This window comes from Antechinus flavipes, chromosome 5, assembly GCF_016432865.1.
Source record: "Antechinus flavipes isolate AdamAnt ecotype Samford, QLD, Australia chromosome 5, AdamAnt_v2, whole genome shotgun sequence".
NCBI lineage: Eukaryota > Metazoa > Chordata > Mammalia > Dasyuromorphia > Dasyuridae > Antechinus > Antechinus flavipes.
The window spans coordinates 40,843,160-41,131,517 of NC_067402.1; the positions used below are offsets into that span (position 1 = coordinate 40,843,160).

Here is a 288,358-nt window from a genome sequence, read left to right on the forward strand (position 1 = left end):
AAAGTATTTTTGGGTTTGGTTTGTTTTTTTTAATGTTTTGCTTAAATCCAAATGCTTTATGTCTAAAGCATCTACCTAACTAAATACTTTTAGCAACTATGTCAAGAAAAGAAACTATAAAGATAAGATGATGGCCCAGCCCTGTAGCCCATAGCACTTACTGTCTGTACATTTTGACATATCAGTATATTCAATTTATTATCATATTGTATACCATATTGGTGTCATTCTTTAATTGCCTCAAGGTTTGCCTCAACAACATATTTTGAGTTTTGGGGGAGCAAGGATCAATCTTTAAACTTGTGTGTCCAACAAAACATCAAGAACATAATAATCAATGAAGATACACTGATTTGATTCATATTTCCCTAATTTGACTACCCAAATTAATTGCTGGATTTGTGCATCTTTACTGGATCAGCCAGAAGTTGTGGTGGATGGGAACTGATATTTCCTGATGGAAATGAGGAAAAGCTTTAGAGGAATGGGAGGTGATGGTTATAAAAAAGTGCTGGGAAGCCTGATGGACATAAGCATCTTATCTTCTGGGTGGGTTGGAAGAATATAGGATGGGAGAAAAGCACTAAATTAGGAGAAATTCTTTTTAAAAATGAGGTTTCATATTTTGAAAAGTAAACACAACTGAGGACCAGTAGTACAGCAGATAACTTTAAAATGAATAATTATAAGCATGATCCAGGAATCCAGCAGACTCTAAATTATAATTCCCAGGTGTACATGAGGCAATAAATGAAGACATGATCCTAGCACAGACAGACTGACACAATTGGTATATTTTCAGTGCACACTTTAAGAAACTGGATGGAGGTTTCAGAGTAAAATATTGTGATGAGCTCACCTGCTGACTCTTACACAGTCTTCTGGAAGATATAGTAGAAAGAAGCTCAGATATTTTTATACAAGCGAGGAAGTGATTAATTAAAAATCAGGTGATTTTAAAACTGAGAATCCATAGGAGCAAAATGGGCTACTTCAAAAGCTTGTGGGTTCTTTCACACTAGAGGTCTTTAGGAAGATATTGGGTGACTACTTCCAGAGTATATCTTAGAAGGGATTGTTTTTTGAGTGGGTCAGAACAGAAAGCCTTGAGATTCCAAGTCAGAGATTCTGTGATTCTAAAGTATGATTATCCATTAGGCAACAAGCACTAACTTCCAAAATGTTCAATTTGCCCCAAAAAAGTTGTGTCCACAAATATATTAAGGGTAGTATAGAGGGAAGGAAAAAAAAGGAAGGAAGGAAGGAAGGAAAACATAGGCAATTAATATTGAGGGATTCTTTTTTAGAGAATAAGATAAATTAGAGACATTTTTATTGTAATTAGATTGTAGGCTACTTGAAGGAAGAAATTGTTTTACTTTCTTTTGTATCCCCAGTGCCAGGTACAGAGTAGGTGTTTAAGAAATGTTTATTTATGTATTTATTGATATTGATATTGATATTGATTGATTGATTGATAATACACTTAAATGATGATACACTTAAAATACAGCTTATATAGTCCAGAGGAAATCTATGCCTGAGGTCTATCTATGTACTTCTGTTGGAACAGAAAGGACTGGAAGAAAGTGACATATTCTTGGGGACTTCTCACGTCCCATGCCATATGATAGGGATCACTTCTCCGGAACCCAGACTTCTATAAAAGACTCTCATAAGAGCTTGATCTGTCTTCCCATGAGGCTACCACACGAGAAAGGAGCCCTGGAACAATAAGTACCAGCCTTCTTCCAAGCCTCATTTAGTTTATCTATTTAAATGAATCCTTCAGTTTTTCTGACAGATTTTGGAATAATGTTAATACCAGAGTGAAGACTGCAAAAGAAGCCACTGAAAATTCATCCTGGAAAAGAAGATAATAAGTAGCAAAGTCAATATTTTCTCAATGTCTCTTCCTTATCTGTCAGGATTAATCTTTGGTGACAGAGCAATTAAATTGGATGAAACAAGTGAGGATGGTGCATATGAAACAGACTTCTCTAATTAAAATTGGAAAAAGGGAAAGGAGAGAGAGAAATCCTGATGACTGAAACTCTGGTTTCTAGGTTACAGAGGTGAGAGAAAATCCTATCTTTTTGAGCCCTAAGCTGCTCTTTCTTTCTAAATTAAGTATCCGCGTCAAATCTCTCAGACCAGTAAAACATTATTAACTTCTCATTCCTTTTTCAAATCTCTCATTTAAGAGGCTAAGCCATGATTTCTTTCTAAGTCTTATTAGTAGAAGTAAGGAACCTACTACTCATCCCATACACCCCATTAGTGGTCCAGCATCTTGAAATTCACATTATTCAAATTTATAATTAAGTAAAATGAAGTCATTGGTTCTTGCCTAATGAAAATATGCATTGTGAATTCAAATAATACAATCACTTTAGGCAATTCATTATTTGCACTAATTGTGACCTAGCTGTACCTAGAAATAACTCTCTTTAGGATTAGAGCCTAATAACATTATTATTCATGGATAACTGTGATATAATTCAAAGCCCCCTAGAAATATTCCTGCTCAAAAATATTTATTCCATATTCCTGCTATACTGCCTGAAATTCCATCATTAAATCTGAAGTACTTTAAAACAAAGAAATTAAGTGCTGAGCTTAAAAAATAAACAGTCCTAGGAGACTGTTATCAATCATTTGTAGTTTAGTGTGAATTAGTTTATAAGATATGATAGAGATCAAGCCATTCACATAATATAAAGTCCTTGGAGGCAGGGGCTATTTCATTATTGTTTTTGTATTCATATTGATGGGAAAGAATCTGGACAAGGCTTCCAGAGATAGAAGAAGATAGAAGGATCTGGTATGCTATGGTTCATGAGTCACAAAAAGTTGGACACAAATGAACAATACTCCCACTATATAGTACCATGTCCTGCACACAGTCGGTCCTTAATAAGTGCTTGTTGAATTTACTGAAGTATACATAGGGCAAAACAGAGGAATAATTTTGACATGGGATGCTGTGCAAGACAAGGAGTTATGGAGAATGAAGCTACTCTAGAAGTACGAATGAGAAGAGCTCCAGGAAACAGGAAAGTAGATGAATTCACTCAAGTGATTTACTCAATGTTAGCCTGGACTTTGCTCCCCCTGTTGCCATGACCACCATAACTTCTACAGATCAAATATAAAGGTTTGGAGGCTCCATGATAGTCCTGACTGAGGGAAGTCAGGTTACTGCTGAAACGTCATCACGTAGGTCCAGAAAATTTGACCCCCTCTTCCACCATGTCCTCATTCCCAAAAAACTCGTTGCCTTCCTTCACCTTCTTAACCACTAATCAAATTCTAGCGTTATTAGCTTGGATTCTCCCGGAGTCCAAATTATAAATAAGGCATCTTTGTTATCATAGCGTGGAAGAATCTGCCTTTCAATTCCAGTGGGCATGATAAGTGAGAAATGTGGGAGTATTCCTTAGAGGGATAATTAGTCATGAGATTGCAAAATGTTGTTTGTTTCTAAATGATAGTGTCTCTATTAGATGGACATCCTTTCCCAAACAGGGCTGGACAGGGGAGGAAGTGTCACATGTATCCTATAATCTCCCAAGGCTTCCAAACCACCATAAAGCACTCAGCGTTTTATGAAAAGCTTGATATTAATTTTTGGGGTTTCATCAGGGAGCTGGTGGGAGGGGGCTTGGCAGGAAATGAGCCAAGTATTGTTGTTTTTAAGTATGATTAAATTCTAATTTGGGAGTTACAGAGATGGTGACTGGAGTCATAGGGTAGGTGATGGAGAGGGAGGTCAAAGAAGCCAACAGATGTAGAGGAGGCAAAATGGGATAGGTTATTGACTCTTTCTCAGGCGTGTCTATTTAAAATCTAAAGGGACATTAGCATCCTTAGAGACTGATACAGATGAGGAGTCAGTCCCATCGGGTTGCAACAACCTGCCCAAAGTCAGACACATAGAAAGAGGCAGAGACAAAATTTGAACTCAGATCTTCTCACACCACGTCCAGAACTCCTTCCCCTAACCCCCATCTCAAACATCAGCAAAGGATTTCGGGAGAATTATTAAATTGATTTTGCTGCTGTATATTTAAAGACTTGGAAATTCATTCAAGGAATTTTTTTATCATTAGAGTGCTAATCATGGCTCTCTCATCAAGAAATGGTCAATGGCCAGCTCTTGGAAGGCTTTTCTCCTGAATAACTGAGGGATTGGAGCCAGTGGGCTGAGAATCTCTCCTGCTGGGAGCTTGTTAAAAAGCAGAGGAAACCAGCAATGGATTCTCTCATTAAAAGCCCAGCAGGTGGAAATAACATCCGGGTATTACTTTGCTTGTTTATTTTGCATTGTGCTGAAAACTGCTGAAGGTGACGGTCACAAACAGCTTCTTTCCAAACTTTTTTCTCCCATTAAACATGAGAATTTTTTTTTGCCACTGCTCATTTTTAGCATTTTCTCTCCTTGTTCTTGGCTATATTTTCTAACATGGAAAGGGATAGTTTAGAAAAAATAAATTAGCAACATAAAAGGGGGGGAAAAAACCCAGAGTCATGGGATTGTTAGAAATGGAAAGAGTTACTTATGACCTGTGTAAACTCAGGGAAATCATGCTATCTCTTTGGGTCTCAATTTTCTTATCTGTAAAATTACAAGAATACACAAATAATTGGTTTGGTTTCATCTTACAGGGCTATTTCAAGCTTCAAAAGAAATCATATGTATATCAAAGGATTTTGCAAATATTAAAGGACAAACTAATGTCAGTTATTGTTTAATGTCCCTTCCCACCCTCAACATATGTTCTGATAATTCCATGGAAACAAAGGAGTTTTTTTAAAAACCCTTTTAAAAATTAGTGTGCTTGTCTTATGGAATAAATGTGTTTCTAAATAGCTGGGTATTAATTGAAATTTTGTAAATCAAATAGCAATAGAAAGTTTGCTATTTAAAGGAATCCTATAGTGAAATCTTTTTTTTTTTTTAAAGCAAGCAATCCTTATATAAAGCTGGCAATTACCTTAATTACCTTTTTTTTTTTTAATTCTGATTTTCCTGTCATGTTGGCTTTAAGCCAAGAAACAGTCTTAAATTTTCTCAAGCTGCCACATGAAACTGATTCTATAGATATTAAAAAGAAAGTAAATCGTTGTTCTAGATGTTCTAATTCAATTCAATAAAGAATTATTAAGGACCTACTACATAAAAGGCACTATGTTCTGTGCTCAGGATACAATTCTGACCAGACCCAGAAAATCAAAAGTCTATTGCTGAGTTTCCAACCCAAATTATACTGCAGACTAAATACTTAAATTACCTACCCTAAAACTATTCTTCCTCATTCAACCTAAGTTCTACAGTTCTGAATGGTTCAAGGGAAAGGAACTGGTGTTATTGGGGAAAAAAAAAACAAGATTCAGGGTGGGAGAAAAGTTCATTTTCTGAGTTTATAGCTTTTAGGAAGGAAGAACTTTTGATGGTAAAAGCTTTGCAAATCAGTTAAAAACAAGTCAGTAGGACTATTAATCTGACAAATACAATCCTCAGAGTAAAATAAAATAGCGTGCACTTTTCTGACAAAGAAAGGGATTTGCTCACTTTCTGGAAATGTGATACTATCAGAACATTAATCATCTTTTTAAAATTAAATTTTAATTAATATCTTTTTATATAATTTTCATTTCTGGATATATCCCTTCATTCTCCTTTTTTTAAAAAATGAAGAAGAAGAAGGGGAAAAAAACAATTCAGTAAAGCTAAGCAATTCATCTACAAGTCTGACAGCTTGTTAAATGCTCCACACCCACAGTCCCCCTTCTCTGCAAAGAAGAGACAGGCTGAATTTTCTCACCTTTTCTTTGAGGACAAAGTTCAGCCATTATTGTTACTGGGTGTTCAGGTATATGGTTTGTTTGCTTGCTTGTTTGTTTTTTCCACTGTGTGTGTATATATCTATATAAAGACACGGATAACGTTTAACATATATTGGATTACTTGCCAACTAGGGGAGGGGGTGGGGAGAAGGAGGGGAAAAATTGGAACACAAGATTTTTCAAGGGTCAATGTTGAAAAATTATCCATGCATATGTTTTGAAAATTTCAATAAAAAACAAAAAAGAAAAAATAAATATATAGATGCATAGATAGAGATAAGTAGATAGATTGATAGATATAGATATAGATAGGTGGATGGATGAATAGACAGCATAGATAAGATAGATACACCCATAAACATAATTTTTCTTGATTCTGCTTACTTCAATCTGTATCATTTTATATGTCTTCCCAAGCTTCTATGAATTCTTCACATTCATTATTTCCAGTAACACAGGAATGTTATATTTGATTTGTGTAGCCAATCAGTAAACAGTTCCTTGTTTCTAGTTCTTTACTACCAAAAAAAATGCTTCTGTGAATATTTTGGGGAATATGGGATCTTTATTTTTGTTTTTAACCATCTTGTGATTAATGCCTAGTAATGATATCTCAAGGTCAAAGGGTATGGATATCATTTGTTAGTAGAATTCTAAATTACTTTTTAGGGAAAAAGGAGGGAAGGAAGAAGAGAGAGAGAAAGAAAGAGGGAAGGAAGGAAGGGAGGAAGGAAGGAAGAAAGGGAGGAAGGGAGAGAGGGAAGGAGGGAGGAAGGAAAAAAGGGAAGGAGGGAAGGAGGGAAGAAGAAAAGGAAGAAAGGAGAAAGGAGGAAGGAAAGAGGGAAGGAGGGAGGAAGGAAGGAAGGGAGGGAGGGAGGGAGGAAGGAAAGAGAAAAGAGAAGAAAAAAGAAGTATTATAATGGCTGTTGTACATATACTGGTTATTTGTGAAGAAGCTGGCAATTAGTATTCTTGAAGGAAGTCCCTCCCTGCCCAATCAAGTTGGGCCTTCAGTAAACTCTACAGGAGTGTAAGAATGTTGACCGTTACCCTTAGGGGAAGATTCACTTTGATGTCGATCTCATTCCCAATCTAGAGAACCTCTTGTTCCGGAGTGAGAATAAGAGACACATGACGAGAGGGTGGTAAGGAAGATGAAAAGAACAGAGCAGAGAGAAAACTGGGAATTTTAAAACTTGAGGGGAGAAATGAGGAAACATGGGGGAGGTTGAAGAAATCAATGAGAAACATTTTGAAGGGCTTGAAGCTGTGGGGGTTGTTGGTACACATAGAACAAAAGCAAAGGAGGGAGCAGATAATTCAAAGAAAAGAGGAATTGGGAGACACATCAGAAGAAGATCCTGATAAAATTTCTTTCTGGAAAACAATCAAACAAGATAAAAATGTGTAGTTTCTAATTGAATAAACTGGACTTCCCCCTCCCATTTTGTCCTTGGCTTTTATGACTCAAATTGTTCCTTGACCCAAAAAGCATTGAAGACATTGAGGAAAAGAAGCCAGGAGCCCAGAATTGAGAAAAGAAACAGACTGATTACTGGGAAAGTGGGAAACCATAGTTCGGACATATGGAAACAATATGACAAGAGAAAACAATGCCAGAGTTATGAAGAAGGAGGCAATTATCTTGAGGAAAAAGAACTGATTTTATTTGACACAATATTTATTGAAAGGTCAGTGTGGTGAGAGGCAGGGTGATAGAGGGGTAGGGAGACAGCCTCAGAGCTAGGAAGACCTGCATTAAAGACTTAGTTTTGTGTGCTTTATACACGTGCTTTAGCCAGCTCTCAAAGACTTTAATTTGCAGAAAAGATGTCAACCTGCATTGGGAGAGGGTATGTCCTTACCTGGGAGCTCCTTATAACAATCACTTCACAGATCCAGTTTCTATCCATAAGGGAAGAAAAACAAAATTCCCAGAGACAGAAACAATGAGCAACAGTAAATAAAGACTAAGGCTAATGTTCCCCACTTCATTCAAGGTGTTTGAACAAAGACTGGATCCCCACTTCTCAGGATTGTTGTGTGGGGATTTATTTGAGGAGTCTGGACTGAACAGATGGCCATTGAGGCACCTTCCATTTTCAAACCTGTGTACTTCTGGAAGTGCTTAGATCCCTTCCAGCTCTGAGACTGAGCCCCAGCAGGGAAGAGAACAGGTCAGCCTCCTCTTTTTGGTTCCTTTCAACCCAGACTCCATCCTCCTTGAGAAAAACAAAGGAGTAGGACTTTAATGATTTATGGTTCCATGATTCTTTTCTGTGGGAACTGATCTGGGGAAACGAGATAATAAACATTTATTGAAGCAAACACCTGGTAACTTGGTGATAGCTGCATTTCTTACCTAGGCCCTACAAGAACTTGGTAAAATTGAGGGATCATTTCTGAGTCTGGCAAGCACCAACTTGAACTGCGTATGGATCATATCCGAGAACTATATAGTCATCGCTGATGTACAGCTTCTCACTTGGCATTTGCCCTGTGACTGAAATAGAGACTATTGTGCAAGCTTGAAAAAGAAAAAAGAGGAAAATTCCCCTTATCTTCATTTTTTCTGTGTTTATGTTGCATTTTCCAAAGCAAAAAAAAAAAAAAAATGAACCTTGGAAATTAATCCTTACAGAGCTGGCATTATATGGCATAACTTAGAAAGGAAAGGGATCAAAGCTCTCTGGGATCCAGAGAGCAAACTGCAAATTTTGTGGGGTTTATTTCTCTCTTATAGATTACTTCTCTCTTTCTACCACTTCTCTGAATCACACTGGACCAAAGTGAACCCAGTCATCCTATCATTTATAGTAAGGTGACTTATTTGTGGGGAGAGGGATGTTACTCATCTCAAGATAAGCCTAGGGTGTTACTATTCAGGCAAAGTTTAGTGGAAATCAGTCCCTGAACTAAGTTATTCCTGAAGAGAAGATGAAGACCAGAGGAGAGCAGTTTTGACTGTTTACAAAAACTTCTTTTAAAAATCATAAGGGATTATGGACGACGTCATCTGCTTCAAACAAAACCTTATCAGATATTTCCACCATTCTTGTCTTCACCACTACTTTCCACAGACAATGATCTATATTTAAAATGACACGGGACAATTCATATCCTTGAGGAAACTTCAAGAGAGTGATTTGCTTAATAACCTGGAAAGCAATTCAGTTGAGGAGCTGTCTACCAATATATGAGGGCCTGAAGAGATTCAGGTGAATGATTTATCCCAAAATGAGAGAAAGGGTGGATGTACCAGACTAGCAACTGTCCCAAGAAGAGAGGATTTGGGAATCTTGATGGTGTCCCAAAGTGGACTGATTTTGCAAGTTCACTCTGTACCACCTTGGTGGAAGCTGGGTATGTGTAGATAGGCTAAAATGGAGTCATCAAATTGTTCACCTTTGAGTTCTTTCTCAGTCGTTTGCTTTCACTGCTCCTTCAGCCTTTTTGTCCCCTCACCTGTTCCCACTCTCAGAAACTTTGTCCCCTGAAGCATCCAAGGGTCCTTATGCTGCCCTCTGATTTCCACAGGACTCTCACCCACCCACTTCTGGGCTCCCCTATAGCACTTCATAATGGAAGCATCTTCCTTCCAGCCTGACACTTTCTTCTAGGTGTCGGGCTCTCCCTCATGCACCAAAATTACCTTATTTTATAAAAATATACCTTGCACATACTTATGTATGTACAAATTGTGATGATAAGCTCTTTGAGGGCAAAATTGGTTTTATTTCTGTCTTTTATGCCCAGTGGCTGCTTCAGGGCTTGGCACCTAATGTAATGCCGGAGAAACTGAGGCAGGAGAGAGATTAGAGAGTTTTTAATATTTTATTAATGGGAGAGTAAGATTGACTGGACAGGACTCTGTCTCAAATTATCCAGACAGAGATAAAGATATACTGGGACCAAGGAATCCATATATTGGTCCCAGGGCTGGAGGAGACTGTCATCCCAAAGAATCCAGCGTCCAGCATACAGCCAGCTGCCAGCTGCCATCCTCCAGCCCTGAATGGAGGAACCCCAACTTCTTAAATACTTTTTCTCTAAACAAAGGAAGGGGTAAGAAATGAGGGAAAACCTCTATCAGGATAGGGAGGCCATAAATCCTAGAAAACCCAGAGACAGGATGTCTGAATACAAAGAAGTAAAGATATCATGAGGTATCTTGGAATATTTTAAAGGGATATTGTAAATCCTTGAGGACACAAAAGAGTCAGGAGGTCTACTCTCTTGTTTATCTTGCTAATTTATAACCTGAGAGTGAATAATCCTTAGTTTTGCTGGGTCAAAGGGGGATTTACAACTAAAGGCATTGAGACAGAACAGTTAAGGAAACTGAGACAAAGGAAACTCGTACAGGAAAACTGAGTCAGGACAGTTAAAGAGAACTGTGGCATAACACTAATGGGTATTTAAATGCTTATTTAACATTTTCTTCCCACAAGCACCCAACTTCCACTCCCACTCGTCATCAAAACTTCCTTCAGAGCCCTGCTTCCTATTCATGCAATAATGGTGGAAATGTGTCATCCCATTCCCCCCATTTCTATGTATATTAATAACAGATGGTATCTATCTGATGTCTGATGGTGCTCCCAAGGCCATGTGGTTCAATGGAAATTACACTGGATTTGGAATAGTCACAAGACCAAGGTTCAAGATCTAGCTTTTCTACTTGTTGACTTTATGAACATGGGAAAGCTAGTCTTTTCTTCTGGGCCATGGTTTCCTCATCTTTAAAATAAGAAAGTTGAATTAAACAGTCTCTAAGGCCCTTTCTGGTTCTAAAATGTGGGGTTGTTTCTAGGTGAGTGGACTCTTGGGGTTCCTCAGATCACTACATTTAGGTTTTGGGTGGTGGAAGGCATGATAGAGGCAGCAAGATTTAATGGAAAGTTTACAGGATTTAGAAACAGTAACATGGATTTGTATAACAGTTCTTCCATTTATTTTCCATATGAGCTTTAGAAAATCACTCCACATATACTTTAACATATTTAACATGTATGGGACTACCTGCCATCTAGGGGAGGAGGTGGAGGGAAGGAGGGGAAAATTTGTAACAGAAGATTTTGCAAGGGTCATTGTTCAAAAATTACCCATGCATATGTTTTGTCGATAAAAAGCTTTCATTTAAAAAAAGAAAAGAAAAGAAAATCACTCCACTCTCTGGGCCTCTGTTCTCTATAAAATATTTTAGATAATTTTCTCCCTTAGACCCTCATGGAGACAGCCCAAGAGCCTACTCCAATTCAGACAATAGTATTCCCCAAATCCCCAGCCCAGCTTCCCTCTCTATCGTAGAGGAGAGATTTCACTCCAGGAGCCAGTCTTTCTCATCACCACCAATAATAATTATTGAACAACTATCACCAATGAGCAGATGAATTCAGGAACCCCAGGAGTGGTGCACCCCCCAACTACAGATCTTCCTTCTATTTCTTTTCGTAAAGCACTTAGCACATAGTAGGTGCTACATATGTATTAACTATTACTATTCTCTATAAAATAGGGGGGGGGTGAGACATTATGGATGAATTCGTCTGCTCCTGGGGAGATGATCCCAGGATTGTCAAGTGACTGTGATTCACAGGACTGGTGTTCCAGCAGAAGGGGACCCTGGAGGACTGACAGGAGACCATATGTATGACGATTATCTCCCCTCAGGGCCTGAGAGGGCCAGACCGGGACCCTGAACTCAAAGGCCTTGGGACTAACTAGTTTTCCATTCTAGTAGCTCAGACATCACATGAGGAGATGCAGCCTGGCGACTGCTCCTGCAGATTTGGAGGCCCCCCAAAAATGTTCTTATCACCAAGACAAAGTCCTTGGCTGTCCAATGGTTCAGTATCAGAAACAGCTGAGATTTTACCAGTGGAAGCGACACTAGTGAAAAGGCACTATGATCACTATGGACTTTGTCTCTCTACCCCAAGAACCATGGGACCTTTCCATCTGACTTACAGCTGAACACTGTAAATGTATATATGTTATTTCCCATTCAAATGTGAGCTCTTTGAGGGCAGCGACTGTCTGACTTTTCTATCCTGTGTTCCCAAGCGCTCTGAACATACCAAGTGCTTAATAAATACTTAATTAATTTATTCATAAAATTGGCCCCGGAGTCACTTCTACTTCTATCTTGTGTTTCACAAAGACTCCAAGGCTTATAGGAAGCTAGAAAGGGAGAGAAAATATTATTAAAAATTTAAAACATTATCACGAATGCAACTATGCTAAGGTAGTAGGCTGAGGAAGCATCCTATAAGAGAATAAAACATGAGATGACAGTAAGTAGGTTTCATGGCCTTTGGGAATAAATAGGACAGGTTTATTCAATCACCACATACTAACCCTGACCTTTTGTTCTGAACTTTAGTTTGGGAAAAAACGTGAGTGGACTTAATAGACTTTGATTGTCTGTTATTTATTCATGCAGCAAAAGTCTTATAGACCAAACCCCTTTTCCACTGGAAAGGTAATTGAGGCCCAGAGGACTGGGGTTAGTTGCCCGGGGTTACAGAGGTAAAAGTGGTAGAGTGGAGATTCAAACCCGAGTTCTCTAAGGGCAAACCTGGGATTTTTCCCATCGTTCTACTGATTGGGTTTTGGAGAAGTTAAGTGAAACTGGTCAAAAGGAAAAGATTGGACCCCAACCCTCACCCTCCAGCGTACCCCCATTCTGAAGTGCTAGAAATGAGATCTGGGCCTTTCACAGGCAGCCATGTTGCATGCTGATAGCCACTCCCTAGGCTGACTAAGATGGATGCTAAAGAGCACACAATTCTGCTCCTCCATCAGAGCTGGAAGCCCTCAGGAGGAGGACTTCTCATCCAGTCCCCCCTTTTTATATGAATGAATAAGCATTTATTAAGTGCTTACTATGTACTATTTGGAAGCAGCTATTTGGCTCAGTGGATAAGCACTGGGCTGGGGGCCAGTCACTTTACCTCGATTTGCCTTAGCACACTGGAGAAGGAAATAGCAAAGCACCCCCATCTCTTTGCCAAGAGCCTTGGTGTGCTATGGTTCACTATGGGTCACTTAGAATCAGACAGGACTCCAACAACAGCCATGGGCTGAGCTCTGAGGATAGAAATAGAAGCCAACAGGACAGGGACCTGACACCCTCATAAGGGAGAGGATGGTGGGGAGGGAGAGGAGAGCTAAGGCCAGAAGGCCAGAGGCATGGTTTAGAAATGGCTGGGCCTGATTCCAGGAAAGATGATGAAGAAAGAAAGCTCAGAGAGAAGTGACTCATTCAAGATCACATAGGCAGTCCACAGCAGTTCCTCTGGCTTCAAATCCATCTTCATCTCCATTGCAATATATTACCTTTAAAGTATACAATGTTCCCAAAGATCTTAATGCAGTTTTAGGCTACAGGAGCTTAAAACAATTATAAAATGGTAAATAAAAATAAACTTTCTCTATTTAATAAATATATATCATTTACCTTTATATCTATTTCTATTCTCTATAGGGATAATATAGATAGAGATAGATTTTAAATAGATAATACAGATAAACAATAAATAACATAATCCTAGATAGATAAAACAGATAGAAATATAGGATGTCCCCAAGGATTTTCTATAGACACACATATACATGTGTATATATACATCTGGATGTGTATATATGTATATATAAAAGCTTTGGGGACACTTCCCCAGGTTTCTTCTGAGGGTACAACAAGTTGGCAGAATATTCAGTTATGAACTAGTCTAATCATTCTGGAGAGCAATTTGGAATTATGCTCAAAAGGTTATAAAACTGTTGATACCTTTTAACCTAGCAATACCGCTATGATGACTCTATCCCAAGAGATTAAAGAAAGTTAGAAAGAATCATATGCACAAAGATATTTATAACAGCTCTTTTTTGGGGTGTCAAAAATTTGGAAACTGGAGGAATTCCCATCGATTGGGGAATAGCTGAACAAATTATAAATGAATACTATCATGCTATGAAAAATGATGAAGGAGTTAGCTTTAGGAAACCCCAGGAAGACTTAAATGAATTGATGCAAAGTAGAGTAGAACTGGTGGAACAACGAATACAGTTATAGCAATATTAGAGCCATTTCCAATCATCTCAATTTATATCTTGGCTCTGAATCCAGATAACTCTGGAGGAGAAAGCGAGACTAGTGAGCCCACCCTTACTAAAATCTAATTTACTTGCATGCGATAGCAACATCTCCCTGACGCCATTGTTCTTTTTGAGGATGAAAGACAAACAACAATAATAATATTGAAAAAATAAATTGTGAAAGAATTGGTAACTCTGATCCTCCACCAAAACTCCAAAAGCTTCATGATAAAAAATATTAACACCAGATTAAGAACTAGTCAATTCAAAATGCTAGTTGAAGATTTTTTTATTCAGAACATGGCTAATGTACATATAGGTTTTGTATTACTTCATCTATATATAATGACTACCATATTTCTTATCATCTCAATGGAGAGGCGAGGAATGAAAAGTGGGAAAGAGAGAATTTGTAATTGAAAATGAAAATAAAATTTTCAGAAAAAGAAAAAAACTTTTTGGAGCCAGTACAATGTAGAAATTACTTTATGTTTGAGCTTATTCTCCCCAGGAACCAAAGGAGACCATGATCCTAGGTAAGGAGGAATCTCCCCACTTTCAAGCTCCCTAGTCTTTCTCCACTAGAATATAAGATCCTTGACAATAAGGCATGTCATACTTGCTTATATTTGTATCACGGCTGTTTTACATGGTACTTGGGACATAGAAGTATTTAATAATGCTATTTATTTATATATAATTCTACTCATCATCTATCTCTATTATCTATCTACCTACCTGCCTATTTCAGTTCTTGCTAGATCTTCACAGCAAATATTCCTTTTTAAAAGCTAATTAGTATCAATTCGGTTAAGTGAGAATCTGATACTAATAACTGGTGGCTAACAATGTGGGAGATACACTAGAATGGGGGTTCAACTTAATAACATTAAAGAAAACTAATCCACTGCCCTTGGAGATGTCTCTAGAAGCGTGAGGGGGAGATGTAGCGAGCCTCATTTTGGAAGAGGAAGTCCAGAATCTTGCTACATCATTAACTCTATTAGGTCTCTGTATATCATTAAAAAACATGTCACATCACCAGCCACTCTATACTGAACTACCAGATAACTCTGGGAATCCAAAACCTGGGAGAGAGAAGAAGCAGAGGAGAGAAAGGTGCTCCGTTCTGACTGAACACAGTAAATTCAATTACCTGTCTTTTGACGGGAACCATCTGTTCAGGTGACAGTAGAAAGAACACTAGACCTCTTCTGCATCTACTCTGGGCTCAGCGCCAGCTGCATCAAGACCATGGAGCTAATTCTCCTGTGAAACTGAGCCAGCCACAAATGAAAAGACTCAGCACAATTCCTTAGTTTTATACTTGAGCCAATGACCTGTATCTACATGTGTGTATGTGTGTGTATTGTTTCAGGAGATCCATTCCCATACCCTCTTGACTACAAGAAAGTTTCTAACCCCAAAGTAAGCATTATACATAAGCTGATTAAATTTTCTTCTAGTTCAGAGCCAGTTTTTGAGCAGCTCAACTCCTCCTACTCCAGTAAAATTTATAAGTACAAAATAATGTTATGCCTCAGTGCTCTGTGTGCCGATTCTAAATTCCATAAGCCAAAATGCTATCTTTCAAAGGCTCATTACAGCAGGGCTGTCATTTTCCTTGCTTCACTCTATGACTTTAGATAGTACCCTGTTTCTTCTGTTAACAGAATTTTAAATGTAGTCTGACAGTTCTCAGTGCCTAAGTCCTTGACACCATCAAATATAGTTCAACATCCAAAATGGAGATGGCTCTTAGAGATGGAAATGACCCTAAGGAAGACAAGATGCCATCTGCTTTGTCCTGCACCAGGGGCCTTTCCATTTCACTTAAGAATGAACCCTCCTGTCCGTCTTAGCTATCCCATGGAATGTGAGCTTCTTGAAAACTGAGTGCTTAATAAATGTTTTCCCATTCATTCATTCAAGTCATAGTGTTCAGAGAGCACTGGGAAAAGCCTGAAGAAGATACTAAGTTTAAGAATAAGCTGACCCTTTGCCCAATGCAGTTTACAGTGGGGAGATAAGACTGGCAGTTAAAGATGATCAGTTTGTGCATCCCCTTTGACCCACCAGGATTTCTACTGGGCTTATATCTCAAAGAGATCATAAAGAAGGGAAAGGAAACCACATGTGCAAAAATTTTTGTGGCAGCCCTTTTTGTAGTGGCAAGAAACTGGAAACTGAGTGAATGCCCCTCAATTGGAGAATGGTTGGGTAAATTGTGGTATATGAATGCCATGGAATATTGTTGTTTTATAAATGATCAGTAAGATGATTTCAGAGAAGCTTGTAGAGACTTATGTGAATTGATGCTGAGTGAAATGAGCAGAATCAGGAGATCATTATACACAGCAACAAGAAGATTATACAATTATCAATTCTGAAGGTTGTGGCTCTTTTCAACAATAAGATGATTCAGGCCAATTTCAATAGACTTGTGATAGAGAGAGACATCTGAACCCAAAGAGAGGATTATGGGAACTGAATGTGAACCACAACATTGTATTTTTACTTTTTTTGTTGTTTGCTTTATTTTGTTTTCTTTTTCATTTTTTTTCTTTTTGATCTAATCTTTCTTGTGCAGCATATTTTGGAAATATGTATAGAGGAATTGCACATGTTTAACATATATATTGGATTACTTGCCGCCTAGAGGAGGAGGTGGGGGGGAGGGAGGGAAAAATTTAGAACACAAGATTTTGTAAGCATGAATGTTGCAAATTATCCACGTATATATTTGAAAAATAAAAAGCATTAATTAAATAAAAGAGTGGACTTCAGGATATAAAGAGGAAAGTTACTTATACACTCTTCATTTGGGAGCCTGAAAGGCCCTTAAAGGGCATCTAATCCAAACCCCTCTTTTTACAGAGGGGAACATTGTAGTTAAACGACCTACCCAGAGTCTCACTGGTTATAAATCCTTCAGAAGCAGGATCTGAACTAACATCTTCCTACTGAAGAACCAGTGTACTTTGGGAATTTTTTGTTTTGTTTTGCTGGGGTAATTGGGGTTAAGTGATTTGCCCAGGGTCACACAGCTAGTGTTAAGTGTCTGAGATCACATTTGAACTCAGGTCCTCCTGACTTCAGGGCTGGTGCCACCTAACTGATCTCAGTTTATTTTTCAATGTACAATATTCATTTTAGGGTCATGGATGACGGGAGAACTGAGATTCGAGCCAGCCTCTCACTCTAGAGCCCTTTCCAGCACACTCTGTGTGTGTGTGTGTGTGTGTGTGTGTGTGTGTGTACACAGGTGCATTAGGGAGGTGAGAACCAAGTGCCCTATTAGGCTTAAGGGAGGAAGAGGCTGTTTCAGACCTGGGGGATCATGGAAGCCTCCCTAGAGAGGTAGCAACTGGATTAGACTAAGAAAAAAGAATTCACTGGGAGGAAGGGCACCTGGACTGGCGGGGAGGGAGGGAAAGGAAAGGCAGGAATAAGGAAGGCGAGGCAGGAACAAGAGCTTTGCAGACTGGGCGGGCCGGCCCAGGGGGAGGAGGGAGGAGTACACAGCTGGGTACTGCAGGGCGGGGCGGCGAGCAGGGCGCGCTCCAGCCCGCAGGTGAGGTCTGGCTAAGCTCAGCGCAGCCGCGCAGTGGAGGCGCCGCCGCCGCCAGCCTCGGGCTCCTGGGGCAGCCTCTGGGGACCGCGGGAACAGTGGCCGGAGATCCCCGTGCCCCGCGGATGAGGAGGAGGGCGAGCAGGAATCATGGGCGGCCGTAGCCGCGGCTGGGCGGCGGGGCCGCTGCCGCTGCCGCTGCTGCTGCTGGCGGGGCTGCTGCAACTAGGCGCGGCGGCGCAGGTTGGGCGCTGGACAGGTAAGTCCGCTCGGGAGCGGCTCAGAGCTGGAATGGAGCTGGGACAACCTGGGGTTGGGGGAGGGGGAGGGATTGCGCCTCCAAGAACCCGGCCAGGGCTGGAGAGAAGTGGCGCCAGGGCTCCCTGCACACCTGAAGCCTTTTCCTCCTAGCGGAGCTCTTCCATTGGCGCCGGTCTCTCTGCTGGGGGTGGCCAGTTCCTGATACCTGGCCTTCTCTCCGTCACCGAGGCTAAGGAAGCACCCACGCCTGCCCAACTGGGCAAGTGTTCCACACCCGCCCCGTCCCACTGTGGGAGCGGCGAGGAGTAAGTTTCTCTCGTGACACTGGAAGAAGGAAAAAGAAAGTCGTGAACGCTGTAGAAAGGCTTAGAGAAGCCCGAAGGGCAGAAGAGAATTTAACTAGTGAGTGGGGGAGAGTAGTGGGGGATCTCCCGATTCCTAATTTGTCCCACAGCTCTTATCTTCTGCTCCTAGGACTAGAAAAATGTTGTAGGAAAAACCACCAAATAGGAGCAAAGATTTAGAGCTTGAAGACGCTGCTCTCTAGTCCAATCTCCCTCTTCCCAGAAGAGGAAACTGAAGTCCATAGTTCCAGAAATCAATGACAAAGCGGGGCCTGAACCCAAGTTCCTCGAATTCAGATCCCGGGCAACTTCCCTTAAATCTTGACAATTTTAAGGTTTGCCAGGAATTCCACCCCACTTCTTTTCACTCTCGTCACACCCCCACCTTCCTCCTCCTTACTTTCAGGGTTCTGGAAGTCTGCCTTTGGTAAATCGAATTAGAAAATGAAAGCAATTTCCCCTAGTTGGAGATTGTAATTTTACTGTCTTTACTGGTAATTAGTCTAAGGCTAAGGCTGAACACTTCCTGTACCCCACTACTCTCGGTGTTGGTTTTATTTTACTCTTCATAAAAAGACTGGGAAGTGGAGCCCTACAATTCGGATTTATATTAGGATTAAAAAAGATTCAGGGGGCCATTCCATCAAAATATCCTCACCCTAGTAGCTTTAGGAACATCTGTTAGCTAGTTAGTAATCACGAGAAATGATTTCTGAGGAACCACGATTCCTAAAATAGAGATAGAAGAGAAAAAAAAAAAAAAAGGAAGAAAGAGAATTTGGTTTCTTCATAAAGTAAGCAGCTTTAAATGGTGACTATTGCTTCCTGCCCCATCAGACATTTGCTATGATGTCATCCATTATCATGGAAGAGGCGTAATCTTTCAATAAACTGAAAAGAAACTAGGTCAGGTGTGCACAATCAAGGTAAATACTTCCAGCCAAATAAAGTCTTATTTAAATCATTAAACTGACCATTAAACATAACTGATCAACATGTAACTTTTCTCATTGTTCACATCCCCACACCTGGGCTTGTGATCTGACACCCCTACTTATCGCCTCTACGTCACAACCGCTGTGAGCCTTCCTTTTCTTCAACCTAAAAAATGAGATTGATGATAACCCTGACAAACTACCTCACCAGATCGTTGTGAGAACTGAATTAAATGATGGGTTTAAAACACTTTGTAATTTCTGAGGGCTATATAATCCAATCCAATGACATTTACAAAGTGTCCACTATTGGCAAAGCTTCATGTACCCTGTCAGTGATATCAAAACACAAACAGAAAAGAGTTACTAAACCATACGTGAAGATCCCTGCTTAGGGGAAACCTATTAGCATTGTTTTATTGCAATTTATTTGTTAGATATTTCCCAATTACATTTTAATCTGATTACTGCTGCACTAAGGAATGCCATGTGTTTGATACATTTGCTTTAAACCATTGCTAAACAGGAATTACTATCATTCATAGTGCTTTGCACATCACAGTTACTAAAATAAATAAATAAATAAATGAACTTGTAAGTTTGATTAGATAATCTTGGTAGCCCAGGAGGAAGAAGTGGAGTTGGGAGGAGAGGTGCATTTCTTAGTTATTTCCTCTGATTTTCTCGATTTTCCCCTAGGTCGCGCTCAGGTTTTGGGGGTATGATATCCTCTCTAAACCAACAAGAATTTATCAAGAGACTGCTATATACAGAGTAGAGTTATCTGGTCCTAATGAGAAAGAAAGTTGGCTTCAGAATCAGGAAGAAATTAATTCAAGTGCCATCTCTAACTATATGACCCTGGGCAACCTATTTATAACTTCCCAGTGTCCCAGTAGAGGAAGTGCCAGTTTACATTGGTGGATAGAATTCTTCATTGGAAGTTTGCGATACCCGATGAAATAAATTGCTATGCTGCTGCTGGTACTATTCCTATGGCCATGACCACCACTAATAATAATAATAATGTGTGAGGCACTGGAGGCACAAATGCAATATGTGTTTGTGGGGAGGGAAGGAAGGGAAGGATGGTTCCTACCCTCGATGAGCTTTCATTCTGTGGGGAGAGTGGAGATATATGTAAAATGATTGGAATATATTGGTCATTGGGGACAGCAATTTAGTTCAATTCAATAAATATTAAGCATGTGCATGTTAAAGGGTCTGTGCTAGATACTAAAGATAAAAAGACCAGAAAGAAAAGTCCTTAGCTAGCAAGGAGCTTATAGTCTACTGAAGGCCGTAGACCATATGTAATGTAAATGTATGTAATGAGTACTGTAAATGTAAATGTAAAAAGATGTAATGTAAACTTATGTAATGTAAAAAGAGAGGGAAATACCAGAAAGTTTGAGAAAGGCCAAAAAAGTGACAAGTTAGGAATAGAGAGATTACTTAAGAGATGGTAGTTTAAGCTGAGGATGTGAGAAGTGAGTGTATTTCAGGAGCTGACATTGCTCAGTACAAATATAAAGATAGGAAATAAAAACCAAATCGTCCAGTCTTTTGAAGGATGAGGAAAGTGAAGCTCAGAGTATGGAAGTGACTCAGAGTCACTCTGCTGACAAAGAAGCGCAGTGGGATCCATGTCTATTAGGGGCAGGGATATGCTGGAGAATTTCGAAGAGCTATGGAGGCGGGTATATTCAGAACACTTAACTTTAATCTGTATTATTAACGCTCTTTTAGGATTAGACAGCAAAAACAAAGTCTGATTTATGGTTCTTGAGGATTTTGAAGTGTAAATGCTCACAATGAAAATATAACCATTTTCCTGAGTGGTTCCAGCACATCCCTAATCTAGGGGAACGGACTGCAGAAGGACATGATGTCAAGTGTGTATGCGATTAGGTTACCTGTGTTTTCAGCCTGATTAGTGTATACCCCTCATCTCCAGTTATTTTTTTTCAATCACCAGTTTTAACGGGTCACTGGTCATTCTTCTGTGGTCATCTCCTATCACAGCCCAGATTACATTACTTTAGGAAGGAGATGCTACATTTATTTTCCTCTTCTGAGTTTCACCAAAAAGTGACTAACACCAGAGAATAGAGCGATTATCTGGTCGCCTGGTGACCAATCTGACTCAGCAGGATGTGTGGTTTAAAATTAAAAATTAAAAAAGAGAATCCCAGAGATCCTTCTGATATCCTCCCCTCACTTGACACACGCACTGGCTGTTTTTACATGCCAGTACTCGTGTTGGATAGGAAGGAACATGGGGCTTGTGAGGAGGAGTTTGTGCTGGATTTATCGCTCCTATCTGCTTAGGACTGGCTGTGCCAGAAAGAATTAAGTACTGATAGATGCAGAAGAACAGAACGGATGTGAGGGATAGCAGGGCGCTCCAAGTAGTGCTTGTGATTGAGGTCAGTGGTAATTACCCAGAAGCAGAAGCACAGGTGATGGGACTTGGGAGTTCCCAACCCTTAAGAGAAGCTAGGAGCAGCTGAGCCCTCCGCCTTAATGATAAAGAGCTGTTTCTACCCTTCAATTATAATTCTGGATTATAAAAATTATACTTGCAATCAAATTACTTAAAATCATTTTTACAGCTTTGTAATTAGCCCTTCACCCACTTTCCCAGGATGGAAAACAGCTTATTCTAGCAAATAGGAGAAAGGTAGTCAATTCCCTTTTGCTGTGCTTCCTAAATATGGCTCAATTTGCCATCTTCTTTGGATCATGGAAAAGATCTGGGAGAGGGCTTAAAGATCATCTGGCCCAACTTCTCCTTGCTACAAATAAGGACCTGAGGCTCAGAAAGTTTAAGCAGGGTCACATAGTACATGTTATTTGCCTCCCAGAACTTCTGATCCCAAATCCAGCCATTCAATTGTCATTCATCCTGCATGCAGAAGAGTGGTCTGATTAATAATGTAAATAATTTCAGGAGAGTAAAATATTCTGACTTTTCTTTCCAGAAGGATTCATTTGCTTAAATGTCTAGAAGCATTAAATACTGTCCAAAATGCAGGACTTGACAGGAATACTATTTATGGTTCAGGATTCAACTCTGATTATATAGAACGCACACCATCATAAACAAATTCATTCCATGATGAAGAATTGTCAAGGAGAGAACTGATTCTTTTGGATTATTGCAGAGATAGACTGGTATAGGAAAAAAAAAGTCTACCTTGAAGTCAGCCCTGGGTGTGAGGTTTGGCTCTGTCAATTATTGGTTGTGTGGCTATAATCAAATTCCTTCCATTCCTGAGGCTCAGTTTCTTTATTTGTAAAAGTGAAGATATCGGTTGCACTAGATGGTTTCTATCCCTAATCTGTAATTCTACTGTGTTGTGAGTTCAATTTTTAGTTAACATTCATTAAGCATCTACTGTGTGGAGGGTACTGTGTGCTAGACATGTCCCTCTCTTTCTCTTACAATCTCTCACAGGAATGCCTGACAGATTGTAGGTGTTTAAGAAATACTGATTGAATAACTGAAGAAAACTAAATTCCTAAATGTAGGAACTGTACCTGTTAGCAACTACATAGCTGCTTGGGGAATCGAAGATCAATGGAGGACAATGACTAATCTCAGCAATATGGTGATCCAAGACAACTCTAAAAGACTTATGATGAAAAATCTTATCTATCCCCAGAGAAAGAAATGGTGTCTGACTATAAATTGAAGCACACTTTTGAACTTCCTTTATTTTTCTTGTGGGTTTTGTTTAGTCTGTTTTCCTTTACAACATAACTGATAGGGAAATTTATTTTGCATGACTACACAGATATAACCTATATCAAATTGCTTGCCTTCTCAATGAGAGAGGTGGGGAGGCTGGGAGGGAGAGAATTTGGAACTCAATTTTAAAGACTAATGATAAAAATTGTTTTTTTCCCCCATGTAATTGGGGGAAACTAAATGCTAAATAAATGATTAAAAAAATAACTAGCATTTGGGGCAGCCAGCAGGACCTGAGTTCAAATCTGCTCTCATACACTTAATACTTTCTAGCTGTGTGACCCTGGGCAAGACACTTAACCCCAATTGCCTCAGCAAAAATAAATAAACTAGCATTTATGTCAAAGTTTAATGTGCAGAGCACTTTGCATATGCTCATTTGATCCTCACAATAATCCTTGAGAAATGTGAACTATTATTAATCCCATTTTGCAGATGGCAAAATTGAGGCAGGCGGTGGTTGTCACCTGCCCAGGGTCATACTTCTAATAAGTATCTGAGGCAGGATTCAGACTTAAGTCATCTAGACCTCCCATTATGCTACCCAATTGCCTCCATACATTCCTTGAGGGCCAGTCTCTTTCATGTTTTTTTTTCCGGTGCCCTCAGGACATTGCATATAGCAGGTGCTTAATAAATCCATGCTCAGTTGACTTATTAGTTTAGTTGGTAACTTTGGAGAATGAATAAGAACCAGACCAAGGATTTGGTTACCATCAGTGCCAGTTGATGTGGCCATGCTCTTTCCATGGCCACGGAGGGCACCCTCATTGTGGCCAGCTTTCTTAATGGCATGTGCCAGTTGTTAGAAGGGGTAGCTAGATGAGCACAGTTATTCTGGGACAATCCAAGCCTGTGCTTAATAATGAGGGTCAGCTGCATTATCTTCACTTATGTAGGATGGCAAGTGATTAGTAATCATGACAGCCACAACTGCCAACCCCTGCATGGCTCATCGGGGTTTATTAGATAATCAATTGGAAAATGGAAGGCACCTCATGGCTCCTTTAAATGAGGAAGCATTTTGCAGATGATGGCCAGACTGAGCAGCCCAGAGAGCTTATGCCATTTGTCCAAGGTCTCACAGGACTTTGAAGCCTGGTTTTCTGACTTAAAATCCAGGGTTCTTTCCACTAACCCATGGCTGTCCCTATGTGCTTTCATCTTCTCACTTCTGCTGTTTTTTTATGTGGTGTTAGATTTAAAGTATTTAGAAATTCAAACAAACTGGAACCCCTGCTTACAATCTCAGGTGGTGGGGGCTTGATGGTGACTGGCTGGGATGTCTGCCTAGGTGGAGACGGTTTCGGCTGCACCTGTTTCTGGACTGGGTTATAATAGGTTACTCCTCCATACACCTGAGACTGAGCCTGGGTGTTAGGGTATAGGTGAGGAGGTGGGGGAGGGACAGTGCCCCTGGGGCATAGGGATAGCTGGGACTGCTGAAGTTCATGACACCTGGAGCGGAGAAGTAGGTAGAGGCAAGCAGCTGCTGGGGTGGTGGCTGTCCTGGGGACATGGACACTGGTGGGGGGGGGGGGTACAGACCGGGGTTAGGCAGAGGTGCTGGCGTCTGATGGGGATGTCCCGACTTCATCCCTTTCTTTCCAAATATTTTCAACTCAGTCCCCTTATCAATTGTTTTCTCTGGAAATGTGACTGATTTTATAATGGAAATCAATGGCAAAATAGTTATTTGATTTTTCAGAAGTTTTGTGGTGACCAGTTTCAGGATGTTTATTACTTATTCATCTTTGATACTGTATTTAAAAAATATTTCTATACTCATTTTCTTTCTAAAGGAGAGTTCATTCTGGTAAAATGAGCCACCCCTTAAAAAATTATGTTGTATTGCATGGATAAGACATTGTAGAAATGTGTTATTTTGTTGGAAACTGCCGTGCTTTTTTATGGGGCAGCCAGGTGTCATGGTGCATAGAGTGCTGGACTTGGAGTCGGGAAGACTCATCTTTCTGAGTTCATCAGACATCTACTAGCTTTGTAATCCCGAGCAAGTCACTTAATGTTACCTCAGTTTCTTCATCTGTAAAGTAACCTGGAAAAGGAAATGGCAAGCCATTTTAGTATTTTTCTAGGAAAACCCCTACTGGAATCATGAAGAGTCAGATATGATGAAAAATTCTGCTCAATAAAAATCCATTTGAACTTGATTGGGAAAACATGGTTGATCTATGAAAAAATCTCAAGTTAGAGCACTCAGTCCCTCAAGTGAAACAAAATTGAACATCTCTCAGATAAATTATACAGCTTGTAGTTGGCACAGGTGTCGTGATTTTTAAGTTTGAAATGAAATTCAAAGCCAGGAGGTTCTGATATTCTACTTTCACCTCTCCTGAAGCACTAATGAAGAGACCCCTTAAAGGGATGTTAGAATTTGTAAATTCCATCAGCAGGCCTTTCCTGTTATCCTCTGGAGGTTTGCACAATAGACACCCCACATTTCTTCCCTCCAAACTAAGCACAGATGGTGAATATCCATGCCTGAGGGACACTAGGAACTTCTTACCTCATCCTTTTCTGGAGATGGAACAGCAGGCTGTAGTCTCAGCAAAGCCAAGATGCTCAAAAAGAGCAATAGATTTGTGGAAGGAGCCTAAATCCTTCAGAAAACTCTCCACACCTTAGCCATCTTGCTATGATGGTGATAATTAATACCAATGTTACTGAGAACACACAATTGGAAATGGTATCTTGTCTTAGGAAAATAGCCGTGGAGAAATGTTGCTGTCATACTCTCCTGAGTAACTCTCTAAAAAGTCTTAATGGAGTTGGTTTCTTGGGTGTTCTGGCTCATGCACTTGTCTTTTATCTTTGCACATTGCTAATTTTCTTGTTCTTTTCATGTTCTCTCAGATCCTTGAGGCTTGGATGTTCTCCAAAGCTCTGTCCTAGGTCCTCTTCTTCCCTATATGTTTTCTTTCTTGATGAGCTCATGACCTTCTACTTCCACGTCCATGACCTTCGTTTGTCATCTTGGTGCAGATGACCACAAGCCATGTATTTCCAATCCTAGTCCTTCTTTTGAGCTATACCTCCAAATCATCAATTGGACATCTCTATCTGGATGTTCTGTAGGTATCACCAATATGTCGCTAATGGTGCTCATGAAGTCTTACTGGCATTTCATTAATCCAAACTATCTCAGATTATACATAGCTAGTTAATATATGCTTAGAATAAGACAATTTTGAAAGTAACATTGACTTTATTGTACATATTTTAAAGCAAATTGTACATAATCAAGACTCATGTAATTGTCTTTTTCTTGTCTATTTTATATGGAAATATTCTCTTTTGGGGGATATTTATTACATAGAAAATTTTTTTTTTCTAAATGTTTGTTGGGTTGGATGGGATTATATTTCAGTATTTTCAGAAACTTGAGAATTAGCTAGAATGGTGAAATAACTAAAAAGTGGACTCCATGTTTTTCCTTTAGCTTTTCTGTACCCATTGTGAACCTCTCCTCCTAAGTTGCCAAAGTCTTTCATTCATTCCAGTATTTTCCAGGTAATTATTATGCTCAGGGTATTATGAGTAATTCCCATTTTGGTAATGGTTTCTGATATACAAAGCCAAGGGTCGTACATGAGAGATCAGGGAGAATGTAAGTATCAGGTAAATCGTGCCAATAAGTATTACAGAAATAAAGAGGAAGATGAGATCACTTTTGCTGGAGTGGTTAGGAGGAATTCATGATTGAACATAGTTTCTGGGCCAGATCTCGAAAGACGGCTAGAATTTCAGTTAGTAGGAAAAAAGGGATTTTCAGAAAGAGATTATAGACTCTGAAGTCTGACAGAGAGTTTCAACAAGGTCAAATAAAAATTGACCTATCAGAGCTAAGGAACTAAGGGGTAGAGACCATATTATTTGTGATGATGAGGTATATAATGATCTCCTGGTTCTGCTCATTTCACTCAGCATCAGTTCATGTAAGTCTCGCCAGTCCTCTCTGTATTCATCCTGCTGGTCATTCCTTACAGAACAATAATATTCCATAATGTTCATATACCACAATTTACTCAATCATTCTCCAATTGATGGGCATCCATTCACTTTCCAGCTTCTAGCCACTACAAACAGGGCTGCCACAAACATTTTTGCACATGTGGGTCCCTTTCCTTTCTTTAGTATCTCTTTGGGGTATAAGCCCAGTAGAAACACTGCTGGATCAAAAGGTATGCACAATTTGATAACTTTTTGAGCATAGTTCCAAATTACAGCTATATATTTAAACTCAGAAAGATGACTCACCTGTTGGGGATCTTAGAAATCACCTAATACCAACTAAATCATTTTGCAAATGAGAGAATTAAGGTCCAGAAAAGAGTAAGTACCTAGTCAAAAACACATGAGTAATTAGTGCTGCCTTCAAATCCAAGGCTCTTTCTCTTAGGCTACAGTCTTGACAAGACACAGTATACCACAGGAGATAAAGGATAAAGCTTGGAACCAGGAGGATTCGAGTTCAGGTCCTTCCTTTGACACATCCAGCTTCTAAATTCTGGACACACAGTTCAACCTCTTAGGCTTACAAACATGTCTCTCAAACTATAAATTAGAGATAAGTTCTGATCTGCAGTAGTGCCGGGAGTCTCTGCACAAGAGAATTTCCCACATGGATGCAATCACAGGTCAATGCCTTTACCACAGAATAAAGAGAAAGAAGAGTTTCTTTAAGAAATTAGCACTTGGGGAAAGGGTAGGGTGTAGAGTTGCATATGTATAATGTATATATATATATACACATATACCTATATGTTGTATATGTATATATATATAGTATATATATGTATGTATGTATGCATGTATAATTGTTATAAGAGGTGACTCTCTGGATGGGAAAGGAAACATACACTGAGAGACATAGATGATGTAAAAACAAAAGATATCAATAAAAATTTTATTTTAAAAAGAAATAGCTATGCTGCTCTTACTATTAACACTACTGTATAATTCAGTGGCATTATAGGTTAATAGAGGGGAAGGAAAACTAAACACCATAATTATGTCTCCTTGGGAAAATACATTCCTTTTGGGAAGTACCAGTTGATAGATTTGGTCCCAGTAGGTCAATTGTCTAAGAAAGGCTGCAGCCCCAATTACTGAGTGAATTCTTCTTTTGGAGTAATCTCTTATCTGTTAGTTGAGATTTCACGTTCTGGCCAATTCCCAAATAAGCCTTAGGCTCACAATATCTATTTACAATCAGAAGGAAGTGGTTCTCTCCTAAGGATGAAGGGATATCCTTTATTGCCTGTTCCTAAAACAACATGCAAATGAAGTTGGCTAAAACCAGCCTACCCTATAGATGGAGAAAATGAAGTATTTGTAAAAGACAAAATTTTTAATAGATAAAATGAGATAATGTTTGTAAAGTGCTTTGCAAACTTTAAAGAACTATCTAAACTAGCTCTTATTCTGTTACCAGGAAATGGAAGAGCTTAAATGACGCGTCAGATCTATCAACTGCTATCATATTCACACAGTTGGCAAATAATCTAAGATGAGATTTGAACCTGGTTCTTTCCGCCTCCCAGATCAGTTCCTTTCTGCTACCATCTTGCCTCTATTTCTTCTGTGCATGTGAGCTCAAGTTCCCATTCATGATCACATATCCGACTTGATCTTGGACTCATAAGATCAAAGACTTAGAGCTGAAAGGAATGTTAGATATTATGGAACAGTATTGAAAAAACCAAGTTCAAATCCCATCTCTATATGGCCTCGGAGGCAAATTACTTATCATTCTTGAGTCTTAGTTTCCTCTTAGTATACTCTTCTTAGTATAGATCGCCTTGAGGAGCCTTCCAGAGCTAGATTTATGGTCTTATGATCCAGTCCCATTTCTCGGAGATGGGAAGTTATTTGCCCTACATCACACAGGTAGTAATTACCAGAGCTGAGATTTGAGACCCAGCCTTCTGCTGCCAGATCTGGTACTCACATGGCTGTGCCCACCTCTCTTGTGCTCTGGATAATTTTTGCGTGCATGGAAAAGTGTATTGTGTCTGTCTATGGGGAGGGCGAGATGTGAGTGGAAAGGTTTGGGGAAGAAGGAATTGACAGCCAGAGAAATCTCTTTGCTCAGCCTGGGAAGAAGATGACTTTTAAGAACAATGTTTTCTGGCTATTTTTATCTTCTGTGGATTTTAAATGAAAATCTTCTGGCCTGCTTCAGTGTCAGAGTTTCTTGTTCTGATATAAAACATAAGTTCTGTGATTTTTGGTGTTGGCCAAGAAATCACGTTTCAGCCCCCATATGGGGGGCTCCTCCTCCCTGATTTAGTAATGATCATTTTTCTTGGGTTGGATTGATTTCATTGATTCATGGAGAATATCTGCTATCATCCTGCCTCTACTTCTCTGTGTATGATTTTACCTGCCCATTTCAGAATCACCTATTAAGCTTGGCCTTGGGCGTGTAAGATCAAACACCTGCACCTCATAGAGACAAGGAAAATCCTTTTGTCCATCTCCATCAGCATTTGCTAGCATTTTCTGATTTTAGAGAGTTAAGTTAACTAGGGCCTTCAGAGATTGAGTCTTGCCACCTGTGTGTGTCAGAAGCAGGCTATAAACCTAGGTCTTCCTCATTCTCTGACTGTCCCTAATAATTAACTCACACTTGTATAGCACTTTAAGGCTTATAAAATACTTTCCTCCCTATAGAACTTTGAGGTAGATAGTATAAGGATTATCAGCCACACTTTGTCGAAGAGAGAGAGTTCGTAGGATTAGAGCCCTGAGGTCCTTAACCTGAGATCTGTTCATGGGGGGAAAATTACACACACAAACACATTTTTAAAAAGTTGATGGAAAGGCTCAATTTCAGCTAAAAGCTAATGAATATAAAAATTGGCCATTTCCATCACTTTTAAAAAATACTATTCTGCACAAAGGCCCGAAGGCTTCTCCAGACTGCCAAAGGGGTCCATGACACAAATGAGAGCCTCTGCTCTAGAAGCATTCTAAGAAGTCATCTAGTTCTAGTCCATTTGCTTTCCTTTTCTGAGACAAGTCCAGGAAGGATTTGAATAGGCTAAGGTAACATGGATGTGTGGGGCAGGATTCCTTGGACTAAAGAGTCAGTACTGTTTCCACTGACTTTTCAGAAGCTGACCCAATCCCAACCCAACTTCAGGTAGACTTATTTCTCTCAAGTGACTGTGGAACAGTGTGTTTTTATTTTGTTTGTTTTTGTTGTTTGTTTTTTGCTGAAGCAAATGGGGTTAAGTGACTTGCCCAGGGTCACACAGCTAGGAAGTGTTAAAAGTCTGAGGCTGGATTGAATCCAGGTCCTCCTGATTTGGGAGCTGCTGCTCCAGCCATTGTACCACCCAGCTGCCCTGGAATAGTGTGTTTCTTGAACCCCAGAACTGCACACTCCTGCCTCTGCTTTTTCTCTTCCTTTCCCTCCTCCCTTTATATCAGGAAGATTGGCCCAGTGCCTGACAATAATAGAGTGACTCCAGAAGGTGCTTTTAAAAGGGGAAGCTCCAAAAATCTCCCTGTCCCTGATTTAGCCTTGACTCTCTCTGGCTCATTGCCCTGAGATCACTGCCGCAGTCCTGAGGAGCTTGTAGATAATAGCAGTAATGATGCCCTTGTTGATCTAACACCTTTCTTCTGAGTTGCTTGGTGAGTATACAAACATCTCATTAATTCTCACCACAGCCCTGTGGGGGAGTTGGGAGACAGGTGTCATTATCCCAAATTTGCAGGTCCTGGAAGCTGGTTCCTCTGGCTGCCAGAGGTGAGATCTTTACCTGTGACTTGGAGAATAGAGCCACTGTTGCACTCCTGTCTTTCGCTACCTTCAAAAGAGCAGGGTTGTCCAGGGTATTATTTATTGGATCTTGAATTTAGACTGGGAAAAGACCTTAGAGTTCATTTATTCCAACTCCCCTTTTTACAGATGAGAAAATTAGGCTAAGAGAAAGGATACTTAAGATTTGAACCTGCATCCTATGGTGGCAAATGAACGGTCCTTTTCACTGAATTGTGCAGTCTCTCTCTATTTATCAAATTTATCCAAATGAAAAGGAACAACCATTAGCAAAATGCAGGAAAGTCCAACTGTGTTCCAGGGAAGAGATAGCCTCTAATTCAGGAAGCCCACTTGGACACACACTAGCTACATGGCCCTGGACCAAGCCCCCACTTCTTGGTGCCCCACGCAACTCTATAAGATTAAAAGGTACCAAGAAGGTGCCGATTTGAGTCCCAGATTAAATCTTACCTTCTCAAAAGAAGCCTTTCCTTAATGCAGGTGCCCAATTGGGTAAGATAAAATTTGTTAGAGATTAACGCAAAGTCTCAACGCTTGGATTAAAAAAATCAATTTTATACCAGTTCATAATGGAGGTGCTATAGTAAGATAGCAATTTATCTGAAAAAAAAATCTGGGGGTTTTATCAGACTCCACTCAGCAGCGTATAGGAGTCAGCAGGGTGCTGCGTTCACCAAGAAAGCTAATACCACTTGTGGCCATTAGCAAAAGACAGATGAACTCCTGTTGGCTTTGGGAAGCAGCGGGGAATGTTCTTTCAGGTGGATCAGTTGAGTTCTTTCTTGTTCTGAGATTTGGTCTTAAGGTTGAATTATAATTTGATATTCATTGAAAATTATCCTTATCAAGTGTTGTCATCCTTGTTTCAGTTTTGATGGGAGAATTTGAAAATGGATATTTTCTTTGAAGTAGACTAAAATTGAATGAATCCTATCTAATTAATAGAATTATCAGTTATCAAATTTTGACACTTTTTCCAGAGCATATGGAAGTCTGAAAGGTACTTTACATAGGTTATCTTATTTAAGCCTCACAAACCTATGATGATATTGTCGATATTGTTATACTCATTTTACAAATGAATAAACAAAGGCTATACAGCTGGCCTGAGGTCACAGGACCAGTATCGGCGATAGGATTGGAATCTGTATCTTACCTAACTCCATGACCACCATCTACCTTTTCACTTAGAGCACAGTATTTCTCTGTGCAAAGGTGAAAAGAAGATTCAAATATCATTTAGAATAGTTTTTATTGACAGTGAATGTCTCCCTTCCCTTCCTACCTCTCTCCCTGATGGATTTTCCCAGCCAGGAACCAAACTGAATGAATCAAACTTGGATTTCTAGTAATATAATATCCTGCCAGTGGACTTGGAAGGACAATGGAGATGAACTTGAGATAAGCTATTTTCAAGCAGAGACTGAAATAATCAGGAAGAACAGCTCACTCCATTCTTCACTTATTTTTAGTTAGCCAGCTCATAGTTTGTATTCAGTCAGATAAATAGGCAACATCTTAATAACTCGTCTGTCTCAACTAATCCCTAAAGAATGTACATCCTGTAGTTGAATCTGTCTTATGGAAGCTCATATCTTGTCAAACTCCAGTCCTTAGGCCAGATTCTGTCCTTATATTTGTTTTGTTGTAAAGTGAAAAAACACAGGATACTTTGACAATGTCACTGACAGGTTGTCTAAAAATAATTTCAGCATTTCTTCTGTCATCAAAGTAAGGCTCTATTTTCTTCTCTGTGATTTTTCAGGGCCTGGAAACTTTTATGTTTTCCAGTCACTAACATGGTTTGTACCTCTTCAAATTGATTTGGTAGAATTACAATTACAAATTACACTGAATTTTGGATTCATGATTATTTTTAACACATCTAATACGAATCATAAAATTCACTTTGCAGCTCAGAGCCTGAGAGTCCCCATCTATAATGAGTGGGTATGAAACATCTTCTGCTGAATCTCTACTAGCTCTATATCCTATCCTATTCTACAATCAGTCAATCAGTAAGAATTTAATTAAGTTCTGTTTATGACTATGAGAGGGGAGTGGGGGGAGCTAGAGAGGAAGAAAAGGAGGGAGGGATGAAGGAAGAAAAGGGGAGAGGAGAAGTGAGAAAGAGAAAAAGGGAAGGGGAGAAGGCAGAGAGAGACAGACAAAGAGACAGAAGGAGGGAGGGGGATACATACTATAGCCTAAAGTAAAGAACAATGAATTGAGAATCAGGAGCAAGATTCTATTCCTGATTCTGCTTCTAATTCACTGTATGATCTTGCTTAATGATTATTTTACCTTTCTGGTTGGTGGTTTCCTCATCTGTAAAATGAGGGAATTAAACTAAATGATCTCTCTAAAGTACTTCCCAGCTCTGACATTCTCTGATTCTATAAGCCTGAATAATAATCTGAAGTACCTTATGAATCACCAAAGACATATTTAATTATAGTTTTGTGTTCAATGTATTTTATTGTATTCTGGTTCTCTGGAAAATGCTAATGTAGGTATAAGTCAATGGTTCCTAACGTTTTGAGTATGATGATCCCCTTTTAATACCCCCCAAATTCCATATACTTCCAATGATAGTAATTAGTATGTGTTAGTAGCTAACATTAGTGTGAAATACATGATAGCTATGATTTTAAAATATGAAGGATAAAACAAATCTTTCACCTCTTGGCTGAGAGATTATGGACTTGAGGTTTTTTTTTTTTTTTTTAATTCAATATAATTGATTGCTTTTGTTCATCCCATGTATTTTATTTTATGCATTTAGAAACATTCTTCGGAGAAGGGCTCTGTAGGCTTCACTAGACATTGCCAGAGGGGTCCATTTCACATACACAAAATGTTGTTTTTTTTTTTTAATTTTTTATTTAATAATTACATTATATTGACACTCGTTTCTGTTCCGATTTTTTTCCCCCTCCCTCCCTCCACCCCCTCCCCTAGATGGCAAGCAGTCCTTTATATGTTGGATATGTTGCAGTATATCCTAGATACAATATATGTTTGCAGAACCGAACAGTTCTCTTGTTGCGTAGGGAGGATTGGATTCAGAAGGTATAAATAATCCGGGAAGAAAAACAAAAATGCAGATAGTTTACATTCGTTTCCCAGTGTTCTTTCTTTGGGTGTAGCTGCTTTTGTCCGTCATTTATCAATTGAAACTCAGGTCTCTTTGTCAAAGAAATCCACTTCCATCAAAATATGTCCTCATACAATATCGTTGTCGAAGTGCACATACACAAAATGTTAACTAGGACTAGAGGTATAGCACCAAACATGGTTCCTCCCACATGGAAAGGTTTCAGAGACTTTCAAGTCTTTTTGGGCCATACTTTGAGAACACTGACACACACCATGAGAACAGTCACACACACACACACACACACACACACACACACACACACACACACACACATGTGTGTGTGTGTGTGTGTGTATATATATATATATATATATATATATATATATATATATATATATATATATATGAATATGGGCCATACTTTGAGAATCATTGACACTATCTATATAAAAGAACATATAAGAAAAGTATTAGGGACAGCCAGCCCTGAAGTCAGGAGGACCTGAGTTCAAATCTGATCTCAGACACTTAACACTTCCTAGCTGTGACCCTGGGCAAGTCACTTAACCCCAATTGCCTCAGCAAAAAAAGAAAAAGAAAAAAGTATTAAAAAACTGAACTAGTAAGAAAGGCCACATTATAAAGAACTTTAAAAACTAAATGGGGCATTTTACATTTGATCCTGAAAGTAAAAGGAAGCCACTTATTGAGTATAGATCAAATGATTTAGGGAGAACATGTTGGTAAGTGAGAGGAGGATGAATTGGAGTGGGCACAGACTTGAGCCAGGACTACCAGTCAGTTTGTTGTTGTTTAGTCATAGCTGACTCTTCATGGCCCCATTTGGGGTTTTCTTGGCAGAGCAATTTGCCATTTCCTATTCCAGCTCATTTTACAGATGAGGAAACTGAGGCACTCAGGATGAGGTGACTTGAGCAGGGTCACACAGTTGGACTAATTGGAACTCAGGAGCTGAGTCTCTGGACTCCAGACTTGGCACTTAGCTGCTCCTAGCCAACACTAGGCTGGTGCAGCATTTTGGGTACAATGTGATGGGAGGCTGTATAGCAGGGGTGCCCTGCGAATGCAGAGGAGACATAAATGGGAGATTTTGTGAAGGCCAGTGGATTCTGCAGGATCCATGTGGAGGGAGGAGACAAGGCTGAGGGGATGTCAGTCAACTCCGCAGTCACAGGAGAGTTGGGAAGACAGAACTAAGCACTAAAGGCTTTTCATCATCATGACCAGATGAATATTAATTTAATGGTTGGTTTTTGCAAAGGCTAATGCTGAATAATTGTCCACGCATATGTTTTGAAAAATAAAAAGCTTTAATAAAGGAAAAGAAAAAAATTAATGGTTAGTGCTCTAATACAGGATCCTTGATGAAGATGGACGGCAGTCTCTGGGGAAAAAAATAAGCTGTAGCCATGCTATAATCTGTAAATTCAACAAAGGCAGTCATGGCTACAAGGAAGGCCAGAGTTATCTTAGGGGAGGTAAAGGAAGGAGAGAGGTCATTTCATGGAACACCCAATCATCACACCTTGCCATACTCATAATGAGCATAAACCAAAAGGGAAAGGTGTGCTCGCCAAAAGTTACAACAGCAGCTTTCATAGAATGATCTGATTTGCAAATATCCTCTCAGTCTTCACAGTGACTTTGGGGAGGTAGGGACTGTTACTCCTCATTTTTTTTACGGGTGAGGAAAATGTCTGAGGCTAAATGACTGATTGCCAGGATCGCACCAGTACCAAGTGTCTGCATCTGAACTCAGGTTTTTCTAATTCCAGTGGAACTCTGGTCCATCAAAAGTGTTCGTTATTGTCATGGAACATGCTCAGTGCCCAAAGCAACCAAGTGCAAGAGGGATTCTCTAAAGGGGGAGGTCCTCCAGATGATAACAAACTTCAGGTTCCGACTCCCCCTAAAAGGAAACCACAATGATTAAAAAGAGTTTAATCTAATGATTTACACAGGAACAATTCATGCATGGAAGATTAATAATTGGAAAAATCAGGAAATTTATCTTAGGTTAACACACAGAGAGACTATTAACTGGACCCAGAATGCAACAGGAAGGAAAGTTTAGACTGGATTTCTCTGCTTCTCCAAACCCCAAACTCTCCCCTTTTTTTTTCTTTTTTCTTTTTTTCTTTTTTTTTTTTTTTTTTAGAAAATGACCATTTTATTGGTTGCTTATAATTTTCAAAGTAAAAATAAATCATTTTTAACAAAAGTTACTGTTCAATTTCCCAAGTTTATAATCTGACACACTCTTTCCTTTCTCTCCCAAGATTTGGGTCCCAGTTCACCATCAATAATCAATATCTGTCCAATGCATGTGTATTGTTGGACTAGTTCCATCTAACTGCATGTTAGAGTCTAGAAGTCTTCACCTACTTGGGTCTGTCAATGTAAAAAATTAGGTTTAACACTTTGTGAGGGATTATGCATTTCCTTCATTTAAGATGTTCTGCAGCATTCTGCAAACCCCAAACACTCCACAAAACATCTGTCTAGAGTTACAAAAGATGCTGTGGATGGAGTCAGATCAAGTTTAAATTCTGCTGTTTGATTCTGTTACTTAACCTCACTGTCTCAATTGACTCATCCACAAAATGGACATGATGAAAGTACCTATCTTTAGAGTCGTCATAAGGATCAAATGAGTTAATATATGTAAAGAAATGAATATACTTAAAATATGTATTAATATATGTAAATATGTATTAACACGTGTGTAAATGCTGTTAATATTATCACTATTATTAACACCTATGCTTTTCTAGAAATATTGGAAGATTATAGTTCATGGGTGAGCCAAAATCTTGAATAGACCATGGATAATCTATGGAAAAATGTGTGGCAATCCTAAGTAACTTATAGTAGATCACCAACAATAATTTACACTCCAGACATAGGGTAAGCAATGATACCATGAGATGTCTAACACAAAAGGGGTGGGTTGATCATGCAGCTAGAATGAAGTAGAAGAAGGGGTCTCTCCAAGTTCATGGGTACCAGTATGGCAATGTGGAAAGACCCAAAGAAAGACTTTCAGGCTGCTGGGTAGAGCTGGTATGGAAAAATTCAAGGGAGAAGATGGATAGGAGGCCATTGATTGAGGAGGCATTTTGGTCTTTGTTGGTGTGACTATCTGTATTAAGGAAATCTCAGATTTATTGAAGTGTTGTGGAATTAAACCATTCCCCAAACATTCTAAATAATTAATCATCTATCACAAAAAGGATTGGAGGAATATATTACATTTCTCCTGGGTTGGTTATTTTCCTTTAGTAATGAGCTATTTTGACTTAACTGTGACTTGCAAGATTAGTCCAGTCTTAGCTTAATAGCTTGGGACTAGTACAACTTGAAGATAATGGAAATCCACTCAATTGCCATTACCTACACTCTACCCATGGGAAAGAGAAGAGATATGGGAGTAGGGTTCTATTTGACATCCCTAGGAGTAGGCATAGGGTTTATTTTTTTCTTCTTCTAAAGTTTCTTCTTCATCCATCTTCATAACCCTCAGTGACTTTCAAGTTCATGTTGATTTCACGCGTCAAGGTTTCAGGAAATAAAATATGAATACGATATAAAATGGCCCTAAGGCACTTTATGGTGTAATCCTGAATTATTTATAGTGGTCATAAACTGAATTATGTTTGTTGTTTAATTCAAATCAAAGTTCCCAACTTAATTTCCCTCAGTGTTCAATGCCAGGATGTTTTATAGGCTTCTCCCATTTTCTGTATTTCTCCAGTCGCCTTCTGAACCAATGCAGTTCAGTTTAACCCTAAAATAAACTTAGCATTGGTCTGGAGGTCACCTAGTTAGCTATTAATAATAATAATAATAATAATAATAATGACTCACATTTATATAGCACTTGGCTGTTCACAAAGACCCTTCTTCTTAATTTCACCTTATAGAATAAAAGTTCCAAATTTTTATAATGGAGGAAATCAAGGTTTTTGGGTTGTGACTCATCCAGTATTGGCCCTCAAACCCAGCATCTCTCTTGTTGTGGTGTTTTTCCCAATACTCTACAACATTAAAGATAGATAATAAAAGTCCAGAGTCACCTGGCCCCTTTTTAGTCCGCTATGGCCCAGTGGGAAGGAATTTCCTTAAGGTGAGTTCCTTAAGGCCTATTTTTAAGGCCTGACAGAAGTGTCACCATGTTGGACCATTGATTGATTTGCTTCTGTTTGGGGAAGTTCCTATGGCTTAGTTTCCCCTATATTTAGGCAAGGAATGAGAGGCTGTAGGGAACACCATCAGCAGAGCAAACTCCACGTAATCTAGGTAACTGATAAGTGGAAAGGTGGGTCACAGTTCAGTCTATCTTGATTAACTGGCTCTCTAGGGCCCTCCCCATCAGTCCCTGTAAATCTGCCCAACAACAACAACCAAACCTGGGCTTCCTGTCAGGTTTCCCATCCTTTTGGACATCTGAGACTCCTCCTGTGCTCCCCTTTGTGATCGTAGGGCTGGGGATGCCTGCGCTCACATGGCTGTGAGTACTGAACTCCCTGGCCTGTGAGCCTCACACAAACTCTTTTACAATTTAATATTTTCCTTGGAATTTTACAGACTTGTTAAGACACGAACCCTGGGGGAAATGTTTCTGGATGAATATTGCAATAGCAAGTATTTCAACATTTAGTCTTTAGGGATTATTACAGGGCAAAACTCTGGACTTTTCTCAAGAACCTTGTTTGAAAGACATGATTAAAAAGTAGGGAGAAAACTATTTCTATGACTGGGCTATAATATATTATTGAAAATATTTTTAAAACCCCTAAATTTCCATTGTTTGGGGAAGGACTAAACTGATATGATGGATCATCTGGGAGAAGGAGGAGGGGAGCCTTCACCATCATGAAGATTAACAAATGAGAACAAAATGTTCTACAATGAGAACAAAAAGAAAAAAAGTCTACATAAAATAATGCAAATTAAGAGACAGATTGAGGAGTGAGAAACTGTGAATGTGATCATGCTGTAATGGAAAGAGCAATGAATTTGGATTCAGATGGTTTGGGTTCAAATCCTCTAACTGTTGTGCTTCAACTCCAAACCAAAACAATTTTAATGTGAAATTCAGATGAATTTAAATGTTTCAAGCCCTTCGATTTTAGTGATTCAAATACTCTTGCTACAAACCACAGAGACATTTATATTCATACAGCAAATACATTTGTTCATTTTTCTTTTTAAAGATCTGATAAAAGTTAGAGAGCAGAGTCCACTTCCCTGAACAATTGTGGTCAGGGGTGTGCTGGTAAATGTTTAACAACTGGTTCTTTAATTCTTTTCTCCTTTTTCTCCCTCAAAAAATACCTCATTTTTAAATAAACATCAAGTTTAATCTGAATTATTAGCATTTTCTCTATCACCTTCTTAATCTTGACAGTCAACAAAACAATAAATCATGTTCCGATTTGTTGCATTGGTTAATTTCTGAGATATAAATGCCCACACTGAAAATTTAACTATTGACTTCCATGAAACAATTCAAATCAACTCTAGCATACTCCTTGTTGTATTCTATTCTCAGGGATTTTTGTGATTAAAATTAATTGATTGCTTGTATTACTATTTAATTGCTTTTGCTGCATTGTTAAAAAGTATTGGACAGAATAATTAAGCAAAGGTATCTAGGTTTTGAAGGTCTTTGGGAGATATTTATCTTGTGAAGTGACTATTTTGAGCAATCATGTCTTGTCCTGGTCCTTTTTCCTATGAAGAAGCAGCAGCAGCATATGTTCTGGTCAGTTCTTCTATGAATAAGAAATGGTACCAGGAACTAAGTACTTCTTTTCCTCTTTTTCCTCCCCCTCCCTGTAGTTAAAATGGGGTTAACTATAAAACTTACGCCCCAAGGTGGTTGTGAGGATCCAAAAGAAAATGTTTGTAAAGTGATTTGCAGGCCTTAGCTTACTCATAAATGCTAATTTTTCATTTGTCTCCCCACTATCCTTTGGAACCCCTGAGGTTCCATTTCTCTATGCCCTGCCCAGTGAGGTGGGAAGGACATGGAGAAGGGATTCTAAAAGGCACAGGTAAGGAGGGGATGTCTTCTTGTTCTCGACGGATTGAGTGCCAAATTTGCACAGCAGCTAGAAGGCCATTTGGGCCAAATTCTGCTAAAGAGGATGAACATTAACCTGAAAAGATGAGGAGAACAAGAAAGTGAAGGGCTTTCATCTGGGGGAAGGGGTGGAGGGAAGGAGGAGAAAAGTTGGAACAAAAGGTTTTGCAATTGTCAATGCTGAAAAAAATGCCCATGCATATATCTTGTAAATAAAAAGCTATAATATAATTTTTTAAAAAAGAAAAAGAAAGTGAAGGGCTTTAAATGCCCGGCTTAGGAGGGACAGCAGAGAGAATTTCACAGGATTCTCCTGGTAGCACCAGGGGGAAAAGTAACTTTCCTAATTTTCACCTGATCAATTTAGCCTTTTCAAAGTGTCCTCAGTCTCCGTTCTGTACGATTTGGGATGGCAAGGAACACTGGCCAGGATCTTTGTATAATATCCGGTGTGTCATGCGGAGCAGTGAGTAAAAAGGATTGGAAATTCCCACCCCAGAAACCGCATACAAGGAGTCCTAAAAAGGAAAAATGAGAGTGAGGGCGTGTTGGGAGGGCGAGGTAAAACTATGATTCATTATAAACCATCCCGGCTTTGTCAGCCATTTAGAATGTGCTCTAGGACCCTCAAGCCTTGGAACCATCAGGAGGATGGATGGAAGTCGGGTTGTGAATGCCAGTAGACAGCAGAGTGATTGAATTGATTTTTTTTTTTTTTGAAACCCTAGGCATATTCTAAGATACCATGAAGGGTGATACTAGATCTCATGAAATCCTAATAACATTAAAATTATAGGCTGTTGGCAAAAGATAAAAATAATATAATCTGGAGTTACTGGGAGACATACTCATCCATCACCCTCAAATATTACAATATTTATATAACATTGTAAACATGCAAGAATGCCACTTGTAATTGAGCTGCTGGCAGAAGCATTTTCCTCTGTATTGGGCTTTCCAGTTTGAGGGATAAAGGGAAACAGTGATTAATGTGCATAAAAAAGGCTTATAAAAGGAAAGGATAGCTTCTAAACTATAAATGTAGGATAATGTTATTTTACAAGTCATTTTCTTAACATGGAAAAGTTATTTCTCTATTCTACTTAATTGCATTACTCTCTTTATCTTAAGAGTAGGGATATTGAAGTGGGGGTGGAGGGAGAGGCCCTTGGAGAATAAAAAGACACAGAGATAATTTTTGTAGGTAATTCCCGGATTGAGAGGGGGAGGTATTGTAGTCTCCTACTTCTCAAGGCTTGGCTGGAACTCTGGCTTGACTGTAGGAAGCCAATACCACCTGAATCAGCTCCCAGTCCAATCATTAGTCAGGAAATATAATGAGGAAAGAGTTATCAGGCAGACTGGTTTAGACCTCAGGATGCCAGGTAGGGCAAAGGTGAAAAGTCTTCCCCAACTCCGGGAGAAGTTAGACAAAGAAGACGGCTTTGAAAGCTATAGGTTAATATAAATATAGACATAGATAGATAATACTTAAAATTTACTTTACATAATGTGTGATATGAATAATATAATTATTATATGATTATAACAATATATGTTATATAATAATCTGTGATATAAATGTGATAATTATATTATAATCATAATGATATAATAATAGATAATATGATATAAATAATGTAATATAAAATTGTTACTTAAAAGCAAGCTGTAGCTGAGAGCTTCACACATAATCTACTTTTTGTATTCTGTTATGTATATTCAAATGTCCATTATATTTGGTGTTTAAATTCAAAATAAAAATTAATCTTTTAAAAAGAAGTCAATATACTAGAATCAGAAACTGGGATTAAAAGTTTATATAATTAAATTCTCTAGAATATGAACCTAGAAATCCATGAACTTGTTTTTTTTTAATATTTGAAATCAAAATATGGAGAGGATTCTAGAAAGAAAATTGTCAGCTCTCCAAATTTCTTCTTTAAAAACGTGGAACACTGCCTCAGAGAAGCAGAAATAAACAGCAGGTAAAGCTATCATCCTCCTAAGACAATATGAGATCCCAGGAGAGACCTAACCTCCGGGGGTGGAGCTGTAGACAACTCAGTGGACACAGCAAAATCAACTAACAAGCAGCACTGGGGGCAGCTGCATTGAGAGGCAGCCTAAGCCTTAGACACTAACTTTAAAGATAAGTATGGGGATCTGATGGCTTCTTTCTCAAAGGACCATGACATGATATCATGACCTTGAAGTGAGTTGGATTTAAGTGAAGATGGACTTGCAAGATCATCTACCTCACTTTCAGGACAGATCTCAGAAAATAAAAGTAAAAAGGACCTGACACTTGCCGCCTTATTCCCCATACTTCAAGATTACAACTTAGATAAACTAACAACTGCTGAAAACAAAATTAAACAAAAAATAAATAAAAATGAGTAAGCAAAGGAAAAAGAATCCTGAGTTCATGTTCAAAAGACAATGAAGTTAAAAAAAAAAAAAAAGCTACTCCTTTTTCAAGGAGAAATATCAATTGGTCCCAAGCACAGAAAGAATTATTGGAAGAATTAAAAAAAAAAAAAACTTAAAAGTCAAATAAAAGAGATCAAGCTATTTGTTTTTTCATTGCAATTTAAGAAAATTATGAAAAGAAAGCCAACCAACTGGAAATAAAGAATCAAAAACCTAAAGAAAAAAATAATTCCTTGAAAACTAGTAAGGGAAGAACTGATGGCATTCTAAGACACCAAGAAATCATAAAACAAAACCAAAAGAATGGAAAAAATAGAAAAAAAAGTGAAATGTCTCATTAGAAGAATAACAATCTGGAGAATGAACAGATTAAAGAGTAAAAGTAAACAGTACACAGCAGAGAACAAAAGAAAACCAATAAGGAAGCAAAGAAAAGCTAGTCACTTTTGAAAACAATAATATAGGTTTTCTTGAAATAGAAACTTATTGCTTTATATTAAATCCTCTCTTATGGCCTGCTGTGTACATGGCAAAAATTTTTTTTCTTTTCTTTGTATTTAAATTTAAAATAAAAAAAAACTAAAAAAAAAAAAACTAGAAGTATGCATAGAATTAATTTTGCATATGTGTATTTGGTACTAGTCTTGTTTTTAGAAGGTACAAGAAGTGGCGAAAATCATGAGTATCCAATAAATTTTTCCCATAAAGAATACAGCTCCAGCATAGCCTAAACATCCTTCCCCACCCAGTCCCCCAAAAGGGGGCTTCCAGATGTGGAGAAAAAAGCCAGGATCCATCTCACTTTCTGAGAGGAACTGCAGTCTTTCTACCTCCTCCCCTCCCCTCACACAGTCCAAGCTTCCTTGGGGAGGGCTGAGACTGGATGAGGAGGTGGAAGCCATGGTCCTTCACCCTCTGCCAGCCAGGGCTTGGGGCTGCCAGGAGTCCTGACCTCTGCCACAGCTGCTGTTCTAGTTCCTCCTGCTCAGCTCACCCGTTGCTCCATGGTCCTTCCAATTTGTTATTCTGGGAGCCAGGAGACTAGCTCCTACAGCCCATCATTCTGCAGGACCTACCTGCCACTGTGGCTCACAGCCTCAGCATCCTGCTCACTGAATATTCCCTGGGAAGGAGCTGCCCACAACCAAGAGCTGAGCAGAATACCAGGCTCACCAACCAAAACAGTAAACTAAAGGCAATGCCCACAATCCAAAGTGTATTTTTCTCATTGAAATACATTGAATACCAAATTTAACAAAATTGGATGCCAGTGTACCACTGTATCTACACTGTATCTACACTGTATCGCTGTTTACCATTGTATCTAATGATGGCCATCTAGGGTAGGGAGGAGAGGAAAGGAAAAAAAAAAAGAATTGTATATATAATTTTGTTATATGTTTGAAAGAAATAGCAAGTTGTATATGGTAGATTTGCATTTTCATATGCAATCATCTTTGTTGTTGTACTAGTATAGAAATACTTGTTTTACTCCATAAATTAAAAATAAAAATTTTAAAATTCAGATAATTGCATTCATTTGCAATCCTACACGTTTTACTTGATAAATTTAAAAGCATTATTCTGAGAAGGCATCCATAGGCTTCTCTAGATAGTCCCCAAGGGGACCTATGACAACATATAAAGGTTTTTAAAAGCTCATAATCTAGAACCTTAAGAAAAGTGATTTGTGGCATCAGGTGCCCCAAAAGCTGATGGTATGGGAGTGGCTTTTGTTGCTGAAGGCTATATTGACTGAAAACTTATGGAACAGTGTTAGAACATACAAGTAGAGACATTTACTCTACATGGGGATCATCTCTGCTTCTTTGTAGGGTGCTGTATTGTAGGTGTAGAATACTGCATGTAATATCAGACTGTCTCAATATGTTGATTGGGCTTGCTGCACTTTTTTGATCCATTATTATAAAGGATGATTTAGGGGATATAAAGTAAGAATATAACATAAAAACAAGAGATTAAATTTTTTAAAATTAATTTAATCTCCAAACAACCTAAAAGGAAACAGGCAGAGTTATATAAACAATTTTTCTATTTTTTTCCTTTAAAGTTATTTCATCAAACCTTCAGAATGCTTAGATTTTACTCATGGTATCGAAACTGCAAATTTTCCAAGGTGGTTGAATTTTGCAGAGTTTGTACTTAACTGACATGATTTTCAAGAACTGAGGGTTTCCTTCTTTTGGAATAAAGCCTTCCTTTGCTCAGGAATTTTAACCTTTCCCTGATTATGCTGCTTGGGTGTTCTCACCAAGTTCACCATCCATTTGGTGAGCCACTAGAAGTAAGGGATCATCAGATTGCCTGTGCCCTGAGTTAAGGGAAAGGATTGTTTTATTTTTGCTCTTCTCCTATTTTTCATGGTTCCTGAATGCCAGTGAGCAATGGTCATAGCAAGCAGGCTAGGAAAATGTAGGTGGATGAGTATCTTTGGCTGTATGAAAGGTGAGAATGTTGTAGGTTATGACCAAATTTTTCTACGTTTCCATCAGGCCAAATGAAAAAAGCAGAATGTTATTACTGTTCATTAAGTTTGAGTCGGCTATCAGCTGGCCGACTTTGGATGTCATAAAATTCTGGAATGGCTTTCTGAGAGAGACTAATGGGTTTTCCTGTCACCAAAGGTTCTCTTTCACAGCAGAACAGAGTTTTATGGGTCTACTACAGTTCAGACTTCACCCTGGGAGAGTGTGCCTGGTTTTAAAAAATCGAACAATGCTCAACTTGAAAGCAAGACCCAGAAGCCACCTATGGGTGGCTTTCTGGGAAAAACATTAATATTACCCACCCTTCCTAGGTAGGACAAGTTATCCCCAAGTAGGTTAATTGATAGACCAGAAAATTCTACAACATTTAAATTCCTTTGTAGAAACGAAGCCCTAAGCTCATCTTTCAATGGCTCAGGGGTTAATCACAGCTATAAAGATCATCTAAAATAGGAATTATTAATTTGGACTCATGGACCGCCAAGTATTTCATGGTTAGGTTTCAGGGGTTCTAGAAACTTGGAAAAGGGGGAAAAATCACACATTCATTTTCACTAATCTTGATTTTCCTTAATAATCTTGTTGTATAATTCTTAAGGATTTTTTTTTTTATTTTAAAAGCACTATTCTTAGAAGTCCATAGGTTTGTTTCATTAGACTACCAAAGGAGTATATGAATCAAGTCAACATGCATTAATAACTAGCATTTAAAATTAAAATAAATAAAAATTTTAAACCCCCCCCCAAAAAAAATTTTAAAATAATCAGCATTTATATAGCACTTTGGGACAGCTAGGTGGTACCACAGTGTGCATAGCACTAGGCCTGTGGTCAGGAAGATCTGAATTCAGATCCAGTTCAAACTTTACTAGCTGGATGACCTTGGGCATATCACATAGCCCTGTTTTCCTCAGTTTCCTCATGAGCTGTAAAAAGAAGTGGCAAATCGCTCTAGTGTCTTTGCTAAGAAAACCCTTAATGGGGACACAAAGAGTCAGATATGACTAAAATGACTGAACAATAATAACATCGAATAGGGAATAAATTTGACCTCGGCTCCAAAGAGCATTATTGAACACCAGCTTCTATTAGAATTCCTTCCCAGTGGATTATCTTCCTTCAGTTTCTTTTTGTCTATCTCCTTCTTCTGCCCTGGTCTACTCTAATATGCAGTTGTTTTTGCAATCATGAATTTAACAGTATTATAAGAGACTGACATGATTAGAGCAAACTATGTTTTGGGGGGTTCTTAGTGGGTACCTCACCTCCTTTGGTCAGACAGCCCCTTACTTCAATCCAGTTCACTTGTATATCATGGTATCACCTCCCTGATGTCATGAAGAAGGACAAATGTCAACAACAGATGGCAAAACGGATAGAGTGCTGGAACTGGAGTTAGGAAAACCCGAGTGCAAATTCTCTCTCAGGAATTTACTAACTGTGATCTTGGGCAAGTCATTTAACCTCTGTCTGCCTCAGTTTTCTCAACTGCAAAATAAAAATAGCATATACCTCGTAGGTTGTTACTAAGATAAAATGAGATAACATGTACAGTTTCCTCCCCGAGTCCTCTCTGGCCCTAAGAGCTTCTTGCTTATATGAGCTCTCTAAAGATGTGAACACAAGCATTGTTTCTCAGTTCCACTTAGTACCTTGTTTCTTCTGGCCCATAACATCTCCTTGTAAGATCAGATCAATGATACTGAACCATACTAAATTAGATAATTATTGTCTCTATCAACTCTAATGACTTAACAGTTTGTAAGGATTCCAACACTTTTCCTCCTCTGTTTACTATTCTTACTTATAATGGATACTTTCTGGATAGAGAAAGTTGGAAGGGAGTAGATTTGAAAATTTTGGTAAAGTCAAAAGAAAGGATACCAACTTCAAAAAAAATTAATTGAACAATCTATGCTTCCTTTTGTTAGGGGTCTTAGCATCCCTGTCTCCTGCTACCTATTACTTTGACTAATAATCGAGTAAGATGGGCAGCTTTTAGACACTAGAAAATGAACCTTTGGTTGTCCCTTGCCACTGTCGTAACTGGTTGAATTTTGTTTTATTTCTTGTTTGCGACTTAGCCCTAATCCGAAGCATTGGGGATTGCTTTCCTATAAATTTTTAGTGTGTTAATAATTGTTCATAATAATACTCTTAGCAGATGCCATACCAAAAGGATTGTATAGATTATTTTGATTGAGCCTTCTAATGACGCTGTGAATTAGTGAGGTAGATTGTAACCGTGGGAATCCATTTTACAGATTTTATACAGTCACTGTAGAGTGAGAAGCACTGTGCTGATAAAAAAGAAATTTGAATTTGGCATCAGGAAAAGCTTTCTGATGATTAGAACTGTCCAAAAGTTTGTGGGTTCTTTTCCAACTCTCCTTTTGTGTGAGTCTGGGTTTGAATGGGTCTGTTCAGTTCTTGACTATTGGGTTGAATGTCTCTGTAGCTTTTCAGAGACATCTGTTTATCAAGAGGCAGTCTGGTCTAGTGACCTTAAAATCAAGAAAATTATATGGATTATGTGGTTATGGTCAATGCCCCAGATAACTCTATGGGATAAAATGAGGCAGATAGGGCCTCAGACACTTATTAACTGTGTGATAATTAGTGAATCACTTCACTTCTGTCTATCTTATTTTCCTTCACTGTAAAATGGTGATAATAACAGTACCTACTCCCCCCCATAGGGTTATTGTAAGGATCAAAAAAGATAATATTTGTAGAGCACACAGTAACTTGCACAAAACAGGTGCTTAAATGTGTTATTTTCTTACTTCCATTCTTTCCTTATTTCCTTCCTTCTCTCTTTCCTTTTCTTCTTTCCTTCTTCCCCACTGCCTTCCTCCCTTCCTTCTTTTCTTTCTTCCTTCTTTCATTCTGTACCAAGAAAATCACATGTACAGACCAATATATATATATGTAATAACACACATATACACTGTCTACCATCTATCTCACAGGGTATTTACAAGGATATAACAAAATCATAGATATAAAAACATTGTAAGATGGTAAATAAATGTAAGAATTATCATTTGTGTATACTTATGTATGCAGGCAAAGGAGAGTCAGCAATTAAAATTAGTTTGGGGTTCTTGTTTGTTTTTTTCAGGGGTAGGATTGGTTTATGATTTTGTTGGTGAAGGGAACTCCTCTAGTACCTGCACAGAGCAGCATCTGCTTTTTCAGTTATAGCTTAGAAAATGGCCTTAGACACTGGGAGATTAAATTCCTCACCTAGGATAACTGGCAAAATGTGATCCCAGGTCTTTTTTGACTTTCCAACACCAGTTCTCTATCCTTAATGCTTCTCAGGGTTAATTTAATTATAATAAATAATAAAAATTAATTTTATACAGTGTTTTAAAGTTTATAGAGCATTTTGTTCATGGCAAGCCATGAACTGGTAGTATTATTGTTCCTGCTTCACAGATGATGAAACTAAGGCTCAGCAAGAAGCTATGACTTTACTAGGTTACACAACTAGTAATCATCTGGAGCAGGATATGAATCCAGGTATCTGGATTCCAAGGACAGTACTCTTTCCACTTTAATACATTGCCTTTAATTTAACCATATCAGTGAAATAGTGTATTTCAGGAATATGAATATCAATGATGCTACCAGCTTGATTCTGAAAAAAGTTGAGAGTTATATATTTAAAACTAGTAATGAGGGTATGTTGCAGTGTGGTTTTTTTAGGCAAAAATTGCCCCTGAAAATGAAAATTCCTTTTTATTTTCTGGAATTCTGATCTGATCTGTTCAAAATTGGGGGATTGATGGAGAAATACTACGCAAGACATCCAGTTTTCAGTGATTTTACTTGGGAGCACTCTTAGTCTTTGGAGTTTTGGTTTTTTAAGTTAAAAGAAGATAGTTCCTAAAAAGTCAAGTAATTTAATAACTAATTGAAAGTTCTTTCTCATTCGTATGGTCATCACTGGTTATTTAGTCCGTACCTTACCTCAGATCAGGAGAAAAGGAACTCATGATAAAAGGTTGGAGCCTTTTCATGTGATATAAGATGGGACATGATTGGTTTTCATCTACTAAATTACTTAATTCATTAAGATTTTTTTTTCCTTTTCTTATTTTTCAGAAGTTGAAATTTCTCTCCCACCTGGAGATAACATCACTGTTTTTGTAAAGCGTGGGACTTTAACTTGGCCAACAAACCTCTGCAACATTATTTTCCAGAAAAGACGCCTTCCCTCATTGATCATCAAACCTGGTGAAAAGGCTGTCTTTACCTTTGAGTGTTCTGATCCAGAGAAGCATTATGTCCTGGAAGTCCAGAAGAATATAGGTAAAAACAAAAATACAACTCTAATGTATTTTAAAGTTTCTACATGTCTCTGCTGACTTTCTCTTTCATACTGTGGTCCTAAATGAGAATTGTTAATAACTTAGTGTCCATAAACCAAAGTCTGTGGATAGATTTCAGGGGTCTAGAAAAAAATATATGTAGCTTCATCTTTACTAACTTTTGCTTTCTTTATAATCCTGTGAATTTTACTTTATACCTTTAATAATCAGAAAAGAGGTTCACACTCTTCACCAGACTTCTGCAAAGATTCACAACAGAAAAATAGGTTAAGAAACCTAGTCTAAACCTTAGGTCATAAAGAATTCCCATGGACCTTGCTGAGGATGGTCAATAGTGGTCTTGGGGGCATGTCATCTGAATCCTATGACGAGACCATGCTACTCATATGGTTTATGTGATGAATTCAAGGTAGGCAGGAGAAAAGAATCAGCAGAATTACAGAAAAATGTAAAACCTCTTCTCCCTCCTAACTTCCCTATTACTGTCAAGGATAACACCATGTTCCCTGTCTCCCAGGCTTACAGCCTACAAGTCCCCCTGGATTCTTCCCTCTCCCACCTGCAATATCCAAGTTGTCAAGGCCTGTTGATCTCACCTTTGAAGCATCTCTCCAATACACCAACTTCACTCCCTTGAAATTACCACCATTTAGATGCAGCCCCTCTTCACCTCATGCATGGATTATTGCCATAGCGGAGGAGAGCCTGCCAGCCCTAAGTCTCTCCCCACAATCTATCAGCCATTCTGCTACTAAAGTTAATTTCCTAAAGCACAGGTCTGACTATCATTCTTCTATTCAATAAACTCCACTCGCTCCCATAGCCTCTGGGATCAGATACAGAATTCTCTGCTTAGTGTTCAAAGCCCCCCCTAACCTAGCTCCCTCCTACATTTCCACTCTTCTTATACTTCTTATACTTTACTCCCCACCCCATAGTCTTCAAACCAATGACCCTGGCTTCCTTGAACAAAACCTCCAACTCTGATATCCAGGAATTTTCTCTGACTGTCCCCCATATCTGGAATGCTTTCTTCCTTTTCTCTGCTTTCCCTGATTTTATGTTCCATCTAAAATTCCATCTACTACAGGGAGCTTTTCCTCTTAATTCTAGTGCATTCTCTCTTGATTATTTTCTACTTATCTTATATATAGTGCCTGGATGATAAAGTCAGAAAATTTGTATCCCAACCACATGATATATTGACTTACCAAAAAATATCTATTAGTTTATTGAGCTAAATGTTAAAATCACCAGATGAGACTCAGAAGATAGCATCTTTGAATGATAACATGAATGTTATTTCAACCACATTAGCCATTTATAAGCCTGTTTCTTGGATAGCAGATACTTTGGTCCTTATTTTAAAAGGCTTAAGGTAGAAAGCACAATAAAGCATGTCATTTATTGTTAACTTTGAGAACATCTAATTACAATGGTACTAAAATAGCAGGACTATGTATGTAGAGCATCAAGACAGCTGGCTCTTTTTTCCATACATAATGGAGACCCCACAGGCAGCCAGATGACTTTTAGGAATTCTTTGTTCATCACAAATGGGGACTGTATTTTAAGTTACAAAATTCAACTCTCAGTATGGTGTGACTACCATAGGGAAGCAAGCATGGGGTAATGGATTTGAAGTCAGAGAACCAGATTAGAATCCCAGTTCTGTCGTCTATTACTTAGAAATAATTGACCCATATCGTTGACCCCTGTGTGGAAGGGATGAAAGCAATTTCAGGCAAATAAGTGAATCTCTCTGGGTCTCAGTTCCTCATCTGTGAAATGAAAAGATTGGGCTGGGTAATCACTAAGAACCCTTCCTAGCTCTAAATCAAGGATACTATGATATTCCAAGAATATGTCTGCCTCCTGGAAGATTAAGGCACAGTAACCAAACTCTGTTAGGGCAGGGAGGAGAGAAGCAGAAAGATCATCTATATGTTTACCTTGTTCTTCTGTAGACTGCATGTCCGGTCCATGTCCTTTTGGAGAAGTTCAGCTCCTGCCTTCCAGATTACCTGCCTTAAACAGGACATTCATCTGGAACGTGAAAGCTAGCCCCAAAGTTGGCCTCGAGCTGCAGTTCTCCAGCCCTCGGCTGCGACAGATTCGTCCAGGAGAGACTTGTCCAGACCTGGTTACCTATAGCATCAGTAGCTCTGTTGAGAAGACGGCGGTCAACATCGGAACCTTTTGTAGCAATGGTACAGTCTCACGAATCAAGATGCAAGGAGGGGTCAAGTTGGCCTTATACTTACCATGGAATGAAAACAGAAACTTTTCTGGCTTCAATATCACAAATCGATCTTCTATAAGACGTAAGTGGGTATTAAATTGCTGTTCTCCTATCATAGAGATTTTGGATTAGGATATTTTAATATTTCTTATTATAAGAAAATGCTATGTCGGTGCCATTTTTTCTTAACATCTTCATATGTTTGCTTTAATGTAACAAATGTCTGCAACCTCATACATTTTAAGGTTTTGTTTTTCAGTTGGGTCCAACTTTCTATGATGCTCTTTAGGGTTGTTTGGGCAGAGATACGCTGAGGAAAACAGGATGAAGTGACTCACTCAGAGCCACCCAAATACTTAGTGTCTGAGGCTGGATTTGAATTCGAGGAGAGGAGTTCTCCTGACACCAAGCTTGGTGTTTTATGTGCTCTGGTATCCCCTCGCTGCTCCTAAGATGATATTCAGTGAGATGAACTAGAGAGCTGAGAAGGTGAAAGGACCTTGTAGACCCCACTGATAGAGGAGTTGTAATTCTTGTCTTCCAAGCATTTCAAAGGTTGTCATGGAAAAAAGTTTGAGTTTTGTTCCACATGGCCCAAGAGGGCAGAGTCAAGAGCAGAGGAAGGGAAATTTCAAGAAAGCCCATAGATGGCTCAATGCATGGAGCTCTGGTCCTAAGATTAGGAAAACCTGAGTTCAAATCCTGCCTCAGACACTGTCGTGTGACTATAAGCGAATCATTTCAACCTGTCTGCCTCAGTTTCCTCATCTGTAAAATGACCTGGAGAAGAAATGGCAAACCACTTCGGTATAGTTGCCAAGAAAATCCCAAATGGAGTACTAAAGAATTGGACATGACTGAACAATAACGACAATAATAACAAATTAAAGTTTGGTACTGGGGAAAACTTTCTAACAATGCTGTCCAAAAGCAGAATAGGCTTCTTGGAGAGGCTCCTCTTCAATGGAGTGCTTTAAGGAAAGCCTAAATGAGCACTCGTTGGCTGTGCTTTTCACATAATCATTTGTCAGGTATGTTCTAGAGGGGATTTTTGTTTGAGCATTGGTCGGACTGGATCAGTGGTGTCAAACAAGTAGAAACAGGGGTCATTAATAGGAACATGATTATCCCTGGGGGCTGCATATTGACTTAATTTTCCAATCTATCTGTTTATCATAGTTTTATTGATTTTGTTAAATATTTTCCCAATTACATATGAATCTTGTTTGAATCATCCTCAGGAACATTGTGAGTAGCATGAAGCCTATAGATTGCCTGTCAGACACCACTGGCCTTGATAATCCTTCCCATCTCTGAATTCTAGGTCTTTATTTTTATCCTATCTAGTCCTTTATGTTTCCTTTCTCTGTATTCCCACTATCCTAATAGATAGAATGTATCTCCCTCCAATATGAATATGCCATAGTCAAATATGTTATTTATGAGCTGAAAGACAACCAGGATATTATACTCACATTGCCAGGCTTTCATCTCCGTGACTATCGTGATAACCGTTAGTACCCCGGATACCTTAGAATCAGCCAGAGTCGGGATAAGCAAAAGTCCTTGGTCTTTATTCTTAGTCTTTAGAGGTAGGATTGAATTGGATGGACACAGAATCTCTACGACCTCCTTCTTCCTCATCTACCGCCAAAGTGACCCAAGCTAGTCTTACTCCACCCCCTAGTCCCTCCTACAATTTTCTGTATATATCAATTATCAAGCCAGCACAGAATAGTGGGAAGGGCCATTTTCCATGTATATGCTTATAGAGTATTGTCCAATTGGTAATTAGCCTTAATTACTAGATTGTCTGGACCTCAGTGTGTAATGGGCTGAGGCTTGAGTTGATGCACTGAGTTCCCAAGTACATGAGGCTAAATAGTAATTGGACCATACTCTATTAATATATAAGCTTGGAGAAAGAATGGCCCCCACCCACTCTTTGTGCAAGTCCTGATGTGTTGTATAGGAAATGACGATTTTGGTGGGTGGAGGCAGGGGAGTGGAAAAGGAAGGGGAGGAGAGACTTTTGGGATTGCCATTGCCACGGTTGGCTCGGCTTGCGTCTCTCTCTCTTAGCTGGCTTCCTGTCGCAGCTGCCCATATTTGCTATCGCAATCTTTATTCACCTCTTCACTTCAATAAATATTGAAGATTTTTCCCTTAACCTGAATTCCTGACTCCAGCTGATTTTAAATATGCGGTCATTACATCAGTGCATAAACTCAAGAGTTTCAGCCCTCTACATCTTCCACCTTCTTTTGTTTTAGAACACAGGTGGTCACACCATCCCTGACTCCTCAGGGAGGTGAGAGCCCCCAAAAGGAGGTGATCATGTCCCCCCTGACTTCTCAGGAAGAGAGATAAAAAGCACCAAGGAGAAGTGGGGATTGCTAACTATTTCTGGCTAAAGATTCTTATTAGAAACAGGTATGCACAAACCCATCAGCCTGGGAGGTATTACACAAGCACATAGCAATAACGCACAGGCTATTAGTGATGACTCTCCCCACAACCAGTGCAGGCTCAATGTGGTGTAACAAACATGAATTGTACATGCAAGTAGTGATATAAGAACCATTCTGAATCAACATAGTGTTGTAAAAGATTTCCAGAAGTCCTAGAAGGAGGGTATATAAACAACAGTCACACATACGCCTTCTTTAGCAGCCAAAAAATAGTCCAAAACCAATCTATTGTCCATTGCTTCACGTGCCAGGGAATTCTATGATCCCCACAAGTTTTTGAAGTCCTGCAATAGTCTTTTTATGTGTTAGGGAATCCAAAGATTCCAGCAGATTTTGAAGTCCTGCAATAGTCTTATCATTTCTCAGAAAATCCAATGATTCCTGAGGGCTTTCAAGTCCTACAACAAGTCTTATCATGTCTCAGAGAATCCAATGATTCCTGAGGGTTTTCAAGTCCTACAACAGTCTTATCATGTCTCAGAGAATCCAGTGATTCCTGAGGGTTTTGAAATCCAACAAATTTTGATGTCCATGAGTCAAATGCCATAACTGCCATGCTCATTCAGTGGTGGGCACAGTCAGCAATGGAACCACCTGAAGGTCTTCTCCTTTATTTCAAGAGTCTGCTCCGTCTCCCTCCATAGACAAGGCAAATATGGCTCATTGGCACCCATCTGATTCCTTCTCCATCTGTAGAGATACAAGCAAACCCTCCCCAAGCAGTTAACCTATCTAGTCCCTTCCATTCACCACTTTCTGGGTCTCTCCACATCACCTAGCGATTATCTAAAGATAGTGGAGCTGCTCGCACTGGACACTGCCCTTCCAGTGGGTTATAAAACCTGTCTGCCGGAGCCAGTGCATCTTTGTCAAAAATCAAGAAGTTGATAGTATAAAGCAGGGGTCCTCAAACTTTTTAAATAGGGGGCCAGTTCATTGTCCCTCAGACTGTTGGAGGGCCAGACTATAGTAAAAACAAGAACTTGGTTTTGTGGGCCTTTAAATAAACAAACTTCATAGCCCTGGGTGAGGGGGATAAACGTCCTCAGCTGCCGCATCTGGCCGCGGGCCATAGTTTGAGGACCCTTGGTATAAAGAGTTCTCTAGATTTACCTGTGGATTTAGAAGTTCTCTAGAGTGACCTGTGACTCCCCCTTTCATTTGTTTTTGGAGGAGCGTCTTAATGTCTCTCTTTCTCCTATCTACTATTGCCTATCCTTAAGGATTAAAGGGTATGCCAGTGTTGTGTAAAATCTTATACTGTGCACAAAAGTGTACAAAATGTTGAGAAGTAGATGCAGGTCCTTTGTCTGTTTTTATGGCTTGTTGCACACTCATAATTGCAAATGCTTGTATAAGGAATTCAGTGGCCACTCAGGCTGTCTCTTTTGCTGCTGGTATTGCAAATGTGAATCCTGGAAAGGTGTCTACCACAACATGGATAAAAGACAGGCGACCAAAAAATTTATATTGGGTCACATCCATTTACCAAATTTCACTTGGTCTCAAACCACGATGGTTCTTCCCTGGAGGCATGTAGGAGCGTGGAAAGGGAGGCAAGCTGTACAGGCTTTTACTGTGCTCCTTGCTTCCTCTCATTTTAAACATCATCAGGCTGCTCGATGTTTAAAATGAGATTCTTGGGCTTCTTTAAATAATGGAGTATTGGCCAACATGGTTAGAAGGTTATCTGCCTTTGAATTACCATCAAAAATAGGACCTGGAAGTTCACTATGAGAGTGGACATGCAAGGTATAAATCTTACCTGGATGCTTTCTCACTTGCTCTTGAAGTTCCTTAAAGAGCTAATATATATTAGAGGCTTCAAATTTTACTTGGACTGTGGCAATTCTTTGTGCCACACCTACTGAATAGGCTGAATCAGATATTATATTTATATCTCCTGGATAATAAGTAAGAGATAGGATGATTGCATATAATTCATCCTGCTGAGTAGACTGAAAAGGAGTTCTGACTACTCTCTTTATAGTTAAGTCACGAGAGTATACAGCACAAATATTATGTTTGGATGCATCTGTAAAGATAATTGGTCCTTTAAGAGGAACTTTAGAAATCTTTTCTTACAATATTACCTAAATTAATCTATTTATTTAGCACTATACCAATCAGGACTCCCAAAAAACTACTTTGATGAACTAGAAAAAATAACAACAAAGTTCATATGGAAAAACAAAAGGTCAAGAATGTCAAGAGAATTAATGAAAAAAAAAATCAAATGAAGGTGGCCTAGCTGTACCAGATCTAAAAGCAGTTACTAAAACCATCTGGTATTGGCTAAGAAATAGACTAGTTGATCAATGGAATAGGTTAGGTTCAAAGGACAAAACAGCCAATAACTTTAATAATATAGTGTTTGACAAACCCAAAGACCCCAGTTTTGGGGATAAGAACGCATTATTTGACAAAAATTGCTGGGAAAATTGGAAATTAGTATGGTAGAAACTAGGCATTGACCCACACTTAACACCATACACCAAGATAAGGTCAAAATGGGTTCATGACCTAGGCATAAAGAATGAGATTATAAATAAATTGGAAGAGCATAGGATAGTTTACCTCTCAGACCTGTGGAAGAGGGAGGAATTTATGACAAAAGAAGAACTAGAGATCACTATTGACCACAAAATAGAAAATTTTGATTATATCAAAGTGAAAAGTTTTTGTACAAACAAAACAAATGCAGACAAGATTAGAAGGGAAACAATAAAGTGGGAAAACATTTTTACAATCAAAGGTTCTGATAAAAGCCTCATTTCCAAAATATATAGAGAATTGACTCTAATTTATAAGAAATCAAACCATTCTCCAATTGATAAATGGTCAAAGGATATGAACAGACAATTCTCAGCTGAAGAAATTGAAACTATTTATAGATATATGAAAATATGCTCCAAATCATTATTAATCAGAGAAATGCAAATTAAGACAACTCTGAGATACCACTACACACCTGTCAGATTGGCTAGAGTGACAGGGAAAGATAATGTGGAATGTTGGAGGGGATGTGGGAAAACAGGGACACTGATACATTGTTGGTGGAATTGTGAACACATCCAGCCATTCTGGAGAGCAATTTCGAACTGTACTCAAACAGTTATCAAACTGTGCATACCCTTTGATCCAGCAAGAAGGAAAAGGGACCCGTATGTGCCAAAATGTTTGTGGCAGCCCTGTTTGTAGTGGCTAGAATCTGGAAAATGAATGGATGCCCATCAATTGGAGAATGGTTGAGTAAATTGTGGCCTATGAACATTATGGAATATTATTGTTCTGTAAGGAATGACCAGCAGGATGAATACAGAGAGGACTGGCAAGACTTACATGAACTAATGCTAAGTGAAATGAGCAGAACCAGGAGATCATTATATACCTCAACACCAATACTATTTGAGGATGTATTCTGATGGAAGTGGATCTCTTCAGTAAAGAGAGCTAATTCAGTTTCAATTGATCAAGGATGGACAGAAGCAGCTACACTCAAAGAAAGAACACTGGGAAATGAATATAAACTGCTTGCATTTTTGTTTTTCTTCCCGAGTTATTTATACCTTCTGAATCCAATTCTCCCTGTGCAACAAGAAAACTGTTCGGTTCTGCACGCATATATTGTATCTAGCATATACTGTAACCTATTCAATATGTAAAGGACTGCTTGCCATCTGGGGGAGGGGGTGGAGGGAGGGAGGGGAAAAATCGGAACAGAAGTGAGTGCAAGGGATAATGTTGTAAAAAATTACCCTGGCATGGGTTCTATCAATAAAAAATTATAAAAAAAAATCTTTTCTTCAAGAATCCATCGCCAATTATGTAATAGTCTGGTTATCTTTAATCGAGACCCATGTGTAAAATTTGGAGCCATGGCTAATAAAATTTGCCACTCTGGGATGGTTTCACAGCACACATTAATTTGTGTATTAGTGTAAAAGGTGTATATCTTGTCAGGTCTTATCCCAGATAATTGTACTGCTTGCTTAATGGCCTTTAACAAAGTTCTAGACACAAGCACTGGATAAGGAGTAAGGCTTTGTTCTGGTTGTGCTAGGAGGTTCACCCACTCTATCACACTGTCTCCTTGATGAAGGACTGTTGTGGGTGCCACTTGTGTAGCAAAAACTGATATTTCTAAGGGTTTATGAGTGATTCTTTCAACCACATTGGATAAAGCCAGTTCAACTTCTCTCAAAGCCTCTTGAGTTTCTTTTGTAAGCTGACATGATGAGTTTAAAGCACTATCTCCCCTTAAAATGGGGGGAAGAGACATCCTCTAAAGGAGCATCCTTGTATAGTCCTAGTATAATTCTACAAACCTCATTAGCATTTTCTTTAGCAAGTTGCCTTATCATAATGTCTTTTACTGCATTTTTACCATTAGTTCGTATGACAGCTGTCTGCAGATGTTCCACAAAATCAGCAAAGGGTTCATTTGGCCCATGTGTTATTTTTGTGAAGGCTTCATCCTTGTCATTTTTATTGTGGAGAGAAGCCCATGCTTTGATAGCAGCAGCAGCAGCAATTTGCTCATATGCTGCTATGAGGTAATTAATCTGTACTGAAATGTTTGCATAAGAACCTAAACCTGTTAGTTGATCACAGGTGATTGGAGGATTAACTCCACTATGACTGTTTTGTTGGACTTGTTTCCTACAGAGCTCACTATATTCAGAAAGCCACAACAAGTTTTGTCCAGGTTCTAAGCATGTCTCTGCATAGATTTCCAGTCATTGGGGGTTAAGACTTCATAAGCCAAATTCTGCAATAACATCTTAACATAAGCTGATATAGCCCCATAAAGAGTGCAAGCCTTTTTCAGGGCTTTGAGAATTTCTATATCAAGAGTTAAACTGTCTCTCCCACTACTCCTCCTCCCCCCTCCATCTCCAAAGGTGAAGTTGATGAGGGCGTGTCAAGAAGCAGTTCTGGTTTAGGCATGATTGAGCTGCCTAAAGTTCAAGAATCACCACACCCTTCGTCTTCACTTAACTCCCCATATCCTCTGGTGATATTGGTGATACTGCTTTTAATCTGTTCTTTGTCCTCCTGGTTTTCCTCACACTTCCTCATCTGGCTGTTCTGAAATTCTTTTCTTTTTCTATAACTTGCAGGATTCTTTAAGGCCAGTTGTATTATATTGTATATATAGAATGTTGCCTTGGAAATTGAACCAAGACCTTTATCATTGTAATATTCACATAGTTGCTCTCCTACCAGCTTCCAATTATCTAACCCTATTTCTTCTTCCTTTAAGAACCAAGGGGACATGCATTCAAATATGTCCAACAGTCTAGTGATCTGCAACCAAGTTACAATTAAGCCTTGTCCCTTGATCAGCTTAAACATGCTTTCTATAGGGCCCCCTCAGGGTGGGGGTGGGGCTGGGGCTAAGGAAGAATCTTTTCCCAGTATCTGTCCCATTTCAGCTAGAAAAGATTACTAATTTAGCCCTTAACAAAGTAAGTTCCCTATTTGTCTATTAAAGTACTCACCCTGTTTCCTGGTCACTGGAGACTTCTTCAGTGAAATTAGGGTCCTTGGTCCCACATTGGGCACCAAATGTGATGACCACATTAGCACCCTGGATACCTTAGAATCAACTGGAGTCAGGATAAGCAAAAGTCCTTAGTCTTTATTCTTGTTCTTTAGAGGATTGAATTGAATGGACACAGAATCTCCACGACCTCCTTCTTCCTCGTCTACCACCAAAGTGACCCTGGCTAGTCTTATTCCACCCCTAGTCCTTCTTACAATTCTCTGTATACACCAATTATCGAGCCAGCACAGGATAGTGGGAAGGGCCATTTTCCAAGTATATGCTTATAGAGTATTGTCCATTTGGTAATTAGCCTTAAGTACTCAGTTGTCTGGATCTCAGTGCATAAACTCAAGAGTTTCAGCCCACTACAACCATGAATAATAGGTATGGGGTAGTATGCTCTCACAGCCTCCTGATTCACTTCTCTTTCTTCATATTCCCCATAGGACTCTGCATCATTGAATCTGTGTTTGAAGGAGAGGGGTCAGCCACCCTGATGTCTGCCAACTACCCTGATGGATTCCCGGAAGACGAGCTCATGTCATGGCAATTTGTCATCCCCCCTCACCTCCGAGCCAGCGTCTCTTTCCTCAACTATACCCTTTCCAACTGTGAGAGAAAGGAGGAAAGGGTCGAGTACTTCATCCCAGGATCACTCACTAATCCAGAGGTGTTTCAACTTGGAGATAAGCAGCCCGGGAACATGGCTGGAAATTTCAATCTGTCCTTGCAAGGCTGTGATCAGGATTTCCAAAACCCTGGGGCTCTCCGACTGCTCTTTCAAGTTTTGGTTCAGTACCCTCAGAGTGAAGGCAGTAAGTCAAACTCAGTTCCTCTATTTCTTTCTCCTCTTTCCCTAAATCTGTTGCTCAACTCAGGGTGATGAGTATGAAGAGCAGTTGAAAGCTTCCTTTTCCTGGCTTATCTTGTGTACAATAAGACAGAAATGGTGCAGAATCATGGATTTGTTTTCCTCTTTCTCAACTCTCTGGACCCTTCAAGGGTTTCAGGAAGTAGGTTGCTAGACAATGCACAGTCTCTTGCTGAAATACTATTTCTGCTGCTGTTTTGCTGCAACAACATAAGTAACCTAATTGGCACTGGAGGGAGAACCTCAGGATTGAGTAATGGAAACTGCTTTGAGTGATTCTGAATTCACCGTGATCTTCCTCCTTTCTGAAATAAGGGGATCAGAAAGATGATTTTTAGGGGCTCTTCCAATTCTAATCACCTCCAAGTTCAAAGTTCTGGGAAGATTAGCTTGGAGATTTAGTTTCTTTGGTGCTGGGAGGGGAATTGGGTCAGCCCTTTATGCCCAGGGTGCACACAGTGAGATGGAAGGTGCTAAATCAATTCAAGAAGCAAGTCACAGCACTGAGAAAGTGAGTGTCTGAGGGTTCAGTTATGTTGAGAGGCCTTGTAAATAACCATTTGCTCAGGGTATAGAATGATTTGTCCTGGATGCTGGATCAGTGAAGAATGATGAGACTATTTATTTTACTTATAGTATATTTCCTTAGAGGCAAGAGACAAAATTTTAAAATACACAGATGGGATAATGAGGGGACTTTTTTTTTTTTTTTGCAAGATGTCCAGGCACATATCCAATGGGAATGTAAAAAACACATGGCTATATGCATGGAGAGGGTCAACCAGGAAATATAATTTCTGTGGATCCTTGGATCCCAAGGGAGATGTATTTGTTCAACACTTTGGGCTTTAAGAATTTGATGAGTCTTCAAATTTTAAGAGATTGATGGGGGAAATTGTGTATTTTTTGACAGATGTCTTAAGAAATGGAACCTCAGCTTCTCTGGTCTCTTGATCTGAATTGATACCAGTAATAGTGTTCTAAGTATTCCTCTCAAGCTTGGATTTTTCAGATGGTCACATACAGATTTTCACACGATCTTTTTTCTATTTTGTGTTGACAGTTCTGTAAGCAAAATGCTAAATGGAAAACAGATGTGAAAAGGTTTGGGGGAGGACGTGAGTTTAGATTTTTGATTTATCATCATTAAGCTGAAATTCTCCTGAAAAGGTCTTCCAAGTTTCTTTACACCCTCCAAAATCTTTAAACCTATGCTTTATGTCCAAGATGGATCCAAAATGGATTGCTAAATAGGATATTTGTCTTTTTCTTGGTCTGGACCAAGAATTCTCAGGGTAAAGAACTCTCTCCACTAATGTTAAGTAGGCACTGCTTCTGCACTTAAGAATCTTAAGAGAGAAGCCTGGGAGTACTGAAAGGTTGGCTTGCTTTCCCAGGGTCCCACAGTATGTATGTGTCAAATTTGAACTCAGATCTTCCTGCCTCCAATGCTGCTTCTCAGTCTGCTGAGCTGTACAGCTTCTTTGCTGTAGCTAACATCAAATGTAGGTTTCGTTTTGACCCAAATAAAGGACAGTTAAATGAATAAAGAATTGCCTTCGTAGCAAGGTATGGAGTCCTGGACCTGGAATCAGGGAGATCTGAGTATAAATCCAGGCTTAGACTGGTTGGATGACCCTAGGCTTATCATTTAATCTGTTTGCCTCAGTTTTCGCAGTTGTAAAATGGGGACAGAAGCATCTACCTCACAGAATTGTTGTGAATGTCAAATGAGATATTTGTCCTTCACTTAGCAGCATGCCTGGCATACAGTAGGTGATGAATAAATGCTTGTTCACTTCTTTTCTTCCCCCAGCAAAGGGAATGAGATAGTTTTTATTCTATGACTCTGAGGGTGAAACTAGAGCATCTTAACTTTTTTGTATCATGGATCCTTTGGCAATGGCTGGTAAAGCTGATAGACAAATATTTAAAAATATATAATATACAAAGGATTACAAAAGAAAGCAATCATATTATATTTGTGTTTAGTTTTTTTCAGTCATGTCTGACTCTTTGTGACCCCATTTGGGGTTTTCTTGGCAGAGAAAGAAGAGTGTTTTGCCATTTCCTTCTCCAGCTCATTTTACAGAAGGGGAAACTGAGGCAAACAGAGTTAAGTGACTTGCTCATAATCACACAGTTGGTAAGTGGCTGAAGCAAGATTTGAATTGAAGCCTTCCTAAGGCCAAGCTTGACATTTGTTTACAGCCACCTAGCTGCCCGTACTAAAATGCAGCTACCATTTTTTTAAGTTCATAGAACTGAGGTTAAGAACCTTGAGACAGGGGCAGCTAGATAGTAAAGTGGATAGAACACTAGCCTTAGAGCAAGAGGACCTGAGTTCAAATCCAGTCTTAGACACTTACCACTTCCTAACTGTGTGATCCTAGTAAATCACTTAACCCTACTTGCCTCACTAATAATAATAATAATAATTATTATTATTATTATAAAAAACCTATCTCCAGTTTGGGGCAGGTGAAAGATGAAATGACTGAGGAAACAAAGGTCCAAGGTTTTAAACATATCGGTTTATTAAGCAATGCATGCCAATTGCCTAACAAATTGATACCAGTTGCCTTCCTCAGCTTTGGCACTGGACCCTGGATGCAGGAGGAGACAGATTTTAATAAATTAAAAACAACTAATCAAATAAGGCCAATTAATTAAAGCAAAACATTTTAAACATTAGGTAATCCTATTTGTAGTTGGAGGAAAGATTTGGGACTTTCCAAATTGGGAAAGCGAGAGTAATCACATACAATTCCCTGAAACCAGAAAAATAGGGATCCCCCTCCTCTAAGAAATATGGAAACACTAACTGATTGATCAGTATGGGACCAATTTTTAGATAAAACTTGTGGATTGCTTGAGATGTACAATTGTGAGAAAGTTCTTTGCATCAATCTTGGATCTGACTGCATTTCTGGTCAGTATAACCTGGGTCCTTAATTAACACAAACAATAGGTAGAAGTGTACCAGCTTTCCAGCCATGCAGGGCTAAGTTCAAACAATACAATAAAATTGTTGTCCGCCCCAATCCCTACAATTGAATAAACTCACAAAACAGAATTTGGATTTGACCCAGAACTGAATAGAAAGGGAGTTGAACTAGCTCCAGAATTGAGTCTCAAACTGGAGTCAGTATGATTCAGTCAGTTCTCACAATTAACCACTTGCTGCCCTAATCCCCACAATTCCCTCTAGGTTTCCTAGTTCTGACCCAAATTAGCCTGAGCACTATTGAGAAACTCCCGCTCTGGGTTTTAGAATGAGCAATGTGTGATCTGCCTGAGGTGCTTGGAAATTAGGGAGTAGGTCAGCTGTGAAACCTGTAGGTGAATGTAGTGTGCCTGAAGCTGTCCAAAATGTGCTTGGGTAATGTTAAGGGCTCCATTTCATGCTTGTCATCCCCACTTTTCAAAGTAAATCATGCTGTTGTTAAATGCCCCAGAGTGCACTCTGCTCTCCTGAAAGCAGCCTCGTAGCCTAGTTTCACATCTGGGTGACTCTGAGGCAGTCGCAAAACAATCACTGTTGTCAGGGCTGGGGTTTGTGCCTCTCATTGCCTCTTAGAAGCATCGAGCTCCACACAACCTAGTTCCCTGCAATTTCAGAACTATTTAGAGGGTTTCACCTTATTATGTAATGCAATTATCTGGGAGAGCTCAGAGGTGGCTTGGGTTTTTATATTCTATGTCTTAATATTTTATTATTTAGAAAAAGAGTATTCTAAGACACGCTCCACTGAGACACTATGCTTATACTGAGAGTAGAGAGAACTGGAGATGGAGACTGGAAGACTAGTTTCAAACCCTGCCTCTGATCCAAAGGATCTCTGTGACCCCGAGCAAATCATTTAATCTCTCAGTGTCCCAGGCAACCTAAGACTTTGAGTTATGGATGAGTTACTGATCTGTATTGGTAGAGGGAGTTTTCATATTACTGAAATAATAGGGCAGCCCTCCTTTGCCTCTTCCTTAGAGTAAACTGTGTCTGCTTGATATCTCATCATATGACTTTTTAATAATAATCATTTTGTGGGCTTTATTTATATTACAGAAGGTTGGCCCTTTACATATATTTTTCTCATTTGAGCTCTGCAACAAAAGTTGTTATTTTACAGATGTCACTAAAGCTGAGAGGATTTAAGTGCCTTACCAAGGATCACATAGTGAGGAAGTCTTCCTGACTCCAGGTGGAGACTATCAACTTCTACAGAAGCTATTTTAATTCTACTGTAGATCCTTCATGTTGCTGACACATTGAGCATCACTGTATCCCATCAGCTGACACAGTGAACATCCTCTCAGTGAACATCACTGCCCATCTGTGCCCTGCTAACCTTCTCTGCTTCTATCCTTGTTCTTCCATGACCTCATACCCAGAGGATCTAACCAAGGTGCTGAAAGGCTCGGGCACTCGCGCAGTACTCAAGCAATTTATCTTTTTTCTCATCCTCCACTCCTCATCTCCTTTTCTGATCACATATTTCCTCAAAAACCTCCCTTGTTCTACCTTTGGCATATGAGCCATCCTTAGATGTGTTTTATATACTCATCATATGTCTCTCCATTGCTCTTTGAGTCACCTGGAACTTTAGCCACACAGAAATTGAAAGCCAGGTAGCACGTGGATAGGTTACTGGACCTGAAGTCAAAAAGACCTTTTCAAAGACTTGTTCAAATCCCACCTCAGTCCACATACTAGATGACTACAGGCAAATCAAGTTAAACCTCTTTCTGCCTCAATTTCATCATTTGGAAAGTAGTTATGATAATTGTACCTCCCCCCTCCAAGTCATTGGGAGAATAAAATGAGATCATATTTGCAAAGTAATATTATACATTGTAAATTGTTATATGAATATTATATTTTCATTGTCTTCCTGGTTCTTCTCATGCTTTCCATCAGTTCATGTAAATCTTTCCACATTTTTCTGAAATCATCCTGCTTGTCATTAAAGCACAGTAATATTCCATCACAATCTTATGCCACAGCTTGTTCATCCATCCCCCAGTTGGTGTACATGCTCTCACTTTCCAAATCTTAAGCACCACAAAAAGACCTGCTATAAAATCTTTGTACAAATAGGTCCCTCTCCTTTAAAAAAAAAAAAAATCTTTGAGGGATACAGAGCTAGCAATGGTATTTAGTTATTCTCATTAATACAATGATCCAAGACAATCCCAGAGGACTTATGATGAAATGTGATATTTGCATCCAGAGGAAAAAACTGATATTGTCTGAATACAGATTGAAACATTATTTTTCACTTTCCTTTTTTGTTCAAGTCTTCTTGTACAATATGAATGTTTCACATGATTGTGCATGTGTAACCCATATCAGGTTGCTTATCTTTTCAGGGAGGGAATAGAATTTGAAACTCAAAACTTTTTTTAAAAGTTAAAAAATTGTTTTTAACATGTAATTAACATGTAACAAATTTAATGTGTAAAAACATATAATGTGTCATTTTAACATGAAAAATGTTTTAACATGGGAAATAAAATACTATTTTTAAAAAATTCTTAGGGGAGACCATTGATTATCTTATAGATGTAGGAACTGAAGCCCAGAGAGATTATTAAGTGACTCACCCAAGATCATTCAGGAAGAATCCAGACAGAACCAGGATTTAGACTTGGGTCCCATGACTATGTTCAGCTGGAAGGTTCAACACCATTTCTACAGTACCACATTGGGGAATTTGCAAGAAAGGGAGTATAAGAAAGTATATTGGAACATCAGAAGCAAATTTAGTTTAGTAAATATAGTCTAACACAGTTTCTCCTTTGTGTTCAACTGTTCTGTTCAAGGGCCAACCTCCATTGGTAGGCCCATTGGTACTCTCTTGTTCAGATATATTCAACAGACTGGCTTTCCAACTGTCTGTCATGTCTCGGCAAAAGACATTTTTCAACTGTTTTGTTTTTCCTTTGGAGTTTTTTGGACAGTCTTTTCAGTGACTATGTACCTCATGCCTAGGGCCTAATATGCCCAGAGCTTGATGCAATCAACATATCATCATCCAGAAAAGCAAGCATTTGGGGTGCCTTCCCTTCTGTAGAAATCCTTGGGTAGGACATGCTTTGTGAGGATAGCAGAACTCTTTAGTGAGCATTCATCTTTCTATTTCCTGCTCAACATTAACATTCAGGCTATGGAATAATCATCTTCTGTCACCTTAACATTTGCATGAGATACATTGTGGAGACAACATGTTATAGTAGATAGCATCCTGCGTTCTGAGTCAGGAAGACATGGGCAGTAACCCTGTCTCAGACAAACACCAGCTACGTGTCTTTGGGAGAGTTTTCTCTGTAAAATGAGGGGATTGGATTAGATGGTTGCTATGATTCCCTTCAATCCTAAATCTGTGATCTAAGGGAGAGGAGAGTATACATCACGACCTTGTATTTAATTATTCTTTATTGTTGTTCCATAATTTTAATATAAATTATGACTTTTTAGTCATATTGTATTAATTAGCATTATTCATGATAATAATTTATTATATTATTTAATTCTCACAATAACCTTGAAAAGTAGGTACTATCATCACTATCCCCATTTTACAGGTGAATGTAAGTTAAATGACTTGTCCAGGATCACCAGCTAGTAAGTTTTGAGACTGGTTTTGAACTCATGCCAACCTGGTACTAAGCCCAGTGCTCTGTGCACCATGGTACCACCTAAAATTGTGCTGTGCTCTACCTAGGCACAGGACTACCTATCCCAGGAGGATTCTCAGGGGTCCTCTAGTCCATCTCTTCACTTTACAAATAAGGAAGTGGAGTCAAATAGCCAATAATAACCAAACAATAAACATAGGGAGACTGTGCATTCTCTGAACTTTTGCCAATCATGTGACTTCAAAAATGCAATCTGTGGTGATAAATCACATGTGAAAGCCCACCTCTTGCTTTCTGATTATTTTCACTAAGGATACTCTCAATATATCTATAGATCATTTACACAAAGATCTACAGAGGATAAAAGTTAAGTGACTAGACCCGTGGGTAGATTATGTAGCATCATCATGTACAAAATACAATAGCTAGCAGTGAGTTTCCAATATAAGTTTGCCACAGAAGAGTCTGGTTTCATTATATTTCTGTATACCATAAGAGAAGAAATTCTAAGTCACAGAAAAGTTATTATCCAAACAAAGTAGGGCAGCTATGGGTTAGACAGAGAGAAAATGGCTTTCTTTCTTATACTCCCATGTCACACACTTAAAAGAATTCATACTTGGCTAGGAGTGTTTGAAAATTTCTACACTGTGGAGCTGGAACTCTGTCAGCCCCAATAAATTTGCTTTAGGGTAGCTAGTAGCTTTGAATATGTTCTGTATGACTCCTATGAAACCCCTAAGGTCATTTATGTAATAAAACCAAAAAATGGGGGGGGGGGGAAGGGAATACTACATTCTTTTAAGAGGGAATTTTCATATTGACCAGAATCTATACGAAATATTTAGGGGATTTCACAAATGTTTTATTTAATTTAGCAGAGTTCTTGGCACTTAATAAATGATTTATCTTTATTTTAAAAGTATAGAACTTTCAGATATTGCCAGTATGGGAATCTGTCCAAGGAAAGTACATTATTATTATTACTTTTAAAAGTCAACCTAAGATTAAATCTAGAGCTCTGAAATTGGAATCCATGAACTTAGTCACCAAAGTATAAGAAAAGAAAACCATTTTATTTTTAATATACCTTATTTCCTTTTCAATCCAATGCATTTTATTTTGTACATTTAAAAACATTATTCTGAGAAAGAATCTCTAGGTTTCACTAGACTACTAAAGAGGTCCATGATGCAAAAGGAATAATTCCTAGATTAATAAGCCTATCTTATATATGATATCATTGGCTTGACATGTTTGATTAAGACAAGTATAAAATGAATCCTATAACTGATGTGTACTTGTGCACCACCTTGAAACAAACCGGTGGCCAGTAGATTTTTCAATCGTTGTGCAGTCATAGAGTCTGCAAAAGCACAGATGCAATTCTATTGGAAAGCTGAATGAGGTGAGGGAGAAATACTCTCCCCTCCCATCATTAGATTTTAGTTCCAATCTGCTACATAGCTATTGCCAGGTTTCCATCTCTTAAGTCTTGATGTAATTGGAAGGTACTGATGATATAACCTGATATTTTAAAAGGGATATTTTTTACTCAGCTAATGGCTGACTGGAAATAAAAATCAGAAGGCATTTTCCCCTGATTAATACCTTTTGGAATGCTAATGCAAGTAAGTAACTAAACAGATGGACTGTATCTCGACATGTCTTAGACAGCCTTGTGTCACCTTCAATTTCTAGCCCTACTTTTGGCAGTTTTTCTCCTAGCACTTTTCTCTACCCTAGTTATCAGCTGAGAATTTCAGGCTAAACTTGTACAAAATAGTTATGTGATGGAGTATGGGAGGGTGACTTTTTTTTGGGGGGGAACCTTCTTATTTCTTTGCCCTCAAACTTTCTTTTCTATTGCAAACAGCAAAAGTACAACTTTTATATTAATTTAATTCAGTAAATATTTATTAAAGATTCTACTATGTGCCAGGCACTGTGCTAAGCATTAAGAATACAAAGACAAAAGTCAGTTCCTGCCCTTAAGGAGCTTACATGGGTGGATGTACATCTCTAATAGATGACAATCTAATACTACTTTTCAGTGTACTTTTAATAATGCTGAGTTTTGGAAGTTTTCTAGATTTTCTTCATACGCTGTAAATCACAACTTTTAGAATTAAATTTTCTCTGATTATAAGAATTGTTTATAATTGAAATCTGTGCAAAGAGAAAAGTATAGTCAAGGCCTGTTGTCCCCAGTCCTTAATGTCTCTATCTTAAATGTGCTTGATATCAATAGAAATACAAGATTTAAAGAGGAAGAGGACCATCTTCCCCTCTTTTTTACAGATAGGGAAACTGAGTCCCAGAGAGTTCAATTGATTTGCCCACACACAGATAGGTTTCAAAATCCAGGTCACTTCAAGGCCACACAGTCAGTCCTAAATTTTTAAAAGAACAGTGGCAAAGAATTAGAAATTGCAGGGATGCCCATCAATTGGGGAATGGCTGAACAAGTTGTGATATATAATTGTGATGGGAAACCGCTATGCTATAAGAAATGATGAGCTCAATGATTTTAGAAAAACATGGGAAAACTTGAATGAAGTAATGAAGAGTGAAATGAACAGAATCAAGAATATACAGTATATAGTATACAGTGACAGCAATGTTGTTTTAAGAATGACTTTATGTGAATAAGTAATTTTGCCTATTATAAATACCCAAGTTAGCTATAAAAGAAAATATGAAGAAAGATGTTATCAGCATTCAGAAAAAGACCTGACAAACAGAAGATGTATAGAATAATTTTACACACACACACACACACACTCCTTTGTGTCTATTGGTAGTCATCTCTAGAACGGCAGGGGAGAAGGGAAGGGGCAAAAAAAGGGAAAGTAAGAAATTTACATGATAAATTTGTTGTATATTTGAAAGGAATATGCATAGTAGATTTGCAATTTCATGCACAATCATCTTTTTATTGTATTATGTCATGAAAATGCTTGTTTTATTCCATAAATTTAAAAATATATTTTTTTAAATTTCAAAATCTTTTAACCCTCTGCAGTGTGCCATAAAGTGATTTTAGGCCTACAAGACTAGGTCCAAAATCCAGCCCTGCCACTTAAAGGATCATATTTTTAGAACCATAAAAGACTTTAGAGGAAATCTAGCTCAGTTTCCTCATTTTAATCAAATTTTCATTTTCAATTCAATAGATATTTATTAAGTACCTACTATGTGCCAGACACTGTGCTAAGCACTGAAAATACAAAAAAGGCATAAGACAGTTCCTGCCTTCAAGAAACTTACAATCTAATGAATCTTACAATCAAATATACAATCTAATTTTACACAAGAGCAAAGAAGTGGGTTGCGTGGGGTAGCACAAATAGCTGAGGTAGGATTTGAATTCAGTCTTCCTAGCTCCAACTCCACTGGAGGATGCCATCTCTAGGCTCACATAGGATAAAGGATCATTTGATGCCACAAAACCCTTGAGAATAAACTCCCATTTTATAGATGTGGAAGTAAGTCTTAGAGAAATGAAGTACCTGTTCAGATCACACAGTTGGTTGACATCTACAGCAGAATTCAAGCTCATTTCTTCCCACCTTCAGATCCAGCTCATTCTCCACTGTCCCCTGCAGTCAGCCTTATCATTTCCTTTAGGGGCTATGAATGATTTTTTTTCCATCTCTTTTTTTTTTTTTTTCAGACAAGGTCTACACAGTTAACCTGAGTGACGAAAGAGCCATGTCTCTGAGCATCGAGCCAAGACCTCTCAAGACAAGCCGGCGCTTTGTTCCCGCCTGTTTAATCTGCGAGGGGCCTACAAGATGCAGCTCCAACCTGACCCTGACATCTGGCAACAAATACAAGATTTCTTTCCTTTGTGATGATTTGACCCGCCTGTGGATCATTGCAGAAAAAACAATCAGTAGGACTTATTTTCTCATTCTTGGCATTCTCTGGTTCATTCCTTACCCCTGTAGACTCTAGGCTCTTGGGTTTTATTCCTCCACAATTTTTCCTACTCTGCCTCCCCCCACACTCCCTTTTTTATTTTCTGGCAAAGAGAAGAGAAAGAAAGGGGAGTATCTACCTAAAAATTATGACTTAGGTAATGATTTAATTCGGTAAACACTCATTAAGCACCTTCCTAATATGTGCCAGGAGGCCTGGGACCCAAAATTTAAGTTGACTGACATTTATTAAGCATTGGGAATGAGGCTAACAAAGATGAAAAGCAAATAATTCCTACCCTCAAGGAGCTTATGTTTGATCGTCCTTTCTATTGGGCAGTAGCATGGGCAAAGACAAATCAAGTCAAATGTATATCAAAAAATACGTGTAAAAGTACTAAAACCAGGAGAATAAGGAACAATCTCTTGCTAAACTTGGACATTGAATAAAGCCTTCAGGGGAACTGGCAATGCAGAGGGAGAGCCTTTCAGGCAGGGATGTGACACTATGTATTTGTTAAGAGTTTGCTATGTACGGCGCTTTGCAAAGCACTGGACATACAAAAAAGGCAAAAAGCATAGCCAGAATTATTGGGTATAATGCTGGAAGGAACGGCAGAGGTGATCTAGTCCGTTTTACCTCTGGTCCCATTTTACAGATAAGGAAAGGGAAACTCCAGGTGTAATACAGATAATAAATAGCAAAACTGGAATATGAATCCAGGCCCTCTTATTCCAAATCCATCAGTCTTTCTGTGGCATCCTATTGCAGATAAGTTCAACAAATCAACAGGCATTTATTAATCACCAGAGAACTCTTCTTTACTGAGGTTATGGAAAAGATGAAATGTTATGGATCAAAGCGCAGCTATAACCACTTGGAACTATTCCTGAGTCAGATCCAGTAAGGACTGGGATGGGGAGGGAGGGGAAGCACTGGCACTGAGAGGTAAAGGGTAGTTCCATCACGAGCAGCCCATTCCCTAGAGAACTTTGAGGGATCTGGGGAGGAATGGTAGCAGCTAGATGAGGTAGTAGATTTCAGTTCAAAAAACCTGAGTTCAGATCCTGCCTTAGAAACTTCCTAATTGTATAGCCCTAAGCAAGTTACCCACTGTAAGTCTCAATTTCCTCATCTGCAAAATAGAGTAATAGTAGCACCTACTATACAGGGTTATTAGGAGGATCAAATGAAATAGGTGCAAACCTTAAAGCACTATAAAAAATAACTATATATTTTATGCTAAGCCCTGAGAAAGAAAGTTACCCCGTCCTTCTACACACACATATTTTCCTTCTCTCTCTCTCTCTCTCTCTCTCTCTTCTCTCTCTCTCTCTCTCTCTCTCTCTCTCTATATATATATATATATATATATATATATATATATATATATATATATATATCCCTCTCTCTCCCTTTCCCTCTCCTCCCTCTCTCTTTTTCCCTCTCTCTTTCTCCCTCTCTCTCACTCTACTTATCGCTCTTTCTCTCTCTTTCTCCCTCCCTCTCTCTCCTTCTCTTTTTCTCCTCTCTTTCTCCATCTCTCTCTCTCCCTCTCCCTCTCTCTCTCTCTCTCTCCCCACCTTCTCCCTCCCTCTTTCTTTCTCTCTCTCTCTCTTTCTCCCTCTCTCTCTCTCTCACTCACTCTACTTATCTCTCCCTATCTCTCTCCCTCTCTCTCCTTCTCTTACACTTCACTACACCCCCTGGAAATAAGACCTCTTTCTTCCTATACCAGTGACAAATTTGAATGGGAGATTAAGCAGAGCATAAAAACCTAGTAAAAGGAAGAAAGAATGAAAAGAGATTGTGAACAGAGGGAAAAGTTACAATTCTTGCCTTGGTTACTTGCAGCTGACTTGGAAACTCTAGTCGAGTTCCCTCTTGTAATAATATTCTGTCACCAGTTCAAATGATTGCCCTATTACTGGAGAACGGCATCCTATGTAAGTGATACACACAGCAACCTGCACCTAGTTGTGTGCAGTGATTACGTACCTTAGTCATGGCCATAATCTTCAGCCATTGCTTGCTTAACCAGCATTTGTCATCAGGACCTGAGTTATGGTCATTCATCTTTGTGGGGTGTATTGATTTTTATCTTTAAAAGAGGGGAGCTCTTACACCTGCCATAAAGAGGAAAAACATTATCCGAAGCTCATGTTCTTTAGCACTGATTGGCTGTCAGATACGGCCCTGTTGTGCAGCTCTGGGGTGAGACCTACGGATTCTCCAATATGGCGGTGTTCAAAAAGTAGTCACCTATGCAGGGACCTGCATTCCTGTCCAGGCTCCGTTCCTGTGTTGCTAACAATGCTGTTCTCAGATAAGGGTCTTTAACTCCTCTCAGGGTCAGACGCCTCATGTATAGAGTGAGGGAATGGATGTTGGAAAGAAGAGCTCTAGGTTTACAAGATTCACTCTCATCGCTCATCTTTTGACCAGGTCCTATGCGATGAATGAGATGGTGAATTCTTAGGTCATAAGAATTAATCACTATGGATGAGCAGTGAATATATAATGTGCTCTGGGGCAAAAATAAAGCTTGTGTTTTAGATGGACTCTATAGTAATAGAATGGTCTCAAAGCCATGGACCTGACCTTGAGACATCTTAGGACTGGTCTGAAAGATTTCAACAGGTCCAAACTTGGATGGGAAAACATCTAACTGCAATGTAATGATTTTTCTTCAGTTATTTCAAAACAGTATTCTAAGAAGGGATTCAGTCTGCCTGAGAGGTCCGATAATATTTTTTTTTTAAAGTGAAGAACCTTTGCCTTAGAGAAATGAAACTGATGAATTTCCAAAAACAGTTTTTAGAAAATGGAGTCACAGAATTTTAGAGCTGGGATCTCCCATTTCCTACTGCCTCTTGGACATCTCTGCTTGGATATCCCACTAAAAGACAGCATGTCCCAAACTAAATTCATCATCCTCCTTCCTTAAAACCTGTATACTTCTTATAACAAACTTATCAATCAATTGGCATTTAAGTGCCTACTGTATGTCGTCTTGGATGATGGCTTCTCCCTCTGTTTTCAACCACTTTCCAAGACCTGTTTCTCGTTGAGTCTCCTGGATTATAGGTCTGACCTATCAGGCCCTTCATTTCCACTCACATGTCTTCTATCCTATTACCTCTTACCTGGATTCCTTGCCTCTGTTCCTTTCATTTCACTGCCATCATAATCTTCTTAAAGAACAGGGCTAATCTTGTCACTCCTCTGCTTCAGAACTTGAGTCTGATATTCAAGGTCTTCCACACCTTCTCATTTTGCCCTTTGTACTTTCACAAGGATTGAACTTGTTGGCCACACCTTCTCCATTACTGTAGTTCAGCCTTTTCAAGAACAACTTAGATACTACCCTCCGATTTACATTTTCCTTCCCTCACCTTTTCCCTCTGGATAAAAACAGTCTCTCCCTTATTGTATTTTGTCGAGATCTTTCCTATGCCCTAATCATCTCCTTCTAGGCTTCCTATTTATTTCTGGGCCTGTCACATTCCCCCAATGCAATTATAAATTACCTTGATTGAAGCATGTGTCATTTTTTATTTTTCTCTCCCTTGCATAGAAGAGGGGATTAATAAATGTGTTAAATCATTTGCTTTAATTTGACAAAACTTTAATTCACACCCCTCTTTGAGGGAATTTGAGGGAATTGGAACCCACTATAGTTAACTTACTGATCCAGGATCATACTCAGTTAAATGACTACATTATTACTCAAACCTAAATTTCTCACAAAGACTGAAAAAGACCCAAGGTTTTACTCTACTGAATTCTGATATTTAATTACTTTCTGATTCTTTCCCTATTCTATGATTTTAATATCTAAGAGGAAGAGCCACCCCTTAAAATATCTTTGAGTAATTTTAGTCTATTTAATATATTAACATATTAGCAATTTAATATTTAATATGAGTTCTATAAGAAAAGAGATTACTTGTTTTTTTTAAAAATCTGTATCTCTGTCTAGCACAGTGCCTGGTACACAGTTGGTGCTTAATTTATGCTTGTCTGATTGGATGATATTCTCTCCTGATTTGTACAGGTTGTACAGACATCGGATACTGTAGCAGGAAGAACTACCAACTTCTGGTCCCCAATGACATCATCCAGCTGCCCGTTGAGCTACATGACTACACGTGGAAGCTGCTTGTTCCCAAAGACAAAATAAGCCTCCAGATGACCCCTGCCCAAAAGCTTCAGCAGCACACTCACGACAAGAATTGTGAGACCACGTTTAGTTACATGCTATCCAGCGCTGTCCAAGGCCAGAACCTCCATTTTGGTTCCTTTTGCCCTGGGGGATCAATTGAAAAGATTCAAGTGAAAACCAACATCTCGGTGGTTCTGAGAACATTCTCACCAGGGTTCTCCAATGAGTCTTTCAGACAGGGGATGAATGTGACTTTTCTACCTTCTCTCAAAGGTGAGATGCTTTTCTGGGCTCCCCTTAGACACAATAGTCCTTGACCCTTTCCTTAAAAAGAAAATATCAGGGAAATGGGATGGTTCAGTGGGCTGGGAAAAAAGTAAACTGCTCCTTTCTTCCCTGCAGATGAAGGCGTCTTCACTGTGACCCCAGACTCCAAAGCCAAAGTTTACTTGCGGACTCCTAACTGGGACCGGGGGCTGCCCCCTTTAACCTCAGTGTCCTGGAACATCTCAGTCCCCCCCAATCAAGTGGCCCGCCTGACGTTCTCCAAGGAGCGGATGGGAGTGTCCTGTGAGACGGGCCGGGCCTTCATGATCATCCAGGAGCAGAAGGCAAAGGCCGAAGAGATCGTCAGTCGGGATGACGAGCCGCTGCCCAAGCCGAGAGACTTACATCACAACTTCTGGGTCAACATTTCCAACTGCAGCCCAATGCATGGCAAACAGCTAAATCTTCAGTTCTGTGTGTCTCTTACTCCAAGGAAGATGGGTGAGTCAGCCGTTGTTTTATTTACATTATGGGTACGGTGATGGGACAGTGGAACGGGGATGGAAAGCCACTCATTTATCCATGGATTATGTCCATGAAACACGCGCTCCAATGAGCTCCTTGACTGATTTCTTATTAAGAGAGACAAGACAGGCAGTTGCTTGGCTCAGTGGAGAGAGCACTGGACCTAGAGTCAGGAGCACCTGAATTCACATCCTGCCTCAGACACTTATTGGCAAGGTGGGCAATTACTCAACTTCTCAGTCTCAATTTCCTTGTCAGTAAATGTACCTATTGGGGCATCTAGGTGATGTAGTGGAGAGAGCACCAGCCTTGAAATCAGGAGGATTTGAGTTCAAATCTGGTCTCAGACACTTTACATTCCCAGCTGTGTGACCCTGGGCAAGTCACTTAACCCCAATTGCCTCAGCAATAAATAAATAAATGAATGAATAAAAGGACCTATCTCCCAGAATTGTTGTGAAGTTCAACGAAAATGATTTATATAAAGCATTTATGAACCTTAAAATGTTTCTTATGAGCATTTATCATTGATTAATCATAAGCTCCTAATTATGAAATGTTCCATTGCTGTTACCTAATAGGGATGATAACTTTTTAGCATTTCTTTGACATTTTGACATACACACACACACACACACATATATACATATATACATACACACACACACACACACATACATATAAAACTACTGGCATTCATAGAGTGTTTTAGAGTTTTCAAACCACTTTATATTTTAAGCTGCACAAAAACTGGCACTTATTATGCGTTTCTTTGGGGAAAATGAGAGAAGGCTAAGGAAGCAGTAATTTAAAAAAAAATCAATATGAAGCAGTAGTGTGATGTGTTAGACACAATATAGTTTTCCATGTTTGGGGGCTTTCTTGAGAAATATATGACTTCCGGAATGAGGTCTGCCCAAATCAGACCACTTCTGGAGAAGTATTGTGTTCAATTCTAAGACCTGTACTTTAAGAAAGACATTGATAAATTGTAGAGTGTCCAGAGGAGAACAACTAGGCTTTTGGGTAATGTCACATGCAGATTAATAGGTTAAGGCAGGGATCCTCAAACTTTTTAAATAGGGGGCCAGTTCACTGTCCCTCAGACTGTTGGAGGGCTGGACTATAGTAAAAACAAAAACTTTGCTTTGTGGCCCTTTAAATAAAGAAACTTCATAGCCCTGGGTGAGGGGGAGAATCGTCCTCAGCTGCTGCATCTGGCCCGCAGGCCATAGTTTGAGGACTCCTGGTTAAGGAATAGAGCATAATTAACCTGGAGAGACAAGTCTCATGGGAGTTACCTGTTATCAAGTGTTTGTAGAGATGTGACATAGAAGAGTGGTTTTTATTGATTCTGTTGGGCTACAGAGAGCAAAACCATGAGTAGGGGATAGTGTAAGTAGGTGATGTCATGTCAGGAAAAACTTCCTAACAAGCAGAATTATTCTCAGGCAAAATGCGCTGCCTCAGAAGGTGGAAAGTAGGGTTCTCCCCCACATTGTAGCTTCAAGTAATTGGAGCCTCTCAGATCTCTTCTAACTTTAAAATTATAATGTTATGCTCTTTTTATCAATGAAGAAATTGAATTTCAGAGAGGTTAAGTGACTCTCCAGTGGTCACTCATTTGAAGCCAGGTCTTCCTGATGTTAAATGAACCCTTTATGTCACAGAATCAGATGGTTCCTTTCCAAAGTGAAGATACTAAGAAAGGCTTTAGAATCATGACAGGTTGTCATAGAAATAATGAGAATCTACTATTTTTAACCCTTTTAATTCATACACTGCTAATTTAATATTCTTAGTACTTTTGTTCTACTCAAGAGTGAGATAGCAAGGAAGATAAAGAAATAAAAAGGATGAATGAGATTACAGGGACATTCCTTAGTCTGTTTAACAAACTATTTAGGCTTCCTAAATCTATTTACGAGAGACATCTGTTGTATAATACTATTTTTTGAGAGTCAAAAGTCTGGTGTTCATATTCTGCCTCTGATACTTGTTGTGTAAACATAAAGCAGTCACTAACATCTCTAATTCTCTTTCCTTGCCAATTTTATTGGGTTATTATGAGGAGCAAATGAAATTATAAATAAATAAATGTGTGTATATACACATTTGTAAATCTATATGTATACATATACGTGAAATTGTTTTACAAACTCTAAAACACTAAACAAATATAAGTTGCTTAGGGGATGGTTATCGTATAAAACTGAAACTCTTACATAATTTTTAAGTGTATAATAAATTTCAAAAGGTACAGAGTGACAAAACTGTCCTGGGGCTCTATGCTCCCTTCTAAACTTCCTTCTGCTTCTTTTGGCTTTGTTTGGGTTTTTTAAAATCAAACATAAATTACTATTAAATAGCAAGTATTAGAACTTAAGAAACATTCATTTATTTATGAGCAGCTAATTGATTGATAATACATACCTTTTTAGTTATGCATTAAAACAGGTCCTCAAAACAGCTTTCATTCCAATGTTTCTCCTACTTTGAGGTTTTTAAAGTAGGTAGAAATTCAGATTTTCCAGTCCTAGGCTGGAATTCCTCTCAACCAGTCAAAATCAGTGAAGTTTTACTGGTGTCTCTTTTCTTCTAAAACCCAAGAAATAAAAAATAAAAAAAATGAAGAGGTCACCAATCCCATATTCATGGTTGCTTATTGGTACAGCATAGGCTTTTTGGTGAATGAGTATAGTTTGAATACTTGCTCCATTCTAAATTGCAGATGTCTACCTTCCTAGACCTTATGTCTGGATAATGGTCACACTCTGAATGCATGTGCTCAATAAATCATGGCCTCATGGTGTGAGTTCTATGTGTTTATTTTTACCGATGTGCATCCCACAGAGATGCCTTCACATTGCCATTTAGAGCTCTAGATCTCCTGTGGCTTGTAGAAGGCAGGACTAGATCATTAAACTTTACAACAAGCATCTCCACATTCTTCCCCACCTTGCCCTCATGATCCCCTCCAGGGCTCTACCACTCCTGCTGATGGGCCCTGCTGCTTTAGGAGTGTGACTCCATATGCTATTAGGGATCAGGCCATTTCTCCTGGCAGTGTCTGGTCTTGCTGGGAGGAGAATGAGGAGGTGAAGAGAGGCTGTTACTTTACTTCTCCTGACCAAAGTTGGAAGGGGAAGCTTCCTGAATAAGGTCTTCTATTGTTTCTCTGCTTGGGTATTGTCACAAAGAGCTTCTCTCCATTGGCTTCCCAAGTGTTCTCTTTGGAGGTACAAAAAAATTTTGATTTTTCAGCAGATATTTTATAAAATAAAAATTCATGGTAACAGATTTGTTCAGTGACATGTCTGAATTTTTCTAACCTTTTTAATGTGTTTTTTAGACTAATGAGTTCTTAACAATTTTTTTTTTTTTTATAATGGACTCCTTTGGCAGTGTGGTAAGGATGGCCTTTGAATCCCTTCTCATAAGTGTCTCTAAATATACAAAATAAAATACAGAAGATTGCAAAGGAAATCAATTTATTGAAATACAATTATCAAAATATTTCAAAGTTCAGGGTTAAGAATGTCTGGGGTACAGGAATGTACTTTCAGAATAAACTATATAAATATTTGATCTCCTCCTCTCACATCATCAATTGTAGGTGCATATACAGGATATGCCAGAAGTACCCAGGCACATTCTCATGTTTCAAAAAAAAATTGGTATTTTGTTTCATTTTTAAGAATGTATTCTTTGAGTTAAAGCTTAGGAGTTTTTTTTTTTTTTAATATGCTTAATTTTTTTTAATTTAAATTAAAATAAGAAAATATGCTTAAATTTTTAAGTTAATTATTCAATTCTGCCTCAGTACCTTATTTGTAAAATGAGCTAGAGAAGTAAATAACAAACCACTCCAGTATCTTTGCCAAGAAAACCTCAAATGGAGTCACAAAGGGCTGGACGTGACTGAAACCAGTGAACAACAACAATAACAAAATTAAGTTTGAACAAAAACATCCTTTATGTTTGATTATTCAGTAAATATTTGCCTTAAAATAACAACCACCAATTTCCTGGAGGCACACTCTAATAAAGGGAATTGCAAACACCCATGATCAATAATCAACAGTTTTCTCTTCTAATATAAAAATTGACATTTAGCTTTCTGGCCCCTTCAAAAGTATACGTGCATGCACACACACACACACACACACACACACACACACACACACAATCTTAGAGTACTGAGATTCTCTAGCCATACAATTCAGAGATACCTCGCTTTGATTTTAGCACCATCTATTGATGTGAAAATGTTGAGAAATTGAGAAGTCTAGGGTTAAACTCATTCTACTTAACCTAGAGTTTTCCTCCACACAAGTTTTCCCCTAAGTCTGCCATCGTAGCCCTCCCTGAAAGGGAGACAAACCAAATCCAGACAATGCCTCGGGCTCTATTAGTCACTCTCTGTGATGGACATGAGTCAGAATCTCTTTTATGATATTCTTCTAGCTGTCTCACCATCATGAAAGGCAATTATGTAATGGCAGTAAAAGCCAGTCATTCCAGCTTGTTCTGTCCAAGGCAAATTCTCTGATAGAACAGGGAAAAGTCATAGGTCCAAGTTAATAGAGTTGCATAGGACAGACTCAGAGATCTGAAGGTAGAAGGGTCTTAGAGATCACCTAATCCAGCCCCTTCATTTTATAACTAAGGCTCTTGAGACCCCAAAAAGCTTTAAGCGACTTGTCCGAGAGTTACATAGCAAATAAAAAGAAAAGCTAAGATTTGAATGCAGGTCTTCTGAAGTCAGGGCTAGCATATGTTCTATGGTCTAGATCTTGTGCTATGAGATATGTTCAAACATAGAGGTATAGCAAAGAAAAAATGAAATAGCATATTTAATTTTTTTAACTTGTATCACAATCTTTTTCAAATTACAAACAGTAACCATCAATAGAAACATTTAGATATCCATAAATAAAACCTTAAATCCCAGACTGCTTACAATTTCATTTCTTTACATATGTTGGTTTTTAAAATTGTGTTTGCTCTTGTATTTCTTATCTTTTTCTTCTGTGTCTTTGAGGTTTATGTTATTGGAAGTTGGTGTATGTATTTGTTGTTTTTTTTTTTTTAAACCTTTTACCTCTATCAGAGATATTATTATGCACAGACTATTCCAATTTGTGGAATCATAGAATTGAGAATTAGAAAAGATCTCATCAGCCATTTGACCCCCAATAAACCAGCTGTCCAGAGGTCCTCTAAGACCTTCTACTTGCAGACCTCCAGGGAGAGGCGTCTACCACCTGTTGAGGCAGTCCATTCCGTGCTTCTCATTGTTAATGTGTCTCTCTTGATCTCAAGCCCAGTTTGATCTCTGCAATTTCCATGCATTGTTCCTGAATCCACCCTCTGGACCAAACTGAATGAGCCTGACTCCCTGCTTCAAACACTCGGAGACAGCCACCTTATCCCACATCTACCTTCTCCCCCACCAAGTCTTCTCTCCTCCTGGCTAAATAGGGACCAGTCTCTTCAAGCAGTTTTCATATAATATGGACTCAAAGCCTTTCAGGGTCTGGACACACTCCAGTTTATAAGTTTCAGTGCCAGAACCGAACACAATATTCCAGATGGATTCAGATCAGGGTAGAGCATAGTGAGGGATCACCTCCCAGTTCCCTTCTTATTGCAACTTAAGGTTACATTAGCTTTACTGGCTACCACATCATACTATGGAGACATGTTGAGCAATGACTATTTAATCATATCCCTATCCTGCGCAAGCCCATACTTAGGAAATTAATAGTGTAAAGCCAAGTGCAAGACTTTTCATTTATCTTTGTTGAATTTCATCTTATTAGATTCAGCCCACTAGTCTAATCTATCACGATGCTTCTGGATCCTGGCCCCATTATCTACTGTTAGATGCCCTTCCAAACTTTATGTCATCAACAGATATGATGCAAATACCATCTAGACCTTTATCCAAATCATGAATAAAAAGATGAAAAACACAGATCCCTTTGGTCCTTCACTGAAGACCTCTGTCTGCAGTGATATTACCATCACCAATTATTATCTGACTAATCCTGAATCCATTTCATTGTAATATCTAATCTATATCTCTCCATATTTTCCACAAGAATATGAGGTACTTTCTAGTTGGCCAGAGTATTCTCTTCACCTACCAATTTAGTAATTCTATCAAAAAAGAAGGGAGGTTAGTCCTTTCCTTGAGAAGCCATGCAGCTATGTAGTCAGTTACCATATCCCTTTCTAGATGTTGGTCAACCATTTCTTGAATCATTCTAAAATGTTTCCAGAAATTAAAGTAAAGCTCACCAGCCTATAGTTTGGAGCTTGTCCAGATTGTTCTTTTCAAAATCAGGACAATGTTTTCCCTTCTCCAATCTTGGTACCTCTTACTTATTCCATGATCAGTTAAATAATATTGACAGTAGCTAAGTGATCATTCTGCCAGTTCTTTCTGAACCCAAGGATTTAGCATGTGTAAGCCAGATGATATGAATTTTTCAAGGACCACTGGTACTCTCTTAATATCTCCTTACTTATCTGTTGATCAACTCCCTGTTAATACTTTTTGTACTATGATTTTTTACTATAATTTTAATTTGCACAGATAACAAATAATATAAGAATCAGCAGCTTTAATTTCTCTATTATCAACAGTCGTGCTATCCCCAAGCAAAGATCTCATTCCTTCTTTTATCTTCCTCCTTTTTCTCCCCAGAAAGATCTTTTTCCTTCATCAGCCCTGGCTCATTCTGAGCTTTTACATTCTAGATGTTATTTTCCCAGTAGCATTCCAAGCACTTGTAGTTATCTTTTATTTCCTGGCCTTGTTTCTATCCTCTGTTTTGCTTTTCATCTAAGTTGATTGATGATTAATCTGTACCTTCATAATAGTCTTTGTGTTAGAAACATAGTTTTTTAGACCCCCAACAAGCATTAACTAGAATTCTTCTAAATATAAACTCTTAATCCAAAGAAGGTATACTAGAATGTAAGCTTCTTGAGGGTAGGGACTAATATACTATTAGAAGATTCGTTCCCTCCACCTTTGAGAATGTTTAGTTTTCTTCAAATATTTCTTTCTACCCGATTCTTTTCTTTGTCCAGTTATTGAGAAGGAAGAATATGCCAGTCAGAGGGAACAGCTTTGCAAAGGCCCAATCATAGGAGGTAGAATGTCATGCATGGAGAATAAGCAAGTCAGTCATTTTGACTAAAAGATATGATACTTGAGGGAACTGATTAGCCTTAAAAATTAACTAAAGTCAGATTATGAAACTATTCCTTTATGTGCCAAATTTAAGACTTTGTAATGTATCTTAAAGAGAATGTGGAGTAGCTAAAGCTTCTTGAGCTAGATAGTGAAATGATCTGACTTGTATTTTGGAAAAACCAATTTAGCAGCCGTGAATAGGATGGATTCAAGAAGGGAGAAATTAAAGGCAGAGAAACCTTTTGGGAAGCTCTTGTAATGAGTCGTGTGAGTAGTGAGGTCTTGAACAGGGATGGTGGCTGTGTGTGTGGTTATGAAGGAACACTACATCTATATGAGATAATTATTCCTTTTGAGAATGAAATTTTATCCCCAAACACCTCTTTACTCAGAACAAAAATTTCCCAAATAAAATTTTCCCTTAGTACTTTGTCTTTCTACTTCCTGATGCATTCATCTAAAGCTCAATTAACACCTTGACACAAGCCTATTTCTATGTGAAGATGAATGTGTTTGCCAAGTGCTTATAAACCAGCAGAGACATATAATTGCAGTATGTTCTTACTAGAGCTAGGAGTTGTGACCATTTGATTTAAGAACCAGAATCCTAGGGGATTTTAGCAGTTTTCTTTGCCAAAAATCATCTTTCCCACAAAGCAGACCAGCCGCAATGAAATCAACATCTGAGAAATCAAAGATTTGAAAACCACATTAAGTCTGAAGTCAATTCTAGTCCAATGGCACTTGTAAAGAAAAAAAATCAACCCTTTCATCCTACAGTGCTAAAATAAGGGTGGTCGATGTGAAACATTTCCATACGCTGGAGACCTCAACAACACTATCTACAGCAAGATTTTGCCAATGCACTCAAATGATTTTCAATGACAGGAACCTCTAGGTGACGCAGTTATGATGTGAGCCTTCTTTTTTCCCCTGAATGAAAGAAGGAGAAAGTGTTTTAAGTATATATTCAAGGTCAAGCTGAAGCAGGGCACCATTTTTACTAACCCTTGAGATTGGCCACCTCCTCGTCTGGAGAAGGAATCTCATTACAATTCCATTTAAGGCAGTAAAGCATAATTAACAAGCATTTATGAATGGCCAAGCACTATTCTAGGCATTGGGGATACAGACATAGATGTAAAACAGTCTTTCCTTTCAATGTGAGTAGGAAAACATCTTGAATATATACAAAGGAAAGAGCTCACCATTTGGTATCAGAAGATCCGGGTTTGACTTCCTGACTTAATTAGCTATATGACCCTGAACAAGCTCTATTGCTAGAGTTTCCCAAAACTGTAGCATGAAGAAATTAGACAATATCAGTCTCCTTACATCTGTGATCTTATAAGTTCAATAAATATTAGTTGACTGTTTATGTGCTTAGGCCCTGCCAGCTATACAGGAGTGAATAAGGCACAGTCCTTGCCCTCATAAAACTTATGATCTAGTGAAGAGAATAAAACAAATGTACAATATATTTTTAACACATTTAACATGTATGGGTCTACCTGCCATCTAGGGGAGGGGATAGGGGGAAGGAGGGAAAAATTTGGAACAGAAGATTTTGCAAGGGTCAGTGTTGAAAAATTATCCACACATATGTTTTGTAAATAAAAAGCTATAATAAAAAAAATTTTTAAAAACAAATGTACCAAAAAAAAACTATAATAAAAGGCAGGATATGGTTAATGTTCAAGTGGCACATAGAAGGATTTGGAGAAAGTATTAATTTGGGAGTATCAAAAGATACTCCTTGATGAAGGGTATATTTAAGGTGAGATTTGAAAAGCAAACAATATTTCAGTTGTAAGACATTATGAGAGAAGGGAGCATATCACACAAAGAAAAAAAATAATATCAGTGGGAAAGCGAAAGAAGGTTGTATTTAGAGGTCCACTTTGGCTGGAGTACAGGATATATGTAGGAGAATAGAAAAAGATGTTATTGCAAAGTAACTTGAAGGTCACTGAAGAGAGTTATCACTATTATTATTAGTATTATTTAGCTTTCAGATAACTCTAACATTTCCAAAGTTTTTTGCATATGCTACTCATCTGATCATCACAAATAAAAATGCAGGCTAAGAAACTGAGTAATGAGGCAATTAGAAGGCAATGAGAAGCTGTTAAAGGTGCAGGTGTGACAAGATTGAAGCTGGTCATTAGGATGATTAATCTGGCAGGGCCACAGAGAATGAATTAAAAGGGGCGAGGCTAAATGTGGGAACACTAGTTAAGAGACTGTTGCACAAGAGTTAATAAGAGAGAAATGGAAAGGAAAGAAGGTCAGCACTTTGATATTTTGCAATTACAACAGAAAATAGGGTTCAACAAGTAGCACAAAGTTACAGAATCAATGAAAAACCCCATCAAATGCATAACAGAGTCTTGCTCAATCTTAGACTGACCTTATGAACCATCTTGAATTCTGTAGATCAAGCAATCAAGAACGTACCAAAGAAAATCATAAAATCTTAGCGATAGGATGTTGGGACTCCTCAAGGAAAGGACTGTCTTTTTTTCTTGAATTCGTACTCCTAGTGCTTAGTACAGTGCTGGCACATGTGAGAGTTAACAAATATTTTTTGTTTGCCTTATTTTTCATTTCAACCTTCTCATTTTATAGAAGAGAAAACTGAAGTTTAGAGTTTAAATGATTTAGGAGCAAAGGATTTTTAGAATTAGGAGAGATTTTAGATAGTGTTCATCTAGTTCATGGGTTCTGAACCTGAGGTCCATGAACTTGTTTTTTTAAATATTTAAATAATTGCATTTCAATGTAATTGGTTTCCTTTGTATTTCTATGTGTTTTATTTTATGTATTTGGAAACATTGTCCTGAGAAAGAATCTGTAGATTTCGCCAGACTTCCTAAGGGAGCCATAAAAAAAAAGGTTAAGAAAGAAACCCTGATTCAGTTTACTACCTTCATTTTATATATGGAAAACTGAGGCAAGGAAGGAAGGGGATTTTGCTATAGTTTCAAAGATAATATAACAAATCAAAATAAATAAGACCCCTTTATACCATCAGATTAACTCCTGGGTTTTCCATTCATTTGTCATGGTTTTTTCTTTTTCTTGTTTCTATTTTTTTTATCTAACATCCATCTTTTTTTTAAATATGTTTAATATATAGATATATAGAAAATGCTTGTTGGATTAGTAAAAAAAGAAAAAAACAACTCTTAAGTTTCAGTTTAGTGCATAACTTTCTGTAATTTCTTCTCATTTCTCTTTATTCAGTTACTCAAAGTGGATCTTAATCTCACAACTCCTTCTCCATTTCTGAGCCTCGTTTCTTGCCTTCCTAATGCTTCTCTGCTGCCTTCTTCTTCAAGACACTCCACTATGGGTAGGGATGCAGATTCTAGGATGTACCAGGTATCTATCTCTTTTTGGAGTGGATATGGCAGATATCCAAACTCCAGAGTTCAGTTCAACACTGGCCTAATACATTGAATATGTATCTCTGTCTCCCTCTTGTCTCTGGTGACAGATATGATGGTGATCATCCTTGCAGCTGTGGGTGGTGGATCAACGCTGCTCTTTGCTCTGGGACTCCTCATTTGTTATGCTAAAAAGAGGTAGGTTCAATTTCTTGACCAATCACTTTGCTCAGCAAGATCACCCAACCCAACAACCCTCCTATTCTTTTGTCATCCTTTCCTACCAAAAACCTAACTGAAAACTAGAGACCAGGAGTAGAGGCTTCCAGGTATACCCTGCAGGGGTAGGTGGGAAAAAGGATGATAGAAGAAAAAGTTTCACCATCACTTTTATTGAGCCCTCAGGTCTAAAATTGATTTGGGTCATTGGCTGTGGACAAAAGAGGGAAGGCGCAGTTGACTGAGTCAGTCTTAACCTCCCACTCCCTCAAAATGATGACTTTTCCTTTTATGAGAGAAAAAAATAGCTTCAGCCTGAAAAAATGTTTAATGGAGCCAGAGCATGTAAATTCAGGTTTCTGTGCGAGCCCAGAACAGGGAGCAAAATCTGTTTCTTTAGGATGATTTGTCCTTCCAGGAAGCCAGAAGACAATTTTTTGAAAACTTGGTGTTGTGACCCTGAATAAACAACTGAAATGACTAATCTGGGGTGAGAACTGTCCAAAAAAATTCTCAACTAATAATGTGAGAATGGACAACAAAAATCCCAGTGGAATTTTTCCCCTTAGTGAAATGTGGGTGGGTGTGAAACAACATATTTAAGGGAACTGGAGGTTTTTTAATTATTATTTTTATGATAATAACATTTTCCTCTACAGATTTCTGTCCCCTGCAGTATACAGAATGTTCAGGTCTGATCTAAAAAAATTGTATTAAATTAATATTCCAGCAGAATAATCTTAAGATTCACAAAATCAAAAATATAGAGCTATAACGGACCTTAATGTCCATCCAGTCCAATCCATCATTTATAGATAAGGAAACAGATAGCCAGAGAGACAACCTGAAATATTTGGAATCAGGAAGACCTGAGTTCAAATGCACCTTAGGCACTTACTAGCTTTGTGACCCTGGTCAAATAACTTAATTTCTGTGGGTCTCAGATTCCTCATCTGCATAACAAGAAAGTTGCTCATATCAGTCTCTTTCACTCCTCCTGGTTCTAAATCTATGATTCTGTGCTTAATGAAATGGTTTGCCAAAGGTTACACGTGTTGCAAGCATCGGTCAGGATTTGAACCTAGCTTCTCTGATCCCAAGGCCATTGCTTTTGCTACTGTCCTATGCTGTTTACCATGCCATAAATCTATGTCTGGCCTAGTAGTGTGTTTTGATCAAAATTTACAAATATTAATTAAGTACTTATTACATACAAGATATTAAAGAGGAAGCATGTAAAGATTAGTCTGGACTCGGTCCCTAACTACAAAGATGCTCTCATCTAGTGGGGAAAGGAGGGAGGGAGGGAGAGAAAATAAATGTTCATTAATTGAAAAAAACTAATAAGAGGGATAACATAGAGCCATAATTAAAATGAACAGCAGAAAAATGTAGAGCCCTAAAAGAAGTAAAAACCATGATGTGGGGAAGAGTATGATGAATTCTCCTTATATGACCCAAAATTTTGTAAAGTTAGCAACTAATTATTTAGGAATATAGCTCACTCAGTTTTGTTATCAGTGTCCTATCTGTGGCTAGTCTGCCCCTACCTGTGTCTGGAATGGACTTGCTCTACAATTGAAAAAAGGAGAAAACAGCTACCCATTATGACACAGACTGAGGCCTTTGGAGGAGTTCATTCTGGCCTAATGCTCAACAATAACAGCTAAGTGGAATGGATTTTTTCTGCCTCTGTAAGGGACAAGGAACCAGCCCAAGCTAAATGAAGAGATAACTCCTATAGTCTGTGATCCATTAAGTTCATTGAAGATCATTTCAGCCATTTCGGTTACTGATGGGCTGAAAAGTTAATTTTCTCCTCTGGATGGCTCTCATTATGTCAATGGTGCAGCTTTCTTCCAGAGTTGGAATTTTTTTAATACTCCCACATCCAATTAAAGCCACAGAGGAAAATTCAGCGATAAAAATTGAGTGTCAGTATTATTATTAAGAGATTCTGACAAAAGATCTAGAAATTCTCCTCTTTTTTTCCTCATGGGCATCAGAGGTTTCCTACAATCTTCTGAGGTCTCAACTCTAAAACAAAGGCAAAACTTTCCTTACTGAGCCTTGTCTTGTCCTTTGAAGTCCAGTGACCAAAGCCCTTGACTGATTCAAAGGAAGTTAGCATTAGACACATGAAAGTACCAGTCCTTCATGAAAAGATTTATAGAAGTCTTTTCTATCTAAATATAATGTTCTCTAGAAAAGTTACATCATCTCACTCCTCTGTTCAAATGGAGGCAAAAGTATCCTCAGAAATCTTACCCATAGGGTATTGGTCATGTCCCCGACCATCAAAGAGTGTCCCATATGGCATTTAAGCCCACATTTTGGGAGTTTCTGCCAGTGGTACCCATTCCTGCCCATCCTGTGTCCATGACCTCCCCTACGTTTGCCACAAGGATCCTCCCAACATATTGAGGTTCTTCTTTAGGGTTCTGATAGCAGGAGGGTATCCGTGGAGCGTTTTCCCTTTCACATGACCAGTTTTTCTCCCTTCATACAATTGCTCGCTATCCACTTTCAGTTACATGGTATAGCCTGCTCCCACCTCTCCATTCCTTTTCATTCTCCTCTGAGCAACATGCATTTTAAAACCTTCAGATGCTGTTCTATTCTGTGTCGTGGCCATGTAGAAACATCAGTAAAATAACAGTATTAAAAAGCCAGCTCTTGTTTCCATGGGAACCTTTAGGTCATTAAGAGACTTGAAATTGCCCAAAGGCAGTCAAGCCCACTTTCTTCCTTTTGCTTTGACCAACTTGTCCAACTCCAGCATCTATCCAAGATATATAGAAGAGTGAACAAACTCTGTAGGTTGTTCACTTAAATGCATATTGCAATCTGTGAGATAGGTATCTGCTTGGTCTTTCTTGTGTGGATGATCAGGTAAACCCTTTACAGCTCTCTGCCAGGAAGCTTTGTTGCAGGATTTGGTGAAATTAGTCCAATATTATCTGCAAATAGGAGCCCCCAGTAATAACACCCATGTACCAAACCCCTATCCCTCTGTTACTTAGACCTTCCCCTCTGTTTGTTTCCTCTTTAAGAGATGTCCTGATGCCAAAAAAAAAAAAAAAAAAAAAAAAACTATTGCATGTTTATTAATACTAGATATGGGCAGACCATCAACATGAATAATTGTAGGAAAGTGATTGTTTTTATCTCACTTTGTTTTGTTCCTTATCTTCTAGCAAGAACAGAGAGGATACCAAGGGGCCTGCAGTGGGCATATACAATGGCAATATTAACACTCAGATACCTGGGAAGGCAGGGAAGTTCCAGAAAGGACGCAAAGAAAACGATTCCCACGTCTACGCGGTCATTGATGACACCATGGTGTACGGACATTTGCTCAACGGCTCAAATGGGTCTTCCACCGGTCCCGAAGTAGATGTGTATCGACCCTTCCAGGGTCCCATGGGGGATAGACCTCCCTCCCCACCTCCCATCTGCTCCAGGATCTCTACCAAAAAACTCCATCCAGAGGAACCTCGCCCATTCCTCCTTTCCGAGTCTGATGGGGAACCCTATACTTTCTCTCATCCTAAAACAGTAGCACTCAAAGGGAATGAAGATAACGGCATACCCTTGTTGGAAAAGAAGGAGCCAGAAGATGTCATGGAATGACATGGAATCCCTTTCCCCACAAAAAAAAACTCCCTCAAAAAGCACGTGGTGATTCCAAGAGGCTTGAGAGTCATTTTTGTGGAAAAACAAAGAAATTGGAGGTTTTATGGTAGAAACAGGAGGATGAATTTCCAGAAAATATCTCCAGATGAATTTGTTCTAGTGGCGTCAAATCGATGACCACTTTTTTTCTTTTAAATTTGGATACAATAATCGGAGTTCTTGTTTTTATTAAAACCTTGCATGGGAAATAAAGACTAAACGATCTGGGATTCTCCAGCCTGTGCTTGTCAGACAGTGGAACTAGGAGATGTGAGACTCCGGGAATGCAGCAAAATCGTCCTGTTCTGGAGCCTCTAAAAAGGGAAGGGACTTTACCACGTCATGTAGAGGGCTGAGATCTAGGGGCTCACAGTGGTCCATTTTGTGAACTCTCCTCTGACAGGGACTTCTTAGTGCAGATGTGGCTTTTTAAAAACTTATTTGCTTTTGGATTTTAAAGTCAGGATGGGTAAAGAAACCTCCTCAGTGAAAGATATGCTGATTATCTGGAAGTGGCTGGGATTGGGATTCTATTAACCTGAGGCAAAAAAAAAGAAAATGCGATTGTCACATCTTTCAAAGTTAAAGTATTTTGGGTTCTGTTTGGCCAGTTGAGTTAGATATGTCATTTCACTGCAAACAGTATCTGTCACATTATGGAATTACAAATGGGAAAGGCTTTAGAAGTTGTCCAATAAAGTCTCTCAGCTTATAGATGAGGAAACCAAGATTCAAAGAGAAGTAACTATACACACACATATTATACATATATATGTGTAGGTCTAGATATACAAATACAGATATATGTGGGTTTCAATGCATTGATGACTTATTCCCTTTACTCCTTTTACTCTCCCATGGTTCTCTAGCCTCCACTGGCAATTACAAGGAATCTCATTCCTTATACTTATATTTATTAAAGGAAAAGGGAAAAAAAAGCAATAAAATCCAACTCATTTTTTAAGTTATCAGACCTCTTAGTGACTTCTTTTATAATCTTGAAATTGTTCAACAGATATTTATTAGGCACCTGTTTTGTTCAAAGCAAGAGATAGCATGGTTTAGTAAGAATCAGAACGCCTGGGTTCATAGCCTCACCTCTGGGACCCTGAGCCATCCATTTAACCACCCTGGACTCCAGGCTCCTACTTAAGGCTGTAAGTTGCAGGACAGAACTTGAGTGTTTCCTCACCAGATGCTTCCTACACAAGTGAAATCACAGATCTGCACATACACAAAGTGTAAGGTACAGTTCCAAGCACTCGACACTGAAGATACAGAGACAATAAAAAAGGACCTGCCTTGAGGAGCTTATTCTTACTGTAATATTCTGTATATAAATATCATGAGCTTTGATACATGCATGTGAAGTATATATGTATACATACACATAAAATTTAAAACCAAAGTCCATTCCTGATAATATCAAAGAATAATAATAATTTCAAGAGAAGAAATAAAAACTGTCAAAGCCATCACAGTTAGTACACCTCAGATACTTAACCATTATGAAGTGAATGGGCAGGAAAAAATATGGTGAAATACAAGCTTGGTGAAGTAGTAGCTTTATTTTATCCCTTTAAAATGATTGGGTTTTTGCATTATCATCTTAGCATTGCTATCAAAATGTACTCCATCTGAGCCAAGTTCTCTGTGTCTACATCACCAGAAGAACAACCTGTTCTGTGCCCTGAAGTTCAGGCTCTATTTAGTGTACCCCACTTTAATGGAGTGGGATCATAGGATCAGCACCTTAGCCCAATTAGTTACCACTTTTGCACAGCGCTCTCCCCATACCCCTCAATTCTGCCCGATAAATCCTTAGTTCACTTTAGTGCCAGTCTCTCATGTAAGTGCGCACACATATGTTCATTTTCTCTCTCTCTCTTCTCTCTCTCCCTCCTCCCTTTCTTTCCTTTTCTCTCTCTCCCTCCCCCTCTCTATTTTTCTGTCTCTCCTCTTTCTCTATCTTTTTCTCTCTCTATTTCTTTCTCTCTTCTCTCTTTTTTCCTCTTTCTCCTTCTCTCTCCTTTTCTCTCTCTCTCTCTTCTCTCTCTCTCTCTCTCTCCCCCTCTCTCCCCCTCCCTCCCTTCTTCCTACACACACACACACACACACACTCACACATACATATATATATACACACATCTACTGTATTGTCCAGTAGACAGTAAGTTTCTTAAGGACAGAGACTTCTATTTTTTCACCTTTGTAATCCACAATACCTGGAACATAACATTGACTTAAATGCAATCAAGTTAAGCTTCCCTCTCAGGAAGGTTTCATACTGATATTAGGATTTGTCAGCATTACACATTCCCAAGAACAATATGTATTTCTTAAAGAAATCCATTTAAATGCTTTTTTGTGGAATTCAGAGCTGGACTAACTCTAGAAAATCAGACCATTTCAGCTGATCAAATGTACTTTATTATTTATCCCTGCAGATAGGACTTTTGCAATCTCCCATTTTCTTCCCGTTGTGACTTTGTTCAAGGTGAGCATTGCCCATGGACACTTTCTGCCTTGAGGGGGGAAGGTTTCCCTATACCTTTAAGTCATCCTTAGCCACATTGGTATCTATTTGGATGAGATAATCTGCCTATGTCTATTGTTCACTTATTGAGCAGGTAAGGGACTTTGACCAAGATGTGTCCCTTGGAGAACACTTTTTCTAAGCTTTAATTGGATTTTTTCTAATTGTCTAATGACCAGGCCAAAGCAGCCAGGTCTATCCTCTGCACTCAGCAAACCTGAATGATTCAGCCAATCACAATCCCAGTGTAGTCTGAATGCTTTCTATGGGTTCGGTTCGCTGTCATTTGGACGCCATTCGGATCCACCATCATTTTCCACTTGGCCAAAATGATTCAAAAATTCTTTCAATTGCAAAAAACAAAAGCCAAGAGAAACTCTGCTGCCTTCTGGAGGGTAGCATCAAAGCCAAATTGGGTTGGTTCTGCTTGTTTCAGAGTTGCCTCAGGGTCCATAGTACCATAATCAGCCAGAATCCGGTTCTTGCCTATAAGGCCTGGATCCTCATCTGTGTAAAATAACAATAAAAGATATTTACATAGAATTCCAAGGTTAACAAACCAGCTTACACACATGTCTCTTTTGAGCCTCACAATAGCTCTATGAGGGCTTTAAAAATTATTTCCATTTTCTAGAGCTGGAAATTGGGGCTCAGAAGGGTAAGTGTGATAGCTCCCAGAGGACAAACATCTTTGTCTCTATTCCCAGTGTTAAGCACTGTGCCTGGCACATAGTAGGCACTTAATAAATACCTATTGATTAAGTAATTGCCCATCAGGCTCCCTAATCCCTGGCGGTCCATCCATCATCTATTAAGGGCATATTGGATACTCAGCACTGTAGTAAGTACTTAATAAATATTGTGATTGGTTGATCAGGCAGTGTTGCTAACTATCCAGATCGGGTGCCCTTTGTGTCTTTCCTGCCTTTTTGTTTCCCTATAAAATGAGCTTAGCTTCTGCTAAAAGTTCTCCTTTTATACTTTTTAGACCAGAACCAAGTGCAGGTTTTCATCTGACCCACCTCAGCCAAGGGTGCTTGTGCTTTAAGAAACTATTGGAATGGTTTCTGTAACAGTCAAATGGAGAATTAACTTATTTGTTGTGGATATGTGTTGTTTTTAGGCTGCATGTTGTTTATTTTTTTTAATAGTCTACAGAAAACATGTGTGTTCCATTGATTTGCTATTTCATTTGTTTCCTTGTTCAGCTTCCTGCTGTTTGTTTTGATGGGATCAAGACTGATAGGGATAAATGTTACTATCCCCATGTGTTTCACACACCTTCATTTGATCCCATAATATTAGAACTTTTTGTTTTTAATTAAAAAATATTAAATGACAAAATCTTGGTGTTACTGTGACTTTCACTTACATGTGAGTTAAAGGATGGGAGACAATCACATCTGGGTCACTGGGAAGCCAGAAACTAGACTCTTCAGTGTCTGTGCTGAACAAGATTCCCTCTTCTTTCTTCAGCCCTCGGGGCTTCCCCATACCTCCCCCAGGGATAATCTGCACCCTACAAACCTGACCATATTAATTTGCGACTTTCACATCCAGTTATTCAATCTCCTATGAGGCCATGAACCACAATTTAAGAAACTTTGCACTAAGAAATAACAGGTGTGGGGAATTCAGAGGAACATAGGAAGATTTACATAAACTGATGCAGAATAAAATAAGCAGGAACCCACAGAACAACACAAAGGTAATAACCAAGCACACAAAAGTTATCACCAAAAGTCAGGCTTTGAGTAACTGTAAAATCAATGAAGAACTCAGAAAACAGGTCATGAAACTCTACCTCAAGGTAGAGAGTCATGGAACTATTTTATGTCAGATGCAATCACTATCAAATACTTTTGTGTAATTGTTTTTCTTTGTCCTAAAGGAAGGTTTACAAAGCTTCCAGCTTCTGGGATAAGAACTCACTCACAAAAACTGCTGGGAAAATTTGAAAATAATAGGCAGAAACTAGGCATTGACCAACACCTAACACCCTATGCCAAGATAAGATTGAAATGAGTTCATAATTTAGAAAAAGGGTGATACTATAAGCAAATTAGAAAAACAAGGGATAGTCTACCTCTCAGATCTGTGGAGAGGGAAGAAATTTATGGCCAAAAAAGTTTGAGGACATTATAAAATGCAAAATGGATAATTTTGATTATATTAAATTTAAAAAGTTTTGTACAAACAAAACCAATGCAGGCAAAATTAGAAGGGAAACAGTAAACTGGGAGAAAAATTTGCATCCAAGGGTTCTGATAAAAGCATCATTTCCTTTTTTAATAATTGTACCTGTGACTAGACAGGTTTTTTTATTATTAAAGATTTTTATTTTCAAAACCTATGCATGAATAATTTTTCAACACTGATCCTTGTATAACCTTCTGCTCCAAAGTTTTCCTCTGCTTCCCTCTATCCCCTCCTCTAGATGGCAAGTAATCCAATGTTATACATGTTAAAATATATGTTAAATCCAATATGTGTAAACATATTTATACAATTCTCTTGCTGCAAGAGAAGGATCAGATCAAAAAGGAAAGAAAATGAATAAGAAAACAAAATGCAAATGAACAACAACAAAAACAGTGAGAATGTTATGGTATGATCCACACTCAGTTCCCACAATCCTCTCTCTGGGGTATAGATGGCTCTCTTCATCACAAGATCATTGAAACTGGTCCCAATCATCTCATTTTTAGAAAGAGTCACATCCATCAGAATTGATTGTCTTATAATCTTGTTGTTGTGTACAATGTTGTTGTGTACAATGATCTCCTGCTGATCATTTCTTACAGAATAATAATATAAAAGCATCATTTCTAAGATACATAAAGAATTGACTCAGATTTATAAGAATAAAAACCATTCTCCAGTTGATAAATGGCCAAAGGATATGAACAGATAATTTTCAGATAAAGAAATTAAAATCATTTCTAATCATATCAAAAATGCTCTAAGTCACTATTGGTCAGAGAAATGCAAATTAAAACATCTCTGAGATACCATTACACGCCTCTGAGGTTAGCTAAAATGACAGGAGAAGATAATGATGAATGTTGGAGATGACACTAATGCATTATTAGTGAAATTGTGATCCAATCATTCTGGAGAGCAATTTGGAACTATGCCCAAAGGGCTATCAAAATCTCAAATCAAAACCTTTTGATCCAGCAGTGTCTCTACTGGGCCTGTATCCTAAAGAGATCTTAAAGGAAAGGGAGTTGTATGTGCAAGAATGTTTGTGGCAGCCCTTTTTGTAGTGGCAAGAAACTGGAAGTTGAATGGATACCCATCAGTTGGAGAATGGCTGAATAAATTGTGGTATATGAATCTTATGGAATATTATTGTTCTGTAAGAAATGACCAGCAAGATGAATACAGAGAGGACTGGAGAGACTTACATGAACTGATGCTAAGTGAAATGAGCAGAACCAAGAGGACATTGTACACAGCAACAAGATCGTGTGATGATCAATTCCAATGGACTTGACTCTTTTCAACAATGAGATGATTCAGGCCAATTCCAACAGATTTGTGATGGAGAAGCCATCTGCACCCAGAGAGGGCTGTGAGGACTGAATGTAGATCGCAACATTGTATTTTCACTTTTTTGTTGTTTGTTGGCTTGCTTTTATTTTCTTTCTCATTTTTTCCCTTTTTGATCTGATTTTTCTTGTGCAGCATGATAAAAATAGGGAAATATGTACAGAAGAATTGCATATATTTAACATATATTGGATTATTTGCTGTCTAGGGGAGGGAGAAAATTTTGAAACAAAAGGTTTTGCAAGGGTGAATATTGAACCGTATCTGCATATATTTTGAAAATAAAAAGCTATTTAAAAAAACAAAGGAGAGTTTGTCTGGAAAGGGGATTAAAATGAATGTTATAAAAACAAAATTCATCCACAAAATACACACATGCATACATACAGAAAGACTCAGAGATAGGGAGACTGGTTGACTTGGTAAAAGCAGGGAAGAAAAGTAAGATTTAGGTAGCAGTTTGAAAGTCTTGTCTCTGCAATTATTCTGTATATCCACACCTATTCACATTGAGTATTTCCTACCCAAGAATAAAATCATTCTTGTATTCCAAATACCTGACTTAAATATGTGATTTGTATGACTAACTAGAAATGAAAGATTGAAAATGGAGCTGAGAATTGTCTATGGCTCATCAACTCTCCCTCTATGATGAGAAGCCATTTGGGGAGTGATGTCAATAAAAACGATCAGAAATGAACACAGGAAGCCTAGACGTTTTGAAATATCTTGTCAAAGCTGAAGAAAATGATTTGCTAAATTTGAAAAACAAGATATTCTTCATGTGATCCTAAAAATAATCGTAATGTTAAATGTTCTTCATATTATCCCAAATGTTATCCTAAAACACAAAAAGGGCTATTTGTTCATTTGCTTCTATCTTTGCCAGCCCACTCTACCAGGTACAATGTTCAATTAAATTAGATTGACTGAGTTTTGAACTTTGAAACTTTTTCAATTTTTTGTCATGTTTAACTTTGATTTATTTTTTAAAACAACCAAAATAAGGTCCTCTTTCTTTCTTTCTTTTTCTTTCTTTCTCTTCTTTCCTTCCTTCCTTTATTTTTCTTTCTTCCTTTCTCCCTCCCTCCCTTTTTCTTTCTTTCTTCCTTCCTTCCCTCCTTCTTCTTTCCCTCCTTCCTTCCCTCCTTCTTTCCTTCCTTCCTTCTTTCCCTCCTTCTTTCCTTCCTTCCTTCCCTCCTTTTTTCCTTCCCTTCTTCTTTCCTTCATTCCTTCTTTCCTTTCTTTCTTCCTTCCTTCTTTTCTTCCTTCCTTCCTTCCTTCCTTCCTTCCTTTCTTCCTTCCTTCCTTCCTTCCTTCCTTCCCTCCTTTTTTCCTTCCCTTCTTCTTTCCTTCCTTCCTTCTTTCCTTCCTTTCTTCCTTCCTTCCTTCCTTCCTTCCTCTCCTGAATGCTGCATTTTTAGATGACTGTGGCTTGTCTAAAACATGACAGATTTTATTTCTAATGCAAATTAGGTAACACATTTGATTCTCTGGCCATCCTGTCCCTAAACTAGAATTTTTGATAAAGGATAATTACTTCTTTCATCTTAATGTTTTATCAGTTCAAGAGTCTTTAAGGACTCATTTGAGATCTGAGTTCTTTTTCTTCTTCTATCTGATTTCTCAAACTAATTAAATTGTACTTTAAAAATCACTCCCACATTTAAAATAGTTTTGTCTGTTTTTGTGTTTGATGGGATAATGTCATTAGAAAGTATGATGTGCCATTTGGTATCTTCTTTTGCTAGTCTTTTGAAAGATAAAAATGTTCACATTTTTGACAAGCTTCAAATCAAGATAATCATGCAATAAAAACACAATATCTTTTTTATAATTTGATTTAGATCTTTGACTTCATTAGTGTAGAGAATTCCAAATATGAAAACTTCCTATACCAATACAGATCAGCAACTCACTTATAAGTTAATAAAAATAATGATAGCTAGCATACATGTGTTATTTCATCTGATCCTGATCACCCTCCCCAAATGAATAAAGCTGCCTAATAAAATACTTCCCCTTTCCCAGAGAAGGAAGGAACGTTTTCAGAAGACCATACATGAGTGTCGATAGGAGTGCCCTAGAATAGAATCTAATAACAAACAAAAACTTTTATCATTGCAGCTCAGCAATTTTTCTATAATTTAATAACAACAGCTAACATTTCTATATCACTTTAAGATTTTCAAAGCTCTTTACATAAGTTATTTCACTGGATCCTTATAACAACCCTGTGAGCCTCTTATTTTTCTCATTTTACAGATGTGGAGAAGTGGGTGACTTGCCCGAGATGACTTAGTAACTGAAGCTGGATTTCAATTTAATCCTTAGCACTCTACTCTGCCAAGTTTCTTGTAGTCTTAGAGTGGCCCCAGGTCTTCCTAATTCTAAGGGTAGCTCTCTCTCCACCATACCACACTGCCTCTCACAACATCATCAAATCCTATGCTCTGGAACTTAGCAACAAAAGCCAACCTTGCCATGTTTATCTGGGGTTTGGATATTCATTATGTAATTAAAAGGTACACTTTGTGACTTGGAGTTCCAGGAATAACAAATTAGCACTGATGAGAGAAATAAATATTAAATAGCAGTGGATAGTGGACCCTAATTGTAACATAATTTATGTGTTTTGCATCTTAATTTTGATTTTCTCTTGATTTTAGCCCGAATCTCAGGCCCATCTTTGCTGCTTATGCTCTCCCTTAAGAGGCTCTGGCCTCCTGGAGAGTAGGGATCATTTCATTCTTTGCATATATTTCCCCAGTGCCTAAAACACCATTGATTAGCTGATTGATCAATTCTCTAGACCCTCTGGTAAAAGAAAAGAGGTCAGACCCTGCTTGGTGGTTCCCAGTCAGTTCCCATCTGCAGTCTGCCCCACCTCGGGAGCTCCCAGACTGGTCTTGAGTGGACGAAGCAAGCCTCCTTTCCAGGCCCCGCTCCGAGTTTGTGCCTCCTCCGAGATTATCTGAGTTTGTCTCCTTCTGTGGCCTGTGAACTCCTCTGGGGCAGGAATTGTTTTGGCTTTTCTTGGTATCTCCAGCCCTAGGGAGTGCTTTCACACAGTAAGTGCCTAATAGATGTTTGTGTTCTCTACAGATCTGTGGTCCCACTAAGGTTCCTCCTCTGTGAGGAGGGTCCCCGGCTGCCACATGTATACACAATGCCCAGAAGGCCATTAGCTGGTTGCTTTTCCTTATGAGATGATTACACTCAGTCGACAAGCATGTAAAGAAATGGAGAAAATACCATTCGTCCCCCCAAGTGGTTGTGGGTGTTCTAACGGAGCGGACAACATGCAAAAATAACTCTAAAGGCATCAGAGAGAATCCAGTGTAAAAGGGGGAGAGCCCCAGAGAGAGGCTCTAGAAGGGTAAGGGCTCCTGCAAATGGTGAGATTTCAGCTGGGTCTTGGAGGATGGATGCCAGAACTCTAGCTAACTGTGGCAGCTGCTGACTGAGAACCTCGACCGAGCCTTCATCACTGTCCCCCCCCCCATCCATTTAGATGCTGCCATAGATAGGTAGACAAAGGTTCTAAAGCCTTTCAGGTGAGCCATGGACCCCACTGGTGAGGGTCTCGGACTTCTTCAAATAGCGTTTTTAAGCGCACAAAGCAAAATGCAGAAAACTACAAATGAAACCAAATAGACTGAAATAGAGTCTTCAAAAATAATTTTTACAGCAAATTCATGAACCCCTGAGTGAGAGCCCCTGAAGTTTTATGAAGATTTTGAGAGATTTCTTGGGGAAAGTCCTGCATCTGACCAGGGACTGCACAAGAGGAGGTTGACATTGAACTTGGAGCCCTAAGGATGCTCTATCACTTTGTAACCTTGAGACAAGGCCGGAGCTGTGTCTGTCAAGCAGTACCAAGGACTGGAACAATGAAAGACAAAACTTAATTTTCTGGCTATCACAATGCTCCCAAACATCCCCTGAGGGAGTGGAAGGAATTCTGGGGTTTGTATCAGAGGCCCTGGGTCTGGATCTCCTTGTTGCCGGTCAGGTCAGTAACTTCTCTGGTCTCAGTTTCCTCCTCTGTAAAAAGACAGTTTGTACGAGGTGACCTCTCATAGCTTCCAACTCTAACTCCACAAGCACATGAATCAATCCCCTGGCTCCACTCTGCTTCAGCTACTGCTCTAAGATGCCCAAACCCATCCGACAAGCCCAGGTGTTTTCAATCAATTTGGCTTAGATTCCCTGGCTTTTTGCCTCATTGACTAATGGCTGGAGCCATGGACTGATAGGGGGACACACCCCTCTGGGCACCTTTGTGATTCCCCTCAGCCCCAAATGCAATCTTAGTGGCAAACACTGAGAGTGTGAGCTCCCTACAACTTTCCCAGGCTTCAGAGGAGAGGAAACACTTAAAGAGTCCCTCAGGAAAAAACATCCATTTATCCCAGAATATATAGCCAGAGGCAGTGGGTTCAAATCCTGTTTCTGCTACTTTTTAAGCATATGAGCTTCACTTCCCTAAATCTCAGTCTTTTGGTCTGTAAAATGAGATAGGGTTAGAACAGCTGTATGGTACAGTGGCTAGAGCACCAACCCTGAAGTCAGGAGGGCCTGAGTCCAAATCTGGTCTCACACACTTAACACTTCCTGACTGTGTGACCCTGAGATAGAGAGAGAGAGAGAGAGAGAGAGAGAGAGAGAGAGAGAGAGAGAGAGAGAGAGAGAGAGAAAGACAGAGACAGAGAGACAGAGACAGAGAAAGAGAGAGAGAGAGAGAGAGAGAGAGAGAGAGAGACAGAGAGAGACAGGGACAGAAAGACAGAAACAGAGAGAGACAGAGGCAGAGACAGAGACAGAGAGAGACAGAAACAGAGACAGAGAGAGAAAGACACACACACACAGAGAGAGAGAGAGAGAGAGAGAGAGAGAGAGAGAGAGAGAGAGAGAGAGAGAGCAAAAAGAGTAAGGTTGGACTAGATGAGGTCCCTTCTTCCTGGAGATTCATGATTTTATAACATTCAGCTCTCATGCCTATAGTTTCCAGAATGTAGTCACCTCTCCAGCTTGCCTAGTCCCCAGATCCACACAAGAGCCGCCAATCCAGTTTTGGGTTTTTGGTTTTCCTTTCTTCTCAAACTAACTAATTTCTGTGGCCTCCTGCCACGATGCAGTGCCTGACAGAGTCCTGCCTGGACTTGTTTGCTGTCTACTGAATGACTCAACCTTTGGACCTTCCAGGCCCAGGTGCTTTGTTTACCTACAATTCAGGTGGCCAGGAGGTCAGAGCTGCAAAGCTGTCAGGGCTTTAAACCAGTCCAGCCACTCAGGGCTCAGCAACCCAAGCAGGCCCCCAGCAGGAATTCGAGCTGTAAAGCTTCCCATAGCCCACTAGTCCTTCCCTTTAGCATCTGGCTCTATCAGGCCCCATGCATAATGTAGGATTCATTGATTTGGAGCTGAAACAAACCTTCCCAGAGGAAGACTTATCAATAAGGAAACTGAAATCTGCAGAAGTTATAAAATATGTCTGAAGTCACACAGCTTGGGAGAGATAAGGGGATTGGGCACACACACACACACATACACACAGAGACAGACAGACAGACAGACAGACAAAGAGACAGAGACAGAGAGACAGACAGAGAGAGATAGAGAGACAGAGACAGAGACAGAGAGACAGAAAGAGACAGAGACAGAGGACAAAGACAGACAAAGAAAGAGACAGAGACAGACAGAGACAGAGACAGAGAAACAGAGAAAGAGACAGAGAGACAGAGACACAGAGACAGAGAAAGAGACAGAGAGACAGAGAGAAAGAGACAGAGAGACAGAGACAGACAGAGACAGAGAAAGAGATAGAGAGACAGAGACAGAGACAGAGAGAATTTGGGGCCTGGAATCAGGAATATTCCTATATTCAAATCCAGTCCCTGACACTTACTAGCTGTGTACTCTGGGAAAATCAAGTCTTTCCAAGCCTCAGACCTCTTATGAGATAAATATGGATAATAATAGCCCTTCTCTTATCATGAGGATCAAATAAGATGACCTATATACAGGGCTCTGCAAACCTGCAAAAGTTCTGTGTAAATGGGAGCTCTTATTGGGTCAATCCAGCTCTCTTCTCTCATTAATCTGGTGAATGCGAGTTTACTTAACAGCCTTTCTTCAAGATAGAGAAAAGATCCGCATTCCATTCCCTGGTAGGATTACCATGAAATTCAAATTGGTAAAGCCCAACATTTACTGTATATTCAAAAACATTTATTATATATTCAAAAGCACCAAGGCACTCGTTCATTCAAGGAAGTTTGCCGGACACTAACATGACTTTACTTCCTTGTCACTTTCAGTGGTCTCCCTGTACCAGATGTCTAGCTCCAAATGGACAATATGATGTATATTCACACCTTGCTGGCTGAAGCCCAGGTAAGCTCCTCTCATTGATCAGACTGGATCAATGACTACATAGACAACTTGTACGATACAGCCACCAATAGACTAATGGAGCCTAATCAAGGCAGAAACTCTTAAGGAAGTAAATGATCGGCATTGAGAACAGAGATCTGAACAGAAGCATGATGCAGAAATGAAGTGTTTGTGCCTATTATTCCAGCTGGGGAAATTCACAGAATTTATAAAGTATTTCACAAAGAAAGCATCTTAGAGCATCATGTAGTCCAACCCCCTAATTTTGTAGAAGAGGAAATTATACTCTTAACATAATAATGAGAGAAAAAAGTTAGGAAATACATCCTTCAATAAAGCTTGGCCCCTAAGGAAAAAAATATGAGGAAGACACCTCCTTCTGCTTCTTTGCAGAGGCTGGGTTCTACCATATATAACATTGCATATAACACCAATTTTTCTTAAATATTGAAGGGTTTCCCTGATTTTTTCCCCTCTTTTTCCTCTTTTTCTTTTACAAAATATCTTTTGTTATCCTTGGTTCCTCTCTGGGAAGGATATGGACAGAAATCTAAGCAAGGTAAAAACAAAAGGTATCAATAAAATCTATTTTTCATAAAATAAAATGAAAATATACTCATCAAAAATCATCCTTCCTATCCTAGGATCTGCTTGGAGATATGACATGGACTTTTCTCCCTCTTGGGAAAAGAAGCATGTTTCTTTTCTGCAAATGGTGAGTTTTCTCTGAGGCAAATTAGAGCAAAAGAAAATGGCTTTCTATAAACAAGATGAAAAATGCCTTTCAGATGAAAAACTTCCAAGTATTCAGTGGTTCTGGTACATTCCAACTAAGAGTATGTTTTTACTTTGGTTTTTATTAAAAATAAAGTAAAAGTGAGCGCTTAAGTTTCTTTTTCAGATAAGACAGTGGTATCCTTTTGTCTGAAGAAAAAAAATCAATCTAATTTCTCCTTTCTGGGCCAGTGGCATTGATCTTTAGATGAAAATTTACACTTGCTACAGCTGCTCCTGGCACTTGGGTACGTGTTCATAGATAAATCAAGATGTTTGTTTATCTCCAGGATCATTTCCAGGGCGCTGCTCAGTAATTGGACATGGCACCACATCTGCTCTGGCCTACTTGAAAAACCTTGGTTCTCTTACCAGTTGACTGCTTAATATTTATTCTTCTGGGGGAGTCACTTCCACCACAGGCTTCCTTGAAGATATTTGATTGGCGAAAAATACTATGAACAAAACCAAAATGGCATCTGGGGAATGTTTGGACGGGCTGGAAAAAGGAGAGCTCTAATACAGATTCATAGAGTAGGAGAAAATTAGAAAAGGATTTAGAAGATTACCTTGTCTCCAAGCTTCCTACGTGTAGCCTGTGAAGGAATGAACAAATGAATGAATGAAAAAACACTTATTAAATGCTAATAACATTTAAAGCACTAAGTGTTATGGATAAAAATGGAAAAGTATGTTATTCCCTGCTCTCAAGAAGTTCATATTCTAAAAGGGAGGGTGAGAAAATTGTGGGAAAGATATTTGTCCCCAAGCTTCCTACATGGAGCCTGTGAATGAATGGATGAATAAATGAACAAATGAAAAAACACTTATTAAATGCTAACGACATTTAAAGCACCAAGTGTTATGGATAAAAATGGAAATGTATGGCATTCCCTGCTCTCGAGAAGCTCATATTCTAAAAGATGTGTGAGAAAATTATGGAAGAGGCACGAAGAAGGAACACAAGTACTCAGCAAGCAGTTTTTCCCTCTCAGACATGACAGAATTGATTCTCCAAGCCTTTCTGCCCTATCAGCAAGGGCGAGAACGTGTCTGGGTATGATGAGATGTCTACTCAAGTTAAGAACGCACAATTCTGGATTTCTATCTTTCTATCTAGATGCTAATGCTGAGCAGATTCCCAAGGTCCAATGGAAAGAAAATCTTAGGGACAGTCAGTTAGTGACTAGCCAGACTGCAGCTTCCTCCCAATTGTGGGCCTGTGAGCACAAGGCCACTGAGATTAGGAAATTAGGAAATAGTTATGATCAGGAAAACCTTTTATCCTCTCTCTGCCTGGATTAAATAAAGTTTCCTAAATTGATTATAATTAGGAGAACCTTGGAAACAATGCCTAATAAAGCTGACAAAACCAATTATTGGGTACAAAAGAAACTTCCTGGGACATAGACTGGTCAAATTAGGGATCAAATATGGCATCATTTCTGTCAGCTAAGGTTTAGCGGATAATCAGTGCTCCCAGGGAGACAACACAGCTGCAAGTGAGATGGAAAGACCCCGTGATCTTTAGGGTACATCAGCAAAGCAGATGGTCAAGCCTCTTCTCTGATGTCATTTCTATTGATAGAATTAAAACCAGTTTCTGGGACTTTGGGGGTCATATTTTATAGATTTTCAGTAGTCATAGGCAATAGTCTCCACAGAACTCGTTTCCAAGATTGATGGCTTCAGAACTGGGCTGGATGCAGAACCAATGGTCTGGAGGGCACTGCCACTCCTAGGGCCCTTGGTTTACTTGCCAGTCTGTGGTAGTTGGCCATCAGACCTTAAATATTGGCCATGGGGCCAAGGCTGGCAGCAGAGCCTGGTTCTGGGGGATTAGTGCTATTCCCAAGGCTCCCAGATTAAGAGTTCTGGGATATTTCCACTGGGGTATGAAAGGAAGTGGTGGGAGTAGTTTCATGTGTCTGATGTCTCGCTGCTTAAGCTAAGCTGGCTTCCCTGTTCTGAAAGTGGCATTTGGTCAGCATTTACCCAGTGTAACTCAGAAAAAACTGGCTTCAGATCCCTGCTCAGCCACTTTGTGACTCTAGGGAAATCTCAGTCTCTCAGGCCTCAGTTCCCTCATCTGCAAATGAAGGGGTTGGTTCTCCAAGATTCCTTCCAGCTCTAAATCCTAGTATCTTAAACCTGGTGAAGACTGCTTGAGATTTTTAGCAAAACTATTTTTACCTAATTAGCTAGCAAAACACACTAAACAACAGGGTGTAACCTCCCCAAATTTCTGGCTAAAATCTCAGTAATGTTTGGCGGGGTTATAACCAGGGTGGAGCAACTGGATCTTTGTCCCAGGGTGTTAAAATTTAGAGGAAGCCAATAGCAAAGTCCCAGATGTACTTCCTCCCCTTGGCAGCCAGAGCTCTGGCCCCTGGCTCCTTCAGCTCCCCCCAAAACAATCAGTTCTTTAGCAGTGTTAAAACCCGACTGATGGCCTGCAGCTCACATAATTCTAAGAAATAGTTTTTTTTAAATAAAGCAATTATGAAATATATAATACCTACAGACAGATCTACGATCATTTCAAAGCCATGTCCTGTAATAATTGAATATAGATTCAGGTACTTATTTGATAAAATAATTAAAATCCAGGAATGGACCCTTGGTCTTGCTGAGTCCCTTTCTTTCCTTTATGTCTCAAAAGCTAGAGGTGCCAGCCTGTGAGAGATGCTCCTTCTTCTTGGCCAGGATCACCTCAGAAGGGCAATCCTTAAATGAAGCTAGATTTCCAAGAGGTGGTGACAGTGGGAAGCACATTCCAAGTATGGAAATTATTTACATTTAATTAGTCACACATTGTTTTTGTTTGTTTGTTTTTTAGACTGGAGCTCTGGTTTCACTCATGTAGAAAACTCCTATGGAAGAATTCCCTCTACTAACTGGTCTGTGCTATGCAATTCATAGTGTCAGAGAGTTATCTGGGCACCTAGAAGTTATGAAAACAATTGGTCCAGGCCACACCCTTTAAAATCCCTGAAGAAAAATCTCATCTTCGACCTTATACTTTCCTCCTCTTCCTTTCAATTTCTCTCCCCAAACTCTTTCTAAAGTGGGAAAAAGCAGAAAAAGAAGGGGAAAGAGGAAATTATCAGGTTTGGGTTCTGGAGAGAAATATTGTGTTTCCTTTTCTCTATCACCAGCTCCAGTCCTGCTGGTAATGGAACCACCAGATTCCTTTTTCATAAGGTACAACAGCTCACAAAGGGTTATTCACAGTATCTTGTTCCATCAGTAAAAAATGTGGTTTGAAAATTATGAGAGGGGCAGCAAGTAGCCCAGAAGATATATGGGTGTGCAAAATTGTTTGTAGCGGCCCTTTTTGTAGTGACAAGGAACTAGAACCTGGGTGGATATCCATTAGTTGGAGGATGGCTCAGTAAGTTATGATATATGAATAATGGAATATTATTGTTTTATACGAAATGATGAGCAAGATGATTTCAGAAAAGCCTGGGGAGACTTACATGAACTGATGTTAAGTAAAGTGAGTAGAACCAGGAAAATACCATACAAAGTAACAAGACTATGTGACAATCAACTGTGATGGACTTGGCTCTTTTTAACAATGAAGTGATTTAATTCCAATAGACTTGTGATAGAAAAAGCCAACCAAATGCAGAGAATTATGAAGATTAAATGTGGATCAAAGCATAGTATTTTCACCTTTTTTGTTGTTGTTTGCTTGTTTTTCTTTCTTTTTTGATCTGATTTTTCTTGTGCACCATGACAAATGGGAAATAGAGTTAGAAGAATTGCATGTGTTTAACCTATATTGAATTACTTGCTGTCTAAGAGAGGTGGATGAGAGGAAGGAGAAAAATTTGGAACATAAGGTTTTATAAGGGTGAATGTTGAAAATTATCTTTGCATGTATTTTGAAAAATAAAAACTTATTTTAAAAAAAGATAAGTGGGGCTCCCACATATCATAACTGTGTGACTCTGAGCTTGTTACTTAATCTCAAAAGTGTCCAGGGAACTTTCTAAATCTCCAAATTGCAAAGCAGGGAGGAGGAGTTTCATTGCTAAGAATTTCCTGTATCAATTAAATCACAGATTCAGCCCCACCCTCAAATAAAGAAAGAAAAAGAAGATAAAGTCATAATGTTTAGACTAGTGGCAAAGTGCCTAAGATCTGGGATGGTGCCCAGTTCCCAGTAATATACCCAAGTCAGTAAATTAGCTAAGGCAAGGAGATGTGTAATAAGTGATTGACATGAAAAAAGATCGGGGGTCCAATGTACTCGAAATTACTCATTCAGACAGATATTTTCATTAAGTTTCTTTGTGAAAATCAGCTGAGCATGTAAAAGAGGGAAACTAATCTTTAAACTTGTGTTGTCATTTTTCTGACCAAGGGTTGAGATGCCTTCCTACTTCTCCTCTTAAATCCTTAGTTTTTCAAGTATCAGCTCAGGTTTTTAATCTCTTTCCTTCCTACACATCTCCACCTTTCATTCCTAGTTGCTAACTATGCTTTCCCTTCTGAAGTTGTTTTACATTTTTTCCTCTGGGTACAGAGAGTCACAGATTTAGAGACAGTCTGGTTCACCTCAGGTGAAAAAAAAAAAAGAAAGAAAGAGTGAGAGTCAAGTAAAGGGCCCCTAGAATGAATAGATTTATAAACCCCTTGAAAGTAGGATGCCAAAAGAACAATAGACGATGGCCTGCGGGTCCACGACAAGATGACCGGGTTAATGAGTTCAAGTTGAATCAGCCTCTAGAAGATGGCATCTCCTCAGTGAAGTTCAGTCCCAACATATCCCAGTTCCTGCTGGTCTCTCCTAGGACATTTTGGTCTGGCTTTACAACATCCCTGCCAACACCACGCATCTCAAATACCAACACACGGCACCGTCCTCGACTGGGTTTTCTGGGAGCCAACACGTGCTCGGAGTCGGGGATTGCATCATCAGCTGAAAATGTATGACTTGACTGATCAAGAAAACCTTGTTGGACTCATGACACCCCTATTGGATGTGCTGAATATTGTCCAGAGGTGAATATGATGGCTACTGGAAGTTGGGATCAAACAGTTAAATTGTGGGGTCCCAGAACTCCTTGTAATGCTGGAACCGCTTCTCAGCCAGAGGTTTACACACTCTAATGTGGCTGGAGACAGATTAATTGTGGACAGCTGGTTGTAGGGTTGGTATGGGCTACGTGCATCAGAGAAGAGAGTCTAGTCTGAAATAGCAGACTCAGTGCATACGAGCATTTCCAAACAAGCAGGAGCACGTGGTAAGCTCTATTGAAGGCCAGGTGGCAGTTGAATATTTGGATCCAAGTCCTGAGGTACAAAAGAAGAAACATGCATTCAAGTGTCACAGAAAGAAGAAAACAATCTTGAGCAGATTTATCCTGTCAATGGCATTTCCTTTCACAACATCCACAACACATTTGCTGCAGATGGTCTGATGGGTTTGTTAATATTTGGGTACCATTCAATAAAAAACGATTGTGCCATTTCCATCGATATCCCACTAGTAATGATGGGACCACACTTGCAATAGCATCATCATATATGATGACACTGAACATCCTGAGGTGGTATCCCTCCTGTTTACTGAATTTGAAACTGTCTAACAACATGTGTCCGTTACGAACAATACTTATAGTGCTATAAAAACTGATATTTAGTGTTTGGCTTAAAAAAAAAAAAAAGAAAGTAGGATGCCTCATTTTTTAATCTTTGTATACCCAGCATCTGGCACAAAGCCTGGCACCTACATGAATGGATCTGTGATCTCCCTGATCTAGGAGTTCCATCCAAGAATGCATATCACAACACATCCATGCCTGCCCATTTCTGTAGGACTCTTTATCTATGTTTTCTCAAAAGTTCAACACAAGGAATGGGATCTACCAAAAGCACAGAAGCTCTTCCTCACTTTTTCTCAATTCTTTGAAAGTATCAGGGAATTTTTGTAGTGACAAGAAAATGGAAACTGAGTGGATGCCCATCAATTGGAGAATGGCTGAATAAGTTGTGGTATATGAATGTTATGGAATATTATTGTTCTGTAAGAAATGACCAGCAGGATGATTTCAGAGAGACCTGGAGAGACTTACATGAACTGATGCTAAATGAAGTGAATAGAACCAAAAGAACATAGTACACAACAACAACAAGATTATACAATAACCAATTCTGATGGATGTGGCTCTTTTCAACCGCAAGGTGATTCAAGCCAGTTTCAATGGTCTTATGTTGAAGAGAGCCATCTGTATCCAGAGAGAGTACTGTGGGGATTGAGTGTGGATGACAACATAGCATTTTCACTTTTTCACTGTTGTTTGCTTGCATTTTGTTTTCTTTCTCATTTTTTCCCTTTTTGAGCTTATATTTCTTGTGCAGCATGATAATTGTGGAAATATGTATAAAAGAATTACATATGTTTAATATATAATGGATTACTGCTGTCTAGGGGAGAAAAAAAATTTTGATACACAAGGTTTTGTAAGAATGAATGTTGAAAATTATCTATGCATATGTCTTGAAAATATAAGGTTTTAGAGGCAGCTAGGTATGGTGTTCTCTTCTTTTCTAAAATATGATCGTTCTCTGGGAGCAGGTTTCTTGGGGAGGTTTCTGGAGGCAGCCTTCGTTTCAGTTCCAAGTAATAATCACCTCAAACACAGCCAGGGATTTAAGTACAGTCTTTTATTGTCTCATCCAAAATAGCCCAGTTAGCTTTCTTTGGTTCCGAGAGCTCTTGTTGCTAGCTTCAGCCTCCAGCTCTCTCTGAATCTTGATTCTGCCCAACTGCAGATTGGCTTCTCAATCTCCTTGACTGACTGACTCCACTGACTCAGCTCCTTTTTATGCTCTTTTAGAAGTGTAAACTCAAAGGTTGACTCCCACTCCCAGAGTGGGATTATAGGAGGTGTAACTTTGTGAATCTCCCGACTTGTGACCTCTAATATGTGAGCTAATGTGTGTAAATTCTCTTAAAGGTGTGAGCTCTAATGTGTGAACCAATTACCTAAGCATCGTTTCTATCAACTCTAGTGTGTTAACACCTTGTTTCAAGTTCTGGCTCATAACAGCTAAGTGGATAGAACACCAGTCCTAAAGTAAAGAGGACCTGAGTTCAAATGTGATCTCAGATACTTAACCCTTCCTATCTGTGTGACTCTAGGCAAGTAACTTAACTCCAATTGCCTCAGAAAAAAAAAAGAAAAAGAAAAAGAAAGAAAGAAAGAAAGAAAGAAAACACAAGGCTTAAATTAAAAAAAAGACAGAAACAAAGTACCAGGGAAGCATTGTAGATGCCCACCTGACATCCCTTGCTCTTACCAGCCCATCTTCTCTTCCTGTCACATAATGGCATCCTTTATTCCTTTCCTTTAGAGTTCCTAGTTGATTATATATTGCAGCAAATCATTCTCACCATGGGCTTCTCTGGCCCTCTGGGACACACGTCTTTAGTTCTTCCAAGTCAACAGTGTTCCATGTTTTGCTGCCATATAACAATACCAGCAGAATGTTAGTAAAAAAGTGTTCCTATGTTCTCATCAAAAATTTGAGGTCAATAAAAAAGCTATGCAATTTCTTGAAAGTTCCTCCTCCTGTTCAGCTGTGGACCTGGCTCACTGTCTGTCTGTAGCATCTGAATTATTTTGCACAAGTGCTAGAAACAGGATGTCAACCTATCCAAATGAATGTTGAAATCTGGGCATTTTTTCATCCACTTGGTTTTTCTTGTATAGATGAACAAGCCAAATTCCTTTAAATGATTACAGATCTCTTCCAGGAAGCTCTGCAGAGTCCAGAAGCTTGATGCAGTAAGCTCTTTATCACCAAATATGAAAAATCTCATTGTTCTTCAATATTGACTTTTCCCTTGATGTCCTTCATGATTGTGGTATAGATTCATATCCATTTCACTCTTTTATTCCTTTCCTGAAGTTTATTAGCAGTGGGTCATCAAATATAACATTCTTAAGTTGTTCCAAGGAATCCTAATGCTCTTGATAAAACATAGTAAATATATTTAATAGTCATTGACAGATGACCCCAAATTACATGTTTTCTCTCTCTAAATTCATCTCACTCTTTTCAAACCACCACAATATCAAACAACTAACATTTAAGTGCCTACTATGTGCCTGGGATTGTGGTAGGTGCAGAGAATACATATACACACACACACAAAATAAAAGTCCCTGTCTTCAAGGAGCTTCAGTTTAATGTGGATGACAACTTGCGAACAACCACATACAAACAAGATAGAAACAGGATAGAAGGGAGCTCATTTACAGAAGAAGGCACCCAAACTAAGGACTAGGAAAGCCAAGGTGAAGCTGAGGAGGAGAGCACAGGGCCAGTCAGTGAAACCTGCCATCTTCCCATGTGATGTTTCTCCTAATTGAACATGAGTTCTTTAAGGTCTGGGCTTGTTTCCCCTTCATTTTTCTCTTTTCCACAGCATGGAGAGCTTGCATACAGCAGATACTTAATAAATGTTGACAGAATTGCCCTGCGAGGTTTCGAACTGCATCAGAGAATTTTCTTCCCAGAATGCTTCGCGGAAGGAAAGGCAAAAGCTAGAAAAGGCCTATTAAAGCAGAGACTTTTTACAGACGCACCCATCCATGTAACCTTGTGTGCCAGGGGCAGCAGTGAGAACCCCCGTGGTTAGTTGTGACTTCCCCTTCCCCGGACTAAGGAGGCAAGTCTGACCTTGTCATAGAGTGGAGAGTCACCTGGTGGCCCAGGAAGGCCTCCGGGCATCGAGGTAGCTGCCATGCCACGTGTCTCTAAGGACCTGCTCCTGATCACCGGGATGCCGTGCCCAAGTCACGTTCCTGCTCTGGGTCTCAATTTCCTCCTTTGTAAGATATGGAAAGTTGAACTGGAGATCGCCGAGAGTCTTTCCATCCACAAGACCTTCCAGGTCGGAAAAGGCAAGTGCTTGCAACCCCACGGCAGACCTCAGTGACAGTGGGAGCCACCACGCTCTGCATAGGGAGAGCATCGAGGCTGGCCAGAACTTTACATACAGTACTCAGCATTTATAGGGCTCTTTTAAAGCGTCTTCCATAGATGATGCCATTTAGTCTGGTCAGGATAATATTTAACATTTAGAGAGCACTTTTAAGGCTTTTAAGTTAGATTGTCACTTGATAAGAGGACCCAACACTTACAAAGATTATCTCATTTGTTGCAGTAATAATGGTACCCAGCATTTATAGATCACTTTTAAGGTCTTAAGTTAGATTGTCACTTGATCTTGTGGTAAGAATACCCAACACCTCACAAGGATTATCTCATTTGTTGTAATAATAAAGGTACCCAGCATTTATTCTTTTAAGGTCTTAAGATAGTTGAGTAGTAAATGGTGCAGTAGATAAAGTACAAGGCCTGAAGTAAGGAAGATGAGAAAAAGTCTGACCTGAGACATTATGACCCTGGACGAGTCATTTCACCCTATTTGCCTCAATATGTAACATGAACTAGAGAAAAGAAATGTCAAACCCCTATGCGAAGAGTTGGATGCAACTGAAATGATTAAACAACAACAAATATATGTAAAGTCATGCAAAATATATTTCTACATTAGCCATGTTGCAAAAGAAAAATAAAGTTTTTTTTAAAGTATATTTCACTCTGCATTCAGAATTGACAAATTCTTTCTCTAAAGAGGGTTAGCTTTTTCATTATGAATATTTTATAATTGTCTTGGATTATGGTCTTGAACAGAGTAGCTAAGACTTTCAGAGTTGATCATCTTTACAATATTGCTGTTATTGTGTACGATGTCCTCCTAGTTCTGCTTACTTCACTTTCATGACTTTGGGTAAGTCTTCCAAGATTTTTCTGGAACCATCCTGCTCATCATTTCTAATTAACACAATTATATTCCATCACAGTCACATAACACAGCTTATTCAGCTATTTCCTTAGTTAGTGGAAGTCCCTTCAATTTCCAGTTCTTTGCCACCACAAAAAGAATTGTTAAAATATTTTTGTATATATATGTCCTTTTTCTTTTTCTTTGATCTTTATATGTATTGGTATGGGTATCTCTAGTACTAGTATTGTTGGGTCAATGGATATGAACAGTTTTATAACCTTTTCGGCACAGGAGCAACTAAAATGTTGTACAGTGTAAAAGAAGACCAGGGCACAAATTATATTATTTTATTACATTATATCACAACTTCTCTTTCAGTTGTTTCAGTTGTGTTCAATCCCTTGTGATCCCATTTGAAGTTTTCTTGACAAAGATATTGGAGTGATTTCCCCACCTTGCTTCCTAAATCTTGAATCAAGAAAAAATCTTATAGTCATCTTATAAGTGACTCGGAGTGTGAAGAAGGCCAAGACTGTCCTCAAGTCTACTGCCTAAATGGAAGAATGGACCAGGAATAAGGAAGAGGGGCTTCTAAGCTTAGTATGGCAAAGCACTGGCACATCTAAGATTCGCCAGACAGATTCAAGTCTCTCAGCCTTGTTTTTCTTACTGGTATTTGTAAGGAATGAGTTCATTAATAAAGGAAGATCCACTAAGGCCCATTTTAAAGCTCTCAGGCCTAATTATCTGCCTCTTCATTGCTGTTCTTATAGCTGACTAAAATTTACTTTCCCCCTCCTTGTCATTTTTCTCTGCTTCTCTTTCCATTCATCTCTTTATTCTTTCAATCTTTTTTTTTTAAATCCACAAGCCATCAGCATTTATGTTTATTTCAGTCACTTCTGCCATAACACATTTTAAAAACACAAATTTGTTCCACTATGATTGATATATTAGAGAATATTTTGAACATACTGTAAATTTCTTTATTATTATTATTATTATAGCTTTTTATTTACAAGATATATGCATAGGTAATTTTTCACACCATCAGTTGACTGAACCATAAGGTAGGAAGCCTGTGGGTGGATGACTTTCCACAAGCATAGAATTCACTGACTGGACAGGGAGGGATGGCAGGAAGCAGTGTGTCCCATCCTGGGTCTTGTTTAGGATGCATGATGAAAATCCAGGAGGTACTTTACCAGCTGGCCTGGTCTGCACTGGCTTCATTAGCCAAAGGCAGCCCCTACTTACCATCTATATGGAAACAAGCATTTTTAGACAGTCATTAGACCTCAGTCTGACCCAAGACACTTCCAAGTTAGTACTCTGGCTTTTGGTAGTGACCCTCTATCATCCCGCATCCCTCAAAAAAAAAGATTTATTCCATTGAAATAGCCCCCTATTCTATGACGTAACTCTAAATTAAACCTTCTTTCCCAGGTCCCTCAGAGTTTTTCTGTTCCTCAAAGAAGCCAGACTTTGCAAAACAAACAAACAAAAAATCCCACCTTACTACAAATCTCTAGTAAACTGACTGGCTTGAATTCAGTCATCCTTGAGTGGGCCCCAAAAGCCTTGTCAGTACATGGCCTTTCCAGGCTGTATTCTGCTCTCCCCTTGTGGCAGGAACAAAATCTGTCAGCTATTATAGCATTCATTTTGCTGTTGTTCCTTCCAGTTCTGATGCCAGGGATGTGGATGGAGAGATTTCATCCTCCATCTCTAAGGAGGAACACAGCATCTCCTCCTCCTTCCAGCTCATTTCCTTCCTTCTTCCTTCCCCTCCCTCCTTGGCATCCCCTCCCAGCATTTTGTGGACCAGGTGGCAGCTTCAGCAGGAGGTAGGCCACACTGAATTTTTAAGTCTTATGACCTAGCCAGGGGAGAAATGGTATTGGAGGTTTTACCAGAGCACCTCACTGGAATGACCAGTTGCTGTGGCAACTATGAAATGAGAGGGAAGTACTCTTTTATCTGAGTTTGGTATCCTTGACTTCAGAAATTGCATTTTTAGAACATGGAACTGCAGATCTCACGTATGTATAAGTTACTTTGCTTTTAAATGTTAAATAATTTTAACATATCACTTTAAAAATTATATTTTAAAAAATATGTTATTAGCGAAGTAGTTTTTATTGCATTGAGCCTGAATCATGGGACTGTCCTAGCTTAGCTTTCCACCATTGCATCCTTATAACTCATGGAGAAATAGCCTTCTCCTCCATTAAATAAAGCATTTAAATTAAATTCTTTAAGATTCAATGTTTTGGTTTAATAGGTGCAAGTGCAGGGTTATTTGTAAACCAGGGTAGCTCCAGAATAATATAAACCAACAAGAACTTTAAACTAGGATACTACAGACTGATTTCAGTCTAATCCTAGTTTTGCCTTTAGGTTTATGACCTTGGATTAATCACTTTTCTTCCCTAGGCCTCAATTCTCTTTCTAAAATAGGAAAGCTAGAGATGATACCTCATTTCTTTTAGTTTTGATACACAATGCTGTATTGATATCCTTGGACAATATATGAAACATGGCCACCTCCTTTGGAAATGGTTTTTTAATCTCAGAACTAAACCTGTGCCCTGCCAAAAAAATAACCCGAAGGTGAGTTCTGTGCTACCTGGATTCACAGTGAATATGATGTCACCTTCTCTCAGTGGTTCCATCCCAATCCAAGAGTTGGATTGATTATTTTTCACAAAGTTGGATGGGGAAAGTCCATGACCACATAAGGGATAGAAAGAATCTTAGAAAATAAATCAGATAATATTAATCTCATGAAAGTAAATAGTTTTTGTACAAACAAAACCAGCAGAGTTATAAGCAGAAAAAAGGAATAGAAAAAAATCTCTTCAATTCTGATGGACATGGCTCTTTTCAATAGTGAAATGATTGAGGCCAGTTCCAATGATCTTTTGATGAAGAGATCCATCTATACCCAGAGAGAGAACTATGGGAACTCAGTGTGGATTACAACATAGCATTTTCACTCTTTCTGTTGTTTGCTTGCATTTTATTTTCTTTCTCATTTTTTTTCCTTTTTGATCTAATTTTTCTTGTGCAGCAAGATAATTGCATAAATATGTATAGATATATTGGATTTGACATATTTTAATATGTTAAACATATACTGCCATCTAGGAGAGGGGGTAGGAGTGACAGGAAGGGAGGGGAAAATTTGGAACACAAAGTTGCAAGCTTGGGTCAATATTGAAAAATTATCCATGCACATGTTTTGAAAATAAAAAGCTGTAATAAAAAAAGCAAAAGCAAAAACAAAAACAAAAAAGATCTTTGCACTGATATATAAGGAACAAAAAAAGAAGGGCCATTCCCTAATAGATAATTGGTCAAAAGAGATGAATTGGTAATTTTTTTTCTTTTTTCTTTTGATAATAGCTTTTTATTTTCAAAATACATGCAAAGATAGTTTTCAGTATTCACCCCTACAAAACCTTATGTTCCAAATTTACACACAATGGCAAGTTGTTTATGTGGTCCCACAAATGCAGTATATAGTTAGCGCATGCCCAGTGTTGCTTTGGTTATATAAGGGTATTAGAATATATAAGGGAAAAATTTTTTGGAATAAACAGAGTCCATGTTTTGACCATCCTTTTGGATCCTGCTTCATCACTCCTCCACTAAGACCAAGGACCAAGACGATATATTTTGGTACCCCAGCATGGGGGCTGTTGTGGTATGGGAGCCACCTGCCAGTGGCTGTTGGAGGTCTAACTCAGACCTTAGAGAGGATCTCTTCATGTGAGAGGATGATGATGATGATACAAGGAAACTGAGAGGCAACTGCGTTCTCTGACCTCTCTCCTCTTCCCTCTGCCTCCAATTTACTTCATTCCCAGTCCACAAGGAACATCTGCGAAGACTGCTTTGCAATTCCTTCAAGTTTATGACTCACAGCTGTGGCAGCTCTCAGAGAATTAACTTGCCCTTTCACCTAGGCATGGTCCTTAATAGGGGGCTCTAGAAAACATAGAATATTTTGGCACCCCAACTTGGGGGCTCTAGAAAGCACACAACAGGAGGTGAGGGGAAAGGCTGGTGGGTCAGAGAAAGGAAAGAATAAAGGATCATTGAAGTATTTTTTTAATGCCCAGAAGAGGAGGAAACCCAGGAAGAATTATGGGTAAGCAGGATAGCTTTGAATGTTATACATTGAAATTTTTATATTTTTTGAAAGCCAGCTCCACACAATAGATAAAACTACAGTTTGATGCACAACTTTTTTTCTGTTCTACATATATAGAAATACATATACTCACTTCTAAAGTTTAGAATAAAATTTAGTTGTGGTGTTTTGTTTTTTTTAAAGTAGTGGTGGATTGAGATTATTGAGTCACATGTTTAGAGCTAGCAGGAGTGTAAAAGGCCATCTAGTCCAACCTGGTGACTTGCTGAAGGTCTTGAACCCTCTGAAGTCTCATGGCCTTACAGAAGTAAGGACAGGTTAGTAGAAAGAGTCACATCCACAGGCCCAATTGAGAAGTTAGAAGTTTTGTGTTTAATGTCTGTAGTCTCCATTTCTATCATGAAATGTCTGTCATTCCTTAGCAAACAAATCTAACACTCACTTCTGCCTTAATGTGACCTTTAGGTTACACGTTTCCTTTTGAAGTCTTGCCCCTGACACTTTAATTTTGCAGTGTCCTTTCAGTTTTTCCTATTGATAACATTAGCAAGTTGAAGAAGGGCAGCTCGTGAGGTAAAAATGCCTACCCTGTGCCTCTGATAAGCACTAGGGAATTATGGGAGTAAAATATGCCCAAGAAAGAAAATGATGGATAGTAAAGGAACTGATCAAAATGTCCTCCTCTTACCTTCTCTTCATAATATTATGTGCTAGGAATGGACTTGCTTGGTTCTTTGTGGAATCACAGCCCATTCCATTTGAAAAGTGCTTGTTTTAAAAGGCAATTTCACATACTTTGTCCATTGATTCTCCCACGAATTCTGTAAAGTTGTCAGGATTGATATTCTCATTTTACCAACAAGGAAACATTCAGAGAAGTTAAGAGACTTTAATAGTCATGTGCTAAGAAGCAGTCAGACTAGGACAAGAATTCAGGGCTTGTTCCATCATGCCAGGCTTGCATACCTGTCCCACAAGTCCTTATTTAAAAAAAAAATTAAATTGCAAACTTAATCATCAACAGACTTTTCAAAGTAAAGAACAAAGGACTGTACAATGAACAACTTGTGTAGTTCTTTTATGGAAATATGTTAAGATTAATAAGACACATCAGTTGTTCTTTGTGTCACACCCTTCTGCATATTTTTTTGTTTTAAAAAGACTTTTTTTTCATGTGTCACTACCTGCTAATTCACTTTCCCTCCTCTCTAGGAGAAACCTTTCCTCGTAACAACAAATATAAATAGTAGGCAAAACAAAGAAACACATTGGCCATGTATGAGAATTCGAGTCTCATCCTGTGCTTTTAGTCTATCACCTCTGCCAAGGGATAGGAAGTGTGTTTTATCACTGGCGCTTTGGGGTAATATTACCTGGGTCAGAGTCATATTTTTATTGTGCTCATCATGTAAATTGTTCTCCTGATTCTGCTCATTTTATCTCACCCTAGTTCACATGAATCTTTCTCTATTACTCTGAATCCATCACAGTCATTCCTTTTAGTGCAATAAGATAGATTGCCTTCGTAGACCACAAACTGTTCAGCCATTCCCCAGTGGAGGGGCACTTAGCTTGTTTCTGTCCCTTTGCTACAATGCAAAGAACTGCTACCAAGGTTCTGATTCACATGACTCTTTTCCCTCTGCCTTTACTTTCCTTATAGGGCATAGTATATATTATAAATAGTAATAGTATTATAATTATATTTATACATATAATTTTATATATTATATATATAATTATAAATAGTAACATTAGGTAAAAGAGTATATAGAATTCAGTCATTGGAGGGATAAATTCCAAATTGTTTTCCAGAAGCGCTGAAGCAATTCACAGTACCAGCAGTGAATTCGTGGGCCTTTTCCTCCTTTGTTACCTTTGTTCCCCATCCCCACCCTCCAGGGGTTTAAAAACCCATGGGCCAACCCCTTTGATAAGTCCGTTCACCTGCCATGAATCGGATGAACGATTTTCCCGGTCCAACCATCACTAGACTACCCATTTCCCAATTTCTTTTGACCACATTGCCTGACTCGGATTTCGTCATCTCCAAGTTTGCACAAGCTCTGATTTCACTGACCTTTTGGGTCTCTCCCTCTAAGAAGGTACGGCGCATGATTAGACATATCGTTTCAGGTTAGTGGAGGAGGTCACAGCGTCAGCGTGCTTGAGCTAGAAGGCCTTCCGCAGGGGCTAAGGCAGCCGGATGCCTGAAAGAACCTTGAAAGTCACCAGGATAAAACAGATGAGGAAACTGAGGATCAGTAATTGTGTTCTTTCTGGCTCCAGATCCATGCTCTAGAGGTTTTTAGACTTCCTACTTTTCTCCTTAGCATACGCATGGTAAAAACAAACAAACAGAAACTACTACCTTGGAGAGGGCCTTTACAAATCCAGAATAATTTTTCATTTCATTGAGGATGGAGCATATAATAATTATACTAATCGAGAATGAACTAGTACCTTAAAGTTTACAGTGGCTTGCCTTACAACCCTATAGGACAAACAGTAGAAGTATCCTTATCTCTATTTCATACATCAGTGATACCTGGACCAGCTCTAAAAATCTTCTGATCCTCTTTCCCCCTGCTTCTTCACTGAAGCTGAATAGCTACTTGTTGAGGACAGAGAACATGGTAGAGGTGATTCTGGTCCAGCTACAGGTTGTAGGTACCAGACAGATAGTCCTTGAGGCTCCTTTCAACACTGACACTCTTTAATTCTGTAGGATTGATCATCTTAGAAAGAAAAAGAAAAATAAGGGCAGGGGAGAGGTAATGGGAGGTGGAAGAGATGAGGACTGAAACAGCTGTGTCTTAAAATCCAACTGGAAAATAGAAAATGGTTCTGCAATCAGGACAATGGTGTACATGGCAGCAGCAATACTGTACAATGAGCAACTGTGAATGACTTAGCTCTCTCAGTAATTCAGTGATCCAAGAGAGTCCCAAGGACTCATGATAAAAAATGCTATCTACTAGATAGCTAGTATCTGCTAGAAAGAACTAATGTAGTCAGAATGTAGATTGAACTTTACTAATTTGCACTTTATTTTTGTGGGTGGTTTTTTTTTAGGTCTGTGTCTTCTTTTACAATATGGAAATCCATTTTGTATCACTGCACATGCATGCATATTATCTCAGGGAAGAGAGGTAGATGAGGGAGGGAAAGAATTTAAAACTTTTTTTAAAAGATTTTTTTAAATGAGTGTAAAAATTGTTTTTACATGTAACTGAGAAAAAAATTAAATATTTTTTTAAATGGTTCCACCACTTTGGCCATGAGGAAAAAGAAACAAAACATTAGCTGCATTCTTGTCCCCAGTGAAGAATTTTTGAAAGCAAAGGGTTTGTGTGCCTGGGAGGGCTGGGTAGGTTAAGGCAGGTAGGACTGAGATGATGCTGGTTTTGTTTTTGTTTAAAAAAAAAAAAGTCAGAGTCATTATAATGATAGAAAAAGCTTAAAAGTTCCCAAGCTCAAGAACAACTAGAGTAGAGAGGGGAATAGGAAATAATTCAAACATCAACATTGCCATCTTCTGTTAATAAAACATTAATGCAAGCAACTTCATTTGGTTGCTAGATAGTGGGACAAATTTTATTATTTTTATGAAATGATTATGGAATAATAATGGATATGTATTATGAGTTTTAGGAATTCACTGGCCACTTTTTAATAGCTTCTGATTTGTATCCTGGACAAGACACTAAATGAGGTTCTAATTATAGTCTTCCTCCTCCCTCAGTCATTTGAAGTCATCTTTCCTCATCACTCTTGCATAAAGCCTGCAGAGCTGATATTTACACAGTGAGCCTCAAATCTGTCAGTAAATAGGGAACTAGTTATCCGGGGCTAAATCATCTACAATCCATTGGGCTGTGCAAGGCTCATAATTCAGTTAGGATGATAGGGATAGGACTGGGGACTGGACCTATGATTTTATTGGTATGGGGAATTCCGCAGAGCAAAGGGCCAAGGCAGAGATGTCAAGTGATTTTCCCAGAGTCATATAACCATTATGTGTCAGAGGGAGAACTTGAATCCAAGCATTCCTGGCTCTGAGGATGGCCTTTTATCCAGGAGTCCAGAAAAGTCATAAATGTAAAAGACAATTGTCGAGGAGGGAGAAGGAAAGGAGGAGGAGGAGAAGGAGGGGGGAGAGAGACAGAGACAGACAGAGATACAGAGAGATGGAGAATCAGAGAGTGGGGGGAAAGAGAAGGGAAAGGGGAAAGAGAAGGGAAAGGAAAGAGAGAGAGGAGGGAAGAGAAAAAGAGGGGGAGGGAAGGGGAAGAGAGAGGGAAGGGGAAAGGGGGAAGAGGGAGAGAGGGACGAGAGAAGAGATCGATGGGTAGGGAAGAGAAGGAAAAAAGATTTGATCAAAATTTTACAAAGGAGGATGGATTAGAGCTGGGCTTTTTCACAGGAAAAAAATAAGGGGAAGAAGGAAGAGGAAGAGGAGATGAAGCGGCATTTAAGTGTCCTTTAAGTCCTACCTTGTAGTAATCATCTACTCTAAGGAATTCCAGAAGCAGGAGGTAGAAAAGAGAGTTGATTAAAAGGTCAGAATTAATTAATCTTAGACTGGGTCTTGGAGCAGAAAAAAACTTCCCACACTAGATTCTGACCCTAGTTCATGAGTCTTGAGCTCACTTATGAGGAGAAAAAAATCCAGAAGAAAGTTAAAAATCTAACAAACAAACAAAAAGAATCCCCCCCCCGCAAAAAAAGCTTCTAATTGCAGTAGATTTAAGATAAAAAAATCTCTCTCTCTCTCTCTCTTTCTTTCTCTCTCTCTCTCTCTCTCTCTCTCTCTCTCTCTCCTCTCTCTCTCTCTCTCTCTCTCTCTCTCTCTCTCTCCCTCCCTCCCTCCCTTCCTCCCTCCCTCCCTCCCTCTTCTCTCCTCCTTCCCCATCTGACATTCAGGTAAGGTTTGCTGGCGGGTCCGCAGGACGAGGTTTAATCCCCATACTCTCTAATCCCTTCCCAGTATCTCCCCATTCCACCCCCTCCCTCCCACTTTCCTCCTCTGGCATGTTTTTGGTGTTCCAGCAGCCATCCACCTTAGATTTCTCAGGCCTGACTCCCCACATCAAGAAAAGAAAGTCAAATTAAAAGCATTTGTCACGTGCCGGGCCCTGTGCAAAGAGCTGGGGGTGCAGATACAAACCAAAAGCTCCTTCCTGCCCCTCCAGAAGCTTATTCTCTACCAGGAACTGACACTCCAAAAAAGGAAGTTTAAGGCAGAGAAAAGCATCAGGGCAGGGATGTAACAGAGAGTTTAGAGAGAACCTTTCCTCCGGTTCCAAAAAATGGAAGAGACTTTGAGCACACGCCCCAAATTCGGGTTCTTGGTCTTGTCCCTTGGGGAAGCAGACGGGCCTCCTCCCCTTTTCGAGTCCCCCCACCCCCACCCCTCCAGAGCCAGCCATGAACCAGACCTCGTGTTTACCGAGCTGCAGTGATTTTATTGGCGAATAGACCCTCTACAGAGGCTAGAGACCCTCCCTGGGGCTGGGCGCGCTGCCCGAGGCCTGAGTAGCAGCATTCGTGGGATCCCTTCTTCCCGAGGCTCAGGGAGCTACACGATCATGAACTGGCAAATGGAAGGCAGCCGCTCTTTGCAGCGCTTATCAAACCACTTGCCCGCCGCCGCCCCGGACATGGCGGCGCAGTTCTCCGCCTTGCCCCCGTCGGGCTGCGTGGTGATCTCCGTCTCCCAGTTCTTGTAGCCGGCCTTGCTGCCCGTCATGTCCACCCAGTTGCCTTCGGCCGCCATGTCATTGAGGCCGAGCCAGATCTCCGCCTCGGGGCCTATGCCCTTGCGTAGGTACTCGTAGAGCGAGTCGTTCTCGTCCCCGTTCTGCGGAGTGCTGAGAGTGCCCCCACGGGAGATGCAGTCCTCACTGGCCTCGTGGTAGGTCTTGGCCTGAGGGAAGGCCAGAAAGCACTTCAGGTGGATCTTGGTGCCCTTTAGGCACACTAGGAAAAAACAGGATTCTCAGGGACCGCAGAGCCGCGGGATCCACCCCGCCCGGCCGCGGGATCCACCCCGCCCGGCCGGCACCCCTCACTTAATGTTTGGCCAGAGCTTGCTGTGGATGTGCGAAGGGGCGCTCAGATAACCAGACTATTGCTAGGACTACCTGGAAAGCTAAAGGGAGAGAGCCTGGATTTGTTCCGTTTAATCCAAAGGTTTGAACTCGGGGCCGTGGGCAGAAGCTGCGAGGGGGCGGATTTAGGGTGGCTATAAGCTAAAATTTCTGGACAAGGAGGCCTGTCCAAAAATGGATGTTTCCTCTTCGCTGGAAGGCTAGTTCCCTGCTGGTTGGGGAATATTCTAGTGTGGATTCTTGGTCTAGTATGGAGTGGATGTGATCATCATTGAGATCTCTTCAAAGCTAAGATTCTCTAATTCTGTGATCTCTCTGAAGATCTAAACGGGTCCTATACATAGATAGTAGGTGAATAGGTAGGATAGATAGAGGCACAGACAGACTTGGAGATAGTGGATAGATAGATGAAAGATAGACGACAGATAAATGGTATCATATCCCCTTAACACATTGTCCCTCAATACACACTCAACCATCTAGCTCAATGTTCCTCAACCTAACTATACATGGGCTATGATATTTCAGTTTGTTACAGAATTTTTTGCCCTTTGCACATGTAGTATAAGTAATCATGGGGAGCAGAGGGAAGGGGAAGTCAAGGGAAGGGCCTCTACCGAGAAGGATAGAGGGAACCAGGAGTAGGAGGACTCAGATATAAGGAGGAGGAAAAGAAGGAGGGTTGTTGTTGTTGTTTTTTTTTCAATTTATAGGTTGGGTTTTTTTAACAGCTTTGGGCATTAAACATTTTGTAGAACAATAGAAATTAATATTGAATAATCAACACTACCACTCTTGTTAATTGCTCTGTGATTGCAATCACCAGCCCTCTGACTTGCCTGTCCAGAACAGTCTTTCCTAGCTCTCTCTCTCTGTGTCTCTGTGTCTCTGTCTCTTTCTCTCTCTCTCTCTCTATATATATATATTTATGTATGTGTATATATTCATATTTGTATATGTGTATGTATGTATGTATATTATCTTCCTCTAATAGAATGTACACGCCTTGAGAGCACTCTCTTGCTCACTTCAGTGCTCAGCAAAGTGCCCAGCACATGGTAAGAGCTTAATAAATTTTTGGAAATTCCTCTACGCATCCATCCACCCATGCATTCATGGACTGGAAATTGGGCAATAATTATTTCTAGTCTGATCCTTTCTTTTAAAGATGAGGGAAAAAAAGTTGTGAGAAATCCAGAAAACATGCTGGTTAGGGGGCTGTCTCTGCAGCGTTGCCCTTGATTTTCTGGACTCTTCAATGCTTGCTTTCCCCATCTGATTGCCCAGCTGTTCTTTATTACATCCTTGCTTCTGACTGTAGTGATGGGAAATCAGCCAGAGACACCTGATGGAGAAACCTCCCTTTTTTTGTAGAATCATATTCCTTCTTTCTGGGTCGTGGAGATGGCAGGTGCCTCCCCCACCCCCATACACCTCCCAGAAAGTGAGACAGAGAGACTGGGAAAGCCCACTTCCCCCTCCTCTCAAAGCCAAGTGGTCTCCCTTGGCCAAAGTCCCCTTCTTTGGTCTCTGTCTTGATGATCTCATTTAGATGCTCTGTGTCCTCATAGCCATCCTGGACCTTTCCCCAAAGCCCTTCTGAGACTCAGACAGTTCATGGAGAAGGAGGCTGGCCACTTAGTACCAGGGCCAGGCCGGATCTCCAGGACTTCCCTCCTTCTCCCTCAAAGGGCTTGCCTCCCCTTGGAGGCTCTGGGAGCCAGGCAAAGCCTCTGTGACCCCTTATGGGCATGATTTCCACCTCCACCCACCTGACTGTTGCCAACCACAAAACATTGTTTTAAACAGCCACGCCATGGCACGTTGATAAGAAGCAGCTGCCGGCCGGCTGGCAGCCCCAGCTCCTGGGGGGAATTTGGCTATCACATGTCGGGGTGAAAGCCAGGCCTAGAGTGGCTTCTGGGGGGCCCAGTTCATCTGGCCACAGGATCAGCCCAATATAGCCATGGGGGGCTGCTTTCTAGAGCATGGCCCTCTGTGGCTGATTCATCTTATTGCTGACTGAAAGGGGCTCCAAGCACCTCTCTGTTAATCTCGGCCCTGTTTCCATGGATAGAGCATGTCCTGACCGGGCGGTCCCTGTCTGGAAGGGGAGGGGAGCAAAGGTATAGTCGTCTTACCTGTCTGAAAGGTAGGGGAGGGGGAGCCAGAGGTGTATCCTCTTACCTGTCTGAAGGGCCTGCTGCTCCTTCAATAAAGCTACGTCCTGGGACAAGCTGTCCAACTGGCTCTTCATCTCTTCTATCATCTTGACATTTATACCTTCTGAGAAAGAAGACAAGAGATAACAATTGCAGAGATTAATAGGCATTAACAGAACAGGATCCTCTCCCCACTCTGTTCCAGCAATGAAGACCCTGGGAAAAAATAGTAAGCAGCAGCTACCACCTTTCTAACTCCTATCTCCCTTAATGGTCCCTCCAGCTTCCCCCTTCCTGTGATTTCACAAGTCAGTGTAAATGTGAATTTTTTACAACCTTTACTATTCCCGGGCTTCAGGAGAGCAAAACAACCTATTTGTCAGAGCTTGGTTTCTTTGTGTCAGATTGGGATTGGGAGTAGCAGGGGCAGGGGGGTCCTTCCTTATCCCTACCATATCAGATTGAGAGATCCGACGTAGCAAGTGTGGCCTCCCAAATGGCCTTGGGGACTTGAACAGTGTCCATAGTGACAAAGAATCTCTCATCAAGTTTTGTCCATGATTTAATTGCCTTCATAAATGACTAATCAGGCTAACCAGGAACTGATATATTTACCCATTCTTTGCACAGATAATTCCCCATATGAATTTTGGAACTTAGCTGTTGGCTTATTATGGTATAGCTGTTTTGTTCATTCCATCACAGTGGCTCCCACATCCACCATGGATTCCTGATCTATGGTCTCCAATCACCTTATAGAGGATTACAGGATTTGGAGGGAAGGACCAGAGAGACTGCCACTGGAAAAAGACCTGCTCCAATCTATATCTCTCTGAAAATTCCATCTATAGACTCCCATGGTGGTCATCTGGTCTTCAGTTGAAAACCTTTCCTTTCTACTTTGAGATAGCTCTCCTTGCAAGGTGGCCTTTGCCAGCAAGGTTAAACCCAGCCCTACCTCTCATTTTACAGCTGAGCTTCAGAGAAGGGAAATGATATGATCAGAGCCACACAGGAGCAAATAGTAGAACCAGAATTTAGATCTGTCTTGGCTCTGGACCTCAAAACCCAGTGCAGTTTTTTCTGCACATAGAATTCTCTTGAAAATGTCTCTCAAGCATTTCTTCTCTCTTGGCTCAGCCTGGAGATCACGGTGCATTTGGAGAGCCTCCTCTTCAGGTGACCATCTCTTGGCAAAGCTGTGGGAAATGGGGTGGGGTATTAAAGGCTCTGGTCCAGGGCTCTGAATGGTTGGGGGTGTTGACAGGATTTGGGATCTTTCAGGTGCTTAGAAACCTCTGAAATGGCACAGAGAAGCAGGCAGGGACCAACCTAGTGAGAATAATGAGTTAAAATGGATAGAGTGTTGGATTTGGGTTTAAATCCTGTCTCAGACATTGACTCTCTATGGGACCCTGGATACTCTCTCAGCCTGTTTTTCATCTGTAAAATGGGGATAATAATAATAATAAAAATAGGATTGTTTTGAGGATCAAATGAGCTATGTAGTCTCTGTCTCTTTCTTCACTCCTTTTTCCAAATTGAATGAAAGTGTTTCATTCTGCTTGAGCTGGGTTAAAGTACTAATTATGTCTCTTATGCACTGAATCTTCCATTCTCTTGAGGGTTTATGGCTCTCTCTTCACTTCAGTCGGACATTCTGCACAAGTCAACAGGTCCAGAATAGACGCCAAGCCTCAAAGATGGAGGGCTGTGGGGATGCATGACACAAGTGCAGGACTCTCTGGAGGGCAGCAGGTGGCTCCCAATGCCCACCTCATCCTCAGAGGCTTCTTATGACTAGTCCAGGCCCAGCAGTGAGGGAGGTGCCTTTGCCCCAGACTCAGTTCCCAGGTCAGGGCCAAAGCTCCAACTTCACACCGGCCTCGGCTCCCTTCTCAATCTGAAAGAGCCCCTGGGAGTTCGCAGCAGTTCAGTGGGTGTGCCTCTTTCTCAAATTGACACACTCAGAACTTCCTCCATCTTCCTCCTAGGAAGCAGCCACAGTGAGCAGATTACAGTGTTGGGGATCTAGAGGGATCTTAATCTGAATCCCCCCTGGAGCACTTCTTAGCTGGGTGACTGTGGACAAGATTCTCTCCTCCTCAACTCTTACACGGCGGATATCTGGAGCTTTTTGAGCCCTTCCTGTCTACCATCCTCTTACTTATGTGATCTCCCCATTAGAACATCAGTTCTATGGTACAGTGGATTCAGCAGCACCCTGATTTCAAGTCTGGCCTCAAACACTTAATCCTTACTAGCTGTGTGATTCTGGTCACTTAAACCCAACTGCCTCACCAAAAAAAAAAAAAAACAAAACCAAACCAAAAAACTATCAATTGGCAATCAGTCAACAAACATTTATTAAGTGCTTATTTTGTGCTTGGCACTGTAATATAGGATTTGGAAGCACTGGAGATGCAAAATTAAAAGACCAACCAACAAACAAAACATCAGTCCCTGCTATTAAGAAGGATATTTTTTTAAAAAGGGAGGCAATGCGTAAATACAAGGTACATCCAAGATATGTACAGATGGAAGCTCCATTGAAGGGAGAAACTGCTTTTGCTTTTGTAGTTCTATCTCCAGAGGTTAGCACAGTGCTTGGCACATAATAAACACTTAGTAAATGCTTTTTCATGTGTTTGTTCCTTCACTCAACCTCTCTGAGCTTCAGTTCCCCCATCTGTAAAATAGTTAAAAAGAATTCAATTTAGCAAGCATTTATTAAGTGCCTCTTTAGGCCTTGGGGATATAAAGACTACAAAATAAAAAGTTCCTACTTTTAAGTAGTTTACATTCCCATGAGGAGAGACTAATTTGAATGCAGAAAAAAATATATTAAGAGAAAATTCAAAGTGATTTAAGTGAGGGAAAAGCACTAGCAATTGAAGAAAATCAGGAAAAGCCTGTGGTAAGAATAAGTCTCTGACCTTTGGTGGTAATAATAATAGCTAGCATTTATATAAAGCTTTAAGGTTTGCAAAGCATTTTATAAATATCATTTTATCCTTAGAACAACCCTGTCTGCTGTCCCTATTTTATGAAGAAACTGAGATAGATAGAGGTTAAGTGATGTGCCCAGGATCTCATAGCTAGTTAAGTATCTTATATAGATTTGTATCAAATATAGCAAATAAAGTATCAAATATACTTAAGATTTCCAGACTCCAGTCCCAGCATGTATGAACTTTAAAGCACTCTATAAATGCTAGCTACTATTACTATTCCATACATTGTTGCCTTGCAAGCAGCTTAGTGGGGAGTGAGCTCTGTGGGGACAAGGAGTATTTTCTAACTTTCCTTATCCCCAGAACTTAGCACATAGTAAGTGCTTAATGAATGCTGGGTAGCTCTACATTAAACAGAATTTTTTGGGGGGAGGAGGGTGGATAGCCACCTCCTCTGCCTCAGAAACTGAAAAAATGCTGAAGCAGTCCCATTTGTAAACCATAAAGGGCTCTCTGTATATTAAAAAGAGGAAAGCAGACAGTGTTAAAAGTGTTCATCCAGGGCAAACCCCTTATTTTCTAGATGGAGACACTGACGTCCAGAGAAAGGCAGTGACTTTTCCAAACACCCCCTTCCCTTCTCTTTGCATGGAACTTTCCCCACCCGCCTGTTCCCATTGCTCCCTCATGTTTACTTGTCATGGCAGGCATTTTTCTCAGCAAGAGACCCCACCCTCCCTCTGCTCAGATTCCCCTGGCTCCTGCCCTCCTTGGTAACAGGAGTTCATTTCCATGGCATTAGCCTTATTATGTTGCCACAAACACAAGGCTGATGGCCCTTGGCCAGATGATGCTGGAGAGAGAGCCCTCATTCTGGGCCAAACCATCCCAAACAACAGCAGAGGGATTAAGAACTCCAGCCAGTTGAAGCCTCTCTCAGGCATCCTGAGAAGAACATTCCCCTCTAATTTCAAATATCGTCACTGCTGTCAGATGAACCTCATTAAACCTTAAACCAAGAACAAAAATAAAGAACAGGCCATGGAAAACCAATTCTTTTTGAGTTTTCAGAAGTATGCCCTTCTTGAGTTATTGTTAGTTATATTAAACATATAATAGGTGACGATGGGTTTGAGTGGTTTTGTTTTTTTAAGGGAAATCCTAACGGTATATTAAATATATAGGAGATCACTGTAGGTTTGGGGGTTTTGTTTTGTTTTGTTTTGTTTTTTAGGAGCAGTCCTAAAGTAGCAACTCATGATCTTAGACAGCATCTAGGGCCCTGAGAAGTAGAATGACTATGGTCACATAGCCAGTACGTGTCAGTGTCTGTCATGTCAACAAGCAGTTTTAAATGTCTCCTATGTGCCAGGCACTGAGTTAAGCACCGCGGCCACAAAGAAAGGCAAAAATATGGTCTCCGCCCTCAAGGAGCTTACTTTTTCACAGAGAAGAGAACAAAGAACTATGTATTTGCAAGATCCATCATGTAAGTGGGAGGTAATCTCAGAAGGAAGACACTGGGGGAGAGAGAGAGCTGGAGGGACCAGGGAGGACCTCCTGCAGAAGACAGGACTCTAACCCAGGACTGCCACTCAACTGCACTCTATACCGTGCATTTATTTCTCCATGCTCAGAGTGGAATCCACTTCTCCAGGAATTTCCCCATCCCAAAGCCCAGGAACTGGCCCCTCTCCTCCTTTTTAGCCCAGCCAAGAGGTCAAATACACAAAAACATCTATTAATTAAGAAAATCAAATCAGCCCCAGGGGACACAGGTTGAACCTCATCTTCCTGGAGGAGAGGGGCTGGATGGCCCACCCTTACCTTTCTTAGCATTGGCCGCCTTTTTAACTTTGGAGGCCGGTGGCTCCGTGCTGGTCCATGGGAATAGGATGAAGAAGCACAGAAGTAGATAGATTGCTTGGAGCCCCATGCTGCTGTTCCTCCTCCTAGTGTGTGAAGGAATGGAATGGCAGTGAGCTGGAGAGAGCTTGACTTCTTAAGGCAGCTGTAATCAAAACCTCTCCATCCAGGAAACCCTTCCAGACTCTGGCTGCTTGCATTCCATTTGAAAGAAAGCGGAAAAAAGAGCAGTGCAAAATCTGCAAAACAGACTAAAGTCTGGGAATCGGGGAACCCAGCCACGCCAAAGAAACTGCACCAGCAACCTCTCTTTCTAGCAAAACAAAAATTCCTGATTTCCAGGACTACAAATATAATCAATAAGGAGAAGAAGGTTTTAGTACCTCCAGTGAAGGGACTTATTAATAAAATGAGGAAAAGAGGGGACAATGAGGGCTACCATTGTGATGGCAGTTTCTTAGTGTCAGTGTGGTCCAATGGAAAGAATACCAGAAGTAGAGTCAGAAGACCTGGATTCAAATTCTGATCCTACTCCATATTATCTGTGTGACCTTGGGAAAGTTATTGAATATATAGAGGTGTTTGTTTCCTCATCCTCAAAACAATGAGGCTCAAAGACCTCTGATGTTCTTTCCAGCTCTAAAACAATGTCTAGAATTTAGTGCTTCATGAAGCCTCAGGGAGCAAAATTTCTGGATCATTCCAGATGCTTTCATTTATTTTTTTAAACCATTGCTATACGTACATTCAATTGATAGATGTCTCTTTTCTAAGCTACACTGATATCTTTAATTCCAGTGGCTCCCTACAAAGTATACAAAATGCTGCTTGGCATTCAGATTCCTTCAAGCTTCCTTTTACCTTTCTAATCTTCTATCTTGCTCCCTAACTTTTCAGTTCAATGACACTGACCTTGCAGCTTCTGGAACAGGACACTCCATTTCATGGCTCCTGCCATTTTTCCTGCCTGTTCCCCATGCCCGGAATGTTTTTTCTTCTCGCCTGCCTTTCCTGGTTTCTTTTAAGTTCCAACTAGAATCCCATCTTCTGCAAAGAAGTCTTTCCCAAACAGTAAGAAACAAAATATCTTCCCAAGAACTCCATTGACTCAGGAGGAATGCAGGAAAGAGTTCTTTTACATTCTTGCAAGAACAGGTGCCTAGGTGAGTAGAAACACCTTTCTTTGGAACTTGAAAGGCAGCATTTTATTTTCTATCCAGAAGCACAAGTCCCTCCTCTGATTCCCCATTAATTAGATGTTACAGAAGTGATAGGACATGAATACCCACTCCTCATTATGTAGACAGTCCCTGGCCCGAAGGAGCTTCCAGTCTAGAAGTGGGAAGCTTACCAGAAGAAGGCTAAAGGCTAAAGGATTCTTTTCAGATCTCAGGTCATCACCCCTGACTGCAAAAGTCAGTCCTTGCCCACTAGGAGCTTACATTCTTTTGGGAGAAGATGACTTCTACCCTGATTATTCCTTGGTGTCCTTGTGGATTTCAGTTTTTTAATTTAAGTTTCATTTCTCCAATTTAATTTTCATAAATGTGAAGACCAAATACATGCTCACTCATTTTTCACAATTCCCCCCTTTTTTATTTTTTAATAATTTGATTTCCACATCCTTTTCTAAACCCTCAAGTTTGGATAATTTTTTTTAACATCCCAATTCATAAAAGTCTGATAATCTCTAGTTAGATCTCCTTACACAGGATGGATAATTAATCCCTGAATTCTCTGCTAATTCTTCTGACAGAACTGTACTAAGAGTGAAACTACCTCCAATTGTAATGCATGCTCCTTTTTCTGCCAATAATCTATCCAGAGTCATTCTATTTTCCCTTGCAGTTCTGCCAGTGGCATCTAACTATTCTGTTACTCCCTTCAGTACTTCTCTAGTGTAACTAATTCAATAATATTTACTCACCAAGTAGGAAGGAGTGCTCACCAAATCCAGAACTAGATTTCTAGCCTTTAATTCATCAGTTACTGTCCTTGACTTAATTCTTGCTGATTCAGTCTTACTTTCTTCATCAAATGCCAGGGTAAAAGGAATAGCCAATTGGGTCGGTGCACAGGTGCCCAACCCTAGACAAAGCAGGTTGAGAGTGCTGTCTCCACAATACCATCCAAGGCTTGCTCGGAGTATACTACTCTCTGAGAAATTGCCAGGGCTCCCCTTAGTTATGTACCAGACTCGGGTACAAGCTACTACAGTCCCTAGATTTTGGAACCTTTCATCCTGCCAGGAGAGGAAAGCTCCAGAGGTAAGGAGCTATTAGAGCCTGGTTTATTCCCTCACAGAAGGAAATGGTAGAACAAAGCATTGCAATTCTTCCCAGGAATATTATTTTGGGAACAGGAGGAATTCCCTCCCATGTTCTTTCATACCCAAAGGGAATGGTACTATCTATCTGGCCATGGGGCAACCCATAGCACAGACACAGAAATGGCTTTTTGTTTAGATTCTTTATAAAGTACTTTACCAATTCTATGCAAGCCATAGGGTTTGCCTTAAGTCTGTCTAGAATAAACTGAGTGAAGACCTCTCATAAGGATGTGACTTGAGACTTTGCAATAACACATTGAGCTATAGCTAAAAAGCTGCAGGTGTTTGTCTTGGATGAACATTCCCTTTCTGTTTCTCCCACTTCTTAATTAGCATTTAAGTACTTCTTTTACAGGCGATGGTGGCTTTGGGAATTCAGGTTATAGAATTCTTTCATCGGATTGTATAGCAGTGAATTAAAGAGTTTGTTATTTACTGATATTCTTTTGTTTCTGGAGTAAGCATGTACTCCCCCAGACAATGGGAGAAAAGGTTGGGGGGTTGGGGGGAGGGAGGAGGAAAGAGGGGAGGTTTCTGCTTTAGGATCTATATAATCTTGTCTTTTGCAGTTTGCACTTTGCACTCCTCTACTGACACTTTGTCTGTTGGGAGTTGCCCTTTCTCTGGAGATCGTAATCAATCCCTTTTTGTTTTTCTTACTCTGAGAGGCTCTGATTTTAATTTGGGTGCACCATCCCACACGAATCCTTGACTTGATTCTAAATGTTCTTATATCTATTATATCTATTCCCAACTTGCTCTTTGATTTACATTTTCTAAATGTCCAGTCCTTGTAGCAAACAAAACATTATTTCTTTTTTTTCCCCCTGAAGCAATTGGGGTTAAGTGACTTGCCCAGTTAGAAAGTGTTAAGTGTCTGAGACCAGATTTGAACTCAAATCCTCCTGACTTCAGGGCTGGTGCTCTATCCTTTGCATCATCTAGCTGCCCCTAACCAAATACTATTTCAGATTGGACAGGCAGTTCCATAAAATTCTTTCTTAGGACACAAATATTTATTGTACATACTAGTCTACAGCTAGTCAAGCCTCTACAATTCTATAATTTGACAAGTATCAAACTGAATTGTTTGTGGGGTATCTTTCTCAATAAAATTAACCCAGATTTTAACCCGATATTCCCCATCCTGAGTCCCAAATACTATTGTAACAGGGGAGCACATTAATCCTATATAACCTCTCCTCTTCACAGAATCGATGAACTCCTTACCCCCCCAGACACTGGACAATTTGGGGTCCATTTACCAACGATTTCCAATTCCTTCCCAAACAAATGGGGAACAAAGTCCTTTGGGGTGTGGGGTGATGACCTCATCTTCTGAAACTACTTCCTGATGGGTCATCCTACAAGGTCTCATTTGGGGTTTGAGCTCATTGAAGATCCAGTGGGTTGAATCAGACCCTTGAAGCTGGTCAATACAGCTATCTAATGCTGGTCATTTGAAGATGAATTGCTCAAAGTCTAGAGGAAAATAAACAAGAGAAAGAGAGAGAGAGAGAGAGAGAGAGAGAGAGAGAGAGAGAGAGAGAGAGAGAGAGAGAGAGAGAGAACGAGAACTCTCTCATTCTTGGGAGGCATGCTTATACCTTCCCTGAAGACTGTAAATAGCTAGTTAGGAATCATCTCTTTTAATAGAGACTACATTATAACCCAAAAGCAGTTTTCAGAAAGGGGAGGCCCATCAGAATAACAGAGGTATTCACAAAATCCTTCTTTAACTGGTCTCATTTGCCTGTCCAAAGCAGGATATTGAGATAAAGAAATTAATCCAAATTCTACATGAGATATATGTGTAAAGTCTCTCTGCCAGTGATGTGTGTGTGTGTATTTTATATATATACATATACATGTATATATATAAAATACACACATATGTATATGTCTACATATACATATGTTTCCTCTAAACAAGTATCCTTCTAATGAGTTTCCACTGGGCTTGGCTCTGGGATTAGAAGTTGTCCTGAGGATGTTTAAAAACTACTCAGAGGGGCAGCTAAATAATTCAGTGAAGAGCGCACCAGCCCTTTAGTCAGGAGGACCTGAGTTCAAATCTGACCTCAGACACTTAACACTTCCTAGTTGTGTGACCCTGGGCAAGTCACTTAATTCCAGTTGCCTCAGGGGGAAAAAATATACTCAGAACAAGGGAAGAAAATATTCCCTCTCTTTTTCCAGGGTTTATTATGAACAATAACGGGGAGAGATCAATATAGATTGGACAGCCACTTTTCATATCAAATAAGTTAGAATTAACTTTTCCATTGATGTAACAAAATATTCCATAAATTACATCCCTCTAAGAAACCTTGAATATACTAAAATCCTCTTCTCCAAACCATACTAAAGATGTTTCAGCTTTAATTTCAATAATTTAGCAACAGATAGATGACTAGGCCAAATATTCATTTATCTAATTTATGATATGATGACTACATATTTTCAGATTGAAAACAGCAAAATATTGCATATTTAAATTGTACTTATGGTTTCTATTAATCACTTTCTCTGATTATAGAAATTTGCTATAAGAGGAAAAAGCAGGGGCATGATTATATCATCAAAGCTCATCTGTCAGGCTTCAGCCTGAGGGCACATAACAGTTGACAATCATGTAGTAACAATCCCACCTTATAGCCAACTTGGATCTCAAATAGTGGGTTATTAACTTAATAATTCATCAGATAATCATTCCCAAACTCAAAATTCAAAACAACAACAGTTATAATCCCAAGAGATTTCATCTCAATGGCAAGTTTCACTAATCAGAAGTTTTAGCTCCTAAATCATTCATCCCATGTGCCTGCAGAGCACAGCCAAAACTAAATGCAGAACTGTCAGGTTAAAATCCTGATCTAGGTACTTCAACAAAGCTAGAGATCATATTTGCTATCATATTCATTAAACAGTGAGACCATGATGCACTTAAATAATTGCTAAATAATTCTGCTGAAGACAGATGGAGGTTTCGGTAAAAGTAATCATTTTTGGAGAACTTGCAGTTCTACCAAACTTCTTTTAAAAGTTTCTTGCAACAGAGGCCTGGAGAGACTTACATGAACTAATGCTAGTGATGAAGAGAGCTGTCTACATATTTAACATATATTGGACTATCTGCCATCTAGGAGAGAGAGTGAAGGAAAGGAGGGGATGATTTGGAACTCAAGGTTTTGCAAGGGTCAATATTGAAAAATTACCTATGCATATCTTTTGTAAATAAAAAACTTTAATAAAAACATAATAAAAAAGTTCCTTGCTTTGATAATTGTATAAATATGTTTACATATATGGGGATTTAATATATACGTGTATAACGTAGATTGGATTACTTGCCATCTAGGGAAAGGAGTGGGAGGAAGGAGGAGAAATTTTGGAATATAAGATTTTGTAAGGGTCAATGTTGAAAAATTATCCATGCATATGTTTTGAAAATAAAAAGCTTTAATTTTAAAAAGTTCCTTGCATTACTAAGCAGTAGAACTTTTGATACAGCATCACAAATGACTGCCTTAAAATAACAACAGAGTTGAAAAATAAAAAATTGATATTAACACCGTATAAATACAAACTATTCCTTTAAACAATAGAAGCTATTAATGTTAAAGGAATGTTATCATTTGATCATTTAACCAGCTGGGGCAGAAACTCAGAGAAGGGTGCAGGGTGGGGAGAGGGGATAAGCATCAGTGAGGGAGCTTATTTTCTCACTTTTAAGGAGCAGCCACACCCAGTAGGGGAAGGGGGACTAAGCCCTCATTTTCTTGAGCCAACAGATCATACAAATAACCCCTACATTTTTCAATCCTAAACAGATTAACTACCAAAAATCCCAAAGGAGGCCCTCCAGAAACCTAAAGGTAAAGAGACTGAACTCTATATCCAGAATCAAGCATTTTCCAAACCCAGCAAGTTCACAAATCATGGGAATGGACCCCAAAGCAGTGGCTGAATCTGCCTGTCCAATCCCACTTTAGAGTTGCTGTAGTCTTTTTCCCCACACAAAGTAATTATCAATTTTAGGTTTCAATTTTATGATGATAACCCCAAATGACTTAATTAACAAGCCTTAGAATTTTCATCAGTAATAGCTAAATAATTAGCCATAATTTCCTCTAAACTTTCTAGCAAAAGTGAAAATGCCCCGTTCCCTCACTTACATTTACAAAACATTTACAAAACAGCCTTAGCAAAGCTGATGAAATAAACTTTCCACTTTCTTTTAGTTGCTCAGTCTGTCCCCAACCTGCTGTAGCTTTGGAAGTTCTCAGAGTAGGTTGTGGCTTCCATTCCCTGATCCCTTAAATAAATTTTCTTTTGTTTTAGGGAGTAAAAAAGACAATTCTTAAAATTGAGGTAGAGGAGAATTGAAAAATGAATAGGCGTCTCATATAATTTAGTCAAGTTTCCAATTTTATCAAACACAGCAATTGGAAAATATTACAGACCTGACTCCTGTTAATACCAATACAGGCTTCTAATTGCCCTTTTATTCTTTTTTTCCCCTGAGGCAATTGGGGTTAAGTGACTTGCCCAGGATCACACCCCTAGGAAGTGTTAAGTGTCTGAGGTCAAATTTAAACTCAGGTCTTCCTGACTTCAGGGCTGGTGCTCTATCCACTGTGCCACCTAGCTGCCCCTTTCTCCTTTTATTCTTATCAATTGCTTTTCCAACCATTCTTTCTTGCCCCTTATTTTTAAAGCCACCTTTTTTAAACTTTATATAAAATTTTAAAAATTCTACCCTTGAAGTATATTTCTTTGCTAAAGGGAGAATGCAAGACAAACCTTAATATTCATAATATAGGTAATAGCTAAATAACTTTAGACTAAATTTTACAAAACTTATACCATATGTCCAGCAGAGATGACAAAATTTTAAAGCATAGCTCATATAACTTTTACAAATTGCTCAATATACAATTTAGAAAGCAACAGAGTACCCTAAATATATTTTATCTAATTAGGAGATACAAACCTATGACCTCTTTAGGTAAATTACTAAAGAATTGTTTTAATGCCCTTTAAAAAAAAATCAAATACAAATTTAAATTTTAGTCACAATGCTTCAATATTAATGTACACATATTTCTCAAATCTTAATACCAAATGCATCATTTGAAAGTAATTCTATCATATATCATTTAAATTTAAACACACATAGAAATTTAGGTCATGTTTTTGGAAGAAAACTCCTCTTCCCCCATAAAAATTAGACTCCTTGAAATCTTTGAAATGATAATAATCTATCTGAGACCTGAGATGGAGACACAAGCCCTAGGAGCAAAATGGCAATGGCTCCTATCTCTCCCCCCACTTAAATTTTGTACTCTTTCCTAAACCCATGTGGACTGCTGAATAGGGAAGGGGGAAAGATTTTAATGTGTAAAGTGGATTTCTCTAGATTTCTCCAAGCCATGTGGAGATAGACCACACCCTTTTACAGAATCCAGAGTCCCTAAGGAAGAGTTTTGAGAATGGTGGGGAAGGGTTAGGGGATGTAGGAATCTATCTAGAGAGAAACTGAAGCTGATTCCAGAGCATGGGTTTTTGGGGAGCCCATTCTTTGGAGAGGTTGGACTGGACATAAGTCCACTCGTAGAAGCCCTGGTCATTCCCAGTCCCCTCTAGGAAGAGGAGCTTGAAGGCTTAAGCAAAATTCAGGTTAATTTGCATCAAAATGCCTGACAGACAGAGACTTATGGAGTTACCAAAAAGTGGTTTTAAATCTTAAAATGATCAGATCTTTTCCTTTGTAATTGAGGTGATGCAGAGAAACATAATAGGTACTGTAAAACACAAATTCGCACAAACACAAACTGCTTTTAAATTTCTTTTCTTTCTGCCTAGTAGTTCTTTCCCTACTTCCTAGAGAAGAACTTCTTCTCTTCCAGAATTCCACTTCTTTACTACTTCTTTACTAGAGTTTCTTGCAAACATCTCTAGTGCAGATCCTTCCTGCACAGCAGCTTGGAAATCTCAACACTCGAGTGATCCCAGATCACTAATATTTACTTGACTCTAGATAGATAGATCCCCTCTCTTCCAGGACTATAAGAGAGATATGTCCCAGGAGTTGCACTCCATGGCACCATTAAATTCCCCAATTTACCAACCTCTCTGACACCTCAGGCCCAGTAAGATGCCCTCAGCCACCAAAGGCAATACTAGATAATCTGAGTTCTATGCTCAGTTCTGGCTGCTATTCTATTTCCCTTCCTGATTTCTTGGATTCATCAGTGATCTTATTACCAACAAGGTGGTACTGGGATCTTGTACAGTCTATGAGTGGGACGTCCCACAAGACCACTGAAACCAATAGGACGCGTCTCCTTGTGCTTCAACAGGGGCCACCGCCAACTCATAATGTCTGGATCCCAAAAGAGCCTCCATTTGTAAGAAATAAAACATCTTACCAAGAACTTAACTGACTAATGAATGCAGGAAAGGTTTCTTTTACATTCTTGCAAGAATGGGTGCCTGGTTAATAGAGACACCTTTGAACTCCAAAGGCAGCACAAGAACCTCTCCTGATACCCCATTATTTGGACATTACATGAATTTCCACCCCTCATTATATAGCCAGTCCCTTCCCCAAAGAAGCTTCCATTTTAGAAGAGGAAAGCTAACAGAGGAGGGTTAAGGGCAAAGAGTAAAATTCTCTTTTCAAATCTCAACCCACCAGCCCTGATCACAAAAATCAATCCCTATCCCCATGCCCAGCTTACATTTTTGGGGGAAAGATAAAATACATCCTTGCTTATTCTGTGATATCTTTCTGAGTTTTTGTTTTCTAATTTAAGTTTCATTTCTCCAATTTAATTTTTATAATTGGGAAACCAAACAAATGCCCATCCATTTCTCACACAAACCCGGTTGATTCTAATGCCTTCCCTCTGGTAATTATTTCCTATTTATTCTGTATATGACTTATTTATAAACATGTATTCTTTTGCTTGTTAGCTCCTCCATTAGATTGTGAACTTCTTAAGAGCAGGGAATGTCTTCTGAAATTTTTATTTGTATCTTTAGTGCTTAGTCCAGCGGTTGGTTCATAACAGGTACTTTAAAAAATGTTGATTGATTGACTTCCAGTTCACCACAAACTAATTCCTCTCCTGGGAAAGTTCAAACCACAGGCTAGTGTTGTAGGCATTTTTTATTCATATTTATTCATAGATGAATATTGCTCTATTGGGGCTAGAGGGTGTAATAGAAAACAACACAGATCTTGTAGCATAGAAGGAAGAGAGAAATATAGTGATTCTTTATGGCTATTGTGAATATTTTGTGGGATTTGTTTGCTTGCTTTTGTCCTCTTTCTCCGATGTGAGATTAAAAACCATCCAAGAGCTTGAATTATACTTAACTGGGTGCCAAAGGTCCTTTTTGCCCATATTTCTAGAAAGTTTGATATGGTCCAAATTCTGAGGTTGCCAAGGGAGAAACTTGGGTGGAAATGAGCCAAAGAGATCAGATTTCAAAAGACCTCAAGATCAAATATGGTCCATGTAATGGCAGAGTTAGAATTGCTAGGCCAGAGGATATATTTATTTGATTGTTTTTTTTTTTTGACAGCTATTGAGATCATCATTAAAAAACATCAAATAAGTACTATAATTTGTTTTCAGTATAATCAGAAGCTATTTTTATTGATTTACCAATTGTTCTTTATCAAAATGACAAGTTACAAAAGCACTTTTTTTGCTCTGCAAAATTACCACAGAATTTGAGAGCTGGACAGGACCTCAATCCTTACATGAAAGGAATTCCATCTCTTAACATCTGACATATGATCATCCAACTTCTCCTTAAAGACCTCCAATGAGAGAAGAGCCCCTTACCCCTTGATGTAGTCCAGCTCATTTTTGGGCAGTTCTAGTTGTCAAGAAGTCCTGACATTGAACCCAAATTGCCCCTTTGAATGAAATGTTCAAAATGTAATGGAAGCAAATTATAGTGTCATTAAGGGAAATAAATGGTCCCAAAGTCCCGCCACATATCCTCTGTCTTAGAAATCTCTTAAAGAGAGTCTTGATTAAGGCTGTCTAGGGAGAAATTGGAGATCTAATTTTTGTTCAGTTGTGTGGAATTTTGCACGGGATTCCTTAGGTGGGGCCTTTGGGCTAAAGAAGAATTCATTATTGGATCAGATATTCCCCTTGTGTTTCTAGGACAGAAGGAGAACAAAACCAATCAATTCCAGGAGCTCCAAAGGACAAGGAAGCTTCCTTTGCTGTGGAGAGCTTTCCTGAGCTAGAGCTGTCCAGGTTTAAGAGCTCAGCAGAGCACATTGGGGTGACCAAGGATCCTGGCTTGCCCAAGTTCACTAAACTGCCTCATGCAAACGAACTTCATCCCATCTGCTGGGGTTGGGAAGATTGTGCCTTCCCGAGGGACCCTTAGCCAATCCGATACATCCCCCTGGCTGAGACCCCAAGGGAAGGAGGCTCTGCTTTTCTCCTAAAGTCCTCATGGAGGCAGTTACTCCCACTGTGATCTCCACAGCTTCCGTGGCTTGGTTCGTCATGGCAGCCTGGCAGAGTGGGAGTCCTGAATCAGGAATCCGGGACCTTGGGAATCTTGTTTCTGCTCCTGACAGGCTACACAAGCCTGAACGAGTCATTTCCCTTCTCTTGGCTCCTCTGTAAAATGGGAGAACTGAACTTGATGACGTTTAAGAGTCCCTTCCCACTCTTGAATTCTGAGATACGGAAGGGCAAATGTTCCCCAAACCAGGGAGGACTTCAGCTCCACCAGTCACCACCTCTAGCACACAGTTTACCTGTTTTTCAAAGTAACCATCTCTGGTCAGCCATTCTCCCTGCCATCATAAACACCAAGGGTTTGGATCTTTTATAGCTGCCAATTCTGGAATGATACGGTCTCGGAATAATAAGTGCTAGCATATATACACTCCTTTAACTGCTAACATGAGCTTAGAGAGGAAGAAACCCAGGCTGATAAAGGTCATCGGTCTTGCTCAGCACCATACAGCCAATTAGCATCTGAGGGTCTGCTCTTCCCCTCTCCAAACCCAGTGTTCTGTGGCCCTTGGGCCACCCTCAGAAGCAACTAGATAGCACTGGGAGGGCAAATAGGCTGCAGTATATTACCAAAGGTGATTTGAAAGGAATCATCCAAGACATGAATGATTACAAAAGACCAGAGGATAAGTCCTGTAGCATGAGCAAAGAAGGAAATGGATGAGCCTGAGTGTTTCATTGACATTTATGAGTATTAAATGGCTCCGAGGAAGGTCTTTAGCCCTTTGTGTATATCCTTTATCAAAGACTGACTGAAGACCATGATCAATCATTGCACAAAGCAAGAAGAAATGGATAGTTGTCGATCAATACTACCGAAAGGAGTAGCCATATCCTAGTTCCACTGGAGTCATTTATTAAAATAAAATAAAACAACTCTATCAAAACAGCAAAACATAGCATTTGTTCCTATTCAATCTATATTAAAAAGTGATATGCGGTTTAGAATAGTAAAATAAACACGAAGTACAACTTGATACATTTCTCACTAATCTATGGAGGAAGTATCCAGAAGATAGATAATGTATCAGATCCAAAACTATATTTAAATATGACTATCTAAAATAATTCTGTGCTGTGGATGGTTAACTTCAGGAAGTTTGCTATTAGATATAATTCACAGATTATTCCCACACATCTACAATGTATCATTAAAGTTTAAAGGTACACAAAAGAACCACATACACTTTAGCAGTTATTTTCTAGAGGTAGTGCTACCACTTTTGTTGATTCACCTAGGTTAGTCATATTCAAATAAGTCTCTACCAGGTAGACTCTTGGACCCCTGCTATAGCCTCAAGTCTCTTCTCTTTCCAGTCAGTGATCTCCCTAAAGCACAAGTCTGATCATGTCATTCTCCTACTCAATAAACTTCTATGACTCCCTATTACCACTAGGATCAGATCTGCTCTGTTTGTCATTTAAACCCCTTCCCAGCTTCCACACATGGTAGACCATCCAAGCTAGCCTTACTTCTACTGTTAACTATTTCTCCTTTAGGGTACTCTCCTGTGGCTGTCCCCTATTTTTGGAATGTGCAGCTTTCTCGGTTTTGCATCTCAGAGTCCTTTTCAAGGCTCAGCTCAAGCATCACCTTCTAAAGGAAGCACTTTTTAATAACCATTGGCTAAGATCTCCCTCCCAAAGCCATCTTGTACCCATTTTGTATATAACTCTGGGTGCTTCTCAAGGACTGGGATTCACTTCACTTTTTTCTTTGTATCATAAATGCTAATAGATTGCCTGATTGATAGAGACTTGCAGAAAGGAAGAATTCTAGGAATAGGAGGGGTCTTTCCAGGTCCTGCAATTCACACGGCGTCTGAAAATTTCTTACCTCTACTTTAACTACTCAGTTTATTTCTTGTCTCAAAATATTATCAAACTGGACAAAGTATTTTTCCCCTTCTCCCTCTTACTATCTGGGTGACCTAGGGCAAGTCACTTTAACCTGTGTCTGCCTCAACTGTAAAATGGCAATAATAATAATGTATATCTCTCAGGGTTGTTGTGAGGATCAAATAAGAGTATATTTGTAAAGCCATAGCATAGTGTCTGGTACGTAGTAAGTACCTAATAAATGCTTATTTCCATTCCCGTTCCCTTCCTACTTTTGTCAATTTCAACTCTCCACATTTGCAGGCTGTTTTCAATTAAAAAGGTTGCTATTTCTTCCCTAGATGAATTCTTTGAGTGGAGAGAATGTTCTTGAAGTTGCTACATTGCCAAGTATGGATGTCATCTAGCAGATTTTAGGTTAGAAGACATTCTGTACAGCTGGATTAGATCTCTAAGACTTACTGTTTAGTCTTCAGAAAACTAGGAGGAGCACCATTTAATTACTGAGAACTTTATCTCCCATCTTTAGCAGGTAGTGGTTTAGACTTCAATAAGATGAGATGGGTTCCTTTGACCACTATTATCCCATAATAGAGTCCATTTTTACATGTAATAGAATATTAAATAAACAAGTAAATAATGCTAAAGAGAAGGAAAAAGAACCTATATTCTTTAGAATGAAGAATGATACCAATGGTAATCTTTACCAAAGAAAGAAGGGTATGGAAGGTCTCTCTCAGGAACTTCAGAATCAGTGGGAGGCAGTGATGAGGTCCTGGGTGGGGGTGGTTGGCAAAGAGAACCTGAAGCTTTGAAAAAGATTATTCCCTGGGGCATCTCTCCTAAGCCTCCCCCCTCTCCTGGCCCACTCTTTCTCCTCTTCATGACTAACCTTTCAGGCTACCCCCTCTTCTTCCTGGGTCCTTGTGAGTCCCACCGCAGACCTCCCCCAACTCTCCTTCCTCTTGGCCCCTGCAGCATAGTCTGTCACCTCTTCCCTTGAATAAACCTCCGTTCTGCCAAAGAGAATGACCACTGAGCTCTTCATATAAAACTAGACCCTCAGGGTCCGACTCTAACTCTGCGGTTCTGGGACCCCCAGGCCCAGGACACTGGTCCATCCACATATTGACCTTAGGCCTTTGCCAAGGGCCGCGGGAAGGGGCTTCTACCATGTGCTGCAGAACCAAGGCCACAGAACATGGAGAAATGACAAGGATGTGCACGCAGCACTGGGCTCTATATTGGGCATATGGCCAGAGGACTGGGGAGAGTCTGTGAGGAAAGCAGCGCTGGACACTGGGGAGGGAGGAGCCATAAGCGGAAGGAGCCAGATGAGGGCCTATCCAGAATGCTTGCTTCCACCAGTTTTTGGGAAGAGGTGTCCCTAAATGCATAATCCTGTGGAGCTACCTGGAGAAGGGTCCCTTCTTCCAGAGCCTCCCTTGTTCCTCTGACTTGCAAACACATCTGTCATTTTGTTGGGGGTGTAGACCAGGAGAACTGGAGACCCTTAGGGATGGAGTGAGGCAAGGTGATCCCCCGATGATTTGGGGGCTGTGCTGAGTCAGGAAAGGAGGACGTCTGGGTTATATACATACTGTGCCATATGGTTATGTATATTACCGCCTAAGCTGTCCAACATTGGTAGAAAATTAGAACATTTCTCTTCTCTCCCTCCCCTCCCCCCATAAGCTTTTCTGTACCGGAGGCCAGTGTGAAAAAATGGAAAATGAATCTATTCCATCACATTTGTCTTGCTAAGTAGATCATAGGGCTAAATCAGGGAACAAGTATTTCTAAGTGTTTACTGTGTGTCAGACACTGAGCAAAGCACTGGACAAACGGAGAAAGGCAAGAAGCATGGCTTGAAGGAACAAGAGAAGCCATGTAGTCTGTTTTACCTCTGGTCCCATTTTACAGATGAGGAAGTGAAGCCCCAAAGATCACACAATAGTAAATAAAAGCTAGAATTTGGACCCAGATCCTTTTACTCCAAATCCACCCATCTTTTTGTGGCACTGAAGTGGTAAAAAATAAATAATAAAGTACTAGAAGTGGTCATATGGAATAGATTTGGGAGAGCATAATTGTAAAAAAGTTATAAAAATAGTATAATAGAGATTCGGTTCATGACATAAAGAAGTTGTGTCATAGGAATACATCACAACTTACAAAAGTTTGCTATTTTACTTTACATGTGGAGCACACTGCTTAAGCAAATAGTCAGACTGAATGAGCCACTTGCATTTCAGAAAACACAACTTTTAAAATTTCAGGGGAGCAGAGGCAGGATCTAGGGAGTAAGGGGAGGAGTCAGGGAGAGATTTGAGGAGATAAAGGTGGGATCAAGGAAGAGCCAGAACTCACAACATTCTATACAAACTGGATAGTCTGAGAGAACTAGCTTCCTTTTTTACCCTTTTGTGTACTTGATTATGGTCTATAATTGCAGGATGGGCTCCTTTTAACATTTCCTGAAAATTGAATAGAATAAGCTGATTTTAGCATTCCCATCAGCACCACACAGCAACCAAGTCAATAAATAAAAAGGCATTTATTAATCACTTGCTGTGTATCAAGCCCTGTCATGAACACCCAGGGTTACAAATACAAACAGATAGTCCCTGCCCTCAGTGAGCTTGCATTCTAATGAAGGAAGACCGCATAAAAAAGGGAAGCTGAAAAGCTGCTTCCCAGGGGAAGAGACAAGTTCCTGGTACAGGGTCTTGATGGCAAAGTCCAGAAAGTCAGAACCAGAATTGGAAGAGAAGCAAAAACTGGCTGGCCTGAACCCTTCCTCAAATAGATTCCTAAAGGAATGGAGAAGACAGTCACATAAGTGTGTGTGTGTGTGTGTGTGTGTGTGTGTGTGTGTGTGAGAGAGAGAGAGAGAGAGAGAGAGAGAGAGAGAGAGAGAGAGAGAGAGAGAAGGACATAGTTAGGTGTCAGATTCTTGGCCTTTGTGCCTTGGTTACATGGCACTTCGGTGCTTTGTGTATACTCTCAATGCCCAAAAAGTGTTTCTCTTGGAGTCATCATCTCCCAACCTGAATGTGCCTTTCCATTCTCTCCCAGAGACAGGGACTACTTGAAGAAGTGTGTGAATGCCCCTGATCTGTGCTCACACCAGTTTTGCATTTCAGGGCTTCACAAGACCTCTCCACCAATCCTTACACTCCTGGAAACAGTAAGTGAAAAACCCTCCATTGGTCTACAAGCCTGTTATGGCGTGGGTCCCTTGCTGACCACTTCCTAGTCACCAGTATCTGTCTCTGTAACACTTGGTTCTTCCATTTGGTCATACGTAGGAAGTCGATGTATACATGTGGGTATAGTGAATAGTGTTGAACGTGGGGTCAAGAAGACACGGATTCACATTCTAGCTGTGCCCCTCGATAAGGTGCTTCCCTTCCTTGTATCTCAGTTTCCTCATTTCTAAAAAGCGGGCAGACTACAGGGCCTCTGGAGTCTCTTCCAGCTTTAGCTCTTGGCTCCTGTGATTATTTATATCCATGGGTTGGGTCTCCAAATAGACAGAATGCTTCGTTGCTTGGCTCTGACTGCCTGGGGTCAGGCCTGGAGATTGCACAACAGTCTCTGTGTCTTATTTCCTGGAATTCTGGACACCCACATGGCAAGAGATATTCCTCCCCCCTTTGCCTTTTTTTTTTCTTTCCTGCCCAAATTCTAAGGTGCTTAGAGAGTGCCCATACTGGAAGCTCAAATCACGTTATGGGCGGGTTGAATAAATACCCCACAAAGGATGGTTTGCCTTTCTGGTTTTGCTTCAGATCAGGCAGCCTGCTCTCTGAGAACTGGGAAACTTGTGTTCCTGGGAAAAGGGGACATGCTGACAATCTATTTTCTTTTAGAAATTTCCACATTCCTATTCCTATCCCATTTCATTCCATTTGAGACTCATTCAGACATCATATGGAAAGAGGCATGGAAGAAAAAACCTCATGGTGTAGTGGAGTGCCAAGACCAGTGATGGCATTGGAGGATCTTGGCCCAAATTCCACCTTTGCTACTTACTAGCTGCGTGGCTGTGTCAAGTCACTTTTTCTCTTTAGAGTCTCACTTTCTTCATTTGCTAAGTCAGTCAACAGAATTTTTTTAAAATTATTTTTTAAATGTTTAAATTTAATTTAGTTTATTTTTGTTGTTTACTTTTAAATTTTATTTATTATTTTATTAGATGTATTATTGCATGATTATATATTACTAATTAAATTTATTAAATATTTATATTTAAATATTAAATCTAAGTTGCTTCCCTTCCTCTCTCCCAACTTCACACAAGAAAGCCAATATTTAATATAGATTAGATAGATAGATACACACTCATTCTCTCTCACACACATATACATGTGTGTGAAATTATATTATACATACTTCTATTTATCAGTTCTTTCTCTGAAGGTAGATAGCATCTTCCTTCATAGATCCTTTGTAGTTTATTTAAATATTTCTAATACTCATAATAACTTAGTTGATCACATTTGTTCTTCAAGAAATATTGCTGGGACAGCTAGGTGGTGCAGTGGATAGAGCACCAGCTCTGAAGTCAGGAGGATGGGAGTTTAAATCTGGTTTCAGACACTTAACACTTCCTAGCTGTGTGACCCCGGGCAAGTCACTTAACCCTAATTGCCTCAGCAAAAAAAGAAAAGAAATATTGCTGTTATAATATACCCCAGCTTCTTAAACTGTAGTTTGTGACCCCAATTTGTAGTAGTAAATAATTTGAAACAATCAGTATATATTAATTGTGGAGTAGTTAAATAAAGGTATGTCAACATAATATAAAGTTATGGGAAGTGGGTGGATGGGGTTTCGCATGCAGGACAGGGACCGAGTGATAACAAGAGCCATCTAATACCACCCAAGGCTAGGTAACAGCAGAAATGCCAAAAGGAACCCTTGGATTTAACAGTTCCACCTGTGCTTATAAAGCTGTTTTCTTGTTAAGTTTCTTTCCCGGTTCAGAAGTGGTCTAGTGGGTATGGTTATGCTCAGACATTAACCAATAATGAACAGTCTGTCTGTAATTTGCTCGATTTCACCCCAGCCTAACTGGAGGTCTCTTTTCCTTGGAGCTAACTTCCCTCTTAGATTAGGAATCATTGAAGATGGCCGTGTCCTTTGACAGCAATATCAATATCTTAGAAACTCAGGTAGACATTAAACTAAGGAAATCGGGCTGCAATATGACATCCAGCTGGGGACTGAGTTCTCCCTTTCCTTCCAACTTCTCCTCCTTCTCCATTTGTCAAAGAAGTGATCACATGGATAAGAGAAATTGGCAAATTCACTGGGTGGCAGGACTTCAGGGAGGAACAGGAAGCGGAGACTTCATTTGGGTTGTTTCACCAACCTCTCACCTGCTATTTTGGACTGACAATCTCCATTTCTTGTTCCTTGGTCACATTATCCATACAATATGTTGTAGAAAGCATGGAGAAGTAGTTTGACATTCAAGACTCTCTTGATCCGGTTTTCTCCTACTTTTCTAGCCTTTATTCTTCTTCACATTCCAGATAAATTGAACTATACTTTGCCCTCAAATGAGTCAAGCATTTTTCTGCCTCATTACCTTGGCTCAGGAGGTTCTTGGTGCAGTGAATTTTCCTTTCTTTCCTTATGTTGAATTCCTAACCATGCTTCACTTTGGACTAGATACAGGGAAGCCTGAAGAGAAATTTCTCTACCAGTGCAGATCAGCATTAGCTCAGCAGTGTATGGACTTAGACAACTGCTTCCGCTTCTGTTCTAACTCTTCTAGGTCACATCTATGTCAAGTCTCAGCTACAGTTTAAAACCTAACTCACATCCAGATTTCTTCATGAAGAAACGGACCACTTCCCCTTGGGTTTCCTCATACTTCATTTTGTTCCTTAATTACACATTGACCATATAATAGTGTGAAATATGATTATCATTGTTTATATCTCCTACACCAGGAGTCTGCAGACAATGGCCCACAGGTCTCTGGGCTGGGGGCAAGACCATGTTTGATCTGTGTCCCGTTCCTAGGAAAATGCCCTGCACACATTAGGGGGTTCCTGCTTAGTGAATGAAAGGATGCATTCACGTTTCCCTTGTGTTTTGCCGGATGACATCTGAGGTCAAATGGACCTTCTCCAGGCAGGACAAGGCCTGTTCAGTTCTGGGCGCCGTACTTTGAGGAAGGATGGGAGAGAAGTGGGAGAGAACTTAGGCCGCAGGTAAGAGAGTGCAAGGACTCGGTCTGTGAGAATCTCTGTCAGGAGCTGGGTGAGACCTGGGCAGGGCGCAGCACGACAGCTGTCTTCGAGTAGCAGAGGGCTCTAAGGTGTTAGGATCGGGGCTTGTTCTCCATGGCGCCCACGGGCACCGCGGGGTGCGGTGGGAGGGACAGGGCCGAAGGAAATGCTTATGTGAGGGCTCAGGGCCATCTCTGCAGCGGGCCGTGTCAGGGAGCAACCTGGAGGTCTCAGGGTTAAGGGACTGGCTAGGGTCACCCAGACAGTATTTGTCCGAGGCAGGACTTGGCTCCAGGTCTGCCTGGCTCTTTAGGGGGCGACACAATGCCCCCCCACTGCAGGGTATGGCAGCCGGCTGGCTACCCGGGGATGAGGGAACTTTGGGGCGGGCCTCGGTGGGCCAGCCGGCCTCCGTAAATGGGGACCCGCGCCGTCTGAACACAGGCCTTCCAAAAAGGCCCTCAAACCTTCTGGCGGGGTTGGGAGGAGGGCATGTGGGCTCCTCCTCTCTGCAGAGGCGCCCGCGGGCATCCTCCGACTTTTCTTGGAGGCGTTCTTGGCACCTTTGGGGCACGTGGAAAGCTTCTCCTTCACAGGCCTGCCACGTCTTTGTTGTCCGGAGGCCAAGGGAGCCGAGAGCGAACAGCTGCCCAAGAGGGCGGCTGACTCAGAGCCGGCAGCTTCCGGTTTCTTCCCGCCCTCAGGGATGAGGGCCAATGATGGCCTGGTAAAAATGAGGCTGTCGGCGCCTCCGCAGAAATCCTTCCGCCCCACAGCCCCGGCGAGCGCGCACGCACACACACGCACTCACACACACACACACATTCGGACACACATCACGCGCATAGCACAGACTCAGACACAACCACACACACACACACATAGCACACACACTCTTCCTGTTAAAGAGTTCTCTCGTTTTTCTACTTTGGAGGCAAAGACACATTTTAAGGTTGGCCTTTCGTAACTTTCCAAAAGTCTGCCCTGGAGCCTCAGTGCAGGGGAAATGACAGAAGCTTGGCGTGTGCACGCGGATGCAAACCTCACTACTTAATCTTCCTCTGCTGTCAGCCAAGCGGCACACACAGTCCAAGCTTTAAAATCACACATTGGCCCGTGGGGTCCTCAACGAGCACAGGTTCCTCTGTATGCAGAGCGCCGCTTGGCCGCACTAGGGTAACAAAGGCAAAAATGAGGTTCCTCTCTGCCCTCAGAGTGCTGCTGAGTGCATGTATATGGGTTGCACGTGTGTGTCGTGCATGCATGTATGTGCAGTGTGCTGTGCGCGCGCATGCATGGGTTGCACGTGTGTGCTGTGCATGCATGTGCAGTGTGTTGTGCACGCGCACGCATGGGTTGCACGTGTGTGCTGTGCATGTGCGCAGTGTGCACGCGCACCCATAATCCAGCTTCGCTGGACGCCGGACCTCTTAGCCGGACTTCCTTCCAGTAAGTGCGACATCCCCACGGTCGGGCCCTCCTGCAAGGGCCCAATGGGCTGGACGTCCTAGCGCTGTGGGATCCCAATCCTCGCCGCGACATTGCCACGTGACCGCCCCGCTGCCCCCGTTGGTGCTCTCTCCACTGCGCCACCTAGCGCCCTCCGTCACATCCTTCCGTGAGGTTCTTCCTGCCGCTTTTTCTTCCCCTCTTCTCTAACAGCGCTGCAATGGCTCGATCTCGAGGCCCTTTGCCCCCCCTCCCCCCTTATTCCTCCTCTGAGTGGTATCCAGTTTATCAAGCGGTGCCCAATCAGGAAGACCCAAATTTGGATCCAGCACCAGACTCTTAGTAGCAGTGTGACCCTGGGCAAGCCACTTTACTCTGCCTTAGTTTCCACATCTATAAAATGGGAATAGTAACACCGACGGAATTATTGTGAAGATCCAGTGAGATGACTTATAAATGAACCTCTTTATAAATCTCCCAGTGCAAGTTATGAACATTAGCTATCTTACAGGACACCAAATTAGATACAAGACCGGAAGGCGGGCAGCGGGACTCGCCTGCCCCATTCTGGACCCGACGCCTTGGAGTCTGAGCAAGTCGGTTGGGGCCCAAGCTGACTTGTTCGTGGCCACACAGAGAGCTGGGGTGGACCTGAATCCAGACCCTCTGACCTTTAAGCTGTACCATCCACGGCAAAATAAGATGTAACACAATCGTCAGCTTTTAGACACATTTCCTACCTTTACCTATGAAGGTAAATCTGACTTTTTTATTCTCCTCAAAAGTCACTCGACTTTCTGGTGCCTGGATTGATAAAGGGACAAATCTTCCTGATCAGCTGGGGTCTGCAGAGTACGCTGTGGAAGGAAGAAAGCCATAAAATCCTCGTGTAAATGCACAAACTCCACTATGCTGGGTATAGAATGGGAAAATGAAACTGGACGGAAAAATGAATTTTTGCTGGAATGATCACTTTACTGACTTCCCATAAATCCCTTTCACAAAGAGGGTTTGGACCAGAAATTCAAACAGAAGAAATTGTTACACTAGCTTTATTTTAGTTAAGAGCACAGTATTTCTCAATTCGCTTAGGACAACTTTTGTGAGTTCACAAACCTTTTACTTCTAAACTCTTTACTTTTTAAAAAAAAAATAAAAACAAAAACCCAATCCCTTCCTCCATCCGGCTCCTCTAAACTCTCCACTGCCTGTCGAAACTACTACTCATCATCATGTAAATCTGGACAGAAAATGCAAAAAAATGCAGCTTTAATATAAGGCAAAACAAAGGACAATGGAGTACTGTTGGAAGTTCTGAGAAGTGACATCAGAAGCCAGAAGTCAGTCTCAGCTCAGTCACTTCCTAGATGGGTTGTACGTTTGGAATTTGGGAAAGGAGGGACACTTGGAGCATGATTTATAAAGGTTCCTCCAGTGCTAAACTTCTGTGAATTCATTTCATTTTACTCAATGCCTTGTTTCCATGTGTTTTTAATCACTTAAAAAATTTTAATGGTATTTTCATAACTTGGCAAGTGTCAGACACAATAAAGCATCTACATAGGCTAGCGGTACTAAACTCAATTAGAAACAGGACAATCTGCATACAAGGTACCTTATGGTAAGCATGCTGCCCGGTTTAAATGTAACATCTCTGTTTTATTATTTTTTATGTATTTCCCAATTTTAATCTAGTCCTGATTCACTTGGGGGTGTTGAGGGCCACATGGGTGCTCTGTGAGTTTGACACCTCTGATTATCCCAGTCACTGCCTAGCAACAAGCTCACACGGCTGAGTTTACAAGGATGATTCCAATGTGAGGTTGCATTTTCAGGGACTGAGTTTAAATGAACTGATCACCAGTCAGGGGTAGTTGTAAGGATCTGGATTTGAAAACTAATGAAATTCATTTAGTTGTCTACCTGCACCTAATAATGAAGAATGTTTTCATCTGTACAAAAACAAACAAAAAAAAGCTGCTATTAATCCCCTGGATAAACTATTGTTTTGTTAAGTTTATGGAAGACTGTCATATTTTGTGAAATCAAAGATCTATGGAAATAATGAAGACAACTTATTGTTCAACATTACTTCCCTCCAGAGCTATTTACTATTGCATATGGCTGATATTTCATTGTTTTCTCAGTGAAATGCTTATTTACAAGGTTGTAAAAAACCATTCTTTTGGCTGAAAGTAAGGTTCCTGCCCCCTCCAGGGTCTTTTTTTTCCTGAAAGCTTTTATGTCTGTTTAAGAGCTGTAGTAACCATCTATTTATTTCCAATAAATGCTTCTCCTCCCATGAAAAGGCTGGGCAAGTTTGATTTTGTGATGTCATTTAATTCTCTTGGGAAAAAAATGGGGGGGGGGGCAGACAGGCAGCATACTGGTGATCTAACTAGAGTCAGACAACCTGGCTGTGCCCCTTAATACCTGCGGGCAAATCACCAAATCAACCTAGGCCTGTTTCATCATTTGTAAAATAGTGGGATTGGATGAGGATAACCTTAAAGATTCCTTCCATCTCTAAACCTATGCTCTTTCTACACAAAATCATGCCTTGGACTTCTCCCAGGTGCTAAAAAGCCCTCCCTCCTTAAACTGCTTTGCATTTTGTTTGGTAAACATTTTCTTTCTTTTAAATAATAGCTTTTTATTTTCAAAATAAATGCAAAGATAGTTTTCAACATTCATTTTTGCAAAATCTTGAGTTCCAAAATTTTCTCCCTCTCCTAGAGAGCAAGTAATCCAATATATGCTAAATATGTAAAATTCTTCTATACATTTTTTCTGCATTTATCATGCTGCACAAGAAAAATCAGATCCAAAAGGGAAAAAAAAAGCAAACAAAAAAAGGTGAAAATACTATGTTGTGACTCATACTCAGTTCCCAGAAGTCCGCTCTCTGAATGCAGATGACTTTCTCCATCACAAATCTATTGAAATTGGTCCGAATCACTTCATTGTTGAAAAGAGCCACGTCCATCAGAATTGATCATTGTATAATTTTCTTACTGCGGTGTACAATATTCTTTTGGTTCTAACTCACTTCACTCAGCATCAATTTTCCTAAGCTTTTCTGAAATCTTCCTGTTAATCATTTCTTACAGAATAAAATTCCATAATATTCATATATCACAAGTTATTCAGCCATTTTCCAACTGATGGGCATCCATTCAGTTTCCAGTTTCTTGCCACTGCAAAGAGAGTTGTCACAAAAACTTTTGCACATGTGGGTCCTTTTCCTAAAGATCTTTATTATCTCTTTGGAATATAAACCCAAGAGAAACACTGCTGGGTCAAAGGGAATGCACAGCTTGATAACTTGCTGAACATAGTTTCAAATTGCTCTCCAGAATGGTTGGATCTGTTCACAGTTCCACCAACAATGTATCAGTGTCCCAGTTTTCCCACATCCACTCCAACATTCATAACCTTTTCCTGTCATCTTAGCCAATCTGATAGGTATGTAGTGATACCACAGAGTTGTTTTAATTTGCATTTCTCTGGTCAATAGTGATTTAGAGCAGCTTTTCATGTAACTAGAAATGGTTTTAATATCTTGACCATTTATCAAATGGAGAATGGCTTGTATTCTTATAATTTGAGGTTTTGTTTATGCAAAAACTCTAATATAATCAAAATTATCCATTTTGCATTTCATAATGTACTCTAGTTCTTCTTTGGCCACAAAGTCCTTCTCCACAGATCTGAGCGACAGACTATTCTTTATTCTTCTGATTTGCTTATGGGATCACTCTCTAAATCAGGAACCCATTTCGACCTTATCTTGGCATAAAGTAGATATTTTTTCATATACTGGTGAAAGGTGGTATATGTTTTAAGTGAACACAGCACTCAGAAGACGTGGCTTGGGACACTTATCAGACCTAATTAGCTACGTGATTTTGGACACCTCATTTATTTATCTCTAGAATGCTCTTTTATCTGTGAAAGGAAGGAGGAGAAAGAAGATTGATTCAATGACCTCTAAGCTTCCTTGTCTCTCTAAAGCAATGATCCTGCACTCACATCTCCCTGTGGAGAGCCTCAGCTTCCTGCTGATGGAATGGTTTTGTTTTGATGACTGTTCCTCTGACTTAAATGACGTGCTGTTCTGAATAAGACCAGAACATCTGTGTTTTCTGTCCTTTGTGGCAGTGAGTTAGCTGGTTAGGGGCGATTGTGGCTCTCTGCTACAGTTTGTCTAGTTAGAGGATAATTGTAGAAGAATCCAAATTTACATCCTAAGACATCTGAGAATATTTTATGGCCTCAAAAAGATCTAGTGAAATTAGCTTTTAAAAGCTAGGCAACCAAACAATACAAAATGTCACTAATCCTGCATTAACACAACTGAGAGTGCAAGGTTAAGATCTCCCACTATTATAGTTTTACTGTCTATTTCTTCTTGCAGCTCTCTTAGTTTCTCTTTTAAGAATTTAGATGCTACCCCACTTGGTGCATATATGTTTAATATAGATAGTGCTTCATTATCCATGCTACCCTTTAGCAAGATATAGTGTCCTTCCTTATCTCTTTTAATTAGGTCAATTTTTGCTTTAGCTTGATCTGAGATCAGGATGGCTACCCCTGCTTTTTTGACTTCACCTGAAGCATAGTAGATTTTGCTCCAACCTTTTACCTTTAACCTGCATGTATCTCCCCGCTTCAGGTGTGTTTCCTGTAAACAACATATTGTAGGATTCTGGCTTTTAATCCATTCTGCTAACCGCTTCCTCTTTATGGGGGAGTTTACCCCGTTCACGTTTATGGTTAGAATGACCAATTCTGTATTACTTGCCATCTTGTTAACCCCGGTTTATGCTTTCCTCCCTTCTTTCCCCTTTCCCCCCCTTCCAAGTATTAAGCTTGTGAGCACCCCTTGCTTCTCACAGCCCTCCCTTTTTAGTGTCCCTCCCCCCGCCTTAGAGTTCCTCCCCCTATCTTACCCTTTCCCTCCCAGTTCCCGTATTCCCTTCCGCTTAGCTTATTCCTTCCCTTTCCACTTTTCCCTTCTCACTTTTCAATGAGATGGGAGAAGTTTCACCATAGATTGAATATGTCTTAAGATTTTTCACTTAAAGCCAATTCTGAAGGCAGTAAGATACCCACTATATTCATCCCCCTCCATTCTTTCTCTCAGATATAATAGGTTTCCTATGCTCTTCATGAGATGTACTACCCCCACTTTACCCTTTTTCTGGTACAATGTCCTTTCCACATCAATTTCTAGAACAAGGTATACATGTATTCTTTATACATCTATATAGTCAAAATATAGTTCCAAGATTAATCTTTACCTTTTTAGATTTCTCTTGAGTTCTATATTGTAGATCAAACTTTTTGTTAAGTTCTGGCTTTTTCATCAGAAATAGATGAAATTCGCTTACTTCGTTGAATGTCCATCTTCTTCCTGGAAAAAGATGCTCATTCTCGCTGGGTAAGTTATTTTTGGTTGCATACCAAGTTCCTTAGCCTTTCGGAATATCATATTCCAGGCCCTTCGATCTTTTAATGTGGATGCTGCCAGATCCTGGGTGATCCTTATTGTGGCTCCTTGATACTTGAATTGGGTTTTTCTAGCCGCTTGCAATATTTTTTCTTTCATCTGAGGGTTCTGGCATTTGGCCACTATATTCCTTGGTGTTTTGATTTTAGGATCCCTTTCAGTGGGTGATCGATGAATCCTTTCAATGTTTATTTTTTCCTCTGTTCCTATGACTTCTGGGCAGTTCTCTTTGATAATTTCCTGGAAGACAGTGTCCAGGCTCTTTTTTTCATCATGTTTTTTTGGGAGTCCAATGATTCTCAGATTGTCTCTCCTGGATCTGTTTTCCAGGTCTGTTGTCTTCCCCAGAAGGTATTTCACATTTTTCTCCATTGTTTGATTTTTTTGGGTTTGCTTGACTGATTCTTCTTGTCTCCTCGAGTCATTCAATTCCACTTGTTCAATTCTGATTTTCAGTGAAGTATTCTCTTCACTCACTTTTTAAAAATCTTTTTCTAATTGTCCAATTGAGTTCTTTTGTTCTGTGGAATTTTTTTCCATTTTGCCAATTTTGTTTTTTAGAGAGCTGTTTTCTGTTTCCAGTTCACTAATCCTATTTTTCAAGGATTTTACTTCTTTATCCACTCTCTCTTTAACTTTCTCCAGGCTCTTTTGCCAAGCCTCCCTCTCCTTTTCCCAAGCCTCACTCTGCTTTCCCCATTTTTCTTCTAGCTCCCTTGTGAGAGCCTTTTTAATCACTTCTATGAGGTTCATCTGTGCTGAGGAGCAGACAATCTCCTCCTTTGGGGATTCACCTGGGGACTGCCTGTTTTTAGTCTCCTCAGGATTTAGAGTCTGCTCTCTATCTGTGTAGAAGCTGTCAAGGGTTAAAGTCCTCTTCAGCTTCTTGCTCATTCTGTCTATTATTCAGAGACAAACTACCAAAGAAAAACAGAAAAAACTGGAGTCTTTCTTTGGGGGAGGGGTTGGGTATGTTATCGAGCTTCCTCTACAGACTGCAGGGGGCAGCAGTGAGGCACTAGCAGGACTGTGCTGCGCCTGCGCTCTGAGATCCCAAAGCGTGCTGAGTCACTGAGGGGGGGGAAGAGGGAGACGGCCAGGTCCCGAGAGACTCCAGCTGTTTGGGGTTGTATTCTTCAGCCCTGGTGTTTTTAGCTTCTCTGCTGGGCTGTTGACTTGCTGCCGGAGCAAAGTATCCAAACCTGTAGCGAAGCTCTCCCCGCAGAGACAGCTACGATCACTCCCCACCCCCTCTCCAGTCTGCTCCCGTGCTCTCACTGCCGCTGCCCTCAGCCTGCGCCCGATCTAAAACCGCCCCAGCCCTCCAGTAAAGACAGACCTTTCTTGGCAGATCTCAAGGATGGCTTCTCTTGGTAACTATTTGTGGGTTTTTTTCAGTCAAGCATTGATTCAGAGGCTTGTAATGAAATGGATAGTGAGAGAAAGCGTGGAGCTTATGCAGCTGTGAGCCTCCTCTCCGCCATCTTAACCGGAAGTCCGCATTAACACAACTGAAGACACTGAGAAAGAGGTCAACTTCTACCTTATCAAATGAACATCATTATGTAGTGTTTGTCAGAGCACAAAAAGAATACACTCCCCTACAGGTATAATAGTCTATTTTTAAGACAGAAAATAGATCCAGACCGCCCGAAACTTAACAGGCAGCTAGCCAGTGGGAGCTAGGACCAGAATCCAGGCAGGTTTCAGATCACAGCCAAACAAGTGCTGTGTTCTCAAAGCTCTGTTCATTAGGGGAGTAACAGATCTGAGCGCCAGGCTGCCACAGGGCCACCAGATTCCTTAGCCAGGGCCTCAACTCAAGGTGTCACCCATTTCATTGGGTGACAAATTGCTAACTTCTTATTTTGTATGTCTATATGGAGTGCGAATAGCATAGGTGAATCACATCTCTCTCCCATGATTAGTATTTTTTCCCCTCAAACATCAGGTTTTGAATATAAAAGTTTTGGTAACCTAGTTTTGAATAGAATCTTTTAAATAGAAGAGACTTCAAGAAATTAAACAGCTACTAGCTGCTCTTTCCTCCCCACCTTCATATCTCTGGGTAGAATCACACTTGAAAATAAAAGTCGACACAAAATCATAATTTAAAAAATAGTACTTGAAAAATTAATAAAATCATAAGATGCCACAAATTATAAAACGAAAAGAGAAAGTTTATAAAACACAATTATTATAATGTTTTCTAAGAGTCTGGTAGAAACCTAATGTCTTGGTTAAAAAAAAACTAAAAACTTTCAGGGTTAACATGGCTTTTTAATGACATTTATCATTTTAAGGGCTGATTCTTGATCTCTTAGGATCCATGGAAAGTAGAATCTGAAAGAACTAGGGTTTTGTCCATGAACTTGTTTTTAAAAATATTTCAAAAATTTCATCTCAACAGAAATGGCTTCTTTTATAATCCTAATTTTATTTTATGCATTTAAAAACATTAGTTTGAGAAGGGCTCCACAGATTTCACTAGACTGCCAAAGGGGTCATAACCTAAAATTGGATAAAAAGTCCTGTTCTAAAAGGACTTAGTCAAAAATTTTAAGGTTGTGGAGAAAGAGATTCCATAACACAAATAAATGTTCTTGAAATGTCAGTCTGTCAATAAACATTTATTAAGCACCAACTTTGTACTAGGCACCTTCATGTATGATGTGTTATTTCAGATTTACTTTTCAACAGCACAAACCTAGGGCCCCTGTAGAAAGGAGAGGCACAGGAATCACTCCTTCAGCAATCATCATTTGTAGGACATGAAGAAAGACAAATGTAAAAACAGACATAGCTCTCAAAATTGCATGTTTTATTAAACGTTAAGTCTTTTGCTTGCAACATTTAAAAAAAAGTCAATACCAAACAGCTCAAAAATATATACTTTTAATTTTATACATACAAATGCTACAAAGGTCAAGCCTATCTAATAAAAATATATATAAATTTTTGTAGATTTGCTTTTCTTTTTAAAGTCACGACTACCAAGTTAGTTGAAGTATAATTTATCCCAGAAATCCAACTTTTGGTCTCTTGGGTCCCAAATTTTCTTCTTTTTGTAAAATAGTCTGCAAGGAGGCATGTAATACCTTGCCGACTCGTTTTCCAGTCTGCAGAATCAAGATTAAAAAAGCACATAAAACTGTTAGACATAAAACCATTAAGAAAAAATTAATATAGAATGTTTGTCATGTCAATTTATTTTTATTCCCAACTGCTGCAGGCATTTTAAAAAACCTATTATCATACTAGAATATATATAATTTTATCTGAACAGGAAAACCTTGTTATCACACACACAGAAAGGAATCTCATAAAGCCAACCTGGGTAAAAGCACTGATAAACATTTTCTTACACTCAGAACAAAAGTGCTTTGCTGAGACTGCCTCCTCCTTGAACACTGTAAAAAGGACTCATGAGATAGCTCTGTCATTTGTGGAGAAGACTGAAAATACAGAGAGGAAGCCTACAGGATAGAGATCACAGGAACAAGTCCAGAGACGAAGGACCAGGATTTGTGGTAAAGCAAAGAATAAAACTAATAAGCAATGGGGCAGCTAACAATTTCATCACAGGTGGAATGGGCTGCTTTGGGGGCCATGGCCTTGGGCCTCACTGGAGGCCTTCCTGATAGAGATCTTTAGGGATTCTCTAATCAAGTCAAAAAAAAAAAAAAGGGTAGAATAATGTCCTGTGAGGTACCTTCTGCCTCAGAGACTTACACACACAACCACTAAAGGAATTGGAAAGATGAGGCAGCTAGGTGGCACAGTGGATAGAGCACCAGCCTTGAAATCAGGAGGACCTGAGTTCAAATGTGACCTCAGACACTCAACATTTCCTGGCTGTGTGACCCTGGGCAAGTCACTTAACCCCAATTGCCTCAAAAAAAAAAAAAAATGGAAAGATATAATTTTTATTTCCAAAAGGCATCAATGCCATATAACATGAGGTTAGTTTTGAGACTAAAGGAAGCCATTATAAGACTTTTAATGGAATTGTGGATAAAGAAGCATAAAAAGTACATGTCTAAGAAAAGAAGCTAGGAAGGGTGTGCATTCAGATGGGAAGGAATTTAGGAATTTGAGTATTTTGAATACTAGGAGATTTAGGCAAAAATATCTTTAGATGAATTTTCTTATAGACATTGGTGATTATTGCCTTTATGAAAAACAGTATGACACATTAAAAAGTGATACTAAATCATAGGACTCGGATAGCTAAAGAGAAGGTCTTTTTATATTTGAAGGACAAGATAAATACATAAACATATCAAGTGTACGCACGCACACACACATGTGCGCACACACACAAACAGAAACGTATTGCCAAATTAAATTTTCTTTTAAAATTTAAATGATCTCAGGAAAAAAGATAAAGAAGGTAATTGTAACATGTCTGAAAACCTCTCAAGGAAAACTATTATGGGTATTATGTGAATGAAGAGGCTATTATTATTATTCTCTGTTTTTATTAAATGTTGATCTCTGGACATGTACAGTATTATTCCCAAGACTATCAATTTTTTGGCATTCGTGTGTTTTTACTTCTGAAACATTTGCTTCTTTCACATCCTTGAAGAACTAAGGAGGAGTCAGAGAATGTAGCCATCCTCAAGCATTTTGCCTAGTTCACCCCCTACATCATTTACTCATATAGAAGGAAAAGTAGGAGGACAATTTCAAGACCACAAAATGACAGGATTTAAGGAAATCTTATAAGTCATCTAACTCCCTTATATTAAATCTAGGGAAATTAAGGTCCAAAGTAATCTGCCAAGGCCCTCCAGTTCATTTGCCACAGAGTTGATATTAGAATCTGGATCTCAATCCCCAGGACAATGTTTTGTCTTTGAGGGTGACAATTTATAAAATTCCTATCCAGATCAACAAACAACCACCAAACACGTACCAGATCTTTTTCAAAATCTTTATAAGGATACCAAAAGGACAAATCCTAACTATTCTCAAAGATGGAACACAAAGGTAAAAGAGGAAAAGTTTAGGACTGATCTCATCAATGCTTGTTGGTACAATGCCATGAAAAAGACATTGTGAAAAATCAGCTTTTTACCCCAACGCTTGCTTCTTACCTCCATCATCTCAAAAATGCTTTCTGGGTCCAAGCTGCCTTTTCCCACTTTCCTCATACATGTCAGCACGCCCTTGCTGGTCACAGAAACAAGAAGGCTGGCCAAAGAACAAGCCTCCTCCTGAAGAGTAGCATCCACCACGTGTCTATAGCCAATCTGAAATACCAACAACATTGGACAAACTGGTGAGGAAGGAAGGGTCAACTCTGGTATGTTCAAGCCAAACTTACATACAGGTCAGTATGCACAACACTGGGTGAAACAATAGGGAGATACAAATGCAAAAAAGATGGGGGTTCCCACCCTCAACAAATTTACAAACCCCAGAGTACCAAAGCAATGTTTTGTTAAAAGAACAGTAGCAGACTTGGTTCCTTTTTGTAAGGCTCCAATGATCTACCACAGAGAGGCAGCTACTTCTTGAAAACACCATGCTGCAATCTCCCTAAGGTGGGCTCCACTTCTAATCAATTACATGAGGTTTTATCCTAACAAAAAGAGGATCTTTTGGCTAATTACGTGTAAGAGAATAGCTGATAAGATATAAGGCACCCTCAGACAGGATTTTTGTTGACTCAGTTTTGAAACGTGTTGATTTGATAAGAAGTATGAACTTGCATGAGACATTTATATTCTACTATTACCAAAAGTTACATTAAAAACTTCTTTAAAAGCTTATCTTATTGTTGCCACTAGTATAGAATTCTATTTTGAGTCAATTATTATTATTATCAAAGGCATTTCTATATTCTTGGAGTAGCTTTCTTCTACGTAACTATTGGAAGCAGTTTCTGTTCCAGACACTCTTCTGTTTCAGGTATTTTTTGGTTCTTAAAAAAAAAATTTTACAGACAAACTCAACATCAATAGAAAAGACATAAAAATAAAACATAAAATATATTGAAAAGTTAAACTTACTTTGCTTAAAGTGATGATACAGGGCACGTTCTCTACATTTAATCTAATACAGTCATAAGGGTCATCAGAGAGTTCAATGTCCTTTGATCCCTCTTCATCCTCCAATACTCGGACCTTGGGGATGCTTGAAAGATGAGATGAACAACAAAGTAAAATGAGGCTTTAAGTGCTTTTTCATCTATTTATCACCTGGATTCAGAACTTCAAAAGAAAAATATTCCTTAAGAAGCAATAGTTGATGAGTATTTTTATCCCATGAATATTGCTGGGATGCTCTCTTTGAACAGGTCCCTGTCAAAGACAAAAGAACCACTGGCCAAATATCAAGGAGTCTGGCTCAGTGTCTCTGTAAAGAAACATGCTGAAGGGGAACAAAGGCTGCCTATGTGGAAAGGAGCAGAAGGAAGAATTGTAAGGAGATGGGAGAGCACCAGAAATAAATCTTGTAGGGGTGGGCAAGTGAAGAGTGACAAAAAATACATACCAAAAAACCAAAGGGCAACAACAACTTCTAGAAGAAAATATACTTTTTTTTTTGACTGACCTAGGCTGTTCATTTAAAAACAAACAACAACAAAAACTAATATTTTATATTAGGTAGGTATAAAACAAATTTCAAAATATGTATGAAAATTCCAGGTCTTTATCGTGTTCATCAACTCTGGAATGTCACTAAACTATGTAATGTCTAGTTTTAATTTTTTATTTGGAACAGGAATATCAGGTATTGATAACCCATTCATCTTTCAGATTAGTTTTATGATCTTAAAAGGAATACTTTAAAATGGGGATAGGGATTTTCAGAATCAACAATCATGAAACTCAAAGAAAATATACCAATAGAGAAGCATTAGATTTCTGGAAAAGAATTTAAATCATTTGGAATTTGTATTAATCTTATGTATATATCTTTAAAAAAACCCTCCCAAAACAAACCTAAAAAAGCCTTCATCCATAGTCTAAGAAACTCTAAAAAATGTCCATTCTTAACATAATTTTGTTATGTTATTATATTGTCAATTTTCAGTTGCCTCTAACTTTGTAAACTTGTTTGTTAACCAACTGATCAAAAAAGCTTTTTTTTGGCATATAAAATTTAGGAGAAAAAACTCTACATGGGTAATTTATAATCTTCTGAATATGATGGCAAAGATACTAAATGAAATTGAATGGCTTTTAAAATGTATTTTTGAAGACAACAATAACATATCACAAAGATTGTGACAGGAATCCAGGGTTGATTCAATATTGGGAAAAGTATAAAGATCATTAATCATGTAAGAAAGGAAAGGCAACCACAAGCATTTATTATAAAGTGCCTATTATCATATGCTTTGAGTCTCATGACTGGGAGAGAGGTGCTATCATTATCTCTATTTCATAAATGAGGGAAATGAGATAAACAGAAGTTAGACAAATTGCCCAAAATCACACAGTAACTGCGTTCGCAACTCAGGTCCTCCTATGGTCAATCCAGGACTCTATCTACTGTGCCCCAGAACCCCAAACGATTATATAAGCAGATATAGAAAACCTTCTGACAAGATCTAACATTCATTCCTGTTTAAAAACAAACCAGAAAACAGGAATAAGTAGGCTTTTTCTTAATATAAGATGAATAGTATCTTTCTAAAATAAGAGTCGGCACTAAGTGTAATTAGAGGAGTTTCTAATAAGATAATTAAGTAAAGAAGGATATTCACTATCACTATTATTGGATATAGTTGTTGAAATATATTAGTTATTTGCAGTAATACAAGAAAAATAAATTGAAAGATTACAGGGCAAAGAAGAAACAGAATTAGTACTTTTCACAGATAATACAGGCTTACTTAGAGAAATCTAGAGGGTCAATTGAAAATTAATTGAAACAGTAACTTCATCCAGGCTTTTAGTATAGAGAATCCACTTAAGTCATCAGCATTTCTGTATATTACCAATAAAACCCAACAAAAAAAGATACAGAAAAATTGCACTGAAAAAAATTAAAGCATGCATAAATTCTTAAGGTGTACTCATCTAGACACATATAGGAACTACATGACTACAACAATAAAATACAAATAAAGAAGAGACCTAAATAAATGGATAAATATCAATTGTTCATGAACAGGCTGAAAATTAAAATTATTAACTAATTGATTTACTTATTTAATACCAGGTTTGGGTTTTTTTGTTTGTTTTGGTTTTTTTGTTTAGTCATTCAGTCAGTTGGATCTGACTTTTCAGGACCTCACTTGGACTTTCCTGGCAGAGACACTGGAGTGGTTAGCCATTTTTTTCTCCAGTTCATTTTACAGATGAGGAAACTAAGGCAAACAGGGTTAAGTAACAGCTAATGTATTTATCCTGTTTGAATTTGAATTCATGAAGATGAGTCTTCCTGACTCCAGGCCTGGCATACTCCATCCACAGTGCCACCTAGTTGCCCCCCTAATACTATACAAGTAATCCCTGAAGGATTGCTTAATATAGTAGGGAAACACAAGAAAAATATCAAAGGATTAATGAAAAATAGGAGAAAGGGGCCCAAAATCTCAAACTACGATACAATGCAGTAATGATCAAAACAATGTGACATTATTTTAAGAAACACAGATAAATCCATGAAACAAATTCAGTATACAATATACAGAAAAAACAGACAAGATAAATTGGAAATCATCTCATTGTGAAGGCACTTAATACTGAAGAGGTCCAGGAATGATTTTTTGCAGAAGGTAGAATATTAGCTGAGATGTGAAGGAAGTCTAAGGAGAGAAAGTATCCTAGACACAGGAGAAATGGAACAGATTTGTTTTGTTCAAGGAACAGAAAGGAAGCTAAGTCTTTGGACCACTGAGTAAGCAAAAAGAAGTAAGGTACAAGTAGACCGGAAAGGTTAGGAAAGATTTTAAAGACACAAGATTTTATATTTGATTCTGGAGGAAAACAGGTGCCGGGAGCAGTGTCTCGAATAGTGAAGTGGCTGCTCAGACCTGCACTTTGAGGCATGGAGGATAGACTGGAGTGGGGAAGAACCTCGAGGCAGGCAGCCCATCGAGCAGCTTCTGTAGTATCTGGATGCAAGGGGATGAGGGCTTGCCCCAGGAAGCAAGCAGAGGATTTGTCACCGGACTGCACAGGGGAAACTGCGAGCAGAGAGAGGATTTCTCTATCTGTGGGAGTGGAGGAGATCCCCAACCCAAACAATATGCGAGAAGAGAAGGCCCAGAGCAGAGCTCTGGGGGACAGCCACGCAGGACATGGCTGAATGTCCAAGAAGGGAGCCTGAGAAGGAATGGCCTTTCAGGTAGGAGTCACAAAGGAGAGCATTTCAAAGACAAGACAAAAGAGTATTTTCAAGGAACAATAGCTGCAGCAAGGTGAAGGATGAGCCCTGGGAAAAGGCCATTAGACCTAGCAGTTCTGAAATCAGAGGTAACAACAGTTTCTATGGAAGAAGGAGATCAGAAACTAAACAGCAGTTTTAATAAGAGAGCGACAAGAAAGGAAATGGTGACACCTACTGTAGATGGTCTTCTGAAGGAGTTTATCCACAAAAGGGGAGGAAGGAAGGGAGGGAGAAAGAAAGGGGAGGGAGGAAGGAAGGGAGGGAGAAAGGGGAGGGAGGAAGGAAGGAAGGGAGAGGAGGAAAGAGGGAAGGACAGAGAGAGAGGGAGGGACAGAAGGAGAAAGAAGGGGGGTGGGTAGAGAACAGTTTCCAGGGATGCAGGGATCAGATAATTAACAAGAAGTAGAGGGAGGATAGTAGAAGGGCAATCTGGGCAATGGTCCACCATGATGTCACTGGCTGGGAAATGAATGTCACCTTTCCTGACAGAAACCATGGCTTAGTATACAGGATGAGACATAATTTTTGACATGTCATCATGGGAATTTGTTCTGCTCGACTACCTTGTTCCGAGTATCTTTTTATTCATTTCTTTTGTGGATGAAGGGGTGGTGAGAAAGGAGAAAAACAAATATTTGATAATCAAAAAAAAAAATCAAAATAAACGGTGAATGAAATGATTTTCAGATGCAGAAATTTATTTGCTTGACTATACATACTGGTTTTACAAGGGTTTTCTTTTTCTTTCTTTTGTTTTTTCCCTCAGGGTCATTAGAGGGCAAGAAAGTAGATTTTTGTTAATTGAAAAAATTAAGTTAAGCTGCTTAAAAAAAATTCCAGTAATCTTGAGAATATTGAAAGATGTTCTACATCAATGATTCTATGAAATTATGAAGTGGTGTTTTTGCAAATCATCTTCGAAAGGTTATCTAGCAAGGAACTATCTGGGATAAGATAGTCTGTGGAGATACACAAATACAGAGAGTGATCACTGAACCCCGGGGCTCAGAAAGGAGTACAGAGAAAAGGGGAATCATGGGGCAAAGCCATGATGGGTAGCTCCCACTTGGGTGGTGTGACAAAGACCACTGAACATTTGTGTTAATGGCACAGATAGAATGCTCATGAAATCTGTAGATGACATAAAGCTGGGAAAGATAGAAACATACCAAAAATTGAATTTAAAAGAATCCTAACATTGTAGAAAACAGACAATCTAATATAATAATGTTCAATCAATTAAATGAAATTAAAATGAAAAAGGCTTGGCTTAAAAAAATCACTTCCTAAGAACAAAATAGGGAAGGTACGTTACGTTTAGATGTCTTTTTAAGTGAAAAAGATTTGGGGATTTTAGAAGGCATAAGTTTAATATATAAGTATATTCCATTGCTGATTTCTGCTCTCAAGGAATTCAGTCTAATGGGAAGGCTGACTTGCACACAACCATGTACAAACAAGCTCAGGATAAATGCATAGCTCAGAGTACTGTTCTGAACACTGATAAAGTGGTCAGCACCAATGAGCAGAGGCAGCTCTGAGCTCATAAAATGGATTGAAAGGAACTGACTGCAATTATTTAACCTGAAGAAGAGAAGACTCAGAGGAATGTGACAAATACTGAAAGGGCTGTTGTAATTCATATAATAATGACAACATTGTAAACAACTATGCAAGACTTAAGAACTCTGATCATTGTAATGACCAACCATGATTCCAAAGGACCAAATAGGCATATGGTCTCCATCTCATGACAGAATGATGGGGCTAAAGAACAAAAGGAGGCACACACTTTTTGACAGAGCCAGTGTAGAAATTTTTTGTCCCCTTTTCTCTTTCCCTCCTCAATTATGAATGGGCTGTAGAAAGGAGAAAGCAATTAGTGTTGTCCCCTACCCTCCTAAAGAAAAAGAAAAGAGAGGCATTGAAACATGTTTAAATGATGCACAGAAATGGAAGGCAGTCAGAACGAAAAATAAACGGCACATGAGAGATTTGCAGGGTTGTGTACTATTATCTTTTTTCTATTCCACTTTACATATGGAAATATTATTGGTCTTTGCTAAAATTAGGGGGTGGGGGGGGAAGATCTTTTATGTAGAAGAGATTAGCCTTCTTCTGGCTGGCTGGAGAGTAGAGGGCACCATTCAGAATGATGCATGGGAGTGAATACACATCCTCAGGAGAACTGGAGGCAAGCATGGTTTAATGGGAATCTGGATTTCTGGGGGATGCTCCTTGGACCCCCCTTGGCTACTGTGATCCATCCCAACTCTGAAATTCTAGAATCCTGAGACTTAGGAAAGGTCCCATACTCTTGAGGGAGAATGAGAAAAGAAAAGAAAATATCTGGTAGGAAAAGCCCACCAGTCAGTGAGCACTTATTAAGTACCTTCTATGGGGGCTGCTGCCCACACAGCCTTTCCCAGAAGCTCACAGTCTAATGGGACAGAAAAACAAAGGGGAAGGCACCAGCATTCAGAGGAGCCAGGACAGGCCAGAGAAGCAAACTGGAGCCAGAGGCCAAGGTCTTGTTTGAGGAAAAGCCAAGAGAGAAGAAGAGAGGGAAGAATGGGGACAGCCAAGTTCAAATCCAGCTCAGACACTTACTGACTGACCCTGGACAAGTCACTTACCCTGTGTGCCTCAGTTTCCTCATTTGCTAAATGTGCTGGAGAAGCAAACAGTAAACCACTCCAGGAGCTTTGCCAAAAAAACCCTCAAAAGGCGTCACAAAGAGTTGGACTTTTTGTCTGTCAGTGGATCCAAGACGATGTGGTGGGGTGTAAGGTGGAGAGGGAGGGGAACTCCTGCTTGACAAATGCTACAGACGGGTCATTGAGAAAGGCCACAGAGACCTCAGTGCTGACTTGGGAGAAAGAAATATCAATTTGTTTCCCTCCCAAAGTGAGAGGATTTGGAAGAGTGAGCAGTGAAGTAGAGGGTTGTTTTTAAAGAAGCAGAAGCCAGACACTATCTGGAGGTGATATAGAAAGAACTATTCAACAAGGAAACCACGAAGATGAGACCCGACCCCACCCCTAAAAAAAGTCAAGGAGACTTTCCACAGAGTCCAAAGTACGAAAAAAACCTTCTACTTTTTAATAGAGCCCTGCAGAACTGGCTCCTTTTTAGGACCCAGAATCTTTCTGGCTGATTCACTCCTTCATCTGAGCAGTTACATTTTGCCATCCTGATTTTATTTTATCCATCCTCTACTTCCAGAGCCAAACAATCTGTTCTGTCTCTTAGCTTCCTTTCTTGTTCCCAAAGCCAAGATAAATCAGTCACAGGGAAGGGGTTGTCTGCAAGGAGAGGGGATGTGAGAAAGCCATTTTTTGAGACTAATTCAACAACTGTGGCCATTTCCTCTCCTCTCCCTAAGAGCTGGTGGAGGCTGCTGCTGAATTTGGTCTGTCACCTCAATCCCTATGTGTCAACAAAAACCCAATAGGAGCTCACAGCTCTGAACTAACATTCCTATTGGTGTTATGTTCACACTGCCAGCTTCATCTCTCAGCAGGAGGGCAGCAGCCCTGGGTCACTGCAGAAATGAGCTTGGAGATTAAGGAAAGGGAAAGCTCAAGGAGCTATGCTGCAGTGCTTCCTTTCTGAAAAATTTTCTCATTCAGTACTGATACTAATTGGGTGACTAAGTGTTCAAAATGTTAAATTATATAAGGGAAGAGAGGAGTGATTCACAAAGTATATTCTGATTTGCTTTTTTTTTTTTAAAGGAAAAAAGAGTTTGCCATAAAGCATTGAGTGGCACAGAGTGGAGACTAGGAAAACTAGAGGAAAAAGAACTACATAATCAAGTAACTGTTGTACTTTTCAACTTTTAAAAGATAAGGAATCCCTGCCATATTCACCACATTATTTAAACAGGAACACACTTGTGTTTTAGTAGACTGATACACTACTTACATTTTTATTTACAGTAATTACAATAAGAAGTATTGTATTCTATCATAGATGTTATACTATGACCTCAGAGCAGAGTACTTAAAATTGCAGGCTGACATATCCATAGGAATGATGAGGAAAACTTGACTTGCCCAATATCTAACTGATCATAAAGGTAACAAAGAAACCACTGACAAAACTTTTCTTGTTTCTTTACTTTTGAAATAGTTAAGTGATTTTGAGGGGCAAGCAGATTATCAAAAAGTTTGTTTTTTATTATTGAAAAAGATAATACAAAGGTAGCAGATTAAAAACCATGCTGAATAATTCCAATGAATTCTAGTCCCTTTTCATTAAAATAATAACAAATGAACCAGGTGTCAGAAAACTTAATCAATGTTTGTAAGTAATATATAATATAGTATTTGATAAACCCCCCCCCCAAACTCCCAGCTTCTGAGATAAGAACTCACTATTCACAAAAAATGGCTGAGAAAACTGGAAAAGAATGTCAGAAACTCAGCATCAACCTGTCATCTCACATATCACCTATCAAAATAAGGTGAAAATAGGTACATGATTTGGGCGTAAAAAACGATACGATAAACAAATTAGGAAAGCCAGGGATAATTTACCCATCAGACCTTTGGAGAAGGGAGGAATTTATAACCAAAGAAGAACTAGAGAACAATAGTGAAATGCAAAATGGACAACTTTGTCCATTGACTTTGATACAGTAAATTAAAAAGTTTTTGCACAAACAAAAGCAACAGAAACAAGGGAAGTACAAAGCTGGGGAAAAAAATTTACAGCGTGTTTCTAATAAAGGTCTCATTTCTAAAATATATAAAGAACTGTGTCAAATTTATAATACAATTCATTCTCCAACTGATAAATGGTCAAAAGATATGAACAATTTTCAGATGAAGAAATTAGAGCCATCTATAGTTATATAAAACTACTTTCATTCTTGATCAGAGAAATGCAAATTAAAGCAATTGAGGTACCATCTCACATTTTTCAGATTGGCTAAGATGACAAGACAAGATAATGATAAATGTTAGAGGGAATGTGGGAAAACTGGGACACTAATGCAATGTTGATGGAGTTATGAAATGACCCAACCATTCTGGAAAGCAATCTGGAACTATATCCAAAAGGCTATCAAACTGTACCTACCTGTTGACCCAGCGGTGTCATTACTGGGTCTGTATCTCAAGGAAATCACAAAGGAAGAAAAAGGATCTACATGTGCACAAATGTTTGTAAGCAGCTCTTATTGTGGTAGCAATGGATTGGAAAATGAGTAGATGCCCATCAGTTGGGGAATGGCTGAACAAGTTCTGGTATATGAAAGTAGTGGAGTACTACTGTTCTATAAAGATTTGGTTCTTCTCAGTGGTTCAGTGATTTAAAGCAATCCCAACAGACTTTGGACAGAAAAATGCCGAAAAAGAACTAAGGAGACTGAATGTTAAACAATACATGCTATTTTCACTTCTTTTTTCTGTTTTTTTAATCTTCCATGTTTTTTTCCCTTTTTGCTCTGATTTTACTGTCCAAACAGGATTCATAAAGCAATGTGTATTAAAAAATAAATAAACTTAATACAATAAAAATAATAAATAAAAGAGTGACTAGGGCCCAAGGGAAGGCAGTAAGAGTGTGAATATAATGTTATGAACTCTAGACTAGATTCTGTGGAAGTCAAATCATAATAAAATCTGAAATGGCTACAAGGAGATAGAGAAGGATCAGAACAGGATGATTCTGAGGTTGTGATCTTGGGTGAATGGAACAGAATGGAATGAATTCACCCTCAATAGAAATAGGGAAAACATTTTCTTCAACCGCCCAAATGCTTTACATTTTCAGATCACATTCAGTGAGCACTTCAGGTCTGCTTTCATGGGAAACACAAGGCTCATAAATCTTACCTTGTATTGAAGAGAGCAGCCTTTACAGCAATGGAGATGGCATCAAATAAATTTCCACCACACTCCAATAACTGAGGGAGAAAAGAGGAAAAAGAGGTACTTGTTATAGCTAAGCATCAATCATACCATGCAAAGGGCAGAACCAATGGAATAAACAAAAGAATAAACATTAGACTTTGTTTTTATCCTTGTCTTTCATTTAATTAAAGTTAGTATATATTATGCCTCCCAATTGTGGGAGGTCAGCAAGCTCTACTGGTTCCACTGGATGGAGAAAAAAGAAGCAAACAATTTTACAGGCATTTATTATGAATCCTTACTATATTCCATGCACTGTGGCAGGCAATAGGGATGAAAAATGAACTTGTGTCTGCCCTTGAAGAGTTCTACTGGGGAAGGCAATCTGTATGATAAGTCCACGTCAATGAAACAGTTGTATCTGAAGGCAGCTAGCTGAGCCCTGAAGGGAACAGCCCGTGCCAAGGGGCAGAGATGGAAGGGGCTGGAAGCTCACCGGACCATGTGCTATGCTGAAGAGGTCAGGAAGGTGCCCAAAGGCCAACATGGGAGAGGTAGGCTGACATCAGGTGGAGGAGGGATCTACCTGCCAAATGAAGGAACTGGTACTGAATATTACAGGACAAATGGAGTCATGGGAGCTCCCAAGCAGGGCAGGGGCGGGGTTAGACCTGAGCTTTATACACTTTACCAAAGACTGCATGGAGAACGGAGTGGGCAGGCAGGGCAGGGAGGCAAGCGAGGCATCCAGACTGGGAAGAGCCGACTCTGAGGCTGCTATTTAGAGATGCAGGAGGGTGGGAGGGCACCCCTCCAAAGAAAAAGGGATGTTTGGACCAAGAGGGGCTTGGGGAAAGGGCAGAAAACGAGTCCTGTTAGGATAGGCTGTGCTTCGGGTGCTTATCGGATAATCAATTCAAAATGTCCAATAAAAGTGGGCTATATAAGGCTGGAACTCATAAGAGAGAATGGGAAAGCCAGAGAACTTGATTCATAAATCTAACAAGCTACTGGTAGGGAAAAAATGGAGCCAAAAATTCAGGAAAAGATGAAATGCATTGACCCGTAGGGCTCTTGTGTTCTGCTTTGTCTCAGCCAATCTGCCCAGCCTGCCTCTCTCCTGGCCCTCCATGCTTTGGCTCATTCTTCTTCGTGAGCTCTCAGGCCTTTTCCAAACCACTCCTTTCTCTCACATTACCCAGGCTTGCCTCCTCCAATTGTCATAGGCTTGTTAAACGACTGTTGTGATTTTGTTCATAACATATGGCTGTAGGTTTCCATGGCTTTCCTTATTAGATATACAAGGATATATTACATGGACCATTCTTCTTCTGAGGAAGGTAAATGAAGATCGCTTACTATATAAGATATATACATACACACATTTATAAGCAGCTATATCGATGATTTTTGCCCCCATGTTAGGACTTTGGGTTTATTAGGTTTTATTTCCCTTCCCTTCTCAGAATTTGTGTTTGTATCCATATGTATAATCCCAAGAGAAAAGGCTAGAAACAGGCCAATAAAAGTGAGTGAATCTACATCTCACTTGAGAAAACAAACCAGTCATTTTTTCTGGGGCTGACTGAGCAATTTAGAGGTTGAACTCAAATGCCTATGTTAATTAACTACTGTCCCTCCATACCCATGTAGTTTTAGTTGCTCTTTCCTTTCATCCCTGAAACTAGCTGAAAAGGCTCTTGTTTCAATGATAATGTCCACTTGGGTCTAAACAGCCCAAGATCATATGTGATCATAGTTAAAATCTTCCACATCCCCCTTTTGTTAACTAATCTTGAGTGGATTGGGAAATAGTTCAATTTCAAGTCTTCATACTTCTCAAATAATGATTGAACTCAATGAACTCAATGAATAGGGAGGTAGGAGAAACAAATAACAAGGATCCCCACTCATCCACCATTCTAGAATCTTCGAAAAGGAAGGAGTCCACATCAGAGATGGGACTTTTTCAGGACCCCAAGAGTTGGCTAAGAAGCCATCTTTGAGGGAATTGTCTCACCAGTACCACAATATGCAATTTTGCAGGAATGCCCTCCTACCCCAGTTATAACTAGTTTTAAGGATGTCCTAATACATTTTTTTGGAGCACAACCATCTTGACGCATGGCTTTTCCTAGGGTAATGCTGAACACAGGAGCACTCAGAGAGAGTTCTGCTGTCAAGTATAGGAATTAAAATGGATCAATAATACCACTAATCTCTACTACAGCACTTCTGTACACATAGTATAATTATAACTCACATTTGCATCATGCTTCACAATCTACAAAGCACTTTACATACATTATCTTTTTGATTTTCATTTACAACCCTGTATAAAGTAGGGAGGGCAGAGGATCCATTTTAAACAGAGCAAAATTCAGTCCCCGAGAGGTTGATTTGCCTCTGGCCAGGGTCCTGGGCAGATCCTGAAGCTGATCCTAGTTTCCCGTCCCCAGAAGCCATGCTCTTCCCCCCTCACCCCTCTTTTCTTTTGACTGTCTCCAGCACTCACTCTGTACACAGATTACCAAAGTAATCACTGCTGACTTTTAAAGTAGTTTCTGATCCCTGATGAATGTCCTGAAAATAGAAGTGGATGTAAGAGTCAGAATACCCGTGTCTAAGTTAGGGTGCTGCCATGGACTAAGGGACCTTGAGGACGAAACAGCTGACTCCTAGGTCACTTCAGGTTTCCAGGACCTACTGAGACACAGAGGAAAAAAAAAGCACCATAAAATCACGCTCAGAGCCCATGTGTTGGCTAGGCAGTGGTGAGAGTGTTGGAAGTCAGGGAGACCCAAGGTGGAGTCTTCCATTAGTTTCCCCATCTGTAAAATGGGGGCAATCAAGAGACCTACATCCCAGGGTTGCTGCAGTCACATAGCTACTAAGTGTCTGCAACTGCATCTGAACTCTAACCTTCCTCATTCTGGCATAGCCCTCTACTGTTGTGCCACCTGGCTGACCCTATGACACAGCTGGTTAACAGCAGGAATGGGACTTGAACACAAGCTTTCTGGCTCCGGTCCTTTACATACTGCTGCCTCCTCCTTTGAGGTTAGATGAAAATTTTCATTTCCAATATTACTGTTAATTCACAAAAACATGCTATTTCTTCTCCGTGACATCAATTATGACCTTCCATCGACGAGAGCGCACGAAGGCCTCCTGGTTTTTAAGAGGGCACGAAGGCCTCCTGGTTCTTACTCTAGGTGACGGCCCACTTCCTCGTCCATTTGTCAGCAGGCTGCTTTCTCCAGCCGTGTCTGATGCAATCCCTCGCAGGCAGGAGAGGGCAGAGGTCGGCCTGGGATTTCATCGGTATAAAGAGCTCCTGGCCAACGACACTCCTTCTACCCACTCAGGGCACCACTTTCTCTGCAACCTCAGAGAGCATCGTTGTCGAGGGATCCCTGCAGACCCCAGAAATTAACTTTAGCTTTGTAAAACTGTACTTTTCTTTATTTTGTTAAAATAACCCAATTACATTTTAATCAAGCTGGCTGCAATGATCCCTCTGACCTAGACATAAGAAAGATAAAGTGATCTGCTCACCCAGGATTGTCATATAGTATGTATCAGTGATGAAGGAACTTGAACTCAGGTCTTCCTGGCTGGCAGGCCGGCTCTCAAACCACTATCCCACACTGCATCTAACACAGGACACTAAAGAAAATGAGCCTGACTCTCAGATCTCTACCTACCCATAGAAGCATTTCTACTGAGAGATCCAACTGCCAAAAAAATGGCTCAATAAAAATGAAATCCAACACATTATTATCCTGTCTCCTAAAGAGAGCAAACAATGGCCTAACATGGCAATAGACGCTGAATGTATAGAAAATAAACAGGGGCAAGCAAATATAATAAAGATGACAATACTACCTAAACTAATCTATTTATTTAGCGCTATACCAATCAGACTCCCAAAAAATTATTTTGATGACCTAGAAAAAATAACAACAAATTTCATATGGAAAAACAAAAGGTCAAGAATTTCAAGGGAATTAATAATAAAAAAAAATCAAATGAAGATGGCCTAGCTGTACCAGAGCTAAAATTATATTATAAAGCATCAGTTACTAAAACCATCTGGTATTGGCTAAGAAATAGACTAGTTGATCAATGGAATAGGTTAGGTTCAAAGGACAAAACAGCCAATAACTTTAATACTATAGTGTTTGACAAACCCAAAGACCCCAGGTTTTTGGGATAAGAATGCATTATTTGACAAAAATTGCTGGGAAAACTGGAACTTAGTATGGCAGAAACTAGGCATTGACCCACACTTAACACCGTATACCAAGATAAGGTCAAAATGGGTTCATGACCTAGGCATAAAGAATGAGATTATAAATAAATTGGAAGAGCATAGGATAGTTTATCTCTCAGACCTGTGGAAGAAGAAGGAATTTATGACCAAAGAAGAACTAGAGATCACTATTGACCACAAAATAGAAAATTTTGATTATATCAAATTAAAAAGTTTTTTACAAACAAAACAAATGCAGACAAGATTAGAAGGGAAACAATAAACTGGGAAAACATTTTTACAATCAAAGGTTCTGATAAAGGCCTCATTTCTAAAATATATAGAGAATTGACTCTAATTTATAAGAAATCAAGCCATTCTCCAATTGATAAATGGTCAAAGGATATGAACAGATAATTCTCAAACGAAGAAATTGAAACTATTTATAGACACATGAAAATATGCTCCAAATCATTATTAATCAGAGAAATGCAAATTAAGACAACTCTGAGATACCACTACACACCTGTCAGATTGGCTAGAGTGACAGGGAAAGATAATGAGGAATGTTGGAGGGGATGTGGGAAAACAGGGACACTGATACACTGTTTGTGGAATTGTGAACATATCCAGCCATTCTGGAGAGCAATTTGGAACTATGCTCAAAAAGTTATCAAACTGTGCATACCCTTTGATCCAGCAGCATTACTACTGGGCTTATATCCCAAAGAGATATTAAAGAAGGGAAAGGGACCTGTATGTGCCAAAATGTTTGTGGCAGCCCTGTTTGTAATGGCTAGAAGCTGGAAAATGAAAGGATGTCCATCAATTGGAGAATGGTTGAGTAAATTGTAGTATATGAATGTTATGGAATATTATTGTTCTGTAAGGAATGACCAGCAGGATGAATACAGAGAGGACTGGCGAGACTTACATGAACTGATGCTAAGTGAAATGAGCAGATGTATTCTGATGGAAGTGGATCTCTTTGATAAAGAGAAGATCTAACTCAGTTTCAATTGATAAATGATGGACAGAAGCAGCTACACCCAAAGAAAGAACACTGGGAGATGAATATAAACTGCTTGCATTTTGTTTTTCTTCCCGGGTTATTTATACCTTCTGAATCCAATTCTCCCTGTGCAACAAGAAAACTGTTCGGTTCTGCACAAATATATTGTATCTAGGATATACTGTAATCTATTTAACATGTAAAGGACTGCTTGCCATCTGGGGGAGGGGGTGGAGGGAGGGAGGGGAAAAATCAGAACAGAAATGAGTGCAAGGGATAATGTAAAAAATTACCCTGGCATGGGTTCTGTCAATAAAAAGTTATTTAATAAAAAAAAAAAAAGAAAGAAAATAAACAGAAATGTGCAGTACAGCCTTGTGAAGGAGCACAAAGCAAATCAGAAATTGAGCTATAAGATGTTTTGTGTTACATTGTTGGCCAAACAGTAAGACAGTCTGTGGTCAACACAGATTTCAAGAAACTTTCTCAACAAGCATATTTCAAATGATGTGAATGATGTGGAAAAAAATGCCCCTTGTTACTGAGTTAAGAAAGCAGGGGATTTGAAGAGGCTTGAAATTCAAGGAGTTGGTATTGGAAATAGCAACGCTTCCAGCCGAGTGCCCTCGGCCACCATCTTGGGCACCCCTGGAGGATGCGGCCTGGAGTGCTACAAGCAAAGCTCTCATGGCCAAGGTCCTCTGTCCTGCCAAATGGTTCAACAACACAAAGTGATTTCACTTTATAGATTAAAATGACTTCAAAGAAGAGGCTTTGCTATTGGCTCTGCTGTCACCCTGACAATTATGAGATCTTTCTATCTGACATATCCCTGGAACCTTTGTTGTGAGATCCTTGAGACTTGGCAGAGACTGTCTTAATGTAGTACTTGTATTCCCAGTACTCAAGACAGTACCTTGTACATATTAAGTGCTTAATAAATACTTTTGCTCATTTACTCACAGATACAGAAAAGCACAGCTACAAACCTAAATATTTATAGAGATTTGACAAATGTAATATGACTACATAATGCTACAATAGCTTTATTTTGTTATGCCACCTAGATATGGGACTTACATATAATGAATTTTTACCCTCTTTGCAAAACAATAGGAAACATTCTTCTTAAACTATATACAGAGACAGAATTTATGGAAAATGGTAATTATGATTTTGTTTTTCAAAGTTGTAAAAGGAAAATACTTTTTTTAAAAGTATCTTTTAAATATATTTAAAATTTTCCATGATTTTTAAGTCCTTTTAAAGAAAAAAATTATATTAGAAATTACATAGCTTTTAGTACTAACTTTCTCTCATACATATATTAAGGTTCTTTGAATACCAAAATGTCATTGCTTCCAGGTGCAACTTTTATGATAGACTGCCCACACTCAAAAACTTTTCTGATGAATTATTTTAGTGGAAGTGATTTCTATTATATCATTCACAGTCTCATTTATTTCTTTGATTAAAGCTGCATGACACGGCTAATTTTTTTCTGATCATGCACCTCTCATGACAAAAGCATCATAAATAAATAAAATCCTACTGTCTCCAAATAATTAAAAATAAGTCACCCAATTGCAATGGAGATTAACACAAGGAGTGTAGCAGGCTGCTACCAGTGAAGAATTGTGGAGAAAAAAGCAACAGAAAGCTTATCCAAAGAGAGATGTATGACCATTAAGGAAGTTCAGCTTGAAAGATTCAAGTGATAACTAATGAAAGGCTACATTATTCACCAGGATCATTTGTATAGTGTTCAGACTGACAGAAGGGAGCTCCCAGAACACTGGCTGGACCTTCTAAGTGATGCAATAACAAGTGAGAAGGCAGTGGCACAATACAGAAGAAAAAATGCTGATCGTGTCAGAGGCCTGGAATTTGAATTCCAGTTCTACTATTCTCTGTGCAAAGCAGCTCAAGAAGAAACTTGGCCATTTTGACCCTCAATTTTCCCATCTCTAAAATTAGATAGGCTGAACTAGATGATCACTGAAGTTCTATCCAGAAGACAGATTGTGATTAGCTCTGTTGGGTAAAGGCACACACTGGTGAGATCAAAGAGGAATTAAAATATTTATTACCTTTAAAAACTTGCTGACAATAATAAAAGAGTAAAAATGAACTGCAAATTTTTGCATTGAGAGGAAGAAAGTTTCCTAAAGTTTCTTTTTAATAATCATTTTGTTTGATGATGGCTATTCACAATCTATAAAATATAACTCTCCATTTAGGTTTCCAAGCAGATTATGGTTTTGAAAATATCACAAATATAGAAACTACTGAATTAATCTTTTCCAAAGATGATGATGAAAATCACTCACTTGTTTATCCCCTGAAATGGCTTTAATTCACACTGGACTCAGTAAGTGCCTACTATGGGTACTGTGCTAAGAGCTAGGGATACACAAAGAGTCAAAAAAGTCCCCATCCTCTTGAAGCTTACAATCTAAAGGAGGAGACAACAAATAGGCAAATATGTACAAACAAGCTCTATAGCAGAATAAACCAGAAATCACAAACCAGGAATTAATGGGAGTTAGGAAAGACTCCTTTTAGAAGATAGGACTGTACCTGGGATGCAAAGGAAGCCACTACACAGAGATAAGGAACAGCATTCCAACCATGGGAGACAGCCCAGTGAAAATGCCTAAAGTCCAGAGATGGACTGTCTTGTCCGAAGAGCAGCCTGAGGCTAGAGCCACTAGAATGAAGACCATGTGGCAGGAAGCAGAGAGAGGCTGCGGAGGGCTTTCAAGGTCAAAAAAAGCATTTTGTGTTTTATCCTGGAGATAACAGGGAGCTGCTGAAGTGGTCACGGCAGGAGGTTGGTGGGGAGACGACAAGGGCCTACACTACGGGTGGTCACTGTGGGAGGCTGGTGGGGATGTGATGAGGGCCTGCAGCCACTGCAGATTCCAGAGACACTACCAATGTGAGATTAGAAATGGGAAGTGAGGGACAGTGTGGAGTCCAGGATGACTCCGCGGCTGTGAGCCATCCAGTGACAGGAAAGGTCTAGAGGAAAAGGCAATGAGTTCAGCTTGGACAAGGCGAGTGTCTGATAAAGACTGGAGGTCAACATCGAACCTGAAGCAGGTGCTCATTAAAGTCCACAAGAGGCGAGATCGCCAAGAGAAGCAGTGTAGCAGAAGAGCACCCAGGAGGTGAGAGGTCCTGGTCAGAGGCATGTCCTGAAATCCTCACACCAAGGAGGAGAGTCCCACAGGATGCAGAAGGGCCGAGGAAGACAAAGACCACTGGGTTTGGCCACCAAGAGATCACCGGCAGCATTGGAGAGAGGAGTTTCAGTGGAATGAGCAGGTCTGAAGCCCTTGAGAGGAGGAGAGAAGACCAAGTGGAGGCCCTGATTGGGGACCTTTCTGGGAAGTTCAATCATAAGACAGTAGCGTGTGAGAGACAGTGACAGAAGCAGCAAGGGAGAGTTTTTCAGAATGGGCGAGAAATGGGTGCATTTGTGTCCCATAGAAAAGGAGTCCAAACAGAGGCTGGAAATAACTGAAGGAGCAGGGACATGGCAGACGCAACAGCCTGCTTAAGGCAAAGGGAGGGAATGGAATGGTTTGAATGGGTAGAAGGGTTTGTTAAGAAGTGAGACCATTTTATCATCAGAAGGCATTTGGGAGGTGGGAAATGAGTACAAGGGGCAAAGAGGGAGTGCATGGTAAATGGCTTCAATTTTCCCTATAAAATATAAGGCCAGGATCTCAGCTAGAGGACAGGTCCACTGAGAAGTTTGAGAAGGGATAAGAAGGCTTGGGAGAGCCTCTGAGGAAAGTGGTAGAATGAAGCAATAAGTACTACTGCCTAGCAGCAGTGAGGGAATATAGGCTACATAGTTCTACACTTGGATTTCTCTGAACTTCATTTTGAAAAAAAAAAAAAAAAAGTACACTTCCTAGGACTACATATCATAAGACTGTTGGGGAAAAATGTACTCTACAAAAAACTTGGTGGGTATACAGAGGCATGCTCTGGCAAATGTTTAACAACCAGCTTTCCACCAAAAAAATCATACACAACACATTTTGGGGTTTAACTTAAATTGCTGACATTTTATCTTATCGCTTTCTTAAATGTAGGCAATAAAATAAATAAATCAAGTCCTGATTGATAGGGTTTGAAGATTTTTGAGCTGTAAATGTGCATACTGAACATTTAACAATGGTTCTCACTAGCTAGCTTGAGCTGCTCCAGCACATGCTGATTAGAACTATTAGCAGTTATAATGGATAGAATACCAATGTAAATTGTGATAATATTTTAAGGTACCTAGGCTGTCAATCCTATCTTGAGTAGTATTAGTTTTGCACACAAATATTAAAATTTTCCTTGCAAAATGTTAAAAGCATAGGAAAATCTAACAAAAAACTAGCTAAAAACAAAACAAGCAAGGAAAAGAACAAGAAAACCTTTCAACATTGTATGAGCTGACTGTTTTACAAGCTTCTCTACTCTAATAAAAGTAAAATTAAAGCAACTTGCATCTAAAATAAACACCCTTTATTGATTCTCCTTAGACCATTATAATGGAAAATTCAAAGCTAAATCTAATTATGGCTTAAAATACAAAATTCCATCAATGTTAAAGGAAAACATTTATTTTCATGAAGAGGAAAATACCACTACAAACCCATCATTGTTGTGAAAATAGTAATTACATTTATGACAAGACAAATTTTACTTTACCATAAATGTATCAATAACACATGAAAGCAGTGTGGTATAGAAGGCAGACAACAAGTTTTGGATTCCATTCTTTGAAGATCTAAATAGCAGAGAAGGTACTGCTCTACAATGGAAAAGAAGGCCTAAAAGCTCCTGACAATTATGAAATTATAGGCCCAGTCCAAAAAGGAAATACAAGTCAACATTATAATTGCTCACTCGTGAAAAGTTAAAATAAAATTCTAGGGAGACTACCATTTCAAACTTTTTTAGAATTGGAAGGACCTCAAGTCACTTCATGTAGTTGAACCTGCCTCTCCTCCCATTTACAGATGAGAAACTGAAAACCAGAAAGCTGAAGTGATGCAGAACTGTGACTAAGATCTACCCCTCTTGATTCAAATGCAATGTACTTTCCACTGCCTTTTCCCTTTAAAAAAAGAAAGTCAGAAAAAAAGTTCAGATATCCAAAAGAAAATCTAAGTAAACTTTTAACATGACTATATTCCTGCTAGTCCATGATACTAATACAGTTATAACACGGTTACCAAATAAAGCTCTATTCCTGTAGTAGATGGTTTTTTATAAAATAGGAATAAAATAATGTTATTACAAAGTACTCTAAGACAATGACACAATACTTATCAGTGTAAAAGTCAGTCTAGAAGAATACGCCCATATCAATCTAAATTAAATTAAATCAAGAGAATTAAGTTCTATTGTTAGGATTTTTCTTCTCAAGACAAAAACAGTACTAAAATACAGTAAGGGAAAAATTTGGGCAAAACTACCAAAAAAAAATGAACAATGTAGTATATAGCTAAATTCCTACTGTCTATATTTTAATTTCATTGGATAGTCTTATGCTAATAGCTCAGGTATTGTTTTATTTTAAATCAGATTTCTTCTTCTTTTGGTGAAGACTCCCTAGAGCATGAATTTAATTTGCAATAATTGCTGGCTACAAGTATAATTTTTGAACCAGGTCTCACTAAATTACCTGGTAAAACAACATATAAACAGACTAACATGTTTCTCTTTGTACCAGTGATAAATATATGCATGCACTATATTTACCTAACATTAGGGAAAAAAATCAAATGGAGATTTTAAATTGTATTTTTAACCATTAGATTAAATTGTCTTAATAAAATGCTATGTTAGCCAACTGTAAGCAGTTATTAAAAATCAATTATTTTCTCATTAATTTTAATTTACAAAAATTCATTTGTTTCACTAGAACAAAAAAATAAAAAGTCCATTGTTACATTAGTGATATTTCTTTCTCATAAATTTATATTCATTGATACAAGATTACCTTTATCTCACTAAAACTTTGGGAATCTGTTTACTTAGGTCTTCAGATTTTTTTTTTAAGCTAAAGTAAGGTCTTTGGTCTTTTGAAGTCAGTTTCATAGGAAACAAGAAATCAATTTAATTCAATAAACATTTAATAAGAGGTTTTTGAGTTTAGAACAGTGTTGTAATAAAAGCACTATGTGATATAAAATTTAGATAAGATATGCTTTCATGAACCTTATTATACTCTGACAGAGAAATAATCCATACAGCACTTTAAAGTTACAAAGTGCTTAACCCACATTGTCTCATTTGATTCTCATTAAAAAAATATGTTATTAGCATGACTGCATGTTCTTTAATCCTGGTCATAATAATTTTAAAGCCCAGAAGCACAAGAGAACAGGAAAAGGGGCCTAAGGAAGGGTGCCAGCCAGGCAGCTTCCTACAGACCAGGACTCACCAACACATCCACATAGAGGATCCAGCAATGTTCCCTTGGACTGATGCAGAGGGATGTCAGGTCTATGCTGCCCTTGTTGTTAAATATCCGGTAGAGTGTGTTGGCAATCTCGGTGCCCAGGTCATCCCCTCCTCGGCCTTCAAATTCAGGAGTGGCGTTGGCTGAGCTACATCAAGAGACAAAACATGAGACCGGGGCTTAATTCTAGTTAGTGGAAGCAATGCCTGAAAGCCAAGAAACCTCACTGGAAGATGCTGCAATGAGGCAAACAACTCTCCTAACCTAATTTCAAAATATACACAAAGACTTCAATTAAGGGCTCTTAATGACTTCCTACAGAGATAGAAGAAAATCTATGGAGAATACAACCTGGGCTGGCAATTGTTAAGCACATGCACAATATAGACAGGGAAATAGTATTCAACTGTTCTTACAGAGTTATCTTTTATGTCCCTTCCTTTATGGCTATTTCTCCGAGATGCACATCTATTTTACAACAACTAAATGAAATGTCAAACATCTTGTTTAAAATGTAAATTAAAAAATAAAATTCCTTTGTCTGTCTGCACTGTAATACTGATAAATACAAGAAGAATCTTTAAAAATAGGTTGAAATATAACTTAGCTATATTATAATTATACATCCCAAATCATTATCCACCACCAGAACCAGAACTTAAAACCTGCAAGAGAAACATAGAGCAACCTTGCTATTTCACTCACCTGCCTTCTGCCTTAACTCAATAATCAAGATTTGCAGAGAAATTAATTAATAACTAAATAATCGAGTCAGTAGGGAATAAGTTTATTTTGCTATGTCAACAAAAAAAATTTTTAATTTAAACACAAAGCGATCAATAGTATTGCTATATTCTTAAGAATTATATATGTTGGGGCAGCTAGGTGGTGCAGTGGATAGAGCACCAGCCTGTAAGTCAAGAGGACCTGAGTTCAAATCCACTCTCAGACACTTAAGGTTTCCTAGCTGTGTGATCCTGGTTAAGTTTGGTATTTTACTATTCTTTGGTATGTATTTTTTTTGGTTTATTTTTGTAAATAATAGTAGCTTTTTAGTCTCAAAATATATGCACATAGTCTCTTAATATCCCATAAAACTTAACGCTCCAAACCCTTCTCCCTCCCGCTTCCTTAACCCTCCTCTCTCAGACAGAAGGCAATCCAATACATGTTAAATATGTGCAATTCTTCTATACATATTTTCACAATTATCATTCTGCACAAGAAATATCAGATCAAAATGAGAAAGAAAATAAAATGCAAGCTAACAACAACAAAAAAAATACTACATTTTGCTCCACACTCAGTCCCCACAGCCCTCTCTCTGGATGCAGATGGTTCTTTCCATCATAAAATCATTGGAACTGGCTTGAATTATCTCAATGTTGAAAAGAGACACGTCCATCAGAATTGATCAATGTATAATCTTGTTGCCATGTACAATGATTTCCTGGTTCTGCTCACTTCATTTAGCATCAGACCATATGAGCCTCTCCAAGCTTTTCTGAACCAGCCTGTTCATCATTTCTTATAGAATAATAATATTCCATTACATTCACATACATAACTTATTCAGCCATTCCCCAACTGATGGGCATCCACTAAGTTTCTAGTTCTTTGCCACCACAAACAGGGCTGCTACAAACATTTTTTGCACATGTAGGTCCTTTTACCTTTTTTATTATCTCTTTTATGATTTAGTAGACTTATTGCTGGCCAAAAGGTATGGACAGTTTGATAGCCTTTTGGACATAGTAGAACACAAATTTCATTAAAAATGCAAATAATCATCCCACTGCTAGGCATATACCTAAAAGAGGTAAAGGCAGAAAGATCTTTACCATCTACACCAATTTATTAACATTTATTGGAAAAAGGTAGATGCCCATTAATTTGGGTATAACTAAAACCATGGTGCATGAATGCAATGGAATATTACTGAGTAGTAAAAAACAACGAATATGAAGAATATACTGAATAATTATTTGAACTAACATGCATTTATATAAAAAGTCAAGCAAGCGGAATCAGGAAAATAGACTCGATGACTACAACAATATAAATGGAAAGAACAAAATCACCATAAAACTAAACATTGCATAATTATAATGACCAAGCATGGCTTCACAGAGATGTGACAATGCATTTCTCTTCCTTCTTTACAGAAATAAGGAATTATAACTGTGGAACATTGCACAATAAGTGAGACATGGGTAATGTGTTGGTTGGTTGTTTTGTACTGGTTCTCCCACTCCTTTTTCTCTTTATTTGTTAAAAAAGATAATTCTCTGAAAGAAGAATGTGTAGTGAAATAAAAATAATGTAAAAAAAAAAAAGCAGTAAGAATTTAAATTTAAAAAATTAAATAAAATACAATTATGGCCCAAATTACTGAAATAAATACAAGCAATATTCAACAATTCCAAGAATTATATCTTAGCTTTCTGTACTCAAACAAGTTTCCCCTTAAAACTTTACAACTCAGTGGTCAGAGAAATATAAATTTTACACACTGAATCCTAACTCAGAGTGGCACAATAATATGATTATAAGTTGACAGCTAGAAGGGATCCAAGAGAAGACCTGGTTCAATCCCTTCTCTAAACAGAAGAGGAAATGGAAGCCCAACAGGTTAAGTGATTTGTCCAAGTCACACAGTTATTAGGTTCAATGGGATTTGAATTCAGATTTCCTGATTCCAAATCCAGAGCATTTATCTACTATATATCATGTTGCCTTCTCAATTTCAAAAAAATAAACAATTTGTCTAATGCACAGGCAAAGTCTGTGAAAATTAGAACATTATGTTTTCAAATTCCACGAAGCACACTATCATATAAAACATTATCTTCAAAATTGTGTTTTTTATGCTTATATAATTAGTAATATAGTAGTATTATTTCCTCAACAACAGAAACATTGAAAGGAATGGATATAAGGCCAGTCTGTTGAAAATAGTAATAGTGTAGAAAAGTGTAGCTTTACTTCTCCCTCATCTGTACTTTCCTTTTCCGATTTTACTATCCCTTTTCGTTATCCAACTTTTCCTGTTCATTTTCTTCCCACTTAACAAAAGCTCATCATTTGAAAATCTATGATTATGTTCCCTTTCTTCTTTTGGAAAACTGCTACATAAATCTAATAAATAAAAATAAAAGCTTGTTTTATGGGATCTATTATCTGCCTATTGGCAGAAAAATATTTTTAATAGAAAACTAAATTATAAACCATTGCTTACCAATTACTTTCTATACTAATAAATACAATTCTGATGTCTTCATCCTATTAGCAAAATTATATGGCCATATTTAGGCTCCTATACATAATAATGATGATCAAATAAATGTACAATTATATACCAATAAATGTGCTCGATTTACTCCTTTGTATATCCATAAAAATTTTGTACTAAATAAATACTAGTAACAGGGGAATAGTAAGGCCAGCTATAAAATGGAAGTACAGTTCCAATTAAGAGAATCTAAATTGATGTCTATATCAGGTTGAAAAGAAAAAAGTCTAATAAATGTATAAAACCAACTCATGGAACTAAGTAATATTTCAGGCCAGAAAGTTACCATATGAAGTGACATTGCTCTGGCATCAGACTGCATGAGTATGAGAATTAATTTTTCTAAAGTAGATTCCTGTGGCTATATATATAATATATAAATGTAACTTATATATTATATAAATATAATAGGGGGCAACTGAAGAAGTTATTCCTGTAAGCTTTTCATTCTTCCTGACTTTTTGAAGATGTAATATATATTAGCCCATTAGGCCTCAAATGTTCCTTTAAGGTTCAAAAACAACAGAACTGTGATTCACTGGAACGCTGATTAAGGGAACAACTCATCATTCAAGAAGTTCTTCAGTATCTTACAGAGAATTAATGAAAGTTAACTTTCAAAAGTTCAAGAAGTAGCCCTTACAATGGTCTATATTCATGCTAGATCCAGAATCCTGACCCAAAAGTTTAGAGAATGTAGATGTGGTTAATTTACTGATCCAGTCATAAAGCCCTCCTCTGTCCTTTTATTTCCCAGTGTGTAAAACAAGGCTGGATCTGTCAGTCTTCTGCATAAAAAGGAGGGTTTTAGGATAAAAGACATATCAAGTCACCTTTTTATTCCTAAATCAAGAGGAAAATTAAGGAAGTGAGCAGATATATAGAGATATAGATATAGATATAGATATAGCAGTTCTTTGCCTCAAGCTCAATGTGTTTAACATTTAAAGTTGGCAAGAGCAAGAGTAAAGTCAGGCTGTCAGTAAAGCAATTAATTTTCCATCTTTTGCAGATTCTATACCACTGGGAATTTAACCATTTAACTTTCAAATTTGCTGACAAGCAGTTAAATTTAAGAGAAAAAAAAAATCTTCTAATCATTCTCACTATACCCTTATATTATCTAATAGCTGCAATTTAGGTTTAAGAACATTCTTCCTGAGTCAGGGGTGCAACAGAGATGGATCCCATCCATAAGTCATATGTTAACCAATAAAATCTTAGAAGAACTATCTATCCATAAAACTTAAGTAAAAAAATGTATTTGTTCAGTACAATTAACTACCCCTTGTCTCTGAAAAATCTGCCACAAGAACCAGATAATTCTCTTGTCAATTTCTTTCAGAAAGATTGTATGTAAAATAATAATTATTTTACTTTTTAATTATTTTAAATTATTCAATATCATTTTCTTCTCTCAGGATGAAATGTATCGTAGTGTCTTTTATGTCTATAGAAATAATTATTTTGCAAACTTTTGCACACTTAATGAATGCATTGTTCAAATTAGTCTAGCCATTCTGGAAAGGAATTTGGAACTGTGTCCCAAAATTGCAAAAATTGTGCCTACTCTCTGACTCAGTTATACCACTATTGAGCCTTTACCCCAAAAAGGTCAAAGAAAGAGGAAAAGAATTCATATGTTCAAAAATATTTACAGCAGTTCTTTTCATAAGAAACAATAACTGGAAACTGCAAAGGGTCTCCACCTATTAGGAAACAGCTAAACAAACTATAGTATGTGGATGTGATGGAACAGTAAAATAATAATGAAGGGGAATATAAGTATAATGGAACAATAAAAACTGTGTCATGAGAAATTATAATATGCAGTTTTGGAGGAAAGTGGGAAAACCTCTATAATCTGATTGTAGAATGAAGTGAGCAGAATTAGAAATACAAGTTACAAATAACATTGTAGGGAGAAAAATTTTTTGAAAAATTTTAGAACTCTAATGCAATGATAAATCATGATTTCACCAACTATTCTATTAGAAAGTTGAAGAACTCAAAATCAATAAATAATAATAATTATAAAATTCTTAGTATATGGCTGATGCCAACAAATACAATGTCAATTATCCAATGACACATGGCCAAGGTAAGAATCTAGTTTGCTGGACTGTATATATATTTCTTTTAAGAATTCTAAAAGTTTTGGTTTCCTCCCCCCCCACCTTCTACTAAAGTGGAGGTAAGGAGGAAACAGCAGGAAGGAGAAATAATAAAAAATTGTCAAAACTTGTCCATATCTAATTCTTGTACTGAGAATCACAGATTTAGAGTTGGAAAGGATATTAGAAGTCCAACCCCTTTGTTCCAAAGAGGCTAAATGAATTTTTCAGAGTCACAAAATTAGTAAATGCCTGGGGGCAAGATTTCAACCTAACTCCAGCACCCAATTCACTATCATCTGCTGTCTACGACATTTTAAACTTTACAAAATACAACTTTACAATACTTTTCACAGACATCATTTCATCTAAGGCTCACAATAATCCTGAGGTAGAAATCTCATTTTACAGATGAGAAAACGGAGATCCAGAAATGTTAAGTGGTATGCCCAACCAAAGTCAAATAGCTAGTTTCATAGAGAAGCTAGGCTGGAATCCAAGCCACATTATCAGAGCACAGAATCATAGTTCATTTTACACATTTACAAAATGATCATTTTCAGTATTTTTTAAAATGCTATCTTTTTAAAAATTTCCCAACTGTACTAACCAGTCCACAAAGAATTCCAGGTAGCCTTCATCTGGCCTTTCCAACTTTGGTGTTCCCATTTCTGCTTTGACCCCCACCAGGATATCAGTATGACCCTGTAAAAATATATTTGAAATGTACATTACCTGAATGTGAAAGCGCCCACAAGGCAAACAGCATATTTATTCATGCACTCAACAAGCATTAATGATCTCTAAAGGATGATGCTCATGATGGAGAACCTGCGAAATTCAGCTAAGACCCAGTTCCTGCCCTTCATGGCAGGCAAATAACAGTAGTTTCCAATTATTACATGACAAGCACCTTAGAACAAAGGATTATGTGAGGCTAAAGGGAAACAATCTTATTCATGAGTCTGATCAGGAAAGGATTCATTAAGGAGGTAGCATGACTTAAAACTTTAAAGAATAGGGTAGAAATCAACAGGTCAAGAGAGAGGGAATCTATTTTGGGTAAGATTAAAAGGCAGCAAAGTACAGTATATTGAAGGGCTGGAGCATAAGAGTAGGAGCAAAATACTACTAGAGTTAACTATCTGCGCAGTGCTTTAGAGTTTGCAAAGGATCCTACACACATTTCACCTGAACCCTATCTTACAGATGATGATATTGAGGCTGAGAAAGGCTGACCCATCCTAGAAGTCACTTGAGCTCTAAAATACAGATAAGAGCAGCACCTGTCTCAGGCTTGTGGTACTAAATGTGAGGTCTATAAAATGTTTTGCAAAGTATAAGATATTAAATAAAAGGGAGCTCACATTTTTAAGTGGAACATCTGAAGAAGTGCTTACTAAACCTGGAAAGATATCTTGAGAAGATCTATGACCATGAAGTCATAACTCCAGAGACCTAGCAGACCTTGATGATGATGCCTGGGAAAGGCAATGACTCCAAAGTTCCATCTGCCTTCAATCAACAGATGTCATTTTACTCACCAGCTTGACTCTTGCAGACCCACTGGTGTTGGATACCACATCTGTTTCCACTTCAGCACAACGATAATCTTCACAGCCTCGACCATCCACCCGGAGATCTTCCTAAGTGTCATGACCACAACAGGAAATGATACAATCAGCTTTGCCACAACATTGGACCAAGCAAAATAAACTGACATGAGTATGTAAATATCTATAGAAGGCTAAACAGAAATCTAGAGGATCATTTTAAGGAAGATCCTGGTCCATCTGGCACTTTATGGTTTGCAAAATATTTTTACATGTTATTTCAGGTAGTTTCTGAAACTAAGTAAGCTAGAGTTTTTCCTTTACATAAGGGAAAAAAAGCCAATTAACAGAAGAATTTTGTTAGACCAAGCTAATGAAAATAACTTGTTAAAGATGTCAACAAAAAAGTCAACTAAATCAATTCTTTCATTAGTTTCAACCCTCTCCTCTTTTATCAATGAATCAATGAAATGAGAAAGTTTAGATATTACTCCAAGAAAGGAAAATCACTAAATTGTACTAATTTACAGACAGTGTAGGTCGTCAGACTATGGAACTTAGGAGGCAATGACTCTCATAAGCAAATTTGGCTTTACTATATCCTTGGTCATAGAATGAACCCCTAACTTTCTCTCTTAGGAGGCAATGACTCTCATAAGCAAATTTGGCTTTACTATATCCTTGGTCATAGAATGAACCCACAACAGGAAATGATACAATCAGCTTTGCCACAACATTGGACCAAGCAAAATAAACTGACATGAGTATGTAAATATCTATAGAAGGCTAAACAGAAATCTAGAGGATCATTTTAAGGAAGATCCTGGTCCATATGGCACTTTATGGTTTGCAAAATATTTTTACATATTATTTCAGGTAGTTTCTGAAACTAAGTAAGCTAGAGTTTTTCCTTTACATAAGGAAATCATACTATGCTGCTCACATCACAGGAAAGTGGATTAAAAACTGTGCATAATGCAAGTCAAAATCATCCCTAATACTTTAATGGATCTCTTATTCCACTGGTGTACTTATTCCTTGTACTGATACAGATGATGATTCCGCCATACCTTCTTTTAAAAAATGTTTTCATTGGCACATTGTTTTTAACATCACCTTCATTTTCTAAAAACGCCCTTTCCTAAAAAGCACTCTCTGTTATAAAGAATAAAAAAAGTGCGGGGGGGAGGGGGGGGAAGCAGTTCAGCAAAATTAACCAACATATCAACCAAATCAGACAGAACATTTATGGCTCCCAATCTGCAGAGATACTCATCCATGCCTATGAACACTTCATTTTTCCCAACTTTCTCCTGGCTTCTTTTAATATATCCTGGATATCTGTGTAACATAACTTCTACTAAAAGGAAAAATAGCTATTCAAAATAATTCATCTAGTAAGCTGTTCAAAAATGGCCAGTCACAATCTATTATGATCCCCATTATCACTTAAAGGACTTTTCAGAGAGACTCAAAAAAAGGTTAACCCTCTAGATCAGGATATCTTAAAACTTTTTCCACTTATGACTCCTTTTTGCCCAAGAAATTTTTACATGATCCCAGATATATAAGAATATAAAGTAGATATACAAATCAAACATTCAATGAAAATAAATCATAAAGAAATTGATTTTAAGATAATTCTTTGGTATACATATATTACCATTTGTTAAAGACAAAAACAAATTTACACACTAGAGACAGATGTGCTCGTTTATTTTTATATAAAGAATTAGATCTTAGAGAAATATTGATAACTTTTACTGTTAAATTTTTCATGACCCTACATTCAGTTACATGACCCCTTATGGGATTATTCTAAATGACACCTCCCCTAAGGCCTCTTTCAGCTCTTAATAACTTCAGAAAACTTGCAGGAGATAAAATAAATTCATTTCAAGAGAGAAGATCAATTCCATTTAAAAATAAATACAGAATGTATAAAAGATTTGAGAGTCTATCTATCAACATATCCATATGAACTAAATGAATACAAAGTACTTTGTGGAAAAAAAGATCTAAATAATTGTAGAAATATTATTTCACAGTAGATTGGCATAATATAATTTAAAAATACACTAAATTTTATTTTTAGATAAAAGTATAAATAATTTTATTATTATTAGATGAAATTATAATTGTATTATCTATATAATAGTTGGCATTTATATAGTGCTATGAGTTTGTAAAACACTTTATAAATACCTCATTTTATTATCACAACACCTCTGACAGATAGATACTTGGTAGGTAAGGGTTGTTATTTCCCATTTTACAGATGAGAAAGCTGGGGTTAAGTCATTTGCCCAGACTATCACAGCTAAGTGGCTACAGTTAGATCTGAACTAAAAGCTCAACACTCCATCCACTGTGCCACTTCTTCAGAGGCAAATCAATACAAGTACCAAAAGATTTTGTTTTTTAGTCAGGGCTGATTTTTTGTGACTCTATTTAGGATTTTCTTGGCAAATATACTGCCATTTTCTTTTCCAGCTCATTCTACAGATAAGGAAACTGAAGCAAATAGGATTAAGTGACTTGTCCAGGGACACACATGTAATTTGAGATTGGATTTGAAAGGAAATGAGTCTTCCTGATTCCAGGCCCTGCACCAATATCCACTGAGCCAGGTCCGGCACTATTATTCACTGAACCACCTAGTTGTCCCCTGAAGATTTAAAAAAAAAGAAAAGAAAAGAAAGAAAAAAAAGAAAAATTAAACCCAAAGGATAACTTTGCAGAATGAAACAAAATGTCCAGAATTTCAAGGAAAAGATGAAAAAAGTTGGAAGGAAGAGGGCCTCTCTTGGTACCAAATTTTAAATTACGCTACAAAGCAATAATCATAAAACAATTTTGGTACTGTTTAAGAAATAAGAAAGGCCAATCACTAGAAATAGATTAGGTAAACAACCCACAAACCAATGAACACAGTAGTAGCTCAGTGTTCAATAAACCTCAAGGACTCCAACTACTAGGGATGAGAACACACTATCTGAAAAAAATTGCTGGGAAAACTTCAAGGCAGTCTGGCACAAAATAGATATAAATACCAGCCGTCACACCATATCACATACCAAAATAAGCTCCAAATGTTGAGAGACCTAGATAAAAGGTCACATTAGAAACAAATTAGAGGAACAAGGTAAAAACTATCCTTCAGCCCTATGAATAGCTTCTAACCAGACAAGGTGCTACAGAGGAACACAGACAATTTGGATGACCTAAAATTTTTACAAAAACAAATCCAACAAAGTTAAGATTAAAAAGTTAAACGTTAACTTGGAAAATAACAAATAATATCAAACAACATACAACTAGCAAACCAAACAAAATACATAAAGTGATAAATCCTGGGTTCTGGTTAAGTCAAATGTTGCATGTATGCCTCAGAATGTTTTGAACACAATTTGCTTTATTAAAGTAGTTTCATAAAACACATCTTGATATTCCTTCTTGACATCCATAAGGCACATTACCTGATTTACAATATTAACTAGAAGTGCAGATTAAGATCTGACTTTAAAAGTAGTACCCTAATTTTAGAATCATACTGTTTCAGTAACATACCCAAATAAGTAGAGGCTGTGCTTTGTAAATTCATTATTGGTTTTAAAGAATGACTTTGTAAAGCTAAGCATTCACTATATATGCCCCTAATTCTGAATATAAACCTTGTTTTCTAAATAATAACAAGCAATTCTAAAAATGAATTTTCTTTCACTAAATTAAAAAAATGTAAATCCATACAATTAGAAAGTTCTATAACACTAAAACTAGTAAAACCAGTTTTTATCTGAGCTCTGGCCCTGTTATACAAAGAAGCATAAGACAGTCTCTTTCCTCAACAAGAGGCTTATCTGTACCTAACAGAACAAGGTAGTGTAGTCCATTCAATTGCATCATAGTCTGAACAACAATCATTTTTCATACACTTCAACCTTTTCCCTGATTCCCTTTAACCTTTTCAACTTAGTTAGCAAACTCGTTTGAGTGATTATGTATCTCACTTGGGAGACTCTACTGTGTTCCAGGAATTGATGGAATCAGCATAATGTTACTTCTAAACAGGAACATCTGGAAAAACTCCATCACCTTTAGAGGCTCAATCTCTATTGGAGCTGGATTTTCTTGCTAAATATGTTTATGATGCTAAATATCTTTGGCAAAAATAAACCTTCCTGTCTTACGACTCACATGATATTTGTTAAATGAGGGTTGAACAAAGTTACTTCTGACTTTGTATGTTTTGAGTTATCTTTACTGATTCTGAAATGCCTGGAAGATACCTTTACTGGAAGTAAACTTGTAAAAGGTAAGGGTTCTTAATGGGTTCTTAATTTCTTCTGTGTCATTGATCTCTTTAGAAGTTTGATGAAATGTATGGGCCTCTCCTCAAGAACATTTTTTAAATACATAAAATAAGATACATATGATTAAAAAGGAAACCAAACCAATTATTTCAAAACAGTTACCTAAATATTTATGTATCTATTTTCTAATTTTATGGACCCTAGCTTAAGAACCTTTGGTTTAAGGCAACATTTTGCACAACTGAGTCAAATGCTTTTTTTTTTTTTTTTTTTTTAAAGAAAAACTAGCTGACAAACAGTAAACATGTTGGGATAATTTATTCTCTAAATGTTTGAGCCAAGCCAGTGACTCTTAAAATTCAATTTGTTACAGAATATTGTTTGCAAAAGGTTGCGTGTTCTCTTTATATACCTCTTTCTTGGATGTCCTCAATGACTGTGTATAGGCTATTCTTATAATTTTATAGCGTTATGACAAAATAAGACATATGTATCAGTAGTTATTGCTATTTTGTTAATGCTAATTAAATCATCCCTCCAAAGGTGCTTTTTTTTTTTTTTGCAAAAAATAATTTAGAAAACAAAAATTCTATTATCACCTTTTTCTGAGAACTTGAGAGCTGATCCCTCAATACTCCCTACATTATGTCACCTCCAGTATCTCCTCCTCATATATACTTGGTTTAGCTTGGCTGATTTCCCCATCTTTGTTTTCTCTGGCACCACAGTGAGAAGTGTAAAGTTAAGAGTGCAAACTGGTTGGTTTCACTCTTGCTGATGAAGAAAAGAGATTACAGAAATCTTTATACATGTTTTCTATTTTTCACCTATTTATTGTAGTTTCAGTTTCATCCTTAAATTCCCTTTCTAAGGATACTATATTTTGAAGTATATTGCATGCATGACAGAAAATGAAACTTTCCCTGAGAGAAGAAAAAGGAAATGATGAAACTAGAAAGCAGCAAAACTATTCTGATTTGGATCAACTGGAGAGATTGCTCTAATAAGCAGTCTAAATCACAGAATAAAAATATTTGTGTGTGTGTGCGCGTAATTTTTGTTCAGTCATTTTTCAATCTTGTCTGACTTTGTGATGCCATTTAGAGTTTGCTTGGGAAAGATACTAGAGTGGTTTTTGCCATTTCCTTCCCCAGCTCATTTTACAGATGAAGAAACTGAGGCAAATGAGGGGTGCTCAGGGCCACACAGCTAGGAAGTGTCTGATCTGAATTCAGGAAGAGGAGTCTTACCAACTCCAGGACCAGCTGCATCCTGTGCACTGTGGCAACCCCCCAGCTGCCCTGTATTAATTTTAACTGGACTAGTTATTTCCATATAGAGGTCCAATTAAAAAAAACTGCTTTAGCTCTTTTTGTAGTGGCAAGAAACTTGAGTGAATGCCCATTACTTGGGGAATGGCAGAATAAGTTCTGGTATGTAAATGTAATAGAAGATTATTGTTCTATAATGAATGATGAGCAGGCTAATATCAAAAAGCCTGGAAAGATTTACATGACCTGATGCTAAATGAAATGAGCTGAACCAGGAGAACATTGTTCATAGCAACAAGATTATACAATGATCAATTCTGATGGATGTGGCTCTTTTCAACAATGAGGTGACTGAGAGCTTCAGGGCTCAGGCTAGAAAAAGGGGGCCAGAGTCTGGGGACTGCTTCCCTTTTAGGAGCTTTCTGAGCCTGGGCTATCTTCGTGGAGGCCTGAGAGAAGGTTACCACCTCCTGCTGCGGTGGCAGCAATTTGATCCACCTGCCTATGTCACCCTCCCAGGATGACTTGCTGTAGTGTAGGTAGGCTTGAACTCTGGGTTTAACTATAATGGGACCTGTGAATGCTGGAGCTCGTTAACATTTACAGGATATCACTGGGTTTTGGAAATGAAGCTTGAGGGACCTGAGAAGCCACCTAATCCAATCTCTGTTTTTTTGCTGAAGCAATTGGGGTTAAGTGACTTGTCCAGGGTCTCACAGCTAGGAAGCATTAAGTGTCTGAGGCCAGATTTGAACTCAGGTCCTTCTGACTTCAGGGTGGTGCTCTATCCACTGTGCCACCTAACTGCCTCCACTTAATCCAATCTCTTCATTTTAGAAGTGTAAATTCCTGGGCCCATAGAGTCTTGCCTAAACAGTTTTCAGATGAAGAAATTAAAGCTATTTGTAATCATATAAAAATGACCTAAATCATTATTAAGAAAAGTGCAAATTAAAAAACAACTCTGAGGACTCTCTGACACCTTTCAGAAAAGGAAAATGATAAATGTTGGAGAAAACGCAGGAAAACTGGGACACTAATTCATTGCTGGTGGAGTTGTGAACTGACCCAAACATTCTGGAAGCAATTTGGAACTACATCTAATGGGCTATAAAACTGTGCATATTCTCTGACCCAGCAATACTTCTATTAGGTCTGTAATCCCAAAGAGGTCATAAAAAAATGGAAAAAGAACCCACATGTGCAAAAATGTTCTACAGCAGCTCTCTTTCTAGTGGCCAACAATTGGAAATTGAGGGGATGGCCAAAAATTGGCAAATGGCCGAAAAAATTGTGGTATATGAATGTTTCTATTGTTCTATAAGATGAGCAGACTTATTTCAGAAAAGCCTGCAAGACATACACGAATCAATGCAAAAGTAGAGTGTGCAGAACCAGAACATTATATGCAATAACAGCAACATCGTGTGGATGATCAGCTTTCTGCTCTTCTTAGCAATGTAATGATCTTAAAACAATTCTCAAAGGACTCGTGATGGAAAATGCTATCCATATCCAAAGAACTATGGGGTGGGAAGACTGGTTGAAACATATTTTATTTTTGGTGGTGTTTTCTCTTCTGATTTTTCCCTTTTCTTCCAATTGTTCTTTCATAACATGACTAATGTGGAAATATATTTAATATGAATGTTGTCTTTGGGAAGGGATGAGAGGAGAGAGGGAGAAAAAATGGAAATCAAAATCTTATGTCAAAAACTAAATTTTTTAAAAGTCTTGGCTAAGGTCATAAAAGTAGTAAATATCAAAAGCAGAATTTGAACCCAGGTCCTGACTCTATAGAGTTAATGCATCATCTGCCCTTTCTTCCTATATCACCAACATACATGCATGGTCATGGAGGGGCCCTGATCCAACATTTCAAAATAATGTGAAGTCATATAAAAAAAGTTCCTATACTGGTCACACCTAATCATATCACTTACTGGGGTATACCCCAATAGATAAAAAATAAAAAGGTTACCTACACAATCAAAATAGTGATGATAACATTCTGTATAGTAGCCAAAAAAAAAAAAAAAGGAAATCTCTAAGTGTCCATCAACTGGGAAACAGTTGAAAAAAGTCTATAAATGTCATGAAAGTCTGACATAAGAAATTACCAAAAAAGAGAAATTCAAAGAAATATAGGAAGACATACAAACGACTGGACACTTCCTATGTCCTCACTTGTTCTGGCCTGGCCCTTTCTTTCTGGGCTCTCATTAAGCTCTTACTGACTCTGAACCCCCCTTATAGCCTCATCTTCCTCACTCTCCTTAGTTATCAAATCTGGCCCATTATAGCTCTCCGGCCTCTGAATGGCCAATTCAAATAGCCCCTCAGCTTCGTCATCTCTGCTTTGGACTCTTGCAAAAGCCTCTTCATTGTTTCCCTGCCTCCAGCTTCTCCTCTCTCCAACCCATGCTCTATACAACTGCCATAAGTGACACTGCTAAATAAAATACAGATGTTGTCATTCCCCCGCTCAAGAGGTTCCAAGATTAAAACAAGCTCCCTTTTGGGGACCTTTCCGGCTTGGCATTTACAGACCTTCACAATTTGGCCCCAGCCTTGCCACTCCAGACTGATTTCTTATTCGTCCCTTTTGGCCATTCTGCATCCTAGCCAGAGTGGCCTCCTTGCGGTGTCCTGTACATGACGCTCTGCCTCTGACCTCCATGCTGCCTGAGCTGAACACCATGCTGGGGATGCTTGGCCTTTTGGGAGCCTTTAGTGCAATGAGTGATGGAACGGTCCTTAGCTCTCCGTGCCCTCTGCCCACACACTAAAAACATTTTTTCCTTTCCTTATCCATGTATATGTGGTTTCCCTCTAGTAGAATTAAAGCTACTTGGACTCTCATATTTGACTCGGTATCTTCAGCACTTAGGCGCACAGTAGGCAATTAACAAATATTTGCTGAAGTGACTTAATGAGGGGTAAACAAACCAAAATCCAAATGAATGAACTCCTGTGGTGGCAGCAAAAGGAAAATAAAATAAATAAGGGGCAACATAAATAGGTACCATCTCAGACATACCCAATTAAATCCGCTGTAGTGAAAAGCCCTTTTTTGAAAGAAGGCAAATGACTGAATGTGGCACCTGCCAAGAGAAGAGCCAGGTGATTGGTTTAGCGAAGTCTAATTAATACTTTCCTTTTCACTACCCCAGCTTCCCAGGAAGACTGCCTGGGGTTCAGTTGGATAAACTAGAGATTAAAAAAATGGAATGAAGAGCCTCTATTACCCGCAGGCATAAAATTCAACCAGTGGGTAAATTGCTACTGTGCACTTGGTTTCCCCGGCTATAAAATGGAGATAATGGAGAAGGCAGAGGAGAACAACAGAAAACCAAATTTGCATTCATCTACAACAGAGAGGACTAAGGATCCCAGCCAATAAAACGTAATGAGTCGGGCAGGCAACGGCTAACGTTTTGGACAGCTCTAAGTGTGATTATATTGAGGAGAGGGGAGAGAAAAGGAAATAGGGACTCCACAGAGTGACTGTAGCCGCACCTCCCAGATTGCCTGGAAGAGCGCAGGCGAAGAGCCAGGGTAGCGGAGAAAGGTGGACATTTTGTGGTTATTTTCTGGGTTTAAGGAGGTGGGGGTCAGAGGTCCGTGCGGACATCCCGGGGGTAACTGACAGCCAGCTGTCTCAGCTTCCAAGGCAGTTGTACCAACTGACCTCTTTTCCCTAACAGCGCCTCACCCGCCTATGGAACTCTGTCCAAGAGTACCTCGGGCTTCTATCCCGAAGGTAAAAGACGGGGATGGCGAGGAAGACGGGCCTTTCCTCCCCACTAGTGGCAGGAGCAGGTGGGACGGAGCGCTAAGACGCTAACGAAGGCAGCCTCGGGGGCCACGGAACGAAGTCCCGGAGGGCGGAGCCAGAGAAGCGCCCGCTACAAATGTAGCACAGGATTGCCGGTCAAGGATGGGTCCGCCTGGGGAAGAGCCGAGCACCCAGAGACCCAAGTCCTGGGTTCCAATTCTCTGCTGCTTAAAGGATTCTGGGTAACACTAAGGAGTGCTGACATTTATAAGGAGCTTTACAAACAGGCATCTCATTGGAGACTCACCATGGTACTAGCAGCTTAATTAACTCTGTTGGGCAGGGACCAGTCGCTTTCCCTCCTCTAGGGTCTCAGTTTCTCTCCGTAAGAGAAAAAAGACCGAGGGTCCCCTCCACACCGGCTCACTCTTACCCGCCCTCCCCAAATCCTCGGCCCCCTAAAGCGCGCGGCAGGATGCGCGCGCAGAACCGGCGCGGAGTGGGGCAGGGGCGCACGCGCGTTGGGGGCGTTTGGGAAGGCTGAGGGGGAGCGCGCCGGGGCCGCGGCCGGGAGGGGGTCTCGGCCTCGCCTCGCCTCCTCGCTTGTTACCTGGACGCCGTGCACAATGTAAACCTTTTCCGCCTCGCTCAGCGCCACGGACGCCATGATGCCCCGTCCGGCCGCGCTTCGACCGCCACCACCGCCTCCGAACCCTCCGCCTCGGCGCCGCTCCGGACGTCGCGCTCCCTGCACGACTGTGGCGTCATCCGTCCGCGCCGGGCCCCCGGGGGCCGCTCCCCGCCGCGTCATCAGCGAGCGGCGGCCGCTCCTGCCGCCGCTGCCGCTGCCGCCGCCGCCCGCCTGAGAGCCCGATGGGCTGCTCCTGCGCCCCGCCCCGGAGTCTGGGTGAGTCTCGGGAGCCGCGGCCCCCGAGCCCGGGAGCGGCCGCGACTCCTCGCGTAGGGGCGGGAGGGCGAGGGGTCGGCGGCAGCGGAGCTGGGGGGCAATTGGGGACGGACCGAGGGCAGACGGAGGGCAGGAGTGCGGCCCCGGCACCTGCCGGCCGGCCGGGACGGCTCTTCCTTGGCGCCCTCTCTCCGCTCTGAGCTGGGTTAAGTCAGCCGGGCCAGGCCGGCACCAGGGCTCCGGTAGTCCCACTCATCCCTGGAGCTGCTCTTCTCCCCGTTCTCTGGATGTTTCTGTCCCGCTCTGGTTGCTTTCCCACCGGACACACTTCTTTTCAGTACCCCCGGTCACCTACTGCCCCTCCCCTTGCCCCTCCCCATGATAGCCCCCACCCTGCTCCCCTATTACCCCCTGCCCCTCCCTTTGCCCTCCTTTCTCCCTGCCCCTCCCCTTGCTCCCCGTTCCCGCTCCCCTATTTACCCTGATTTTCCCTTTGTTCCCCTTTCCCCCTCCCCCACTCCATCCGCGTCCCTTGCCCCTCTTTTTGCTCTTCCTCCCATCACCCTTTGCTTGTTTTTCCCTCGATCCCCTCTTCCCTGCCCCTCCCTTTGCTCCCCTTTTCTGCTTCTTTCCCATCCTCTCACCTGTCACCTCCCTGCTCTTTTCTGCCCTTCATCTTACCCCCCCCCCCGTTTCTGTCCTGCTTTTCTGCTCCCCTTGCCCCACTTCCTCCTTCCCCTCCAGATAAGGCTTCCCCCCTTCACCTCGGATTCGGGATTCACAAATCTCTGAACCAGTCTGACATTTGTTGGCTTTGTGATCATGAGCCGATCACCTAACCGTTCTCAAAATTGGCTCCCTCGTCTATAACGTGACAGTAGCAATACCGATGTATCTCTCAAGAGCATTGAGTGGAAAGCTTTTATGTCGGTGATTGTTTTTCATTGTCTAAGAATTCTTTGCATGTTGTAGTAAAAGTTTGTCGGGTAGATAGACGTCTCTGGTGGAGTTCCCAGAGATCATAGGCTCATAGATCTTGGAGCGAGTCGCAACCTCACAAGTCATTTACTTCTGCCCCCTCGCTTTACAGACGAGGAAATGCTGCCCGGAGAGAAGAGGCTTGTTCCCAGTCACACAGGTAGCAGAGGCCAGAGCTGAGCCAGTCTCTCTCCACCGCCACCCTGCCTTCCTGGCCCTCTGCTACTTGCACTTTTTAAAAATCGGTGACTTGGAGAAAGACAAACTTGTCAAATTTGTAAATGACACACATAACTCATTACAACAAAAGAGTCCATGGTGTTCTTACACATTGGCCAAATAGCTGATGCCATTACTAGGGGAGTAGTCACAGTGTCCAGAACTAGGGAGGCTTTTTCTCTCAGATCTCCTCGGGATCTTACGTTCTGCTTGGGATGCCACCTTTTAGGAAGGACACTGACCAGAGAGTCTGGGGCAAGCGGGAGGGGCAGAGAAGGGACAGTGCCATCTTCCACTGAAGGGCACTCTTGTGGAAGAGCTGGTAGCTAGGAGCATGAGGTGGGAGCTGCAGAGAAGCTCGCTTAGGTTCCGGGTAAGGGAAATTGCCCAACAATGCAGTCTTTGAGTGGAATGGGAGGGTCTTAAAGCCAAGGCCCCGGGACCAGCCGGTTAGAGAGGGGAATTCTGGTAAAATGATAAGGCTCTATCTAAGTCTCTTCTCCCCATGCTTTGACCCTCACCACCTAACTCTGATGAGCTGGATGGGGATTTTCTATGGCTTCACTCTGAGATTTTAGGTGAGAATGGTTTGTGGAAGGAAATGGGGATTACCTCCTTGATTGCAGCTCACTTCCTGCTCTTTTTGTGAGCCTACTGGCAGTGGGAGGGAACAACTAGGAGGGGCAGAGCCCTTCCTGATAGCCATGCTGCACGGTAGGAAGCTGGCCTGGGCCAAACTGGCCTGCCTGAGCTCTGAGTGGAAGCTGGGGAGGCTTGTGGGGGGAGTTTGCTTGGGGCAAATGGACTCTGACCATGCTGTGTGACCAGTGGGAGTCTGAAGTCTTCCCAGCTGGTGCGGAGCACCAGCAGCACTTCTGAAAGCCTAGTGTTTGCTTGCTTGAGGACGGAAGGCTGCAGAAGGAATTGGGGAGTGGGGTGGGGGGAGAGAAGAGGTTTTCACCTAGCACCGGGCCAGGAGGAACTGAAGAGGCCCAGGTGCTGCAACCCTGGCCATTGCCACTAGCCAACAAGCCAGGACTCTTGGGGCCAGTGTTTCTCGGGGTAGGTAGTGAGCTTTATAGGCAGTGGCCAAGGCAGGCAGTGTCTTTTAGGGGCATGATACCTACAAGGTCCTGGGAATCCATTTTTCTAAGCAATCAAGACTGGGCAGAATTAGTTTTAAAAGACATTTGTTGAAGGAAAACAGATCTTAAAGAACTATTATGGAAAAAGAAGAGAGTTTTAATAACTCACTCTCAAGGAATCCTCTTTTTTCTCCAAAGTAAAATGACCGTTTCCCCTAACCTTTTCCAGTATGGAATGTTCCCCAGTTAAATACCTCATGCGCCTATGTACTTGCATCTTGACATTTTTAATCACCTGGGAAAGCACTGTAATGTAGACTACTAAGAACTCATCTACCCTTCCCTTACCACTGGGTAGATTTTTGACTTGTTAATATTCACAAGGCACTGAGACATCGTTTTTGTTTTTTAGTTTTGTTGTTTTATACTAAGACTTTCCCTTATTGGAAAAGGAAAGAGATGACCATCCTTCTCCCAACTCCTCCCATACAAAAGTGGCCATACAGGTGCTCCCAAGAGTCAAATGACCTGAAATTCAATCCAGGCATCAATCCTCAAAGTAGGAATGATGTGACCTTTGCTGCAAGTTACTTAATTTCACTGTAGTTTAGTTTCCTCTTCTATAAAATGAGTGCGTAGAAGTAGATCAGCCAGTCAGTGGATAAGCATTTATTATCATGTGCCAGACACTGTACTAAACAGTGGGGATACAAAGAATGGCAAAAGTTGAGGATGTTAAAGTCTGACAGAGGAGACACTATGCAAAGGAAAATGTGCAAATGAGGTGAATACAGCATAAATAAAAGTAGTAAACAAAAGGAAGGTGACCTAAGGACACCATGCTGCAGGTGTTGTAGGGCCATGTTGCATTGAAAGACTAAAGAATATTTGAATGATTTGGGTGACATGAGGCTGGATTTTAGGAAAAGAAGATAGATATTTGGTAGAGAGGAAATAGAGATCTGAAAATAAGATTGTAATAGCTAGCATGTCTGCTGGATGGGAAAAGGGAAGAAAAGACTAACCCAAGAAGTGGTCCATAGAGAGAAAAGAATGAAGTTAGAGACTAGTCTTTAAGCAGATACATTTTTAACTTGGATGCAAACATTTTTTTAAGTATATATTTTGATAACTGCATCATAGCATGATTTCTTTCTAATGCTATGTATTTTACATATTTAAAAACATTCAGACTAAGGAACTGTACAGTTACCAAACTGACAGAATGGACATCTAATACACAAAAAGAGGTGAAGGGCTCCTGTGTTAGAGCAAAGGTGTCAAATATGTAGCCTGGGACAGCCTACAACACTTGCCAAATATAGCATGAACCCGATTAAAATGTAACTGGGAAATATTAAACACAATAAATAAAAGTACAGTAAAACAATATGGGACCTCCAGAGATCCTTGTGGATAGTTTATTGGCTCCTGTTTCTATTTGATGCCACTGCTTTAGAGGAAATCTTTTAGGATGTTATAATTATGCTTTTCAAATACATAGGCTGCTGCAAGAATGTAATAAAGTATTTGCTGTGCAGCTTAATCAGATGATCTCAAATGTTGACGTTTTACAACAATTTGTTGGGTTTGCTTCAATTGATCCATGACCTTATCCTTGGTTTTTTCTTTCCATTATGCAGATTGTTGCCTTCCTTGTCTGCCTTTGTGTGCAGTTTTTGTCTGTGGTCTCACTTTACATTATGGGGGCCTTTTTTGATTTCTCATAGCCATGAGTATAGATTTAGAAGAGACCTTGGAGTCATCTCCTCCAGTTTTACTGTTCTTACAGATAAAGAGACTGAAGATCTGTCCTGGTAAATGTTTCCCCTGAGGCCAGTTAGTATGTTCTGCAAGGGTGTTTTAGACCTGGGACTTGTCACGTAGGCCCCCATGTGACATTCTTTATACTGCTTCTTCCTAATGCTTTTGTTTGTTTTATAAGTTTTTGTTGATGTCTTCTGGGATTTTTTGGTTTTGTTTTTAACATCATCTCATTTATGCCCTCCCTTCCCAGAAAGCCATCTTTGTATAACAAATGGCATTTTTTTAAGAGGAAAAAAAATTCACAGAACTGATTGGTACTTTGTCAAAGTTTTTTAACATGGGCAATGAATCTCCCACTTTCACAAAGAGCTGGATTGAGGGTGTCCTTTCATCTCTCTTCATTCAAATCATGCTTGAGTTTTATGGTTTTATTATGTTCACTTTTGATTTTTTTGGCATACTCTTATTCTTTATATTTACATTTTTGTAATTAATTTGTATGTTATTTCCTTGATTTTTGCTGACTTTTTGTCAGTTTATGTAGATCTTTCCATGCTTTACTATTTCCCACACATAGTCATATGTTCTGACTGCATAGACATCCACTACATGAATGTACCATAGTTTTTTTAGCCATTCTCTAATTGATGGGCATTTCCTTTATTTCCATTTCATTGCTTTCACAAAAAGTACTATTATAGTTTGGTGTATATGGAGTCTTTTTTCTTGTTAATGGCTTCCTTGGGGTATAGCCAGTAACAAACTCTTCTAGTTAAGAGTATACCCTTTATTTGCATAATTGCAAATTATTTTATAAAATGGTTGTACTATTTCACAGCTTCACCAATAATGTATTGATAAAGTGCCTATCATTTTACAATCCCTCCCACATTAACTGGCCACATTTTGTCATCTTTGCCAATTTGCCAAACCTGAAATCTCAGAGGTTGTTTTGATTTACATTTCTCTTAGTAGTGATTTTAAATTCTTTCAAATGGTTTGAATTCTTTGTAATTCTTTTGAGAACTGTTTTTTCATTCATATTCTTTGACCACTTATCTGTTGGAAAATGGTTGTTTGATGTTTTTTAATATGTATATAATCCTATTGAATGTATAACCCTTTCTGTGAAAGCCCTGTGAATGATCCTCAATTTCAAGAAAGGAGTTCTTTTTACATTTCTGAGTGATATTCTGAATGGATTTTCCTATGGGGGTGAGCTTTTCTGCAAATATGAGAGCTGGAAACACTAGTATCATATGTTAGCTTTTTTTGAGATCTTTAAAGCAGTAGTATGTTCATTTTCAGCTTACTGCCAAAACTATACTTCTTGTGAGTTCTTTAGTACTTATTGCAATTGATCAGTCAATACGTTTTTAGACTGTCAACTGTGATTGATAGGAGAATTAAAGCATTATTAACAGGAAATAAATTCATAACCTTTTAGTGAAGTTGAAATAACCTATGCTACTTACTGAATAAAGCCATAATTGGAAAACGATCAAATATTAAACTTATCCATTTTTGTACCAGTGTGGGATGATTTTTTTGGACATACTGTTTAGTCAGCTGCACTTTTAAATAATGAATCGATGAGCATTTATTGAGCACCAACTATGTGTCAGGTACTGTTCTAGATAATTGGTACAATGAAACAGTCTCTTCCCTCATAGAACTTACATTCTAACAAGAAGTTACAGTTATCCCTTCTACATCATTACTTTCTCCATCGTTGTTTTGATATATCATGAGTCGGTATAGGAGATTAAATGGGAATTTTGAAGGAGTTTGCTGATGCACAGACAACATGCAAACACCAGCAGATGATACAGAAAAAAAATTAGAAATGCAAATGGATAAAATGTGTATAGTATTGAATAATGTAATATTTTGTCTTCTAATGACATAATAATTTAGACTTCTCTAGTATGAAGGGAGGGCAAAAAATTGAATTTTCCAGATTGTGGAGGAGTTGCATCCCTTCAAATCCTGAGATATGGATAGGATAACAGAATTTACCAACTTGTGATATTGGTTTGTCCTTATTACATTTATCTCCTCAAGTATAGGAACTTAGTTTTGTTATTTTCTAGCACTAGCCAGATGCATTGTCCATCCCCAAAACTTAGATGACATTTGTGGAATGACTAATAAACTCCTGTCACTGCCTTGAAAAATTGAAATTGCTTTATTTCTCATTTTCAGCAGAACTTTCCCTTTTCTTCTTCCTGTTACCTCCCAAGTTCTTAGCAAAGCTTCTTGAATTCAGAGGTCTGAGTTCCTCAATTAAGTTGTGGGCTTCCATTACACTTTGTACATTGTTTTATGCAGCACATGTTAGGTAACTGCTTATTGAAATAAGTGAATACATCTCCTGGCTACAAGTCTCATTTCTTGCTTTCTTCTTTCCTTTGATTATGGCAAAGTAGAGAGTGCTGGCTGGAAGTCAGGAAGACCTAAGTTCAAATCTAGCCTCAAGTTTCTTAGCTGTGTGAGCTTAGATAAGTTATTTAGCCCTGTTTGCCACCAGAGAAGGAAACGGCAAACCATTCTAGTATCTTTACCAAGAAAACCTCATGGACAGAGAGGTCCATGGAGTCATAAGGAGTTGATCAGGACAAAATGGATAGCTGTGACAATTCCTCCCCAAGTGATGGGGATGGCCTCTTCGTTTGTGTCCTGCTGAATGGGTATATTCATCAGCACAGCCAGCACAGAGGTGTCAGGGCAGCAAGGGACGATTTCCTGTCAGAAAACCTAGATTGTCCCTGCTTTCCTCCTGGTTTACTGGCTGTGTGATCCAGGACTAAAAGGGTCATGTCCACAACACATTTTGTTATGCGAGTTACTGACTACCAACTACTAGCTACTGGCTGCCATGGCTCTAGCCCTCAGCTAGGCTGAGATGCAAGCTTTGTATATAGTTGAGACCGGGTCCTGCCTACAAGGTTACTTACTATCCAATTAGGGATACTTAAAACAATTAGTGAACAAGAGAATATTAACAAAATGCTAAATACTGCAGTACAGATAATTAGTGGATAGGATAATATATAATAAGGGGATAATTGTGCCTCACAGGCAGACAGCATGTGGGAAAGGTGACAACAGAGACTGTCATATTCTCAGGCTGAGATCTGGCAAATCTTTGTCCTACCTAAGAGTTAGTTAATTAAAGCAATAAAAGACTATTACAGAATTGCTTCAGGGCAATGCAGCAGTGGTGTTATAGTTGCCGAGAACTCTTTAAAAGCACAGCTTGTGAACATTTTATTTCATATTTTAATGACCTAGGGCCAGATAACATCCCTAGCTCTGTGTCTGATTTTATCCCTTTCTCACAAGAGGTATCTCCCCCGCCCCCCCAAAAAAAATACAGTTGAAACTGTTTTCTTTACAAAATTCTGTTTCAAGGTAAATATTTTGTAAAACTCTTTTGCATCCTGAAGAACATATTAAGCTAGCTGTAATCAAAACTGTTTCTGAAGATGTTTCATATAAAAATTTGTACAATTAATTGCAAATGTGTGAACTATTAAATAGCTTCATTTTCAGATTTGCCTTTTTTTTTATGTTCTGAAAAACAAGTCAGAGAGTAAAAAAAGAATGGTTGTGTACATTAATAGAATGGTGAAAGATGTCTTTTAGTGCCCATTGTTTCTAACCTCCTTTGCATTTTTAAAATTAACCTTCCTTATCTGAAATACCAATGTAGTATTCAAGGAGATAAGCAATAGTATTATTCTCATAGCTCTCCAAATAAAAAGTGACATGTAAGTGCAGATCACATCTATTCATTCCAATCAATGAAAATTAATAGGAGAAAATTTATTCTATAATTTGTTCAAAACCAGAATCTTCTTCGAATGTGGAGCCTATGTATTTTTCATGCTGTATGAGGCAATGTCTGTCTCATATTCAAGGTCAGTAGAGATATAACGTAAATTGGGTAGTATTAATTTCCTAACCTTAGGAGGATGGACATGGTGGTACAATTAGAGAATGGTATTAAGGAAACAGACTGTGGCTGTGTTGATGCTCCAAATTTGTGAAGCTAATGACCTAAAAATATGCTTTTCTAAGCCAAGCATTGGCAGTTCTAAATTACCTGGAGAAATAGATTTCTTAGGACAAGCTTCTTTCTCTCTTTCCCTCTTTCCTTCTCAACCTCTCTCCCTCCTTCCCTTTCTCTCTCTCTCTCTCTCTCTCTCTCTCTCTCTGTCTCTGTCTCTCTCTCTCTCTCTCTGTCTCTTTCTCCCTCCCTCATATGTGTGTGTTTGTATCTCCCTCTTTTCCCTCTTTCTCCTCCCCACCTTCCATTTGATGTATGTGTTGTATTATCTTCTCATATAGACTGTAAGCTCCTTAAGGACAGAGATTGTAGAGACTCTTTGCTTGCTTTTACTTAATCCCCTCCTTTTTGGCACAATGCCTGGAATACAGTTAACACTTAACTGCTTTTCTCTTTCATTCCTTGTTGATAGTTTTCTTTGTCTCAACGACATCAATAAAAATCAAATAGCATATTTTAAGCCTTTAAAAAACTTTTCAGTTTTTTTCAGACTCAGGAAAACTGACTATCGGAGCAATTATAGATGATGAATTTATTTTAAGATTTATTTGCTGAGCGTAAATCCTATTTCCATGTGAACTTGAGACAATCACTTAATCTTCATAGTGCACAAATGACAAGGTCATTTTGGATATTAGATGTATAGATTTCTGTTGTGATTTTGTTTGGTTTTTAATTAGAAAAATAGGAATCATTAGATTCATGATGTAAGTTGACCAGTAACAAAGTAAGTTTTGAGAGAACCTCTGAAGGAAGGCAGTATAGAACACATCAGCTCTGTTTCTGGCCATTTAGAGAACGAATTGCTAGACAATAACTAATACAAGTTCATAAAAATGACTTGAAAAATCAACATTATTTTCCTGGAAAGAAACTGATTATTTAGCAAAGCAAGTTGCATTACCTTAAATTGGTTACCTTGGTGTTCTGTGGCTTCTCGAAAATTGGAAAACAATGCTTTTGTTGAGTCACTTAAAATATATTTTGCAAGTATTGTCAAATAGATATGTGACTTGTTCAGGGAAAGATCATACAGAGTAGTATCAATCCAGAGGAGGCATTTAAAGAGAGGAACTTCTTGATATCTATTGTGAGATTCATCTTAATTTGACCAAGTTCATTTCTCTGTACTAATCAGTGAAGTGTAGACTCTTTGCAAGCAAGGATTGCGTTGTCTTTGTGTATCTCCTAAGTCCAGGGCAACACCTTAAACATAGTAGGCATGGGGATCAAAGGAACATAGATTTAGAAAACTTTTGAGCCCCACTTTCTCATCTTGAGAAATATGTCTTAATAAGACTGAGCTACAGAGAAATTAAAATGATTATTAAAAGATATTTAAGTTCCATGGTATTTATCTAGCATTTAGAGCACCAAGAGGCAAAGAAGACTAGCACATAGTACCTGCCTTCAAAGTGCTTAAAGTCTGCTGCAGGGGGAGACAAAACCTACTTACGGAAGACTTTAGAGGTACCTCATGGTTATGTGTAAAGCATCCTACAGCTAGATACTAATAGCTATATGAAAAGCATAAATTAACATTATCTTTGCTTTTTCCAGCCCATATTTGACTCGTCTGACCTAAGCAATAGTTTGAGGAGAATAGAAGCATGAATAATACAGCATGGTACATTATCCTCCTATCATTTATATTTATTATTGGAATTTGCTTTTCTGTTTTATATTTGAATGAAATTATGCCTTATGTTTGAGACATGATGAAGTCTACTTTAAAGGAGATGAAGAAAGAAGGAGAAGAAGTTTTCTAATCCTGGCTTGTAGGAAACTTTACTCCATAATCCATTCTATACTGAAAAAATAGCACTCCCAGTTGGTTTGAATACTAGCTGTGCTGCTTAATTCTTATGTAACTTTGGGCATGTTTCCACTACTATCCCCTCTCTCTCCCTTTCCCTCCCATTTCAAATGAGAGGGCTGGAGACCAGAGGGCCCTTTCAGAAGAGAAATTGTCTGGTTTTCTGTGATTCCCAAACATCAGCTTGAAAAGTTTCATGCAAAACTTCCTGAACAAAGGAAGAGTTTTAATTTAGTAAATGTTTGTGTACTGTAAGGATGTAGCATTTTTTAAATGAGCTGCTTAACTAGATTTCTCTACTGATTTTATAGTCAGTTGATCTGTACAATAGATCTTAGCAAAGTCAGTAGTTAAGCAGATTGCTCTAGGTTCTAACCATCACATTTAAAAGCAAGACTTGAAATGTAGTAGATCTCCTAAACTCCAAGGGATTTGATCTCTGATTGCTATGGTAGCAAGGCTCTGTGATCAAGTGATTTTTCCCAAGTTATATAAATAGCAAGTGACTGTACCTGGGCTCAAACCTAGATTTTCTTGACTTATTCTAAAGAACTGGAAGCACAGTGGATGCCATCAGAACTGGTTGAACAGTTAGCAGCATTTGACTGTAAATGAGTTATTGTAGTGTGTAATGACCGCGTATTTAAAGTCAGCCGGAGTCAGGAATTCAGGTTAAGGGGAAAATCTTCAATATTTATTGAAGCGAAGAGGTGAATAAAGATTGCTATAGCAAATATAGGCAAGAAAGATTGCGATAGCAAATATAGGCAGTTGCGACAGGAAGCCAGCTAAGAGAGAGCGACGCGAGCCGAGGCAACCATGGAGGCAACTGTGTCGGCAACTGTGGCAATGGCCGTCCCAAAGGTCTCTCCTCCCCTTCCTTCTCCACTCCCCTGCCTCCACCCACCAAAATCGTCATTTCCTATACAACACATCAGGACTTGCACAAAGAGTGGGTGGGGGCCATTCTCTCTCCAAGCTTATCTATTAATAGAGTATGGTCCAATTACTATTTAGCCTCATGTGCTTGGGACCTCAGTGCATCAACTCAAGCCTCAGCCCATTACATCTCCCGCTTTCTTTTGTTTTAGAACACAGGTGATCATGCCATCCCTGACTCCTCAGGGAGGTCAGAGCCCCCAAGGGGAGGTGATCACACCCTCCCTGATTTCTCAGGAAAGGAGGTGAAAGCACCGAAAAGGAAGTGATCACGACCCCCCTGACTTCTCAGGAAGGGAGGTGAAAGCACTAAAAAGGAGATAATCACGCCCTCCCTGACATCTCAGGAAGGGAGATGAAAAGCACCAAAGGGAAGTGGGGGTTGCTAGCAGGTTTCTGGCTCAAGGGTCTTATTATGCACAAACCCATCAGCATGGGAACACATAGCACATAGCACATAGCAACAACGCAGAGGCTATTAATGATGACTCTCCCCACAGTCAGTGCAGGCTTGATGTGGTGTAACAAACATGAATTATACACCCAAGTAACGGTATAACAAACAATATAAATCAACAGTATGATGTAAAAGATTGCCAGAAGTCCTAGAAGGAGAGTATGTAAACAGCAGTCACACATACACCTCTTCAGCAGCCAAGAGATAGTCCAAAACCAGTCTATTGTCCATTGCTTCACATATCAGGGAATCCAATGATCCCCCCAAGTTTTTGAAGTCCAGCAAAAGTCTTTTTATGTCTTAGGGAATCCAATGATTCCAGCAGATTTTGAAGTCCTGTAACAGTCTTATCATTTCTCAGAAAATCCAATGATTCCTGAGGGCTTTAAAGTCCTACAACAATCTTATGTCTCAGAGAATCCAATGATTTCTGAGGGTTTTGAAGTCCAATGATTTTCTATGTCCATGAGTCAAACGCCATAACTGCCACACTCTTTCAGTGGTGGGCACAATCAGCAACAGAACCACCCGATGTTTCTTGGGTCTTCTCCTTCGTTTCAAGGGTCTGCTCCGTCTCTCTGCGATGGACAAGGCGAATACGGCTCGTTGGCACCCATCTGATTCCTTCTCCACCTGTAGAGATACAAGCAAACCCTCTCCCCCAAGCAGTTAGCCTATCTGGTCCCTTCCATTCACCACTTTCTGGGTCTCTCCACATCACCTGGCGATTATCTAAAGATAGTGGAGCTGCTCGCACTGGACATTGCCCTTCCGGTGGGTTATAAAACCTGTCTGCCGGAGCCAGTGCATCTTTGTCAAAAATCAAGAAGTTAATAGTATAAAGTGCTAGATTTAGAAGCTCTCTAGGGTTACCTGTGGCTCCCCCTTTCTTTTGTTTTTGGAGCAGCGTCTTAATATCTCTGTTTCTCCTCTCTACTATTGCCTGTCCTTGAGGATTAAAGGGTATGCCAGTGGTGTGTAAAATCTTATACTGTGCACAAAAGTGTGCAAAATGTTTGGAGGTGTATGCAGGACCATTGTCTGTTTTTATTGCTTGTGGCACACCCATAATGGCAAATGCTTGCATGAGGAATTCAGTGACCACTCGGGCTGTCTCTTTTGCTGCTGGTATGGCAAAAGTGAATCCTGAAAAGGTGTCTACCACAACATGGATAAAAGACAGACGACCAAAAGATTTATAATGGGTCACATCCATTTGCCAGATTTCATTGGGTCTCAAACCACGAGGGTTCTTCCCTGGAGGCAGTGTAGGAGCATGGAAAGGAAGGCAAGCCGTACAGCTTTTTACTATGCTCCTAGCTTCCTCTTTTGTAATCCCAAATTGTAAACGCAAAGCTCGAGCAGCCTGATGGTACTTAGAATGGGATTCCTGGGCCTCCTGAAATAAAGGTGTACTGGCTAACATAGTTAAAAGGCTATCTGCCTTTGAATTCCCATCAAAAATAGGGCCTGGGAGTCCACTATGTGAGTGGACATGCAAGATATAAATCTTACCTGGATGTTTTCTCACTTGCTCCTGAAGTTCCTTAAAGAGCTGATATATATTAGAAGCTGCAAATTTTATTTGGGCTGTGGCAATTCTTTGTACCACACCTACTGAATAGGCTGAATCAGATATTATATTTATGTCTCCTGGGTAATAAGTGAGAGCTAACATGATTGCATACAATTCGTTCTGCTGAGTGGACTGAAAAGGAGTTCTGACTACTCTCTTTATGGTTAAATCATGAGAGTATACAGCACAAATATTGTGTTTGGATGCATCTGTAAAGATAGTTGGTCCTTTAAGGGGAACTTTAGAAACTTTTTCTTCAAGAATCCATCGCCAATTATGTAAAAGTCTGGTTATCTTTAATGGAGACCTATGTATAAAATTAGGAGCCATGGCTAATAAAATTTGCCACTCTGGGATGGTCTCACAACACACATTAATTTGTGTATTGGTGTAAAAGGTGTATATCTTATCAGGTCTTGCCCCAGATAATTGTACTGCTCGCTTAATGGCCTTTAACAAAATTCTAGCCACAAGCACTGGGTAAGGAGTAAGGCTTTGTTCTGGTTGTGCCGGGAGGTTCACCCACTCTATCACACTGTCTCCTTGATGAAGGACTGCTGTGGGTGCCTCTTGTGTGGCAAAAACTGTTATTTCCAAGGGTTTTTGAGTGACTCTCTCAACCACATTGGATAAAGCCAGTTCAACTTCTCTCAAAGCCTCTTGAGCTTCTTTTGTAAGCTGGCGTGGTGAATTTAAAGCACTGTCTCCCCTTAAAATATCATATAATGGTTGTAACTGATAGGTAGTCAAGCCTAACACTGGTCGCATCCATTGGATGTCTCCTATCAATTTCTGAAAATCATTTAAGGTGTTTAGCTTCTCTGTTCTTAAGGACAGTTTTTGTACTGTAAGCACCTTAGGGTATACTTCATATCCTAAATATTGAAAAGGAGCATGTCTTTGAATTTTCTCTTCAGCTATGTATAATTTGTAGTATCTTAGTGTTTCTATGGTCTTTTGTAGACATGCTTCTAACATTTGTTCCTCAGGTGCACATCCCAATATATCATCCATATAATGTAATAGTATAACTTTTGGAAATTCTTTTCTTATTGGAGCAAGAGCAGCAGCAACATACATTTGACACATAGTGGGGCTGTTTTTCATTCCCTGTGGCAAAACTGTCCATTCATATCTTTTATAAGGCTCAGCTAAGTTAACGCTGGGCACTGAAAAGGCAAATCTTTTCATATCCTCCTTATCCAGAGGGATAGAATAGAAACAATCCTTAATATCGATGACCCAAAGAGGCCACTCTCTAGGCAATTGAGTAGGAGATGGAAGTCCAGGCTGAAGAGTTCCCATAGTTTCCATCTGTTCATTTACTTTTCTTAAATCAGTGAGCATCCTCCATTTTCCTGATTTCTTTTTTACAACGAACACTGGGGAATTCCAAGGACTTAGAGAAGGTTGTAAATGTCCTTGTTCAAGCTGTTCCTGTACTATATCTAATAAGGCCTGAATTTTATCGCTACCCAAGGGCCACTGTTCTATCCACACTGGTGTATCAGTTTTCCATTGGATAGGAACAGGTGAAAGTGTTGGCAGGCCTTCAACAGCAGCCCTGCTTAAAAAACCGAAGTACTCATTTTTAACCCTAATTGTTGTAAAACATCTCTTCCCCACAGATTGATGGGGAGTTTTTCAACTATAAAAGGAGTAAAAACTCCTGTTTTGCCTTCAAAAGTCCATCTCATAGGGGCAGCACTAACTTCAGCTGCTATTGATCCTCCTACTCCAGACATATAGGTGTCTGCTTTAATCTTTGGCCAGTGACTGGGCCAATTGGCATCTCTAATAACTGTACGATCCGCACCTGTGTCTACCAATCCTTCCAATGGTAGGCCATTTATATAGATCGTGAGCATAGGTCGGTCAGCTGTTACAGCTGCTGTCCAGTAAATTCCTGGATTTTGTGGTCTGGAGTCAGAACCTGGGTGACTTTCACCAGGTTGCTTATTAGGATTCTGTATGAGTAAACCTGATGCTACTACTTCTCCTGGGTGATAAGTCACACATTGTCTACCTGTATTAGTGACTGGGATATTATCTACACATTCCCCAGTTTCCCACATCAGTGTGTGGATGGACACTGTTTTGTACGTACAAAAAGGAGGTGAAATGGTCAAGCCTACTGTGCCTGGAGGTAGGGGATCCATAGGCTGGAGAGGAACAGATTTCACCTCTCCAGGGGGTATCTCAGTTGTCCCAGCTGCATACAGCTCTATTCTCCCCAATTGTAATTCCCTTCTGCCATCAGGTTGCTTCCTGGCTGGTTGACTGTGTAATCCCCTTCTCCCATCATATGGCTTTCTGGCTGATTGGTCATGTCTGGGTACTGGACTTCTAGGCACTCTCTGGGTGCACCATTGGCTGCCATCATGCCCCAAGTGTTTTTTGCCTTGGGCCCTGGGGCTGGGCCCCTCATCCCGTTTCCCTGAATCTGTCTGCATTCTGAGGCCCAATGGAAGCCTCTGTTGCATTTTGGACATGGGGTTTGGGGTCTTGTTCTCCCACCTTGTTTTCCCATTCTATCTCTATACCAACATTGAGCTTTCAGATGCCCTACTTTTCCACACTGAAAGCATCTACGAGTCTCTCTCGAAGTCCCTTGCCAGGAGGGACTCTGTCTTCCCATGTTTGGATTTTGGGAAGTCTGCACCATAGCCTGGCTATAAAAGGCACCTGTGTCCACTGTGGCACAGCGTCTTATGATCTCCTCTAAAGGAGCATCCCTGCGCAGTCCTAGTATAATTCTTCTGCAAACCTCATTAGCATTTTCCTTAGCAAGTTGCCTTATCAAAACGTCTGTTATTGGATTTTCTCCATTTGTTCTTGTGATAGCTGTCTGCAAGCGTCCCACAAAGTCAGCAAAGGGTTCATTTGGCCCTTGTGTTATTTTTGTGAAGGCCCCCCTCTTGTCGTCTTTATTGTGGAGGGAAGCCCACGCTTTGATAGCATTAACAGCAATTTGCTCATATGCTGCTACAGAATAACTAATTTGTGCTGCGACATTTGCATAAGGACCTGTACCTGTAAGTAGGTCATAGGTGATTGCAGCATGAACTCCACTTTGACTATTTTGTTGGGCTTGTATCCTACAGAGCTCACTATATTCAGAAAGCCACAAGTAGTTTTGTCCAGGTTCTAGGCATATCTTTGCTATAGATTTCCAGTCATCAGGGGTCAAGATTTCAAAAGACAAATTTTGTAATAGCATCTTAACATAAGCTGATGTAGCCCCATAAAGAGTGCAAGCTTTTTTCAGGTCTTTGAGGATATCTATATCAAAAGGAGAGTATCTTCTACTTTCTTGACCTGAAGAATCAAACTGTTGAATAACTGGAAAAATGTGGTGTTGGATTTCCAATACATTTCTCCCTTCTTCTTTGGCCTTAATTAGTGCCTTTTGCAATCTACTCAAAGGAGCAGCTGGACGCTGTGGGGGAGAGGCTGGATGCTGGGGGGGAGGTGCTGGTGCTGTCACTGCCCCCCCCACTACCCCTCCTCCCTCCATCCCGGAGGGTGGAGTTGATGGAGGAGAGTCAATTACCTGCTCCTCAGGTGGGGCTAAAGCTGCCTCAGATTCACCCGCCCTTGAGCCTCACTTAAGTCTTCATGCCCTGTGGGGATATGGCCATTAATCTGTTCTTTGTCTTCCTCCTTTACCTCAGGCTTCCGCATTTGGCCATTCTTAGAGTTTTTTCCTTTTCTCCTAAAACTAGTACGGTATTTTAAGGCCATCTGTATCGTATTGTATAAATAGAATGCCTCGAAGGGAACTGACTGAGGGTTGTCAATGTTATAATCAGAGATCTGTTGACCAACCAATGCCCAGTTACCCAGAGAGATTTGCTCTTCCTCTAAGAACCCAGGGGAGGTAAGTTTTAATGTACTCAAAAGTTTAGCTGCGTGTTCCCAAGATACAACTAGCCCTTCCTCTTCTATCAGGTCACGCAGGCTTTTTATAACACCACTCCTGGGTGGGGCAGGGGTTGGGGGGTTTGGGGTGGGGGATGGAGAATCTTTACCTAGGATCTGTCCCATTTCAGCCAAAAAGTTACTGCTTTCGTCTTTAAGAAAATAAGTTCCCTGTTTGTCTTATACTCACCTAAGTTCCTGGTCACTGGAGACTTCTTCAGTGAAAGTAGGGTCCTTGGTTCCCACGCTTGGGCGCCAAATGTAATGACCGCGTATTTAAAGTCAGCCGGAGTCAGGAATTCAGGTTAAGGGGAAAATCTTCAATATTTATTGAAGCGAAGAGGTGAATAAAGATTGCTATAGCAAATATAGGCAAGAAAGATTGCGATAGCAAATATAGGCAGTTGCGACAGGAAGCCAGCTAAGAGAGAGCGACGCGAGCCGAGGCAACCATGGAGGCAACTGTGTCGGCAACTGTGGCAATGGCCGTCCCAAAGGTCTCTCCTCCCCTTCCTTCTCCACTCCCCTGCCTCCACCCACCAAAATCGTCATTTCCTATACAACACATCAGGACTTGCACAAAGAGTGGGTGGGGGCCATTCTCTCTCCAAGCTTATCTATTAATAGAGTATGGTCCAATTACTATTTAGCCTCATGTGCTTGGGACCTCAGTGCATCAACTCAAGCCTCAGCCCATTACAGTAGTGCTGTAAAAAACATATATGAAGTCTGGGAAACTTAGAACACTTGTATGAATGGATGCAATTGCAGGCGCAGAGCTAGTATAATTTACACAGTCACTACAATACATTGTTTTTCACACTGTTATGATCATCTTGTATCCATTCCTCAATCGATCGTGTGAGAGAGGAGACATTTTTAGAGTATCAAACTAAAGGCTGCCATTATGCTGACCTCATTGTTATATGTCTGAGAAACCTGGAAAGTATACTAGTGCCATGCCAGGAAACTGAATCACTTCAGTTTATTGTCTCAGGAAGATTCTGAAGATCACCTGGCAAAATAAGGTACAAACACAGAGGTCCTTTCTCTAACTAAACTGCCCAGCATTCCAACTTTCTGCAGAGGGCACAACTCTGTTGGGCTGGCCACATTGTTCAAATGGCAAATGTACACTTGCAAAAAAGATTGCTTGCCATGCATGAATTCTCCATAAAACAATCACAAAGTGGTCAGAAAAAGTGATACAAGAACACTCCCAAGATCTCTCTTAAGAACTTTAGAAATGATTGTGTGACATGGGAGACACTGGCACAGGACCATCCAACATGGCGTGCCCTCCTCAGAGAAGGTACTGTGCTCTGTGAGCAAAACAGAAATGAATTAGCCCAAATGAAATATAAGAGGCTCAAAGTTGGAGAATCCATCCTAAATGTTCACAGGGACTATTTGTGTCTGAACTGTGGCAGAGCATTCCAAGCTTGTATTGGTTTGATCAGCCACAGTTGGACACACTGTAACTCAACTCTAACATAGTGATGTCATTCTGGTCATCTTCAAGAACAAAGGACAAAAAACAACCAATTGATGGGCCTCATTTCTTTGCTAAAGCAAAAAGATGCTGCTTTAACTGTTTTGGCATATGTTAAAACTTTCCTTCTGTCTTTTACTTCTTTTGGATATATAACTAGTAGTGTCAATCCTGAGTCCCAGAGTATATACAATTTAGTGCTATTTCTAGTGTAATTCCACATTTTTTTCCAATTCAAGATTCTACAAGCAAGACATTAATTAGTGTTCCTATCTTCCAATTGCCCCTGCAATAGTGACCATTTTTGGCTTTTTGTCATCTTTGCCTATTTAATAGGAAAGTGAAACCTCACAATTGTTTTAATTTGCATTTCTCTTATTGTTAATAGATTTAGAAGATCCTTTCAAATGGTTTCATAGCCAAAAGAACATTCAACTCAGAATCTGGGTTCAGATCCTATCTTTGTCAACTCCTTCCTCTGTGACCTTGGTAGCAAGCCACTAAATTTTTCTGGGCCTTAGTTCCTATATCAGTAAAATGAGGGGATTGGACCAGATGACCTCCAGGGTCTCATCTAGCTCTAAATCAATAGTCTTCTAATCTTTGTTGATTGTTTCCATTTCTTATTTTGAAAACATACCATTCACTTAATTCTTTATGTAGTAGGGGCAACGTCTAGAATTTTATGATTCTTTCATTATATCTGTTCTGCAAAGAATGTTTGTCTGAGTGCTGAAGAGCTTGAAATGGTCAAGTGAATAGGCCATTCTTACAAAAGGCCTATTCAGGCAGAATAGGCTACTGTTTTCACAAAGTGGTTCATGGAAGTGGGAATAATGTAACTTTGAAAAAGGTGGAAAGCCATTTGTGTTATAGTGGATTGTACAACCAGTCAATGTTACCCAAAAGCAGGAGGATATTCTTAAGTTTTAAACTCTTCTTTTCACCTCTAAAGATCTATATTTGAAAACTTAAAAATTTTAAACTAACAAGTGATCATTTTTAGTGATCAAATTTTTCTCGGATGTTAGACTTTTAAAATTTTTATTTCAGGCTTTATTTCTTTTGTTATTTCAAAATGAAAATGTGTAGAAACAGTCCCAATTAATGTGAAATTCATCATCAAAGGAAGTATCTTGACTGAGAATAATTTTTTATAGTCTTTGAAAATGCCTTTTTCTAATGAAAGGAATTTCCTGTCTGTTTAAACACCTTTCCTTGATGCACTGTGATAAAAATGATAATGTCCCTTTTGTCTCTTTGGCAGCAAAACATGTTAGCACTCTTGGTACTAGATCTGTGTTTCTTTTGAATCACTTGATGGTTTCCTAACTACTTGTCTCAATACTACATAAAATTAAAATCCTATTGATTTTAATGATTATGTGATAATTGGTGATATTGATAATGATTACTAATAATGATAGTTGAAAATAAATTATGTAATTGTAATTAGCTAAGTTTATTATGTATTTGATCACCATCATGTCCCAATAAACTAGTATGAGGATCATTCATCTTTTTTCACAGTCTAGCTACTTGTGAGAACTCTATTATTTTAATTTTCCTAGATCTAGAATTCAAAGGATCCTAAAAATTCGTAGACCACTTATGCACTTGTAAATTTATTAAAATTTAAATCGCTAATGGTCTCTGTGACCAAAGATGAGAATTTTTATTTTCTAAAGCAAGAGTTTAAATGTGCTACCAGTTTGTAATTTCATCCATATGGATTTTCTTTCCTTTGGTGCATTGTGTATATTTTTGATAAGGTAAAAATTTTTAGTGTTATTCGTTCAAAAACAATTATAAGTGATATTTTAGGTATTCGAAGTCATTTTATTCAAAGACTGATTGTGTGGCCTGGGTAAAAAATACAAGAGTGAAATTTTTCCCAGCCATCTACATTATCCACTTTCTTTTAAGATTCTTCATATCATCAACATAAAGCCTTTTTTAAAATGAATTTTGCATTTAAAATAACTGTCACAGTTAATAGACAAGGAACTGGGATACATTCAGGTTTTGATTAGGTAGTTTATGATTTTTGCTAAGGACATAAGGTCTGTTAAAACCACGTTTTGTTTGGTAGTGATCCCTTTGCCCCCGATTTTAGAGGTCCTCTAGTTTAGATTTCATGGGAAGATTTAAATGATTGATTGAAAGTCTCTGCAAGTTGTTTAATGCTTTCCCAAAGTCTTAAAATCACAGCATAATTTTAAGAATGGTTTGTTTAGGAAAAATCATCTCATCCATTCTCAAACTCTTTAAAGGTATTTTGGTTGCACATTTACTTGATTCCTTTGTCATATATGAGTGCTTTTGAAGTGTGAAAGAGACAGAGAGATCATATTCTGTAGAAAAAAAGCAGAACAAGGGATTCTAAAAAGATGTTTTGAAACCATTAAATGTCTCAGAAATACTATTTGGGAAATTTCTGAATTGTGTCTTTACCATGTCCTGCATTAATGCTGGGCAAATCACTCCATTTCCCTGGCTTTCTCTCTCCTCCCTCCCTACTCCCCCTTCCCTTTAAAGTTGAAGAGATTGGATGAGAAATAGTGTATCTCTTGAAGCTCTAAATCCTATTCTTTTCTGTATCTTCTTGAGTGGAAATGAATCTTCCAATACTAATTAGTCTGCTCAGCTCCAGTGTCAGTAGTAGAATTAATGCATTTGGAGAAGAGGAAAAGAATTTTGAGGTTATAATTCCATTTACAATAACTTTATTTTACTATAAGAATGACTTTTTTGTTGGAAAAGGAGTGGATGCCCATCAATTGGGGAATGGCTGAATAAGCTTTGGTACATGAAGGTAATGGAACATTATTGTTCTTTTAAAAATGATGAAAAGCTGATTATAGAAAGGCTTGGAAAGATTTACATGAACTGATGCTGAATGAAACAAGCAGAACCAGGAATACATTGTACACAATAATAGCAAGAATATGTGATGATTACTGTGAAAGGATTGGTTCTTCTCAAAGTTCAATGATCTGAAGCAATCCTAATAGACTTTGGCTAGAAAATGCCATCTGCAACCAGAAAAAGATCTGAGGAGACTGAATGTAAATCAACACATGCTATGTTCATTTCTTTTTCTGTTTATTTTTTAATCTCTTCCATTTTTTCCCCTTTTGCTTTGATTTTTCTCTCCCAACATGATTCATAAAACACTGTGTATCAAAAATAAATAAACTTACAAATAAAAAAAGTTATCTTTTTGACTCCATTAGTAATTAGAAATGGACTATACTTTTTAGTCTATTATATGGCCCCAGCTAAATTCTACCTATTCCCAGTAGATTGCATTTGACAAGAGTCATGGACCATTGAAACTCATTGGTCTATGTAAGGATTGAACCCAGGGGTTTGATACTACTTTTCAGCCAAATAAATGAACCCCAAATTGTAAGACAACACAAAATTAAAGGAATACTGTGGCGTGGTAATAAATTATGTGGACAACAGCCAAACTGTCAGTCAGCCAGCAAACATTTATTAAGTAGGTTCTAGGCATTGTGCTAAATGCTAAGGATACAAAGAAAAGTAAAAGATAGTCCCTCCTCTGGAAGAGCTCATAATCTGTTGGGGGACACAACATGCAAATCACAATGTACATATAAACTGTATGCAGGCTTAGTTGACAATAATCATTGCAGGGAAGGTGCTAGAATTAAGAGGGCTCAGGAAAGGTTTCCTAGAATAGGTGGGATCTTAGCTGGGATTTGAAGAAGGCCAAGAAAGCTAGAAGATGGAAGGGAGGAGGGAGAGCATTCTCTTAGTGGAGAACAGCCCATGGAACTGTCTGGTGTAAAGAGCTGGGAGTACTTTGATAGTTCAAGGAATAACAAGGAGATCAATGTTATTGGACTGAAAGGTAGGTATTGGGTTAAAAAAAACTTAAGAAAAGGGCAGGGCAAGCTAAACAGAGGATCCTGTATTTGCTCTTGGAGGAGATAAGGAGTTACTAGAGTTTATGGATTAAGGAGGTAACATGATCAGACTTGTGCTTAGTAGAGGATGGGCTGGAACGACAAGAGACTTCTGGTAGGGATACCAGTTATTCCAGGCTGCCACCATGGTGGTTGCAGTGTCAGAGAAGGGAGATGCTGTGTGACATGTTATGAAGGTGGAAATCAGTAGGCTTTTAGAAGAGACTGTTCATGGGACTTCCAAAGGAGGAGTGGAATATGACAACTAGGATTGAGAGGAAGGTAATAGTGAATTCTAGAAGGGAAGAGGGTTGGAAGGATGGGGTAGTGGTGATAGAGAGATAATGATTTCAGTGTTTGGTTGTGAAATAATATTGATGAGACAACTCTATATTGATAAATATTATCTGTGTGTGTATGTTTAAATGAAACTGTGTGCTTTGGTCAGCCCATAAATTATATGTAGATTTAGAGAAGTTATTTTTGGCCCAGTGCACAGCAGGTTAAAAAATAAATAAAATGAGCTTTTTAGCTTCACTTTTTCATTTTCTCTTCTAAATTTCAAGAAATAAAAACCAAGTTACATTTACAACACTTCCACAGAGGTCAGAGAATCCTAGTAAAATATTTTCTTTTTTTGTAAGCAGCAGCCTTGGGTAACTTGTGGCCTAATAGCTTGGATTTTTCTGTACTCTTCTGTCAAGGACTCCTGCATGATCTAGGGGCAAGCAGATAATTCACTTTTCTGTGCCTCACTATTTTTGTTGAGTGGGTACAAAAGGTACCTGGTAAGGGAGGTTATTCTTGGGAGGAGTAGCAAGTTTTTAAAATGGACATAAACATCGTTACATGATAATTAAGTAACTATATAATATTTCATTATAATATTTGCTCTCATCTCAGCCCTCTTGGGAATCTGATAGTAAGAAATAACAGTGGAAAGCTCAGAGGGGATGACAAAAAGAAGCAGGAATCTCAGGGTGATGAGAGTAGACTTGGTGAAGGAAGTGAAAACTAAGGAAGAAAGGGTGTTCTTCCTGCTTAGACCTTGAAGTGACTGTTTATGATGAGCACGTGGGCAACAGTCTCTTTACTCTTCTGCTGTTCATTGACACAGAGTGAACCTGCTTCATTGGACTTTGCTGCTTTCCAACTGTCCTTTTTCTAATTGTTGACTATTTATTGAATTCCTATTAGGTGTCTGTAGCAATACAATGCTGAATTTCTCAAAATTGTAGAGGAAAGAGATTATTCCTAAATTTAACAGTTAAGATTATTGTGTCTCCAGTGAATAAATGGTCAAAAAATATGAACAGACAATTTTCATATGAAGAAATTTAAGCCATTTCTAATCATATGAAAAAATGCTCTAAATCACTGTTGATTAGAGAAATGTAAATTAAGACATTCTGAGGTACCACTACATACCTCTCAGATTGGCTAAAATGACAGGAAAAGATAATGATAAATGTTGGAGGGGATGTGGGAAAACTGGGGCACTAATGCATTGTTGGTGGAGTTGTGAACTGATCTAACCATTTTGGAGAGCACTTTGGAACTATGCCCAAAGGGCCATCAAACCATATATACCCTTTGATCCAAAAGTGTCTCTACTGGACCTGTGTCCCAAAGAGATCATGAAAAAGGGAAAGGGACCCACATGTGCAAAAACATTTGTGGCAGCTCTTTTTGTAGTGGCAAGAAACTGGAAACTGAGTGGATGCCCATCAGTTGGAGAATGGCTGAGTGAGTTATAGTATATGAATGCTATGGAATATTATTGTTCTATAAGAAATGATCAAGAGGATGGTTTCAGAGAGGCCTAGAAGAGACTTACATGAACTGATGCTGAGTGAAGTGAGTAGAATCAAGAGAACATTGTACACAGCAACAACAAGATTGTGTAGTGATCAATTCTGATGGACACGACTCTTTAACAGTGAGGTGATTGAGCTGATGGAGCTGTGATGGTCTTGTGATGGAAAGAGCCATCCACATCCAGAAAGAGAACTATGGAGACTGAATGTGGATAAAAGCATAGTATTTTCACATTTGTTGTTATTTGCTTGCTTGTTTTTTTCCCGTTTGATCTGATTTTTCTTGTATAGCATGATAAATGTGAAATTATGTATAGAAGAACTGCATGTGTTTAACCTGTATTGGCTTACTTGCTGTCTAGGAGAGGGGGGAGGTAGGGAAGGAGGGCAAAAAACTTTGAATACAAGGTTTTGCAGGGATGGATGTTGAAAACTTTTTTTGCATGTATTCTGAAAAGCTATTTTATAATTTTTTTTAAAAAGGAAGGGGAAGATTATTGTGGAGGAGGGTCTATGTGTGTGTTTGTTAGAAATAAGCTTTTTGTTACCAAACTCACTTGCTCATATATTCAACTGAGTAACCTTTAAGTATTTTTAAATTATCTCATTTGTCTTTAGTTTGAATTATTTTTAAACTAAAACATGGTTATACCTACTTTGTACTTCAGCATGTAATATCAACCTTTAAACTATTGTAGAGTGGGTTTTACTTCTCATTGCATGCTTGCACATGAAAGCACAAATCCTCAATCCAGCAGTATTCATGCAGGTTCTGATTCATTTGTATGATTCTGAAAAATCTTTGACAATTTTTTCAGCCTAATCATAGGAGGAAACACTTGGGTTTAATCAAATGTGATAAAATGATATTTTGCCAAGAAAAAATAAAGTCTTCTGAGAAATAGGAACTGCTGCCATAAAGTTCATATATTTTACTCTATGAAAGGATCTCAGATTCTCATTTTGAGAATACTTACTGACTTAAGTTGATTCCCTTTAAAATAATTTTAATTCAATTTACTTATCTGTTTTTTTTTTTTTTTTTTTTTTTTTTTTTTTTTTTTTTTTTTTTTTTTTTTTAGGGCATAGCATTTTAGAAGCAGCAAATTGGGGCAAGGATGAAAGGCTTAATATAGGGGTCTCCTGAGAGACAGGCTGATTTAATAGTGAGAGCTTATGGCAAAGATGAGCTTGAGTAAAAGCAAATGTGAGTTGGTTACTTAATATAGGGACAAATTAAAGCTTACTTTCTTTAGTTAGAGACAATGCACACATCAATATATACATAATAAAAGAAAATTTAAATGCCCTATGTACATCATTGACTCCACAAAGGCATTACTGTTTTATAACTTATATATAACACTGAGTTAGATGTTCAGGAAATAGTGGTAATGTTGAACTTTCTTCTTTGATCCATTTCCCATTTTTACATGGCAGCAACTTATTCAGACAGGTCAATTTTTAGTTACTTTAGTTACCTAGCATATTTTTCCATCTTGGTTCTTCTAATTTGATATTGATTTTGATCTAGTGCTCTAGGAATCATTGGTCTGATCACCACTGTGTCCTAGCAGATTAGAAGCGGCAAAATGGAGCAAGGATAGAAGGCTCTGGTCTTCTGTAACCAATTTTGGTTACAGTGAAATTAACTCTGCCCTGGGTTCTCAAACAGTTAACATTTTGTTCACTCATTTCAGTTGTATCTGACTCTCCATAAAACCATTTGAAAATGGTAAAGATACTTGGCAAAGATCCTGGAGTGGTTTGCCATTTCCTTCTCCAGAGGTTACTTGAGAAACTGACTTGGTGAAAGTTTATGATTGGTGAACAGTCATCTAGCAAAATAGATTCAGCTTCACTCTTGGTGATTTTTTTCTTGTTTGCCATGTTGCACTCCTTAAATGTCTTCTTGAAGAAAGTTTATAATAATATACAAGTCAACTTACAGTCTTGGAAAGTTTTATAAGAAAGACTTACAAGGCTTTGTTCTTTTCTTTTATGTCTGGGTTGGATTTTTCAGTGTCACTTTTTTTTCCCTCTTTTTCATAGTCTCCTCCTTGGAAGTACTGCCATTTGGACCCATTTTTAGGCTTGAATTAAAAAGTTCATTCAAAAACTTTGTCTAGTTCTGAATAGCCACTTTTCCTCTTTGGGTTCACAATTTTGGTTACAGTGAAATTTACTGTGCCCTGGGTTCTCAAACGGTTAACATTTTGTTCTCTTATTTCAGTTGCATCTGACTCTCCATAAAACCATTTTTGAAAATGGTAAAGATGGCAAACATCCTGGAGTGGTTTGCCACTTCCTTCTCCAGTTTATTTTACAGAGGAAGGAACCGAGGCAAACAAGGAAATATTGGGAAATGCTTTATTTGAGTCATCTAGTGTTTGAACTTGACAGTTTTTAAATTTACACCCATAAAACTTCCTTAGACAAATATATATATATATTAAAAATAAAATATATATATATTTTAAATTGAGGGGAAGTCTGTATTTCTTCTTCTGGCAAACCGTTGGTCTAAGACCGAATAATCTGAGAACAGAAGAGGTGCTGTGTGTGGGGAAAAGAGTACTTGACCTCGCAGTCCTTTAAAGACCTGAGTTGAATTTGCAGCTATGCCACTACTCAGCTGGGAGATCTTGACTAGTCATCTTATCATCTCCAAGCTTGTTTCCACACCATCAAGTAGGAACAAAGATGCTTGCACTAACCACCTCACAGGATTGCCCAATTAAGTTCAACAGACATTAAATGCTCTTATGCTCAGGGCACTTTGTTTGACTCAAATAAGGTAATGCAACCATAAAGAGTTCCACAAACATAAGCTTTATTATTAGACTCATAGAAGGACTCTCATCGTGGGAAGTGCTGCCATTTGGGCCCATTTATAGGCTTGAATTATAAGGCTTATTCAAGAACTTTGCCTTAGTCCTAAGTAGTTCCTTTTCCTCTGTGGTGTCTTCAATTTAGGTCATGACTGAAATTGATTGTGCTACTAGTTAATCAAATAGTCAATAAGCATTTATTAAGCAAATGCTAATACGGGAGACACTGTGTTATATGCTAGTGATATGAAAATAAGAATGATAGTCTGTACCTGCTATATACATTGTATATATATTATACATATTTTACTATGTACAGAGTGTATTATATGCATAACAAAATAAATACAGGATCATTTAGGAAGCCTCTTAATATCAAGAAGGAAAAAACAATACACAGCAAAATATGTAATCTTTTTGTTCAATATTTGTTACGCATTCATCTTAGCAAAGATGTGTTTGTGTAAAATAAAACTAGTCTCCATAGGAATTAGAACTTTCCTTTTTATCCAGTGGTAAATGGTAGTCATTTTTTGGTATAGTGGTAAATATAATAATAAAAATCAAATAATGAAAGTGATAAGTTCCAGTGTCTTGTAAAGAGTAGGAAAAAAGTTATTATAACCACATTCATAGGAAACGCATTTGGACTGAGTTTTTCTTTCAGTGTGGTAAGAAAAGGTGATCTCTCCTTGTTTCCTTTATAAGATGACATGACTTATCGATAAGTGATTATTAGGTGCCTACTGTGTGTGACATTCTATGATAAAGAGAATTAAAAAACATAAATAAAATAATTCTTGCCAAAAGGAGTTTAAGTCTGGTTTGGAAATAGCATGTACCAAATAGATGCACAGTACTTTCAGGCAGGGGCATCAGTAGTGATGAGAAATGAGGAACATCCTCATGAAGGAGATGGCTCTTGGATGGAGCTTTAAAGGAAACTCAAGGTTCTAAGAAGCAGAAATGAAGAAGAAGCAAATATGGGACCCAAGGTACAGACCAGCCTATGCAGAAACTGAAGTGTGAAGTGACATGTCCTGGCCTGGAACTACAAGAATGCCAGGTCAGCTGATCTCAGGAGGATTGAAGCCTTATATAGTTGGTTAGGTTGGAGGCAGGTTATGAAGAGCTTTAAATGTTAACAGTGCTAAGCTCAGGAGTTTGTGCTTGATTCTAGAGGTAATAGGGAGCTACTGAAGCTTTTTGATAGGAGAGTGATATGATCATCACACTTTTGCTTTAGGAAAATCCCTTTACCAGCTGTATGGAGTTAGATCAGAGAAGGGGAAAAGAGTTGAGAGAGCCCAATGAGGAAGTAGTAAGTGATGAAAACCATGTACTTGGAAAGAAAAGGATGTATGTGGGACATATTGTGAGGTACATGCAATTGCTTATATATGGTGGCGTGAGGACATATATATAGTGAGAAGTTTGAAATGATGTCAATATTACCCACCTTGACTGAAAGGATGGAAGAGCCCTGGACAAAAATAGGAATGATCAGAAGGTTGGGTTTGGGAGGAAAGATTAGTTACTTTATAGGGTAGAGTTCTATTTTGGAAGAGTTGAATTTGAGAATCTTCTAGGACATCCAGTTTGAAATGTCCACTAGGTAGTTGGTGAACCAAGACTAGAGCTTAGGTTTACGTTCTCTTTATTCTCTTTCAGATGCAAGTATGGACATAAAAGCCTATAATGTTTTCTCCGGTCCACCGCTTCAGAGATATTGAGAGGAAACCTGAATACCTCCACCCAGAGAAGTGTATCCCTCCTCCTCGCCCGGGTTCTCTGGGAACCATGTGGTTTATCCGAGATGGCTGTGGTATTGCATGTGCTGTCATCACCTGGCTCCTGGTCGTGTACGCTGATTTTGTGGTCCTCTTTGTCATGCTGATTCCATCAAGAAACTATATTTATAGTACAATCAATGGAGTAATATTCAACAGTCTTGCTTTCCTGGCTCTGGCTTCTCACTTCCGGGCTATGCTTACAGATCCAGTAAGTACTAACTTGGTCTTGTTTTTAAGAGGGAAGCCTTTATGTCTCCAGCCTTCAAAGCTTACAGGCCCTTTCATAGTGTACATAGTATTGAACCTCTGCAGCATAGGTAATAAACATAGTTTGGTCCATTTAATGTAAGTGACTCTTAAGCCTTATATCCTTATAAAAATACAAGTGTCTCCAAGGTCTGTTCTAGCTCCAACTCTGTGATTATATGATCCCACTTAGTTATTTTGAATTTAAATCTTGGTAATTCCAAGGACAGAAAGTAAAATTTGTCAGCAAAGCTTTCATTGAGCTAAAAAAAAAAAAAAAAAAAAAGGACAAGATTTGTAACATGACTTGAGTAATTTGTCAGTGTGATAGTGTGTCTTGTGTATTTTGATGATTCAGTAATGTTTCTATCAGCTAAAAATGTTATAAGACACATGCTATATGTACAAAGCACTATCCTAGGCAGAAGGAAAAAATTAAAAAGGATTTTTCCCTCTTTAATAGGTAGTTAACTGTGGTAATGAATAAAGATCTTCTGTGATTCAGGGGCAAGTCACTTGGTCTCTATGTGTACAGCTTCTTGTTCTATAAGATGGGGATAATGATAACTCCCCAATATATGGGTGGTTGTGAGGATCACATGAAATAGCACATCTAAAATGCTTTGTAAATCTAAAAGTGCTCTGTAAATGCTGGCTATTAATGCTATATTATGCTGGAGCAAAAGAAAACATTTTTATTGAGGATTTTTATGAGAAGGGAGGTCTGGATCAGGAAAGACTTCATTTTTAAAAAGTACATGGGTAAGTCTTTGAAAGAAGAGAATTTCAGCCATCAAAGATGAGGTGTGAATGCATTTTGATTATAGAGAATGACTTTTGAATGTATAGAGACTGAAGAAAGAATAAGTTTGGGGGGAACTACAAGTCCAATTGGATAAAGTATGTGAAAGGGAATAGTGGAAAATAAGGAAGAAAAGGTAGATTAAAACTGGATGACAGAAGAGCTTGACATTAGGCTGAGGAGTTTGTGTTTAGACTGGTGAGTCCTAATGGAATGGCTTTGAACAAAGGAATGACATGGGTATACACAGGCACCTCAGCAACATTGTCTTCTTGGCAGCTACATGAAGTGTGGGAGAGAGGCTCATTAGGAAGCTGATCTTTCAGTAATCTGAACAAGAAATCAGGAGGGCTTCATAACAGTGGCAGTTATATAACTAGGGACACGTGGACTCATGGGAAGAGCAAGAAGGCGTACTGAGTTGGAGATGCTGAGAGTACTTCTGGCTAAAGACATCCCATAGGAAGAGATGTGGGATTGATGTCATGGGGCATAGAGACTTGGGAATCCTCGCCTAGGGAGGATTTGACTTATCAGAGTGATGGAGTCACCTCGGAAAAAATATAAAGAGAGAAGAGGAGGCCATGGACAGAGCCTTAGAGATGCCTGTTTGGTGAGCACTTGTTATGGGCAGCAACATGATGACCTAGATAAAGAACTGGCCTTGGAACTAGGAAGGCTGGATGGATGTAAGGCCTTTCTCTGATACATACCTGCTGCGTGACTCAGGACAGGTCACAGCACCACTTGAAGGGCCCTAGACCAAGGGTCACAAATCCTAACTCTAAACAGCACCTTAAACTGGCTTTGTCCTGATTGCAAGCTGAGGATGGTTTTTACAGTTGTTGTACATAGATTTTGGTTTGCTTGATAGGAGATTCTCTGAGGCTATAAGCTGCAGAGAGGGTCCCAGCTTGTATTGAGAGAGACAGTTAGCCCATCTTAGAATTTCCTCTATCAATGAAATCACAGGTCTGTCCCTAATTACCTGCTATAATTAGTTACTTTACGGGGTAGAAGGATCAGATCATCAGGAGAGATTTATAAAAAAATAGTTCTTGTTCTAAAGCAGCTTATAGTCCAGTTGGAGGAATGGAGTATGTACATAAAATGAGAACTAATTACATGTAATACAGTTCATTAAAGTCCATTACATACAAAACACCATTCTGAGAAGGAACAGAAAATGTCTGATCAGTGCTGGGTAGGGTGACCACTGCTAAGCTAGGGTCCTATCTTGATCAGAATGCAATACAGCTACTACTTTTGGTACCCCTAGGACTAGAAAACTCCAACTACCTAGCACAGTCTAGATACTTAATAAGTACTTGTCAATTCGTTGCTAAATAAATGATAAAAGGAAATAAACTCCTTAGAAATAAGAGAATCTCAGAGGTCAGCTAGTACCTAAAAACCAAATCTCCCTTATCACCGTACCCAGCCTTTGATAGAAGATCTCTAGCCAAGGAGAACCCACTAGCTCCTGAGGCAATCCATTCTATTTTGGGGCTACTCTGATTATAAGAAGTTTTACCTCATGTAGGTTTAAATTTGAGATCTCTCTTATGCATGTAGATATTCTTTCCATCAGTCTAAATTCCAGTTCCCACTTCTTCCTTTAGAGTTTTTATCAGTGTCCCTTTATAGTCTACAAAGGAGGCTTCTCCTAGGTCTTTTCTAGATACATATGTGAACTGGTGCAGCATTCCAACCATATTTCATTCCATCTGTGACTGACATTATACATATTTCAGTGGTGATATCTCTTCCAATACTTTTTTTGCATATAAGTCCCATTAGAAAAAGGCACAGTTGTTGCTCCCTACTTGCATCTTTCCATTGAAAAACTTCAGATGTTGTGGTTTCTCAGGATTTGAAATCACATTTTAATCATCTGAAGAACATTGGGATTTTAAAATAGTGAGGCTTTGTTTTCTTATTTGTTTTGTCTTAAGAAGCAGGGGGACCAGCAAAGACTAAACAGTTTCTTAAGTGCCAGGCAGTCCACTTTCTTTTTCCATTCTGGAACCAGCTACTTTTCAAATGCTTGATCCAGATGTGTATTTTACTGATACATTAATTCAATGGACTGGATTGACAGCTCCATGTTTTAGAACGTCTGTATATCAAGCATTGGGAATAATCTCATTGAGGAAGCTTTGTTGTATTCTAGAGCTAGCATCAGCAAATAGCCGGCCACCTTATCACCTGTTGTATTGCTTTACCATCTTTAAACAAAACTGTTTACAGAAGTCAAAATCATTCTTGCCTTGGGGCTAAAAAACAAACAAACAAAAACAAGTCCCAGCAACAGTCCACAGACTGGAATTTGCTGACTGATGTTCTAGGTCTTCCCACATTCAATGTGGTATCATGTGCTAGTTGGAACTTCTGGAGAATCTTACCATTCTTAGGAAATTCCTTTGCCATTTGGATCTTGTGCAGAACATTCTTAATGGTAAACATCTTTTGACAAAGAGACATTTCCCTTGAGCCAAGTCTTTAAGAAAATCTTCCCAGTCTTTATAAGGATAGGTAAGATCCAGTTTGGCCCACTAGTTTGAAAACTGAAAAATGGCAGATTCCATGGCTCTCTGGAGAAAAAGATTGCCACACTGAAGAGCCTTTTTCTTTTCTGAAAAGCTAGAAGAGCTTGTTCTAGCCTTTGTGCCTCTTAGCTACTATCTCTACATCTTAGCCATGGGGAAAACAAAAACTCTTAGAATGATGATTTAGCAAAATTTACCAAGCTGTGGGAATAGCTATTTTATTTCTTCCCACCCTAGTATTAAATTCTTGAATAGTAGTTGTCTCCATTCATTATCTTGTATAGAAACAGAATGCCAGTTCTTTGACAAAGACCTGCCATGGCTTTACTGTGACCTCTGGGAGATATGTTTTTAATTTTTAAAAGGGAAGAGAAACTAAAGCTATTAATGACTATATGGAAACATTTTCTATATATATATAGACCCTGTGGAAATACATGTTATATACCAAGCTTGCTCTGTTTTGCAAATATACTACTTCCTAAGTAGCTCAGATGGCAAATGTTGTTTATGTTCATAGAAAAAGTTATTTTCACTGTGGCTTAATTATAATATTAACTTTTCTAGCATTAAGAGTAATCTCTTACAATCTGTAAGACGTTTCTTAATAGCATGCTACTGTTCTCTCTAATCTACCACATTGCATTATGTGTTTAGAGGAATTTTGGGTGATCCTTTTATAAGGAAAGAAAATATGCAGTGATTTTTCCAAATTGCAGAAAACATGAACTAGGTTTTTTCATTTTCACTTTTATTCAAACCAAAAATGCACTTTGGTTTTGTTGTATTATTCATTCCTCTGTTACTCTCTCAAACCAGTACCATTTATTGTAGGCAGATCTATTCTGCTTAGGTTGAGCCAAGAAATAAAGTAGTGACTGTTTTAGCATTAAGAAATTATTTTAAAAGGGCTTGCTATACCCAGTGCTAATAAGAACTCTATAGGATATGAAAGAAACATAAGATTGGGTCCTAATGTCACTTATATTCCATTTGAGGAAATAAATTAATAAAACATTGACGAGGTCCCTGCTAAACTGCTTGATACTTTTAATATCAATTCCTAGGACATCTGAGATGAACTTTCCAAAACATTACCCAGAGTTTCACCAGATTGTTATAAGGATCACATGATGATAGAAGACATAGTCACTTTTATTATTTATAGATTCATGTATTATGAACATACATATTTTTCCCCAATTGCATGTTTAAAATTTTTTAAAACTTTTTTTTAAAGTTTTGAATCCTAAATTCTTTCTCTTCCCTTACCTCCCTATTTCCTGAGATGATAAACAAGCAATATAGTTTATACATGTGTAGTCATATAAATATTAATTCATTTTGTACAGGAAGACTTGAATTAAGGAAAGAGAAAGTGAAAAACAGCGTGCTTCATTATAAATCGTTTGAGATTGTCTTGGATCATTGTATTACTGAGAATGACTAAGTCATTCACAGTTCTTTGTTGTATAATATTGATGTTACTGTGTATAGCATTCTCCTGCTCACTTCACTGTCACCTTTTATTATGACAAGAATCTTCTCAACCTTTTGCTGAGTCTTCCCAGATTAAGTGAAACATCCCTTTCTGGTGTTATTCCTAATTCCAGGGTCCTAAATAAATTTTTGACCTAAGAATAGATCTTCCATTAAAAAGTAAATCCACTTTCTAATACACATTGCATTAGCTCAATCTGAGGAATAGAGTGATGTAAATAAGGTTAATGTAAGAAATATTTCTTTATATGCTTAACTACAAGGAGAAGGAAACAAGCATTTGTATATAGCCTATTAGATCCCAGGTATTATGCTAAATCTTTTACCAATATTATCCCCTTTGAGCAGCAACTCTTTTGAGGCAGATGCTGTTATTATCCCAATTTTACATTTGAAGAAACTGAGGCAAATAGAGGCAAACAACTCGTAAGTGATTGAGGCCAAATTTGAATTCTTCTTCATTACTCCAGGCCCAGTGTTCTATCCACTATACTAAATTCATTATAAGCCTTCCCCTCCAAAAACAAACAACAAAGAACAGGAATAGGACCAGATTGGTATTTACAGAAGAACACAGATTATTTCGTTAACAAAGTCTGAAATCAGAAAGGGTGAAATAATGAGCAAACAAAAAACACATCCTATCATAAGAAGCTATTACAGTAATGGAACACTAAAAACACAAAATCAGAAGAGAATGACTCCAAAACATACAAGCAAATCCTTAAACAAAAATGCGCTTTGGACACAAAGTCAACCAGAATTCCTGGAAGATAACCAAGTATTAAAAAAAAAAGTTTAAAACATTTTTATAAAAAGAAATGAAAACAATGTACCAGAAAGGGAAGTAAAGAAATATTCAAACAAAAACTTGAAAATGTAGGGAAAAAATATACTGGTATCTCAGTACTCATCATTAATTAGTTCCAGAAAGCTTACTGGATGGCGAAAAGACAAGTATCAAATGAATTCTTCCCATAAAGAGTACTTACCTCCAGGCCATAGCCTAACCATCCTTCTCACCTAGACCCTCAAAAGGTCAGTTGGGATTTCTAGCTACAGAGAAACAAGTTAACCCAGCCCAGCCAAGCTCTTCCCTTCTTGATCCAATTCACTTTTTGAGAAGAACCAAGCATTTTACTCTTCTTTCAAACCACATCATCCAAGTTTTGGGGAGGATTGTGGGGAGTGCATTGGATATGGAGATGGAAGCTGTGGTCTTGTACTCTTAGCCACCATTGGACCCTGGCTGCCACCTGGATCTCAGGGCTATCAGGAATCCTGGGTCCTTCACTGGTGCTGCAGCCTCTGCCTGGCCTCCCACCATTGCTCCTGCTGCTTCTCCTGCAGATTATACCAGCCACTCTGTGTCCTTTCCAGGACTACTGTTTTGGGATGCAAGAAACTATACACAGCAACCACATTGTCCTGCAGGTACTGCCCTATGACCTGCCTGCCAGTGTGCACAAACTCAGCATCATGAGCTCCAGCCTGACAGTCCTGGGCACCACCACCTTTGCTAGAGAAGAGCTACCCTTTGCTGAGGGCTATAATATTGGTGGCAGAGACTGAAAAGTACATCTGGCCCAACCTCCCTATTACTCGGTTAATACAATAACCAAGTGTGATGAGTGACAAGCAAGTGTGCTGAAACATTTTTTTTCCTCCTCAAAATCCATCAAATACTGAATTCAAAGCAGAGAAGTGACAAGATACCACTGTATAAGGTATTGATAGCAAAAGCAGCTGACCTGAAAAACAGATCAAGAAGAGATTTAAGGATCATTGGAATATCTGGAAGCCATGACCCTATACAAGAGCCTCTAGACACCATTTTTCTTTTTCTTTTTTTTTTTTTTTTTTTTGGATAAGGATTTGGGGTTAAGTGACTTGCCTAGGGTCACACAGCTAGGAAATGTTAAGTGTCTGAGGCCAGATTTCAACTCGGGTCCTCTTGACTTCAGGGCTGGTGCTTTACTTATTGTATCACCTAGCTGCCTTTAGAAATCATTTTTCAAAAAGTTATGAAAGACTAAAGGATGAAGAGGAAAAATAAAGAATCTGCCAACTACATCCTGAAAGAGACTACAGTATGAAGCTTGCTTCATTTATAGAAAATTATAGCCAGAATCCAGAATTTCCATGTCAAATAAAAAAGTATTGCAAGCAGCCAGAAAGAAAGAATTCAAGTACCATGAAGTCACAGTACTTTAGCAGCCACTGCTTTAACAAGAGTAGTACTTGGATTGTGATATTTCAGAAGTAAAGGATATAGATTTAGAACAAAGAATAACTTACCCAGCAAAACTAAGTTTAATCCTTCAAGAGGAAAAAAAATCAACTTTCAATGAAATTAAAGAATTTTTATAATTTTAAATTATAAATTTTATAATTTTAAAAGAAGGATGAAAAGGTAGAAAAAGAGAAATATACTAGTAACGGAAAGGAGATTACAGGAAATTATCTCACATAATCAGGTATTTAAGTAGAAGTTTTTGCAAGCAAGAACTGTGGAATAACCCTTGAATCGCATGCATCTGAGCTGATTAAAAGAGAGAACACACACACACATATATGCACCATGATAGAAATGTTGTTCATTAAAAAAGAAAAGGAGAGAATAAGAATGGAGGGCGTGTTAAAAGATATGAATCCTAAACAAAAGATACACAAAAATATTTATACCATTTTTCATTGGCACAGAATTGAAAACTGAAAGAAGTGCCCATCATTTAAGAAATATATGAACAAATAAATATTGTTATAGTATGTGAACTATATATGAACAAAGAAAATATTATTGTACTTTAGGAAACGGTGAAAGGGTGGTTTCAGAGAAACCTGTGAAGTTATAGATAAACTAATGCATAGTGTAGTGAGGGAACAAGGAGACCAGTTTACACAATGACATTGTAAAGGTAAACAATTTTGAAAGACTTAGGAACTCTAATCAGCATAATAGCTGACACGGTTTCACAGGACCTGTAATGAATCATGCCATGCTGGTCCATTACAGTTGGGGAAATAGTTACACATTAAAAATAAATAAAGTTTAATTTTAATTTTTAAAATGTTATTATTATTGTGTGTATGTGTATGTGTGTGTGAGAAAAAGAGACAGAGAGAGAGAGAGAGAGTCTCTCTTTTCTCCTTACCAGGGCATGGCCAATACTGATCATTAGACAAGTTTTAACCTGTTTGTTTTATTTTTCCAACCTACACTGGTTTACCCAGACCTAGAGCAGATACCTCATCAACTTGAGCTTTACTGCAGCTCAGGACTTCTGTCCTCAAGCGATTCACCAGGTTCAGCCTCTTCTCGAAGCAAGGAGTAGACATGCACTGCCATGTCTAGCCATGTCATCAGTGTGGAGTTTTCAGCATAGACACTCCCATCACTGATGCATCCTGCAAACACTTAGTGGTTTAAAGCATTGTCTGATTTTGTCTGCAGTTGCCTAGCCAGGAAGTGTTAGAGTGAAGATTTGAATCCAGCCCAACTCCAAGACCATCTTCTCTCCACTCTGCCATGCCATCTCACAGTTGTGGACCAAAAAACATACTGCTACATTAAAACAGTCTAGACCAAAGACTCCTTGACCAGCTTTTTCTTTGTCTCCCATGCCTTGCATGTAGTAATTACATATTTATTGATTTCACCATGTATTTTAAGGATCGACCAGTTATACCACCCTCCTGTCTAGGAAAAACAAATGAAAACATTTAAGTTGAAACTTTTAGGAACAGAGTATGCACTGTGGCGCAGTACAAAAAATACATCCAGAAGCTCAGCTATCTAGTTATCATGAACTATTGATAATAATACTAGCCACTAAGTGGTTAATTTATTATAAGCCACTGGTCTTTAGTAGGGTAGGAGTCCAGTTTCTGTTCACAGAAATTCCTTTTGGCTTCCAGCAGCTTCTGACATAGTGATATATTGTCTAAGGGAATCTCTGAGGAAAGGAAGATTTCTGTCACTGGCAAGGCAAGCAAATGGCATGTAGACCTGTGACATATTTGATTATAGTCTAGTAAAATCTAGAAATCTTCAGCTTTTACTTTCTTAAAATTAAAGGGAATTTTGAATCATGGTACTCTTTACTCTTTTACTATGCAGAAGCTACAGCTAAAATCTCATTGGAATCCTTTCAAGTTTCCTTCCCCTCATTTTCCCCCTGAGATTGAATCCATTTTAATTATTATTTAATTGCAGAGATACAGCTACTGGTAATGACATAATATTGTGGCATCTGAGAAAAAGATGCCTCTTCTCTTTAATACTAAAGGTTTTTAAAGCCTCTAAAATATGAATCTAGATTCTTTTAAAACTTTTTCTTCTCGAAACTCCTTTTCACCCAAGAAGTTTTCACATGACCCCAGATATATGGGTATATAAAAATAGGTTTATGAACCAAAGATTTACTGATAAATCATAAATTCATAACCCCCCCCATAAACACACATGTACTTACATGACCCCATATGGTGTCATGACTCACAGTTTAAGAAGCTTTGGTCTAGATCATATTGGCAAGGAGGTGAGGCAATGGAAAGAACACTGACCTTGGTATCACAGGAATTGACTTTGAATTCTGACTTTTACACTTTTGCCTTTGTGACCTTGGATAAGGTTTCTTCACTGGACCGTAGCCAAGCCCTGTATGGTCAAGGAATTACAGAGACAGGCTAAAAGACAGTTCTTGCTCTCCAAGGAGCTCCCAGTCTGCTAAGAGACGATATGAAAACCAGGAAGTACAAAAAAAGTATGTGCAAAGAGTAAAAGCCTTGGCTCACATTCTGTGTTGAATTAATTTAAATTAATTAAAGAGTTGTAAAGGACTTGTGTAAGACTCCCTACCTCTATAACTTCATTAGGAGTTGGTGTTGTAGTGTCACTACTGTGATTTCTAGTCCTAGTCTTTGTTGCTCTCACAGAGGATCTCTTTATTTCATAGCTTGAGTGCTGGAAAAGATCTCCATATTATCAGTTTAATAATCCCAGTATTTTATAATTTAAGAAACTAAGATCCAGAGGATCAAAGATTTCTGTGAGGTCAGAGGTTGTAGGAAGAGCAGATCTGAGTTTCTGAGATCCCTTAACTTCAAATCCTGCTTTCCATTATACTGCTGCTGCTGCTTTGCTCTCTCAGCAGTCCTGCCTGTCCTTTTTTCCACCTGGCACAAACAACTGTGTAAAAGCATGATGGCATCTTGAGGCTAATTAAAATCCCCTTGTGATTTCCCTCCCAAGTTGAAAGTAACTTTTTGCTTATAAATTGCCTCAGTAGGAGTTCCACAGAATAAAAAAATCTTTAATTGTGAAATCATAAGGCCACATTACGCAATGGATAGAAGTCTGCCCACAACAGAAAGAGCCCAAATTGTTGTCAGCCCCCCTCCCCCCCCCCCCGACACATGTGGGCTTCAGGACCAGAGCAGATCATTTCAGTTCAGCTCTTAGACATTGGACTTAAACATTGCAGAGCCAAATGCTGACCCTCATTAATTGAGGGAGTTTCCTCATTGGGATTTTTTTTTACAGCAACGAAATCACAGATTCTGACCAAAAGAAAAACAATTTCAAAATTTAGAACCATCAGCAACAGATCAAACACAAAATGAGGACTAAAATCTTACTACAATGCTTGGCCTTCAACTAGGTAGGTCCAAATGAACAACAAGCAAGGGGTGGGAAGCTTTATTCTGTGTCCCCTTCCATGTCTCTCCCTCCCCTTTTTTTCCTCTTCCCTTCACCCCCTCTCCCTCCTCCTCCCTTTCCTTCTCCCTCATCATCTGGAAGAACAAAGGTCAAGAATTTCAAGGGAATCAGTGGGGGGAAAAATACAGAGGAAGGTGGGTTTTGCTCCTAAATATCATAAAGCGACAGTCATCAAAATCATTTGATGGTGAATCAGTGCAATAGATTAGATTCACAAGATATAGTCATCAGTGACTGTAGTAATATAGTGTTTGATAAACCCAGAGACTCTCCAGTTTCTGGGATAAGAACTCACTATTTGACAAAAATTGCTGGGAAAATTGGAAAATATGTGGCAGAAGTTAGACATTGACTAACATCTAACACCTTATATCAAACTAAGATTGAAATGGGTTCATGATTTTTACATAAAGGGTGATGCTATAAGCAAATTAATAGAGCAAGGGATAGGACTACCTGTCAGATCTGTGGAAAAGGAAGGAATTTGTGACCAAACAAAAATTAAAAAATATTGTGAAAGGCAAAATGGATAATTTTGATTGCATTAAATTGAAAAGTTTTTACAGGTAAGAGGGGGAGGGGTAGCAATTTGAAATATAGAGTCTTACGAAAAATGTTGAAAACTATATATGTAGTTAGAAAAATGAAAATATTAAGAAAAAAATATAATTGAGATCATGAAACTTTGGCCCCTTTGGACTTCTGCCCAAGATTATGAAGGTTAGGCTTCCTCTTAATGAGAGCTGGCCCAACACAGCAATGGAATGAGTCAGACTCTTCCTCTCCCTTCTTCTCTGCAAACATGGTAGTTAGTTGAGGAGGCAGAGATTGTGAATCACAAATCTGGGAGCAGCGATAACATCTTGCTCCTCACCATACCTTTCCCTGAACCTTTAGGATAGGATCTCCCTTGTATAAAAGACTAGACTTGGGCTCAAACACTTACTAGCTGTGTGACACTGGACAAGTCACTTAACCTTGCTTGCCTCAGTTCCTTATCTACAAAATGAAGTGGAGAAGAATGGCAAACCAGTACAGTAATCTTGGCCAAAAAAACTTCAAGTGGAGTTACAAAGGACTGAAGGGAATGACCAATAACAATCTAGAAGACTCTTTCTGCACATAAAATGTTACAACAATTTTGCTTTTGATCACTTGACAAAGTAATTTGAATGTACTTTCAATTTAGGCTCTGTTGCCTAAAACAGAATTCCACAAACTTTTGACCATGTAATACTTTGAGGCTTGAAACACAGTAATTGATCATATTAATATTGGTGAGAGGATATTAATATCCTATGGAATACAGAATAGAAGAAAGTGAGCAGACTAAAGTAAGTCACCAAACTTTTAGCATTGGATTTCCATTGTTTTAGGAGGCCTATAAATGTCTAAGAGGAGAGCCATCAAAGTTTCTTGTGCTAGAGGAAAGGCTTTAGAAATGTCCTGTGTTACCCTCTCTCCCATAACAGTCAGTTTACACTTCTGTTTCCAGGTGTCTCAGCCTAAATTTCAGTAGTCTCTCAAATTCATCGAAAGCTTTCTGTTTGACTTGGATTCACCTCATCTGTCCTATTCTCTTGTCCCAAAAATATACTTGAATAATTATAGATGATTTCACCATTGCATCATCTTCCAACTGCTTACTTTTCTCCCTATTGTAACCAGAGACAAAAGACTTTTTCCTATCTTTTGCTTTATTTACTCTACCATGCAATCACCCCTTTCCTCCTCTTCCTTCACGAAGGCTTTCAGGGGGAAAAAAAAGTGCCTTTCATCTCCCTTCACAAGAATTTCAGAGTTGGAAGAAACCTCAGTGGCTGTCTTAGGTCAGTTCTTATGAGAAAAGAGATCTTCCTGAATCATAGCTCAACACAATTCTTCCCTTCCCTCCTCCCCTGTCCCTTCACAATCTAATTTGGAAAACAAACTGCTCTTTGAAAGAAAATCTGAATCTTTATCCAGATCTTCATAGACCTTTATAATGTGATCCAGACCTACTTTCAAGTTTTATCTACTTTGATTTCCTCATAGCTATGAGGAAAATCACCATGAAAATTTGTGGTTATTGTATCTGAAACTTTCACCATGAAAATTTGTGGTTATTGTATCTGAAACACGTTACATGACTTCCCCACCTATTTTCCTTTGCTCATAATATGTTGTCTCTGGTTGAAATGCTCTCCCTCAGCTTTGCTGACTGTCATTATTCTACTTATTTCTAGTTTTTCTGACTTTTGTAACTACCCATGGCTATACTAACCCATAATGATCTCTGTCCCTCCTTTAAAGTCTGGAAACCTTTAGTATGCATTTCTACCACTTAGTCACAGAGACTGCTTGTTTGAAAAGACTTCAGAAGCCTGGGAAATAATTGTCCAATATGAGTTTGAAACCTTACAAAATGAGAGGAAACTCACCACTTTCCAATGTAGTATATTCTTTTGGAATTGTTCTAATTGTAAGACAATTTATCCTTGCATTAAGCCTCATTTTGCCTCTTTGCAGCTTCTATCCTTTGTGAAAAATAAAAGTGGATTTGTAATTCCTTTGGGGCCAAAGAGAAGGCTAATTCTTTTGCAGGTGACGACTCTTTAAAAATTCATAGTCATCATTTCCCCTTCATTCTTCTCTTCTCTAGGTTAAACATCCTTAAGTCCTACAGCAAAGTCTTTAAGGCATGATTTAAGTTTTTACCATTAATCCCAGGTTTATTAAATATATCTTTCCTAAAATCACATCCCTGGAACCAACACAAAATACAATGGCTCTGATCTCCTCAATTCTGGATCTTGTGCTTGTCCTTGATGCAACCTACTACTCTTTTTGCTTTTTTTTTTTTTTTCATTGCTGTATCATGCTGCTAACTTTCTTCTGCTAAAATTCTCAGGTCTTTTTCTCATGAATTGTTATCTACACGTTTCCTTCATCTTGCACTCATGAAAAAGATTTTTGGATTCTATTGTAAGACTTCGCATTTATCCCTATTAAGTTTCATTCTACCAATTTCATCCTATATCCTAACCTGTCAAGCTATGTTTGGATCCAGACTAATTTTTGCTGTTAAGTATACCTTGTATTTTTCATTTGCTGACTTAATTGCTTACCATTAAGTACTATGGCATATAAAGTATAAAAGTATAAAACACTACTTTAATAAATGCTTATTGAAGAGGCAGAGTCAAGATGGTAAAGTAAAGGCAGGAACTCACCCAACTTCTCACCCAAACTGCTCCAAATTCCTTTAAATAATGACTCTAAACAGATTTTAGAACATCAGAACACCCAAAAGGACAGAATAGAACATTTTCCAGCTGAAGGCAATTTAGAAGATCAGCAGAAAAAAATCTGACTCCCTGACCAGGATGGGAGTCCAAGGGGTAGTCCTGGTGCAGGCCACATCAGCGTGGCCGTGGCCATGGCAAACCTTAGGACTTCCAAACCTTTCAGCCCAGAAACTCTAAAGAGGACTTGAAAATTCAGCAGAAAATGTCTATGGAACCAAGGAACAGCCCTCACCCACATCAGCAAAGCTCAGATTTCTAGAAGGATCTCTGAAAACAGCTGCACAAAACTCTTGAAACTTGGGACAGGGCACCCTCCACCCTAGAAACAGAGCCTTACTCTAACAAAAAGTAAAGAGCAGAGTAATAGGCTAGAAAAATAGGCAGACAACAGAAAAGGTTTCTGACTTTTGAGAGTTACTATGGTGACAAGGAAGATCAAAATACACACACCTGCACTTGATAACAAAGTTAAAGCCCCTACATCCAAAGCCTCCAAGAAAAATAAAAATTGGGCTCAGACCATGGAAGAGCTAAAAAGGGATTTTGAAAGTCAAACAAGAAAGAGAGAGGAAAAATTAGAAAAAGAATTGAGAATGGAGCAAAAGGAAATACAGAAAGCTACTGAGGAAAAGAACACCTCAGAAAGTAAAATTGGCCTATTGGAAAAGGAGCTCACTGAGGAAAATAATTCCTTAAAAATTAGAATTGAGCAAATGGAAGCTAATGACTTTATGAGAACTTAAGATACAATAAAACAAAACAAGGAAAACAAAAGTTGAAATATCTTGTTGGAAAAACAACTCATCTGGACAGTAGATCTAGGAGAAGTCATTTAGAAATTATTGGTCTACCTGAAAGTTATTATCAAAAAAAGAGCCTGGACTTCACCTTTCAAAAAAATGACCAAGGAAAATTGTCCTGATATTCTAAAACCAGAGGGCAAAATAGAAATTTGAAAGAATCCACCAATCACTTCCTGAAAGAGATCCCAAAATGAAAACTCCCAGGAATATTATAGCCAAATTCCAGAACTCCCAGGTCAAGGAGAAAATATTCCAAGCATCTAGAAAGAAACAATTCAAGCATAGTGGAACTATAGTTAGGAAAATACAAGATTTAGCAGCTTCTACATTAAAGGACCAGAAGGCTTAGAATATGAGAGCAGTGGAGCTAGGATTACAATTAAAAATCACCTACCCAGCAAAATTGAGTATAATTTTTCAAAGGAAAAAGTAGTCATTGAAAGAAATAGAGGCTTTTCAAACATTCATGATGAAAAGACTGGAGATAAATGGAAAATTTGATTTTCAAAGATAAGACTGAAAACCAGAAGATAATCAAGAAAGTGAGACTTCATAAGGGTCTCAATAAAGTTATCTGTTTACATTCCTACATGGGAAGATGATACTTGTAACTCATTAGAATATTCTCATTATTATGACTGAAGGAGTATATTTAGACAAAGGACAAAGATGTGAGTTGAATATGAAGGGATAATATCTTTTTTTAATAATAATTAAATTAAGGAGTGAGAGAGGAATGTAGTGGGAGCAAGGTAAAGGAAGAAATGGAATGGTGCAAATTATTTGCCATAAAAAGAGTCAGGTAAAAGCTTTTACAATGGAGGGGAAGAGGAGAGTAAGTAAACCTTACTCTCATCAGAATTGATTCAAATTGGAAATAACATACTCAATAGAGGTAAAGAAATGTATTTTACTTTGCAGGAAAATAAAGAGGGGAATGAGAAATGGCGGGAGGATGATAAAGAGAGGGAATATTGGGGGAGGAAATGGTCAGTAACAAAACACTTGCGTAGGGATAGGGTGAAAAGAGAGAGAATGGGGGGAGATATAGTTAGCAAAAGTAATTATGAAAAGAATTTTGAAGCAGATTTTTTTCACAAGGCCTCATTTTTCAAGCATAGACAGGAACTGAATCAAATTTATAAAAAATAAGAGCCATGCCCCAATTGATAAATGATCAAAAGATATGATCTATGCCAAAGGGCTATAAATTCATGCATATTTTTGACCTAACAACACCACTGTTAGGCATGAATACCAAAAGAGATTTCAAAAAAAAAAAAAAAGGAAAATGATCTATACATACAAAAAATATTCATAGCAGCTCTCTTCTCAGAATAAAAAAAAATTAGAAATTAAAGGGATGCCCATCAGTTGGGAAATGGCTCAATAAAGTGTGGTATGTTTATGATGGAATATTATTGTTCTCTGGGAAATGATGAGCAAGGTGCTTTTAGGAGTGGGGGGGGGGGAAAAAAACCAGCAACAACCTGGAAAATCCTTCATGGGCAAAGTGAAATGTACTATATACAAAGTAATAGCAATGTCCAGGGATGACCAGAATGACTCTCAGCCATACAATAATCCACAACTTGTGATGAAAAAACCTATCCATACCCAGAGAATAAACTGATTATAACTAAAAACAGAGTGAAGCATTCCCTCTTCCTTTCCTTTTTTTTTTTTTTTTGGGGGGGGGGGTGGTGAGGGGGAATTTTTATTTTCATTAGAGTGGGAGAGCTATGTTTCCTTTCACAACATGACTTTTATAGAAATGTTTTGCATAACTTCACATGTGGTTTCTTAACTGTGGGTGGGAATAAAGGAGAGAACCTAGAACTCAAAAACTTTAAAAACGAATGTAAAAAATATTTGTTTTAAATGTAACTGGGGAAAAAATATGAAATATTTTTTTAAAAAATAAATGCTTGTGGGACAGCTATATCATAGTGGATAGAGCACCAGCCCTGAATTCAGGAGGACCCGAGTTCAATTGTGGCCTCAGACACTTAACACTTCCAAGCTGTGTGACCCTGGGCAAGTCATTTAACCCCAATTGCCTCAAGCAAAAAAAAAAAAAAAATGCTTATTGACTGATTGACTTACATAATTTCCTGGGATAATCCGCTTTATTTCTTTCTAAGATGATACTGAATCATTAACAGCTACTCTTTGAATCTAGTCTTACATCTACCTAATTATATGACTGCCTAGCTACATATCTTCTCTTCATGAGAGTATCATGAGAGATTTTGTGTAAATCTTTGCTACAATTTAAGTAAACTATCATTATCAGCATTCTTGTGATTAGGAATAATCCTATCAAAAAAAGATAATGAAGTTCATCTGGCATGCCCTGTTCATGATGAAACCAAGCTTTCATTTTAGAATGTTTAGAATGTTTTAGTAAGACATTTTAGAATTTTTGTTAGGAAGTATAGGGATACTAAAGAAGGGAAAGGGACCTGTATGTACCAAAATGTTTGTGGCAGCCCTGTTTGTAGTGGCTAGAAGCTGGAAAATGAATGGATGCCCATCAATTGGAGAATGGTTGAGTAAATTGTAGTATATGAACGTTATGGAATATTATTGTTCTGTAAGGAATGACCAGCAAGATGAATACAGAGAGGACTGGCGAGACTTACATGAACTGATGCTAAGTGAAATGAGCAGAACCAAGAGATCATTATATACCTCAACAATGGTACTGTTTGAGGATGTATTCTGATGGAAGTGGATCTCTTCGATAAAGAGAGCTAATTCAGTTTCAATTGATCAAAGAGGGACAGAAGCAGCTACACCCAAAGAAAAAACACTGGGAAATGAATATAAACTGCTTGCATTTTTGTTTTTCTTCCCGGGTTATTTATACCTTCTGAATTCAATTCTCCCTGTGCAACAAGAAAACTGTTCGGTTCTGCACACATATATTGTATCTAGGATATACTGTAACCTATTCAACATGTAAAGGACTGCTTGCCATCTGGGGGAGGGGTTGGAGGGAGGGAGGGGAAAAATCGAAACAGAAGTGAATGCAAGGGATAATGCTGTAAAAAATTACCCTGGCATGGGTTCTATCAATAAAAAGTTATTTTAAAAAATTAAAATTTTAATTTTAATTTAAAAAAAAGGAAGTATAGGGAACCCTGTTGACCCAAATTCCAATTTCTTTTTTTGGCGCTCCCACCCCCAATCAGGACAATTTGCCTTTCTCCATGACATAGTTCATATGGACCTAATGTCTAGGAGTTATCAGGGGCTTCAAGATTCTTTCTTACTATCAGCAAACTTCTCTTGGGAATGAGCTGACATCACTTGAACGGCTTTCTTCCCTTCTTTCCAATCTAAATATCATTCTCCTTGGTGCAGTACAAATAAAAGTAAAATTATGAATTTTCTTGCTCTGTCTTTTAGTCATGGTCTCATCCCACTTGAGCAATGGTGTTATCCCTTCTTTGACCTGCTTTTTCCTCAGTCTAACTGTATAAAATAAACTTTTTGTTTTCTTTAACTGTTCTCACCAGTTTCAACTTATTCTGAATTCTTGTACTTCTTGATATTCTTCTTACAGAAACATAATGTAATTTTGTATTCATTCTCCATTGTTGCCCTTGCCTTCCTCTTGGATTTTCAGAAAACAGTTTGATGATTTTTCCATGAATCTGCAGTAGTATCTCTAAATTAAAGATTTTTAAAATGTAGTCTACAAGATTCCATGTCCTGAACCAGATAAAAATGTAGTTTCTTTCAGATTTTAATGTGTTGATATATTAATTTTCTTTTAAAAGCATGATTTTCTAAATCAAATGGTCCTTATGTACAGTTTATTTCTATTTCAGTTTTACATTCTCTCTTCCTTATCAAAATTGTTTTTCTTTCGTTTTCAGAATTTCATTTTTTAGCTTCTTACCCCTCCTGGCCTGATTTCCAAGTAGAATTTTATGCCCTGTAATCTTACCTGTGCTATTTGTGATCTTTTGAAAAGTGTTTGCCTAAAATCTATGGTTCATGTCCAACCCTCTCTGGCTTTCCTTTCTTCTTAGTAACAAATTGTAAGATAGATAAATGTCCCCCAAGATCTACATTATTTCCTCCCTCAGTAAACAGAACTTATTGGTTAAAATTCAGAATGGAATAGAAATTGCAGTTGTTGGTTCCTTTACCATTTGGTGGATGATATTGTCAATAAATTATTAGCACTGTACTTGGGTCAGAAAAAAGAAAGAGGGGAGCACTAAACTTCTTATCACTGTGTTGCTCTGCCTGTGTCCTGGGAATTTTCCTCTCTGAGGCTGCCTTCCATCTCTTTTATATGTATCTATGCCATGGTTCTATTTACTCATTTATACATATTGTCTCCCCCATTAGAATATAAGCTCCTTGAGGCCTGTGACTGTTTTTGCTTTTTTATATGTCCAAAGTATTGCAATGTAACACCTAATAAATACATATTGATTAATTGACTGATACTATGCTTTTATCTCTCTGTGACTTCTCCTCAGTCTTTGTATTTGCGTCATTATTCATATCATGATCTCTAACTATAGATATAGCCCAAGATTCTTTTCTGGGCCTTTTTTCTATCAAGAATGTAAACTCCTTGAGGGATGGAGCTTTGTATCTCCAGCATAATACCTGGAACATGGGGACTTAAATGTGTATTTATTAATTTATTAGTGACCTCATCAGCTCCAATGGCTTTAACTATCATTTCATAGATGTATAGATCCAGTTCTGAAAATATTTTGAGCTCCAGTCAGTTCCATATCACTAACTTCCTTTTGTCTGGACCAACAGCTTCTCAAGCTCAACATTCCCTAAGCAGAACTCCTTATTTTTCCTCCAAAACTTTTCTCTCTTTTGAACTTCTGTATTTCTCCTTAGGGTGCCAACCTGGTCTCAAGTTTGTAACCTTGATGTTGTCCTGACTTCTATTCCTGCTTATCCTATGTACCCAGTCAGTTGTCAGATGTTGCCATTTACCTCTATAACATCTCCCACATCCAACCCTTTATTACCTCTCACCAGAGGCTTTCTCATTGATCTCCCCATTTTGTCTCTCCCTAGTCCAGTCAGTCTTCTACTTCTATTTACATACTTCTACATATTTTATGGATATATTGATTGTATTTATCTGTGTCCTTGAAAGCAGTAATCATTGTATTTTTGGTCTTTATATCCTCAGCACATATTGTAATGTCTCACACTCTTAATGAATGTCATTGACTAGCTTATGTGGCCAAATACACTGCACTGGAACTTTTCCCCAAAATACGTATCAAAATTCTTCTTTCTGCTTGCAGGGTGCAGTGCCCAAAGGAAATGCCACAAAAGAATTCATCGAAAGTTTACAGTTGAAGCCCGGGCAAGTAGTCTACAAGTGTCCAAAGTGCTGCAGCATCAAACCTGACAGAGCCCATCACTGCAGGTACAGTCACGTCTCACTGCCAGGGACTTACGGTTACATGGCTGAAAACAAATCTTTTGATCTCCATTCTATGTGATTAATCAAGGGTCTGACATGAACCAGCTCTATGATTCTTGTTTTAGAGCCATGTGTGGAATATGGATGTGTTATCTTTTATACCCTCTTCACAAGCAATTGTGGGATGTATGCACTCTTTCTGAACAGCAGAAAAATGGCTTTTCTCTCCTGGGTCAGGAAGTAGCACATAGGAAACTCAATGATGGCTAGGCAACGAGGTAGCACCTGGATAAAACCTGAGTTCAAAATCAGCCTCAAATGTTCCCTAGCCTTGTGACCCTGGGCAAGTCAGTTAACCACTGTATACCTCAGCTGTAAATTAGGGATAAGTAACTGCATCCACCTCCCAAGGTTGTTTTGAGGATAAAATGAGGAAGTATTTGTTAAAAAAAAAAAAAAAAAAAATTAGCAGTGTCTGATACGTAGTGGACCCTTAACAAATGCTTGCTTCTTCCCTTATCCCTTTCTGTGTGTGTGTCTCTATGTACATATGCATGTACATGTATATACATTAATATGTTAAAAATGCAATTTATTCTCTTCTGGCCAGACTTAGTTTTCCATCCAATAAGACTATTGCAATCCCCTGCTTAAATCCTCATCATCATCCTGTGTTCTGTAGATAAAGCTTCTTAAATTATGTGTTGCGTTCGCCTGTGGAGTAACATAACTGAATGTGGGGATTGCAAAAAATTTGGCAACAATAAAAGGTATCAAATATTCTGCCAGAATTTAATTCTTTATGTAAAAATCAACAAACACATCTACCTCATTTGTATACAAATTTGCTTTCCATTTTAATAAATGGTAAAATCATATGTATACCAAAGAATTGTTTTTAAAATAAATTTCTTTATGATTTATCATTAAATATTTGATGCGTATACCTATTTTATACACACACACACGCCCACGCCCCCTAGTATACTGGGGTCACCTAAAAATTTTTCAGGGGAGTTGCAAATGGAAAAGGTTTATGAAGCCCTGATATACAGTGTTATGTCCCAAATGGATAGTTGAATCTCGTTTGTTGTGTTCCTCAAGTGCCTCATCATGGCATGGAAATGGCCCAGTGTTTTTTGAGAGTGCTGCCAATAAAGGACAAGGCATGGCCAGTCCTGCGTATCTGGAAAAACTCTGAGCCCAGGAAGAAGGCTCTGTACAGAAGAGGACCTGTTTGGGAATTCTTTTGGCTACAGGAACCATTGACAGTCCTGTACTATGGCACAGAGGGTGCATTTTGCATCAGTGGAAGGTTACCAGCCTCAGGGAAACCACAGCCTCTTGAACTTTTCCTTAAAATGATCAGTAGCATCTATTTAAAAGCATCAGCAAGCGTCATAATGACAAACTAGAACCATACCCAGTAAGATCAGGGGTGAAACAAGGTTGCCCACTATCACCATTACTATTCAATATTGTATTAGAAATTCTAGCTTTGGCAATAAGAGGGGAAAAAAAAGAGATTAAAGAAATTAGAGTAGGTAATGGGGAAACCAAATCATCACTCTGCAGATGATATAATGGTATACCTAGAGAACCCCAAAGAATCTACTAAAAAGCCATTAGAAATAATCTACAGTTTTAGCAAAGTTGCAGCATAGATGGATCCAAGATGGCAGAGAGTAGATACGATTTTCTGTGGCCTCCTCTGACCTTCTTTCAAACCAACAGTATATTAAGCTTCTAAACTGGTTTTGGAGTCAAAAGAAGCCACAAACATTTGGAATACAACACATTTTTTCCCAGAAAAAAAGTTACCTTGGAAGAACTTCAGAACAGGTTTGTTTCAAATGGGCAGGGAGCTGGGTCAAGGAGTCAGAGTGTTGTATGTCCTGCACTGGGAATCTTCTGTGAGCCTCTTGGCTACTCTGTCCTGGTTGCAAGAAGGTGATTTGGCAGATTTGCTACAAAAGGCAAATTGTAATCCACTGAGCCCCGGAAGAACGCCAGACCTAGCCACCATTACCCAGCACCAGAAGTCCATCGGCAAAACTGTCCCAGGGCAAACTAAAGCAACTGTCGCTCCTTTGCATTGAGCAGACCTCAAGCCTTAAGAAAATGAGCAAGAAACTAAAAAGACAGCTTTTATAGAGAGAGAGAAGAACAGACCTTATATCCTAAAATTCTTAAAGGCAAGTCAAGCCCCAAAGAGAAATATGAGCTGGTGCTCAGACTTTCTTGGAAGATTGCATAAAGAATCATAAAAAGAGAGAAAAAAACGGGGAAAGGAAATGAGATCTTTGCAAGAAGGGATGGGAAAAGCATATAACTCCCTACAAAATAGATTTGATGAAATGGAAAAAGCATATCATGCCTTACAAAATAGATATAAAAAAGATACCAATTCATTAAAAAAAAAAAAATTGTGAAATGGAAAAAAACTTCAATGAACAAAACAATTGGCCAAATACAAAAGGAACTAAGAAAGGTAACTGAAGAAAATGATACACTAAAAATTAGAATTGAACAGACAGAAGTTAATGACTCAATAAGACTTCAAGAATCAGTCAAACAAAAAGCAAAGTTGCAGGATACAAAATAAATCCACATAAATCATCAGTATTTTTATATTACCAACAAAGTCCAACAGCAAGAAATACAAAGAGAAGTTGCATTTAAAATAGACTCCAAAAAATTTTATATTATTGACAGTTATCTGCCAAGGCAAGTCAGAAACTATATGAACAGAACTACAAAACACTTTCCACACAAATAAAGTCAGATTTAATCAATTGAAAAATATCAAGTGCTCATGGATAGGCTGAGCAAATATAATAAAAGTGACAGTGCTACCTAAATTATTCTGCTTATTCAATGCCATACCAGTCAAACTCCCAAGAAATTATTTTACAGATCTAGAAGAAATAATAACAGAGTTCATATGGAAGAACAAAAGATTAAGAATTTCAAGGGAATTAATGAAAAAAAATGAAGGTGGCCTAACTGTACTTGATCTACTATATTATAAAGCAGTGGTCACCAAAACATTTTGGTATTGGCTAAGAAATAGACTAGTTGATCAATGGAATAGATTAGGTTCACAGGACAAAATAGTAGCAATCTAGTGTATGACAAACCCAGAGCCAGCTTTTGGAATAAGAATTCACTATTTGGCAAAAACTGCTGGGAAAATTGCAAACTAGTATGACAGAAACTAGGTAGGCATTGACCCACACCTAACACCATATAACAAAATCAAAATGGGTTCATGATTTAGACATAAAAAGTGATACTATAAATAAATTAGAAGAACAAAGAATAGTCTTATCTATCAGATTTGTAGAGAAGGAAGAAATTTGTGGCCAAAGAAGAACTTGAGTATGTTATAGAATGCAAAATGGATAATTTTGATTATATTAAGTTAAAAAGTGTTTGTACAAACAAAACTAATGCACTCAAGATTAGAAGGGAAGCAATAAATTGGGAAAACACTTTTACATTTAAGGCTCCTGATAAAAGCCTCATTTCTAAAATATCTAGAGAATTGAATTCAAGCCATTCTCCAGTTGATAAATGGTCAAAGGATATGAACAATTTTTAGATGAAGAAATTGAAACTAGTCATGTGAAAAAGGTACTCTACATCACTATTGATCAGAGAAATGCAAATTAAGACAACTCTGAGATACCACTACACAGATTGGCTAAGATGACAGGAAAAGATAATGGTGAATGTTAGAGGCGATGTGGGAAAATGGGGACACTAGTGAGTGCATTGTTGTTGTGAACTGATCCAACCATTCTGGAGAATAATTTGGAACTATGCCAAAGGGCTATCAAACTGTGCATATTTGATCCAACAGTGTTTGTACTGGACCTGTATCCCAGTGAGATCTTAAAAAAGGGAAAAGGGTGGCCTAGCTGTACCAGATCTAAAACTGTATTATAAAGCAATGGTCATCAAAACCACTTGGTACTGGCTAAGAAATAGAGAAGTTGATCAGTAGAATAGGTTAGGTTCACAAAACAAAATAGTCAGTGATTATAGCAATCTAGTATTTGACAAACCCAAAGTCCCCAGCTTTTGGGATAAGAACTCATTATTTGACAAAAACTGCTGGGAAAATTGGAAACTAGTATAGCAAACATTAGGCATGGACCCATACCTAACACCTTATTCCAAGATAAGGTCAAAATGGGTTCATGATCCTAGACATAAAGAATGATATCATAAACAAATTAGAAGAACATAAGATAGTTTACCTCTCAGATTTGTGGAGAAGGAAGGAATTTCTGACCAAAGAAGAACTAGAGATCACTACTGATCACAACATAGATAATTTTGATTATATTAAGTTTAAAAGTTTTTGTACAAACAAAACTAATGCAGACAAGATTAGAAGGGAAGCAATGAACTGGGAAAACATTTTTATATTCAAAGTATCTGATAAAGGCTTTATTTCTTTTTTTTATTAAAGCTTTTTATTTATAAAGCATATGCATGGGTAATTTTTCTAACATTGACCCTTGCAAAACCTTTTGTTCCAAATTTTCCCCTCCTTTCCCTTATCCCTTCCCCTAATTGTCAGGTAGTCCAATACATATTAAATATATTGAAATACATGTAAGATCTAATATATATATATACATATTTATACAGTTATCTTGTTGCAAGAGGAAAATCAGATCAAGAAGGAAGAAAAGAAAAACTGAAGAAAAAAAAATGCAAGCAAATAATAGAGAGTGAGAATGCTATATTGTGGTCCATAGTCTATTCCCACAGTTCTCTCTCTGGGTGTAGATGGCTCTCTTCATCACTGCACAAGTGGAACTGGTTTGAATCATCTCATTGTTGAAGAGAGCCATGTCCATCATCGTAGTCTTGTTGCCGTATACAATGATATCCTGATTCTGCTCACTTTCCTCAGCATTAGTTCATGTTGGTCTCTCCAGACCTCCCTGAAATCATCCTGCTGGTTGTTTATATTCCATAACATTCATATACCATAACTTAGTCAGCCATTCTCCAATTGATGAGTATGAACTCAGGCTCCAGTTTCTTGTCACTATGAAAACATTTTTGCACATGTGAGTCCCTTTCCCTCCTTTAAGATCTCTTTGGGATATAAGCCCAGTAGTAACACTGCTGGATCAAAGAGTGTGCACAGTTTGATAACTTTTTGAGCATAGTTCCAAATTGTTCTCCAGAATGGTTGTATCTGTTTACAGTTCCACCAACAATGCATCAGTGTCCCAGTTTTCCCACATCCCCTCCAACATTCATCATTATTTTTTCCTGTCATCTTAGCCAATGTGAGAGGTGTGTAATGGTATCTCAGAGTTGTCTTAATTTGCATTTCTCTGATCAATAGTGATTTGGAACACTCTTTCATATTACTAAAAAATAGTTTTAGTTCCTTCATCTGAAAATTGTCTGTTCATATCCTTTGACCATTTATCAGTTAGAGAATGGCTTGAACTATTTCTCATTTCTAACATATATAGAGAATTGACTCAAATTTATAAACATGGGCAACTATCGCTACAGAGAACAAATTTACTGTTGTCATGGCTAAATATAATTAATAAAGAGAATAATGAGGGAAATCACTAAAAAGTTACCATGACATGTTTCCTTAAGGTAACATACAGGTAGACATTTTAATAAAAGTTCTCCTCCTTTCCTATTGACCTAAATGAGGTCATTGTTGGCTTTGGCCAGTAACAGTTTCCAAAACCATATTGGAAAATAGAAGACTGCATTTCTTGTAGGATCATTTAATTTTGTTTTTCTCTGACAGACTAGGAAAGGCTTGCAAATACAAAAGTGTAATGTTTTTAAAGGCCAAAACTGAGAAGTTAAATTTCTAGAATGAAAGCTTTGGGTGTCAGTAGAATTTTTTTTTTCTCTCCTGTGCCTAGCATTCATTCTGTCACCACCAGCTACAAGCGTTTTTCTCCCTTCGCACCTTTATGCCTTCTCACACTGTGAGACAGATGAGATGTTGCTAAGCACACTGGTAAACAAATCAGCTCAGTCAGAACAAGAGTCACTGATTCAAATGAGCCAGAGTGATGGTACACATCACTTATTCACTCTGCACAGAATGCTCTTTGACAGCTGCTCATTCTGAACGAAATAAACTTGTCTTGTTGGCCCCTAGTTTGGAGGGAATGAAAGCATAGCCTTTAAATAGAGCCAAAAACACCAGCCTAGATGGAGTTAGTGCCATGGATCTGATTGGACTTGACAAGAGACCAACTTACTCTCTGTTTATAGAAAAGTAAATGTCGAATTCCTTTGTTCTCAGTGTATCCATGTGTGTTTGTGTGTCTCTTATGTTTTTGTCTGTCTGTAAACTCCCATGGTTTCAACTCTCATATCTATGCACATGATTCCCAGAGCTATACAAGGTGTTTCAAAAGCTTTCATGCAGTTTTTAACCTTGGTAGTAATGTTTTAATGCATTAAAACTGCACTTTTGGGACACACACTCCGTATAGCAAACTCAAATGTTTTTCCCAAGTTCCAGGCCCTCCTTGCCTTGTAGACATCTTAAATTGGATGTCCCATAGGTACTGTCAAATTCTCTGTGTCCAAGACAAAAACCATTAACTTTCCTAAAACTATCATCTTTTCAGCTTCCCTAATGCTGCTAAGGGTACCACCACCTTCCCAGTGCTTTTTAGACTTCATTTTGGTCACCGTTTATACACTAATAAGAAGAGAAGAGAGAGTCCTACTGATGACAAGTGTCAGTGCTCTGAGCACTAAGTGTCAGCATAGAGGAGGTCCTTCCCCCTATTTGTTGCCCTCTGGTAGAAAGCATTCTCTTGTCAAATGTAGAGGGCTGAAACTCTTGAGTCAATGCACTGAGGTCAGGACAGCGGAACACTTGAGGTAGTTAGCCAATACTCTATGGGCATATGCTTGGAAAATGGCCCTTCCCACCATTCTGTGCTGGCTCGATCTGTTGGTGTATACAGAGGATTGTAGGAGGGACTAGGAGGTGTGGAGTAAGACGAGCCAGAGTCACCTTTGGAGTGGACAAGGAAGAAAGCGGTTGTGGAGATCCTCTTCACTTCTACCCTGAAAGACCAAGAATAAAAACTAAGAACTTTTGCTTATCCCTACTCCAGCTGATTCTAAGGTATCCTGGGTGCTAGCGCAGTCATCAGTCAGAGGTCTTGCACCAAGTGTATCCTCTGGTTTCAGCAAACATTTGGGGACATTTGCAGTAGGTCCTTCTGAAACAGTCATTTATAACCCTCCAAGTGAGAGGTGATGTTTATTCAGAAACAGAGCACCTGATTCCAGTAGGTGACATGATTAAAAATTCCTTTTTTTAATCATACAAATAAGTTCCAGACTTGGAAATGGATGTCCTTGCCTCTGCTATGTAGAACCCTAGAAGGTGCTCTCTCTCCCACTTAGTAGAGTATATATATAGCTCCTTGATGGCAGGGATTGGTTTTAGTTTGGTTGGGGGTTTTTTGGTTTGTTTTTTGTTTTTTGTTTTTCTCCCAGCTGCTTAGAATGATAGTGTTTAATCATTCTTATCAGTCAATCTTTAATTAAATTTTTTTTGCTACTATTTTTTTTGTCCCACCCTTAGTGATGCTTTTGCTCATCCACCCTGTGCTTTTGATTTGTTTTTCCAGTTGTGATGATAGATACTTTCCCTTCTCATGACTCAGCATTGCTGGTTGTCAAATTAAGGATGTTGGTTAGAGTACCAGATCAGGAAGACCTGAGTACAAATCTGCCCTCACTTAACACTTCCTACTGTGTGACCCTGGGCAAGTCACTTAACCCCAATTGCCTCAGGAAAAAAAAGGATATTACGGCAATGGGTAAACAACTCCATGGCCCCATCTTTATTATCAGCCTTTGATAAATAGAGGAGCTAAGTTTCACAGATGTTTTAATTACTGATGAACATGGCACCTACAATAGAAATTGAGACCAATTTAAACAATTTAAAATTGGACTGAAAAACCATCCAAATTCAGTAGTTCTCTTGTAGCTATACAACCTACTCCTTATCAACTGAACCCCTCTTTGAGCATTTGTTTGCACCTAGCAAGAAAGACTTTTTCTGATTTCTTCTTATAATTAAGGACTACTCTTAACCTGCTGTCATCACCTCTTTGTTCTTCCAGAAGTATGTTTGTTTTTCTTATCTGACTGTGCAACTTACCTTTATGTTTTTGAAGTTACACCCTTCCTGTGTTTATGTTTTTTTCCTTTTAGAGGACTGGGGTAGAAAAAAAAGGAAAGGCTTATGTGAATGTTTGTTTGAACTCTTGAGCTACTTATATCAAGTTGCTGGGCCAGTTGGCATTTCTCCATGGCCACTCACTAAGGATAAAAGGTTCAAAGTAAATAGAGATAGCAGAGTGACTAGAAAACTTAGAACCAAAAGTTCGATTATTTGGTTTAATTCATTGACAATGGATTTTTATTTTGAGGATGAAAGAATTTTTTTGTAAAGGATAGATTCTGGAACTGTTCTCCTTGCTGCTCCTCTTTCAAACTCCAAATTTTCTCTTCAAGCCCCTTCAGTCAAAATGCTTCCCTATAGACAGTAGTCTTTGTAGTGTTGGCAGAGAGGAATTAGACACAAGTATACAAGACTGGTAGCTAATAATGGTTTTAGCCTGTGGTTTGGAAATGATGAAATTTAGACCTTACTAAATATATTATCTTCCTCCCATTTGTTTATATTTTCTTAAGTATCATACATAAGTGAAAAAATGTTTTATATAATATATTCATAGCCCTCTCCTCACAGAGTGATTATAAGAAATTAGATTATATCTGTAAAGTGCTTTGCAAACCTTAAAAGTGTTATATAAATGTTAGCTATTATTATTTATGTTTCTGGGGTGCCTTGGTTTTATCTCTTTGTTTACATTTAGCCTTTTAGATAAGGTGATGTTATTTTTAAAGGTCAGCTCTATTTGCTTTTTCAGTGTTTGTAAGAGATGCATTCGAAAGATGGATCACCACTGTCCCTGGGTTAATAACTGTGTGGGAGAGAATAACCAGAAGTACTTCGTACTGTTTACAGTAAGTTTGCTTTAGAAATTTTGTTCCTCATCCCTCCCTAATGCAGTAATTCCAGAAAGGGTCAGCTATCTTCTAAATGATTGAGTGGTCATAATGAACCACTGATAACAATTCTAAATACTGTAATTGGGACTGTGGCCAGTCAAAGATAACTATTTAGACATTACATAAAGATCTTTATTTCTGTCTCCCTGAAAATAGATTGTCCTGATCTAATAAGTGATATAATCTAAAGAATTTCATTTTGGTCATTTAAAATAGCTTGAAGTTTTTTAAAACCTTTCCAACCCATTCTTAAAACAATAGAACATGATAGTGAATGGTCTCTAATAGCCAGAATCATATGCCAAGATCAGCCCTACTTTAAATCTAAGCTCTGTATACCCAGGGCCACAAAATCAGAACTCTCTGTAACACGACAGGTAGAAGAAAGAGACTGGAGAAACCACTCCCTGGCCAGTTACAGGCTTCCTTGTTAGCCCTGTGGCCAGATGCCCACATCTTGATCAAGATTTACCTGGCAGAACTGTGCCCTGGCCAGACTTGCCTTTTAGAAAGATTTCTTCCTCCTGCTCCTCTTTCCTGCATCTTTCCTGATCAGCCCATTATCTCTAGGATACTCACATATCTGAAAGTACTTAGACCAGCTTTTTCCAGTTTGGAAGTTGCATTTCTTCCTGTGTTTTTGTTGCAGATGTATATAGCACTCATTTCCCTGCATGCCCTCATCATGGTGGGATTTCATTTCCTGTATTGCTTTGAAGAAGACTGGACAGGTGAGTATTCAGTCAGTGTTTTCTTTCCTCAAACAGAGGTTAAAAACAGACTTTGAAGATTTGGGCTTGATCTGGGGTTACTTAATTTTATTAGATTCCATGCATATCACAGGAACAAACTGATCTTTAAAAGACAAAACAAACTACTCGGCTTTTGCAATCTTATTGCAAAGTAAAGTCATGAATTGAGATGAAATTTTTTAGAAAGCACCTAGGGGAAATGCAAGAATACTACAGCAGCAGCAGCTTAGTGCTGAACCGAGAAGTTGACTTGAGGAGAGGAAGAGAAGTGTTTAGAAACCTAGAGAAGAAAAGCATTTGCTTTTTAAAATAAGATGAAGTAAACAATGCAAGGCAGTTCATTCTCTGATCTAGCTTCACTTGAACTGTACACAGCTCATCAAGTATATGCATATATCTTAATTTTCTGATAGGAAGATGATTTTTTTCTCTAATGAAGAATACACATAACTTTGATCATATGTTAAAATATGATGTTTAAGAGCAGATACCATGGTACCACCTCACAAAAACTTCAAAACCCTAAAGAATTTGAAAGAAAAACAGCGTCTACCTAAAAAAAAGTGACATTTTTTTAAACTGGATTATCACACTCAAAATTTGTGAAAAAACAAAACATTAGAAATAAGAATGTTGAATAATAAGTGCCCCTTTCTCCCTTTAATAACATTGACTGGGTCACTGCATATACAGGAATTAGCAAGAATTTGAGGGGATCACTTTTTTCATAGAGCATCTCAAGTTCACCAGAATTTTTGTAGGATCAGAAAGTAACCATTTCTGTTGTGCATTCATTCCCTCTTTACTCCCTTGTTCATGTCTTCCAGTTCTTCTGTTCTTAGATGTTTCATTTCTACTTCTGTGTGTCATGATATCACTAAAAGGAGCAGCATTGTCATTTACTCTCAGAGACCCCAAGCTTTTGACTTAAGGATATGGATAGAGAGAGGAGTGAGTCAGGGCAGGGCACAGGAACAGCCAGTGACATGGTAACATATCTGACGATTGATTTTAGTGGCTTCTGAAGAGTTTAGCCTCCACTTTCATAAAATTTAGGAGAAAAATGGACCTTGGAAGAAGAGCACCACTGATGGAGAGCTATGGGAGGCCTCTGGTGTGGGGACAGCAGTAGCCATAGCAAAGACATGTGCTGGTTATGACTGACCAGCATAAAAAGTTGTCATGGCTAATTCACAGCTTTGTCTCCCAGAGTCCATCTAGTCTCACTTGAAGGGAAAATTCTTTCTTAAAAGGGCTTTTTGTTCAGAAACATTGAAATGGGTAGTTTCTGAGGTCCTTTTAACTTGAGATAATGACTCCCATAAACTTCATCTCCCTGCAGTGATTTCATAAAAAAGCTATAGTCATAAAAATGTCATAATAAAAGTTATTATTTAATGTGCTTTATGTATATTGTTTCTTTTGAGCCTCCCAACAACCCCATGAAATGGTCATTGCTTTTTGCCATTTGAGGAAGCTAAGGCCCAGAAGTTGTGACATCATCTGTTGGTGTCTTTGTGCAGAATTAGTACAGTTTTTGCTAAGAACTAGATGAAAAATGAAAAAAATCAGTGGCTATTCTTTTTTAAAAACCTGCCCTATTAGAATAATGCTAGTCAGATTCTTCGGATATGAGCCTTTATTTTAACTTAAAGAAAGGAAGACCAAAAACACATGTAGTCAGGAGGAAAAACAATACTTCATAATGAATGCTTTGAGAACTTTTTCTTCAGGCCTAGAAATCTCCCTACCACAGCAGCTCTGTGCACACAGCTATTCCCCCAAGGCCAGTCCTTCTTGTGCTCTCATGAGCCTGATTTTGGGAGGCCTTGTCCAGGGGATATGGGAAGGGAGCTTCCTCTCAGAGCCCAGGATCCCCGCAGTGCAGATGGTGTGATTGGGAAATGGCTGGGAAGTCCCAGTCTGGTTGGAAAGACAAGACATGCACTGGCGAAAAATTAAAGAATGATAGGAGAATTAAGGGATGACAAATGCAATTACTTAGCAGTAAACGGCATAGGTAAGGAAGGGTACGAAGTTGGACAAAATAGGTCTGAGACACAAAGGAGGATACTCCTCCATGCAGGGCCCGCCTCTCAGGCTTGAAGGAAGCTCAGAGAAACTCGGGGTTTTGTAAAAGTGGAACCTAGACTTCATGTAATGGTGATCCATTATGTGAGAGAATAAAGGTGGCGGAGCTCTGACTGCCCGCATGAGGGTGGGGGGTGAGTGAGCCCATGGCACATGCAAGGGCAGCCCCAGGGGGTGATCCCAGCCCAGACTTAAGGTCTTTCCACCTCTCTGTTTTACAGAATGCAGCTCATTCGCCCCGCCCACCACGGTGATTCTCCTCATCCTGCTCTGTTTTGAAGCCCTCCTTTTTCTCATCTTCACATCGGTGATGTTCGGGACCCAGGTACACTCCATCTGCACTGATGAAACGGTGAGTGCCCCTTGCCCCACCGGTGTATACGGGCCCTTGGAGGACAGACCAGGGCCCTGAAGTAAAGCAAGGCTGGGGAGAATTACTGGCTTTTGTGTTCACACTATGCGGCTTTACATCCGAATCACTTTCATTGAGACACCATGAAGGGCACTTTAGGAGGAATTTCCTCCATCTGAGATCAAGGTTAGTCATTTGAAATCTAATTGAAGTGTTCTTTTTCCATAAGGAAAGCGTTCCTTCTTGCACTTTGGGTAGCATTCTGATTTCACAGTTAATTCCAGCTCTTGGAGCAGAGGAGAGAGAACGTGTGAAAACACAAGAGCTACAATTACTTCTTCTGTAAAACCAATGGAGAACAGGAGGACTGGTCTGGCACTGGGCATGTTTCCTCCCTTTACTGTGCCAGGAGATAGGCTACAGCTCTCAGATTGGGACCATCAGTCCCGAGGGAAATGGGGCTGAGGGTGGGGGGTGCAGGTGGGGAAAGGTCTGCAGGAAGAGAACCCGGAGCTTCCCTGGACCTGACCTCAGCCATTCCTTGGCAGCCTCTTTTGCAGTTAGAATTATCATAATCCTTGCCATGCCTGCCCTCCAGCGGAGGCAGAATGACCTGGATTAGTTTGACCAGCAAGGAAGGATGCCATCCCTCCTAAATGCGTCAGCACTTGTAGGAGCCAGTCATGTTGTGGTGCACATGGGCATGAGCTCCACTTCATATAGTGTTCCCAAAGTCTTAGTTCAACATGCTGATGAATTTTAAGCTTCAGTAGCTTTCAACAGCACCAAGACTTTGGGCATATCCTGTTTATCTTGTGTGTTTGCATACACACACACACACACACACACACACACACACACACACACACACACATACACACACACACTTTTATTTGAGCTCTAGTGCTGTGCAAATCACTCTTGGAGGCTCTGTGATGAGGAAGAGGGGGAGGCACTATTTCTGCTTTGAATGAGTTTGCACTCCCATTTATGACATTATCCTCGATGTGAGGAAGTAGAAAGCTTGTGACTGTTCAGATTAGTCATTTACAGCAATCTGAGAAAGAGGGCATGGAGAAACAGAATTTTTCTCTTATCTCAAGGAAAATTTTTCTCATCTTGATGTAGGCCAGTTTCTCTGCCTGATTCAATATTATTACTCCCTAGAGTGTCTATATCTAGTGCCTCCATGTTACAGAGTACCAAACACTTGTTGCTAATTCCTTCCAAGAAAGAAGGAAATCATATTTGAACAAAAAGCAGTCCAGCGAGGATTCCTTTTATTCAAGTCTTGATCCTTCCTTCAGAACTGTAAGTTGTCAGAGCTGGGGTCCCCTGAGGTGAAGAAGTTACAGTTATTTGGATTTCCCTGCCCTCTGGAGTTGTCCCTAGCTGTTGTGACTTCTAGAAAGTGAGGAAGAGTCCAGTTAGCTACCATGTCCAGTAATGTGGGGCTTGCTGGCTCCCCTACCTTCCTAGAGGCAGTAGTTGACAGAAAGCAGGGGTTGCACACATTCCTAGGGCCTCCTTTCCTCTTGGGGACCTTCAAAACATTCTTTGGTCCTAGTTGACCATAGTAATATGCCTCAGGTAGCCGTGTGATTTATCTTAAATTGCGAAAAGGGAATGAACTTGTCCTCCAGAGTTCTGATGACAGCTCTAGACCTTTATTTCATTTTACTTCTGTAAAAAATGCTAAAGTTGTTTCTACTGTGACTGGGCTGACTGGTCTGATGGCTTGAAAAGATCTGTGCTATAACTTTTAACATTTACTAATTTAGTGTTTTCCCTTTCCTGTTGATCATTTCCCTCTACCCTCATTTAAAGTTCTCTTAACTTTTTCCCAGTTATTTGTGTATCTCTTGCTCCTCATGCCATTCATATTTTCACTCACTGTGAGGACTGTTGAGGAAGCTAACCACATTCAAAATCCTATCTAACCTTTTTTTTTGTCTGCAAACTGGTCATGGTTTCTTCAAACAAATCTTCTCTGAAATTGGGCCCAAATGAATTATCATTACATTTTTTATGATGTCAGGTCCATGCTGACTCTTAGACCAGGCTTAACGTAGAAGAAACTAGTTCCTAACAAAAAGATAGCCGGAGGTCTAAGTGATCAGAAATTGGTTGTGATTATTATATTCTGCCACTTTTGTTGAGTTTCCCCCCTCTTTAAAAAAAAAAAAAATGCTTACAGATGTGTGTTTCTTCCATTCCCTCCAAAAAAGAAAAGAAAGTTAGGTATAATTTTGTCATATTTTTCTTGCATTTTTTTTCCAATTTTAAAGAAGAAAAAGGAAAAAGAAAGTATTTTCTAGATTAAAAAACTTTTATTCCATTTGCCATAAGGCAATGGGCATTTCCCTCCCCCAAAACAAAACCATCGTGATGAAAGTGCTTGACTGAAAGTGTGATTGTTCTTGTTTTCAGGGAATAGAACAATTGAAAAAGGAAGAGAGAAGATGGGCCAAAAAAACAAAATGGATGAACATGAAAGCAGTATTTGGCCATCCGTTCTCTATAGCGTGGCTTAGCCCATTTGCTACACCAGACCAGGGGAAAGCAGACCCGTACCAGTATGTGGTCTGAAGAATCCTTGACCAGCAGATCCACTAAAACACAAACCACATTACAGCACTACCGTTCAATAAATTTTACATGAATGTTTAAACCGAAAAAGCAAAACAAAAACTTTTTTTTAACATCAAGTAAAATGGCGAGCATTGCAGAGAAAAAAAATCCCCTTCTGCTGATGAGCTCCGTTTTTTCAGGCTGTCCGGGCAGCTTCTGGTGGTTGGAGCTCCTCCTCCTCTTCTTTTTTTCAAACCCTTTTAAATTAACTTTCCTGGCCTTTGGTTTCTTCTCTGCTTTCTGTTTGGCGTAACTAACGTGAAAGGGGCGCGATTTCCAGTGATTGTGCCCACCTCTACTAACTGCGTGAGCCGTGACTTTGGTGGTCCCCGCAGAGCGAGCAGAATGCCATCTGCCTCCGGGACCTCTGGGGACCATCGCGGGGAGGAGAGCCATCCTGGGGCAGCAGTGGGGCTCCTGGGACCTCACCCGAAGATGGACACTCCATAACTGAGCTGGGAAATACTGAGGATCAGGGAATGGAGCCCTCGGGCCGCTGGCTTCATGGGACTTGGGATTAGCTTTAAAACAAGGCCCAGGGGCCTCTGTTCCTTGCTCCTGATAAAGGAAAAACAGTTCTGTCTAAGCTGCCTTGTTGGTGGGGGGGTGGGGGTGGGGTAAACAGCAGTAAAGTCTGTTTCCACCAAATCAAGAAATTGTGCCCTCTATTAGTCGATAGAATGACTTGGATGGACGATTTTTCCTCAGTGCAAAATGCCTTATACTAAAAGAAGAATGAGAAATGCAACTTTAGGAGAGCAGTTCAAGCCATTGTTTCCTTGGTGAGATGCCAGTTAAACAGTGTTAGTGATAGGGGATGTGGAGGCGGCAGAGACCTTGGTATCAGAACACTGGCCCTGCAGTAGACTGGCACACACACACCCTCCCAAGAATAAATCATTTCAGGGATTAGCATTTACAAACCCATCGAGCAAAGTCATCCTCTGATAGCTACACACAGTAATAAATCCTCATGCACATGTAGGTCGGAAGCAGTCAGGTTGGCAATGTTAGGGAATCAAAAAGCTACAATTAGATGATGTGGGCAGAACGAGTGGCACTCTGGTCTGAGCTAGGAGAAGGAAAGACGTGTCCTACACACACAACAAAAAAGGGTCCCCGGCCGGTGTGATGAAGGTGACTGGGGTTTTATAGGGGAGCAGGAATCCTTGAATGTACTGGCAGCAGGTGGGAGGACATTTTGAATGCTGGATGTCTGGATCCTTATCAGTTGATTTTTTAAAATCTATTTTTAGCTTTCATTTTGAGAGTATGAGAGTGTGAGATGTGTTAATGCATCAGTCCAAACCTGGGTGTGGAGAAAGTCAATAATCTGTGCCACTTTTCAGAAAGTAATGTGAATGTGCCACATCTTTTTGATTCTGTCAATGCTTCCACATGGAAAACACATGCAATAAAATTTTTCCAAAACTTGTTTTCTGATTTAGCTTTATGACCTGTTGCAATATAAGGAGAAAATAAGCGAATTCTCTCTGCAATTGATGTGATTTTTTTCTTTTTTTGTCTAAAAATGTTTTTTGGTAGGTCCTTGTTAACCAATGTTCTAAAACTCCTTCTCTGGGAAAAAAGAGATTCTAATTGCCTCAGCCCAGAGGGTGAGTAGATGTCTTGAGGACCAAAAGCTATATTTCTTTGGTTTCTCTGGACTAAATTCACTGAGTGAATTTCAGTCCTTTAGCCTCTGTTACTATAGGAATGGAGTCAAGACTTCACATTTCAGTTATAGTAGCTGAGTTCTTGGGAAAGGGGGGAATGTCTTTTGCATGTGACCTTGATTAGAAGCAAGTTAGAAGAAAAAGCCACTGCAAACAAAATTTTGCCTTCATTTAGTATCGTTTTGTAGAGATCTTAGCTCTTTGGTTGTGACCATTCAGATTGAAACAAATCATTTTCTTCCTTCTTTGACTAACTCAGCCAGTACTTTGCCCAAGTCAATTTCCTTTCCCTGCCTTACTTTCTCTACTTATTTATGCAACAAACAATACTTTCACAGTGCCCAGGGAAGAATGGGACTGATTTTCTTAGCAATTGCTTCTCCTTTTATACATTAGGTGATTTAACTCTTTAATAACACTGATTGCTTAATTTAAACATGCCAAGAAAAAATCAGTTTTGAATCTTAATGGGCATCTTAAACCCCAACTTTCATTAGCTTTTTGGTAGTTTTTAGTTTAGCTGCCTTTACCAACAACAATCCCATGCCCTCTTCCTCTCCTCTCGCTGTCCCCTTCCTATTCAACTCCCTTTTGAATAGTAAGACAAAAGGAAAACATAGATCAGTGTTTAAATGCCCTTGAAGTAGAAGCAGCTTTCATCATTTCAAAAGGTATCGCTGTTCCTTTGAACTAGGTTATGTTTCTTTAGTCCTTTTCAGATTTTACCTGAGTCTGAGAAGAACAGTAAAACGTTTTAGCATGTACAAAATTTCCTGTGCCCTAAAAGCATAGGAAGCTTTTTCTGTGATCAATAATTTCTCATGTATATGATAACATTTGCCAAAAGAAGCACATTGTAGGGTTATAAATCGTAGTCAGCTTACAGTCTTCCTTATTGTAGCATTATTAAATTTGCTCTCAGTTTGATGTATGGAAAGAGTCGAGGATGGGAAATCTGAATTCAGATCTGGGCTTTCACACTCACTAATTGTCTTGCCCATCCTTAGCCTAGAGGGTTGGACAGCCCAGATGACTGCTCAGGTTCCTTCCTGCTCAAAAATCAGGTGAGCCCGCATAAAAGGTGGATGGAGGTACCTTGAGGAAAGGTGCTTCTGGAGGATAAAGGCATATGCCTGAAAGTCCTTCATCTTCCCTCCTCTGTATAGAGAACCCTGAGAAGGATCCCAGGTTCCCTTGCCCGGGGAACCCGAGGGCCAGGGTCCCTTTTGCCTCCTGCTCCATTTCCTCCGTAGAGTGAGTGAGCTGGAGGCTACAATGGCCGTGACTTCCTCACGGCTCAACATTCTGTGACTTCTCTCAGATTAACACGTGCAAAATCAATGCAGCTTTGTTTGTGACTCTGTGTGCAGTGTCTGGACCCGTCTGTGTGTGGTCTTAATTGAGGCGCCCGGTGTAGCGGGTTCAGCTGTCTGCTGTGCCACTTTGGGCAAGACACCTACTGTCTCTGAGCCTCAGGCTCCTCATTACAAATGGGGATCTCAAGCTTGCACTACCTACCTCACAGGGTTGTTGTGAGGAAGGCTCCTTGCTCTATGTTCTTCCTCCTCCCCCACCCCTTCACCCAGCAGATTGTAAGCTCTTTGAGGGTGAGGACCGTGTCCTTTGTTCCCCTGTTTCCCCCAGAGCCTAGCACAGTGCCTTGCACAAAGTAAGTCTTTGTGTTGAATTGAATAACATCTTCTATTCATATCGTACTTTGCTTCTAAGGGACCTTGCACCTACCAGCCAGCTTTGGGTCATCCAAGCCAATGGGAAAGGGAAAGCGGGAGTCGTTGAGATCCACAAAGAATGTAAAAAAAAAAAAAAAAAACCTCCTTTCATTCCCATTAATCAGTACCTTTTTGTATCTGGTACAGGGCACTGTTTATGGCTACTTTACCTCCTCCTTCCCCCTCATCCCTTCCCTATCCTCCAGTCTGTTTTACAAAAAATAAGTAGCTTTGATATAACCAAACTGATTAATTCATCTCCTTATTTTCCCTAATGTATTTGGGCAAAATCACTTACTAGCCAAAGGGCCAGCAATGAAAGCAGGGGAGAAAGCTGGGGCTAAAGTAATCCTCCAAATGAATAATGGGTCTGAGTAACCTGGAATCAATGGTATTGTATCATCCTGTATGTATCAACGATATAGTCGATTTTGTATTTCTGTTCATTGTATGTATGACTACTTTTTTTTTTTTGGTTTTGGTTTTCAATATACTTAACCCCAGAGAATGATCTATATGAGAATGCCTTTTAGAAAATAAAGAATTCCCCATGAAGTGGGAGGATGCTATTTGTTGGCTTTTGCCCTTTTCCCAGTGATTGAGTCCAGTGGAAACCTTCCTTTCCATCCCCCCAAGGAACTTGTTTCCCCCGATGCTCCACTTTAGCCCCTGCCTTCTGTGTTTGTGTAAATGTTGGCAATCGGTGCCTCTGTACTGAAAAGAAAGGGGCTTTCTGTGGCCCCTTGGTGAGGCCGTGGGAAGCATCATTACCCAGACACACCTGATGGAAACCAAAGACAGGAAGGCCCAGAAGAGCTAGACTTAGTTCATCCCAGAGAACTTTAGTCCACAAGCCTCCTGGCTGGCTGTGGAGCGAGCAGTCCCAGAGCCCAGAGGTGGACACGAGGTTCTCTTGGACCCCGTGTCCTTGCACCAGCCTGTTCTGGTGGGTTCTCATATAGGTTCACTTCTGCCCCTTAATGGCCCCAAGCCTTCTGCGCCAAACCGGCTAGGAGTTGTGTTTAAGGCCTTTCTGTCTCTGACTCCATACTCTCATGCAGTAGGTCACCAGACTTGTGGGTTCCGAAGCCATCGGGCCTGGGGACCCTCTCTGGATGATCTGGATTGTTTTCTCCTCGTTCTAACCTCTGGCACATAGTTGTGGAGGAGAGTGATGGGAGGGAGGGGAGTCGGCATCTGCCTGATGTAATTTATAACGTTTTTGTGAATATGAAAGAGCTAGTGGGTGTGAGATTACTTCAGAAAGTGAAGAAGAGCGACCAGCTTCTTGAAAGATAAGCCATAGTAAGTGTCTGTGGGTATAAAGCCAAACGCAGGGGCAGTTTGGCACGGCGGGGAGAGAGCTGGTTTCGGAGCAGGGAAGGTCGGGGTTCGAGGAAGCAAGGTAGTATAGAGGAAAAAGCCCTCACTGGAATAGAAGGACCCGGGTACAAATCCCGCCTCACATGCCATGTGTGACTTTGTGCAGCCCACATGGCTTCTGCCTCAGTTTCCCCAACTGTAACATGAGGACGTTTGAGTGAGTGGCCCCCGAGTCCTTCCATCTCCAGGTCCACAGACCTGTTAGTGCCTCTTCTACCAAATGCTGGCCTTGTGACCCTAGGCAAGTGCCCCAGCAGCTCCCAGGTGGGTAGCAGATGCCACCAAGATTGATGAAGGGAGCTGACTCACTGGGAGTTCTCACACAGAGAAATCACAAGTGAGCCCCCTCCTCCACAGGTGAATGTAAGAGTTGTAGGATACCATGGGAAACATAGTAAAATTAAACCCAGCTAATGGCTGGCAAGCCGTGGGCAAGAGTTACCTTGTTGGTCCTTGTGGCACTCCTGGGAGGGAGGGGCTCCCCCTTGTTCCATCTCAGGTTTCTCATCCCACCCCTCAAGTCTGTGTCCAGCTCTGAGGTTTCATGACCTTGTGAGTGAATGGAAGGCATAATTTCTCCTGAGTTTTTACCACAACGGGTGGGCAGCAGGATCCCAGAGAGGGGCTTTTCAGACCTTGGGACCCAAATGACTGCGTGCAAGAAAAGTGTCAGCATTTCCCTCAGGGAGCCCTCTGAGTTCCTGGCCATTGCCTTGGAAGGTAAAAAACAGAAAAGCAGGTGACTTAGATAAGGGCACAAAAGGACCAAGCCCATGTTGCCCCTGGACAACTCAATCAAGATGTAAAAATCCACATTTCAGAAGCAGGGCGAAGAGAGCTTCCTGGGGAAGGGGATCCAAGAGAACTGTCCCAGTGGGGGAAGAGGAAGAGGAAAGCCTCAATTCTAATCCTTAGCTTTCTGTGTGACCTTGGGCCAGTCACGGCTCCACTCTGCCTGTTTCCTCATCTGTAAAGTGAGAAGTTGGAGAGTAGGAGCTGTGAGGTTCCCTCCAGCTGGAACTCTCAGCTGGCAAGAATGTGTTCCCCTGGACCATTCCCTTGGGGTGGGGGGTCCCATGTGGCCTGACCAGCTAAGGCCGAATGCACGCCTGTCCAGGGAGGGTCCTTCGCCAGGCAGCCCAAGCTGGGGACACAGCCCTGGGGTAGAACTGGAGGAAGCTGCCCTTGGAACAAATCCCTTCCCTTCCCTGGGCCTCAGCTCAAGCGAGAGTGATGCTAAGTGACCTCTCACACCCCAAGACCCAGGAAAGGCCTGTGGGCAAACTAGTGACCCAGGCCGGCCGTTTAAGCCCCACCTGCCGCGGCCTCCTGCCCCACCTGCCAGGGTTGTGAGAATCCAGTGAGGTAGGAGTTGTCAGTCGGGCTGAAGAATTACTTACTGGTTCCCTCCCCTCCCTCCTTCCTTCCATTACCTCCAGGGGGATGGCAAACCTCCCGTGCAGGGCCTTTGTACAGCACTGAGGGCCTGGTGCACAGTAGCTGCCATCTAAGTGGCCCTTCCCTCCCCTTCCCCCCGTTCCTTGGCTCTCTGATCAGCGTTGAGGAGGGATGGGCACGGGCTGGTGGTTGGGCCCTTGGAAGGAGGGCTAAAGGTCAGCATCTCCCCCCCACGGTCCCCAGCCGCGGGCTTAACTCCTTGCCACTTCTTCCAATGCTCTCCTGGTCAGTGGCTGACTGGTGAGTGACGGTCCCAGGAGCAGGTGAGTGGATGGGGGCGGGCAGCATGGCTGAGGCTCAGTCTTTAGTGAAGTCTTGCTTCTCCCCTGCTGGGGTGCTTTCTAAGCCTTTCCCCCATTGCTGGGTTTCCCCCTCGTTCCACTTCCTTGCCAAGGTTGGGGGTTGGCAGTGCCCGTGGTGGAGGGAGAGGGGGTCTCCAGTGGGACGGCCTGTGGGTGGGACAGACCTGCCACCTTCTCTGCCAGTTAAGCCCCAGCTGGTGGTTTGGCCTGTTCAGCATCTGGCTTCATTTGATCATCTGGGCCTCTGAAGTCACTGAGCTGCCCATCTCCCCTCCTGGGCAGTCAGGCCCAAGTGAGCCGGGCGGGCGGCCCCTGGTCTGTCTCCCGGGTCCCTGCTTCCTCGGGCTGCCGGAGGTTGTGTCTTACTGGGCTCGGAGGGGGAGGTTGAGCCCGTGCGGTGGGAGAATCGGGGGTGGGGGCCAGGACAGGGGCACAATGGCCTTGCTCCTCCACCTGCTACCTTCTTCGTCTTCCATCCTGACTTGTCTTGGACGGCAGAGGCCAGCCCGGGCCCTTCCTGGCCGTGTGTCCCTGATCAAATCCGTCTCCTCACCTGTGAAATGAGGGGTTTGCTATGATTGTTATTCTTGTATTCTCTGAAAGCTCCTTAAGAGCCACTGCTACTCCACGTCTTGCCTCGGTACCACCACTAGCCCATAGTAGGCGCTTCAGAAATGCATGCTGACAGAGCGGAGGGTTCTCCGAGCACTGAGCCCTCGCTCCCCCTGCATGGCACGTCCCCATCGCCCCCTCCCAGGCTCCTCCTGCGCGGTGGGACTCTTCCTTGGCAATGTCACAGCTGTCTCCCTTTTTCTCTCTCCCTTTTTAACTCCAGGGCATCGAGCGACTCAAGAATGAAAACCCGACTTGGGAGAAGCTCGGCAGCTGGGAAGGGATGGAAGCAGCTTTTGGGGGCAGCTTCTCCCTGAACTGGTTCAACCCTTTTAAGAGTGTGGACAGCAAGCCAGACCTTCTCCGTGCAACAACGGTGTCAGGGGCAGCCTCTGGAGGTGGAGGCGCGGAAGGGTGCGCCGAAAGGTGCGCCGAAGCCCGAGAGGCGGACGGGTCTGAGGAAGTGAAAGCATGAGTGACTCGTGGCATTGGGTGCTGAAAGGCCTGCTGCCCCGGGGACACCGTTTCTAGAAAGAAAACCCAGAGCTGCAGAGAAAAGACTTCAGCTTAAGAGATTTCCCCCCAAAGCTCCGGTTCCTTTTAGCCTGTCCCTCCTCTGCGGTTCTCCGAGAACGTGGCCTCGCACTTGGAGCCTGGCGTTTCCCTGGAGTGCCGGACGCCGAGCTTTTTTCTGGCCACACTTCTCAGCCTCTCATCACCAAAGGCTGATTCCTTCCGCCTTTGCTTCTCCTGGGAATCCTGCCCTTCTGGAGGCCAGAACGGGCCCTGCTCATGGGCCCTTGACCTCCATGAGAGGGGAGAAGCAAGGGAGGAGGACGGGGAGGGAGGGAATTGTGCCGTCGGGCTCAAAGCCCGATCGTGGGACCCTAACTTTCACATCCCTAATTTCTGGAGGCTGGCACAAAGACTGGTTGGTCCAGAACGGCTAGAAATTAGGGACTTCCCTGGTGTGGGAGCACTGCGGGGAACACCCCCACTGCAGGGGTAGAGGGGGCAGGGCAGGCCCACATGGTTTCCTGTCTTGCTATCATGTACGGCTGCCTGACTTCCTCTTACCTTGGGCTCAGACCCAAAGAAAGCCGCATACGCAAGGATTCAGCCACTACAGAAAGGAGCTTCCCACGGCTAGCTACGGTTTTAGAAGGCCTGGCCAGCGACTGGCCGAAAGTGCAATAGATTACTGGCGGGTTGTACCACTGAGGTGACATGTTTGCGTCCCTGTCTCCGGTGGCAGGACTAATTTTAAAAGGGACTCTAGTGATGAGTTCCACGTGTACAGTTCTAAGGAGATTAATATATGCATATGTGCACTGGGAGATAGGGCTCATGCTGGGAACACGGCACAGAAAATCAGCCCACGTAGAGGTGATTTTCACTAATTACTCAGCAGAGTTCAGCTAGCACCAAAAAAAGTTCATGTTCAATATAACCAGGTGCCTTTATCAAGATGAACAATTTGGAGATTATATTTTCTTGTAAAATGATGGGCAAGTATGTTTGTGTATTACACAGAGGTTTTTTAAGCCAATCAGTGGCCTAAATGTATTTGTTCAGCCTCTCTGCTACGGGGTCTTCTCTCAGAGGTCTTTGCTTTAAATCTGCCTTGTAGGGAAAATTTATCAATTCACCTAGGCTAATAGGGCCACCAGCAGATTTTAAAGGACCTTTAAAAAGAAAAGAAAAAAATCTGTCTCCAAAGAAGGGCCCCAACTAAAGTAGTAAAGAGACTTTAAGAAACATGTTCCCACCTGAAGGTGATGGATTATGCTTTTGATGTGTTCCCTTATTCTAATCAGAGAAGTGTCCAAGCTACTGTTTGGGTGCAAAAGAAAGTAGTGAATTTTCCTTCCCTGTGCCTTGTGGGTCATATAGCGTGCGCACACACACACACACACACACTCACTATCACTTATATATTTTAATATCTGGCCATATTATCTTCTAGTCAGGTGTGGTCTTGACAACTGGAATGACTTGTGAAAATACAGCTTCTACAGGGCCATCTCCTGGGGAAGTGAGGCAGAAATTCTCTGGTTTTCTAATCAGTCACTCTCCTCCCCAAATTCCAGGATGGTGAGGGTCTTTCTCCCGGTGTTTCCACCAAATCCCTTGGTGTGAACCAGCTCATCCTCCCTTTGCTAGATGTCATTCAGAAACATAATTCTTCCCCCTACTCCAACTTAACCCTTCCCTTTTGCTGACTAAGGCTGCTGCTGGGCTTCAGTCCTGTTTTTCTAGTCCCCTTTTAGATGAAATCAGCTGAAAATTAACTCAAGTAGCTCCACCCAGATTTGTCTCAACTAGCTTCAGACCTGCCCAGCAGGTACAGTATACCACTCTTAACTATCCCAATACAAGGCATGGTTGCCCCACTTTTAATAAGACCAGACCAGACTTTTTGGAGTGTGGATGTAGGGTATCCTTAAGAAATCTGAGATTTTCATGGATGGGGAGAGAAAGGATAACAAAGCAGCAGCTTTGTCGGAATGATGTGTCCGCCTTACGTGTCACAGGAAGGGTGATGGGTAAAGTGGGAGTCAGAGTCTCTTTATTTCCATTAACCACAACTAGCTTGTTCTCTTACTGATGTGACCAGTGCATTTGGGGAATGAATAACCCGGTAAGTTGAGCTTATTAGCAACTCCTACCATAAATACATAGAATACAAAATCCCAGAAGGCTGCTTCCTCCGTTGACCCCTTAAGGTTTTTCTGGGTCGGCAATCTGTTTTTCTCTGGTAGCAGCTTTATTACTTATGAAATGAAAACATCTGAGCCCGAGATACCTCTTTGGGCCAGTTAAACTTTCTTTTATGACTGGTCACTGAACTCTGTGTCCTTTGGTGTTTGGGAATCCGGTGTTGTTGTCTGCCTGTCATTGCCTCAGAAGGAACTGTTCTCTGAGAGTGTAGACCACAGTGTTGTCCTCCCATTCAACCAACGGGCAGCTCAGGACTTAGCGTCCAGGGAGTTCTGTCCCGAAGAGCCAGCCTGCCTCTGTGGAAGTCTTGTGACTCTTCACCCTTGTGTATGTGTGATGAAGGACATAGCATTGGGGACTGAGTTAAAGGAATTAGAAGGATGAAGCTAAAAGTCTGCGTTCCGGAATTTATTCTAGAGGCCAGGCCAGAACAGTCAGCCCCAAAACAAACCAAAAAAATGGGCGGTCCACTCATCAGAGCTGCCTTAACCTATGTGTTTTACCTCTGCCCAGCAAAGAGTTCTCACCAAAGAGAAAAGGTTTTCTTTGGACCTAAAGCAGAGTCTTGGGGCTTACCCTTGTGATGGCCTCTCAGGGCCTTCACTGTCTTAACCTGCCCATAGTAAGAGCTGAACAATTCTCAAACCCTTTGTTTGGAGACCAAAAGCAGTGTCCTCGCTCCCATTACTGGCACCTGGTCTGGGGCACGGGTACCAAGGGGCCTTCCTTTGTAACTGATGAATTGTCCCTTCTGGCTCCCCATGCTCAGGTGGTGTGCAAAGGTGTCACGTCTATGGTGAGTTGAACCAAAGCAGTTTGGACAGAGCAGCCCACCCTGGGACTGGGTTCCTTGGAAACAAGGGAAAGTTCAGTCTTCCAGAGTTTGCAAAAATTCTTACAGCCAAGGAAATCATGAGGTGTGCTGTTAGGGAGTGCTGGGCTCGAGCATTTGCCTTAGCTTGGAGTTTGGGCCTCCAAACTGGCATCCAGGGCCATTTTCTCTTTATTGAGGAGGAAGGAGAGAGCTCTCCTGGAAGCTGTGCTCTCTCAACCTCCTGGCAGGGCCTCTGCCACCTTCTGAGGGTCCTTCTGGCTGGGGGTGGCAAGTGGGAGTTTTGTTCTGGAATTTCAGGGCTGGAAAATAACGATTATTTCATGCACTTCCAGAGTCCACAGCTGCTGCTTCGCAGACCCAGCCTCCAAATGTCTTCTTGTGCTGTTGGTGTTTGTAATGCTGTTTGATGCCTTGGAGAATATCTTTACTTACTAAAACTTGTCATTTCTTTCACTATTGTCTCAGCTGTGTCATTTATCACAAGAGGGCTAGAACCACCCTCCTTAGTTAGTAGAATCTAGACTTTTTCTAGGATGGATCTCAGCCTTGTGTAACCAGACCTAGCAAAAGCTAGAAACCCCTAAGAATGAGGAGGGCAGGGGGTGGGGCTGGAGGGCAGCTGCAGGTGGGAAAGGTGGGCAAAATATGGACACAACAGGCCTTAGTCCATTCAGTGGGCATTTCTTGAGTATCTGCTGCACACTCAGCAGGTCTGATCCGGGCCCTGTGAGGGAATCAGACAAATATAAAACATGACTCCTGCCCTCCAGAGCTGAACAATCTCATAAAAGAAACAAATAAAAAACATATATAAGAAACTAAACGAATAATGGGGATGCTACAGAAAGTGAATTGCCTGCGATTGAAGTAGTAGGGAAGAAATATAGATCTTTTGTTTTTGTTTTTTTGCATTTAAATTCCAGACTTTCTCCCCACCCCACAGTAGAGAAGGCCACCGTTTGTGTGTGTGTGTGTGTGTGTGTGTGTGTGTGTGTGTGTGTGTGTGCCCCTACTTTGTGTACTTTGGTTTGTCAGTTCTTCCTCTGGCTAGACAGCATCTTCCCTAATAGGTCCTTTGTAGCTGATTTGGTTACTTAGAATACTCAGAATAACTTCGTCGTTCAAAGTCATTCTTCAAACAGTATTGCTGTTACTGTGTACAGTGTATATATATATATATATAGTGTGTGTGTATGTGTGTGTGTGAGAGAGAGAGAGAGAGAGAGGAGAGAGTTTTGACCACGTGTCTGGCACACCACAAGAGCTTCATACATGTTTGCTGATTAGCTAATGAAGAACTGGTCCAAAAAGGATCGGTCTCTTTCAGGCTGTTTCCTCATCTATGAAATAGGAATGGTAATAATAGCACCTACCTCACAGGGTTGTTCCAAGGATCAAATGAGTTAACATGTAAATGTTTTGTATTGTGAAGAAAGGGCTATCTAGGATTATCACCTAAAGTCTCACAGGGACCTTATTTTATTTGCATAGTTCCCCTATCGACCCAAGAGCTGTCCCTGTGGACTCGAGCTCACACTGCTCCCAGGAAGTGGAAGGTTTTTGAGCTTGAAGGTGATGGGAGTCAGGAGTCCCACCTACAGCAGGATCCAGTTATTATTTGTAATTCTCCAGCCCGGTCCCAGGAGATCCATCAGCAGATTTTGGCCCTGGGGCTCGGGACTCAAAGCACATGCCTGACGTGTTAGAAGGACCATCCGTCGAGAAGGAGGCGCCCGGGCCCATCTGTTAGCCTCTTCTTAACCTTAGCTGGAGTCTCATCGCATCCAGCCCTTCTGGGAGAGGGTGGAGCCGAAAATGGGAGAGAGTGAATAGTTTGGTTTATAGGCAATCAAAGGAAATCTTTTCCAATTTGACTTACTGGGAAGGGGGAAGAGGAGAAGCATGAAGCCTGTATTCCTTTTTCCCTTCAAAATCAGTTTTTCTGTCACATTTAATGAGTCGACAATCTGAATGATAGGAGACAACTGAGAAGGAGCAAGAGTCAGGAACACCTGAGTTCAAATCCTGAATAAATGAATCAGATATAAAAGACTCAAGGTAGCCACAATCTTGGAACCAGCCCTCACTTGTAAATTCTAACAACCTCAGTCAGAAATCAGACCAATGAATGAGTTCTCCTTACCTCCATCTCTTCAACAGCAGAACAGTTCTCGGGGACAATGATCACTTTGTCAGCATAAATCTCTTTAGCTTGGTTAGTTTTCAGTTTAGCTATGTTTTTTCTTCGTTCCGATTTTTAATGGATTACAGAATATTTGGCATTTAAATGTCCCATAAGGTAAGATATCCCTAGAGGATTCAAAGACAGACACCAATTAATTCATATGTATTATTATTGTTTGTGGGGTGATTTCTTGACTCGTGCATGAATTGGAATTAAGTGAGGGAGGGTGGTGCAAAGTCAGCAGCCTCCCTCTCTCTTCCAGGGTCATCGGAGCCCAGTAGCAAGACTGGTGATGGCCCAGGATGCAGCAGATGACTTGACACCTTTGAGCCTGACCAAGCTCGAAGTATTCCACAGCTCCTGCTTCAATCACCTTCTTGGCTTTTGGAACAAGAGGTTCTCATTAGCCCATTCCACCAGCAAAGGCTTCATTGCTTGGGGTAAATGCCCCCCTGATTCCCCAATGGGTTTGAGGCTTGATTTAGCCTCATCTGCCCAACTGGCCTGCCAGGATGTGCCCGCCACAGCTTGGAGCTGCGGGTCAGAGCTGAGTCCCAAGCAGACACCAAAGGTGAAGTAGCCCCCAAGACCCTCCTTGAGCCCCCTTCCTCTATGATAAGCCCCACTCTGTGAGACACAAGTTATGAAGTTTAGAGGAGGCATGGTCCCTCCTTTTAACAGCACTAATAAAATACCTATAACTCTCCTTTCACTTGGTTAACACTTATCAGTCATTACGTATCAAGCATTGTCCAAGATGCTGGAATGGAACAAGGAGAAAAGGAAGAAAAATTTGGAACACAAGGTTTTGCAAAGGTGAATGTTGAAAACTATCTGCATGTATTTGGAAAAATAAAATTCTACTGGAAAAAATACATATTTGCCCTAGTGACTATGGATAAGTCATTTAAACTCTCAATACCCTAAGTAGTTCTCTGACTAGATTTTTTTAAATAGAATTTTATTTTTCCAAATACATTTAAACATAGTTTTTAATATTCATTTTTAAAAACTTTGTGTTCCAAATTTTTCTCCATCCCTCCCTTACCTTTCCTCTCCCCAAGACAACAAGCAATTTGTTATAGGTTAAATATGTGCAGTTCTTTTAAACATATTTCTCTATTTGTCACATTGTACAAGAAAAATCAAATCAAAAGGAAAAAAACACAAGGAACAAATGACAATAAGCAAATAAGTAACAACAACAACAAAAAGTTAAAATACTGTGCTTTGATCCACATTTTCCATGCTGAGTAAGACTAGATGTTTCACACCAGTTAGTGACCTTCATGGGTAGGGGGAGTTTCTACAACCAGATCTCCTTCGGCTTATGAAAGCATAGATCTGTCGTATCAGAAGATCCATTATTATTAAATATCTTTGTTATCACTTTTCATTATTAATTATCCAGTTTTTTAATGGATGTGATGTCATGTTGGTAATACCCCTTAAACTAATGCAAAGCCATTGAAATAGGACATAGACATAGTATTCTACACAGCAAGCAAGCAAATTCAATTAGAAAATGAAATGGGTGACACAAGTATTTTACAACACATAAATAAGTGAGGATTAATATTGATAGGGATTATAAAGGTAAAATAATCATCCTAGGAAGATTGACTAGAAATGGCTTGTAAAGAGCTTTCTATGACATAGAGAGGTAGTGAATTTCCTGTAATTGGAAAGAATTTTTCAAGTGAGGGCTGAATTACCACTGGTTATCACATAGAAGGAATTCTTGTTCAAGTAGAGATAGAACAAAATAGCTACTCAAGTCCCTTCCAGCTCTGAGATTCTCTAAACCAGTCAACTGGTCTTCTCAAGAAATGTTGTCAATTTTTAGAGAACTCAATCCAAAAGATCATCAAGCAGTGAGACCAGTTCTTTGGGAAGGAAAGGGACTAAGATCCTAACCTGCAGGTCAACCCTTGTCTTCACACCAATGCAGGAAATAAATACCCCAGCAAGCCTTAGCAGCAGAGGCCTAGGTTGGCTCAATCCTTCCTTCTTTCTAATCTATCTTGGTCAAATATTAAAACAGAAACAAGCTCATTCCTTCCACTCAGAATTTGCATGCAACTCAAGGGGGTTTTCAGAGTGTTTTTGAAAGCAAAAACACAGAACTTCTGGCCAACTCTGGCTATCTCTGGCACCTGGAGTGCTAAAAAGATATCAAGAGAAAAAACTCAAGTCATGAACTTGATCCACTTTTTTGCTTCAGGAGCAAGGAAGACAGAATAGCAATTATAACCCACCACGGTTGGCCCATAAGAAAACTATGTCTCTGTTAATCAAAATAAGTTGTCACATTTATTTTTTCATCCGTCAGCACCAGATTTTGGCTTATCTCCCAGAAGACATCATTACATGCTTCCTTCAGGTCAGTTTTTAAGTAACACAAAGAGATGAGACTCCAGCACAGCCCTGGAGAGAAAGAAAGTATTCCACAGCCAGCATACTACACCAAGAAGAAAGTTTAGTTTTGCAGCTCCTTTGCTGGATTTAGGTGAGTTTTAATCTTCAGACTTGTTCTCTGGCCCTAGCTTCCATTATAGCATCATTCCACACTTGTTTGGAGGCCCCTTCTTGCCTGAAAAGGGCCATTGGTTGTTGTACATCTTCAAGGTCATCCAATCCACCTTCTTTGACCCTATCCTATTTTGCAGAGTTCCATTAAGAGGTAAAAGAGACTTAATATAGGTCTGAAATATTAGTGGCAAGACTAGAACCCAAGGTATCTGGCTCCTTCCTCAGCCACCTCCAGGGTCATCACCAGTTATTTTGGCTCTGTCTTGCCACTGGACCCAAGTGACTCTGGAGGAGAGAGAAGCTGATGACTTTGGGCAGCCCTCCCTCACTTAAATCCAGTTCACACACAAATCAAAATAACCCAATGAGGATTCTTTTTTTCCATTTATTTATTTGGTTGTTTATTTTAACACGCATTGTTTTATGAACCATGGAGAGAAAAATCAGGGCAAAAAGGGAAAACCACGGGAGAGATTAAAAAAAAAAAAAACAGAAAAAAGTGAACAGAGCATGTGTTAATTTACATTCAGTCTCCTTAGTTCTTTTTCTGTGTGCAGATGGCATTTTTTCTCCAAAGTCTATTGTGATTGCTTTGGATCACTGAACCACTGAGAAGAACCAAGACTTTCATAGCTGATCGTCGTGCTTTCTTGCTGTTACTGTGTACAATGTATTCCTGGTTCTGCTTGTTTGACTCAGCATCAGTTTGTGGAAATCTCCCCAGACCTTTCTATAATCAGCTTATTCATCATATTTTATAGAACAATAATATTCCATTATCTTAATATACTACAACTTATTCAGCCATCCCCCATTTGATGGGCATCTACTCCTTTTCCAATTCTTTGCTACCACAAAAAGAGCTGCTACAAACAGTTTTGCACATGTAGGTCCTTTTCCCTTCTTTATGATTTCCTTGGAATACAGACCCAATAATGGCACTGCTGGGTCAAAGGATAAACAGTTTTATAGCCCTTTGGGCATAGTTCCAGATTTTTCGTCAGAATGATTGGATCCCCAATGAGGATTCTTAAAGATTTTTTCAGTACAATCCAGCAAAGTCTTACAGCCCCAAAATACCAAGTGAGAAAAGCTCTAAGTCTGAGCCCAGAAGTGGACAAACTCTGAGTCTGTGGTCTGAGAGGGAGCCCAGCCACTTGCCTCATCTTTCCCTTTTGGAGGTTTTTTTTTTTTAATGAAACAGTCTCTAGGGTCCTTTGACTTCAAATGCAGTGGAAGTTTCAAAGACCTCACCCAGTTATACAGAGGCTTCCTTTCCTCTCTCCTTGTATAGCTCAGATGGGTCTCAGTTTTCCATTCCAGGATGCCTCAAAATGAGTCTGGTCTGTTGAACTTCTCTCAGCACCCAGGTGATGGGCTTCCCACTGACATCATTGGTACCTTCCTCTGACTCTCAGGATTTGGAGGGGTTCCCTCATTGTTACCCTAATTGTCTTTCTGTCTCTGCCTTCTCTGTGTGGATATTTACCTTGCCTGACCTTATAATAAATGAGGTTTGTTCTCCATCCTCTCCATGTTTGCACTCATTATCCTTGAGCCAGAAAGGGTTAAGGCCAACTTCTCTTCTTAGGGCATAACATAGGCTGAGGTCTTTGTAGTATTCTCCCTCCCTCCCTTCCCATCCTTCTCTGGGACTAAGCATCTTTAGATCTCATTTTAAATATAGGATGTACAATTCTGGGGAAGAAAATGTCTCTCATCTGTAGGCTCTCCCCACCTTAAGGTCTCATCCCACTCTTTCCCAGGATTATTTCATCATTTTATTTCACATGATTGCTCCCCTGATAACTTGTCTTGCATATTTCCAGCAAGAATCCCATTTTGTTATTTCCTTTTTGTCTTTCTAGCTCTTTCTCAGCCCTGACTTTACTTCTTTTTTTCCCCAAAAATAAGTTTTTTATTGATATCTTTTGGGGTTTTTTATATTAGCATAGTTTTCCCCAATATCCCTCTCCATTCACCTCCCTGAGAAACATCTAACAATATTTTTAAGACATAAAACAAAAAGAGGAAAAAATCAGTATAATTGATCAATGCATTGAAAAATTCTAAAATATGTGCAATATGCAACATTTGTGAACTTCTCACTTCTGGAAAGAGATATATTGGGAGTGTCTCTCTCTTTTAAGCCAAGTTTGTTCTTTATAATTTTGCAACATTCATTTTTGATTTGTGCGACTTTATCATTCCACTTACATCAGATTATTGTTGTGCTCACTGTTTTCTTGGCTCTGCCTCTGTACTAGTTCATGTAGACCTTGCCATATTTGTCTGTTTTCATTACACTTATAATTTCTAACAGCACACTGCTACTCTATTATATTCAGGCAACACAATTTGTTTAGCCATTCTCCAATCAATGGGCATTTACTTTATTTCCAATTTTTTTACTGTCACCAAAAAATGTTGCTATTAATATTTTGGTGTACGTGGGAACTTTCTTCTTCTCAATAGCCTCTTTGAAATAGTCCAGAAATGGAATCTCTAGGTCAAAAATTATGAACATTTTAATTTCTTTATTTGCATAGTTCCAAATTGCTTTCCAAACTATATCAGGTTATAATTCTACCAACAATATACCAGTGTGCCTATGCTTCTCCAACCATAACTATTGCCATCTTTTTCCATCTTTGTTCATTTACAGGGATAAGGTGAATACTTAGGATAGGTTTGATTTGCATTTATTAGTATTATTAGTGATCATATGATCATTAGTACTTTGAAATTATGCCTTTGAGAACTGTTTGTTTATATCTTGTAATTATCAAAGAATGGCTATTGGACTGAGAGAGAGAGAGAAATTAATTATTGGGACAAGGTGGAGGGTAAGAGAACTAGGAAGTATCTGAGATTAGATTTGAACTCAGATCAGATACAGCACTTAGGTTCCATTATTTCTTATTCTCTCGTCGTATTTGTTCCATTGATTCATCTCTCTCTTTTTAAAAGCAATACCAGATGGTTTTGACGATTACCACTTTGTAATGTAGTTAGAGTTCTGAAAGCTTTAGCTCCCCTTCATCCTTGCTTCTTTTCATAATTTCTCTTGATTTTCTAGCTCTTATTTTTCAAATGAATTTTGTTATTATTTTATCAAATTCTATAAAACATACCTTTGGTTTTAATTGTTATAGCATTAAAAAGTGTAAATTGACTTTGGAAGTATTGTCATTTTCATTAAGTTGGCATGACCTTACCCATGAACATTGAATGTTCCTCCAGTTATTTAAGTTCTTTATTTCTATGTTGTTGTTCAGCCATTCAATCATGTCTGAGTCTCCATGACCCTATTTGGGATTTTCTTGGCAAAGATACTGGAATGGTTTGCCATTTCCTTTTCCAACTAATTTTATAGATGAGGAAACTGAGGCAGACAGAATGAAGTGATTTGCCTAAAGTCATGCAACTAGTAAATGTCTGAAATCAGATTTGAACTTAGGAAGATAATGAGTCTTTCTCATTCTAAGTCAGGGACTCAATCCACAGGGCCACCTCATTGCCCATTATTTCTTTGAGCACTTTGTAACTGAATCTATACACATTTTTTGTGTGCTTAATAGGCTGATTTTCAAATACTTTAGGAGTTTTGTAGCTATTTAGAATAAAATCTTCCTTTCTATTATAGATTTTTTAAAAAGACTTTATTATTGTCATTTACAAATGCAATTATATTTTGAGGTTTTATTTTATAATCTGCACCTTTATTGAAGCTATTAATTGTCTTGCTTTATATTTTTGTTGATTCCTTAGGATTTTCGAAGTATACTATTATATCATCAGCAAACAGGGATACTTTTGTCTTCTCTCTGCCTGTCTTTAAACCTTTAATTGCTTTTTATTGTATTATTACCATTGCTAGCAGCATTTCCAAAACTATATTAAGCAATAGTAGTAAGAATGGGTATCTTTGCTTTACTCCTGTATTTACTGAAAAAGGTTTTAATACTTCTCCATTTCATATGATTCTTGCTTTTAGTCTTAGATAGATACTTATTATAGATGTAGCTCTATGTCTTTACTTTATAGGATCTTTAGTATAAGAGGGTTTTGTACTTTGTCAAAGACTTTTTCCCTATTAAGATGAATATTTTAGGCTTTTAATGTGATTCATTTTGTTGATTGTTTTTCTAATGCTGAATGATCCTTACATCCCTGGTATAAATCCAACTTAGTTATAATAAATAATAATTTCTTGGATATATCACTATAGTTTACCAGATTTTATTTAAAATTTTCAAATTGATATTCATTAATGATATTAGTCTTTAGTTCTCCTTCCATGTTTTATCCATCTCTGGTTTATATCTTTGGACTGTATTTGTCTCATAAAAGAGATTTTAATAGAGTGATTTTTTTCATCTCAATTTTTGAAATTAATTCATGTAGCATGGGTGTTGGTTTTCCTTTGAGTTTAATAGAATTCTTTGAAACCATCCAAACCAGTTTTTTTTTTCCCCTTTAATGGTTCCTTTACAATTAGCCCTATTTCCTTTTCTAAGATTGAGTTACTTATATTTTGTTTTCTGCCTCTTTGGAAAATTTACAATTTGAGGTATTTTTCTATTCTTTTGTGTTCTCAGTTTTTGTTAACATGTAATTGTGTATAATAGTTCTGATTATTATTTTTATTTATTCTAGTTTTATTATGATTTTTCCTTTTTCATTTGTTATTTTGTTGATTTTCTTTTTTTTTAAATCACATCAATTAATGGTTTATCAATTTTGTCTTTTCAAAGAGTCAGCTTTTAGTTTTATTTATCATTTCCATTTTATATATATATATATAATGCATACATATATATGTCCAGTTTATCTATTTCTCTACTAAATAGATTCTCTCTTGAGCTTATTTTAGTTTTTTGCTGTTGTTGTAGGCTTTCTAATTTTTTTAAATGCATATCATTTTCAGTAATTCTTTCTTTTTCTATTTTGCTAATGCATGTTTATAGGAATATTATCTTCCTTGTGAGGACTGCTTTAGTCCTCATCCCAAAATTTTGCATCCCAAAAATTTTGGTATGGTTTTTCATCATTATCATTTTTCTTTTACATAATTATCCATTGTTTCTATGACTTTTCTCTGCCATTTGTTTAGAATTTTATTGTTTAATTTCCATTTATGTCTGTGTCTTTTGTTTGTGGTCTCTGAGTTGTAACTATTTTTTTGTTGTGGTATAGTCTATAAAGGATTCATTTACTATTTGTACCTTTTTTATATCCATTTGCAATATCTCCATACCCTAACATGTGGTTCAATTTTTGTAAAAAAAAAAAAGTCCAAGTGATGCTTTTGCAGTTCCATTTAGAAAATACCACTAATCTTTCAGCTCTACTTTCTCTAGCATTTTGGTTAGTTATACATTTTCCTCTTTTGTTTACCTTTCTGTTAGATTAGTTCAAAACTTGTTCAATGTCAAGAGACATTGAAATCTCCTGTCACTATTGTGTTGTCTGTATTTCTGTAGCTCCATTAATGTTTCCCTTAGGAATTTAAAAACTAAGCAATTGAAGCAGATATATATTTTTCTTTTTGTTCTATAAACATTTTACTTTACAAATAGCAATTTCCATGAGTTTAATATTGTTTGTTGTCTATACCTTGAAGCATAATATAGTTTCTTGCTTTAGCCTTTTTTTTGTTTTGTTTTTTTTGTTTTGTTTTGCTGAAGCAATTGGGGTTAAGTGACTTGCCCAGGGTCACACAGCCAGGACAGTGTTAAATGTCTGAGACCAGATTTGAAGTCAGGTTGCCCTGACATTTGGACTGGTGCTCTATCCACTGCACCACCTAGCTGCCCCCTGTTTAGCCTTTTAATGTTTTGAATGTTTATTTTTGTTTTTTCTGATGACATGATTGCAATCCCTGCTTTTTAGATTTACTTGTTGCAGAATAATTTTTTTCTAGTTCTTCATTTTTATTCTATGTATATCTTTGTTTTAAAACTTTAAAATTTAAAATTCACATTTTATGTGAATGCATTTTTTCTGTTTGTTTTTTTTTCTCTGTTTATCTCTAGAATTGTTGAGTTTTTTGCATGTGGATTTTTTTCAAATTAGATTCCCACCTAAGCCTTCTGCTCTAACATGGTACTGATCTTCTCTATAACTTTAGCTTAATTTATTTTAAAGTGACCCTATTCTTACCAGTTTTCTTTCTCTTGCCTTTGAGTCCCTCCCTCCTATTTGTTACCTTTTCCCTTGCTCTTAGAGTTTTATTAGTTCCTTTGTCTTTTTGTTCTTGTCCTGTTATTTTATTCTTCTCGTCTTTTTCTCCTTCTTCATTAAATAGTCAAGTATGATCTCCCTTCCTATCCTCCTCAATTTCTTTTGTTTATTTGTTGTTTTTTATTTCACTTTCTATAATTTTATTCTAAAGAAATTTTCTTCTCATTCTCTTTATTATTAATCTTTTTTTTTTTTTTTGTAAATTTTATTCTTTGATTCATGGCCCATTTAATCCTTCTCTATCTCTGTATTGTTCATGGAAATAAGACTTTTTTTTTATTTTGTTTCCTCTTCTAAAAAAAAAGTTTGCTATTGCCTTGTAGATCTTATCTCTTGACCTCTTTTTTTCTGTTGTGCCTCACTTTTAGAAATATTCAGTAATAAAGAGGATGTTGCCCCATGGCACGAATCTTCCCATGTCCTTATTTATGTAATTCATTATTGATTTTCCCCTCTCTTTTTCCACATTTGTCTTAAAATATCTTCCAAAGAAGTGGATTTCTTCGACAAAGAGAAGATCTAACTCAGTTTCAATTGATCAGTGATGGACAGAAGCAGCTACACCAAAAAAAAGAACACTGGGAAATGAATGTAAACTGTTTGTATTTTTGTTTTTCTTCCCGGGTTATTTATACTTTCTGAATCCAATTCTCCCTGTGCAACAAGAGAACTGTTCGGTTTTGCACACATATATTGTATCTAGGATATACTGTGACATATTTAATATGTATAGGACTGCTTGCCATCTCGGGGAGGGGGTGGAGGGAGGGAGGGAAAAAGTCGGAACAGAAGTGAGTGCAAGGGATAATGTTGTAAAGAAATTTTTTTCAAAATAAAAAAAGACACATACTTGACTGTAAGTAAGAAAAATAAAGCATTTATAGAAATATATTAAATATATGTATATATACATATATATATATATATACACACACACACACACACACACATATATATATGTGTGTGTATATATATATATATATATCTTCCAAAGGTCCATGCCCTGCATCTCTTTTGGGTGTCAGCTGCCTATAAGAGTACTTTTGCTAAGGCAGGATGAGTAGTCTAAGCACCAAGTCTTTGTAGATAATACCCATTGTGAGGACCTCATTTCCCTTTGTAGGAGAGCTCTCTTCTTCCAATGAAGAATTCCTCAATGGCACCCCCTTCCACCACTGGAAAAGGTTTTCCCCTTTTCTCCACCCCTTTTCAAGCTCTCCCTTTGCCTCATTCCTCATTTACTTGGAGACCGTCTTTTTGAGAAACTTTACACATTTTCTCTTATTAGTCTTTGGTTTGATTATACTTCACATATTCTCATCTGTCTTCCTTCTCTCATTCCCCTTTTGATATGATCTTTCATTCTGTAAATTAAGCCACCAAAAGAAAAACATGGATTCACCTGAAGGTAGGTATTCAGAGATCTAGTCCATGGTGTTTCAGGCTTGTTTCTCCATCATCCCTTCTTTTTGTTTGCTTTCACTTTTGTCTCCTCAAATACTTTTTTTTTCTGAGGCAACTGGAGTTAAGTGACTTGCCCAGAGTCACACAACTAGGAAGTGTTAAGCGTCTGAGGCAGATTTGAACTCAGGTCTTCCTGACTTCAGGGCTCCTCATATACTTTTAGGAAGGAATCTCTTCATAGTTTCTCTGCTGTTATTTTGTTGTTGAGATTATCTTTAATTTCTGTAGTTATTTACCAGTTACTTATGTTGTCAAGGGTGTTTGAGTAGCAAATAATTTGTTCAAGCATAAAGTGCTTCCACTGCTGAGAAAATTTCTGCCATTGAGATCTCCAAAGAATTAGAAAGCACAGTGCTGAGGTGTAGAGTTGAATTCTCTAATTCATTTAATACACCTTAGCTTCTCAAAGTGTTAGAGATTATTAACTTTCTCCCTTGTTAATTCATTTAATCTTTGCCATGTTTGAAGTCTTGGTTTCCGGGATTGAGTCAGCTGAAATGGCTTTAT

General features: G+C 39.3%; 4 protein-coding genes and 1 pseudogene across 6 annotated transcripts; 3 read left to right on the forward strand and 2 right to left on the reverse strand.

The window, feature by feature from the left end:
* The first annotated feature begins 17,232 nt into the window (after nt 1-17,232).
* Nucleotides 17,233-91,236, forward strand: CDCP1 (CUB domain containing protein 1). The gene is made up of 9 exons (XM_051961080.1): nt 17,233-17,780; nt 48,894-49,100; nt 51,088-51,444; nt 59,831-60,199; nt 70,571-70,792; nt 74,876-75,256; nt 75,386-75,751; nt 86,485-86,572; nt 89,791-91,236. Exons 1-9 carry the CDS (start codon nt 17,672-17,674, stop codon nt 90,224-90,226), a joined length of 2,535 nt encoding a protein of 844 aa, XP_051817040.1. The 5' UTR covers nt 17,233-17,671; the 3' UTR covers nt 90,227-91,236.
* A 16,876-nt stretch (nt 91,237-108,112) lies between these two features.
* Nucleotides 108,113-109,135, forward strand: LOC127538531 (mitotic checkpoint protein BUB3-like; annotated as a pseudogene).
* A 13,820-nt stretch (nt 109,136-122,955) lies between these two features.
* Nucleotides 122,956-130,785, reverse strand: CLEC3B (C-type lectin domain family 3 member B). Its single transcript, XM_052001503.1, has 3 exons — nt 130,565-130,785; nt 125,809-125,907; nt 122,956-123,490 (listed from the first exon to the last, which is right to left on the reverse strand). The coding sequence occupies exons 1-3, from the start codon at nt 130,671-130,673 to the stop codon at nt 123,090-123,092; spliced, it is 609 nt and encodes a 202-aa protein (XP_051857463.1). The 5' UTR covers nt 130,674-130,785; the 3' UTR covers nt 122,956-123,089.
* A 28,559-nt stretch (nt 130,786-159,344) lies between these two features.
* On the reverse strand, nt 159,345-200,651 carry EXOSC7 (exosome component 7). Of its 2 annotated transcripts, none has more exons than XM_051961882.1 (8): nt 200,433-200,651; nt 190,452-190,553; nt 189,518-189,612; nt 183,484-183,649; nt 171,742-171,812; nt 162,565-162,688; nt 161,647-161,802; nt 159,345-159,663 (listed from the first exon to the last, which is right to left on the reverse strand). In XM_051961882.1, the coding sequence occupies exons 1-8, from the start codon at nt 200,631-200,633 to the stop codon at nt 159,559-159,561; spliced, it is 1,020 nt and encodes a 339-aa protein (XP_051817842.1). In that variant the 5' UTR covers nt 200,634-200,651; the 3' UTR covers nt 159,345-159,558. The 2 variants fall into 2 exon arrangements, with proteins under 2 accessions (XP_051817842.1, XP_051817843.1); XM_051961883.1 differs by lacking the exon at nt 200,433-200,651 and adding an exon at nt 200,130-200,237.
* On the forward strand, nt 200,631-275,877 carry ZDHHC3 (zinc finger DHHC-type palmitoyltransferase 3). 2 transcript variants are annotated; one of them, XM_051961885.1, is made up of 7 exons: nt 200,631-200,729; nt 229,306-229,635; nt 249,640-249,764; nt 258,740-258,836; nt 259,531-259,612; nt 261,946-262,076; nt 272,092-275,877. In XM_051961885.1, exons 2-7 carry the CDS (start codon nt 229,333-229,335, stop codon nt 272,341-272,343), a joined length of 990 nt encoding a protein of 329 aa, XP_051817845.1. In that variant the 5' UTR covers nt 200,631-200,729; nt 229,306-229,332; the 3' UTR covers nt 272,344-275,877. The 2 variants fall into 2 exon arrangements, with proteins under 2 accessions (XP_051817845.1, XP_051817844.1); XM_051961884.1 differs by lacking the exon at nt 272,092-275,877 and adding an exon at nt 264,507-268,682.
* The last annotated feature ends 12,481 nt before the right edge of the window (nt 275,878-288,358 follow it).

Coding starts and splice junctions, on each gene's coding strand:
- CLEC3B (XM_052001503.1), bottom strand. CDS start 130,673: ATGGGGCTCCAAGCAATCTATCTACTTCTGTGCTTCTTCATCCTATTC. Junction 125,908..130,564: donor GGCGGCCAATGCTAAGAAAG/GTAAGGGTGGGC, acceptor CTTCTTTCTCAG/AAGGTATAAATGTCAAGATG. Junction 123,491..125,808: donor GCAGCAGGCCCTTCAGACAG/GTAAGAGGATAC, acceptor GTTTTTTCCTAG/TGTGCCTAAAGGGCACCAAG.
- EXOSC7 (XM_051961882.1), bottom strand. CDS start 200,633: ATGACGCGGCGGGGAGCGGCCCCCGGGGGCCCGGCGCGGACGGATGAC. Junction 190,554..200,432: donor ACATTGTGCACGGCGTCCAG/GTAACAAGCGAG, acceptor CATGACACTTAG/GAAGATCTCCGGGTGGATGG. Junction 159,664..161,646: donor GCATTTTTGAGATGATGGAG/GTAAGAAGCAAG, acceptor TTGATTCTGCAG/ACTGGAAAACGAGTCGGCAA.
- ZDHHC3 (XM_051961885.1), top strand. CDS start 229,333: ATGTTTTCTCCGGTCCACCGCTTCAGAGATATTGAGAGGAAACCTGAA. Junction 229,636..249,639: donor GGGCTATGCTTACAGATCCA/GTAAGTACTAAC, acceptor TTCTGCTTGCAG/GGTGCAGTGCCCAAAGGAAA. Junction 262,077..272,091: donor CCATCTGCACTGATGAAACG/GTGAGTGCCCCT, acceptor TTTTAACTCCAG/GGCATCGAGCGACTCAAGAA.
- CDCP1 (XM_051961080.1), top strand. CDS start 17,672: ATGGGCGGCCGTAGCCGCGGCTGGGCGGCGGGGCCGCTGCCGCTGCCG. Junction 49,101..51,087: donor GGAAGTCCAGAAGAATATAG/GTAAAAACAAAA, acceptor GTTCTTCTGTAG/ACTGCATGTCCGGTCCATGT. Junction 75,257..75,385: donor TTTTCTACCTTCTCTCAAAG/GTGAGATGCTTT, acceptor TCTTCCCTGCAG/ATGAAGGCGTCTTCACTGTG.